The 288,358-nt window shown below is 39.9% G+C and overlaps 3 protein-coding genes and 1 pseudogene across 3 annotated transcripts; 1 reads left to right on the top strand and 3 right to left on the bottom strand.

Annotated features, from left to right (window-relative positions):
- Positions 1–664: 664 nt before the first annotated feature.
- LOC129764564 (uncharacterized) lies at positions 665–2,059 on the bottom strand. Its single transcript, XM_055763771.1, has one exon. It carries the CDS (start codon positions 2,057–2,059, stop codon positions 665–667), a length of 1,395 nt encoding a protein of 464 aa, XP_055619746.1.
- Positions 2,060–49,608: 47,549 nt separating this feature from the next.
- On the bottom strand, positions 49,609–51,554 carry LOC129777344 (synaptic vesicle glycoprotein 2B-like). The gene is made up of 4 exons (XM_055783577.1): positions 51,239–51,554; positions 50,892–51,176; positions 50,443–50,836; positions 49,609–50,384 (listed from the first exon to the last, which is right to left on the bottom strand). Exons 1-4 carry the CDS (start codon positions 51,477–51,479, stop codon positions 49,802–49,804), a joined length of 1,503 nt encoding a protein of 500 aa, XP_055639552.1. The 5' UTR covers positions 51,480–51,554; the 3' UTR covers positions 49,609–49,801.
- A 37,135-nt stretch (positions 51,555–88,689) lies between these two features.
- On the top strand, positions 88,690–88,765 carry LOC129763813 (U4 spliceosomal RNA; annotated as a pseudogene).
- A 22,008-nt stretch (positions 88,766–110,773) lies between these two features.
- LOC129766974 (protein serrate) lies at positions 110,774–273,239 on the bottom strand. Its single transcript, XM_055767572.1, has 18 exons — positions 271,794–273,239; positions 231,090–231,207; positions 230,715–230,986; positions 191,086–191,140; positions 190,428–190,533; positions 190,195–190,343; positions 189,795–189,855; positions 172,515–172,648; positions 163,845–164,306; positions 160,843–160,956; positions 160,545–160,769; positions 160,074–160,201; positions 143,216–143,366; positions 122,038–122,193; positions 121,515–121,976; positions 121,082–121,428; positions 120,790–120,999; positions 110,774–114,236 (listed from the first exon to the last, which is right to left on the bottom strand). Exons 1-18 carry the CDS (start codon positions 271,857–271,859, stop codon positions 113,388–113,390), a joined length of 4,065 nt encoding a protein of 1,354 aa, XP_055623547.1. The 5' UTR covers positions 271,860–273,239; the 3' UTR covers positions 110,774–113,387.
- Between the last annotated feature and the right edge of the window lie 15,119 nt (positions 273,240–288,358).

Here is a 288,358-nt window from a genome sequence, read left to right as displayed (position 1 = left end):
CTATTTGTAGATCTTTTTGTTCGGATAACTAAATTTTTCACAGCAACACTTTTGGAGTGGCTCAAAACTGAAATTATATTTATTAATTCATATTTTGTTTACACCCTGCATTTGCACCACTTACTAAAAATAGTCTCCTTTCCTTTACGACGTTTAACATTCCTGAACTCTTCCTACTGCTTACTTTTCCTATTATTGAATTCACTAATTAATTTTTTAATTTATTTTCTTTTCTTTCCAGATACTCACAATCAATCCAGTGTGCTACGTAAGGCGCGGAGGTAAACTTGGCCCACCGATATATCCACCTTATCACTCCTAACACTGTTTCGATCGAAATATATTTAATAAATTTCCCGTTTGCAGAATCTTACAAAAACCTTTTTTTGTTTATTATTATTTCTTTTCTTCTTCTTCTCCTATTATTCCCCTGACAGTTCCACTTCCACTTTTGAGTCGTCTTGACAGATATCAGCAACTGTCATTCTATCAGCCACACGAAAATCAGTACTCGCCGATTACTCCGACTGGCTACAGTCAATACCCGGTGATGTGAACAGTCCCCTGCCCGTAACATCCGGTAGAGCCTCCAGCCCTTCCGGGTTTACCATCCTGTATCTCCATCACCGCCAGATTCGCCACACCTCGTCGATACACTTTGCCATCAGCCGTCCTTACATCCGCTTGCCGGATTCGGGCGATGATTGAGAGTAAGCAAGTACTCCTGCGACCACCGTTCCCAAAACTTGCTGGCCAGGCACTGCGACCGGTGATGCATGTTGCGCAGGGTTTTATAATATTGATCTGGGTTGTCCAAAACTGCATCTTCCTTGGTCACCGTTCCTCTTATGAAGTGATTCGGTGATATAGCTTCTTCATCAGCGGACTCCTGTGGAATGTAAGTTAATGGTCGGGTATTAATCATATCCTCAGCTTCTGCCAAAGCCGTGATGAGAATCTCGTCGGTCAGCTTCCGCCCGTCGTCCAGGACCCGCAGAGCCTCTTTGGCCGACCGTACCATTCGCTCCCAGACACCGCCCATGTGAGGTGTACTGGGAGGGTTGGAATGCCACGCTGTGGTGGACGAAGTGACTCTTTCCGCACACTCTTTATGTATCTTCTCAATTTCCTTCTTCATTACGGTGTTCGCTCCATGGAAACACGTGGCGTTGTCGGAAAAGATGTGGTCGGGAATGCCTCGCTTGCTCGAGAACCGTTTGATGGCCATCAGGCAGGACTCCGTGCTCAGACTGTAAACCACGTCCAAATGCACGGCCCTCACAGCCATACATGTGAAGACCACCACCCATCTTTTCTCCGTTCTGCGACCTATGATTACCTCAACTGGTCCTAGATAGTCGACTCCTACCGCACTGAAAGGCCGTAGGTGAAGAGTGGTACGATGGACGGGTAACGGTCCCATCATGGGAACAGCCGGAACACATCGATTTACCTTGCACCACACGCAAGTCTCGGTTGCTCGTCGAATCGCTGTACGTGCGTTCTGGATCCAAAACTTCTGACGAAGTTCGTTGAACACGGTCTCCCTGTAAGCATGCCCGAACTTCTCGTGGTAATGCAGGATCAGTTTTTGGGTTATCTCGTGTCTCCCCGATAGGATGATCGGGAATTTCTTGTCGAACGGGATCGTTTCATTGGTCTCCATTCTTCCTCGTACTCGCAGCACACTTTCCGCGTCCAGAATTGGAGAACGTTTGTACAAAACGCTGGACCACTCGATTCTCTTCGGTGGTTGTCCCGTTTCTAGCTCGAGATTCGCTGTGAGGATGCTCATCTCCTCCGGAAAACTAGCGAATTGCGACTGCTTCCAGAGAATGGTTTCCGCATTCCGAAGTTCTTCTTGTTGAAGGGGTTGCTGAATTGCTGGTTGTTTTGCTCTGATTAGCGGACGATGATGCTCCGTAGCCTGCGAAGTCACGATTGGCTCGCCGGCTATTTTACGGCGACAGTTAAAGATGAATCGTACCACCGTTGCGGTCACCCGTACCAATTTCGTCCAACCTGAAACAGCGCTCACATCGAACACTTCATGGAACATCATTAGACCTCTCACGTCCTCGCTGGTATCTTCGCTTGGTTCAATTACTGGCCACTGATGGCGCGGTTAATACAGCATCGTTGGACCATTCACCCAATCCGACTCGTTCTGCAATGGAGGTCCTCGACCCCACTTGGTGAGAACATCCGCGACATTCTGCTTGGTCGGTACCCATCGCCAGTCTCTCATGTTGGTTAGTTCCAGAATCTCACTAACTCTAAATGCAACGAACTGCTTATATTTATATTGATCTGACTGTAGCCACGACAGTACAGTTCGGGAGTCGGTCCACAGAGTGGTGCAATCAATACACAACGTAGTCGTTTCCGAAAAGGTTCGGCTCAATCGAGTGCCGAGGACGGCAGCCATCAGTTCCAATCTGGGAATCGACTGACGCTTTGGCGGCGCTACTTTTGCGCGAGATATGACCAGATTACAGTTCACTTCTCCATTGACGACCGACCTTCCTCGCATCCGTAAAGATGTGCAGCTCGAGGGACTCTACCGACGAAGATTCAGCATCACCCAGATAACATCGTGGAATTCGAAATTCCTCGACTTTTGGAAGCAATCCAATCCACTGCTGCCCCTGTTTCCAACCGCGTTCATCGATTTGGTGATCCCATTCGCAGCCACTTCGCCAGAGATGTTGGACGAGCATTTTGCCATGAATCGTGAATGGGGACAGTAGCCCCAATGGATCGAAAAACCCCATAACACAGCTTAGAACGTTTCGCTTTGTAGGCCTTTTTCACCGCACAAATAGGCTTGCATTTCCGGCCGGGGAGTCGCAGAAAAGGCAAAGGCGTCATTTTCTTGCTCCAAGATTACCCCAAGAACCCGTTCGTTGGACTTCTGCTTATCTTGGTTGAAAACAACTGCTCCCCCAGGTTTGGAGTCCCCTAACGCTGTCAGAACTTCCAGCGAATTTGACACCCAGTTTCGAATGTCAAACCCGGCTCGCTTATGGATAAACCTCACCTGTTTCGCCTTCTAGAACCTCTAGAAAATACGGTGTTTCTTGGACAAACCTTGAAAAATCTCGTATTCATTGCATGAAATTTAACTAATTGAGGTGCTTGGGTTTTTGATTCTAGATCACTGCATCAAACCTAACCTCAATCCTCTGTTCTTTTCCTTCCAACTCGAATTCTGACATTTCTGTAGGGTTTCTTTTGACCATCTTCAGATAGCATTTGGCACTCACGAAGAATGTGGACTAAAAAGTCACAGTAGGGTTGTGTCTAAGACACTACCGCATAGTTGACGTAGGATTCCGTTAGGCTATCTGTTGATTTTGGATATGTTTGAAGAATTACATCGTTAAACTCTTTGATAATGATTAGGTGGCCCTGAAAAGGGCCGTTTTGTTTGGTTGTTGAATATTGTTTGTTCACTCCACCAGTGTTTACCGAGTGATGATGACAGAAAGATGATAAACAGTCGTTGGATGGTGCGTATCAGATAAAAGATACCGAAGTGAAACGAGATATGATGAAAACCACCCTCTGTGATCCTAGATGGGTTATGCATGGATGAAATAAAGAAAAAAAAACTCACCAATGTGATATAAGATAATCACCAATACCGAACACTATTATCAATTTTTCTCATCAGTAAAAACATGTTACTTCAATATAGAGAAAACATATTTGAAATGGAAAAGGTAATTTTCTTTTACAACTTTAACTTTCTGGGTGTTTATTCAACCCAATGCGAATTTTAATTGGACTAACAACACTAATACTATATGTAGAGCATATGGGAAATCACTTTTTCTAATATTATTTTACTTTTCCCAATTTTTCTCGCCGTATAAACTTTCCTTGGGTGAAAATGAACACAACAAAACAGAGAGCTTAAACCAAACGACCCGTTCTCGAGCGGGAACACACCTTGGTTTTGACGTAGACTACGTCTTTCATTTCTATACCGGGGTGTAAAATCAAAGTTTCGAAAACGAAAGCGTTACGCCGGAGACCGAGATTTTGAGTGTTAATAGCTCCTAAACAACTGAACGAAATGGTATGATAAACACTTCATTCGAAAGATAAAATGTCTACGCGTTCTATACTTGTTACTTTCTGATCCAAAAACTTGTTTCAATAGTCTTAAATTTGCTTTCAAAACAGGCTATTGAAATCACCAATCGGTATATAAGCGAGCGCCGCTTGTAAATCCACTCAGTTCTAATTGAACAGCGATTGGAGCATGCTGTCGCTGTTGTGGTGAAGCTCTTCATTTATCATGAAAACGCGGATGAACGGTGTCACCAAGAGATTGTTTGTGCACCTGGCCAGAAGGGAACCCATCAGGAGGAGAGTGATGCCACAAACGGTTCCCCGGGAAGATCTCGAAGCAGCCGCTACACACACACACATACACGCGCGGAATTCTTTCCGTTTGGATGCCGTTCAGCATCGAGGAAGATCCGGAAAATAATCTGCCAGTTCCTCTGGGAATTTAAAAATACATTCATGTGAAAGAGTTTATTTCGATGTTTTCTATCCATATAACACTGTGACCAAATATATTTCAATCAAGTGCCATTAACAGATGGTTATCGAGTTAGTATTAACCACTGGTGGTCTTCCAGTATCGAGGAAAATGTGGAAATATCTTTTTAGTTTATTTTAATGTTTTCTATTAATGTGACACTGTGACCAAATACATTTGGTTTTGTGATTTTTCAATCAATCGCAATTAACAGGATAGCTTCTGAAGATTATTCTTCTCCATCAGTAGGATATTTCCGTATCCAATATTGTATGCGCCCGCAATCGATTATTGCTCTGTCGCCGAAAGCTCCGAGCTCAGAGAGTTCATTCCCCTCTAGTTTGCCTTCCAAATTGCCATCGTAAACCACGCCTTCTCTCGATTCAATAACGCAAAAAAAGCATACTTAAGCAATATTCTGGTGGTGAGACGCATTCATTTTTCGTGAGGACATCGACAAGACAACATCGTTGATGAGGGTGCTGGACGGCGAAGGATCGAAATCTGCCCTGAAACGCAAGCAGTTTGTTTGAAACTGTGAGGGAGCACAGAGAAGCCGATCCTTCAGGAGAAGAGAAGGTGACCATCGAAGCAGCCGCTACACATAAACATACACGCACGGAATTCTTTCCATTTGGATGCCGTTCAGCATCGAGAAATATCCGGAAAATAATCTGCCAGTTCCTCTAGGAATTTAAAAATACATTCATGTGAAAGAGTTTATTTGAATGTTTTCTATCCATGTAACACTGTGACCAAATACATTTGGTTTTGTGATTTTTCAATCAATCGCAATTAACAGGATAGCTTCTGAAGATTATTCTTCCCCATCAGTAGGATATTTCCGTATCCAATATTGGATGCATAAAAACTTGTGCCTCCAACGTAACGCTCTCGTTTTCGAAGTTCCCCAAATATACATTCATTCAGAATGAATTCAGATTCAACTTCAAACAAATGTGATCTCTAAATCAACGATAGTCGTACGTCACCCTTGCGGTTATACCATAGATATAATCCACTTCCTGTTTTTATTTATGAAAATTGGAATAAATCGTTTCATATATCAAGTCATTTTTAACACAACAATTTTACGCTTACATTTGTACTAAATTTTTCACAATACACGATCGGTCATTGATGTGAAATTGCACGAAGCAACCTACATTAAAGTTCCAAATTTGAATTTTATTTCCTAGAATCAATCGTATCACTCACCTTACTTGCAATATAAAAATGTCCCCGACTTGCACATATTAGCAATGCCGATTCCCCCTGGGAACCTTGTTTTAGATGTCTCTGTAAGAGACCCACCTCATGTGTCGTCAATTTCGACCAATCAGAAGTGGGTATTTCCGTTAGAATAGGGGTTGAGATTTTACAATTGTTCGATAGATAGTTTCATGACATATATTATGCCGAATTCGATTGACGTAAAAATCTCATCAATCCATCATGAAATGACTGAGCAATAAGCGTTTGAAACCGGACAATTTACACGATGTGCTAGATTTTCGATTTTCAATTTTTACCCCAATATGTTCCCGAAAGACGTAATCCTACGTCAAAAACTCCGCCTGCGAATGACGGATCTCTATAGTAGAATGTCCGGAAATGAACTTAAAACTATTGAGATTGAGAACAGAGGATCCAAAGCCCCTAAGGAGGATGGTTGTGATAGATGTTATCCACGGTAATTATGCAAAGATGGATGGATAGTCTTCTTATCCATCACTTTCTTTCCTGATTTCTACCTCCCCCCCCTAACAATTTTTCCTTCCTTGATAATCGCTATGGAACCACGCAACAGAGGTGACCCTTCTGGCTTCCGGACGAAGGTTCTCACTAACATTCCTTCCTTTCTCCTGGTGACGGCGCGACCGGCGTCTTTATTGCCTATTTAAAGCTCGATTCACCGAAACATGCACAATGAGAACGATTTGCTACTCCCAAGCGTCATTCGGTATATTCTTTGTGCAACTTCGCTGGTTCAGGTCAATCACTGAGAGCACCTTGTAATATGTATCAGATTCCGGGAATCAAAACACCGCGAAGGCACACAAAGAACTTTATTTCAAACGACCTACATCGCTCTGCAGTCACAGTTACACTGTTATAGGTAGAGATGTGCCATCCGCTCATGAGCTGTTCCGAAGAATCGACTCTTTGAAGTGAGTTGACGCGGAACAGCTCGCAAAAAAATCAAACAGCTCTTCAGCTCACTTTGATGATGATGAAGGAGAGAAAAGAGCTGTAGAATTGAAGAGAGTGTGTGAGCTGTAAGATTCAAATGAACTGACCGTCTCTCGCTCTTCGTGTTAAGACATCAGTTTAGTTTCATTTGTCCCTCGTCTTTTCAACTGTTATATTCGCGTTGACGGTATTGAGCTTTGTTTACCAGTTTAGGGGGCGCCAAAAATAATAATTGGCTCTCAGACAGAATGAACACGTTTTTAAAATTCAAATTATTAATGAAAATTAACTTCTGTGTATCAAATGAGTATTCTATTTCAATGAAAAACACTTTGTTTGCAGGCGGTGCAAAAATCTCATAAGATTTTTTTTTTTTGAAGAAAACTTTCTATTGTAATGTAAAGCCTCAGTAAAAATGTCGGAAATGTTGTACTCGCCGAATCTGTTGTAAATAATAGTCTGGAATACGTGTTTCAAGTAATTAATAATATGGTGTGAAAAATTTCATTTGAATTTTAACATTTTCAAACTGGCTTCGTGGCTATCGAGTTTGGGACCCAAATTGAAAGTCGGCTCTGACAACTGAGCTGAAGAGCTGTTCATAAAGAACAGCTCATTTAGATGAGCTGATATGATCAGAGCTGTTCATCATGATGAGCTGATTTGCACACCTCTAGTTATAGGCATTCATTTCACATCAGTATGAAACTGAAACAGTGCCAGAACTCAAGAAATACAATTATCTTACACATCTACGAAGTGTACAGTCTATATGGATTTCCCGATGGTTAATCCACTCGAACAAAAAATCGCACTGTGGGTTTGATTCATGCCATCAACTTCTACACAAACTACCCTATTCTAATGTCTGGCTATTTGTGTGTTTTTAGCAGGGATGGTAAAAAATCACATTCAACGATCAATGAATAAGTATATCCCTCTAGTCGGATGTTTTTAAATCACCCCCAGCAGGCGAGTCTCTTTTATTCTTCATATGTACACAGAGAGAATACTTGGAACGGTGAGCTACCAAGATCTCAAAAAAGCAATATGAGAGCGGAATCCCCACTGCTTGCACTCTCGAGGCATAACTTCTACTACTCAAGTTTTATCGTGAGTGCAAGCCATAAACGATTAATCCCATTCCATAGAGCGGATGATGAGTTCTTGATCGGAAAGTGTAACAAGACAAGAGACGATCAACTGAAATCTTACGACACTCATCGAGGGATTTTTAATTCTCTATTGCACAGACCGCAGTGAGTGGCTGACTCAGTCTCGTGTCGATTTTATTTTGCTGTCGTCTCCCGCCTGATAAACAGCAGACGGGTAATGGATGCAATTGATTAATTTTATTACCAGCAGATTTGGGCGAATCTCATCCCGCCCAAAATCGTTTTTAGATTCCAATAATTCTGAACATTCATATTTCTCTCCAAATAATTTTTCCAATAGTAATTCAATTAGTGACTTCACGAAACACCTTTCGAATTCGATTGAATTTCAGACCCTTTTTTATTTTGTAGATAAAACGGATCACATATTTGATTAATTCAATTCTGTGTGGTTACGTTCTTCGTTGCGAATAAATGTAATGAAATAGTATGATATTCATGTATCGTGGACTTCCGACATATGTGGCAGTAGATTTATCGAACGACTTTTTTTGTGAACGAATGTTTTTTTATATCCCTTCAAACTTGTTGCATCTCTCAAGTGTACATACTGCTTTGACCGCAGATTTGCATGGTTGAATCTGGTTAATTTCAGGTATTCAGTCTTCATATTGTCGAATGAATACTGTTGGCAAAATAGGTATCGCAGCAAATGATTATCAACATCCTACCTTATCATCAAACGGTATGCGAATAATTTCAGTGAACTGACGGCATTGGAATATATGATTTGTGAGGACCACACAATTACTATCAGAGCGAATAAACGTCCGACTGGAAGTCATGAACATCAATTCAATGTGCCCAAGATAAATTTATCCTTTGAAGATCATTAACCTTTCTAAAGATGATCAGATGGAATATATTCCATTGTCGTCTGGAATAACCTGTCCAACACCTTATGATCGTAATATTGTTTTTGCTATTACTCTGATGTTTCATAACACGGCACGGCACGAAGGAGAGTAACTCAATTATTCGAACTAGTTTCAGTCTAGCAATGCTTTGGTCAACTCAGAGTTACCAAGAGAAAATCATTTGGTTATGATGGGTGAGGATTAATAGTTAGTCGCAGTTTGCACAGATTACGATCTGTGCAGTTTGCGATTAATCGTAAATCACATCATGCTCCCTTGTTTTCCATCCTTGGTTTTTAGCCATTTTCCGCCCTTCTTTAGTTCAGTTTTGTTAATACTCTGATACATTACGATTGCATGGAATACCGAGTAGTTTGAAGGCTTCATGTCTTTTACACGACTCAAATGTATTCTGGAGTGGCAAGCTCTAGAAGAGGCGTGACTACAGTGACCATTAGTGACCCCAGTGACGACTGTTGCGTATTCTTACTGTAGTGGCAACTCGGCCAATCGGGCCAAAAATCTGACGGGGCTCTTCTGAGACCTAATGAAACGGCAAAACACGTTTTATCAGGCATTCGTTGTTGTAAAGCTGTCCGTTCATATTGTTGGTTGTGTTGAGAATCGGACTCTTCCGGTCATAGCTGCAGATTCCCTGCCAGGTCATCAGCTTACCGGCATATTTGTCCACAAGAAAAAATATTTTTCTTGGGAACACATCCGCGACCCATGGCTAAACAAAACTACTAGCAAACGTTGTTCTGCCATATAAATTATTTCTAGTGAATATTTTGGGTGTTAAATAAAACATAATTAATGTATTGTAAGTGTGTTTGAATGTTTTAACGATCTATAAAATCATTTTCGTTTGTATGATGTTCATTGATGCAATCGATTTTTGCATCGCATAAATGGAACACGGAGCTCAATGTTGTCTAATTCAAATCGCGTGGCAAGGTTGCCATATTTGCAGAACTCGGTTGAACTTCAGTCGAACGAATTACTGAATTCAAAATTGCAATTCGTTTAGGTTATTCTTACTGACTTCCAACGAATACATCCAGCGGACCAAATCCGACCGAGCTTAGTTTTTTTGTTTGAACAAACGCGCTGCAATATTTGGCCTGGCAATAGCAAAGACTGTATCTGCATTGCTCATGATAGCGTATCGCAGTAATGTATTCTTCCTCATGCCACTTTTGTTGATTGTGTCGTAGTAATCTTAGTCGTTCGTGTGTGTCAACTACGAATTCCTGAATATAGCTTTTTTTTCATGTCACAATTTCTCGTGTCACTGTGCAGTCGATTCTATGATTTCAGCAACGCTTACGCATTGAATCTACACACGTACTCTCCTCTCCAGCTGGTGTTTTATCAGGATTGATGAAAATAACGTGATTGTCATTTTGTAATTCGAGCAAGTATGATTTGAAGTATTTCAATAATTCATTGTCCTCATTCAAAAAGGTATCCAGCTCACCGGTGATGTGCCTGGCTTTAGACGGATAGAGACTACTTGCACATGGCTGGATGAAAGTTCGATGAAGCCGACATAGCGCCATCTGACATTTAAAAAGGTAAATAAATTCGTTTTGTTTTAAAAAATTATAGGAGGTTGTGTCCAAGATACGACCGCATTGTTGACGTACAACTACGCTGTTATTTTATATAAGTCGCTTGTTTATACCTTCGGATATTATTCTATAATGCTGTGAAATTTTAGAAACAACTGCTTAGTAGAATAATCTCTGAAATGATTTTTTCATTGTAGAATCAGTTGACGATAATTGATTGATGATTCATTCTTGCCCTCGCAAAACAATCGTATGTCGCAATTTATTTAATGTCAATGCATTGAAAATTTACCTCGAAGGCTATTCCGGTGGCCTTTTTCGAAATTGACATTGACTCTGCTACTGTCGATTATATACATGTTGCAGCAGCACCATTATTCCATATCTCTACATCAATATATCTTTGGCACTGCATGTAAACAACAACAATGACAACACTTGCAAGTATCAAATATTATGCTACATGTTATTTAGTATTGCCTGAAAGGAATCGCACCTCTAGATATCGTTCGTACAAACTAAGCGTAAACCAAGCGCCAAACAAGCGTTCACCATAGCATGCATACAGAGCCATACATTGGTGGTTTGGAACTACTAGCAATATAAACATTTCTCATCATTTTGCGCTATTCTCAAAAGAAACGCTTCTGTTAATATCACTGGCCTCGAAAAGAGTTGCATTACTTTCTCATGCTCGAGAGAAGCGCAGCTGTCACCCTTAGTGGAGGAAGTTTTGCTACTGGCAAGCAAAACCTAATCACATACAAAATTCCAGAACATTTACTTTCTCGATGACTAAGCAAGAGAAATAAACTCTTTTTGTTAATAACAACCTCGAAAACAGTAGCAATGTTTCATTATGATCAATATTAGTGCAAATGCAATCCTAGTTGAAGGCAGTTTTGCGACTGGCACGCGAACCCAAATAACTTATAACATTCCAGTAAGATATTCAAGATGCTTAGTATTCCCAAATAATTTTTTGGTGCACAACCTTAACGTCTGCTTCGCCATAACGTCAGTTTAATGCATTGATGCATTCTCAAAGGCAAAAACGAAGCCCTTATGAAGACGGAAAACAAACAATGTTAACTGCTTGGAAAAAGACTGAATTATGCCACACAGCTTGTACTATGCTGTAACACCCATCGATGTGAATTCGCTGATGAGTTTGTCAAGAGCGACCACATTCACCACCAGCGGGGGGAGCTAGATTTTGGTTGCTGCCTGGGCGTTTACATTTCCGACCGACGCGACGAAATCGCCTACTTCGCTGTTGTTCGGTGCGGTGTCACATTCGCGAAGGCTCGGTTCAGTGCGAGCGCTTTTCACTGTACCAACACCGCGTGCATCATTAGATGACGCTTACCTCGAAATGTTATTGCCCCTGGCAATGCGTTCGTTTTTTGCAGGGCTCGAGCCTGCCTTCCTCTTATTCTTGCTCATCGCACACTACGCGAAGCGTCCAATTTATGACGCGGAAAGAAGAACACACGATACGAATAACGCGAAAAACGAACAGAAAAATCAAACGACGATTTCCAAGTTGGATTACCACTGGTGGGGTCCAATCTTAGATCGAAGCGCAGCGAAAGCAAAGTGAACTGGATTACTCAACAGTCCGATGCCGAATGAAAGTTTGCCTTCTTTCTTTCTTTCTTTGTTTTTAAGAGGCTTTAAACTTTGCAGTTCATTCGCCTCTAAAGTTTGCCTCAGCGAGATCCACTGTTTATGCTCTAGGCAAGTATTCCCCTTCATTCTTCTTCTTTTCCTTTGTTCACGGAGAATTTAAATCCTACGATTTCCCCTCCGTTGGTCGTCGATTAGTTGCTCGTTATTGATAGCTCTGTTCGGGAAAGCACTCAAATGGATAGAACAAATGTATGGGAAAATAAAAACACTTTAAGTTTTCATGAATTTTAACCATTTACTAACAAGGGGATTGTAATGTATGGCATACTAAACAAATCTTACGGAATTTCCGATTCGTTTAGTATGTAAATCGCCAAAATCCGTTCGCGGCAAAAATAGTTATTGAGGTTAACTTTATTTCATAAAAACGTGACCTGTTTATTGATTTGACACCCTTAATGAAAGACGTAGTTCTACGTCAAAAACGGACGACACTTATTTTATTTGTATATTTTCTATGCAAAAATATTGAAACCGCGTTTAAAAATAGGGGATGGGGGCTCAAATTTGGAGTAGATGATGATTTGAAGCCAAATTTAAGAAAAAAAAACTATTATTCAGATTTTTCTGCATATGGCGATCCTAATCGGTATTTAATATATGTAAATCCGTACCCTAGCGGTATCATATATAGTTTACGACCTATTCTCATGCATACCAAGTTTGTTGTGCATAGTTTCATCAAAATCGGTTGAACCGTTTCGGGATGTTCGACCACGAGTGTACACCTCAAAATTCTCCGAACAAATTAGTCTTGTAAGTAAATTTCTTTGCGAGTTAGCGTACTTTTTTCATCAATGATTGGTGTCAACACTTAACCATTGCTTGGGCAGTGTCGGTTTTTATTTTTTATTGAGGTGTGCATTTTTTATCGAAATGGCAAGTTAGAGGGAAGAAATAGATATTGTTACACGTACAATGATAATAAATATGAACTGTCGTGAAAGTACATTGCAGATATAGTCGGAAGAATTTACTTTACAGCAAATAAAATCATAACCAAGTGGAAATATGAAGGAACCATGGAAAATCTCCCGAGTAGAAGACACAAACGTATCCTGTCTTCTGATGATGAACGAGTAATTATGCGAAAGAACCCTATAACAAACATTCCTTAATTTACTACCAAAGTGGCCGGCATCATTGGAAGACCTATCAGCGCAGATACTGTCCGGAGAGCAGCATACAGGAACAATCTGAGAGGGCGTATTGGTCGTGGAAATTATTTGAATTTAAAAATAACAAAGCCGTATGAGGTGTATACTTAATTTTGCGATAGACTGTAGATTGCCCCAGATGTGGTGTAATATTCTCACGCATTTGTGTGGTTCAAAAAGTTTAAAAATACTGATTTTCATCTGAAGAACAACGAACATGGAGAACTGAGAATATCTTCAAATATATTTTCGATATATCACAAAAATATCTATATAGAAACAGCAAAAAAGTAGTTCTGTATTGTGTTAAAACGCCGCTTGCTTCGAGCTCACAGACTGAGATCGCATACATCCACATCGCGAGTCCCAGCTATATTCGCTCCAGAATGGCCGCCCCACGGGATCACCAAGGTTCGAACCATAAATAACCTCGCTAATTAAGGAGGTACAAATAGTGCAACACTCTCCGTGTACCAAATCGCTCCCAAAGATTTGAATTTCAATGCAATTTTCAGCCGGGCACAGTTGTTGTGGTCCTCGTCGTCCAAGCAGGCGAGGAATTTTTATTCCAATCCCTTCAAATTAGTTCGCAGACGAAGACGAAGACGCCAGCGCCTACTGTTGCACCGAGAAACGTGCCGTATTTATTTCCCATTGAATTGTAAATATTTTTTAATTTGAATAAATGACTCTTTGCGGTGGTTGCTAACACTCTTTCCTGGACGACAAGAACGGGAAATGGTCTTCGTCTTCGAGAATACCACCGGGAGCCCTCTGCTGTTTGGCTCTGCTAGGTGGGAATCGGAAAACTGAGTTCCCGTAAAAGAGCATAAATTGTAGGGCCCCGTCTTTCCTCCACGAACACAGCCCGACGGAGGTGAAGCGGAGCAGAGGAGGATGATTCCGCGGTTTTATTTATGCTGATTGAATCAATCTTGTTCTTGTTGCCAACCGCAAAGCGTAATTGGTAGCACTGCAACGGATACAACGAGGATGACAACGAGCCGAATGACAAGATCGCTCTTTCACTCATCAGTGCTGGTTACACGGAACGATGCAGAATCATTCTGTCTGTGGTCGTGGTTAGAAAATGAAGAACTGAAGATGTTGTTTACAAGCAGTTCTAAATGAATGACAAGTGTGGTATCAATCATTCACCCGTCAAATTTCACACAAGAAGAAGAATCGTTGGAGGGAAAGATTCTCTATGTTGATAACAAATGTCCCGTGAATAGTTTTTCGAAAATAATTATATGACAAAACATTGGTCACATTCTTTCCCCAATTCAAATACGTGATGAAAATCGAAGACACGGAGAGAGAAACAAATACAAAACAACATAGGACAAGCACTGACAAATTAATTATACAGGCATATTAGTTATTGCTGATTGCCTGTTTTCACCGATTGGTACCGTCTTCCAACTGGGCACGACAAGATTCCGTCATGTAGATAGGGAAGCCCCCCGTTTACGAGCCATCGAGCAGCAACAAAAAAATACCTACAGATACAATAAATAAAACCGTCATAAAATTATGGTGATTACACTCGAAAAAAATAATTATAATAAGAAGCGGCGAACCTCGCCTGAAGATGGGGGCGTTTTAGATCTCGGCAAACCCGCGAATGTAGGCGATACCGAATGAGAAGAGAAGGCAAAAAATCATCTATCATAACACTCTCAACAGACGCGCAAACGTTTCGATTGCTAACCCCAGGGTCTCTTTTGTGTGGATATTGTTGCTTCGGACAACCGCAAGAATCAACGATTGGTGCGGCCGCCACTGTGAGGCGACTGACGACTGGTTTTTCTATGAAGGTCCAAATTAATCAAAAGACGCTACCGGAATATGATTGCTGGTGAGTCTGTGAGGTTTTTCTGGGAATAATGAGTGGGCAAGGAATTAGCCTCTATTTGTTCGTAGCAACCTGAAGCGACTAAAATTGTGGATAGCTTATCGATCGTTTGTTGTGCCAATATTTAGCTGAAAACTCACCTCGATTGGCTGAACTGTCGCAAACAGGTGTTTCGAGAGCAGGGTCTCATGAACCGACCACGATTGACATCCTGCTGAGCGTTGAATTATGCAACATCTGCAAGCAGCACCGGTTCACATTCCTTTCTAAACCAACTATTTTCAATTCGCCACACATTGCTCGAACCGCATCACGAAGCTAATTAATCAATTTAAGTCAAAGTAAGCCACGCCAAAAGTGTTTTTTTTCGCGTGCTGAGGTCCAACCTTAGCCTACTTGATCGCTACGCCGCCAAGTGAGACAATCGAACGATTTGGCACTTTGAGAATCACTTGAAAATTTAGCTTTACGATCGCGTACTTACAATTGACGACAAATGCATTCATCCCAGCCGCTGGCCGCCGCCGCTGGGAACGGAGAGTTATTACCGTAATGGCCCCCAGTCGCTTCCTTGCTCCATTCATCTTTTCTCCGTTTATTCACTTCGCGCTTCGTTCGCTCGTTTGTCTGTCTGTTTCGGGGGGAAAAGAAAAAAAAACTTCCATGCATCGATTTTTAATGGACGAACATAAAAGTAACAAGATGTTACTGTTGCTTTTTTATGAATATTTAAACACAACAGACACCGCCTGAAGCGACAACAAATGGCCGACAGTCGTAAGGGAACCCTCGAAAGCGACATCTATTTGTCACTGCTTTCGAGCTCCTCAATCGTTCTGTGTATCTCGATTTCGGTGAGTAAAAGCGGCTGAGAGTTTCGGGTTGACGAATCGAGGCATTACTATGCGAAATAGATGGCTTTCCGTTCGGAGCGATAATGAGAGGTCATCAGTGGAATTTCCGAAACTGTTGAACCCGTCGAAGATTGAGTGTGTGGGTCGCGGGAAGGCAAATTCTTGAAGTATTTCTACGGGGCTGCTAAAGTTCCAGTATGTTGAGTACCTGCACGACGGTTTTTTACTCGTTTGTTAAACGATGTTTTATTTACCTTTTCTCATTGATGTTTCGCTGATGTTATAGGAATAGTTCACTAATCCAATAGAGAGACAGTTTTTATTATTCATTCAAATCATTTTCGAAAGCATTCTCGTATGAGTGATTCTATTTACTTGTCATGATTTCATCGGTGTAATTTTTTTTTTACTTTTGATAGTTACGAAAAAAACTGAATGCATAAAATTCCTGCATTGGATTTTCAAAAGAAAATGATACATCGTGTGATCGGAAAGTGTTAATGTAGCTATTAGAGGCTGCCGAATACGGAAGGATTAGTCCCACGGCGATGACACCTAAGCCCATTGGCAACGTGTTCAAATGAGCTTAAAGACATCGATGGCAAGCAATAAATCATTTGATTATGTTTTTTTTTTATGTCAAAAGCATTACAATCGTTGGGATACCGTATTTCAAACACACCCAACTACACATCGTGCGAGTAGCAATAAAGCAATAAAGATGGTTTTAAAATTTACCATTTGAGACATGACAACGCGCTTGATATCGTTTTATAGGCCATCCGAGTAATCGTAATCCCGGGCATTAGCACGATATCAAAACCAGATAACCGGCCGTTTGTGATCGTCCCGAACTCAGGTTGAATAGATGCTGGTCTAGTTTGGTCGCGGCGCGCTTCTTCTCTTTCATTAGGCTTGTGCTTCTGGGATTTTCGTCGTGCGCATCCCGATTCTATCCGCGACGGGTGATATGGTCTGTTGATTGTTGGACGCGGGCGCGTTTGTGGGAAAGCTCTTTGGCTCACGAATGTGGAGGTCTAATGCAAACCACCCGGACATGTCGTCCACGTGGACATTTTTTCTTATTTTATTAGAATAATTGAGAAAACAACAGAATTGCGCAAATTTTGAATTTCAATTCGATTTAAGTTTATTTTGTTTCAAATTTTACTAGCTGTACTCTGCCACGCTTTGTGTGGCACATTGAGGTGTAATGACAGAGAAATGAGCTTCAGGTTGGGTAGACTGTATACTTCGTTGTTGCTCTCCGTGATTGACCTGAACCAGCGAAATTCCACAGAATACACACTGAATGATGCTTGAGAATAGCAAATCATTCTCATTGTGCAAGTTTCGGTGAATCGAGCTTCAAATAGTCAGTATTGGCGCCGACCACGCCCTTACAGTCGCCATGGGAAGGGAAGGAATGTTAGTGTGATATTCGCCACCCGCCGATCCCTAGCGATTATCAAGGAAGGGATAGTTGTTAGTGGGGGAGGTAAGAATGAGAATTAACTGTACTGTGAGATGTGTTATCCATTTTTTAAAATATTAACAAATAACAAAAATCAATCCCCTAGTATTTGGTATGGCCCCCCTTTGGTGTCCATCACTTTCTGCAAGCGCTGTGGCGAGATTTCTGAACACTGTAGACGGAAGTGCCTCACAAATCTCCGTAATCTTCGTTTTGAGTTCCACTTTGTCCCCTGGATTTTTATTCTTCAGATGGTCCTTGATTCCTTACCATAGATACTCAATAGTGTTGAAGTCCGGTGATTGCGGAGACGTTTGAGTTGAATGGGACATTATAGAGCAGGTGTTCCCGCACGATGAGGTCAGTATGCTTCGGGTAATTATTCTGTTGAAAGTAGTAATTACGAGGTAGACCCAATTTCTGAACGGGTGACTGCAGGTTACGTTTCAGGAAGATCAATTAAGCTATCTTGTCCATCGCCGAATCGATAAACTTCATGGTTACAGATCCAGATGCCGCCAATGTACCATACATCATCTGACTACCTCCGCCGTGTTTTACTGTGGGAACCAAATGCTGAACCTGGAGCACCGATCCTGGTTTCCTCCTCACCATCTGCCTTCCATCCGATTCAAAAAGATTGGTTTCCGGCCCATCCGTAGAAAAGACCTTGTTCCAGAACTCTTTAGGTCTGCTTACGTATCTAATGCATACTGTAGGGGAAATCAGGGAAAACAGACACCCTAAGGCTTTCCACATATTTCCAAGATCTACCATGTGTCTTCGACTTCAAATCGTTACAGAACCTCTCTTCAGCTGTTCATGAGCCATTCTACAGTAACTGTTGATCATTTTTGATTAGTACTCGAATTTTGATAGAATACAAAAATTGATGTTTTCAGGTGAAATAAATAGGAGTGCGGATGAGATCGACACCCTGTCGGGTAAAACCGACACCTTTGAAGAAACGAACAAAAACTTGTTACAATAATTTCAAAGTATTGAAAGGTTATCTATATGCTATGTGGACATTTAAAGATTCCAGTTTAGATGAGCATTCACGTGAAATGTGCCGATGGACGTTGAACGAAGGGATACCATGAGCTCTGCCAGGACATGCCCGATTCAACGTTGGTTTTGGCTGTTTTATTAGTTAAACTCTGCCATTTTGTCTGTCGAATATAAACACGAGGCATCTACAAAAAGTTAGAGTGCATTTTTCCTGCCCGTGAAACACAAACCAGGTGTCGGTTTTACCCTGAGGTGTCGGTGTTACCCCGAATGGACTCGAAATTTCAAAACCACCTACCGTCTCACAAATTACATTGAACAATGATCTACGATGAATTAAACTCATAGAAGTATCGAATTTTCCACAATTTTCCGACATGAACACTTAAACTCCACGAGCGAAATTTTACATGGACTGTCTTATGTTTGCTAGCCGGTTCTGTTTTGTTGTTTGTTTTGACAGTAAAGCGGTTTTCACTGATGTGAGGTACCTCGAAACGTAAGAAATGACATGTGTGTACAGGGGATATCGGAAAATTTTCAAAAAAATGCTTCTAACTGAAAAAATCTAGAGGTGTCGGTTTTTCCCTTATTTTCCTTGTTCTTTTTTTTCATATTCACCTTTGAGATGAAATAATTTTCACGGCCAACACGACCTCTCAGATTATTCCCGTATGATGCTCTCCGGACAGTGTCTGCGCTGACAGGTCTTCCAATGATGCCGGCTACATCGGTGTTCAATTTAGGAATGATTGTTTTATGGTTCTTTCGTAATGTTCGCACAATTACTCGTTCATCATTAGAAGACAGGATCCGTTTGCGTCCTCTACCCAGGAGATTTTTCATGGTTCCTTCGTATTTCCACTTGTTTATGATTTTTTTTACTGCAGAGTGGGTTCTTCCGATAGCAGCTGCTATTTCCTGCAATGTCTTTCCTCGACAAGTCTTACTCATTGCCATTGTACGTGTAACAGTATCTATTTCTTTCCTCTTACTTGAATTTTAATAAAAACTTTTTCAAACATCTACAAAAAACAAAACACTATACTGCCCAAGCAGTGGTTTGGTGTTGACGTCACACACTGAGGAAAAAAGGTACGATTCGTTCGATTAATAATCGATTTCTTTAGGAAGTATTCGATTAATCGATGAATCGAACGATTATCGGGGATCACTCTTCACAACGTCTCGCGCAATACTCATCAGGTGGCCTCTACCGGCTTCCCTATGGGAAAATTCTCATCCACTCCAGATGTCCACAAACCAGTTCACTTCATTAACGGATATAATAAAACATTATCTCACCGAAAAGCAAACAAAAAGCCAACCATTCCTTTCACAACCAAAGCAAAACAATCATCCAAGAGAACGAAAATAATCCCTTCCGTGGACGACTTGATTTGTCACCGAGGAAGGAAGCAACACACGCACGCACTTGACATGCAATCGGACCGAACGAATGGTCGGCCAGATGTCGAAGTGATTTTGCGGCTCACCGCTTGCTTTGCGTTATTTTAGTTTTTTTTTTATTTCATATTCTTTTTTCAAGTAGGGCTACGAAGCGGAAGAAGGGGAAGGAATCTGTCACAATTCTCACCCCATGAAGATCGGCTGTTGTAATTGTGCGACACGGATGAGCATCATAACCGATTTCATGCGATTGTATATCAGTTTAATGACACTCAAATCGTCGGGATACGAAAAAAGGGTGGATTAAATATTAACTTTTTTATGAAACACTTTCCCGTGCTCGGCTCATCTCAGCTCAATCTCGTGAATCGGGGCCATTCACAATTCGATTAGTTACCGACATCTCAATTCCAATAAATCAAAAATCTCATAGTCATACTCTAACTACCGTTTAAATCGGCTTTCGATTCATCCTCCTAACCTACATTCGATCGAACTCAAACTCAAACCCAAACTCCCTCCACAGCGCATCTTATTAGCATACATATCGAGCGAAACTTATTGGAAGTAAATTCGATCCCTCCGGTTGCTCTCGATTCTATTGCGTGCTTTGCTTTTAGGAACCATCATCATCACCAGCACTTGAAATGCGAGAGAGAGAGAGAGAGAGAGAGAGAGCAGAGTCAGTCGAAAAGCGAAATTTAAATAAACTAAAAGCGTATAAACAGACAATTTAAGTCCCGCGCGGGTTGTTGGTGCGCCTCCCCGCGCGTCTTTCAACATTTTCGATATTTTACACCCCAATTGCGATGCTGTTGGTGTGGTGTTCGATTTGAAAGTGAATCTCATCGATTTGTATCGTCTCGTTGTGTGGTTTTTGGGCAAGTTGGAGATTCTGGGGCGGGAAAATTACGGCAGGAGTGCATTAAACTTAGGCTGACCAAATAGTTCAACATCAAAAACGGGACAAAAAAAAATAAACAAAAAAACTTTATACTTTTTTTTTTAATTCTATGAGTTGTATTGAATCTAGAACAAAAACGAACAACAAACCTTAGTAATACCTGATTTGCTTTCTACAACGAAAAAATATTTAGAACCCCCGCAGACTGCAGACTGCAGACTGATTTTTCGGCTGATAGATCTTAATCAGTACGGAGAGGTATGCATGTGCGCACATTACACCGATTCAGTTGGGTCGGTTTTTGCCCCAGAAGACCGACCCGACCAAACTGTTGGTTGACAGAAAGTTTGTAGTATGCGGGGGCTCTTAGAGAGAGACTTTTGTGAAGATGTCAAAACGTCATTCATTCCCGATTAAATATCTGTTTGACAGTTTTCTTCCGAGTTTTTCCTTGTCTACATGTTGCTTATCGTAGGAGAAATGCGGTACTACCAAGCAGACACAAAATATGATCAGTAAGCTTCACGAATTCCTAACACTCTAGAAATATGGCTTCTATTTCTGAAAATATTTGCACCCAACGATTTGCAACTGGTACCGATTTTCATCATTTTAATTATTATTCCTTTAATCGTTGTTCATTCATCAAACAAAATGTTCTCATCCATCTGAACAGAAAGTTCGTTGCTAATGCCATTGAAATATCTGAGCTTTCGGAAATGGACTTTAATACAATACATTTATACTTCCTTGGTTCTCCTAGACTAACGGGTGTGTCACATCAAATTGCACCACGGAAAAAACGCTGTAGAAATTTAATTTTTAGGAATTATATCTTCAGCTTTCGCTTATAATCAGATAAGAGTGTATAGATCACGTTGGCCATGCTTCACTGTCAATTTTTCGTAAATTTGGAAAAATGTCGTCGAACGAAAAAGAGCGTCGTGAATTAATCCTGCGCACTCATTTCGAGAATCCGGAGTTGTCACATCGGGACATCGGTAAGATGCTGGGAATCGTCCAATCCACGGTCAGCAGAGTACTAAAACGATACTTCGAGAACCTAACCATCGACCGGAGGGTGAAGAACGGCAAAAATGGATGTTCCGTCAGCGAAAAAGATCACAAGCGCGTAGTTAAGCAGTTTAGACGTGATCCGAGAAGTTCGGTCCGGGATGTCGCCAATAAGCTGAATTTGTCAAGTTCATTCGTCCAGCGGACCAAGCAGCGGGAGGGCCTGCGTACATACAAGGTTCAAAAGGCTCCTAACCACGACGAAAGGCAAAACATGGTGGGGAAGTCGCGATCCCGGAAGCTGTACACCGAAATGCTGACGAAGCCGCATTGCCTGGTAATGGACGACGAAACCTACGTCAAAGCGGACTTTCGTCAGCTGCCGGACCTGTTGTTCTTCTCCGCAGAGGACAAATTCAGCGTTCCGGAGGAGATTCGCAAGCAGAAACTATCCAAGTTTGCCAAAAAGTACATGGTGTGGCAAGCGATCTGCTCTTGCGGAAAGCGGAGCGCCCCCTTCGTGATGACCGGTACGGTAAACGGGCAGGTTTACCTTAAGGAGTGCCTACAGAAGCGCTTACTACCACTATTGAAGCAGCACGAGGGCCCGACCATCTTCTGGCCGGATCTTGCTTCGTGCCACTATTCAAAGGACGTGTTGGAGTGGTACGAAGCCAACGGGGTCACCTTCGTGCCAAAGGAAATGAACCCGCCCAACGCGCCGGAGCTTCGCCCAATAGAGAAATATTGGGCGATTATGAAGCAGGCCCTCCGGAAGAACCCAAAAGTTGTCAAATCGGAGGCGGACTTCAAGAGAAAATGGATTTCTGTTCAAAAAAAAACTACAACCTGACGTTGTACAGAACCTTATGGACGGGGTAAAGAGGAAGGTGCGAGCATACGGGCTTGGGCTCGAAGTATGAATAAAAAGAAAATGCCGAAAGTTGTTTAATAGTTTTTATTTTACTGTCTAAAATTTTCAAAAGGATCGGTCTACTGGGCGAATTTCTACAGCGTTTTTTCCGTGATGCTTTTTGATGTGACACACCCTTTAGCCTTTCATTTTTCCATGTACCTCAACGCAGTATCGTAAATTCTCTCCACATTTTCACTAGCCTCCTGTGTTCCACTTGAAACAAGAAGACTTCTAGGAACACTCTGCGCCTCACTAGTCATAAATAGGGTAAATGATCTTGGTTTGTCCGATTTGGTGTGTTTTTTACGCAACTAGTAAATGTAAATCGATTTTTCTTCATTAAAATCACATATAATCGATACGAGTTTGGGTTTGTTGAAAAGCCCCAAGTCTCTAGTTGCTAATACTACCATAAGGCGTTGAAATTATTCAAATTTTTATGTTTTTTAACGATTTTCCTCAAAGAGGAATTATGATCATGGTTTGTCCAAAAAATGATCATGGTTTGTCCGGCTTTAGAAATCACTATTTTTGAATGAAAACATTCGAATTCCAAGTAGATGTTGCATTTATCATTGCTTGAGTTTACTGTCATCATATTGATCCATTCATAATTTAGGCTTTCTTCACAATATTGCATTTTCTTGGTCATTTTATAAGTGTTCACCTCAACACACTCAACATAGAGAAACTTTATTTCTGCTCTACGCGAAGGACACCATAAACAAACTGCAGCGCGCCAAGCGGTTGCCATAGAAATCATGTGGACAAAATTATAGGAGGTTGGGTCCAAGATACGCCCGCATTGTTGTCGTAGAACTACACTGTTATTTTATATAAGTCGCTTGTTCATACCTTCGGATATTATTCTATGATGTTGTGAAATTTTAGAAACAACTGCTTAGTAGAATAATCTCTGAAATGATTTTTTCATTGTAGAATCAGTTGACGATAATTGATTGATGATTCATCCATGCCCTCGCAAAACAATATACTAGCTGATCGTATGTCGCAATTTATTTCATACCTCGAACGCTATTCCGGTGGCCTTTTTCGCAATTGAAATAGACTCGATTATATACATGTTGCACCAGCACCATTATTCCACATCTCATAATTACATCAATATATCTTTGGCACCGCATGGAAACAACAACAATGACAACACTTGCAAGTATCAATTATCATGCTTCATGTTATTTAGTATTGTATAGGCATCGTTCGTACGACGTAAACCAAGCGCCAAACAAGCGTTCGCCATAGCATGCATACAGAGCCATACCTTGGTGGCTTGAAACTACTAGGAATATAAATACTTCTCATCATTTTACGCTATTCTCAAAAGACGCTTCTGTTAATATTACTGGCATCGAAAAAAGTTGCATTACTTTCTCATGCTCGAGAGAAGCACAGCTGTCACCCTTAGTGGAGGAAGTTTTGCTACTAGCAAGCGAAACCTAATCACATACAAAATTCCAGAACGTCATTCACTTTCATGGTGACTAAACAAGTGAAATAAACTCTGTTTGTTAATAACAACCTTTTCGAGTAGTAGCAGTAGCAATGCTTCATTATGGTCAATAGTAGCGCAAATGCGATCCTAGTTGAAGGCTGTTTTGTGACTGGCACGCGAACCCAAATAACTTATAACAAGACATTTAAGATGCTTGGTATCCCCCAAATAATTTTTCGGCGCACAACCTTAACGCTTGCTTGGCCATAACGTCAGTTTAATGTATTGATGCATTCTCAAAGGCACCAACGATGCCCTTATGATGATGGAAAACAAACTATGTTAACTGCTTGGAAAAAACACTGAATTATGCCACACAGCTTGTATTCTGCCGTAACACCCATCAATGCGAATTCGCTGATGAGTTTGTCAAGAGCGATCGCCTTCACCACCAGCGGGGGAAGCTTGATTTTGGTTGCTGCCTGGGTAACGGCTTTTTGGATTGGATAACGATTCTGAGACAGAAGGGTCGGGTATGTTATTTATTTGCCCGTCAAATGCTTGGACTATTCTATCCTTTCGCAAGGATTCAATCCATGGAAGTATTTATGATGAGCATATCACTTCAATAAAATTTCACAGTCATGATGTGATGAAAACTGTTGATTCGCGATGACAGTGGTACGGCCTGGTGGCGTCGGGGCCATAATTTGGGTCCCAAACTCGTTAGTGTAATCTCTATCAAATTAGAAGACACGAAGCCTGTTTTAAATTGATAAAATTTGAATGAAAATTTTCACATCATGATATTTAATTACTTGAAAAAGGACTTCTGACTTTCAATTAGCCATTTGTCTATACCAGTGAATTTCAAAAAACTAAAATTTGCGATCCTCGGCAAACATTCCCAAATCTGAAATGTAATGTTCAAAAGAATAACTTCGCAATGTTTGAAAGACCTTCGTCAGTGAATGTCGATGGAACAGACGACGAAACAGTACAGAAGACCATAAAGGCTGATTTAGACGATGCCAGTCAGCGCTCTAGTTGAAGTATCCAGTGAATAGAGAACAGACACTCTGTTCAAGTTAGAGGCCAATTACTTGGTCGATACTGGTACAAGTAACTTGAACAGAGTGTCTGTTCTCTGTTCACTGGATACTTCAACTAGAGCGCTGACTGGCATCGTCTAAATCAGCCTTAAGGCCTTGTTTACACTGCAGCGGGGCGTTAGCGTGGCTTGGGCGGGGCGTGTGACGCTTACGATTAATCGTGTGTGTTCTTACCGATGAGTTCACACCAGGCTGACGTGTCGTGAGCGTGGTTTGTAGTAGTGACATAATTTGTTTTGGTTTTTTTTATTTTTTACGTTTTTCACCCTCCAAGTTTTTAGCCGGATACGTCCAACACTGTTGGAATATTTAAAAATAAACCATTCTTTATTTATATATTTATATTTATATTTATTTATATATTATCATTCTTTCATTCAAAAACACACATTGACAATTTTCATAAAACACGCCGAAGACACGCCGCTGGCAGGGTGCAATGTGAGTGAATTAAAATATCGTGGCGAGAAGTGAACACGCCCCGCTCACGCCACGTTGACGCCCCGCTGCAGTGAGAACATGGCCTAAAAGGCATTTGTCGAGACTTTCTAACAACAAGTAAAACTTGAAACATATTTTCCTTATATCAAAGAACAGATTTGGACATGGTTTGAAATGCCTTTCGACTGGCAGTGACAAAAGTTTCGGATCAATTTCAGAACAAACTAATCGATCTACAAATGTTCGATCAAATCGATTCTTATTCTGATATGCGGAATAAACGTTACGAGTGTTGTTGGGAACGTTACGTTACGTTACGAGTGTTGATGGGAACAAAACAGCGTAACAGAGTAAAGGTGTGCTTTTCGACAACGTTCTCAAGAATTACGATTTTTTTTTTATTTAAATCGTTTATTTTTACAGGCTCAGTTACATAGGTTTAAAGGAGCCGAACTCCTTACTGTATTGTTACTAGTATATATACATTTTTCCTTAATTCTAATGTTAATAATATAGGAAACCGATTACTCGCGGTCGACTCGAGTTTAGAAGGGTGACATATTTTCTTCAGGAAAAGGAGGGGATATGAGGATATGTTGACAATGATCACACTCACACTCTCAATCACACTCATCACACTCAATTCTTAAACCTTTCTTATATCTAATATGTATTTACATTTCATCTTATTCTTAAGAAGGGATCCGATCTCTCACAAAGGAAAAGGAAAAGGAAAAACTAAGGGTATAAGGACAATCACACACGAAGATCGATAGCTTTAAGGAATACATATATTTGGGACATGTAATCAAGGTCTAACCGAGCCAACAAATTATTACGATTTTTGGCGGAAATCGTTCAGCCGCAGGTGCCATACTGACTTTCCAAACTTTATATACCTTTTTTGTTATCAGATAAAGTATTAAATCGAATTTGTTGCGAATATAACTTGAAAACCGTTTGTATTCTAACATTACTTTGCTGATATGCTACAGACTTTCATACAAAATACAGGGAAACTTCGATATAACGTACATTTTACTTTCAAAATTGTACGTTATATCGAAGCATAATAAAGAACTCAGGAACATAGCTTGTAAGACTTTTTTTTATGTTGCCGTTTGGGTAAGATAAGTAAATAATGATGAAAAAGTTCAATCTGAAGATAAAGCCAACTTTTCTCATGAGCATGCTGTTGATTTATGCTTGACTCATTTAGAATCCGAAATCATGAAACCATTTGATTCGGGATTGGTTGAAGGTACAAAAAATATTTTTATATCGAAATATACATAATTAATTTTTCTTTCAGAAAAAGTATTGTTAAAATTATTTCTTTACAATTTTGATGAATTCATTCGTATATTTCTCGTATATTTCTTCGGATATCCTCCATAAAAGTTTGGACTCTCTGTTGTTCAACCTCAGCGCCCATTTTATCCCACGATCTGTTCATGTCTGCAGCATCTCGAGTCGCTTTGGCACAAATTGCGCAATTGTCCAATATTTTTCGATTGGGCGGAATTGAGGGCAATTTGGAGGATTGAGGATTGAGGAAATAACGGTAACCTTCTCGCATATGGATTCTACGGATATGGACTTTGGTTGAAGTTGTGTTTGTGGCGATGTCGTAGTCCGAGAGTTTTCGTTTGCGAGTGTTAACTCAATAACTTCAACACCAGCTTCCGATCGTATGGTTCACTAAGATCCATCCTCTGATCCATCAGAACAACACTTGCACGTTCACGAAAACGTTTCAGTACATCATATATTGTCGATTTAACCACCTTCAGCGATTTCGTGATTTGAGTAGCTGACAAAACGAATCAACGTGAAATTTTCATCGTCGAAAAATACGGGGTTTCCAAACAATTTGCTGTCAAAATATTTGAGATACGCCTACTACGACCGTTGGTATAAAATGAACTGGAATTTCGAATTCTAGCTGAATTAAGCCTTAAGGGTAAATAAATAAAATGACCGCTTGCACCTTTATTGTTCAGCGCAAGTGTTCAAGCCGTATTTTTCACACATTGAAAATGTGTACCTTATATTGAGGTAAAATGTACGTTATATTGAGTGACGTTATAACGAGGGTACGTTATATCGAAGTTTCCCTGTACTGATAGGGGTGAAGCACTGGGATCAATTTTCGTACAGAGGGGAAATGAGCAAAAAAGGTTGAAAACCACTGGTCTATACATTTCCAACATTGTTAACATTGTTACGGAGTCTCTCCATTATAATATAAAGTTGTCTTCAAAAACGATTTTCGCATGAGATTTTTTTCAACACCTGCAAACAAATGTGTTTTTCATTTAAATGGAATACTAATTTGGTACGGAAATAGTAATTTTCATTAATAATTTTAATTTTAGAAATGTGTTCGTTACTTCTCAGAATCAATCATTCTTCGACGCTCCCCTAAACTAGTAAACGAAGCTCAATGCCGCCAACGCGAGTAATGATTGACTGCAGGGTGCAACAATAAATTTTGCGAATTTTTGTTCTGCTCCTTTCAAATGTCATTCTCTTCTGTTCAATGCTGTTTCATTTAGGGCAGGGGTTCTCAAAGTGGTCGACCCCTTGGGGGAAAAACACTGATATACAGTCTCCAATTTCTTTTCACTGTATATAATGGAATCCGGTATATAACCGAGTCAAAACAATAAAATAATAATTTTGTTTTATATAATAGGAGTACCGGTAAGTTTCTTCGATTTTTTTCAAAAATTAATGCTTTATTCTGCAAAAATGATTACAAATATAATATTCAAAGCATTGCCCATCGCTAGTCACAACTTTTTCCCATCGTTCTGGCAATTCACGGATCCCTTTGCGGAAACAATCGGCCGATTTGTCGGCTAACCACGAATCGATCCAATTTTTGACTCCATCAAAATTGGAGAAGTGCTGGTCAACCAGGCCATGTTGCATCGATCGAAAAAGGTAGTAATCAGCCGGAGCAATGTCTGGAGAATACGGCGGGCGGCCATGTATGTTTTGACCGGTTTCGCGACATGCGGCCGAGCATTGTCGTGCTGCAAAATAACTTTATCGTGTCTTTGCTCGTATTGTGGCCGTTTTTCCTTCAGTGCATGGCTCAAACGCATCAATTGTCGTCGGCAGAGGTCCCCCGTAATGGTTTCATTCGGTTTTAGCAGCTCATGGTACACTGCACCCAGCTGGTCCCATCAAATAGACAGCATTACCTTCTGACCGTGAATATTCCGCGCGGCCGTCGATGTTGATGCATGGCTGAGGTATACGTTGCCCGACGTTTAAGATTGTCGTAATAGACCCACTTTTTATCGCCATCATTTTTCAGTTCATACGGCACTATCTTTCGGATCATTCCCATTGCTTTTAAACGATCGGATATGGTTTGCTGAGCTACTCCAAGTGTATCTGCAAGTTCATGTTGCGTTTGTGACGGATCTCGATCTAGTAAAGTCTCCAATTCTTCATCTTCACTCTTTTTTGGCGGTCCGAAATGTTCTTCGTCTTCCAAGTAAAAATAACCACTTCTAAACTGTGCAAAACACGTCTGACACGTTCACTCAGTTGGAGCATGGTCACCATAAACTTCAACCAAAATGTAATGAATTTCCGCAGCTTTTTTCTTCATGTTGAAGTAAACTCCCCGCAAAAACACTCTCGTTGGTACTAAATTCGACATATTCGAAGTGGCAAAAACTATGTTGTTTACGCTTCAACTTTTTGGCATGTACATATATTTGACATATTCACTGGAATAATAATCAAGTTACGCCATATGTTGTAAAACCGAAGAAACTTACCGGTACACCTAATATAAAAATAAGAAAGTTTTTTGATTTCACCTGAAATTTTAGTCTCCCTCTTTTTTTGACAATATGAAAATGAGTGCTCCATCATATGTAACAACTTTGTCGTAGACAGTTTTGGTCTAGAGAGTAAACTTTGCAAATTGCCACTTGTGCATTGTATGAACTTGTAAAAATGCAACAAATAATTGAATTGTTTGTTGCATTGTTTTTTTCCAAAAGTGTTTCCATTTAGTCCCGCTACTTATGACATACCCGTTAATAAGTACACTGCGTTTCACAACTATAGAACTACTCAAATTTTTGAGTTTCCAGAGATATGTAAGAAGTCGGTTGGATTGAAGTATATAGTGTGGGATATAATAACTATGCTCATTTATAAGCCTGGCCATTCGAGCTTTATTGTTGTGTTCAGGCGCGAAACATTGAAAAACTAAAATTCCAGTGTTTGATAACTATAGAACCAGATAGAAAAACTCTCACTCCTATACAAAATTAACGTCAACTTCACATGAATTACAATAATTTTTTAATTCGTAGATCTTTAGTTCTCAATTATGGTTTGGGGAGAATTTTCTCAAAAATGCCTGGTTCAGATAGCTTATCATCAACACGAATGAACAGTCAGAAGTACAACGAAGTACAGGGTGGGCCATTTAAAGTGGAAGCATCTGGCAACCCCATAACTTTTGACAGAGATGTCAGATTAACAAATGTCATACCGCGTTGGAAGCGTCATTTCAGTACAATTTTAACCATGGAACAATACACACCTAAACAACGCGCTGAAATTGTTCAGCTGTACATTCAAAATAACTTCTCAATTGTGGCTTTTGGCAAAAAATCATAATGTCTGATGAGGCGCATTCCAACTTGAATGGAGGAGTGAATAAACAAAATTGTTGGTTTTATGCTACTGAAAACCCTCAATTCATCGAAACGCAACCTCTTTACGACCAAAAAGTTACTGTGTGGTGTGGCATTTATGCCGATAAAGTCATCGGCCCGTACTTCTTTGAAAACGAAAATGGAGCAACGGTAACCGTGAATGGGGAGCGTTATCGGACAATGATAACCGATTTTTTCATTGCCATTTGTTCGTGAAAATGAATTGGACAATTACTGGTTCCAACAGGACGGCGCTACATGCCATACAGCGGCTGCCACGACCAAATTATTGCGCGAAATGTTCCCCGGAAGATTAATATCGAAAAACGGCGATTATGACTGGCCACCGAGATCACCTGATTTGACGCCTCCTGACTTTTTTTATGGGGATATTTAAAATCCAAGGTATACACGGGTAAACCAAGGACCCTGGCTGCGCTGAAAGACAATATCCGACAAGAAATTGCTGCCATATCGGCCGAAACATTGGGCAAAGTGATGGAAAATGCCGAAAAAAGGGCACATTTTGCGGTCAAGGCCAGAGGCGGTCATTTACGAGATATCATAATCAAAAAGTAGTTAGAACAAATCTCCTTGGACCAAAATAAATAAATTTCAAAAAAAAATTTTAAAATTCCACTTCTTTACTTTGCTATTGCAAAAACAAATCCTTCCACTTTAAATGGCCCACCCTGTACTTTAGAATCATTAACTACTGTTTTTGCATCAAAAACAATTTGATTCTGGGCGGGTCAGCTTGTTTATCAGATCAAAACCCTATCAAGAACTTATAAGTGATCGTACAAATAGTAGATGCAGCTTACCAGCAGTATTAGTGATTTGAAGAGCTCAAACGAGCAGTATTCTCTGCGTAGAACGAAATACACACTACAACATGGCGCAGCTGGTTCGAAACCACCCCGAATAGGATATTTGATCTGATTGAGAACTAAAGATGACCTACGAATTAGAAATTTATTGTAAATCATGTGAAATTGATGTTAATTTTGTATAGGAGTGAGAGTTTTTCCATCTGGTTCTATAGTTATGAAACACTGGAATTTCAGTTTTTTTAATGTTTCGCGCCTGGACACAACAATAAAGCTCAAATGGCCAGGCTTATAAATGAACATAGTTATTATATCCCACACCATATACTTCAATTCAACCGACTTCTTACATATCTCTGGAAACTCAAAAAAAAATGAGTGGTTATATAGTTGTGAAACGCAGTGTATTACAATCATCAATAAATAATTTCTCTCAAAGAAATACCGCTGACATGTGTCCGGAATTAAAAGCAAAAGTGTCCGGAATTTAAATCATGATTTAAAAAAGTGTCCGGATTTAAAATCACGGCACAATGAAGAAATTTTCAAATTTTGAGCAAATATAACATGATTTTTTTTGGAATTCTGTGATTCATAACTTACATGAATGTCTTTTAATTCTTTAGGAACGGTAGTTTTTCATGTTATGATATATTTTTCATGTTATAATATGTCAATATTTTTTACTAGTTGAAGTTATTAACGTATGCGCTTAAGTGTCCGGATTTCGATAATCGTAAGTAGACAACATGTCTGAACGTTTACGTATTTCTTAATATAGATTCGTCGTTCATACTCATATTTTTGTTAACGACTTAAACTAACGAAGATTCATCGAATGACCGTGAAATCCTTGGGACCCTATAAGGGGTCAGCTTCCGCTTAGATATATTCTGCAGATAAAAAAAATCAATTCGAAATGAAATAAAATAAGTGGATAGCCTATCTTCACTTCCTTCATAAGTAAAATAAGGTGGAATGAAGTACAAATTGATTCGAGCTCAGCCTACCGTTACACGGACGAGTTCCCTCGTTAGAACAACGGCTGACATCTGACCGCGTTTGCACTCCCGGATTGAATCTATCTGTCGGGAATTAAGAATGTGAAATAAGCAGTGGTCACCGCAGCCCTTCCCTTCGCCCAGCGTCAAAATAGAAATGACGAGAGCTTATCAAACGAACGCTTCCAGAAACATGCGCCCAAACTCGTTACACCTTTCGGTGGTAAAGATATTCAGCTGGTTCCATTTCGAAGGCAGCTGTCAAACAACGTTTCAAAAAGAAAAGCCCGAATTAAGGAGGATGCTCGTTCAAGCCTGCCCGGCTAATGCAGGCCCAGTGAGCAGCGAAAGGTGTAATAATCGTATCGTTAACATTTAATAAATATTAAAATTTATTCCACTCACTTTTTAAGCACTTCTCTACCGCTGCTGCTGCTGCTGGCCGGCATTCGTGTTTTGTTTCCCGGTAGAAATTAATTTGAAACGCAGCAACTCCTCACCAGTTTTAATCCATCGCGAGAATGAGGAGACCCGATTGTGATAGCTACCTTTCGAATCAATCAAATTCAAGCAAACAAAATCGAAAGAAGCAACAACACAAAACGGCACACGGGAAATCACGCCCACACAAAACACATCTTACGTTGGCATTTGATTAGGAAAGTTCGCTTTGATTGCTTTTTATGGTCCACAAGCAGCCCAGCAACAACAGTCGTGTCCAAAAGTTCAAAGATCGCTGCAAGACCTTCAAGCTGAAGAATCATAAATCTCTAATTAGTGATAGATATCGAACGCGCCCCAAGACGGTCTGTCCAAAGGGGTCAGCAATTGATGGCGAAACGATTTCACACCGCAATAAAAACAACCACGCCGCGGGGCGAGAAATTCGATATACATCGAAACGGTGCATTCTTTCGCCACAAATCTTGGGCTTTTACGACCAATGGTGATCGCACTCTCTCGCTCTGTGTGGGTCTCTCTATCTCTCTCGGAACTAAAATGTGACGACGGTGAGAACCGAGGATCTCGCCCGAAACTTGATCCCGAGTGGAACCATGGTTTTTTGTGTTTGCAGTTTTTTGACGTAGGACTACGTCTTTCATTTCTATACTGGGGTGTAAGTTCAAACTTTTGAAAACGAAAGCGTTACGCTGGAGAACGAGATTTTGAGCGTTAATAGCTCCTAAACAACTGAACGAAAGAGCATGATAAACACTTCATTCGAAAGATAAAATGTCTACGCGTTATATGCTTGTTGCTTGTTAATCCAAAAATTTGTTTCAATAGCCCTAAAATTGCTTTCAAAACAGCCTACTGAAATCACACCAATCGGTATATAAGCGAGTGCCGCTCGGAAATCCACTCAGTTGTAATTGCGCAACGATTGAGGTAGGATCGCTGGAATGGATGGAAGTTTCCCTAACACAGACTTCAAAACCATGGAGCCAGGGGAAATCGACATTGCAAAATAGATGTAAGCAGTGGATACTTTTGTACTCGCTTACGTATCTGGAAATTAGAATGTTTCCCTAACACAGACTTCGAAGCTATGGAGCCAAGGGAAATTGGCATTGCAAATTAGATGCAAGCTGCGGGTATTTTGTATTCGTTTGTGTTTCGGCAAATCGGCATTGCAAAATAGATGAGAGCTGCGGGTACTTTTGTATTTGCTTGCGTTTCTGGAAATCGGAATGCTCCTCTAACACAGACTTCAGAACTATGGAGCCAGGGGAAATTGGGATAGCAAATTAGATGCAAGCAGCGGGTATTTTATATTCGCTTGCGTTTCTGTAAATTGGAATGTTTTCCTAACACAGAATTCAAAATCATGAAGCCTGGGGAAGTCGATATTACAAAATACAGGGTGGGCCATTTAAAGTGGAAGGATTTGTTTTTGCAATAGCAAAGTAAAGAAGTGGAATTTAAAATTTTTTTTTTTTGAAATTAATTTATTTTGGTCCAAGGAGATTTGTTCTAACTACTTTTTGATTATGATATCTCGTAAATGACCGCCTCTGGCCTTGACCGCAAAATGTGCCCTTTTTTCGGCATTTTCCATCACTTTGCCCAATGTTTCGGCCGATATGGCAGCAATTTCTTGTCGGATATTGTCTTTCAGCGCAGCCAGGGTCCTTGGTTTACCAGTGTATACCTTGGATTTTAAATATCCCCATAAAAAAAAGTCAGGAGGCGTCAAATCAGGTGATCTCGGTGGCCAGTCATAATCGCCGTTTTTCGATATTAATCATCCGGGGAACATTTCGCGCAATAATTTGGTCGTGGCAGTCGCTGTATGGCAAATAGCGCCGTCCTGTTGGAACCAGTAATTGTCCAATTCATTATGCGCCGGAGAGTGGTTCGAGCGATGCCTAACTCTTGCGAACGATGGCGACCTGATGTCGATGGAGTCTCTGCAACACTGGCTCGAACGGCATCAATATTCTCGTCGAAACGTCTTGGTCGTTGTCTGGACAGATGACTGGCATTACCAACACTACCAGACGATATAAATTTGGCATATAATCGACGTATAGTGTTGTCTCCAGGCGATGTTTTAACTTTATTTTTATTTTTCCACGCACGTTTAGTTAACACAATCGAGAAGTTATTTTGAATGTACAGCTGAACAATTTCAGCGCGTTGTTTAGGTGTGTATTGTTCCATGGTTAAAATTGTACTGAAATGACGCTTCCAACGCGGTATGACATTTGTTAATCTGACATCTCTGTCAAAAGTTATGGGGTTGCCAGATGCTTCCACTTTAAATGGCCCACCCTGTAGATGCGAGCTGCGGGTACTTTTGTACTCGCTTGCGCTTCTGTAAATCGAAATGCTTCCCTAACACACACTTCAAAACCATGGAGCCAGGGGAAATTGGCATAGCAAATTAGATGCAAGCAGCGGGTTCTATTGCACGCGGATTATCTATGGATCTGATATGGTATTATACGGTGTAGTGGATATGATCGAAGTGGATATTTGATTACATATCGAAGAAATCACATTCATAAAAGCAGCGTTATAAAATTATTTGTTTACGAATGCTGCAATCGATCGTCGCTTTCGGGAAGTTGGAATTGTTGGGAAGGGGGTCTTATTTTCGCTGTGCAATTCCGAGGAGGAATCCATTCCTTCTCAAGCGTTAATAATCCTGCTCCGGATCAACGATGATTCCAACTGTCGGGGCTTGGGGAGTGGGTATTATTTGTGCTGGGTATTTCCGAGGAGGAATCGATTCCCCCTTTGAACGTTAATAATTCTTTTCCGGCTAAACGAAGTGGTATGATAATCACTTTATTCGAAAGATGAAACGATTTGAAAGATTTATATGCTTGTTATTTATTGATTGCTAAGTCAACGTTAGTCCTACGTCCACCTTGCGGTTATATCAAAGATATAACCCACTTCTAGTTTTTTCCTTCCCAACAGCCGGACATCATATTGCATACAATTTGCGACAAACAAAAGGGATGCTCGTGATGGTTGGTCGTTGTGCGGAAAAAGCTTCTTCAAAGGCGGCGTCTATGTCGGGGAGATTCACGCCCCTAACCTTGGAGTGTCTATAGACGATGAGAGTGCGACTAGCTTTGGAGAGGTGCAAATTCGAGCGTAAGTGGGAATTATGACAAGTTTTGAAATGGAGGAAAAAATTAACAGATTTACTCCAAAAGACCACCACCTCGGCAATGAAACGAAGAAAGAAGCAATTTAACGCTTGCTTTAGTTTATTGTCACTTTATGGCAGCGGGGTTTTCTTGAGGTCTGCTGAGTCAATGCATCAATGCAGGCGAGATAGAGAGACCGGGAACATTTGTTCAGAACGAAGGCCAAAAGGGTGAACTTCAACAAGACCCAAGAAGTGGTCTTTCGTCATGCGTGACCCACGAGAGTTCTTTCGTGTGCATGACCTGCCAGGTGAGTGTGCGAACTGATTTCGTTTTCAGCGTTTTTTCAAGTGATTGCTTGAAAATAAATTCTAGCTGAACTCTGATCGCTGGTCGCCTGTGAAACACTATCAACAAGCCATCGCAGTTTCTTCAGAAATATTAATCCAACACTTTCAACAACAAGCATTTCCAACGTTCAACGCTCATTTATCTACGGCACTCGACAGCTGACATCCATTCATTTCAAACCATTACATTTTCGAAATTAGCCCGTTATGCTCGAAACGTTCCGTCCGATGTAATTATTCTTACAACAAATACCCATCTCTTCCCGGCGCTTCTTCCGACGGGGGGCAAAGGAAATAAAAACGAAGTAGGCCTCCATTCCGAGAACGAAGACGTCTCAACTCGACACGCGAATGCATAACTTTTCCTCAATGTTTCTATTACCGTCCTTTTTTTGCGCGGTGCTGTTGGCGACACCAGCAATGAAGACCATCCACCAATTGGTAGGCCATGGAAATGGTGCAGGAAATTGTCGCTTGGATCGCACTGTGCGCCGCTAGGAAATATTAATGAAACTGTTGCTCTTCCATCTGCCTTTCCCTGCTGTTGTTGTAGTTGTTGTTGTTGTGTGCGGTGTGCTATCGTGAAGCGTTTATCTTTAATGGTTTTATTATGATTTCGCTACCGTCTCTGGCTGACGTTTTTGCTGCGCAGATGGGTTTTGTTGTCACCAACGAGGTAAGTAACGCTGTCACAGCTAACTAACTAATAAGGTTCTTCGGGCGTAATGACACGAATAAAAAGAGCTAAATAAATGATACAAAAATTGTAGCAGGATTTGCAAAAATTATTTTATTCAATTCGCTAGTTGTTTTCTCGGACATTATTTCAAATATTTTTAAAATATTGACTGTCCCTGACAATACTCCCGTTTAGAATTCAGCAGCCTTCCAGCTAGCAACCAGTCGGAAACGGCAGCGAGACTTTCACGTGGCCTTCCTTAAAGCTGAAAGTTTAGGTTGAGTTTTCCAAACTAGCATTTTTCAAAACTAGAGGCGTTAAAAGCTCCCTTAATTCACGCACTCACTGAGAAAAGCACGTTTCAGCTTTAGATATTTACTTTTTTCCTCGTTAACTCGGAGGCTGGCGCTTCGTTTCTTCAACAACACTTAGAAAAATTTTCAGTAATCGTGCGTGGAAAATCGTATGGCGCTGAATCCAAGCAAATGCTCTACGATTACTTTCACCAGAAGAAGACATCCTATTCGCTACAACTATTCTCTCGATGATGCTCCGCCAACTAAACTCGAATGCATGAAGCATTGGGGTAGCGTGACCGGGTGACACCCTGGGCGGTTGTCTTAGGTGCCACCCTTCAAATCAAACGTTTTTGTCAAGTCCTTGTTTCGGTTTTGAATGGAAAATCAAATTTATCGAACCTAGAAACTTATTTATTCTAATACTAGCTGACCGGGCAAACTTCGTCCCGCCCAAAATTTATTTTTCGTTATAACATCCACGTTTTCTTACTAAGCTCACGTTTATGAGTCCAATCGCAGAACTGTTCATTGTTTGATCTTCTAATCTACCCTTTAAAACTATGTTTTACCATAAAATTTCAGTACTTCTACCAAAATTCGACATTATAATATCAGATTATTTTCAGACACAATTCTCGTTCAAGATTTTTCATCCACTTGCAAATAACATGTTTCTCCGTTACATGGAATAAATGTTTGATACAGAAAATATGATAGAATGAAGACAGCCCTGAATCGGACAATTCCTTTCTCGAGTTTTGCTCTTATCAACACATTCGGCGATCTTTTTTTATTTATATAGAAAGAAGACTTTTCCCATTTTCCTTCAGAGTTATCCGAACATTTTCAATTGTCATGTTTGATTGAAATATATGCATTATTTTTATGGGACCCATCATAGAAACATTTCTCGTACCCAAGAACCATCACATCCCAAATTTGGCTCCATTTGCTTGATTAGTTTCGAGTTATGCAGAAGTTTGTGTTTCATTTGTTTGGCAGCCCCCCTTTAAAGAGAGGGGAGGAGTGTCGAACGACCATAGAAACGTTTATCGATCCCTAAAACCTCTATATGGTAAGTTTGATTCCTCTTGTTTGATAAGTTCTCGAGCTGTTCTGCACCCTCCTCCTCCCCCTCTTTAGGGAAAATGAGTGTCAAACCACCATAAAAATATGTATAGCTACCTAAAACCTCCATATGCCAAATATCGTTTCATTTGCTTGATTAATTCTCGAGTAATGCAGAAATTTGTGTTTCATTTGTATGGCCGACCCCCCCCCCCTATCTTAGAGAGGGTGGTGGAGTGTCTAACCACCATAGAATCATTTATTGCACCCTAAAACCTTTACATGCCAAATTTCGTTTCATTTGCTTGATTAATTCTCGAGTAATACAGAAATTTGTGTTTCATTTATGCCTCCAATATAAATGAAACACAAATTTCCAAATAAAGCACCAAAGAATAAGACCAAAAAATTAGAGAGAAATAATTTTTCAATACCAAAGTAATTTTGTATTGGAATTGCCCATTTATGAGTTGGAATAATCTTGTAAAAAATTATTCCCGAATTCTAATACGTAGATCACTGCATAAGCCAGCGAAAAAGATAGTAATGAAAAATGTTAAAATTCACATTAGAAGAAAAAGAACAGAGGATTGAGGTCAGGTGATCTATAACCAGAAATCGTGTCGCCATGCACCTCAGTTAATCACATTGTCGAACAGTTTTCCGACGATCTTCTATCAGCATATTCATGGAAATGAAGCAATAAATACGAAATTTTTCAACTTTCACCCAATTAAACTGCATTTTTTAGATGTTCTAAAAAAAAGATCCTCAAATATTGCTTCAGAGTAATGTTCGAGTGGTGGGAAACGCCATTTCGATCTGCTCGAATGATATGATAAACTAGCTAACCCGACGAACTTCGTCCCGCCCAAAATAGATTTTTTGATTCGAATACTTTCAAACATCCACGCTTTCTTACTAAGTGAACGTTAGTGAGTCCAATCACTGAACTCTTCATTGATTGATAACCCTTTGACCCTTTACAATTTACTTTTACTATAAATTGTCCAGTACTTCTACAAAAATTCGTCCTTATAATATAAAATTATTTTCAGACACAATTATCGTTCAAGATTCTTCAAGCATTTGGAAATAACATGTTTCTCCGTTGCATGGAATACATGTTTGATACAGAGAATATTACAAAATAAAGACAGCTCAATTCGGACCATTCCTTCCTCGGGTTTAGGGCACACCAACACATTTGGCGTTCCATTTCTGTTTACATAGATAGAAGATATAGGAATGCATTATTCCGTCTGAAAATCCTTTTCCATTTTCGAACGAAAATCAATTTCGTTAGCGCCAACATCAAATGGACTAACAACGCTTAGCTAATTGTAGAACATATGGGAATTCAATTTTCCGCTTTTTCCGATTTTTCTCTCCACTATATTGATCTACGGGAAGAGACGAATACAACAAAATACAGGATGCTAAAATCGGACCATCCCTTCTTCGGGTTTTCCGTTTACCAACAGATTTTGCCTTACAATTTTATTTATATAGATTAGATGGAAGGAACAAGAAATCATAATATCTTCACGCGTATCGCCTTAGCATCAGCAAATTTTCTGATCATAAATCAAAAAATCAATCTAGCTCGGTTGGAGCTCATGTCGGAGCGTCAAGCATGTCAAACTAATCGTGATGGTAGTCAATTGTTGATTAATTTCAACTTTGAAGAGTCGTCTTTTTTAGGAGGTACCACAAAAACGCAAACGGTTAGTAACAGCTTCAAGCTAACTTCAAAAGCATTCCTTGGAAGTCCCACAATTCCCATTCTAAACTTGACAAAACAAATATAGGAACAGATTGTGGAGTTGACATTTTTAGGTGGTTTTGGAAAAACTGTTATTTCGTGAAAAATCTATATGTGTTCACAAAGTTATGGCATTTCAAAAATCGTCTAAAATTTTAACTTCGAACGCTGTTTCTCTAATTATTTTTATTGAGTGTATTATTCATTCCACATCCAACTTATGTATGTGAAGCATCGCAGAAATAACTATCCGTTATTTAGTCCGTTTGAAACATGTAAATAATAAATAAATGAAATTCAGAATAAATACCAATAATTACGCAACCGCACTCAGTGTGCGCTAAAGATGCTGTGAAACAATTGCAGCAATCCACAATTCCTTACTGTAGATATTGTACATACAACAAATAACAGAGTTGAAGTGAAGCTTGTCGCGCGCAAGGCGCCTCTATATATACCAGGAGAAACAATCATATGAAATGCACTTTCAGCCATATTGGAATTGCTGTCGGTATTGTTTACAAACAGCATCAGAACGCTGCCGGCGGCTCTCCACAAACTGCTGCGACGCTTATTCGAACATTGCCTACTTTGTTCGGCTTTCGCGAATTTATGTGGAAAAGACGGGATGATTTTGTAGAATTTCATTCTCATCCAGTTCATCCACTACTCTCGCATGTGGGAATGCAAAAATGGTGTATCCTAGCAATAACAAAACAAACAACCCCCGCTCCACAAACCGTAATCCCCTTCTCATTGAAGTGATGATGTTGCTTCACCTGTTATACATTTATACAAGCGCCTTGGTCGCGCGTGGTTCAGTTTTTTTTTGTTACAACCGAAAGACAGGTGGTTTGTGTAGCAGCATTTCCCCAAAAAAGCCATTCTAAAGGCTAAAATCGAGTCTTCAAACAAACCCGAACAAATATTCGCGGTCGAGCGATTCCGACAATTTTTAACCGGTAGTCGCGAGTTTTTCCGTACCGTATTTTTGAAGAAGAGTAGTTAAGTGCTAATCATAGTTAGTATTACAGTGTGTTTTAATTTTCCATAGTGTTTTATTTCTCAATACCAGAGTACCAGATTTATTCAATTCCTGAGCTATCAACATCGAGGCCTCCCATACCTCGCTTTACGGCCTAGATACGTTCCACGGAATTTGGCCGCAAAGCGAGAGGCCGTAGAAGCAATCAGTTATTCTAATACAAATTCATACAAATTCAATCAGATCGATTTTTTTTATCTGTATTATATAGTGATTTTCAACTCATTTGGCTGATTCGTCACTTTAACTTCCATTTTTGGAAGAATGTCGGGAGTGAGAATTGTACTCGTGACCTTTAGCGTGAGAGGCATGGATGTTACCACTACGCCAGATCGCCTCCTCTTCAAATTTGTTGAACATGTAATATGTCTTTTTATTTTTATTTCATTTGAATGAATAATTAAATTCATTTATTTTGTTTTTCATTTCCAATACATACATAACAACATACACATAAAACATACAATACATACAACATACATCCATAAAAACCAACAATAATCTATAAAGAAAAATAAAAAAACTTCATGTTACATGGAATATGTGTATGTATACATGTATACATGTGTATGTATACCTAATTTTGTTGTTGCTTAAGCTATTGTCTCGCAAATATTTTTTCACTTATGTGTAAATGTGATTTTTGAACCAATCCTCAAATTTTTTTTGCCGTTATAACGAATCATTTTAGGCCGTAGATCGAAAACGTGCCTGAATTTATGAGAACCGTTATAGCGAAATGCCGTATAAAGAGCGGCCGTATAGCGAGGTATGGGTGTAGAGGGAATTCGTGCACTCGGCCCTATTTTCTTAAGCTTTCGGCATGATCTCACGAAACTTCAATGGCTTTGATCAGCCCATCGTTGTGCGTATAAATCTCCGTCGAGTTTGGTCTATAAACCCAATGAATACGTCTATATTTGAGGGGCTCAGAAGGAAAAAGTGACTTGAACGATTTTCTCTTCATGATTTTTTTCTTTCGTTAATAGTTTTCGTTAAATTTGAGTTTGCTATAGAAACCGATAGATGAGGTTCTGATCTATCTTCTACATTGACAAATACAGCTGGGAATGTGTTCTCAGTTAAGTTATGATCAAAAGAGAGAGTCGATGTAAAGAAAATCGAGATAGAATCTTTTGCATGGACCTTGGTGAAATTTTGGATATAGGATAACGTCTTCATTCCCGCTTAACTTTCTAAAATCTACTGGTTCATTGGTTTCGACATTTTTATATCACTTCAACTCTTAAAACTCATTGGTAGAATACTTATCCATGCAACAAACGGCTCTTTTCAGAGCCACCATTCGGAATATGAGATTAGTAAAATCTACGAATTTATGAACAATCAAAAGCATTAAATTCAAAATCATTTTTCGAACTATCACAGTCCTACGTTAGGCTTTTGTTCGTGCCTTTAGGCACATACTCTTATACTTTTTCACTAGATAATATCATCAATCACTGACGCGTGATGTTTTTTTAGCTTATCGTCGTGGTTGTTACCCTCCTGAGGGTGACACCCGAGACGGATCATTCTCGCCCCCCGTACACTACGCCACTGGCGTAAAGGATCTTGGAGTGTATTTAAACCGTGAACTGAACTTTAAAACACATGTCAACATGTCAACGCTCTAGTTCGCTCAAGTCTGGAATACTGTTCAGTAGTTTGGAATCCACACTATCTGAACGGAGTCAACAGAATCGAAGCCGTACAAAGCGATTTGGTCGGTTCGCATTAAGACGATTATCCTGGAATAACCCTCATCAGCTACCAAGCTATGAAAGCCGGTGCCAACTAATGGCTCTCGATACGTTACACGAGCGAAGGGATGTGGATCGCGCCTTATTTGTGTATGATGTGTTATTGGCTAGGGCAGAATGCCCAGTGATCTTGGATAACATCAGCCTTCTGGTTCAACCTCAAGCTTTACGGGACCACGTTTTCCTCCGAGTTCTATTGCCTCATACCAACAATGGATACAACTCAGCCGTTCTGGGTCTTCATCGTCTGTTCAACAGAGTAGCTTCTGGTGTCGACTTCCACCACTCAAGGAATGCGGTCCGACAACAATTCTTAATAATAATATTCCAACATGAACGAAAAACAAATCAGCAGTGTTTTTACATGAATGTTGCACACACAACAATAAATGTACAAAACTTTTCAAAGAAGGAGATCCCAAGTGACATTTAGAAATATGAAAAGATTGTCGATGATTGAAGCCTCTATCAATATCAAAACAATCGAAACTATTCATTACACATCGTAACAGAAGAATTCTCAGCTTTCATAAAGCAAATCTTAGCATTTTTGAGGGAGACTCTGTCGGAGCAGGTATCATCTCGGGAAATAGGAAAACTGAGAGGAGATAAATGACGTTTTTTTGTAATTTGAAGCAGAAACTTCGGAACACTCATTGTGTCAATTGCTTACATTTTTTTTTCAATGGCACTAACGTTCCTAGAGGAACTTCGCCGTCTCAACGTTGTATTACTTGCGTCATTTTTATTAGTACTTAGTTGAGATGTCTATGCCAAATAACACGCCTTGAATGCATTCTGAGTGGCAAGCTCTAGAATACGCGTGATCACAGTGCAAGTCGGAGGAAATTTCTTTGACGAAAAATTCCCCCGACCAGAACGGGAATCGAACCCGAACACCCGGCATGTTAGTTATGACGCTAACCACTCGGCCAAGGGAGCACCAATTGCTTACATTGTTTACAATTATATGACAAGTTATTAGTAAATATCAATAATTAAAAAAAAAATTTCACTTGGGAAAAAAATTGTGCACTATTATTTGTACATTTTTTTACAAAGGAAAGTGGAAATCTTTTTATGTATAAATCTCTCGCAAGCATACTTACATTTTTTATCATAATCATTTGTATTTTTGTTTCATAGTTGCAGCAAAGTCGTTTTTGACAAATTTAGCGTTTGTTAGAATGGTTTACATCTGATAATTTGGCAGTTGATCTTCGTGCGTCTTCATATTCATATGATTTTTTTTGTCTTGCTGCTTTGTATTCGGTAAAAAACTGTTCTGCGAATTGGAACAAGAACTCATTCCGGTTCATTTGGCATATACAGCGTAAACCTGCACCTGGCCTATGACGGAAATAATTGTTCATCAACTGTTATATTTTAGTCGATAGCAAGCCTGACCATTTTCAATGAAGATGTCCCAAATTTTTTTTTTTTATTGATCCGTTTATTTTTACAGGCTCAGTTACATAAGTTTAAAGGAGCCAAACTCTTAACTATATTTCAACTAGCATATATCAACATGTTGTTTCCTTAATTCTATGGTTAATGAAATAGGAAACCGATTACTCGCGGTCGACTCGAGTTTAGAAGGGTGACATATTTTCATTAGGAAAAGGATGGGATGTAAGGAGATGTGTGTTTAAACTCGCACTCACATTCACATTCACATTCACATTCTCATTCACACTGACACTTCACACTCAATTCTTAAAACTATCCTTACATCTAATATGTATTTACAATTTAACTTATTCTAATGTTAGTAGGAAGGGAACCGATAGCTCGCGAAGGACGAAAAGGAGGGGAAAAGGATGTATGAACAATCACACTCGAAGATCGATAGCTTTAAGGAAAACATATATTTGGGACATGTAATCAAGGTCTAACCGAGCCAACAAATCTCTCACCGGCACATTGGACGGCTTTCCTCCAGCCCGAAGGGAGTTTTCTAAATTCGATCTGGCGACAAGATACAACTCGCACGACCAAACAACGTGTTCGATGTCGTGGTAACCATGGCCACAACCGCAGAGATTGCTGTCGGCAAGATTAAAACGAAAAAGCAGCGCGTCTAACGAACAGTGAGTGGACATGAGTCGGAAGAAGGTGCGAATAAAGTCCCGACTCAAGTCCAGACTTTTGAACCACGGATTGAGGCTAACCTTAGGGATAATTGAGTGAAACCACCGGCCCAATTCATCTTCGTTCCATTTGCGTTGCCAGTTAACGATGGTATTTTTACGGACTAAAGAATAAAATTCATTGAAAGCGATTTGACGCTGATAAATATCGCCTTCAATTGCACCTACCTTTGCCAATGAGTCAGCCCTCTCGTTACCCGGAATTGAGCAATGTGAAGGGACCCAGACAAAGGTAATGACATAACAGCGTCTGGTTAAAGCACTCAAAATTTCTCGTATTCTCTCAAGGAAGTACGGCGAGTGCTTTTCCGGCCTCACTGAACGAATAGCTTCGACAGAGCTAAGACTATCCGTTACAATGTAATCCAAAGTAATCCAGCGCCCAGTGTATTGCTGCCAATTCAGCAATATACACTGAGCAAGGATACTGAAGACTGTGTGAGGTGCTAAAAAATTTGTTGAACACTCCAAATCCTGTGGACTCATTCATAGAGGACCCATCAGTAAAGTACATATTATCACAATTGACACGCCCATACTTTGCTTCGAAAATCGTAGGAACGATCCCCGATCGATGATAATCTGGAATTCCATGGATATCCTGCTTCATGGACAGATCAAAATGCACAGAGGAATTGATGTAGTCAGGAAAACAAACACGGTTGGGAATATACGAAGAAGGATCAACCTGCATGGAGACGAATTCATGATATGAGCTCATGAATCCAGAATGAAAATTTAGCTCGATCAGCTGCTCAAAATTTCCGATCACCAATGGGTTCATAACCTTACACCGGATGAGGAACCGAAGAGATAATAAATTGAAGCGATCTTTTAGTGGGAGTACACCTGCCAAAACCTCGAGGCTCATGGTATGCGTTGAGGGCATACATCCCAACGCAATACGGAGACAAAGATACTGAATTCGCTCGAGTTTGATGAGGTGTGTTTTGGCAGCTGATTGAAAACAGAAACTGCCATACTCTATCACTGAGAGAATAGTTGTTCGATACAACATTATAAGATCTTCGGGATGGGCTCCCCACCAGGTGCCGGTAATTGTACGGAGAAAGTTTATTCTTTGTTGACATTTTTTACTCAGATACCTAATATGGGCCCCCCAAGTACAAGTACGAACCAGACCCCAAGATACTTGAAAGACATAGCATGGGTGATCGGTTTACCCAAAAGTTGAAGCTTTGGTTTTGCTGGTCTATGCTTCCTAGAAAAAACCACCATCTCTGTTTTCTCCGTGGAGAATTCGATCCCTAGCCCAATGGCCCAGGTTGAAAAATTGTTCAAAGTATCTTGTAAGGGTCCTTGCAGGTCGGATTCGTTTGATCCTACGACAGACACCACTCCATCATCTGCAAGTTGTCTTAGGCTGCAATTTTGTGTAAGGCAATTGTCGATGTCGCTTACATAGAAGTTGTACAAAAGGGGGCTTAAACATGAGCCATGGGGGAGTCCCATGTAGGAGACCCGACCTACTGTCGAATCCCCGTGAGAAAAATTCAAATGTTTCTCACCTCCCAAATTTTCGAAACCGAGGCGAATTTATTTGTTTGTAGGCGTCTACTTTTTTAGTTATTTTGTCAAAGCGAATAAATTGTAGGATTTGCTAGAATTTGCTTTCCCGTGATCATAACTTTTCTAAAAATATGAGATTCCGCTTTGGTAAATAGAAATAAACCAGTTTTATTTTGTTTACATCTTCTAAATTCGACGAGCATATAAAACCCCATTATATGCATGTATTTCCGATATTACTGTTGTACAATCGTTCCATAAAATTTGACAGCCTTCTTCTGCTGTGTACTTTTTAATATGTTTGATAATATTGTTATCTATTATCAACGAGAAAGCACTGATAATATTATCTGACATAATGTTCTTTCTTGCGCAGTCTGACGACCCTTTCACACCCTTGAAAGTAAATCGTAGCCTTCCAGGAATATCACCTTCGTCAAATTTTTACCACACAATACCATTAGTTTCGGTCCTCTGAAAGGTGTTTTCAGATGTTTCTGCTTCAGAGTCTCAACTACTTAGTATTCTACACCTTTTTTTGGGCATGTTGATGACACTTTCATGTTCATCATAAGTGACCAACTATTCATCCTTGTCTTCAGTATCAAATGTTTCACTTTGAATATAATCCGCTTCATCTTCAGATGGTGATTCAGAATTTGTTGCATCTGATCATCGGAACAATTTTCAGGAACATATCTTTAGATTTTCCAGTAACTCAGTTCTATTTCATATTCATTTACTGAATTTATGGGTCAAAAGACGTAAAATAAAGAACTTGTTAGCGCAAGAATCGCTGCATAGCGATTCGGATAACAAGTACTACTTTAGCTTTACAGATATTTAAATTTATCAAGTATACGCCCAAGTCCACAATTTACCATTTACTTGTATGTTATCATGTGATGGTTATCGAAAAATAATGAAAACTGTCATTTCAATAGAAAACTGAACTGTTCATATAAAAAATTTACTCAATTCAATAGTGAGAGACATTTGACTATCTAAAATTCCCAAGCATTGACTGCTTGACTGCTCTTGGACAATATAGGTATAACACTGCACTGGAGGTAACTGCAATTATAAATAAAAGTGTTTATATGTTGTACAAAAAGTCACAATATTCTAAAAAAAACATGCGGCATAATATACATAGTTGTTTTTCTAATTGAAATTTAAAAGCAGTCAAAATGGCTTCCTTGGACAATCTGGTGTTAAAAAAAAGATAAGAAATTTCATTTGAATAGATGCGAAGAAGTTGAATTATCAAAGAAAAACTGATTTGGGTAGGAGTTTAAAATCAGATATAAGGGGAACCTTAAGTGGAATTAAATCGAAGCAGGTGAGTTTTTAGTTGGAATATTATTTCTATAATGAATTGCAGGAATAAAGGGGGGATTGAAAAACGGAGAATATAATTTATTAAGAGTAGAAAATAGAAAACTATTCATGTAAGTTTCGAATTATGTTTCTATTGTAAAATAATAATTGAATTTCTAGTTCTGAGCCGTTGAATAAATTACACGAGTTGCGAAAAAGTGGTTTGTATTTTCTGGAGCAGGAAATCCCTTCGAATAAGTCGGTCTATTAAAAAAAAACAGTTGCAGAAAATTTGAATTTTCTTTCCGTTGTTATTGATTGCATTTGTTATTTATAGTTTCTAAGGTCTCGGGACCAAGAGCACTATATTTAAAAAAAATATTTTTTCTTGCAAGCTTAGGGTTTTTTACACTACATATTCAAAAACCTGAGATGTGTTATTTTTCGTTTTTAAGTTATGATTTTTCGAAGTTAACATTTTTTCAGTCTTCGTTCGATATTTCTATGCGACTAGACTGGATCTATGCGATTTGAATCCTATTTATACTCAAGTTTGAACTAGAATCTAGTTAATATTCTTTAATTTGGTATGTCAATCATCTGAATCGGTACAATAGTTCAAAAGTTATGAGTTTTTGAAAAACACTAATTTGGGATAAAGGGGAAAAAATATTTTTTTAACCATCGGTTAGATTTGAAAAAGCATAACTTAAAATCGAAAAAAACTCATCTCTGATTTTTGTATAAGCTGTGTATAAAATCTTTCACGAAAAATATATTAAAAAATATAGTGTGTTGGTCCCGAGACCATGTAAACTATAAAAACAAATACAATCAATAAATATGAAAGCAAAACTTTTTGCAAGTTTAGTATTTTTTACAAAAAAGAGCCAATTAAATTTGATATGTGGATCATTTAAATCGGTCTAGTAGTTCAAAAGTTAAGCGTTTTAGAAAAGAGTCATTTCGGAAAAAAAGGGGGAAAAATTGATTCTTCGGACCACCCTAAAATGAAAATGGGCACCCAAATGAAAAAAAAATCGGGTTTAATAGTTTGCGATAAGGAACAAAACTAACACTTTGCAAGGAAACCCGAGAGCCACTATATCGGTTTGGCGTGGAATGGCTATTTTATAGATATAAGAAATTAAAAATTTAATCAAAACGAACGAGCATTTTTCCAACACATTTAGGCTACGGTGATACTGCCTGCAGCTTCGTAGAAAAATAAGGCTGCGCGAGACGCATACAATCGTGAGAAGTAAACAACTACTTAGAGGCGAATGAACTGCAAAGTTTAAAGCCTCTTAAAAACAAAGAAAGAAAAAGAAAACAACTACATAGAATGGTATTGGTGTGGTTACATTGCTTCCCACTTGCTTCGTTCGAATTCGCCAGCTAACAAAATTCGTTGTTTCTCTTCGTCAGTTATCACTCAATCAAGTTTTCGTGCCTACTCCGATCCAGTGTCACCTCGGCCTTATGCATTCGCGTGAATGGTTCCTCTGAGGATTTATGAAACATTGTTCGGTTTCATCTATGTTTCAATTCCTCTGAAACTTCGCAAACTTCCGGAATCGAAAGAGGACAGAGGGGGACTTGGCGAAGGATTACTGTGAATTTGAAATAGTGTAATTTTGCGTCAAAAATTCACGCCCAACAGATAAAAAACATTTACTTTTATTGCCTGCAAATAGAAAAATCTTCAGGAAATATCTCTGCATCAAATTACCACACATGATCGCAACTTTATCGCATCAACACCTATAAATATAATTTGGCAGATAACACATCTTTTATTAGACTACCAACGGCAATGCAATTTACTATTTCTCCTCCAGGCGTCGCAAATGTGTGACACGGCGGTTTCTTATCAATCGGAATGAATGTGTCTTATAGGGCAAAAACGTTCCTCGTGGCAAATATTTAGAAAATATATTTCCATATCAAGATACAAAAAAAGCTAAAAACGTATTTTTTGCATTGGTGGGATTTCGATATTGACACATCACAGCCAGCGTTCGAGCGTGCGTTCGTAACGTTTGTAACAATCTACGGCAGGAAAAACGTTGACAATGCGCTCAAAAACAGCATTCCGGACATCAGGTAGAACGCGAGGGGACAGTTTTGCGCCATCAGAAGCCCTATTACGGCACTGGCCACAAAGCAACTCAGCCGTCCGGCCATGTTGATCAGCGAAACGGCCATTCCCTTGACGTGGGTCGGGAACAGCGAGATCACTATTGCGTACACCAGCTGGATGCACATTCCGGCGAAAATGATCTCTACGCAAAATAGTATCGCGACCGCATAGCTGTTGGTGACAAACTGGAGTGTAATCCCGGCGATTCCCGACACGATCATGTTGAAAATCAGCATCGTTTTCGCGTTGACTCGACCGAGGATGAGCGCTAGAATAGCTGAGTAGGTGACACCGAAAACGCCCAGAATAGTCGTGTAGATGAAGGTTTCCTGTTCCACATGATCACTGCAAACTGTGGGCTGTGGCGGTAGCTCTTCAGTTCCATTTACGGTTGATGGTTGAAGGATCGAACAAATTTCGGTACTTTTTGTTGAACTATCGGCGAAGACTTGATTCATAATTTGAGGGTACCAAAGACCGAGCCCACCGTAGCTGAAATTATAATCCACTTATAATTGGCGGGAAGCTCATTTGACATATGCATACTCACATTGCAAACGCGCTTATGCTATTCACGCAACATACGATAAGGTATTTTAGATATGGCATCTTGAGAAGGGGAACTGTCTGATTCTTGATTGATTGCACAATGCTTTTGGATGTTTCTTGAACTTCATCTACTTCCGGTCGTATGGAAACTCCATCGTATCTACTGCCTGCGGTTCCTTTGTTTATTCGGTACACTAGCTTAAGAACACTCAGGGCTTCATCTACTCGACCTTGCGACAGCAGGAACTTCGGACTCTCCGGACAGAAAAAGAAAACGATCCCCGCGATTGTACCAGGAATTGAGTACAAAACAAATAGCAATCGCCACGGTCTAAAGGTAAAAGTTTCCGTCACAGCCAAACTCCAATCGTAGGATAAAACCCACCAACCGATTACTAGAGATTCAAAAATTGGTTACTGTCGATCACAATGGTAACAATTTTTACTTACGCGCAACATAAATTATGCTCGAGCTAGCTATGATCGCAGCGAATGACACCATCCGGGCTCGCGTTTGCGCTGTGCAAAACTCACCCAAGTAAGCGAACACAGCAGCTGAGGGGGCGGACATAAACACCCCCACGAGGAACCTCAGCGTCATCAGAGACGCAAAGTCGTTGGCGAAGCTGGAGATCACCGAGCATACCGATACGGCAAGCAGCGCATACTTCACTATAAACTGTCGCCCTCGGGTGTCCGTCTGGTAGCCCCAGAAATACGACGACGTAACAATCCCTGTTTGGATGGACATATATACATAGGGTTGAGCATTTCAGATCTAACCAGTTTCAACCAACCTAGAAATATCGCTCCACCGATCATCCCCTTCTCGGAGGGATCCAATCGCAGGTCACAATTGCTCGCCGGCAGAATTATGCTCATACCCATGGCTTCGTTGATCGATGCCATTACTGAACATCCAGCGAGCACGCCCAGAAGCAGCTGGGCGCGTCCAAATCCTGCCACTTCTAGAGCTTCATCGAACGTGTACGATCGCTTCCGGGCGGACGAATCGATCTTTTCCACCGTGAAAACCATTTCCGAAACCACTCGATATTTGCTGCCGACCCGGTTGTGCGTTCCTTGCAAACTAATGCAAATTGTGGGCTGTTTTTTGGAACGATGCACGCCGTTGAGAAGATCACGCGTCATCGCGCGATAAGCTTAAGTTTGCTGGAGCGGCTTATCAGCGAAACGTGTTGACATAGTGTAGTATGGATGATTAGGCTGTTTCTTGGCGAGAGGTACGCCAGTCATCGCATTAGACACTGGGCAGGCATGCAAATTGCGTTCCGGTTGCTATCGCGGAAGTGTTTTTATGTTGCGTTAAGTGCTATCCGAATTTTGGAGTTCATCGATGAAGCTGAACCCCAGCTTATCTCGAGTTGAACTTGAATGCAGAGAATTAAACGCGGGCATACTCGTGGATAATCAAAACGCTCCTCTAAACAGAAGATGTCGAAAAAAAATTATAGGAGTTTATGGCCAAGACCCGACCACGTTGTTGAAGTAGAACTACGCTGCTATTTTGTTCAAGTCGCTTGTTAATAACTTCGGATATTATTTTAGAATGCTGCGAAATTATAGAAATAACTGGTTTGGTCGCCCTCAAATGGTTTTTTATTGTAAAGGGTGTGTCACATCAAATTGCATCACGGAAAAAACGCTGTAGAAATTCGCCCAGTAGACCGATCCTTTTGAAAATTTTAGACAGTAAAATAAAAACTATTAAACAATTTTTGGCATTTTCTTTTTATTCATACTTCGAGCCCAAGCCCGTATGCTTGCACCTTCCTCTTTACCCCGTCCATTAGGTTCTGTACAACGTCAGGTTGTAGTTTTTTTTGAACAGAAATCCATTTTCTCTTGAAGTCCTCCTCCGATTTGACAACTTTTGGGTTCTTCCGGAGAGCCTGCTTCATAATCGCCCAATATTTCTCTATTGGGCGAAGCCCCGGCGCGTTGGGCGGGTTCATTTCCTTTGGCACGAAGGTGACCCCGTTGGCTTCGTACCACTCCAACACGTCCTTTGAATAGTGGCACGAAGCGAGATCCGGCCATAAGATGGTCGGGCCCTCGTGCTGCTTCAATAGTGGTAGTAAGCGCTTCTGTAGGCACTCCTTAAGGTAAACCTGCCCGTTTACCGTGCCGGTCATCACGAAGGGGGCGCTCCGCTTTCCGCAAGAGCAGATCGCTTGCCACACCATGTACTTTTTGGCAAACTTGGATAGTTTCTGTATGCGAATCTCCTCCGGGACGCTGAATTTGTCCTCTGCGGAGAAGAACAACAGGCCCGGCAGCTGACGAAAGTCCGCTTTGACGTAGGTTTCGTCGTCCATTCCCAGGCAATGCGTCTTCGTCAGCATTTCGGTGTACAGCTTCCGGGTTCGCGTCTTCCCCACCATGTTTTGCCTTTCGTCGCAGTTAGGAGCCTTCTGAACCTTGTATGTACGCAGGCCCTCCCGCTGCTTGGTCCGCTGGACGAATGAACTTGACAAATTCAGCTTATTGGCGACATCCCGGACCGAACTTCTCGGATCACGTCTAAACTGCTTAACTACGCGCTTGTGATCTTTTTCACTGACGGAGCACCCATTTTTGCCGTTCTTCACCTTCCGGTCGATGGTTAGGTTCTCGAAGTATCGTTTTAGTACTCTGCTGACCGTGGATTGGACGATTCCCAGCATCTTACCGATGTCCCGATGTGACAACTCCGGATTCTCGAAATGAGTGCACAGGATTAATTCACGACGCTCTTTTCCGTTCGACGACATTTTTTCCAAATTTACGAAAAATTGACAGTGAAGCATGGCCAACGTGATCTATACACTCTTATCTGATTATAAGCGAAAGCTGAAGATATAATTCCTATAAATTAAATTTCTACAGCGTTTTTTCCGTGATGCAATTTGATGTGACACACCCTTTAGAATCAGTTGACGAATATCATGCTACATGTTATTTAGTATTGTCTCAGAAGAATCGCACAACTAGACATCGTTTGTACAACGAAAACCAGCCAGCACCAAACAAGTGTTCCACATAGAATGTATACAGAGCCATACATTGGTGGCTTGAAGTGACTAGGAATATAAACACTTCTCATCATTTAGCGCTATTCTCAAAAGAAGCGCTTCTGGGCTCGAAAAAAAATTGCATTACTTAATCATACTCGAGATAAGCGCAGCTGTTATCCTTAGTGGAGAAAGTTTTGCTACTGGCAAGCGAAACCCAACCACACACAAAATTCTAGAACGGCATTTACTTTCTTGGTGACTAAATAAACAAAATAAATTTTGTCTGTCAATCGCAATAACCTCGAAAAGAGTTGAATCGAGTCATCATGATCAAGATTAGCGCAAATGCCATCCTTGTTGTATATATATATATATATATATATATATATATATATATATATATATATATATATATATATATATATATATATATATATATATATATATATATATATATATATATATATATATATATATAACATGTAGCATATATATATATATACTAGCTGATCAGGCAAACGTTGTTCTGCCAACTGCCAATAAATTATTTCTATTGAATATTTTGGGTGTTGAATAAACACACTAATGTATTATAAGTGTCTTTGAATATTTTAACGATCTTTAAAATAAATCGAATGTGACCGATAAAAACCGAATTAAATGATTTGAACGAAAGGTTATATGATATTTCTTGGTGTATTTGATTAACATGTTTGTTCATGTTTGATCTCTTCAAAGTTAAACGTCAACTGAAAAAAGTAATATAAGTTTGTCGTAAAGTAGAAAAAATTAAATATACAAAATCAATATTTTTTGCTGTCTCCTTGTTAGAAAATACGTGCATGTGATTTTCAATATTGCTTACTTTATAACACCTTGATCTCGTTCATAAATTGGAAAACATTGGTAATTGGTATGTTATATAATTATGTGGCGCACAGCCCTAACGGCTGCTTCGCCATAGCGTCACTTCGATGCATTGATACAATGACAAAGTCCCTTATGATGACGGAAAACAAGCGATGTTAACTGCTTCGAACACAAAAAAAACCAGGGGTTGCATTCGAGACACGACCGTTTAGTTGACGTAGGATTCCGTTAGTCTATCTGTTGATTTTGGATATGTTGGAGAAATTACATCGGTAAACTCTTTGATAACGGTTTGGTGGCCCTGAAAAGGGCCGTTCTGTTTGGTTGTTCGATATTGTTTGTTCACTCCACCAGTGTTTACCGAGTGATGATGATAGAAGGATGGTAAATAGTCGTTGCATGGTGCGTATCAGATAAAAAATGCCGAAGTGGAACGAGATATGATGAAAACCGCCCTCTGTGATCCTAAACGAGATGCCTCCCGTGTATGGATGAAATAAAGGAAAAACAAACTCACCAATGTAATATAAGATAATTACCAATACCGTACACAATTATCAATTTTTCTCATCAGTAAAAACATGTTACTTTAATATAGAGAAAACATGTTTGAAATGAAAAGGTAATTTTTATTTATAATTTCTACTTTCTAAGTGTTTATTCAACCCAATGCGAATTTTAATTGGACTAACAATAACACAACATACTATAATATGGGAAATCACTTTTTCTAATATTTCTTCATTTTTGCAATTTTTCTCGCAGTAGAAACTTTCTTTGGGTGAAAATGAACACAACAAAACAGACAACCAAACGTTCACATATCAAGTCTTTTTCAACATTAGAGTTCCAAATTTCAATTTAATTTGCTAGAATTAATCGTATCACTCAACTTACTTGCAATATAAAAATGCCCCCGACTTGCATATATTTGCCATGCCGAGTTCACCCGGGCACCTTGGTTTTGATGTCTCTGTTAGGGAACCGCCGCATGTGTCGTCAATGTCGACCAATCAAAAGAGGGTATTTCCGTTAGGATAGGGGTTGAGATTTTCCAATTGTTCGATAGTTAGTTTCATGACATATATTATTTTCTTCAATATGAAAAAAATGTTCCATAACTCCATAATTTCATCAATCCATCATGAAATGACTGAGTAATAAGCGTTTGAAATTGGACAATTTTCACGATGTGCTCGATTTTCGATTTTCAATTTGTACCCAAATATGTTCCCGAAAGTCGTAATCCTACGTCAAAAAAGTCTGAATATTTGCCTCAGCAGAGATCCATTATTCTTACCCTAGTGCGAATATTTTTCTTCCGCTACCTCCCTCTTTGCATCCATTCCATGCCAAACCGATATAGTGGTTCTCAGATTCGCATGAAAAGTGGTAGTTTTGTTCCTTTTCGCGAAATATCAAACCCTCATTTTTTTTTAATTTTTTCAATAGGGTGCCCATTTTCTTTTTATCGACCTTTTCTCCCCCTTTTTTCGAAAAATGACTTTTTTTCAAAAATTCATTTAGATGGTCAACATATCAAATTAAAGCCAATTAGCTAGTCTATTTAGACTATTTTCTTATAAAAAATGTTAAACTGCAAAAATTGTTTAGGTTTGGGTTTTGTCCTTAACACACAAATACAATCATGTTTTTTGACGTAGAACTACGTCTTTCAGGAAGGGTGCCAAATCAGAAAACAGGTCACGTTTTTGTGAAATAAAGTTAACGTTAATAACTATTTCCACAGCGAACAAATTCTGATACTTTGCACATCAATGGAATCGTAAATTCTCTAAGATATGTTTGATATACTATACAGTACAATCATATAATACCTAAACGGTTTGAATTGATAAAAACTGGAAGCATTCTCATTTTCCTATACATTTGTTCTGCCGATTTGCGTGCATTTCCGAACAAAGCTGTCAATAACGAGCAACTGATAAATTCGTTTCTGCCCGTTTTCAACATATTTGGTTTAAATAAGCCATTCATGATTTGAAGCCACACCACTTCTCGTCTCTCATCGAAGCAACATGGTGCCGCAGAGCGTCGAGCGGGAGAGGATTGTTTTCTTGACTGATGCAAGTTGAACCAAATAAACGAGAAGTGCTGATAGCTTTCGACTCTACTCGACTCTTTCGAGTCTACTGAAGTAATAAAAAACTAAATAGCTAAAAAGCTATTAGAAAAATTTCGATGTATTCTAAAATAATATCCGAAGTGATAAACAAGTGGATTGAATAATATAATTCGTAGTTCTACGTCGAAAACTGCGGTCGTGTCCTAGATACAGCCCATTACAATTTTTTATACACTCGACAAAAAAATTAGAGAAACAAAGTGCGAAGTCGGAAATTCTGAGTGATTTTTGACATACTGTAAATGAAATCAAGGCATATCGATGGGATGTGCATCATTTTGAAGCTACAACTTTCAGGTATTAGAATATTTTATGTATATATTGACGTAGGACTACGTCTAACCGGAAGATATAGGGGGTGAAATGGAGATCTAGGCACTGAACAAGTAGGAAAAAATGCAAGATTTGGAACGCTTATAACTCGAGCATTTCTCAATAGATCGCAAATGTTTTTGCATCAATCGATAGGAAATATATCTACGCATCTAACATAACGAATAACATTACATTTTTCTTGAGATAAATAATTGAATAATTGTGAAATATCAAGCATTGTCAAAATGCAATATGTGCCCATGTTTGATTGGTCCATTTTGTGCTCCTCAAATTGTACCGACCAAAACGGGCAACCATAGCAGCAGCGAAATAGAATGAAGCACGATTGGAAAGGAAAAAGAAAAAATATGAACGAAACATTGGTCGCAGTCTCACACATGCGTAATTCTCGAGCCAGCCAGTCAGCTTAAAAATCCCCGCTCCGCTGCCGTAACGATCATTCTCATTCAAACCGTACACCACATCAGTTCGCATCACAACACATCAACAAACCAACCCAAGCAGCCATGTCTGGACATGGCAAAGGAGGAAAAGTGAAGGGAAAGGCAAAATCCCGCTCGAACCGTGTTGGTCTGGAGTTTCCCGCAAGGGTAGCTAGGCCGAGCCGGCGTTATATAGTTTCGGCCGCCGAAGTGATCGAGTTAGCTGGCAAAGCTGCTCGCGACGATAAGAAACCCCGCATTCGGAACAGAACACATTCGGTTCGGTGGACATCAAGACAACAGGCAGTTGCAGCGAGTGGCGAGTGGCAAACGCAATCGAAAAACGGCATCGGGTAGCATAAGAAAAAAGTTTGTTCTTTATACAAACTGCTTTGGTGGCAAATCCAGAACAAGGCGGCATCGAGGGCGTTCGAAATGGTTTTTTTCAAAACCACGAGTACTAAGTTTTCTAAATTGGAACCATTCCATAAAACAAGGCGCTTTTCAGGGCCATTAAACCTTCAAAAAAAGAGTTTAGGAAATACAGTTCAATGCTTTCATTATCCAAAATAATAATAAAACACAAATTGATGTTTTCATAATTTGTTTGCCAGGATCTGATGAGTATGTGAATTTGGCAGTTGTTCTAAGCTTATTGATAGTTGGGGACTTTCCTGATTATTCAATTCTCACCAATTCTTAAATTGTTCCCAGATTGAAAGTACATTAATTTACAATTAGTTCGACATTTAGCTAATTGGACGGACATGTAATGCGACTTATTTAGTTGGACATTTTTGTAAACATAGAGATCCAAATTATGACCCAAATTGAAAGTCGACACTGTACCACTGTCATCGCAAATGTTCAATTACAGGTTAAAATCGCCTCCAATGCGACACTAAGTGGCGCTTCGGCACGTCGCATTGAATGTAATTTACTGTACAACATGTCACAAAGCTGGATGAGAAGAAATTTTCCAACTGTGAAAGCTGTGGCGAGTGGCAACAAATCCCTAAACAGGAAGGTTTAGCCGAACACGATGGGGATATCGAGTGATAACAAAACAATAAACTCTTTAGATTGAAGATAATTTTGTGATCCTGAAAAGGACCCTTTTTAGCCTGCATATAAATCCAACGAGCGAACAAATCGTAATGAATGTATTTTTTTGCCATCGCTCCCTTTTAACGCTCATTCGTTCGTCTCGTTGGACTTGCCCCTCTGGCTGAGTCTGCCGATTTGTCTCTACTCTGTGAGTGTGTACCGCTAGAGTTCTAAATTGGAACCATTCCATAAAACAAGGCGCTTTTCAGGGCCATTAAACCTTCCAAAAAAGAGTTTAGGAAATACAGTTCAATGCTTTCTAAAACAAATGGTCGTGATGGACGTACATGAGGATCTAAGACAATGTAAAGATGTATTCCATGTACGGGGCTAGGTGGTGAGCCTTCATAAAAAAACGCAAAAACACAACGCCAAAGGTTCTTTTCAGAACCACCAACATGTTCATGAAGAGTAAACAGTAAACTAATCCATTTTTCAGGTAGATAGGTAGGTATTCACGTAGGAGAAGAAAATAAAACAATATATTTAATATATATATTTAACAAAAGCTGTCCCCTTTGTATAGTCCTACGTCACTCCGGTTATGTCCCCGACATTACCCACCCGTCTTTTTTTATCTTGGTGTGTGTAGGTGTAGTCGGCAACAATACCGGGAAGAAACGAAAAATCGATTTTTCTTTGTATTTTCAAGAATATTCAGGACTAACACAATTTTTTGCTAACCAACTAAATAGCAAATCCAATTAACCTTATCAACCAGATTTTATTTGGTTCCAAGAACGTTCCTGTAGGACATTTCTACACAGATACATTTCAGTTTGAATGAAAAATTACCTCTCGAATTTGATGATGAATAATTCAATAAACAACCATCGCACCGCAAATCGAAAGGCAGTTTTGAAAATTCCATATTGATACGTTCAGCCGTTTTTTCTAGCCGATTTTTCAAAGTTTGAAGTAAATTAGAGGAGCATTTAATCGCAAATCGTATCAGAAGTACAAAAAATCCTTGGCGACTCTCAGAATCAACCATTCGTAACTTTCGTTTTCATGCGTTTGTAGGTACAAATATTGTAAAGAGTGATGATACTTACACATATTCATACGCATTTCCACACATACACGCACTCATCACCCACAAACTCATGAAGACGAAAGTTACGAATCGTTCATTCTGAGAGTCGCGTAGGATTTTTTGTACTTCTGATACGATTTGCGATTAAATGCTCCTCTAATTTACTCCAAACTTTGAAAAATCGGCTAGAAAAAACGGCTGAACGTATCAATATGAAACGTTCACGGATGTTTAGGGAATACAATAGGCTAAAAATTTGCCTGCAATCATTGGAACTTACTGCGATATTTGCAGAACTACAGTAGATTTTGTAAAGCACTATAAAAATCCTGTTTTTGGCACTTTTTTGAAATCGATGCAAATAAATTAAATACATTTTTTTTCGTCAAAGTAGCAAATCATCTCTATGCGGAATTTATTGGATATTTCAAAACTGCTTTCCGATTTGTGATGCGATGTTTGTTTATTGAATTATTCATTATCAAATACGAAGGGGTAATTTTTCATTCAAACTGAAATATCTCTGTATGGGAAGGTCCTATAGGAACGTTCTTGGAACCAAATAAAATCTGGTTGATAAGGTTAATTGGATTTGCTGTTGAGTTGGTTAGCAAAAAATTGTGTTAGTCCAGAATATTCTTGAAAAAACAAAGAAAAATCAATTTTTCATTTCTTCCCGAAATTGTTGCCGACTACACACACCAAGATAAAAAATGGCTACGTGCAATATTCTAATACCTGAAAGTTATAGCTTCAATATGATGTGCATCTCATCGATATGCGATGATTTTTCACGAAGTTACAGTATGTCAAAAGACACTTAAAATTTTCGACTTCGCACTCTGTTCCTCTTTTTTTTTTTCGAGTGTAGTTTTCATGATCTAGGGACCAAGGGCGCTATATTTTTTTATATTTTTTCTTAAGAGCTGAGATTTTTTACACAACATATCCAAAATTCAGGAAGGCGTTAAAAAGCGCCCGAGCGGTCCAAGGCACTTTCTTTAGGAAATAAAAACAACTTTTTACTACAAGCTGTGAGTTCCAACTGTTCTTTATTTTCTTCACTTTCTTTTAACGAAGCACTCTTAATCTTAATTCCTACCCATTGAACTCCACAGGCGGAGCTTGCCCATTCTATTACCTCCTTTCTATTTCTCTCTACGGCTACTTATATTATGCTGTATGGACTTTTCCATTTGTATGGAAAAAAAAGAAATCCTTAGAAATCCTTACACAGCTAAAATAGTGATTAACGTTAACTTTATTTCATAAAAACGTGACCTGTTTTCTGATTTGGCACCCTTAATGTAGTCCTACGTCAAAAAAAATTGGTGCGTTTGGTCTCGAAACCATGTAAACTATGAAAAACAATTACAACCAATAATTACGAAAACAAAGTTCTGTTTTTCCCAAGTGTAATATTTTTCTAAACAAGAATAATTTGATATGTCGACCATCTAAATCGGTCCAGTAGTTCAAATGTTACGAACTGTTGTGGTTTTCGAATCATCGCTTAATTTTGAAAAATCATAACCCAAGAACAAAGATTAACGTCCTCTGATTTTTGGATATAAAGGGTGTGTCACATCAAATTGCATCACGGAAAAAACGCTGTAGAAATTTAATTTTTAGGAATTATATCTTCAGCTTTCGTTTATAATCAGATAAGAGTGTATAGATCACGTTGGCCATGCTTCACTGTCAATTTTTCGTAAATTTGGAAAAATGTCGTCAAACGAAAAAGAGCGTCGTGAATTAATCCTGTGCACTCATTTCGAGAATCCGAAGTTGTCACATCGGGACATCGGTAAGATGCTGGGAATCGTCCAATCCACGGTCAGCAGAGTACTAAAACGATACTTCGAGAACCTAACCATCGACCGGAAGGTGAAAAACGGCAAAAATGGATGCTCCGTCAGTGAAGAAGATCACAAGCGCGTAGTTAAGCAGTTTAGACGTGATCCGAGAAGTTCGGTCCGGGATGTCGCCAATAAGCTGAATTTGTCAAGTTCATCCGTCCAGCGGACCAAGCAGCGGGAGGGCCTGCGTACATACAAGGTTCAAAAGGCTCCTAACCGCGACGAAAGGCAAAACATGGTGGGGAAGTCGCGATCCCGGAAGCTGTACACCGAAATGCTGACGAAGCCGCATTGCCTGGTAATGGACGACGAAACCTACGTCAAAGCGGACTTTCGTCAGCTGCCGGACCTGTTGTTCTTCTCCGCAGAGGACAAATTCAGCGTTCCGGAGGAGATTCGCAAGCAGAAACTATCCAAGTTTGCCAAAAAGTACATGGTGTGGCAAGCTATCTGCTCTTGCGGAAAGCGGAGCGCCCCCTTCGTGATGACCGGCACGGTAAACGGGCAGGTTTACCTTAAGGAGTGCCTACAGAAGCGCTTACTACCACTATTGAAGCAGCACGAGGGCCCGACCATCTTCTGGCCGGATCTTGCTTCGTGCCACTATTCAAAGGACGTGTTGGAGTGGTACGAAGCCAACGGGGTCACCTTCGTGCCAAAAGAATTGAACCCGCCCAACGCGCCGGAGCTTCGCCCAATAGAGAAATATTGGGCGATTATGAAGCAGGCCCTCCGGAAGAACCCAAAAGTTGTCAAATCGGAGGCGGACTTCATGAGAAAATGGATTTCTGTTAAAAAAAAACTACAACCTGACGTTGTACAGAACCTTATGGACGGGGTAAAGAGGAAGGTGCGAGCATACGGGCTTGGGCTCGAGGTATGAATAAAAAGAAAATGCCAAAAGTTGTTTAATAGTTTTTATTTTACTGTCTAAAATTTTCAAAAGGATCGGTCTACTGGGCGAATTTCTACAGCGTTTTTTCCGTGATGCAATTTGAAGTGACACACCATTTATTATGTATTTTTACAATTTCAGCTTTCAAGAAAAAGTATAAAAAATATAGCGCCTTAAACTGCCAAAACACCTATTCATGATGCCGAATCAATCCGTACTCTCCAATTGTAAACACCCTCAATCTCATTCAATCTTGAGCAACAGCAGCGATCGATGTTTTCCGCTGTTTCTGCAACATTTAATGCTTTATTTCTTCCAACGTCAGATAAAATCCCAGCCCTACTTGGGAGGATCACAACGGTGAGTAGTAGTAGTAGTAGTCGTAGTAGGCTATGTGACGCAGAAAAATTGCTTCTCATTTATAACCGCGTTTTTATTGCTCTTGCGCCGGTCGGAATCAGTGCATCAGTATCTCGTCGGGGTTTGTTTTTGTTCACGCCTGATTACTTTTACGTCGGTACCATTCCGTGTGGCGAAAGGTTCTCTCAGTGGACGATGCAAATTGGTTTTACCCTCCGCGCAACAAGGTATGTAAATATTGGCTTATTGGCCGCAGAATGTCAAGAACATGCCTGATACAAAGCAGCAGAATTTCTCGTTAAAGGACTGGCGCTTTGATTGATAAGTTTTTCGTCGGGGTCCATACTTTGTTGCAGCGTCTACGTGTCTCACATTTTGTGCGCGCTACAGCCAAGACCCTCTCTTTGGCTCAAAAGTGAAATCGTACCCGGCAGTTGAACGTTGAGTGGAACTCGTGTTTTGCCCGAAAGTGTTTTGCGACAAAACGATTAATGCAAAGCCATGTATTTGTCAGCAAACTTTGACTAATAAGGGGCATTTTTGGGGCGCGGGATCAAGGTCTGTTTGTTCGCCACTTGACGTCGGGTGTTTGAGAAAACCGAAATCGATTACCACCGGAAAGCGGAATCTACCGAAGACAGTGTTTCGGCTTGTTTCCCGTATGCTAATTGTGGTTACTGACGATGCGTGTTTGTTTACAGTTCCACGTTTGGGTGCATATTTTTTGCTGTTTCGACACACTTTCCGTTGAAGTTCGTTGTTTAGGGGACAGACTATGGCTGTGTAAATCTATAGTTTTTACTTCCAATGATGCTGACCACAGTTCCGCAAATTTTTAAAGATGTACCTAAAAGGATATTGCATCCCATTAATTTAAGTTTCTCAATCACAGACATGGTTAACCCTTTGAGTGCGGAGAGCACCTTTTAACACAGGATTTTGTCTTTCGGGAACATATTGTGGGTATAGTTTGAAGAAGTTTAGGTTCTATCACTTATTGTCCATCCATTTTTAAAAGGATTTAAAAAATGGCACTTAGAAAGCTAAAGCTTTCATAAATATACCCCAGCTTATTTTGTTGCAGTCTGTCTGGTATACTGTTATTCACTCTATAAGGAAGATTGCACATGGAAATGGTAGCCGAAGCCAACAGGAACCGTCAGCTCATGGAAATGGTAGTACTGGACCTGGAAAAGGTGTACAACAGAACATAGATCCCGTGAGTGCTGAAAACTATGGCAGAATGGGGTGATGACGGTAAACTACTTCACTTCATCAAAATCTTCCGTTCGAAATTACTAACAATGTCTGAAGTTACGTTACAGTTGACATATGCAGAGCTGAGGAAATCGCTTCGGCAAGAGCAACTCGGTGTAACGTTGAAGCAATCAGAAGTAAACAAAATCCGAAAAGCGAGTCTTCTTCAACCAGATGTAAGATTTGTGGTAACCAACATGAATTCGTGAGAGGTGCATGTCCTGCTTTCGACAAACGGTGCCATCGATTCCACGACAAGAACCACTTCGAGAAGTATATAAAGCTAGTGGAGAATCTAAGAGTCGAAAGTTCAAACAAGTGAAGGAAGTTCAAGAAAAAAGTAAGCCGGAAGGATCAGAATCTGACTCCGACACTGATACATCGTCTCAAGCAGGTGATGTAGAATACGGAATCGGAAAAGTGAAAAGTGCAATTCGAGTAGTGTCCCAGTTATTTGAGACATCTTTGTAGAACAAATTTTTTTTTCTATCTCGTGAAATAACTGATATAGGGCCTTTTTTCTAAGTTACGTTATGGTCACCATGAAAAAAAATGTTTTTTTGCTCTAACTTTCATATTTCAAATTCGACATACAAACTGTCTTCGGAAGACTTTTAGAACTTACTGATATTAACATTTTGTGATGCAGAACTTGTCAATATCTCAACTTAAAGGGTGTGTCACATCAAATTGCATCACGGAAAAAACGCTGTAGAAATTCGCCCAGTAGACCGATCCTTTTGAACATTTTAGACAGTAAAATAAAAACTATTAAACAACTTTTGGCATTTTCTTTTTATTCATACTTCGAGCCCAAGCCCGTATGCTCGCACCTTCCTCTTTACCCCGTCCATAAGGTTCTGTACGACGTCAGGTTGTAGTTTTTTTTTGAACAGAAATCCATTTTCTCTTGAAGTCCGCCTCCGATTTGACAACTTTTGGGTTCTTCCGGAGGGCCTGCTTCATAATCGCCCAATATTTCTCTATTGGGCGAAGCTCCGGCGCGTTGGGCGGGTTCATTTCTTTTGGCACGAAGGTGACCCCGTTGGCTTCATACCACTCCAACACGTCCTTTGAATAGTGGCACGAAGCCAGATCCGGCCAGAAGATGGTCGGGCCCTCGTGCTGCTTCAATAGTGGTAGTAAGCGCTTCTGTAGGCACTCCTTAAGGTAAACCTGCCCGTTTACCGTGCCGGTCATCACGAAGGGGGCGCTCCGCTTTCCGCAAGAGCAGATAGCTTGCCACACCATGTACTTTTTGGCAAACTTGGATAGTTTCTGCTTGCGAATCTCCTCCGGAACGCTGAATTTGTCCTCTGCGGAGAAGAACAACAGGCCCGGCAGCTGACGAAAGTCCGCTTTGACGTAGGTTTCGTCGTCCATTACCAGGCAATGCGGCTTCGTCAGCATTTCGGTGTACAGCTTCCGGGCTCGCGTCTTCCCCACCATGTTTTGCCTTTCGTCGCGGTTAGGAGCCTTCTGAACCTTGTATGTACGCAGGCCCTCCCGCTGCTTGGTCCGCTGGACGAATGAACTTGACAAATTCAGCTTATTGGCGACATCCCGGACCGAACTTCTCGGATCACGTCTAAACTGCTTAACTACGCGCTTGTGATCTTTTTCACTGACGGAGCATCCATTTTTGCCGTTCCTCACCTTCCGGTCGATGGTTAGGTTCTCGAAGTATCGTTCTAGTACTCTGCTGACCGTGGATTGGACGATTCCCAGCATCTTACCGATGTCCCGATGTGACAACTCCGGATTCTCGAAATGAGTGCACAGGATTAATTCACGACGCTCTTTTCCGTTCGACGACATTTTTTCCAAATTTAGGAAAAATTGACAGTGAAGCATGGCCAACGTGATCTATACACTCTTATCTGATTTTAAAGCGAAAGCTGAAAATATAATTCCTAAAAATTAAATTTCTACAGCGTTTTTTCCGTGATGCAATTTGATGTGACACACCCTTTAACTCAAAGTTATTAATTTTTTTGACGTAGGACTACGTCTTTCATTTCTATACCGGGGTGTAAAATCAAAGTTTCGAAAACGAAAGCGTTACGCCGGAGACCGAGATTTTGAGTGTTAATAGCTCCTAAACAACTGAACGAAATGGTATGATAAACACTTCATTCGAAAGATAAAATGTCTACGCGTTCTATACTTGTTACTTTCTGATCCAAAAACTTGTTTCAATAGTCTTAAATTTGCTTTCAAAATAGACTATTGAAATCACCAATCGGTATATAAGCGAGCGCCGCTCTGAAATCCACTCAGTTCTAATTGAACAACGATTGGAGCATGTTGTCGCTGTTGTGGTGAAGCTCTTCATTTATCATGAAAGCGCGGATGAACGGTGTCACCAAGAGCCTGTTTGTGCACCTTAGGCCAGAAGGGAATCCATCAGGAGGAGAGTGATGCTACAAACGGTTCCCCGGGAAGATCTCGAAGCAGCCGCTACACACACACACATACACGCACGGAATTCTTTCCGTTTGGATCGAGAAAGATCCGGAAAATAATCTGCCAGTTCCTCTAGGAATTTAAAAATACATTCATGTGAAAGAGTTTATTTGAATGTTTTCTATCCATGTAACACTGTGACCAAATATGTTTCAATCATGTGCTATTAGCAGATGGTTATCGAGTTAGCATTAACCACTGGTGGGCTTCCAGTATCGAGGAAAATGTGGAAATATCTAATCGTTACTGAAAATAATCTGCCAGTTCCTCTGGGAATTTAAAATTACATTCATGTGAAAGAGTTTATTTTAATGTTTTCTATCCATGTAACACTGTGACCAAATACATTAGGTTTTGTGATTTTTCAATCAATCGCAATCAACAGGATAGCTTCTGAAGATTATTCTTCCCCATCAGTAGGATATTTCCGTATCCAACGTAACGCTCTCGTTCTCGAAGTTCTCCAAATATTCATTCATTCAGAATGAATTCAGATTCAACTTCATACAAATGATCTCTAAATCAACGATAGTCCTACGTCACCCTTGCGGTTATACCATAGATATAACCCACTTCCTGTTTTTTATATATCTGTATTATAGTGATTTTCAACTCATTTGGTTGGTTCATCACTTTTTGCTTCCATTTTTGGAAGAATGTCGGGAGTGAGAATTGAACTCGTGACCTTTAGCGTGAGAGGCATGGATGCTACCACTACGCCAGATCGCCTCCCACCAAAGTTATTGATATTTCTTCCCGAAAAATACGCTCTCTTCAATTGTTTGTCATTCTTTCTGGGGGAAACATAAACAATGTTTATTGACGGCATTTGAAAAATCATATTTTACTCTACATGATGTGTGATTTTCAACACTATGTTATTGTTTGTGTTTGAGTAAATTTAAATTGAAATCATGAGTTTTTGGATACCGCAAGCTTGACGTAGGACTGCCGTTGGCTTAGTAATCATTTTTTGTTTTTTTCAATTAGCAATTATCGCACCTCGGAGGTTCCTTATTGGGCACGGATATCGCCGCTGCGCAGAGCTATCTTTTGTGCGTATTGATTGAATTATTGATTAAACTAGTGAATGAATGAAACAATTTACGAATTCAATTGCAAACAAATCCCAATTCAGGTCAATTCATGCATTATGGTAGTGGTTATCGCCACAAATAGTTATCAACATTTTGCCTAATCATCAAACGATATGTCACATAATGTGAGCTGAGCTGACGACATGAAGAGATATCTTCCAATGAAGTCTTCAAATACCGAGCGTTGCATTTGTACCCGTTTTAGCTAAACGACTTCTGGGGTGTAAAAATGCATGGGAATTAAAAGTACTGCCCACTTGCAAGCATTTTCAATGTCTATTTTCCCAACTTCTTGGTTTCGGAATCTGTGTTGGGAAAACACATTTCGATTTGCAGCAAACGACGCAAGCGAGTACGAAAGTACTCGCAGCTTGTATCTGTTTTGCAATGATAATTTCCCCAGGCTCCGTGGTTTTGAAGTATGTATTAGGGAAGCTCATTCCGTTCGGCAGAAATGCATGAGAATACAAATGTACCCGCTGCTTGCATTAATTTTGCAATGCCGATTTCCCCTGGCTCCATGGTTTTGAAATCTGTGTTAGGGAAACATCCCAATTTACAAAAACGCAAACGAGTACGAAGGTACCCGCAGCATGCATATATTTTGCAATACCGATTTCCTCAGGCTCCATGGGTTTGAAGTCTGTGTTAGGGAAACATACATTCATTCCAGTGATCCTACCTCAATCGTTGCGCAATCATAACTGAGTGGATTTCATAGCGGCACTCGCTTATATACCGATTGGTGTGATTTGAAAAGTCTGTTTTGGAAGCAATTTTAAGACTATTGAAACAAGTTTTTGGATCAGAAAGTAACAAGTATAGAACGCGTAGACATTTTATCTTTCGAATGAAGTGTTTATCATACCATTTCGTTCAGTTGTTTAGGAGGTATTAAAGCTCAAAATCATATTTGCTCCGGCGTAACGCTTTCATTTTCGAAACTTTGAACTTACACCCCAGTATAGAAATGAAAGGCGTAGTCCTACGTCAAAACATCAATAGCTTTAGGTGGGATTAATATATTGACAAGTTCTGCATCGCAAAATGTTGGTATTGATAAGCTCTAAAAGTCGTACGAAGACAGTTTTGATGTAGAATTTGAAATATAAAAGTTAAAGCAAAAAAAACGTTTTTTCATGGTCACCCTAATGCAACTTAGAAAAAAAGCGCTAAATCGATATTAAAAGATAGAAAAAAGCTTTGTTCTACAAAGTTGTTTAAAATAACTGGGGCTATAACATTGTCGAACTATGTTTATCTCTATCTATAAAGAAAAGAAAGTTAGATTTTTCATTTCATCGACAATTTTGGTTACCCTATTTTTGAAAACATAAAAATGAGCGCTCTATCATATGTAATAACTTTCTTGAAGACAGTTTTTGTCTTATTATGATTATGATTATGATTGTTAACAAATATATTCATAAGAATTGAGTCGCTGTTCATTAAGAGTCTGTTTCATCTATGAGAACAAATGATCCTGTTTGGATTCGTTAAGTTTCAGCAGTTATTTTCAAAGTTTTTCGTCGCGAATCAACGACGAATAACTTGATCTAATTTTGGTGACTGGATGGCCACGGTACTTGATTTCTTTGACGTGACTTGTAAAACTTTCTGAGCATGAGTTCCAGCAATCGTGTCGGTTCCGATCAGCGCGCGTAGAACCCCAATCCCACAACAAGACACACCAGCGACAAACATAGTGCACCCGCAAGCGTTAAGCGGGAGGGCTAATAATCTGTCATAACACTCGCTGTCCAATCTGTCAAAACAGAACGCAGCGAAAGCGGGCGCTGTAATCTGTCTGTCCGTCTGTTCGGCCGTCGCCTCGGTCACATGTAGCTCAAATTACCCTTCATCTTCCCGCCTCCGAAGCGATGCTCATCGACGACAATAGTCGTACGAGAGCGATACGGGATCCGAGGCCAAAAAAGGCCGGTCCGGTTCATGACTGAACGGTAATGACTCGTCAAATATTGACCCACGGGCGTGATCGTGACGGCGGCAGCGACTTAAATATCCGATTACCAGCTGCGTGTTCTCGTGGCTCTCGGGCAGATGAAATAGGGGGAAAAAAGACTGAAGAAACAAAAAAAAAACACACACAAGGCGTTAAAGCTCTTTGTTTAATTTGATTTTGATCTACTAATAAAAAGGCTTCGAACACCTTGAGCGTGTCAGCCCGAGACAATAGTGATCGACAATCGCGCAAAGGCGGCAAACAACGGCCCCAAAGTGAAAAGAAAATAAAGCGACGGCGGCTCTTCGATAGTGTTCTATCGTTTCTTTTTAAATATGAAATCAATAACAGCGCCTGCAATATCTTCGGGGCTGCATCTGGGGGCCATCGACTCCAACTAGGAGAGGGTTGATTTATATTCTACGCGCGGTGTCCCACTCCTCTTTGACCAGCTGAACACAACAATGCTCCGTCGGTTTTGATCTGATTTGGCGGCGGCTCTCATTTGGGCCCCTCCGACGCGCAGAAACCCAATACGTGCCACAGAGTGGCAGTGCTTCTGCAGGCCGACCCAACGCCGTATCAACGCCCCGAAGGGAAAACGGATCAAAGCACCAGCGATGCAGAAAAAATCCTAACCGACTGCAGCGGCGCGTTTGCCCGAGGTGACTGCGACATGAGCAAAGCAGGCCTTCCCGTGTTTCGTATTGCCCCATCGAATCGTTACCGTTTACTGTGGGAACTCCTTTCGGGTCCGACCTGGCCTACTGCGAACGTGTCGTGGCAAAGATTTATTGCGAAATTGAAATTTTCGAACAATGTTTGTGCTTGTTCAATTATGTATGATTAAGTGTTTATTTATTTGTTATTAATTCTAGTTCTCTTTCGCCTCTTTCTCTCTTTGTCTCTCTCTCTCTCTCTCTCTCTCTCTCTCTCTCTCTCTCTCTCTCTCTCGCTCACTTTTAGCATGACACAAAACATGGAAAAGGCTTAGATAGGTTAGGAACTGTGCTACAAGACAACGAGCGATAAGGTGAAAGAGCTTGTCAACAAGCTCGGAGTACACACAAAAGGGGAAGCGATTACATCTTCACAGCCTTATTTGGCGCGGCCTAATTCTCCGCGTTTTCTATTGAATCCCGAGAAAGGCCAGCAATAGAGCAATACTAGAACGACCCGATGACAGGTCGATAAATTCAGATTTATTTTTCAATTGTTCGCGAGCTCGATTCGTCTTCTTCGGGTGCTCAGAGAAGCTCCTAGATGCAGTGCAGCAATTGTTAAATTGATTTTTTTCCAATTCCTCCGACCAGAGAACGCCTCGAGCAAACCGGGACCATACCGACCGCTGGCAGTATCGATTCTTCTGTGCGATAACGACCTTTGGTCGAAAGCCCAAATTTTTTTCCGAATAAAAAACAAATCGGACGGAAAGGAATTTTAATTAACGCCCAAATCCGTTTTATTTTACTTTCGTAACCCCGCTTGGAAACATTTGTAGGGGAGAACCGTTCAGAACGCACCAGTTAAGCATAAATGCAATTTGCTGCACTATACATTTTTGTTTAATACAGCCAAACGTTTACCATGCTTGTGGGATCTATTTGATGTATCTTTATGAGGAAATTTATCCTATAATACTCGATTTCAATGACATTTTTGAAAAAAATCAAACTGCTCCAAAACATACCGTGGGGTTCGTTGCCAAAACGCACCACGCATATTTAGCGGGAGCTCCAAGAAAATATCTGTTTTTATTTCTTAAAAAAACTTACTGAAAAAAGAAAATATTGACGTCACGATGTGGAAAGTAGCTCTAGCAGCGCATGCTATCACGCACACTACGCTCGTAAACTCTACCATCTACTCCACCTACAATTCCTGCTCATGGAGCTAGAAGCTTCCTTGTTTTTGACATCTGCGTTTCTTGATTGTTTTCGTGTCTTGACTAAATTGTGCAAAAGCATGAACAATTAATGCTTCATGTCGAATTTCATTATATTTTATGTCAATTCATGTTGTCTTAAGGAAGTTTTCGTTGATTTTTGTTAAATTGGGTTTTTCAAATTTAACTTGTATTTTATACTGAATATGCGCAATATAGTTTCATATATCAAATGAGCCGATTTACAAATACGCCGTTTTGAGATTGCTGTCAAGTAGTCTTTTACTATGCTTTCTACCCCAATTTCAATGCTGATCGCTTTTAGGTAAAATTTTTAGAAAATCAGTGAAATAAAATAAAGTACTGATAGTTTCTAAAGGTCCATAGGTGTGAGAAATAGTGGAACCACAGTTTCATCATAATTTGCAGGTCAGTTTACTATAACAGCTTATCCAAAATTAATGAATAATTGCATGCTAGACAGTGCCACCGGTAATTCTTCAGTTTTTTTTATGTATTTTAGTTATTATGATGCATTTTTTCAAAAATGGACGTTAGAAAAGCTGGTTTTATAAAAGAAAAATAAAGAAATTCATCATTCAAAGCCACAGGTGCGAGTATTTTAGGAAAATAATAACATGGGTCATCTTACCCCGCTGGTGCGTTTTGTACAGTTCTCCCCTATATGTGACCGAGTGCTTCCTTCCTTTGGACGGCAAATTGCAAACCACAGGCTGGGGTACAATACATTTTTGGGTGCACACGTTTAATGGCAACAATAAATCGTCCCGGTTATTAAGATCTCACCATTTCATGTGAAAAAAGCGTTACGAATGTCTTCCGCCGTGCGGCCGGCGAAAATGGCTAACGGAAGAAACTGTTTCGTTAGACAGAGAGCTGGGTAAGTGAACAAAAAAAACAAGGATGCGACGCGGAAATGTCACTTGACGAAGTTCAAGTCAGGTTTATGCAAATCAGAACCGATCGGCGGCGCTTTTTCTAAACACCTCCGCGTGCTACCTCATGAATATTCATGATTCCAGGGCGCGCGGCCAGAATATCCGCGTGGCGGGACGGGAAAAACACTTGCGCTCGGTGTTTTTTTGTTCCTTCTGCCCGGAGAAGTTCTGCAGAACAGTCCCCGATAAAGATGATGACGGGATCGGGATTGCACAGAGAGTAGTATAAATAAAAAGACCCATTCAGTCAACGGGACCGGGACTCAGGTTCAAAGGTAGCCCACGTCTCGTGCAAGAAGACGTGTGTTCGTGACTTCTGAGGTGGATGAACACGAAACCAACTGCTGATCGCTAGTCCCCACTGCAAGAAAAAAGAGCCAAATCCCCGAATCGACATCACAATAGCTTCTTCTCCCAGCTTGATGGGAAAACACAGAAAGCTCAGAAAGAGAACAAAATTCCTCACCGAACAGAATCGTCGGAACAAAAAATCGAACAATTGAATGTAAGTATCGACACACCGAGAAACACAGTCCGTATATCCTTCGAAAACAAGTAAAACATCCCATAAAATATAATAACACGGTTAGCTTTAAGTCTTTAATTTCTCTCCTCGCCAGGACCTTCCTCCTTGCGGCGAAACCACACGAATCGTACGAATCGCGCACTCGGCACTCTCTGTCTATGGCCCTACCGGAATAGCCGCCAATCGCCAAGCATGCAAACCAGACCGCCGTTCCGCGGTAAGCTGTAAACGAAAATGAAACATTTGTTATATTTATTATTTATAACATCATCGTTCTTGTTTCTTCCTTTATTTTTTGTTTGCGTTAAAGTTTAAGTTTGGTTTGTTTTGTTTCCTTTTGTCTTAAGCACTTGAGCGTCGCGTTCTCGTGTAACTGTTTCTCTCTTGTGTGTAATGTGGTGTGGTATTTTTTTTCAGCAACTAACCGCCAGTTGTTCGTGATCGATAATCACGAAGATGTGGTTCAAGAGAACATTTGAGAGCCGTTGTGTGTTTTTTTGTTTGTTTCATTGGTTTCAACTTGATTAAAGCCCAAGTGTTCCCAATCGGAACTCGATTGAAGTAATGAAATCGATTTAAGGTGCAATTTTGGTTACAAAGTTGATGGAAAATCGAATGGGCAGCTAGCCGCAAACATGGCCCCTTTAGTATTCGCTTTTATTATAATTGCTAGGCAATCGATTTCGTGTAGTTTAATGTAACATGATTCATTTAAGCCCAACATCACTGGTGAAAGGTTTCCCACGTGGAACACATATCGCACCAATGCGATGTGCAAAAACTTCGACTTTAGACGTGGGACTACGTCTAACCGGAATATATGGAGGGTAAAATGAAAACCTGAACACAGAACATGCAGGAAAAAATGAAAGATTTCGAATGCTTATAGCTCGAACATTTCGTACTGGATAGGAGAGATGTTTGCATCACTTGATAGGGAATATTTCTACGCATCTATCGCAACTAACAAAATGTTGTTTTTCATTAGATAAACAATTGAATAACTGTAAAATATTAGGCGTTATCTAAACGCCCTAACTGCATCGTTTTGATTGGCCCGATTTACGGTTTCCCTAACACAGCCATCAAAACCAAGCAGCCTTGGGGAAATCGGCATTGCAAATACATGAAAGTAGGGGGACTTTTGTTCTCATCGAAAAATGTTCCCTAACACAGACTTTAAAACCAACCGAAATCGGCATTGCAAACACACGAAAGAGCCTAGAGGCGAATGAACTGAAAAGTTTAAACCCTCTTAAAGCCAAAAAGAAGAAGAAGAACACACGAAAGTAGGGGGAGCTTTTGTTCCCACCGAAATGTGTTCCCTAATAGAGATTTCTAAACCAAGGTGCCTGGAGAAATCGGTATTTCAAATTCATGCAAGTCGGGGGTATTTTTGTTCCGACTGGAATGTGTTTCCCTAACACAGACTTCAAATCCATGGAGCGTGGGGAAATCGGCATTGCGAATTCATACAAATCGGGGGTATTTTTGTTCCGATTGAAATGTGTTTCCCTAACACAGACTTCAAAACCGAGGTTTCTGGGGAAATCGGCTCTGCAAATAAATGCAAACTGCGAGTACTTTTGTCCTCGCTTGCCTTTGTGCAGAGTGGAATATGTCTGTCCTAACATGATCTTCTAAACTTAGGAACCTGGGAAAATCGTGCAGACACTAGAAGCGAATGAACTTCCCAGTTTCAAGCAAATTCGAAATTCGAGAAGTATGTACACTTTTGGGATGTAAACTTCAGAGGGAAATGTAAAATAAAATAATCGTTTGATAATTTTTTTTGTCTTTATTGGAAAGATTTTCAGCCTTAGGCTGGTTCATCAAACGTTTGATAATTCTTCCGTACATATATTTCGTTCTAGTCATCATACCAAACGTAAAAGGTCCGTCATTAAATTTACTTGTAACGAAGAACAATCGATCACAATAAATGAATTGACTTTACATGGCATTTGTTCATTTTTTTCACTCATAGAGCAAATATATTGAACTCAATTGAATTTGGAAACTGTTTCATTCAATCAAGAATTTAATCAATACAAACGAATGATTGCTAAGCTAAGGTAGTTCCACGTCAACCTTGCGGTTATATCATAGATATAACCCACTCATTTTTTTTTGTATTTTGAAATTGATGCAAAAAAGTATTTTTTGTCGCCTGTTGGAGCTGCACAATGAACCATTCAATAGCTTAATATCAACAATAATGGCAAAGAAGAAGTACCAGGTGTATAAATATGAAACTGGAATTCATACACAATTTTTAGAGGCGAATGAACTGCAAAGTTCACACACACACACACACACACAAATAGTTATACCTGCTAATAAAAAAGATTAGACGTCATATCTGTGGTATCTTGAATTAGAGTGTAGCTCTAATGAGGTATGTAAACAAAGGTAGTTCTGATTGGTACGTTAATAAAGATAGATGTGTTACGATTGTTTTACGGCGTTTTACACAGAAGATTTATCGGTGTTTTATGGAATATCACATTGGCGATCCTGCCATGATAATCCGCGCAGGGAGAAAGTGGTGTATTTTCAAAAAGTGATTTCGTTTGTCGTGTTTTTTTTTGTCCCTGGTAAGTTATTTGAAACAGCCTTGATAGTGGTGACCAGAGGATATTCGGTATTCTTGGAAGTGCTGCTAGTATGGCAGAACATATGAATTTAAAATTTCTCAAACTATATGTTTGGCTGAGTGAAAATCTTATAAAAGTTAGAACAAGAAAATAAATAGTATTGTTAAAACGTAGAATCTTGTGAACTGAACAGTCGAGTTGGACTTTATGAAGGATTACGTCTTTCGGGAACATATTGGGGATACAAATTGAAAAACGAAAATCGATCGCACCGTCGAAAATGTCCAAACGCTTATTGCTCAGTCATTTCATGATGAATTGCATCAATCGATCTCGGCACTCCTTAACATTTTTTTCAATAGAATAAAACAATATATGTCATGAAACTAACTATCGAACAATCAAAAAATCTCCAAACGGAAATACTTCGTTCTGATTGGTCGAAATGGAGGATAACACAATTATTGCTCAGTCATTTTCTGATAGATTTATAAGAGGTTTGCATCAATCATTTTGAGCACTCCATACCAATTCATTGCAGTGAAATTGTATATTTTATGAAACTACAGACTTTAAAACCAATATGACTGGAAAAATTGGCATGGAAAATACATGAAAGTAGGGGGCAGGGTTACCATATCTACAGAAAAAATCTGTATTTCTACAGATTTTTCAGACTTTTTGAAACCAAAAATCTGTGGATACAGATTACAGATTTTTTTGGATTTCATACTGAATATACAGATTTTAAAAAATTACGTTTAAATAATAGTTATGGCTCGATATTAATAATATTTTTCCCATCTCATCTATTTTCCTTTGAGTTTGTTTAATTTTGATGCAAGCGTCTGCGTTATCGGTTAGCGTTACAATAAATAAATAACACTTTTTATGTTTCGTTTACTAAATCACAGAGAAAAGTGTGTTCATGCTGTCGTGGAAGTTTGTTTGCTTTGGAACTTCTTTTTTCAAGAATTGAAAATATCTGCAAGAACCATCGAGACGTTTTAACGCAGGATTGCGTTTTCGGGAGCATATGAGAGGTATATATAAAAAAACAAGATATCGGTCGCGTATTGAAAATTGTCAAATCACAATCACAAAGCACTCAATGCTCAGACATTTTTACTCTCTGATTAGCTATTGCAATACAATTATAAAATTCCCTACAGTCAAAATTCCCTTAGATGTCAAAATAGCGTTGAAATTAGGGCTTAGTTCAAGAAATATTGAGGCTCAAACCCGTGCAAATGCTGAATTCACCCGCAACAAAATGGTTCTCACTGGAATACGTCGTTAAACATAACCTAGAGAGATTCAACTACGGCCGAAATGACATGTAAGTATGAGTTATTTGAACGACCTGATGAACAAACCTATTGCATAGCTACGCGAGCAATTGCACGCTAAATCATTCGAAAAACGGTAGATTTTGTCACGACCCTATCCGATAGTTCTACATATACTGGCAACTACCCAATATCACAATTAGCATTATCATATGATCTCTTTTAATTCCACCGTTTTTTTTTATAAGGGCAAAAAAGTGACGAACCAGCAAATGAGTTGAAAGTCACTATAATACAGATAAAAATATATATATATATATATTATATTCCATTATCCACAATTAGCGACTTCATCATATGTTCCACGATTTTATTTTAGTCTTATCAATGCCCTAGACTAATGAAGGAGAGGTGTGATAACTGCTAACTGCTACTTGCCTAATTATCCTCTAGCTTTAATTACATTATTATCTTTAATCACAATTAAACCGTTTAACTTAAAAAGTATTTTTTACTTATTTTATTTTTGCCTACAAGCAAATTTTCAATGAAATAATCTGTCCAGTTGAAGGATGTTCGGCAAAAGAGGGGCTGGGAGATTTTGCGGATTAAAACTTATTTTTTGACGTAGGACTACGTCTAACCTTTCCATACTTTCCCATACATTTTGTCTGCGCTCCCGCAGCAAACAGCTATTCATTACAAGCAACCACGGGTACGGGCGAAACGTATGGACAAGGTGAAGGAGGGAGACAAAAAAGAGATTATAAATAAATATAGGCGGTCGCTACAACGTTAACTATATGGCTATATAAAGTGAGCGATGGTGGGGCTTGGTCACATTCTATCATTGGACGCCAAGCAGGAAAGACGCTATATTGCAATTGATTTTCAGCATAAGAGATTGCTGCATTTGTCGGGGATGTATGCGGTGCGATACCGCAAGAGTGAGAGACAGGAGTTTCAATGGGATGTGGAGCAGGAGAGCCTATCGAAGTGTGTTAAATCGGTGGAAGCGTCGCGCCGGGTGAACGAGTGGCTAATCGCGCTCGATTTGATCGAATGCTTGAGTTTGGAAACGGTTTTATTTAGCTGTGACATATTTGTATGTTTGTATGTAACATGTTTGTCTATGGCGCTGTACCACATTAATTGAAATTTGACCCCTTTCCTGTGACCGGTTGATCTGGAATTTGGAACACACCTTTATCTCTGCAGTCATTATAAAACTGCGTATTTCATGATCTTGAAAACCCAAGATGGCGACCGCTACAAAATTACATATTTTCTCAAAGCACCATCAATATTGGTATCAAATGAAGTACTTGACTAGTAGAACATAGTTATTCATGAGGAGTGCAAAGTCCAATTATATCACGATACCAGACGATAAATTCGTATTTCGATTTGCTTGCCATCAAGTATGTGTTCGTTGTCAGCTGAACAATAACCCCTACAACATTTGCACCGCACGACATTTGCACGACAAATTTTGATTTTTTCGTATTTGAATCTAAACGTTTGAGTGTTTGCTGAGTGCTGAGGTTTTATTTTATCCTTTGTTTTTTTTCTGTAATTTTGTACATGAAAAGTTGATCATTCTGGGATCTGTGCTCCACGATATTCGAATAATGGACACCCCGTTGGTGTAGTCCTACGTCTCTCCGGTTATGTCCCCGACATTACCCATCCGTCTTTTTCCATTTGGAAAACGCTTACGTCTATTTATGCGGACAATCAATCGTTTCAATGAACATTTGTCCGCATAGCTAGACGTAATTATCAGGTTGCTCTGTTTGTAGCGTTAGTATTTACAATTCCGATAATAGTCAAAACGTCTCCGTCGGTAGTTTCAGTTGTTATCGGATAAAATCAAATAGATTTGGAAGAAAGTTAGTGAAATGTCTGGTAAAGGTGCTCTTTGTTGAGAGCCCATTATAGTAATTTTTTCCTGAATACTCTGGGATATGATAAGAACGGCAGGTTCGTGTTTTTTCAATTAATTGAATTCGTAAAAGCAATTACAAATGTTGGTAATTTTAGCAATTCGATTTACCGATATCACGATCAATCGCATAAAGATGGTGGAGTGACCTACTCCAACGGTATGAGTAAATGCTGAGTATGTGGAATAATTCGATGTCGAATCCGAGGAGTTATAATACTAAGAACCAATATTATTTTAATTTTACTACTAATTTGATTGTTTCATTATGTACTTGAAGATTCAAATGTAGAAATTTAGGTAATTATAACATTAAAAATACAATTGGTTCTCTTTGTTCATCGCAGTGCAGTGTACAGAAAATAGTAATTATATGAGCTGTGTTTCAATGGTTTCTTATATTCATTTATTAGTAAACACTAAGTAATAAGACAATATCGTGACGGGCATATTTGGACTTCACAAAGAATGTGATTCAAATGTAGATTTAGCTTACAGCACATAACACTTATAATTGTTGATTTTCGAACTATGTATGAAAGCTGTATGGAACTACGTCTGATATGCGGATTTTTCGGAATCGTTTTTTCAAAATTGCTCAAATGTTTTCGAACAAAAAATGTTTGTTTGCATGTTGAGCAAACTTATTATATTGCATAGAATGCATAACGGCGAAAAAGTCGATTTTGTCCATTTTGTCGCTTACGTCTCCTACACTTCCATTCCACGCATAGTTGTCCCATGTTCCAAAATCAACATCTGAGAAAAACGCAGTCAAAGTTTTCTAGCATGTTCGTCTACCGGAAGCTTTAAACATTTCAGTTTAGCAATACACCGGGTTTTTCATGAGCAGTAAACTATTGTCTAATGAAATGTAAAAAAGTTCTCCTCACTTGAATCATAAAGCTTGATTATAAGTTTAAAAATTCATGGTGGGACTGTTATGCCTAGAATATCAACATGGGACAATTGAGCTTGATGTTGTTTTTTAAAAACCTGGGAACAAACAACACCTTTTTTTTGTGTTTTTCCAAAATATCAGGCAAAAAAACATCGTTTTTTGTAGAAAAGTAAAAATTGTCAAAAAGTAACATGGGACAACTATTCGTAGAACGGCAGTATACAAACATGAGCAGTACAGTGCATCATCAAAATATTCCGAAAAAAAGGTTAGAAATGAAAATTAAAAAAAAAGTTGAATGGTTTTATTGTAGAGAAGTGTACTAATCATACAGATAATGTACTAAAAACTAGAAAATAAAAAAGGAAAAAAAAACTTTTTAAGCTAAACGGTTTAATGTACTAAAAGCTAGAAAATAATTAGGCAAGTAGCAGTTAAAGTCTGCTTCATTCAATATTGGAACACAAACAATTGCGTGTAGTTCAGTCATTTATTAACGAATTCATAATTTGTTTTTCATACAGATGTAGCATTTTCTTTACTCTTTCATAAAAAAAAATTTAAAAAATTATTCATTGCTGTTTCGAAGAAATTCTCGTACTTTTCCCGTAATACGGCACATTAGGCGGCGCACACCCTTTTCGTCCACCGTTTTGGCGATTTGATTCCACCAGTTCTTCATTTGAGTCATGTTCCTAACAAGTTTTCCCTTTGCCTCCGCTTCGTGATTGCCCAGTATTTCTCTATCGGCCGGAACTGGGGGCAGTTTGGGGGGTTGAGGTCCTTCGGTATTACGCTGACCCCGTTCGTTGCGTACCATTCCATAACCGTTTTGCTGTAATGGCAGCTTGCGAGGTCCGGCCAAAACATTACTGGACGGTCGTGGGCACGAATAAACGGCAGAATCCGTTTCTGTAGGCACTCTTTTTTGTAGACTTCTGATGTCATTGTCTTGTCAGTGAGAAAGACTTTGGTTTTCTGTCCACAACTGCATATCCCCTGCCAAATCATGTACTTGCGGGCGAATTTATCCGCAAACACGAACTTAAATTTTGCAGGTACATCCCCCCGAGCCGTCGCCAAATAAAATTTTTGACCTGGGATTTGCCCAAAGTCCGCCTTTACGTAGGTCTCATCGTCCATCAGAATACATCCGTCGAACTTGGTCAGCACTTGGTCGTACAGCTTTCGAGCACGGATTCTGGCCACATTGTTCTGCTTCAGCGTCCGATTTGGCTGTTTGCTGGCTCGGAATGACCTTATTCCTTCCCGGAGACGAATTCGTCGCACCGTACTGTGAGCGGCCTGGAACTTATTGGCCAAATCGCGGTCTGAAAGATTGGGATTCCTCTTGACGGCCTTGATGACTTTCCCACGCAGTTTCCGGTCGACAGTTCCACTCCGACGCTTCGAATGCGGCTTCCGAGCCGTCGTCAATGTTTCCTTGTACTGCTTGATAACACGCCATACGGTATTTCTGGGCATTTTAAGCTGTTTAGCAAGCTTAGATGCCGACAACAATGGATTTTCAAGAAAACTGTGCACAATTTTATCTCTCCGTTCGGCTTCCATGGCGGTTGTTTACAAAATGCTATCGTTTGGTGTTATGACATAAATACATGGTGAAAGGTAATGAATTTCCCGACACGTGGATGAAAAAAGTTTCCAAATCCGTCCACTAGGAGCGCCACAATGAGCAAAAGAATTTGTTCCAATATTAAATGAAGCAGACTTTAGTAGTTATTACATCCCTTCCTTCATTAATCTAGGGCAATGATAAGACTAAAACAAAATCGTGGGGCACACCAGATTTCCATTATCCACAGTTAGTTGTTTCATCATATGCCCACGATTTTATTGTTCGTGGTTTATACTGAGTTCCGGAATTCATCATTACAGATAAACGTCCTTTTGACGTCTAACCGGAATATAACAAAAAGAAATTAATTTCGAGATTCCTAAGCGTTCTAATTATTTCATAAATTTGGTTCACATATATATATATATATATATATATATATATATATATATATATATATATATATATATATATATATATATATATATATATATATATATATATATATATATATATATATATATATATATATATATATATATATAGGTGTTCGTTTGTGTACGCGTCAAAAACTCGAAAAATACGAAACCGATTGAGCTCAAAGTTGGACACAATATACATTTCACAGAAATGTTGTTACGGCATAAAAAATTGAAAAAAGATGGAGAAAAATGATCTTCTATATGGCCATAGTACGTTTCTGAAATTAAGCTTCTTATGAAAATCAACCATTTCGTATTAAATATGAATTCTATTTGATGGAAACATCATTTTTTCAAGTGTTTGACAAAATCATGAACTGGAATTGTGTTTCGGAATGATTTAAAATTTATCGATTTCGCTCATCCATCTCTATCTCTATATATATAAAAATGTTCTGTTCGTTTATGTACGCGTCAAAAACACGAAAAGTGTGGAACCGATTGAGCTCAAAGTTGTACACAATATACAATCCACTTCAAGGAGTGTTGTTACGGCATAAATTGGAAAATTGGAAGAAAAATGATTTTATATATGATCAGAGTGCGTTTCTGAAATTGAGCTTCTAATGAAAATCGACTATTCAGCAATGAATATGTGTTCTATGTGACGGAAACATCTTTTTTCCACGTGTTTGACAAAATCATGAACTGAAATGGTGTTTCGAAGTGATTTAAAATTTATTGATTTCTCTCATCTATCTCTATATATATAGAAAAATTTTCTGTTCTCTTGTGTGTGCGAAAAGTACTCGAAAAGTACGGAACCGATTGAGCTCAAACTATGATACAATATACAAAACAACCAAACACATCTAGGATTGTTGTTACTACATACATTCACATTCAACCATGCAACCACAATGTGCCACAGCAAAGCGTGGCAGGGTACAGCTAGTTTTGGATAAAAAAAAATTCCTGGTGAACTTCAAGCAAAATCTTCAAAAATCACGATTTTTACCCTATTGTACATATACTATCCACTTAAATTTCAATTTAAAGTTGAAGGTTAAAAATGTAACATTTTTTCTTGAAATATGTCATATTTGAAATGTAAATTTTTTTTTTCAAACTGTATATAATCGACTCCGACCTGTATTGGATAAATAACACTCCCCATTCCTCCACCGGATTTTCGCCATATAAAATTCTTTTCGGACACGAGATCATAGGGACGAAAGAGTATTAACCCTTACAGGACCATATTTAGTCCAAGACTAAATATGCCAATACAACACAATATTTTAGCTATTGTGGGTGTAAGGTAAGCGAATATCACCAGAAAAACATAGCAGAATGTATAGGTTCCCTATAATTTCATGGTAAGTATTTTTCCCTATGAACCATAAAAGTAATTAAACGAAGAGTTAGGTTTATTATATCGGTATTTTATTTATTGCTTTGTAATACAAAAACCATAATAAAAATTATCAGAAAAGTAAAATAAATAAAAGCTCCACCACAAATAGGTTTCACCTGAAACTCGACTACTTGCTACTCGTTCGGTTGTCACTTGACAGAGAATAAGCCTGCTTTTTTTAGGGACCTTGGAACGAAACGTTAGTAGTCTGAACCTTGTAGTTGTGCGTCGAGGAGTTGAATGCAGATAAAGCTTCACCAGTAGCGTTAGAAAACCGTGTTCGGTACACATTTTGAAAAAACTTTTTTTGTGCGGTAGATAGGGACCGCATGAAAAAGGGTTCCCCCAAGAAAATAACTCAAATCCACGCCATTCACCGTTCAATTTCCTTTTGTAGCGCGTGGCTGTTTTGTGCTTTTAGTTGCATGTCAAAACGTGATGCTGTTAGAAATGATGTCATGCAAAAACATAGAAAAACTTAGAGCATTTGATGAGAGGAGGGGAATGATTTCAGAGGTGGATAGTTGAGACGCAAATATACTTTTTTCGCGCTGAAATGCATATAAACCATCAAAAAAAAAACTAAATGGACGATAACTTCATCAAATATGCCTCTTTTCATACACCGCACAAAAAAATCGCACAACAGAAAACCGCACAAAAACAGGTCTACCCTTTAACATTATTTTTTAATATAAAATTTCAGTACTTCCACCAAAACTCGACATTATAATATCAGATTATTTTCAGACACAATTCTCGTGCCAGATTTTTTATCCACTTTCAAATAACATGTTTCTCCGTTACATGGAACAAATGTTTGATACATTCGCATGCCAAGTTTGACTCCAATAATTAATTAGTTTTCGAGTTATGCAGAAATTTGTCTTTCATTTGTATGGCAGCCCTATGGTTGCCATACAAATGGTTGCCTTGGAGCCTCCGTCAGTGAGATCCGGATTTTAAAGAATCGTGTGCAGTTGGCGAGGGCATTTGTTCTTATTTTGTGTTCCTGCTTACCAGGGTTCCCCTGGCCCCTACATAAGACGAAAGGTTGCACGACTTAAAGAGTCTCCTCTCACTTCTATCCCGAAAGTGACAAAAAGAAATTAATTTCGAGATTCCTAAGCGTTCTAATTATTTCATAAATTTGGTTCACCTTTATATTGTAAATATTTTTTATTTCGTTCATAGTTCAATTTTTGATCTTTTTCAGCAAATTAAATTTTTCTTGTAACAGATCTCAACTTAATAGTTTCCTTATTATTTTTGACAAACCAGGAATTATAGAAAAAAAAACAATTAGTTCAATTCAAATATTTTTTCTCGCGAAAGCGGTTCCCAATATATCAGTCTTTTAAATCTTTCCTAAAAAAATCGTTCATATAGTCGTTGTTATTCATTTAGTGTCGTCATCTGTGCTTGGTGTTGATTCCACCGCTGCAGTACTTTCGTTGAATCAGTTAATTAAACTACATAAGAAATTTGAGCTATTTCTCCGACTATTGACGGACACCATGCGGAGCCGAAGACGTTCGACCGATGCAACCGCAGATCATATGAGTGGAATGGAGTGCCTTTACCGGCTGAAATTCCACCGTCACCGATATGTGATGAAGTGACAACCGTCAATAAGCATCTCACTTTCTCTCCATTCCACCAACCAATCCACTCGTATAGCATTTCAGCTCCAGCACCGAGCCATTCCATTACCCCCGCAATTAGTATAATTGGCGCAGCCACCCGATACTGAGATCGAATTTAAAACAAATCAGATTTGTGGCCACGGATCATAAACAACCTGTGGCCAATTAATGGGTTAATGCTGACCCAGAATCCGTTTTGGTGGAGCCACACGGGCCACGGGATTAAATCGATTTATCTCGCTAATTAAACTGGATAATAATTATTACCTCGCAGTGAACAAAAAAAAAAAAGGAACGGAGTCATTTTTCTCCGCAGTCGCTTAATCGCAGCATTGTGCCACGCCTCGTGGGGTCGAAAATCTGCTCCAGCGAGCGATAAGAAATCCACCAAAAACCCACAACACAACGATGCTTCGGTAATATTAATAATAATGCGCAACCATTTCCCAGGGCAGCATACTGAGCGCGTGAACGAATGAGTTCGAACCCTGCGGTGAAACATGTGCAGCCCGGTAATTGGTGACCACCTTTGATAGGCTGAGGGGCCACTTGATCTTCGTTACATCGCATGTTTTGACGTAGGACTACGTCTTTCATTTCTATACCGGGGTGTAAAATCAAAGTTTCGAAAACGAAAGCGTTACGCCGGAGACCGAGATTTTGAGCGTTAATAGCTCCTAAACAACTGAACGAAATGGTATGATAAACACTTCATTCGAAAGATAAAATGTCTACGCGTTATATACTTGTAACTTTTTGATCCAAAAACTTGGTTCAATAGTCTTAAAATTGATTTCAAAACAGGCTATTGAAATCACCAATCGGTATATAAGCGAGCGCCACTCGGAAATCCACTCAGTACTAATTGAACAGCGATTGGAGCATGTTGTCGCTGTTGTGGTGAAGCTCTTCGTTTATCATGAAAGCGCTGATGAACGGTGTCACCAAGAGCCTGTTTGTGCACCTTAGGCCAGAAGGGAATCCATCAGGAGGAGAGTGATGCCACAAACGATTCCCCGGGAAGATCTCGAAGCAGCCGCTACACACACACACATACACGCGCGGAATTCTTTCCGTTTGGATGCCATTCAGCATCGAGAAAGATCCGGAAAATAATCTGCCAGTTCCTCTGGAAATTAAAAATACATTCATGTGAAAGAGTTTATTTGAATGTTTTCTATCCATGTAACACTGTGACCAAATATGTTTCAATCAAGTGCTATTAACAGATGGTTATCGAGTTAGCATTAACCACTGGTTGGCTTCCAGTATCGAGGAAAATGTGGAAATTTCTAATCGTTACTGAAAATAATCTGCCAGTTTCTCTGGGAATTTAAAATTACATTCATGTGAAAGAGTTTATTTTAATGTTTTCTATCCATGTAACACTGTGACCAAATACATTTGGTTTTGTGATTTTTCAATCAATCGCAATTAACAGGATAGCTTCTGAAGATTATTCTTCCCCATCAGTAGGATATTTCCGTATCCAATATGGGATACATAAAACCTTGTGCCTCCAACGTAACGCTCTCGTTTTCGAAGTCCCCCAAATATTCATTCATTCAGAATGAATTCAGATTCAACCTCAAACAAATGATCTCTAAATCAACGATAGTCCTACGTCACCATTGCGGTTATGCCATAGATATAACCCACTTCCTGTTTTTTTATTGAAAATACACCTTTATCGTTCACGAATGGTTTACAATATTTCAATAAGTAGTGGCCATTAGAAGCTGGGAATTATACCCATCTGTCAGTGAATTCATGAATGCTTTTGACGTAGAACTACGTCTTTCATTAAGGGTGCCAAATCAGAAACAGGTCACGTTTTTATGAAATAAAGTTAACGTTAATAACTTTGCCGCGAACGGATTTTGACGGTTTACATACCAAACGAATCGAAAATTCTCTAAGATTTGGTTTTAATGCTATATATTACAACCCTCTGATGTGTGAACGATTTAAATTGATGAATATTAGAAGCATCTCAATTTCCCCATACATTTATTTTGTTCATTTGTGAGCTTCCCTACCCATGCCGGCAATAACGAGCAACTTATCGGCGATCAACGGAGGGGAATGATTTAAAGTCACCGTGAACAACGAAAAGAAGAAGAACAAGAAAGGGCAATATTTGCCTGGAGCATAAATATTGGATCTCGCTGAGGCAAACTTTCAGTATCGTTCTAGATACGAAGCAATGAACATCGCTTGTTCTTCCTTGCTTTGCGCCATCACATGTCTTCGTTTCGTATTGAGTTATGGTCGCGACCAAATTACTTACTCGCTGATGTCTCTGGCATTGCAATCATTACATCAAAACGACGCCATTCCATTAAGGTTCTGAGCTACACAATTGTGTGGGGAATCATCAAACTAGGCTATCATCGGCATATCAGTTCAATCGGACTTAAGGGAGAGTGGCGCAAAGCGGTCAAAGTTTGAGTTTTTTGAGAATCGAAAAATCACCCAAGGGGGGAATAAAGGAAATCGGGAGCAAAAAAATTTATTGATGCCAAATGTATTAAAATTGCATGAAACGTCGAGATCTAGTGTCATCTCGAAAAAAAAATTTTTTTATCAAAAATCGACACTCTGGGACTTATTTTTTCGGAGTACGAGATGAAACATATGGTTTTAAGTGCCAATAAAAATAATTATCTCGATTTATATACCCTATGCAAAATATTAGCTCATTCGAACTTAATTTATTAGTGTTGCAGACGTTAAAATTTGAGTTTTTTGAAAACCAAAAAATCATCGGAAATCGGGGGTTTTCAAAAATTTTTTGACGTGGGACTACGTCTAACCGGAATATATGGGGGGTAAAATGAAAACCTAAACACAGAACATGCAGGAAAAAATGAAAGATTTCGAATGCTTATAACTCGAACATTTCTTACTGGATCGGAAAGATGTTTGTATCAATTGATAGGGAATATTTCTACGCATCTATTAATATTAATAAAATGTTATTTTTCATTAGATAAACAATATAATAACTGTGAAATGTTAAGCGTTATCTGAACGTCCTAACTGCCAAGTTTTGATTGGCCCGGTTTACGGTTTCCCCAACACAGCCATCAAAACTAAGCAACCTTGGGAAAATCGACATTGCAAATACATGAAAGTAGGGGGGTTTCCGTTCTAACCGAAATGTGTTCCCTAACACAGACTTCAAAACCAAGCAGCGTTGGAGAAATCGGCATCGCAAACACATGAAAGCAGGGGGAGTTTTTGTTCCCACCAAAATATGTTCCCTAACAGAGATTTCAAAACTAAGGTGCCTGGAGGAAATCGGCATTGCAGATTCATGCAAGTCGGGGGTATTTTTGTTCCGACCGAAATGTGTTTACTTAACACAGACTTAAAATCCATGGAGCGTCGGGAAATTGACATTGCAAATTCATGCAAGTCGGGGGCATTTTGACGTAGGACTACGTCTTTCATTGCTATACTGGGGTGTAAGCTGAAATTTTCTAAAACGAAAGCGTTACGCCGGAGAACGAGATTTTGAGCGTTAATAGCTCCTAAACAACTGAACGAAATGGTATGATAAACACTTTATTCGAAAGATAAAATGTCTACGCGTTCTATGCTTGTTACTTTTTGATCCAAAAACTTGTTCCAACTGCCTTAAAATTGCTTCCAAAACAGGCTATTGATATCACACCAATCGGTATATAAGCGAGTATCGCTCGGAAATCCACTCAGTTATGATTGCGCAACGATTGAGGTACCATCGCTGGAATGAATAGATGTTTTCCTAACACAGACTTCAAAACCATGGAGCGTGGGGAAATTGGCATTGCAAATGAGACGCAAGCTGTGAGTACTTTTGTACTCGCTTGCATTTTCGCAATCCGGAATATATTTTCCCAATACAGGTTCCGAAACCTAAAAGTGGGGAAATCGGCATTGCAGATCTCGGTACTACTTTGAGGCCCCCTGCATTTTTACACTCCGGAATTCGTTTTGCTAACACGGTCTACAAAACCTGATACAAATGCAACGCTTTGGCTCGGTTATTCAAAACTGCATATCCCTTCATGTCGCCAGCTAACTGAACTTCTACGCATACCGTTTGATGATTAGGCAAAATGTTGATAACTATTTGCTGCGATAACCACTACCATAATACATGAATTGACCTAAATTGGGATTTGTTTGGCAATTGAATTCGTAAATTGTTTCATTCATTCACTAGTGAATAATTCAATAATTTAATCAATACATATAAAAAGTAGCTATGCGCAGCGGCGATATCGTACCCAATGAGAAACATCCGAGGTGCGATTATTGCTGATTGAAAAAACACAAAGTAATAAACTAAGTCAACGGCAGTCCTACGTCAACCTGGCGGTTATATCGTAGGTATAACCCATCAAAAGTTTTTGTTCCGACTGAAATAAACTTCAGAATCTAGGTGTCTGGGGAAATTGGCATTACAAATTCATGCAGGTCGGGGAACATTTTTGTTCCGACTGAAATGTTTTTCCCTAATACAGACTTCAGAACCAAGGTTTCTGGGGAAATCGGCTTTGCAAATAAATGCAAACTGCGAGTACTTTTGCACTCGCTTGCCTATGTGTTTCCCTAACATGGTCTTCTAAACTTAGGAACCTGGAAAAATGGTGCAGACACTAGAGGCGAATGAACTTTCAGGTTTCAAGCAAACTCGCGGTTCGAGAAGTGCGTACACTTGAGAGATGCAAACTTCAGAGGCAAATGTAAAATAAAATAATCGTTTAATTATTTTTTCCGTACTCATATTTCGTCCGTAAAAGGACTGTCATTTAATTTACTTGTAACGAAGAACATAATCTATCACAATGCATGAATTGACCTTACACGTTCAATCTTTTCACTCACAAAGCAAATATATTGAATTCAATTGAATTCGGAAATTGTTTCATTTAATCAAGAATGTAATCAATACAAACAAGTGATTGCTATGCTAAGGTAGTCCCACGTCAACCTTGCGGTTATATCGTAGATAAGAACCCACCCATTTTTTTTGATGCCAAATGTCTTAAAATTGCATGACACATTGAGATTTAGAGTAATCTAAAAAAAAATTTTTTGTTAAAAATCGACTTTTCAGACAGAAAAAGGACCAAGCGCAATTTTTTTTCGAGATAACAGTAAATCTTGACGAGCAATGTAATTTGCACAAAAAAAAATTGAAAACCCCAATTTCCGGTGATTTTTTGTTTTTTAAAAAACTCAAATTTCAACGTCTACGACATTAATAAATGAAGTTCGAATGAGCTAATATTTTGCATAGGGTATATTATCGTGCAAATCAACACATAGCAAAGAGGTTCAAGGAGAACTGTGAATCGGCAGATCACGATCACAAGCTTCAGTCGGCCTCACGCACCGAATCAAATGTTACGCTGCGCCGAAAAGTATAAAATTTTATGCTGATTTTTATGCTTTTTATGTCTGCGACGCCTCACATCTTGATCTTGCCTCATGAATCCGCACCGGCCAATGAAGTTATGCCAATATTACCGCATCCACCCCACAGTCTCCTCACCCTTGCGACTTTCTGTTGCTCCCAAAAATCAACTACAACTCAGGGTGTCAAGGAAGCAGTTAGCAAGACTGTCAATCGTTGGAAGGCCTAGATTTTGTTGAACAATTCCCAGAATTAAATCGTCACGCCTCGTATATATATATACCGATATGGTGGTTCTCCGATTTTCGTGGGAAGTGTGGAATTTTGCTCTTTGTCGCTAACCATTAGATCCGTATTTTTTTTATTTTTTTGTTAAGGTGACCATTTCCATTTTAGGGTGGTCCGAAAAATCAAATTTTTCACTTTTTTCAAAAAATTATTACTTTTGAACTACTGAGCTAATTTAAATTATCGACATATCAAATTAAAGCCAATTAGCTGATCTTTTTTGAAAAAATACCAGAGTTGCACAAAATTTTAATTTTGGTTTCGTTATTAATGATTGCATTTGTTTTTTATATTTTTCATGGTCTCGGGACCAAAGGCGCTATATTTTTTTATATTTTTTCTGTAAAGCTGAGAATTTTTCACATAACATATCTCGAAACCAGGGAGGCTTTTTTTTCGTTTTTGAGTTATGATTTTTCAAAATTAACCGATGGCCCGAAAAATCATTTTTCCCCATTTTTCCCATTACAAAAAATCATAACTATTTATCTACTTGACCGATTCAGATGAACAATATATCAAATTAAAGCCAATAAGATAGCCTTGTTTGAAAAAATATTACGCTCTGAATAAAAAATTGATGTTGATTTCGTAATTATTGATTATATTTGTTTTTTATAGCTTACATCGTTTCGGGACCAAGAGCGCCATTGCTTTTTATATTTTTTCCTGAAAGCTGAGGTTTTTTCACACAATATATCCGAATACCAGAGAGGTGTTATTTTTCGTTTTTACGTTATGATTTTTCAAAGTTATCATGTTTTCAGTTTTCGTTCAATATTTTATGCCACTAGACTGGATGTATGTGGCTATAATCCAATTAATTGGCAAATGTGTTATTTTTATCAAAAAAGATTGGCTAGTGCGCTTTAATTTGTAATATCGATCATCAGAATCGGTCCAGTAGTTCAAAAGTAATAAATTTTTGAAAAAAGATTTTCTGCACCATCGGGTAACTTTGAAAAACCATAACTTAAACTCAATAACTCAAGTTTCCAGAAAAAGTAAAAAAAATATATATTAAAATTCAAGTACAATAGGCTATGATAATTTAAAGTTCTGCATCAAACAAACCTACCAAATCTAAAACCAAACCAACCTTGGAAAATTGTTTGGAAATTATAATAACTTTTTTGTGGTTTACGTCATTTTTCTCCCAAAAATTCACAATAAACATCAATGTCATTGTCAACCTAATTAATCATCTCAAACTGCTCTATGATTCGTTCTCAGCACCAAATTGATATCTCTTACTTCCGTGGTAATTTCATTTTAAGCATCTTCAAAAACTACGAATTCTACCACATTGTATCCATATCAACAAGTGTTTGAACAGCTCAAACTTCTATTGATGAACACCGATGAATCCAGGGTTTACAAGTTCTTGGAAATGCAATACATATTTCATTTATTTCAAATAAAAAAAAGTCACAGAAGGTTGTGTCCGAGACACGACCGCATAGTTGACGTAGCATTACGTTAGGCTATCTGTCGCATGCTGATTTTGGATGTTTGAAAAAATATATTGTTAAACTCTTTGATAATGATCTGATGGCCCTGAAAAGGGCCGTTTGGTTTGGTTGTTGGGTATTTTTTGTTCATATCACCAGTGTTACAATCGAGCTTTCGGTATCAGTGATAGAAAGTTGTTTCAGCTCCAAGGCACGTTTACGAGATTGGTGCTCATATTGCGTGAACATATATTCCGACATATTTACTCGCGTAAAACTTTTTTTTTTACCAAAATATATATTTTATTAAGGCACATGTGGCGTTAGCCTGACGGGGCCGGGAGTCCAATATTTTGACAATTTTTGTCTTACAACTATGTTAGTAATATGTAACCGATTACTCGCGGTTGGCTCGAGGTTAGTGTTACAAGTGTTCTCATAATTGGTATGTTGCAGTCTTCGATGTTCTGTACGTGTGCCCGACACGGGATACTTTCTATTGGGATGCAGCTGACCATTAATCAGCAACGCTCCCTAGTCTGTACCCCATATCTATCGTGGTGCGTCTTTCTCGACTCGAGGAATCCAGGATAGAATGGTCACTAGCCGGCGCAATCATCAGCTCGTGTAGAGTTGTCATGAGCGGTACAACCTTTGGCTCTTGTTGAATGATCAGTGGACTGCACAACCTTCGGCCCGTGCATCTGTAAAGAGTGTGTGTATGTATTGCCGCGACTAAGTAAAAGTTTATCGATCGGATAGGAGGGATATGAAACGGGGCCACAACGAAGGAAACATCATTAAACGTTGACATCGGCGTTTCTGAGGAACAGGTATAGATGAAGCAGAAGATCAGGATCACGGCTACCTAAGATATCCCGGACGGGGATATCCGATTGTCTGCCTTGTGCTCTCAGTGCTCTAGAGAGCTGAGAGCGAGCAGCATGGAACCGGATACACGACCAGACAACATGCTCGATGTCGTGGTAGTCATCGCCACAATCACAAAGATTGTTTGCTGCGAGCCCAATGCGATAGAGATGCGCGTTTAGGTTGTAGTGATTGGACATAAGCCGAGATATCACGCGAATGAAATCACGACCTACATTCAATCCCTTGAACCATGCACTCGTCGAGACCTTAGGGATAATCGTGTGTAACCAACGACCGAACTCATCTTCACTCCACATGCGCTGCCAACTTACGAGCGTATTCTGACGAGGAATGTGGAAAAATTCATTATAAGCAATTTGCCTTTCAAAAAGTGTGCCTTCTGAAGCGCCCACCTTAGCTAGCGAGTCCGCTTTCTCATTCCCCGGTATCGAGCAATGAGAGGGAACCCATGCTAAGGTAATCTTGAATAATTTTTCGACCAAAACACTCAATAGTTGTCTTATTCTTGTTAGGAAATAAGATGAGCATTTATCAACTTTCATTGAGCGGATTGCCTCTATTGAGCTGAGACTGTCTGAAAAAATAAAATAGTGGTCGATGGGCAATGTTTCAATGATCCCTAATGCGTAATATATCGCACCCAGTTCAGCGACATACACGGAACAAGGATCTTTGAGTTTGCAAGAGGCACTGGAATTTTCATTGAAGATGCCGAAGCCAGTGGACCCGTTTATGAATGAATGAAATGAAACTTTATGGAGCAACAAAAACAATTCACTTCTGTTGTTTTTTGGCAGCGGTAGATTTTTCGGAGCCGCTGCTGCTTATTTCTGTTTTTATTTTGGTGGTTTTCGTTGACACCATCACGTCGAGCTAAACGGCGAATAGCGAATTTGATACACTGGATATTGTCATGTAGAACCTTGCGATACGCTTCGATCCTCCTTTGCCTTCCTTGCCGCATGAAGTCATGTTGGTTGATGTTGATTTGATGTGACTACACTTAAAACACTAAAAACATATATGTTTACCGATCTGAGCGTCGAACAAAATGAGAAATCTGACTGAGCAGCAGCATCAGCAAAAAGAGAGAACATGCCTGAAACTTTCTGCTCATGATGTTTGCTGTTACCATCAGTACTGGACCGATGCGGGACACAGCTCGATTGTTGATGTTAGGCCTCGATGTTTACCGCCGCTGCTGCTGCTACTGCCACTTAAGTTCGATATGAGACACAGCTCAATTGTTGGCCGCTCAGATTCGATGCTCATCTTGAAGTTCACTGCTGCACTTTCACGATTCCAAGAAGCGTGTGCTGGCACTTCTGATGGAGAAAGCGTGCCCGAAATGCTCCGCTCGCGATGCTTGCTGCTGCCACTAGTAGAGTAGTAGTAGTTTGTCGCTGCTTATACTGCCATAGAAGCTTGATGTGAGGCACAGCTAGCCTATTGACCACACAGCTTCGATGCTCGTCTATATATTAGCCGCGTCTACTGCTGCTGCTCTCCACTGTTGTCCGTTCCACGTCCGTTGTAAAAATGAATAAAATCCACGAACGCTCCATCCTTTTATATCATTTGGTATGTGTGAAGTAGGCGCCTCCTCCTCGATTGTCATGCAGCTTGCCGGTGAACGAACGAATCGGGCGCGAAAAAGAAATGACGTCAATTTCGATCAATCAGGCCTAGGTATCTTCTGTTTGGATAATGGTTGAGATTTTTTAATTGTTCGATTGTTAGTTACATGATATATATTATTTTATTCAATGTGAAAAATTATTATGGAGTGCCGACAACGTATGATACAAACATCTCATCAATCCATCATGAAATGAATGAGCAATAAGCGTTTGAAATTGGACGGGTCGCTCATTTATTTTCTAACGATCATTTATTTTCTAACCGGGAAGCAGTTGACATACTACGCTGCGCTTTTATGTACATGAAAAACCACTTTTAACATGCGGGGAAAAAATCTTATATGAAAATTGTCAGATGTCAATGTTGCCAAGCGTAGTTATCCCATCCGTTACGAGCGTCGTCTATAGACGACATCCGCGCGACGAGCTGTGTGTACGAGCGTCGTCTTTAGACGACATGAAATTCATACTGCTCTTCGATCACACCAGCGCGATGTGCATACTTTTCGGCGCAGTGCTTCGTACAGGGGTAGCACTTCGGCGGAGCACACTGCCGTAATGAAAGGGTTAAACCGACGCCGAACCGAATAGCGATGAACGCACCCATATCACGAACTTCGACAATTGATTTGCTATTATGGTGCTACTCGCCTGTGTAGTTCGCGCAAAGGCATCGGCAAAATATTATTTTAGAAAATTCCTTGAGGCATTTGTCTGAAACGTGCTGTGTATGACCGGAGCCGTTTCGCTATATATATATGCATACATATGTCATTCGCCTCCCTTACCGCATCCAGTCAGGTTGGTTGATGGAAAGTATGTTTCTGACGTGATAAGTTTCCTGTTAGTTGCACATGATCAAAGAAAATGTAAAAGTAAACAGTATTTTTGATCGTAGTTTTATATCATTTTTATGATAAGTGGAAAACAATAAATTAAACTCTTTCGTTTCAAAGCAATATCGAAAGTCCTGAAAAGGACTGGAATGGTTAAATGGGTTGTACGGAATCTGCTGCGTGCTAATGTGAGGTTTCAGTCGGATGTAGCAGTTGTTAACTTTTTGGCAGCGGTAGTTTTTTCTGAGTCGCTGCTGCTTTCCTTGGCTTTGGCATCTTCGGCTTCTGTGCGTCGGTTTGCAAGGGTTTCGTTGACACCATCACGGTGAGCTAAACAACGGATAGCGGGTTTGATACACTGGATGTTGTCATGTGGAACCTTGCGATACACTCTTCCTCAACCGGATCCTTGGTCTCCTTTACCTCCATAACCGCATCCAATTGTATTGGTTGATGTGAACAGGAGTACCAGCAATGCACACTAGAAACACATATGTAAATCTGACTGAGTAGCAGCAGCAGCAGCAGTAGAGAAAGAGAGCATGCCTGAAACTCTCTACTCATGATGTTTGTTGTTGCCAACAGTAGTGGACCGATGCGAGACACAGCTCGATTGTTGAGGTTCAGCCTCGATGTTTACCGCCGCTGCTGCTGCTATTGCCACTTATGTGAGACACAGCTCAATTGTTGGCCGCTCAGATTCGATGCTGCATTTTCACGATGCCAAGAAACGTTCTCGCACTTCTGACGGAGAGAGCGTGCCTGAAACGATCCGCTCGTGATGCTTGCTGCTGCCACTAGTAGTAGACCGGTTTCAACAACCGTTGCTACTGTTTGCCGCTGCTTATATGGCAGCATAGCTTGATGTGAGACACAGCTCGCATTTTGACAGCTCAACTTCTATGCTCGCCTATATATTAGCCGCTTTCACTGCTGCTGCTCTCCACTTGTTGTTGTCCGTTCCACGTCCGTTGTAAGAATTAATGAGATCCATATATTTATATATATTAAAGCGCGTATTATATTTTTCAATTTGTTTTGGGATACATATACATTTTAAGTGATACATTTCAATTTTCAACCTTCATTACAAAATTTACATATTTTTCAAATATGGAATTGATTTTTTTTTTTTTCAATGATATTTTGATTTTGATATTCCTATATCAATGATATTTTAATTTTTTATCCTACTTAACCTAACTTTAAATTTTAATAAGCCTAATTTATCAACGCTCGGATGAGCGGATATTCCGAGTTTGTAGAGCTCATGACAAGTTTTTCAACTGAGGCTTCAATACGTTCCTCGATTGTTTTGCAGTTGGCAGCTTCATGCAGTTCTCTTATCCGGGTGTCATATGGGGCGTCGAGGATCATTCTTAGAAGACGATTCTGAATCACCTGCAGCTTTTTCTTGTGGGTGGAAGCACACGCACCCCACACAGGCATCGCGTAGCTAATCACTGGAACAATAATCGCCTTGAAGACTGCCAGTTTATTAAGTCTAGACAGTCGTGAACGTCGGGATATCAGCGGATAAAGCACCTGAGTAAGCCTCGTGCATCTCACTACCAATTTGTCTGTGTGAGATCTATATAGCTGCTTGTCGTCAATGGTGACACCAAGGTAGAACACTTCCTTCGACCAATCAACTGGACGGTCATTTACTTTGACGAAGCAGTTAGCAGGCGGAAGCAGTTTCGGTGATTGCCGGTGTCGGAATACATAGCTTGGCTTTTCGACTCATTGACTTTAATTTTCCAGTCATTTAAATATGACACGTACGCAGTTATGCTTCTCTGGAGTCTGGATCAGTAAACCATGGGAAGGCGACCATTTGCCATGATGACACTGTCGTCCGCATACAGTGCCAGGTGGCAGCCATCTGGAAGTGGCGGGACGTCCGAGGTGTATATTATATACAAGATTGGACCAAGGAGGCTGCCTTGTGGTACTCCAGCCGTGACCAATTTTAGCTCTGAAGAGGCTCCTGGAAGATTGACTCTAAAAGCTCTATTAGTGAGATATTCTCTTACCATTCTGACGAGATAGTCCGGAAAATTTGTTTGGACCAACTTGTGAATGAGCCCGTTGTGCCACACGTTGTCGAACGCTTTCTCTACGTCTAGAAGGACCATAGCAGTGTTGTTGGAGAGCGCTCTGTTTCGCCGAATGATGTTTTCAACACGAACCAACTGATGAACCGTTGAATGCCCCTTTCGAAAGCCAAATTGCTCAGGTACAATGATATTTCTTTCTTCGATGTGGAGCATCAGTCGCTGGAGAATTAGCCGCTCAAAAACCTTACTCACTGCCGATAGCAGTGTGATGGGCCTGTAGCTTCTGGAGTTGCATGGATCCTTACCAGGTTTCAGGATAGGGATTACTTTCCCCGTCTTCCACCTAGTCGGGAAATGTTTCAGCTGGAAACAACGCGTGAATGTTGTTGCGAGAAAGCAATAAGCTTTGTTGGAGAGTTTTTTTAACACCAGGTTGAATATACCATCTACTCCGGGTGCCTTCATATTTTTACCGCGTTTTACGGCATCACGTACTTCATTCTCTGTTACTCGACCCTCAAACGCAGCGTCGTCAATCTGCTCATTAAGTTGCAGTATGGTGTGCAGCACAGCAGGTTCATGGCAGCTAACCATGCCAGCGCCGATGTTATGTGCCTCGACCAGCCTATCTGCAATTTCATTCGCCTTCTCAGCAGGCGATACGAGAATGTGTCCGGTGTCATCCTTCAGTGGCGGGATGACAGAAGGCCGCTGCTTTAAAATTTTGGCCACTTTCCAGAACGGCTTCGAGTAGTCGCTTAGTTGTTGTACACTGCTGGTAAAGTGTTGATTTCTGATCATCAACATTCGATCTCTTATCACGCTGTTGAGATAGATGACAACCTGTTTTTTCTGAAGGCAGCCAGTGCGCTGGAATTGCCTCCTGACGGTGTTACGTTGCTGAATGAGTCGTCTTGTGTCAATGTCAATTCTGGTGAAATGTTTTCTCACTTGGACCCGGCGAATACATGTTTCTTCTGCAGCGTGTATGGCATCCTCGAAGATGACCAACTGGTGGTCTATGGCTTCAACGGATGAAAGGTCCGGTTCGTCGGATAAGCTTCTATCCACTAGACGACTGAAGGCTATCCAGTTGACATGATGAAAATCTCGTGTCATCGCTGGCGGACCTAGAGCAGGACAGAAATCAATTTCGCACGTAATCGGATAGTGGTCCGAACTCAGATCATTATGCGTGACCGGTTTGGATAGTTCCAGATCAGACAGATATATATCTAACGTGGAGGTTATTCCAGCTGGCGATAAGAATGTTGGTTCATCCGGGAAGTGTACAACGCTAGTTCCTGAGCTGAGATGGTCCGCAAGAATTTCCCCATTTTTATTGTTTCTGTGATTACGCCATAATATGTGGCGCGCGTTCAGATCACCGGCCACCACGAAGTTGGTTTGCATATCTGTGAGCTTGCGTAGGTCATCCACGAAGAATTGAGAAGTGCCGTTACTGTCCACACACTGCCTTGGTAGGTAGACGGCAAAGAGGGTGAAGTTTCCACTGGAAGTGTGTATTTTTACTCCGATCGCTTCAACAACGGTGGTTCTCAGATGCGGGACAATTTCATAGCGAATGCCCTGTCTGATGATGATCGCCACACCTCCACCGCTTGAGTTGGGGCGGTCCAACCGGATAACTATATGTGCTGGAAGAGAGAAGCTCGTCGACGGGTTAAGCCGGGTTTCGGTGATCACTCCTACATCGACGTGGTGACGAGATAAAAAGCAATTTAGCTCAATCCTTTTCGCCCGAACAGAACGGGCGTTCCAATTTAAAATTTTGATGCGGGGCTCAATTGACCCCATATTTGCACGCCATGTATCCTAGGACCTTGAATTGTTCCGAACGAGATTTGCACTGATTTAATCTTCCACAGAGCTCATTGAAGATGGTCCACAGCTCGGATGAACTAAAGAGCGATTGTTCATTTTGCATCGAGGCGGTACTGGCTGCTTGCTCTTGCATCCTAGCTCGGATACGGGGATCGAGAACTCGTTGCGTATTGCTTGGAAATTGGAAACCAGCTGAATTGGTTGGTGTAGCTTGTTCTGAAACATTTGCTATCGGGGGAACTCGTTGTTGTTTAATTCAGGAACTACTGGCCTTTTCGTTGGCCTCACGTTTGTTCTATTCATATTCGTTGCTTGCTGCCTAATGCGGATATAATCGGTACGTTTAGAGCAGTTGCGATCTGTGGCTGGGTGAGCCCCACCACAATTTGCACACCGTTTATTTGTATCGGTACTCGTGGGACATTTTTCAGTTGTATGGGCGGCCCCACAATTATTACATCTGCTTTTTAGGTGGCAATTTCGTGTGCCATGGCCGTGATGAAGACAGTTCAAGCACTGTGTTACGTCAGCACGCTTATTTCGATACGCTTGCCAACGGACAACAAGATTCGCAACGAATTTTACCTCTTGCAACTTCTTAAGGGTTGTATATCCTTTCGCAAATTGGATCAGGTATAGCGCATCGTCTTGATTCACTTCAGCTTTGCGATTTATCTGATGTACAGATAGAGTCTCGAGATTGCACTCGGTTTTCAAAATACCTTGCAGCTCCTTTGAGTCAACAAGTGGGAGACCGCGAATAACTACACGATAGGGCCTCTCCCCAGGTTTATCATGAGTATAGTATTCGAAATTGCATTTCTGCAAATAGTTTTCGATTATGTTGAAGTCTTCAGTAGAATCGCAAAGAAGTTTTATTCCAAAACGCGTGATCTTGAACTTGGGAGTTACTCCACTTTTCGGAATCGACTCCATTAGAGATGATATCTGTACATTTTTAACTACCAGCGGCGGAAGCTTCTTTTTCCTAGATGAGTTTTCCGGTTGTGCAATAGTTGGACTATCCGACTCCATATTGGAACAGTGCCTTCATATTTTTACCGCGTTTTACGGCATCACGTACTTCATTCTCTGTTACTCGACCCTCAAACGCAGCGTCGTCAATCTGCTCATTAAGTTGCAGTATGGTGTGCAGCACAGCAGGTTCATGGCAGCTAACCATGCCAGCGCCGATGTTATGTGCCTCGACCAGCCTATCTGCAATTTCATTCGCCTTCTCAGCAGGCGATACGAGAATGTGTCCGGTGTCATCCTTTAGTGGCGGGATGACAGAAGGCCGCTGCTTTAAAATTTTGGCCACTTTCCAGAACGGCTTCGAGTAGTCGCTTAGTTGTTGTACACTGCTGGTAAAGTGTTGATTTCTGATCATCAACATTCGATCTCTTATCACGCTGTTGAGATAGATGACAACCTGTTTTTTCTGAAGGCAGCCAGTGCGCTGGAATTGCCTCCTGACGGTGTTACGTTGCTGAATGAGTCGTCTTGTGTCAATGTCAATTCTGGTGAAATGTTTTCTCACTTGGACCCGGCGAATACATGTTTCTTCTGCAGCGTGTATGGCATCCTCGAAGATGACCAACTGGTGGTCTATGGCTTCAACGGATGAAAGGTCCGGTTCGTCGGATAAGCTTCTATCCACTAGACGACTGAAGGCTATCCAGTTGACATGATGAAAATCTCGTGTCATCGCTGGCGGACCTAGAGCAGGACAGAAATCAATTTCGCACGTAATCGGATAGTGGTCCGAACTCAGATCATTATGCGTGACCGGTTTGGATAGTTCCAGATCAGACAGATATATATCTAACGTGGAGGTTATTCCAGCTGGCGATAAGAATGTTGGTTCATCCGGGAAGTGTACAACGCTAGTTCCTGAGCTGAGATGGTCCGCAAGAATTTCCCCATTTTTATTGTTTCTGTGATTACGCCATAATATGTGGCGCGCGTTCAGATCACCGGCCACCACGAAGTTGGTTTGCATATCTGTGAGCTTGCGTAGGTCATCCACGAAGAATTGAGAAGTGCCGTTACTGTCCACACACTGCCTTGGTAGGTAGACGGCAAAGAGGGTGAAGTTTCCACTGGAAGTGTGTATTTTTACTCCGATCGCTTCAACAACGGTGGTTCTCAGATGCGGGACAATTTCATAGCGAATGCCCTGTCTGATGATGATCGCCACACCTCCACCGCTTGAGTTGGGGCGGTCCAACCGGATAACTATATGTGCTGGAAGAGAGAAGCTCGTCGACGGGTTAAGCCGGGTTTCGGTGATCACTCCTACATCGACGTGGTGACGAGATAAAAAGCAATTTAGCTCAATCCTTTTCGCCCGAACAGAACGGGCGTTCCAATTTAAAATTTTGATGCGGGGCTCAATTGACCCCATATTTGCACGCCATGTATCCTAGGACCTTGAATTGTTCCGAACGAGATTTGCACTGATTTAATCTTCCACAGAGCTCATTGAAGATGGTCCACAGCTCGGATGAACTAAAGAGCGATTGTTCATTTTGCATCGAGGCGGTACTGGCTGCTTGCTCTTGCATCCTAGCTCGGATACGGGGATCGAGAACTCGTTGCGTATTGCTTGGAAATTGGAAACCAGCTGAATTGGTTGGTGTAGCTTGTTCTGAAACATTTGCTATCGGGGGAACTCGTTGTTGTTTAATTCAGGAACTACTGGCCTTTTCGTTGGCCTCACGTTTGTTCTATTCATATTCGTTGCTTGCTGCCTAATGCGGATATAATCGGTACGTTTAGAGCAGTTGCGATCTGTGGCTGGGTGAGCCCCACCACAATTTGCACACCGTTTATTTGTATCGGTACTCGTGGGACATTTTTCAGTTGTATGGGCGGCCCCACAATTATTACATCTGCTTTTTAGGTGGCAATTTCGTGTGCCATGGCCGTGATGAAGACAGTTCAAGCACTGTGTTACGTCAGCACGCTTATTTCGATACGCTTGCCAACGGACAACAAGATTCGCAACGAATTTTACCTCTTGCAACTTCTTAAGGGTTGTATATCCTTTCGCAAATTGGATCAGGTATAGCGCATCGTCTTGATTCACTTCAGCTTTGCGATTTATCTGATGTACAGATAGAGTCTCGAGATTGCACTCGGTTTTCAAAATACCTTGCAGCTCCTTTGAGTCAACAAGTGGGAGACCGCGAATAACTACACGATAGGGCCTCTCCCCAGGTTTATCATGAGTATAGTATTCGAAATTGCATTTCTGCAAATAGTTTTCGATTATGTTGAAGTCTTCAGTAGAATCGCAAAGAAGTTTTATTCCAAAACGCGTGATCTTGAACTTGGGAGTTACTCCACTTTTCGGAATCGACTCCATTAGAGATGATATCTGTACATTTTTAACTACCAGCGGCGGAAGCTTCTTTTTCCTAGATGAGTTTTCCGGTTGTGCAATAGTTGGACTATCCGACTCCATATTGGAACAGTCCTATAGTGATGCATATGGATTCTCCTTGAGCATCTGTTTTTCCATGTTGTCAGCTGGGTGAGCCAGCTTTTTCCTTTTCAACGTTTTTAATGTGTGATCACATGAGCCATGAGCCGCATCCGAAGACGATTTCATTCCGAAATCACGCGGTTTATTGAATCGAAGAAAGACGCCGATTTGCCTTGAGAAAGGCAGCTATAACAACACTTTTAGAAAATCGACAAAGCACTTGTTTACGCGACGACGGTTAAAACACGAATGATGAATGAATGATAAGATGATTAATGAGATCCACGAATGCTCCTTCCTTTTATATCATTTGGTATGTGTGAAGTAGGCGCCTCCTACTCGATTGCCATGCAGCTTGCCGGTGAGAGAACGAATCGGGCGCGAAAAAGAAATGACGTCAATTTCGACCAATCAGGACTGGGTATCTCTGTTTGGATAGGGGTTGAATTTATTCAATTGTTCGATAGTTAGTTATATGATATATACTATTTTATTCAATGTGAAGAATTGTTATGGAGTGCCGTAATCGTTTGATGCAAAAATCTCATCAATCCATCATGAAATGAATGAGTAACAAGCGTTTGAAATTGGACATTTTTCACGATGCGATCGATTTTCATTTTTCAATTTGTACCCCAATATGTTCCCGAAAGACGTAATCCTACGTCAAAAACAAATATTTATTTCACGTGTCCACGTTGTCTTTACTACCTTCCCCCTCCCGGTGGACAAGCATGGGCATTTTTGTTTCGAGAAACGAAAACAAGCAACACACACACAAAGCCAAGCACTGATGGCTAGAAGCGACCATTTGCACTCTTCTCTTTTTTCGCCTGCTTTGCCACGGCTCGGATGGTTGTGTTAATTGCAATACAAGATGCACTTCAAGTGAAGTATTCGCTAGCGTTCACGGCTCGAGGGGAAACATGAAACACAAAACGAGCAGAATAAGCAACCTTTGTTGTTTCGGGCACAGAAAGATTCTGAGAATTTTCCTCAGAGGAGATGCAATACAGGTCGGATTCGATTATATACAGTTTGAAAAAAAAATTATATCCCAAATATGACTTATTTCAAGAAGAAATGTAACTATTCAACATTAAGATGTAATTTAAGTGGCTATTACATGTACAGTTGGGTAAAAATCGTGATTTTCGAAGATTTTGCTTGAATTTTCACCAGGAATTGTTTATGTCGATATTGCAGCCAAACTAAGAAAGATAGAAGCTGGGTGTCCAAGAACAGATTGTAGAGCAGTTAGAAAGCTTCAATTGAATTGGTAGAAACAATCTAGTTTAATATAAATTTTTAGGATGAAATTATTAATAGCACATTAAAAATTATTAACTTTTAAGTTTTTCACTTTCAAAATGTTATTAAAATGCACTGATTTAAATGTTCCACTACTACATCCTGTACTAAATTTTCTCATCTTTCAACTGAATCGTCTTCCGTAGCGTACTTTTTAATGTAGAGGCAGTTTGAGGCTACAGAGTCCGAAACAAAAAAAAAGTTTTATAACTTTGTCATTGTTGAAGTTCGAACATATGCGTAGAAGGATTTTTTCATCAAAAATGATCGATCGATGATCGATCGATCGAGAATCTGGATAAATTTATTTTGTTCATGTGGGAAAAATGTTTTCTGACTTTAAGGGGGTGAATCAAAAATCAAATTGCTCTTTTATATTCAAAAAACGAAAAATACATGCAAAAAAAACAAATAAAAAATTTTTTTTTCAACTTGATTATATACAGGATTCGATTATATACAGTGAAAAGAAACCAGAAACTGTATATAATCGAGTCCGCGCTGTACTTATACTCTAGCGACAGCATACTTACTATGCAGGGGTGGAGTTAACTGCGCAAATATTCTCTTCTCGCTATCCCCCTTCGTTGTTTATATTCTTGAGGCTAAATGAGTTACCCGTTATTGACAGCTCTGTTCGGGAGAACACACAAATGGACAGAACAAATGTATGGGGAAATGGGAATGCTTCCAATTTTCATCCATTTAAACCATATACAGACTATGGGATTGTAATGTATAGCACATCAAACAAATTTTAGAAAATGTCCGATTCGATTGGTATGTAAATCGCTAAAATCCGTTCGCAGCAAAAATAGTTATTAACGTTAACTTTATTTCATGAAAACGTGACCTGTTTTCTGATTTGACACTCTTAGTGTAAGGCGTAGTCCTACATCAAAAATATCGATTCAATGATAATTGAATAATTGAACATAATTGAACAATCAATAACGATTTTTTGTGGAAGGGAAAAATATTTCCCTTGAGCGTGAAAGGGTTAAAGTTATAGCTATACAAATAAAAATAACGCTTTCGACGCTCACTCATTATTCTCGTGGTCATTGTTCTCGCGAGAGAAAGAATGATTGATGACTCACCCTTCTTCAGCTGATTTTATAAAACTACTGCTCTTTCCAAACCCCTAAAATATTCTTCTGAAAAGTTTCGATTCAAAAATTACGATGCCTTTAAAAATGATATTCGAATTGATAAATAAGCGGATTGAATAATATTATTTCCTAGTTCTACGTCGAAAATGCGGTCGTGTCCTAGGCACAACCCCTTTGATTTTGACGTAGAACTGCGTCTTCCATTAAGGGTGCCAAATCAGAAAACAGGTCAAGTTTTTATGAAATAAAATTAACGTTGATAACTATTTTTGCCGCGAACGGATTTTGGCGATTACGAATCGGAAATTCCCTAAGATTTGTTTGATATGCTATACATTACAATCCCATGGTTTGTAAATGGTTAAAATTCATGAAAAGTATAAGCATTTCCATTTTCCCATACATTTGTTCTGTTCATTTGTGTGTTTTCCCGAACAGAGCTGTCAATAACGAGCAACTTATCGACGAGCAGCGAAGGGGAAATCGTAGAATGTAAAGTCTCCATGAACATAGGAAAAGAAGAAGAACGAAGGGGAATATTTGCTTAGAGTATAAACAGTGGATCTCGCTGAGGCAAACTTCATTCTTCGTGAGGACACCGAACTGAAGAACATCGTTACTGGGCGAGCTGGACGGTGAGGGATCGAATGCCTTTCTCAAGGCAATGGGGGTGGAGAAGTAATACGAGGTAAAAGTAAAGTTATCCAAGGGCCTTTTTGAAGGTTAGAGACGAATGAACTGAAGAAGTTTAAAGTCTCACATGTCTTAGTTTCGGATTGAGCTGTAGACGCGACCAAATTACTCACTCGTTGATGTCTCTAAAAAAATTAATGTTCTGCAATTTTGTCTGTGATTTGGTTTCGCATGACGGTAACTGTTGTGGGTGAATATGTCGATCCGAACATGGCGACAAGAAGGAGAGATAACGGGGAGGAAATATTTGCGCTAGGGTATTAGTAATGAATCTATGCTGAGGCAAATATGCAGCCTTTTTCCAAGCAGTTGGCATTGTTTGTTTTCCGTCATCATAAAGGCTTCGTTGGTGCCTTTGACATTGCATCAATGCATTGAACTGACGCTATGGTGAAGCAGGTGTTAAGGTTGTGCACCAAAAAATTATTTGGGGAATACCAAGTTATTCAATAAGCTATAATAAGTTATTAAATAATTTGGGTTCGCGTGCCAGTTGCAAAACTCCCTCCAACTAGGATTGCATTTGCGCTAATCTTGATCATAATGAAGCAATGCTACTCTTTTCGAGGTTGTTGAGATTAAGTGAAAGAGTTTATTTCGTTTATTTAGTCGCCAAGAAAGTAAATGTCGTTCTGGAATTTTGTATGTGATTTGGTTTCGCTTGCCAGTAGCAAAACTTTCTCCTCTAAGGATGATAACTACGCTTATCTCGAGCATGTATTGTTCCGCGAGGACAAGAATCTAGTTCTACGTCAACAATGCGGTCGTATCTTGGACACAAAAAAATTTGTGAATATTTTTTTTCAATGAAGACTAGCTTCAATTTGTTTCGATTTGATATGTCGAACATCTGAATCGGTCCAGTAGTGTAAAAGCTATGAATTTAAAAAAAGGGAAAAAAATAATTCTTCGGATCATTCTTAATTTGATCTTAGGATGATTGTAAATAAAGTCGCTTGTGACTTATACCGAACATTATTCTGTTGAGACTCTAGTCTCATACGTTCAACCACTTTTATATACGTATCGTGTGAGTAATAAAATGACCGAAACGGACAATATAAAATTTTCAGTTGGAACTCAATTACCGTATAAACATAATCACTTCTTTTACCACAAAAACCCCTCCACCGAAGCGCGACTTGACTGGCGGATTGGCAAAAGCCAGCAACAGCGAAAGATCATTTCCAATACTTACCTCACATCCAATCGAGCGAAACCTGATTAACCGGCGCACATTTCTTTCTCACACACGCGATCTCACCGCAAGCCGCAAAGCGGAAAAACGGGAGAACCAAAGCACCACACCGAGCCAAGCCTTCAGCAGCGCCGAACAGGTTGCAAATTCCGAGAAAAACCAGCGAACAACACACAGAACAACCACAACAACAACAGCAACAAAAAAAAAAAACAGAACGAAACAGAACTAAATTCTTTACGACAGTCGCCAAGGAAACGAAAAACCGGCCGTCGCAATCAGTGAAACGACCACCCTGTCACTAACTGTTGCTGCGGCTGCTGCTGTTGATTAAGAGTAATGCAAGGCGATAGTAAAACAACCAAGTTTTTTTTATTCAGAAATATGAAATATTCTTTTATTGCTCTTTTCGTCGTTTTTTATGGATTTTCATAGGCTGTGGCTCTTCTTTTAAGTACCATGTACTAGAATTGGAAAAAAATAAACATTACATTACATTCGCACTCTGGCGCCGCGTGCGTCTCTTACTTTGCTCGATCTTAAACAACTAAAAAAAAAAAAGATTCCTATCTCCTAGAATACGACTTTTTACAAGTATTTACACGCCGATTGTTTTGTGCGCATTAAATCATTACTTTAAAATTCGATCAGCTATTTTTGTTTGTTGTCTCGTACTCACACACACAGATCACAGATCACAACGACGCAAATATCATCCAATCATCCAACGATGTTTTGTGGGACGGAGCAGGAGCAGGAGCAGGAGAAGGGAGCAAATATCTACACATTCAGCGCGCCTCGCTTTCTCTTTTGTGCTATCGATTACATTGTTATGTTAGTTTGAGAATATGCTTCGCTATTCGCTACAGTCGGAATGTATGTACACTCAAAAAAAAAGTTTAAAATACTTGTTTTTTGTAAAAACAAAAACATTGAGAACTGGCTGAGAGAACAGTTTCCTATCTGTGCATATTAATACATACAAAAAAAAAAAAAAGACGCGAGCATAACTAAACAAGGAACTGTCTATTCAGTTTTTTTCTTTCATTTTCATCAGAGAGAATATTCTATCGCTAAGTTAAATTAACATTTGTGTGTGCGTGTGCGTGTGTTGTGTGTCGGCTTACATTAAAACAGCAAAAAAAAAATCATGAATCGGAAGAGGGTAGGAGATGAAGGGTTCACAGGGTTCGTCGTGCTCTTTAAATGTAAAGAGAAATAAAAAAAGAAGATCCTAGCATTATTAAATTACGTCTTTCTCAGTGTTCAGTTGTTTCATAAATATTCTACAGTGTTTCGTTGTCTGCGTTGTCGGCGCCCTAAAATTAGTACTTCTCCTTATTTAATATCACATTACACTTAACTGTACACGGATGCACTTGAATAAACTTTTTTTTTTTCTGACCTGTTTGAGAGAGCGCGTTTGAAGGCGAAACATTTTTTTGCTTCGCTATGGTGCAATTCCAAATGAAACCGAACTAAAAAATGCAGATTTTAAAAACTTGTATTTTTGATTCGAACAAAAGTTTGTATTCCGTTCGGGTTGGAGGAAATATGAGTTTTACACAGCATTTGAGATTTTTTTTTTGGCTCAAGTGTAATTTTTGGAAAAGGCGTATCGATTTTAGTAAGAGAAATCTTTGATCTCAAAAACTATGAGTCGTACCGAAAAAGTGTCTTAGGAAGAGTTGTAGAGTATTGATGTTAAAACGTGAAAAAAATGTACACTGAGAAAAAAATTAGTACAGGTCGAAATAAATTTTTTTTTTTTTCAATTTCAAATATGACTTATTTCAAGAAAAAATGTAACCTTCCAACGTTAAGCTGAAACATAAGTGGGTATTAAATGTAAATTGGGATAAAAATCGTGATTTCTGAAGATTTTGCGTGAGTTTTCACCAGGAATTGTTTACATCGATATTGCAGCGAAATTAAGAAAGATAAAAGTAGGATGTCAAAAAACAAATGGTAGAGCGACTAGAGAGCTTTTATTTGATTGATAAAAACAATCAAGTTTGACTTGAATTTTTAGGGGGAGATTAATAATAAAACATTGAAAATTACTAACCTTAAAGTTTTCACTTCAAAAATGTTATTTTAATTCACAAATTCAGACGTTTCACTAGTATATTATGTACTAAATTTTCTCATCTTTCGAATGAAAGCAACAGAATCGTCTTCTGTAGCGTACTTTTAATGCAGAGCCTGTTTGAGGCAACAGAGTTCGAAACAAAAAAAAAAGTTCTATAACTCTGTTGTTGTTGAAATTCCAACATACGCGTGGAAGGATTTTTTTCATCAAATATGATCATCTATCACCTCCTGAGGGACTCTGGATAAATTTATTTTTTCGTGTCAGAAAGGTGTTTTCTGACTTTAAGAGGATGAATCAAAAATTAAATTCTTCTTTTATATTCAAAAAACAAAAAATATATGCATAAAAACGAATAAAAAAAAATTTTTTCGAATAAAAAAAAACTCTTCATCAATCTCTTTCTAAACGCAACCATTGTTGGGGTATTTGAAAGAACATTTCTAATTTATTGTCCTTTTCAATTTAATTTTTTTTTAAATTTATATATGTTTTTTTAATCTTTTTTTTTCATTTTTTCATATGAAATAAAAGTCATGTACAAAATTCAAAAAATAAGTCCAAGATGGTAAACTGGGTTTGACGAATTTTTATGAATTTTCGAAACTTCGAATTTTTGTATGTTAACAATTGTTTTTAGCCACAAATTATGAATCCTGATGTTATTTAAAACAAAAAAAAAACTCTTCATCGATCTCCTTCCAAACGCAAACATTGTTGGGGTATTTGAAAAAAACATTTCTAATTTATTGTTCTTTTCAAATTGATTTTTTTTAAATTTATATATGTTTTTTTAATCTTTTTTAAATTTTTTCATATGAAATAAAAGTCATGTACAAAATTGAAAAAATGAGTCCAAGATGGTAAACTGGGTTTGACGAATTTTTATGAATTTTAGAAACTTTGAATTTTTGTATGTTAACAATTGTTTTTAGCCACAAATTATGAATCCTGATGTGATTTAAAACAAAAAAAACTCTTCATCAATCTCTTTCTAAACGCAAACATTGTTGGGGTATTTGAAAAAAACATTTCTAATTTATTGTTCTTTTCAAATTGATTTTTTTTAAATTTATATATGTTTTTTTAATCTTTTTTAAATTTTTTCATATGAAATAAAAGTCATGTACAAAATTGAAAAAATGAGTCCAAGATGGTAAACTGGGTTTGACGAATTTTTATGAATTTTAGAAACTTTGAATTTTTGTATGTTAACAATTGTTTTTAGCCACAAATTATGAATCCTGATGTTATTTAAAACAAAAAAAAAACTCTTCATCGATCTCCTTCCAAACGCAAACATTGTTGGGGTATTTGAAAAAAACATTTCTAATTTATTGTTCTTTTCAAATTGATTTTTTTTAAATTTATATATGTTTTTTTAATCTTTTTTAAATTTTTTCATATGAAATAAAAGTCATGTACAAAATTGAAAAAATGAGTCCAAGATGGTAAACTGGGTTTGACGAATTTTTATGAATTTTAGAAACTTTGAATTTTTGTATGTTAACAATTGTTTTTAGCCACAAATTATGAATCCTGATGTGATTTAAAACAAACAAAACTCTTCATCAATCTCTTTCTAAACGCAACCATTGTTGGGGTATTTGAAAAAACATTTCTAATTTATTGTCCTTTTCAATTTAATGTTTTTTTAAATTTATATATGTTTTTTTAATCTTTTTTATTTCATTTTTCCATATGATATAAAAGTCATGTAGAAAATTCAAAAAATGAGTCCAAGATGGTAAACTGGGTTTGACGAATTTTGTGGAACATCGAATTTTTATGAATTTCAGAAACTTCGAATTTTTGTATGTTAAGAATTGTTTTTAGCCACAAATTATGAATCCTGATGTGATTCAAAAAAATTGAAAACAAAAAAAACTATTCATCAATCTGCTTCTAAACGCAACCATTCTCGAGATATTTAAAACAAATATTTCTAATTTATTGTCTTTTTTATAGTAAATAGGCTTTTTTAATATGTTTGTCGTGTTATACCGCCATGTTCAAAATTTTTATGAATTTCATTTCATTTCATTTCCTTTTCGGTTTTTGAAATTTGAGATGACAATTTTCGCTGCCACCCTAACAAACATCATTACTCTCCTCGAATCAATGTGTGTGCGAACATTATGAACAGAGGAGACGAAACGAACAAAAGAGTGCGCTCGAGTCAATTTTCTATGTGTATCATACGATGGCTTAACGCGGTAAGGAAAACGAGATTCTACGTGGTCAAGAGCTGTGTCAAAAATTCGTGGTCAACATGTACGCGAAGAAGAGAGAGCGAACGACTGCGATTCCTACGACACAATCAACAGAAACGGTGTAAGAAGGAATCAATTCGCTTGCGAGACTCTATCGTGAGCAACACCGACACAGCCTTAGTATTTCAATGTCAAGAAGAAATCCATTTTCATGATATTACAGCATGTGTTCGTGAAAATGGTAATGGATTTTCAGGTGGAATAAGCACACTTTTGAAACAAAAATCATATATTAAAATTCACTCTAACGTATCAAATACGTGTTCTATGAAAAAGGTTTACTTTTTCATATTCTCTGCAGGTCGTGTATAATCTTGAACAAAAATTGTGTCTGATAATCATTTCATATCTATATGAATAAAGAAGATTCAACAAATGTGATGCTAGGCGCAAAACTCGAGGAAGAAATCGTCCGATTTGAGTCGCCTTTATTGTTTCTTTTAATTTGTCTCTGCCCATAGAGCAATGTTAAGGCGAAAAAATCATTGCCCTAAAAATGAAAAGTTACTGTTTTGGTACATCGTCGTCTATCTTTTAAATTACAGAGCCCGCAGTGCAAGTTTTGCCCCCCCTGTTGTATATGAATTAAAATGGGTCGCTAAAATGGGAAAATTCGGAAAATTTTATTCTCATATGTCCTGAAGTAACATGCTGCATTCAGAAGGAGATTGATAAAGAGTTTTTTTTAATTTTAAATCACATCTGGATTCATAATTTGTGCCTGAAAATTATTGTTAACATACAAAATTTCCAAGTTTCAAAAATGCATAAAAATTCGATGTTCCACAAAGTTCGTCAAAAACAGTTTACCATCTTGGACTCATTTTTATCATTTTTATAAATTAGAAATATTTTTACAAATATCTCGAGAATGGCTGCATTTAGAAGGGGTTTGATGATGTGCTTTTTTATTTAAATTATATCGGGATTCACAGTTTGTGGCTAGAAAATATTGTTAACATACAAAAATTCCATGTTTCGAAAATTCATAAAAATTAGATCCTCCACAAAGTTCGTCAAAAATAGTTTTACCATCTTGGACTCATTTTTTAAAATTTTGTACATAACTTCCATTTCATATGTACAAATTAAAAAAAAATATTAAAAAAATTGAAAAAGACAATAAATTAGAAATGTTTTTTTTCAAATACCTCAAGAATGGCTGCATTTAGAAGCAGATCGACAAAGAGCTTTTTTGTTTTAAATCATATCAGGATTATTAACTTTTGGCTAAAAATGATTGTTAACATACAAAAATTGGAAGTATCAAAAATTCATAAAAAAATCGATGCTCCACAAAGTTCGTCAAAAACAGTTTACCATCTTGGACTCATTTTTTAATTTTCTACATGGCTTTTATTTCATATGAAAAAAATTAGAAAAAAATTGAAAAATACATATATAAATTTAAAAAAAATAAAATTGAAAAAGACAATAAATTAGAAATGTTTCTTTCAAATACCTCAAGAATGGCTGCATTTAGAAGCAGATTGATAGAGGTTTTTTTTTTTGTTTTAAATCACATTAAGATTTATAATTTGTGGCTAAAATGATTGTTAACATACAAAAATTCGAAGTTTCAAAAATTCATAAAAATTCGATGTTCCACAAAATTCGCCAAAAATACCAAATTTTCCATCTTGAACTAATTTTTTAAAATTTTCTTCTTGACTTCTATTTCATATGAACAAATTAAAAAAAAAATTAAAAATATATATTTTAGATTAAAGTTTTTTTTTTGTAAATAAAAAAAACTATCACCTTTTTTTCTCAGTGTAAATTTTTCAACGTTTGGACATCGATACTCTATAACTCTTTCTAAGACGCTATTTCGGTAGGACTCATGGTTTGTGAGACATAAATTATCGAAGATTTCTCTTACTAAAATCGATACGCCCTTTTCAAAAGTTACACTTGAGTCAAAAAATTCCCAAATGCTGTGGAAAACTCATATTCCCTCCAACCCAAACGGAATACAAACTTTCGTTCGAATCAAAAATACTCACGTTTTTTTCATTTGTCGATTTAATTCGGAATTGCTCCTATGGAACGCGCCAAAAAAGAAGGGAACGTAAATAAAAGGAGTACGGAGTTTATGAACTTGGTTAATTGCACACCTTGTCACTGTTTTTTCATCATTTTTCGCGGGTTCTTTCCCCGCTGTCTCAGCATACAGTCTAGATTTTCGCTATATTTACAAAGGGGGAGACAAAGTCAACAACGTTTTGTGTTCGGGAGTGAGGGGGAAAGGCAAATAAATATTTTGAAGATATAAAAAAAAATCTATAAGATGAGAATCTCACTTTCCAGTATTGCTTAACTGAGAGTTTGCAGTGTCGTCTTTTTCCGTGTTCGTTTACACGTGCACCGTGAGCACATCGGACTCGGATATTGCCGCCGGTGCCGTACTGCTGGGTGACGTTGGCACGTTGGTGCTGCTGACCACGATGCCGACCGCGGTGGCGGAAGCAGTGGTAGCAGCAGGAGGAGGCACCGCGGCGGCGGACGATGTGTGATCGTTGATGCTCCGCTTGCCAAAGTCTTTGTGTTGGCTCTCGATCGAGCTGACGATGTTCTTGGTGATGTCCGCATTCTGCGTCTTGTGGAGCAGGATGTGCGAGTTCCGGTTGGCAGCCTTCTGCTTTTCCGGATCCTTCTCGTACTCCGCGTCGGAGCCGCAGCTCGGGTAGAGCTGCTGAGATCGGTGCAGTGCGGTACTCGGACCGGCGATTTGATTGATCTCCGGCGCCGGATTGAGACTGAGCTCCATGGCACCTCGCAGCGAGCTGGCACTTCCCTTGAGCGGATTTGCATACCGCCGGAAGTTTTCCTCGTTCTGCAAATTGTTGCTCTTCTCCTCCTCGTGGCCTCGCGAGAGGTCCAGATGAGGAGACAGGTTTGTACCGGAGCCCGAGTGGCTCTGAAGTCGCTGGCGCCAAATCAATGCCACGAAGGCCCCCAAGCAGAGCGCCACAATGGCGATTCCGAAGCCTATCGCTATCAGATAGTTGGAGCTGCTGACGGTTTCGTTGATCAGTGCTGTTTCCACCTTGACCTCGAGGATCGAGGTGAGCGGAGCCGCTTCCGCGACGTCCGACTGGAAGGAATCGTTCTGGACGCCCTGCTGGCGGGAGAGTATCTCCGCCAGAAGCCGAACCGCTTCCGTCAGGGAGCTCGAGCTGGCGCCGCTGTCCGTTGGGGTTGACTGTGGACGAAAAGATACAAAAAAGTTATAGAGAATTCTATCCAAGACACGAACGCTTAGGACGTAGGACTACGTTTTCGTTTTATTTAAATTGCTTGTTTATCATTTCGGCTATTATTTTTAAATGCGAAGAAATTTAATAAATCACTCTTTATTGGAATGTTTCGGTGAGCTTGAAAATGGGTAAACCATTAACTCTTGGCTTTGTAGTTTGCTTACCCAGTAGTATTGTTTTATGAGATCTGATGGCACATAAAGGGTGTGTCACATCAAATTGCATCACGGAAAAAACGCTGTAGAAATTTAATTTTTAGGAATTATATCTTCAGCTTTCGCTTATAATCAGATAAGAGTGTATAGATCACGTTGGCCATGCTTCACTGTCAATTTTTCGTAAATTTGGAAAAATGTCGTCGAACGAAAAAGAGCGTCGTTAATTAATCCTGTGCCCTAATTTCGAGAATCCGGAGTTGTCACATCGGGACATCGGTAAGATGCTGGGAATCGTCCAATCCACGGTCAGCAGAGTACTAAAACGATACTTCGAGAACCTAACCATCGACCGGAAGGTGAAGAACGGCAAAAATGGATGCTCAGTCAGTGAAAAAGATCACAAGCGCGTAGTTAAGCAGTTTAGACGTGATCCGAGAAGTTCGGTCCGGGATGTCGCCAATAAGCTGAATTTGTCAAGTTCATTCGTCCAGCGGACCAAGCAGCGGGAGGGCCTGCGTACATACAAGGTTCAGAAGGCTCCTAACCGCGACGAAAGGCAAAACATGGTGGGGAAGACGCGAGCCCGGAAGCTGTACACCGAAATGCTGACGAAGCCGCATTGCCTGGTAATGGACGACGAAACCTACGTCAAAGCGGACTTTCGTCAGCTGCCGGGACTGTTGTTCTTCTCCGCAGAGGACAAATTCAGCGTTCCGGAGGAGATTCGCAAGCAGAAACTATCCAAGTTTGCCAAAAAGTACATGGTGTGGCAAGCGATCTGCTCTTGCGGGAAGCGGAGCGCCCCCTTCGTGATGACCGGCACGGTAAACGGGCAGGTTTACCTTAAGCAGTGCCTACAGAAGCGCTTACTACCACTATTGAAGCAGCACGAGGGCCCGACCATCTTCTGGCCAGATCTCGCTTCATGCCACTATTCAAAGGACGTGTTGGAGTGGTACGAAGCCAACGGGGTCACCTTCGTGCCAAAGGAAATGAACCCGCCCAACGCGCCGGAGCTTCGCCCAATAGAGAAATATTGGGCGATTATGAAGCAGGCCCTCCGGAAGAACCCAAAAGTTGTCAAATCGGAGGCGGACTTCAAGAGAAAATGGATTTCTGTTCAAAAAAAAACTACAACCTGACGTTGTACAGAACCTTATGGACGGGGTAAAGAGGAAGGTGCGAGCATACGGGCTTGGGCTCGAAGTATGAATAAAAAGAAAATGTCAAAAGTTGTTTAATAGTTTTTATTTTACTGTCTAAAATTTTCAAAAGGATCGGTCTACTGGGCGAATTTTTACAGCGTTTTTCCGTGATGCAATTTGATGTGACACACCCTTTAGATCAGTAGGCATATTTGGAATTTCCGAGGAACACTATTTCTTCGGGCGTATTTTGTTGACTAACCAAACTCAAAAAGAATGAATTGTATCGCTTCTGCCATTCAACTGAATACATCCAGCAACATGTGGGACCAATGACGTGTAATGTTGCAATGAAGCTCACTAAGAACTTCATTATGCGTATGAACATACGCGCTGTAATGTCATGACAATGCATTGCGTTCGACCTGGCAATAGCAGAGGCTGTGTCGGCTTTGTATATGATAGCGTCTCGCAAGTGAATATATTCTTCCTCGCACCGCTTTTGTTGATTGTGTCTTATGAATCACAGTCATTCGCTCTCTACCTTCGCGTACATGTCGATCAGAAATTGTAGGCACAGCTAACGACTTCTTTGAATGGCGTTATCCTGTCTATGTTGAATCATCATAAAAATACATGGAGCGCACCTTCTTGTTTGTTTTTGTAGGAGAAAAATCCCTTCTGACTAGCACTTTAGTCACACTTATTCTAGTGCATGGCTGTAGCATAGTTCAAGCATAGAAATCATAACTAAGTACTAGTAAAAGTGAAGCAAGAACTACTACGTTGAGAATGCGAACTTTAGGAACGTTAGAGCCTTTGAAGAAGAACGCGAATAGAGTCGTATCAACGGTGTGTGTCAACGATGAATTCCAGATTATTGTTTTTTCTCGCGCCATTGTGCAATCCTCTAAAATGATTCCAGTAATGCTTGCGAATTTGATCTATACACATGCTCTGTAGCTTTATCAGAATTTTATTAGAATTGGAGACAATATCGTGATTATCATCTTTCAATCCGAGCAAGTGTTATTTGAAGAATTTCAATAATTCAAAAAGGCTTTCAGCTCTCCGGCGATGCGCCTGGTTTTAGACGAATTGAGGTTACTTGCGCATGTGTGGATGTAAGTTCGATGAAGCGGATGTAGCGCCATCTGTCATTCAACAATGTAAATAAATTCGTTCTGTTTGAAAAACGAACGACGGTTAAATTTTTGAATATTGTTTGTGAAGTAATCGCGATTGAAAATGGGGTCGAAGCCGCCTGACGCGATCCGAGTCGACCGCTGACCTGTTGTCGGAAGCGGCGGTCTCTCGCACGCAAACCTGTGTTCCACTGATTGCCCGGTTAGTTTGAAACATAGGATACGTTTGCCTAGTGCATGACGTTTGCCGTTTGCTTTTTTTTTTTTAATATAACATTCATGGCAGGTTAAAACTATTGTACTTTCGAAGATGCCAATAAGGTAAACAGTAAAGTACTTCATCTAGTCATACTTTCGTGGAACATATTTGCGCTTCAGTGGAGCACAGTTTGGGTCATTTTGTGCCATGCTAATGTGAAAAGTAGTCCTGAATCAATACCTTTATTCCCTTACAATGGCTTTATTTCTCATCATTGTTGGTGTATTCGTTTCTTTTGTGGTTTTCTTGCTACCGACAGTTGAATTTGGGCCCGTAAGAAACCCGTCCAAGTCGCGCTGGGCGACGAACGTGTTAAAAACATTACCTGTTCTCCGTGCGGCATTAATACCCATAATATTTCTCTGCGTCTACTTTATTCGATGATATTATATAATATTAAAATATTTATTTTTTTGGGAATAACAGGAAATGTGTGTATAGACAAAGCAAAATAATAAGTAAAAGTGCTTCGAAGAACATTAAGTTATCATTTTCATTCAAAACTATTTGAACCCGCTTTTAGGCATGCAAAACTGATAGAGTATCTTTCATTCACGCCAGCTTTAAGCTTTTATAACGTCAATATACCTCCGCTAACGCGAATTTCATCGGAATAGATAAATAATAAACGAATGAAAGAATAACCGCTATACAAGGGCGAACCGGAGAGCTTTATCATGTAGGCTATTAGGACAGCTCTCATTTCCAAACAGGAAATCTGTGTAAAAATAAATCGCGCAAATTCCTGAAACCGCGTTAAAAGCGGCTTCAGTGTACTACGTAAAAGTAGGTAATTAGTAGGCCATTTTGCCATTTCAGTATAGTTGATTTATTTTATGGAAAAACAAAATCACTTCTTTCCTAAATGGGTACTTTTAGGGTACGACATAAAAAAATCCACTTGCATAAATTTGTTCTACCGCGTGTTTTCTTCATCGATGCATCCCTTGGTTTTGATAACAGGTTGTTTACATCTGACACAAACATAATTTTCGTAGCTATTTAGTCAACTTTTCGTGCGTAGTGACGTGATTTTGACGCTGAAGACGCGTCCACATTACGCCAATCGGCATCGTTTGGCCTTAGCCGCCGGGGAAAGCCGAATAAGTGTGGACGTGCCGCCCGGGCTTGCGGACGAGCCGAAAACCGATTCAAATCATGCCGAACCCAACCCGAAACAAGTCGGTCCGGATCGAAGAAAGTCGAACCAAAACAAAACGAAGTAAATTCGCGTTGATGGCATTCTGCACGCTAATCATCCGGGAAGTAAAGAAAAACCCACGAACGACCATTCCGACGATTAAAGAAAGGTTGGATATGGACCTTTTTAATCGCACTATTCGATGACGCTTGGTGGAACGAGCCCTGAAGAGCTACTTCCCCAAATAGCAACCGACGATCAGCAACACCAACAACAAAAAAACGACTTTAGTTTGCGAGGAACAATGTCGACAAGTCGCTCAAGTTCTGGAAGCGCGTTATGCGGTCGGACGAGTGCAAGTCCGAGTTGTTTAACAAGAAAAGACGTTTCCGTGTGTGACGAAAGAGCGGCGAGGGCCTTCAGGACCGGTATCTACAACCGACTATGGAACACGATGGTGGAAGCATCATGGTAAGGGGTTGTTTCTCGTGGGCTGGGGCGGGAAACTCAGTGCAGATAAACGATATTATGGTTACATCGACATTCAGTGTGAAAACCTAGAAGAATCCATGCTGAAAATGAGGCTGGAGGAAAACTGAACCTTCAAGCAAGATAATGACCAGAAGCATACCGCGAAAAAAACAGCTGTATTCTCCCGATCGGCCTAGATCAAACCAATGGTGTAGCCACCCCAGAGCCCCGACTTGAATCCTATTGAGATATATGGGCGATTTGGGTGCAGTTGCAGTTGTATTGCGTTGAAGTCATCGTTTTTTTTTTTTTTTTTTATCCAAAATATATATTTTATTAAGGCTCATATGGCGTCAGCCTAACGGGGCCGGGAGTTCAATATTTTGACAATGTTTGCTTAGACTATGTTAGTAATATGTAACCGATTACTCGCGGTTGACTCGAGGTTAGTATTACAAGTGTTCTCATAATTGGTATGTCGCAGTCTTCGATGCTCTGTACGTGTGCCCGACACGGGATACTTCCTATTGGGATGCAGCTGACCATTAATCAGCAACGCCCCCCTAGTATGTACCCCATATCTAGCGTGGTGCGTCTTTCTCGACTCGAGGAATCCAGGATAGAATGGTCACTAGCCGGCGCAATCATCAGCTCGTGTAGAGTTGTCATGAGCGGTACAACCTTTGGCTCTTGTTGAATAATCAGTGGACTGCACAACCTTCGGCCCGTGCATCTGTAAAGAGTGTGTGTATGTATTGCCGCGACTAAATAAAAGTTTATCGATCGGATAGGAGGGATATGAAACGGGGACACAACGAAGGAAACATCATTAAACGTTGACATCGGCGTTTCTGAGGAACAGGTATAGATGAAGCAGAAGATCAGGATCACGGCTACCTAAGATATCCCGGACGGGGATATCCGATTGTCTGCCTTGTGCTCTCAGTGCTCTAGAGAGCTGAGAGCGAGCAGCATGGAACCGGATACACGACCAGACAACATGCTCGATGTCGTGGTAGCCATCGCCACAATCACAAAGATTGTTTGCTGCGAGCCCAATGCGATAGAGATGCGCGTTTAGGTTGTAGTGATTGGACATAAGCCGAGATATCACGCGAGTGAAATCACGACCTACATTCAATCCCTTGAACCATGCACTCGTCGAGACCTTAGGGATAATCGTGTGTAACCAACGACCGAACTCATCACCACTCCACATGCGCTGCCAACTTACGAGCGTATACTGACGAGGAATGTGGAAAAATTCATTATAAGCAATTTGCCTTTCAAAAAGTGTGCCTTCTAAAGCGCCCACCTTAGCTAGCGAGTCCGCTCTCTCATTTTCCGGAATCGAGCAATGAGAGGAAACCCATACTAAGGTAATCTTGAATAATTTTTCGACCAAAACACTCAATAGTTCTCTTATTCTAGTTAGGAAATAAGATGAGCGTTTATCGTCATCGTTGGTGGAGACAGTTAGCATTCCACATGGCATTCCAGCAGAAGCATTATTTTCTTTGTGAGCCTGCGATGATGGTCGAGCTTGATTTTTCCCTACATAATGTGACGAAAAACATTATGACATTATCATGCTTTGCCACGGCTCGGCTCGATGTGTTGATTGCAATGCCAGATGCACAGCGAGTGAAATATTCGCTCCACAGCTCGAGGGAAAACGAAGATGACATAAAATAAGCAGAATGAGAAAGACAATACATTCTCGCTCGACGCTCGCCGGTAACGATTTTGCTTCGATGGCCAATTTTCCTTTTTTCTTATTCTTCTTGTTCTGTTGAATTATAGAGACTACACTTTTTCAGTTCATTTGTCTCTAGAGCTGAGAAGGGCCCTTGTGAAGAAAATTCTGTTCCAAACTCCTCCTGGACCTGCCTTGAAAAAGACACTTCATTGTCGTTGGACGCTCGTCAGCAAACCGTGTACGGTTTCTACGACATCAAAAGACGTTCGTTATGAAAATTTTCCTCAGAGGAGATGCACTATTTATAAGCTAGCGACAGCGTACTCACTGTGCAAGGATGAGATTTACATCGCAAATATTCTCTGCTGATTGTTTGGTATCCTTGATGAAAGACGTAGTTCTACGTCAAAAAGCGATTATTAGAATATTTTGAACATTGTTTTCGGTACGAGTTTATGAACAAAGAGGAAGAGTACTCACCAGAGTCACCTCGATGGTGTCGTTGGTACCGGTTTTGATGTCACACAGTAGCACAATAAAGATTGAAACGTCAAACGACGGACTCTTGATTAGTTTCTCGCCAAGCTGAAGCCGCAGGACGTGACACATTCCGTCCACTGAGGTACCTTTCGCCAGTCGAGCAATTTCCAGCAGGATCGAAACTCGGGCACATTGCGTTCCCAGAGTTGCCTAAACGACGGAGAAACCAAAGAAAAAAGTTCATCAGTTCACAGGTTCCTTGCGTGCGTCGTCGGCTCCAAGATGATCTTACCTGATTTGGCCAGCAATCGATGGGAGCTGGGATGCGTGGAGGAGCCACCCTTCGCGATGGTTCAAACGTTCGGCAGTCGCCCCTGGGTGTGCAGGGCGGGGAGATACAACTCTCCTGCGCCGCCGGAACGCACACCTGATGGCTCTCGCAGGCATTGCCCGAATGACTGCGGTTCAAGCAGTTGTTCAGGCCACACCAAAGATTCGAGCAGCGTGGCTTTCCGTTGGTGCAAACACACGAATTGCAATTGCTCTCGTCGACGGTCGCTGGCAGATCCTGGCTAACGAGTGGATCGTACGGCGAATTGGTGGTTGTGTTCGAGCAAACCGACGAAGGATCCGAAAGAACTGTTTTGAGGAAGAAAAAAAAAACGGGAAAAAACACAGTTAAACTCTGGTTCGTTGTACAAGCCATCGAATCAGGGGACACTTACGAATTTCACACCGAACACCGCGTCGTCCGACGGGACAGATGCACGTGAATCCACCGATCCCATCCTTGCAGGTCGCTCCCCCGAGACAGGGTTGTGGCGAACATTCGTTCACGTTGATTCGGCAGTCCGGCCCGGAGAAGCCGCGGGCACACAAACACCGAAACCAACCCGGTCCGGACTCGCAGGTACCTCCGTTGTGACACGGTTGACCCTGGCACTGATCGACCGGTTCGTTGCAAAACGGTCCTCCCCATCCGACCGCGCAGCGACACTGGGAGATGCCCGAAATTGGCGACAGCACACAGGACCCACCGTTCAGACATTGCCCGGGCATGCATTGGACCGCTCGTTCCGCGCAAGTCTTCCCGGTCCATCCGGGCTGACACTCGCAGCTAAAATCAGCGTCCTCGTCAATGCAAATACCGTTGTTTTTGCACGGATTCGATATACACTCGTTGACGTCTGCGCGGAAAAATTTATGCTTAATATTTACCCTTGCATCATGCGAGAAAATAAAACTTACTGTGTTGGCAAAAGCTTCCCGTGAATCCCGGCTGACACACACAATTCGATCCCATCGGGGTGCTTTCGCACTTCCCACGGCCACTGCACGGAGTCATCACCGCGGCCGGATTCGGCGGCACCGCCGTTTCATTCATCATCGGCATTGTGCAGCCATCTTGAGGAGGAACCGACAAAAAAAAACACACACAAACAAACGAATAATTAAGTAATTTGTCATCGTTTTTGGAGCGCCAAAGCCAAAGCGCGCGCAATTACCGAAGAAATTAATAGCTGTCGCTTCGCACGCCCAAACTGTCAATCTGGCCGCAGACTTTGTGCCGCGGGGAACTCATTAATAGTTAAAAGTAAATAAATTGTAAAATTGCTTCATTATCTACGCTGTTGCCGCCGTTGCAGCAAATGAAAAATTGTAGAAATTATTCCAAGCTCAATTAAAGCAGGGGAAAAAGGGAAACGCTTTTCCACACAATGCAATTACACGATTGTGGCTTCTGGAAGACGAAGAAAACGAGGAAGGTACTTCGTAGGTACCCTAATCGTTGGTTTTTATCCCCCTGATGAAGCGATTTGTCGCTTTTTTCCCGCTGCCAGTTAATTATGCAGCGATTTCATTTGTTGGAGTCAACGTTCTTTGTTCTCTTGCCTCCCCCCCTTACCTCTTTCGACCGGTCGGTTAAATCAAACATCGTTAAATAGGAAAAATGTTTAATTTTCCAATCTACCTGTGTAAATAATGTGTCCGGAGGGGTTCGGCCCCTCTGTAAACAAGACAAAAAAAACGGTGTAAAAAGTGAGCTTCGCCTGTTTGTTTGCTACAATGTATCTTTCTCGTCTTTCCTCAATCCGTTCATACGAGATAAGTCATGACAAGTATTGATAATTCCGCGTCGAAGATGGCCATGAATAAGTCCTCAACGATTTGTCAGTGAAACAATTACCCGTTTTTTGTTGCGCTTTTACAGCATCCACCCATTGAAGCGTTATGCCATTAGCCTCGAGCCCTAGGATTCTTGTATTAATTACCATCCCAGAAGAATTCGAGGCGGCGAAGCCGCAAGGAGCAAACTCATCCATTTTGGGGCTAATCGGAGTGTGCAGACGAAGCAAAAAAAAAATGTGGTGAGTAATCTCAAGCCACCATAACAAGAAAAAACCAGCAAATTGTTGCGCTCACAGAAGAAACAAGCCACAAACAAACCGAAAGGAGGAAACAAAACCAAAGGTGATGGCGAGAATGACGATTTGCATATTTTATGACCGTGTGAATTCTGAAATGGTTTCGTCCGCGCGAAGCGGAGGCCTCAGTGCAGTGGCGGAAGGTGATTAGATTATTGCCCGTGGTGGCAAGGGATTACAAGTCGCGGGGGCACCGCCACGTGGCAGATGCCGAGCGGCATACATAAATCTACGACCTGATTGGAACTGTTGGGGGTGTTTAGCTATATGTATGACATGTGTGCCGCCTAGTTTTGCTTCCTCGCCAGGAAATTGTGATTGATGTACTCGGTTCTTGGGACAACAATTGCACGAAACACATGCGGTCTTTCATGTTTTATGTTTGGATAAATACATGAAATTATGGATCGTTAATGGGATGGAATGGTTGTGCAATATTCGTCGTGCACTCTAATTTTCAACCATTGAGCATCGACAATGGAAGGCAAAGCCTGCTGCCATCCATCAGGTGTTTTGACGTAGGATTACGTCTTTCGGGAACATACTGGGGTACAAATTGAAAATCGAAAATCGAGCACATCGTGAAAATTGTCCAATTTCAAACGCTTATTGCTCAGTCATTCCATGATGGATTGATGAAATTTTTGCGTCAATCGATTCCAGCACTCCATAACAATTTTCTATATTGAATAAAATAATATATAATCACGTTATGATATGCACACCAAAGGACCACGATCAGCACATTCCAAACATCGTACGATCGCGGCCAGCCAATAGCCATCGTTCCGCTGCATCAGCATTACTCATCGATATATACCAGCAGCAGAACCCACGACGCTGTTCAGTTCTCATTCAAATTCTTTCCGTGACCGTCCACGTTTGCTTAATAAATGATATTTAGATAATAAACTGTATGTTGATTATAATAAACGTTTTTTAAAAGCTGAACGTCGAAGGCCACAACAAGATTGGCGCAGCCGTGCGGTTTCAGTGAGTGGAATAGTAACGAGTGTGAAAAAACAGTGTTATAATCAGGATTGGTAAATCCGATTAGAGTGAATCCGCGAAACATTAATACGAACTGTAGAAAGTGCTAGCATCTGACGCCGCTATCAAAGTGACGAAAGAGTTGAGGTTCCACCGCACACCGCACCCCACCACTGGAAGAACCGAAGAACCCCGCACACACGATTGCAAACGGTAAGTTTTTTTTCTCTCTTCTTTCTACGCCCCCACATTCTAAGTGAAATAAAACTCGCCCCGGTCAGTGATTTTTTTTGTTGTGCATCGAAGTCCGTTCTAAGAGAGAGACTCGGACGCAATTTTAATTATTACTTACCGCGTGGAGTAAAAGTGTTCTAAGAGAAGTTTTACTCCACCTGGAATTGTGAATTCTAAGCGAAGCACACTTCCAGAAGCCACACGAGTTCTAAGCGAACGTGTGTGCTTAAAAATTAACAAATTTGTGTAAACGGTGCAAGGCTTCATTAATGCCAAAAACACCAAAAAGTGCTCTGAAGAAAACTCGCAGCTTGTGGAAAAGCATTAATCACAGCAATTGCGACTCTTCGGACTCAGAAGAAACCATTTCATCCGTTGACTCAGGAGACTTGGCACACATCCCAATTGAGAATCCCCCCTCATTGGAAAATTTATTAATTGAAGAAAGCTCAGATATGGAGCAAATCGGCGCGCAACTCCAGAAAATGATGGAGATGATGGACGCATTTTCCACCAAACAAAAGGAACATGACGCCATGTTCCTGCAAATTGAATCGCATTTAAATGGAACAACGCCAGCAGAACAACCTACTGCACAACCGGTAATATACGAATATCACCAACCAACAACCAGTTTTGAGATGCTATGCAGAATTCCGGATCCAATCAAAATGATTCCAACATTCGACGGCAATTCGAAACAATTGAATGCGTGGCTAACAACTGCTCAGGAAACACTCAATGCTTTCAAAGAGCACGTTACGCCAGTGCAATTTAAAATGTATACCACTGCAGTAATACATAAAATCCAAGGGAAAGCAAAAGACATAATATGTCTTGCCGGTAACCCAGACAATTTTGAGCAAATTTCGGAAGTTCTGACAAATGCTCTCGGCGATCGTCAAGAACTTTCCACGTATAAATGCCAGTTATGGCAATGTAAAATGACTGAAAATATGAGTATTTCGAGATACTACAATAAATCAAAAAATATTATTCAAAATATTAAGACCTTGGCGAAACAAACAGAAAAATACCGTAACAACTGGGAAGTCATAAACGATTTTATAGAAGAAGACGCCTTGGCTGCTTTCATCGCCGGACTAATCGAACCATATTTTGGCTATGCTCAAGCCGCAAGGCCGAAAGATATAGAAGATGCCTATGCATTTCTATGTAAATTCAAATCAAAAGAAATAACAGCACAAAACATGACTTTTGATTATTCTCCAAAAAAGTATCAGAAGAACAAAGATTTCGATAACAAATCAAGCAGTAAAAATCCTCAATTGAATAAAAATCAGAAACCCTTCAAATTGGATCAAAAAAGAGAGCGAAATGAAATTGAACCGATGGACGCTACTACTACACAGAGCCGTCTGACAATAAATAGGAAAACAATAAATAACCATGAGACAGTCAAAGATGATCCTGAGGATGATATTGCAAAATCAGACACTGAATCTGAAGATGATCTTGATCTAAATTTTCACTTGGGATACACAAATCTAAATCCAACTTAAATTACTTACCCTATCTCAAAATTAAACATCCTAAAAATAATCAAACCCTAAATATTTTGATAGATTCTGGAGCAAACAAAAATATTATTGCACCAGGAATCTTGGGAAAAACTAGCACCGTACCAAATACGAAAATAAAAAACGTGTGTGGAACCAACAGTGTAACCGAAAAAGGAAAAATTGCTTTGTTTAACGGCGCTTTCAAACCCTTCACGTTTTACGTCTTGAAATTTCACAACTTTTTCGACGGCTTAATAGGATCGGAAACATTGGCAGAACTCAAAGCACGCATCAATTACGAAGACGAAACACTAACACTATTAGACAAACAATTTTCATATGCCAAATTTTACCCCACCAAACAACTTTACAATCATTTTGTAACAATTGAGACCACAAATAACGGTGATTGGCTTGTCCCCTCTTATCAAAAACTTTACAAAAATATCTTTATTAATCCTGGACTCTATAGAGCAGAAAATAATAAAACAACCGTCAATGTAATTTCCACATGTAGAAACCCCATAAATATCCCGAAAATTGGATTAACAGTTAACAATTTTGAAACCATTTCTCCCTTCCTAATAAAACACTCAGAATGTATTTCTGAAAATGAAATTAATGACATCATTAGAACAAATCATCTTTCATCATTAGAAAAAACCAAATTAATTCAAATTCTTCACCAACATCAAGCAGTTGTATCTAAAAAGGGGGAAAAACTCACATCCACATCAGCCACTAAACATAAAATTTTAACCACTAACGATATGCCAATTTACACAAAAAATTATCGGTACCCACATCATTTCAAACTAGATGTTCATGAACAAATACAAGAAATGTTAGATAATGGAATAATTCGACCTTCCAAAAGTCCGTACTCCTCACCCATATGGGTGGTCCCAAAAAAAACAGACGCATCTGGAAAGAAAAAAGTACGAGTCGTAATCGATTATAGGAAGCTTAACGAACATACTATAGACGATAAATATCCTATGCCTCAAATTGAAGAAATTTTGGATTCCCTAGGAAAATCTGAATATTTCACAACTCTTGATTTAAAATCGGGATTCCACCAAATTCCAATGGACCCGAAACATATCGAGAAAACAGCTTTTTCTACAGACAAAGGGCATTTTGAATTCACTAGAATGCCTTTTGGGCTTAAAAATGCTCCCGCAACCTTTCAGAGAGCAATGAATGATATCCTCGGTGATTATATTGGAACGAAGTGCTACGTGTATCTTGACGATATAATTATTATTGGATATAATCTAGAGAACCACTTAGAAAACCTTCAATTAATTTTAAAGCGTTTATCCGATTTCAATTTAAAAATTCAATTAGATAAATGCGAGTTTTTGAAAAGGCAAACAGAATTTTTAGGACACATCATAACATCCGAAGGAGTAAAACCAAATCCCGAAAAAATTGAAAAAATTCTTCAATGGCCTTTACCGAAAAATCAAAAAGAAATTAAACAATTTCTAGGTTTAATCGGTTATTACAGAAGATTTATTAAGGATTTTTCAAAAATCACACGACCCATGTCGAAGTATTTAAAGAAAGACTCGACAATTGAATTACAAGACACTTCATACATAAATTCCTTTAATACTCTTAAAAAAATACTATCCACAGACCAAGTACTGGCATATCCGCAATTTGATCATCCCTTCATTTTAACTACGGATGCATCTGGCTTTGCATTAGGAGCTGTCCTATCACAGATACAGGACAATGTCGAAAGGCCAATCGCATTTGCATCACGAACACTTTCGGATACCGAGTCACGATACGCCACAAATGAGAAAGAAGCATTAGCCATAATATGGGCGGTAAATAAATTTAAACCTTACCTGTATGGTCAAAAATTCACTCTTGTTACGGACCATAAGCCTCTAACGTTTATCAAAACTTCTGATAAGAATTCTAAAATCTTACGATGGCGCCTAGACCTAGAGAATTACGACTACGAGATTAAATACAAGGAAGGAAAATCCAATGTTGTAGCAGACGCCTTAAGCAGAATGCCAATTGAAGCAAATGTTTGTATCACAAATAATAACACATCTTCTAATATTTCAGATCCTAGAGACCAAGAGGACGGTGAAGCATCTGTCACCAATAATCCCCCACAATCGGACAATCCCGAGAACCATCCAAACCTTTCCGATTCCCAAACAATTCACTCTGCCGACGACTCCTCCAACTATTTCATCCATTTCTCCGAACGCCCGTTAAATTATTTCCGTAACCAAATGATTTTCAGAATTTCTCGACTGGATACCATAATACAAGAAACCCTATTCCAAAATTATCACAGAACTATAGTATCTCAAAATTCTTTCGATAAAGATCAAGTTACACACTTTCTCAAACTCTTTCATAACGGTAGACAAACTGCTCTCATGGCTCCAGAAAACCTCATCCAAACTATCCAGGAATCTTACAAGGAAAACTTTAGTCAGAAAGGCCATTTTGTTTTCACAGACCGAATGGTAGAAGATGTTCAAAATGAAAATAGACAGGACCAATTAATTGCAAAAGAACATGAAAGGGCACATCGCGGTATTACCGAAGTTGAAGCTCAAATTAAAAGATCTTATTTTTTCCCCAACATGTGCATAAAAGTGAGAAAATTTATAAACTCTTGTGAAATATGTAATACCCATAAATATGAGAGGAAACCATTCAACATAAAAATTTCTCCTAGGCCCATTACCGAAAAACCATTAGAAAGAATACACATGGATATATTCATAATAGATAAACATTCCTTTTTGTCACTTATTGATTCATTTTCAAAACATCTTCAAATGATATTTATAAAATCAAAGAATTTAGTACATGTTCAAAAAGCACTAGGAAAATACATAAGTACATTTGGAGTACCCAGACAAATCATAACAGATCATGAAACAACATTCAGATCTATTCATCTTAAAGACTTTCTCAGCCAACTAGGAACACAGATAGACTACGCAGCATCTTCCGAATCCAACGGACAAATAGAACGTGCACATTCTACCATTATTGAAATATTTAATACAAACAAGCATAAATTCAGAACTATGGGCACAAAATCAATTGTTAAATTATCTGTAGCATTATATAATAACACTGTACATTCTTCAACACAATACACACCAAACGAAATTCTCTTTAACCAAAATAATATTGTTAACCCTCAAGAAATAATTAAAGACGCACAAGAATTATTCCTCAAAGCTAAGTTAAATATGGAAAAATCACAAAAACAAATTGTAAAACAAAATTCAAAGAAAGAGGAACCTCCAATTATTAATGATAAACAGGAAGTTTTTGTTATTCCCAACATCCGTACCAAAAAACAAGCTAGAGCCAACAAAACCAATGCTAACGAAGTAACAGATCGCACATTCAAAAATAACTGCGAAATAAAAAGACACAAAAATAAAATTAAAAGACCAAAAAAAAGATAACTTTTCTCTTTCTATCTCACATTGTATTACAGATGCTCATCTCATACATAGGAATCATCATCGTCATCTCAAGAATTTCATGTCAGGAGCTCACCATAAGAAATCTTCATAACGATCTTATATTAATGCAGAAGATTGGTTCTTGCAAAATCCAAACGGGAAATATTAGGATAATACATCCAATTAATCTTACAGACCTAGAGTCAACAATCAACCAACTTACAAGTTTGGTATACAATAATCAAAAGAATAATAATGTACTTAATCAGATTAGCAAGCATAAAATACGCGAATTGTATTCTAATTTTCTACAAATTAAACCAACTATTCATAAGAGGACCAGAAGATGGGACATCATAGGCACAGCATGGAAATGGATCGCCGGCAGCCCCGACGCCCAAGACCTACGAATCATCAACAGGAGCTTGAACCAACTAGTCAGCGAGAACAATCATCAAATCAAAATCAACGAACAGATTGGCAACAGTATCTCTGAATTAACAACCGCAATTAATCAAATAATTGAGAAACAGCATATCAATCAAATCATCCTCGACGATATCGACATAATTACAACAATTCTGAACATCGACACTATCAACAAAATTCTAATCAACATTCAAGAAGCAGTACTCTTCTCTAAAATGCGAGTTACCAATAGCAGAATATTATCCAGCAAAGAAATTAACCTGATAAAAACCATCCTCAACAATCAAGGAATTCAAATGGACATACCTGAAGAAGCACTCAATCTAGTGACCCCAAAAATAGCCACTAGCGAAAATACTTTACTGTACATTATCCACGTCCCAGAAATGGAACCGGAAGAATCAACAATTATCCGTATATACCCAATAAATCAGAACGGTATTGTTATAAAAGAATATCCCCAATTCGTAATCAAACAAGGTAGACAACTCCTTACCACAACGGAACCAGAAAACTACGTCCAATTAAACATTTACACAAAAGAGTTCAAAGACTCATGCATTTACCCACTTATAATGGGCAACGATCCGCATTGTGTGATGGAAAAAAGTGAAGAAACATCTGCAAAATTAATAGCTAATAACAAGGTCCTGATCACTAATGCAAAAGACCAGGAGTTACGTTCCGATTGCGGACCTAGTAACAGACATCTTTCCGGAAGTTTCATAATATCTTTCTCGAACTGCACGGTTACCTACATGGAACGCAACTTTACTTCAATCGACAAAATTAGCGAAGTTGAAATATTCCAAGGAGCTCTTCATGACCTTTCCATTAAAAAGCAAATCATAAACGATCACGATGTGGCAAAAATAGAAGAAGTAGCACTCTCGAACAGGAAACATTTAGACAAAGTATTCCTTCAACAAGAATCCGACCAAAAATGGAAATGGAGTCTAGTAGGAGGGACATCCCTGTCCTCAACTCTATTGATTATTATTCTATTTTTAATCTATTATCATCTGAAAGCTACTCAACAAAGGAAATCAAGGAAACGCCAGAAGTTGATAAACCTCGAACTCAACAACATCCTGCCAGGAATTCAGAATAACCAACCAAGTGCCGAGGACGACACTTTTTCACCCCCCCGATGAATCACGTTATGATATGCACACCAAAGGACCACGATCAGCACATTCCAAACATCGTACGATCGCGGCCAGCCAATAGCCATCGTTCCGCTGCATCAGCATTACTCATCGATATATACCAGCAGCAGAACCCACGACGCTGTTCAGTTCTCATTCAAATTCTTTCCGTGACCGTCCACGTTTGCTTAATAAATGATATTTAGATAATAAACTGTATGTTGATTATAATAAACGTTTTTTAAAAGCTGAACGTCGAAGGCCACAACAAGATTATATATCATGAAACAAACTATCGAACAATTGAGAAATCGCAACCCCTAGCCTAACGGAAATATCCACTTCTAATTGGTCGAAGTTGACGACACATGCGGCGGTTCCCTAACAGAAACATCAAAACCAAGCTGCTTGGGGGAAATCAACATTGCAAATACATGAAAGCAGGGGGGCTTTTGTTCCTACCGAAATGTGTTCCCTAACAGAGCCATCAAAACCAAGGTCCCCGAGGGAAATCGGCATTGCAAATATATGTAATTCGGGAGCATTTTTATATTACAAGCAGCGTGAGTGATACGATTGATTCTAGCAAATAAAATTTAAATTTGGAACTTTAATGTTGGTTGCTTCGTGAAATTTCATATCAATGACCAATCGTGTATTGTGAAAAATTTAACACAAGTCTAATGGTAAATGGTATATGGTAGCAGTTGCGTTAAAAATGACTTGATATATGAAACGATTTATTTCAATTTTCATAAAAAAAAACCAAGGTGTGTTCCCGCTCGAGAACGGATCGTTCGGTTTAAGCTGTCTGTTTTGTTGTGTTCATTTTCGTCCAATGAAAGTTCATGCGGCAAGAAAGAATTGGAAAAATGAAGAAATATTCGAAAAAGTGATTTCCCATATGCTCTACCTATAGTATGAGGTGTTGTTAGTTCAATTAAAATTCGCATTGGGTTGAATAAACACTCAGAAAGTAAAAATTATAAAACAAAATTACCTTTTCCATTTCAAATCTGTTTTATCTATATTAAATAACACGATTTTACTGATGAGAAAAATTGATAATTGTGTTCGGTATTGATAATTATCTTATATTACATTGGTGAGTTTAGTTTTCTTTATTTCATCCATACATAACACAGGAGGCATCTCGTCTAGGGTCACAGAGGGCGGTTTTCATCATACCTCGTTCCACTTCGGCATCTTCTATCTGATACGCACCACTCAACGACTGTTTACCATACTTCTGTCATCATCACTCGATAAACACTGGCGGAGTGATCAAACAATACCCAACAAACTTTGCCCTTTTCAGGGCCACCAAATAATAATTTCATAATCAAAGAATTCAGCGATGTAAGTTTTCAAACATATCCAAAATCAACAGATAGCCTAACGGAATCCTACGTCAACTATGCGGTCGTGCCTCGGACACAACCCTTCTGTGACTTTTTCTGCCACGGTTTGTCATATGTCAAATGCCAATGCAAAACCGTTGCTTACGTCAGAAGTAGGGGGCATGTGAATGTGCTTTGAAACTAATAATTATCTTTAATAATAATTTAATAAACTGTTTGAAAACAAAATTGAACCACCAAAATTTAGATATGAAGTTTACAAGCAAATGCAAAATCTACATACAGATGGGCCAGTCCAAAAATCTCCTCGACCATCGGGGCCACCGGCATAGGAATAAGGTACAAAAAAGGGAAGGATGTCATTTTGTAGGTTTTTAATGAACTTTAAGGAAGAAAAAACATGAAAATTATTCGTCAGCTGTTCGGATGAATTTTCGAACTTTTGGTGTGATGCCACCCATCATTATCTGCACAGTACTGCAGATTATGCCACATTTCCTCGGTTTTCCTTTGATAATTGCCCAGTACAGGGTCTTTCAGATTAAACGCTCACGCAACAAAATTTGAATAACTTCTACAAAAGTGAATCGATTTTTATTTCAAAAAACGAAATAAAGCTTGTTTTGGGACATTTTCGATGTAACTACCTCTTTTTCAATAACGCGCTTTGAACGGTGAACAAAATTCTTCATGCACAACTCTAACATTACGACTTCGATGCTTTTGAAAATCCGAGTTATTTCTTTTTTAAGTTCGACGACGAGAAATGTTGAAATTCTTACCATAAGAGGACAAAGTTTCATTAAAGCTTCGGTTGCTCGAGTAATACGATTTCACTAAAAATACACGTTCTTGTAAAGTGTACATCTCGTTACCGTTTGTTTCGTCGATGATTTTCGTTTGTAGAGTTTAACTATAAAACATTTAGTGTGTAGGAAAATATGCCATAAAATACTTACACAATTGTTAGAGATTAGGTTAAGCAACATCTACACAGGCACATAAAGGCTGGAGTGAGAAAAAGGATAGGATGCAACGGATGTAGAGACAGGGTTAGAGATGAACAATGATGAATATATAGAGGAAAGGACAGAGAGAGAAGCAGACTAGAAAATCAAGAGAGTGAAGACAGTATAGGGTAGATGAAATAATGGATCATTTCCTGACTAGAGCGACGACAGAGAGTACTCATAAAACACACACAGAGAAAAGTTTTATAATTCAACAAAATAATAAATTGTTATAACAGAAAACCGTGACAACCAGTAGAAGCTGATAGAATCAGGTATTTATTGAAATTGTCGATGTCAGGATTACATAAGAAAAGACTGGGCTGGGCTGGTTCGCCTCTGCGGGTTAGATAATAACCCCAGAAAGCTGTTGAGTTGCAAGAATTGTGCAGAAACCCTAAAGAGACTCTAAAAACTATCCGATCAGACTGAAAGAGTAGCCGAAGTGGGGAATACAGTGTTACCATCGACGGAGGAAAAAAATGTTATAAGGAGCTATTCGATTTTTTTTTTGCGTGAGCGTTTAATCTGAAAGAACATGTATCTCTCGATGAGACGAAAATCCGGACAATTTGGTGGATTGATAGTTTTTTCAATTAAATCGATCTTGTTCTCCTTTTACCACTTGAGGACATCCCGGCTGTAATGGCAGCTTGCCAAGTTAGATCAGAACTTCACCGAACCTTTGTGTGATCGAATTAATGGCAAAACCTTGTTCTGAGACACTCTTCCTTGTAGACTTTTCCATTCAGTGTTGCCCCAGTGATGAAAACCTTTGTCTTCTCTCCACAACTGCAAATCTGTGAGAACAAATTTGAACCTACTCGCAATACGCTTGCCACGGAAACATTTGTTATTTGTCCGAAACCAGTTTCTAAGTATGTTTCATCGTCCATCAAAATGCATTTTTTGTACTCGGTCAACACTTACTCTTGCATCTTCCTTGCCATACGTTTTAGCAACCAGGTTTGGCTGTAAAGAAGGTAAAGCGAACGTGCTATTGTCTGCTATCCTTTCCTGTCCAAATGCAATTGGTACATACAGCGAGTTTGCTCAACACAATGGAAGCCTGAAGAGAAGCGAAACATTACATCGCAAGCCCCACCCCTATGTGATTCTACGGCCAACGCGTCTGGAAGAAGAGATGCATTGAGTGTTTTGGCGATACGAACACAAATTTCGGCATATAGCCAGCCTGTTTATCGCTAGAACCAAAATCAATCCATAAATTCCATAAAGGCATGGCGCTTTTCACTAAAAAGATAATTCAATACAATGCATTCTAAGGTAGTATCCGGAATAACAAATGATTTATTATAATTTGTTTTCCGCAGGAGAAACTATGTATGAATTTAGGAGTGATTTTTGGCTTATTGGTGGTTGATGACTTTCCAATCGATCATTCAACTTTCACGATGAGTTCGATGAGTTCGCATTGAAAATTAATTCCACTGCGATTGCTATAGTTGCAACCAACACAATCGGAGGCGATCTGACGTAGTGGTAACATTCGCGCCTCTAACGCTAAAGGTTACGAGTTCAATTCTCACTCCCGACGAAAACTAGTGCTAGTTGGATCTGATTGAATCACAAGAAAATGGTGGCAAACCGGTGAAAGTTTGAAAAAGTTGCGGCCTACAGTCAAGCATGGCGGTGGTGAGTTACTTTACCAACATTGATTTTTCAACCAATTGAGCATGACATTGATTGTTTTCTGCAGATAGAGTCATGGTGTGGGGATCTTTGGCTACATCCGGCGTTGGAGAACTTGAGTGCATCGATGGATCCATGACCAAGAAGGTTTATTTGGACATTTTGAAGCGAAAACTACCTGCGGCTACACGAAAGTATCGAGGTTGTTGAGTCGATGCCACAACGATGAAGAACAGTTATTGGAGCCAAAGGTGTTCACACGAAGTACTAAAACTATAGGAGCCAGAGAGGTGGATGTACTTCTTTTCCGTTATTTTTTAACTTTTTTTAACATCATGTCTCAAATGTAACTGTTGTATCGGAATCAATTTAGGGAGCAACAGGAAGTAGTGCAATACTTTCGCCAACAGAAAGTTCGTGAATAACAATCTGAAAATCTACGGCCCCCTCGGAGAGGGTACCGCGTGTGGGTAGCAATTATCGCGCAGTCGCGCAGTTCACCGCATTCTCATTCATACCTTCCTTGACAAACACAACGCAAACAGTGATTGATTTATAGAGTCCCACCGTTCGGTCCCATCGGTCCGACGATGATGATCGATAGTCAATTTGTTGGATCACGCGAGTGGCTTAGATTCCCAATGAGCCATTTTCCCACATGTCACACCAGAACAACCGCGTGGAACAATCGCTTTGCGCGTGGAGTTGAGTGAATTATTTGGAGGCCCAAACGAGCAGCAGCAACAGCGCGATAACAATCTCACATTCGGAGTTCGGAATTCGTGAGTGGCGTAATCAGACCATTCCATTTTTTGACATGTCGTCTCTCTTTATTATTCAGTTGTGTTGCTGCTGCTGTTGCTGATCGATACGCCCAATCAGCGCGCGCGTGAAAGCTCTGGCCAACAGCTGTTGCCGCCTCAATTGAACTCGATGAACAAGACGATGGCGGCAGTAAGAGCGGCACAGTTTTGACATACAACTTAATATTATACAATCAATCCTTTTTGCTCGCTGGAATCCGATCAGCAAAACAAAGGCGTAGATCATTACGCTCACCACTGGGGTTAACCACAGCCACTGGAGGTGAACCGTGGTGAAGAAGGTGGTGTGTCAATATTAGAGATGGGATCTGTCGATCACGATCCAATCGTCGTCGACGCATTTCATTTGCAGCCGGGGCCGCCATATGTGGCTTACGCGCGCACACACACACACACACACTGAAATCATCTCTTCATTATCCGCCGTCAGTCGTCAGTTGTTAATCCAGGCTGGACGGGATACTTTCACCCGCGCGCAGCTCGCACACCGTGGCATGTTCCTGGTGGATTAGGGCCATTCCATCGCTGCCGCCGGCGTCCTACAGGTATCTCTCAATCTCTGAAGGGGCACAAGAACTTGAACGCGATGGCAGGGCTATCGTTGACTAGAACATGAGTTGTAATTTGCTCCCTGCCAAGCGCGATCGAACATGACATCGGAAACATATTGCCCCACACAGACCCAGAGCCAGACCCAGACCGGGTCAGGGAGACGTCGATCCCTCCCGCGGAGACAGCTCTGATTGTGTTTTCGCTTTCGAAATGTTCGGGCTCGATAATTGAGAATAACGCGGGGCGAAATGAACACTATGCGCTATACGCTCTGTCGGCTGGCAGAAAATGTAATAAATATGTTGCCACTCCGGCGAAACTAAACGATTTCAAACCATCTTACAGGGCACCCCGCTGTGCCGGGGTTCAAATAGATACACATTCCCGTCACAGGTGAGCAACGGTTCGAAGTTCGAAGCTCTGGGCGCGATCGCAACTCCCAAAAGGGGGGGGGGGGGGCGACCCTTAATTCGTGTCTCATTTACCAATCCGTGCCGATTTGGGACAAATTCAATTTACACGTTCACACACCGTTCCCCCGAGAACGGGCCGGGCTGTGATCGAATCCCAGGAGAGATGCATGGCTCGGCATCGGCCTATTTTCTACATCCCTCTCGATGGCTCGCTTGTAAAAATTAACGATCCCGATGCCAAATTAAGAGCTTGTATGGCGGCTCCCCCTTCAGAGAGGGGATCTCAGGCGGAAAAAAACCAGAGAATTGATATATATATATATATATATATATATATATATATATATATATATATATATATATATATATATATATATATATATATATATATATATATATATAATATAATGATACCGCGTAGGATACCAATAACCATACATTTAATACCGAATAGGGTGGCTCTATGCAGAAAAAAAGATCTGGATATTTTTTTTCAAAAATTTGTCTTCATACCATACATATAACCTTAAATTTTGACCCCAATTCCTTATTTTTAATTGCGATTTTATTATTTTTGTGTCAAAAATATTCTAATAATTTAACCGTTGTTCGTTTTTTCAACAGAACGAATTCATTTAAGTTGTTCAATGACTGATGGCGTAACGCCCGCTTCATTGAACATCCATCTACAAATACACAAGTAACATCAATTCATCTAAAGCAGGGAGCATCTCCGACGAGCTGGAAGCCTTTTTGAATGAGCACAATGAGTTATCGAAATTCTTCAAATCACATTTGCTCGGATTACAAAATGACAATCACGCTATTGCCATCAACCCTGATAAAACATCAGCTGGAGAGCACGTGTGTGGATCCAAAGCACAAGCGCTGCTGGAATCATGATAGCACGGTGACACGAGAAATTTAATGCGAAGAAAAAACAATAATCTGGAATTCATCGTTGACACACACCGTTCATACGACCCTCGCTATGTTCTTCTTCAATGGCACTAACGTTCCCAAGGTTTGCCTTCTCAACGTAGTACTACTTGCGTCATTTTTATTAGTAAATAGTTGAGATTTGTATGACGAACAAGCCTTGAATGTATTCTGGAGTGGCAAGCTCAAGAATACGCGTGACTACAGTGCAAATCAGAAGGGTTACTTTAACGAAAAATCTCTTGCATAAACATTAGACCAACGAGACCCCGTCACAGATACTTAATTCATTTAGAACATCATTTCTCATTTTGATTTAATATTTATGAACATGCGACGAAACGAACAGATGGCGCGCTCGAAGGATTTTTATGTTTATCATATGGTGATTTGACATGGTTAAGAAACGCCAATTCAAGATATCGTAAGCTGTGCCAACAAACATATACGCGAAGGTAGAGATTGAACGACTGCAATTCTTACTACACAATCAACAAAAGCGACGCGAGGAATAATACATTCACTTACGAGACACTATCATGAGCAACGCCGACACAGCTTTAGTTATAGCCAGGCCAAAGCGCAATGCATTGTCATGACATTGCGCGTGTGTTCAAACACAAAATGAAGTTCGATCGTATTCGTCCCCACATATTGTTGGTTGTATTCTGTTGAATGGAAAAAGCGCAATTTTGCATTCTGTTCAAGCTCAAGTCCAATCGAGTTGAGCAAATGTGACAACCTTGCCACGCAATTCGACGTAAACAACATTGGTCTCCATGTTCCATTTCTATGAAGCAAAAATAGTAATGGTTTTTCGGGTGGAATAAACATCCAAACGAAATCGAATAATAATTTTCATTCAAATTTCAACAATTTAGAATTATTTCCGGAATTATGGAATTATGGAATTATTATGTAAAAGTCGATTTCGATTGAATTGTAAAATCCGATCACTCATATGCATATATGAATATTGAGTTCTACAAATCGGTGAAGAGTAATAAAAACATCAATGAATAAAGGAAGCAATATGGCTGTGTTTCAAACTTAGATAACCGATGTGAATACTCCTCGATTGAATGACAACGATAAAATAACGCGATTCCAAACAGGCCGATTAATCAGCTCCATTGAAGTTAGCTGGCGTATCGCTGTTTTCCAATTTATGAACGAGACCAAGCTGTTATAAACTGACCCATGTTGAAAATCACATGCACGTATTTTCTAACAAGGAGACAGCAATAAATATTGATTTTCTATATTTCATTTACTTTTACATATTACATTTTTCAGTTGACGTTTAACTTTTAAGAGATCAAACATGTCAATTACGTTAATGAAATACACCAAGAAACATCATATAACCTTTCGTTCAAATTATTTAATTCGTTTTTTTATCGGTCACATTCGATTTATTTTAAAGATCGTTAAAATATTCAAACACACTTACAATACATTAGTGTGTTTTATTCAACACCCAAAATATTCACTAGAAATAATTTATTTGGCAGAACAACGTTTGCCTGGTCAGCTAGTATATATATAAAAATGGAGTGATGTCTGTCTGTCTGATTCTTATGGACTCGGAAACAAGTGAACCGATCGACATAAAGACCCCTCTCTGAAGGGGGAGCCGCCATACAAATGAAACACAAATTTCTAAATTTCTCGAGAATTAATCAAGCAAATGAAACCAAATTAGGCATATTGATGTTTTAGGGTACAATGAGTGATTCTATGGTGGTTAGATACCTCTCCCCCTTCTCTGAGGAGGGGCTGCCATACAAATGAAACGCAAATTTTTGCATTACTCGAGAATTAACCAAGCTAATTTAACCAAATTAGGCATATGGAGGTTTAAGGGTGCAGTAAATGATTTTATGGTGGTTAGACACTCCACCCCTCTAAGAGGGAGCTGCCATTCAAATGAAACACAAATTTTTGCATTACTCGAGAATCAATCAAGCAATTAAAACCATATTTTGGCATGTAACGTGACGGAGAAACATGTTATTTGCAAGTGGTTGAAAAATCTTGAACGAGAATTGTGTCTGAAAATAATCTGATATTATTATTTCGAGTTTTGGTAGAAGTACTAGGAATTTTATAGTAAAAGGTAACTTTAAGAGTAGATTAGAAGATCAATCAATCAATAATTCTGCGATTGGACCCATGAACAGCGCTTAGTAAGAAAACGTGGATGTGATAACGAAAAATAAATTTTAGGCGGGACGAAGTTTGCCGGGTGAGCTAGTTTCCTATAGAAAGAGAAATCGAGAAATGAAGATGGAAAATTGCAAAAAAATGGATTTTTTTTCCAAAAAAGCGAATTCTAAATTTCGCGCATGAAATGACGCGCAGAGCAGAGAAGGAATAGTGCAAAAAAAAACAAAACTGTTTGTTTTTTTAATTTTTTTGATCTGTATTATAGTGACTTTCAACTCATTTGGCTGGTTCGTCACTTTTACTTCCTTTTTTGGAAGATTTCGGGAGTGAGAATTGAACTCGTGACCTTTAGCGTGAGAGGTATGGATGTTACCACTACGCTAGATCGCCTCCACGAAAACTGTTTGTTTAGGATCCCACACGGGTGGCGTAGTGAAGGTTATGAACAGGAAAATATAGATAGGGATTCGTTTGCTGGCAATTAGCAAATAATGAGATCGTAAAATCTTCACCAAATTGAGTCCCTTTAGCGATAGCAAAGGATGGAAACCGTGGGATGACTTTATGCAGCAAATAGGCAGGCAGATAACCGATGCGGTTTCGGTTATCTGAGTAGGAAGGGGAGATATTTTCGTGTCCGTTTAATTTTCATCTAGAATAAGAATTCGTATATATATAGTCCAAATTCTTATTCAATATGTTAGTTTACATCGAGTTAGACAAATCAAAAGGTTCATGATAGCGAGGAAATAAACAGTACAATTTCGGAAGCAAACCAGGCCGAGTTTATTTCTCAAAATCAAGTTAACCATCAAAATCAAGTCAGCCGAGTTCAGCATCTGCAATACCATAACATAACAGAGCAAATCCCAAACCGAAAAGCAGACCACTTACTTCATTCGGACGGACGGATTCTGGAGCCGTTTGAAAAAGCGCCCCATATCATAAGACTGCCTCCACCAAAGCACCGGTCCAATTTCACCTGAGGATTTCATCGAAGAGCATACCAAAAATACACGCAGCAGTCAGGACTATCTAAATTGACCAATCTCGCTTGTACGTGCCTTGGGGTAAGGTTAGGTCTCTTCTCCTTTTTAGTGCAAAACGAATGTCCAGATCCTCGTAAAATTTGCGATACACTTTTCGATCTTTTCGATATGGGAAGGTTAAGCTCCCGCATTATTCCCGAGACATTGACCTTTCCATACTCTCCAAACTGTATAATGCGGTTTCGGTCCCGGTTTTTTAAAAAAGTGAGACACTGTACCTTCCTTCTTGAACTGGGCCTTGACAATTGCCCAGTAACGTCCAATTGGCCGCAGCTGGGGACAGTTAGAAGGGTTGAGGTCTTTTTCGACGACCATGATGTTGTTTTTTGAGTGGTAGAGTGGATTTGGCATAATGTTCTATAAACTAGAAGCATTCTTCCCCATTAATTTGAGCATGTATAGTCCCTTTTGTGAAGAAAGTTTACGATCGCATGCCACACGTGCAAATGGCTTGCCAAACGAACACTTTTTGGCCGAATTTTTCCATCGCAACAGTCGTATCCGCTAATGGTACACTCTCTCCAATCGATTTGGTAAAAAATTGAGGTCCCAGCAGCGTTCTGGAATCTTCTTTGATGTATGTTTCGTCATCTATGAGAACGCATTGGTTGGGATTGTTTAAAATACGCTCATATAGCTGTCGAGCCTTCAAACCATGTCTCTGTTTAATTCGCTGAATCATCCCAACACTGGTTTTGAACTTCTTGGCCAAATCACGAATAAATGCAAACCTGTTCTTCTGGATATAATTTACAACTTTTCGGTCCAATTCGGGATTACTTGGTCCGGGTTTTCGTCCACTTCTGCTGAGATCCTCGAAAGAACACTCATTACCGAACATTGCAACGATTCGTTTAACACTTTCGGGACAAACTTAGATTTTTTTTCTATTTTGTGGTGCGTAACATCCTTTTCGGTGCACCAATTGGGCAGAATTTTTTTTTCAGTTTCCAAATCAATCCGCGACATTTCGAGAACAATTTCATGACAGCGACTAAATGAGTTGTATTTCGATTTTTAACATGTAAACAAAGCGTGCTCTGATTACACGACAAAACAAAAGTTCACTCGTTTGTGTGTAATAACGAGTTAAATGTTTAAGACTACTTTCCGATACATTCCTTAGTTGAAGATAGTCTCAAGTTCAATCTCGTTACTGTTTCTCAAATTCATCGGATATCCTGGTTTCGTGAAATTATCTAGCACTGTTCAGGAAAGCCTCGAAACATTAGTGTATGAATAGTGGAAATTGTACGGAATTTTAACGCTGGGAAAACTTATTAAGTCGATTTGCGACAATCATTGATAAAAAAAAGTAGGTACAGTTTTGTACCAGGAGAATTCAATTTAACGAAAACATTACACATGTGCAGACGGAAGAGCTATTATGACAGTTCTCATTTTCAACCGAGTAAACTTTGACAGGGTTCCCAGTTTATATTCAACGGACAATTCTCATTCCGACACAGTAGAAAGTAAAAAAATGAGAAAAAAAACAATCAGGATCATTTCTGAAAAAAAAACAAAATTAAGTGTTCGTCAGGATATCAGGGAACTTGCCAAAAAGTCTGGGAATTCCTGAAAAATTAGGAAGGTTGACTTCTCTGGTAATAACTACAAAATGCTACTTGGCTAATAAATTTGTAGCTTTTAGTACATTATCTGTATTATTAGTAGGTTTAATCACAATGAACCCGTTTAACTTAAAAAGTTTTTTTTACTTTTTTTTGTTATAGAATCGCTGTATATACAGTAAGTTACAACTAATTCGACATCTAGCTAATCGGACAGACCTGAAATGCGACACGAATAATTGGACATCTTTGTAAACATCGAGTTTGGGATCCAAATTGGCCCTAGATTGAAAGTCGCCACCAGTCGTCGACACTGTACCACTGTCATCGTTATCACTGTCAGCTTGACATACATGTTCCTTACACATTAGAGTTGATCAAAAGCAATTTTTCTATCGTAATAAAGTCACAGATGATCTTACGCAACTTGTTTCGATCATAACAAGTAGCAAAAATACCACAAGTGTTGAAAACATGATGGACATATTTTGGCCCGCTTGCTTGTATGGAAATCTCCCATAGTGCGTGCGAGGCATCGTCGATGAAATATTATAATGAATAATTGTATTGCTATGAATGCGACAGCCATAATCTCATCGCCCAAACGAAGTCGGGTGATTGTCACCTATTGAGTGGGGAATGTGAGTGTGTGTGGAAGTACTTACCGTTAGAGCAGGGTGGGGAAGCGCACGGCGTCCGGAGGAACTCGCAGTGCCTACCGGCACGCCCCGGGGGACAGTGGCAGTAGTAACCACCCGGTGTGTTCAAGCAACGGCCCTCGATGCAGGGCGACGAGGTGCAGTGGTCCTTCGCTTCCTGGAATAATAGATGGGAGGAAATTGGGTTCGATTAGTTTCCACCGAATGGAAATATTATTCAAATTCATGGTTTTATTATATTGCCCATCGAAAAAAAGAGAAAGAAAAAAAACCGTCGGAAACCGTCATTTATCTCGTCAGTAGTAAGCGTCCTTATCTGTAATCCCCCAACTTGGGTACACATTCCGACCATCATCAGAATGCTAAACTCACGCTAAGCCATAATTTATCATCGTCTTCGGCAAGCGCCAACTGCGATTATTCCGCAAACAAACATAACCTCGACGGGGGCTGTCAAAATTTCAACCAAACATATATGATATTAACTCCCGACAGGAGACAGAAAAAAAAGCTGTCCAACAACCAGGATTAGTAACTGTTTTCTATTTTCTCCCAATCGACACACACTCGAAAGCTCGCTTGTCACCTCATCCGCCTTCAAGATCCCACTGGAGGAGAGATAGAGAGGTTTCATTCAGCAATTTTTTTTCGAGAGGCAAATTAAATTTTTATGTTAATTATTTCACTGCCATCGGCGCGGTCCATCGGGCGGGTATCGGGAATCCTCCTCCTCGTTGTGCTCACCCCTTCCTTACCCCGCCGCGCGCGTGGTAAGTGTGTGAGAAGCTGTGCTACCTTTTGTTTCGCTATCATCGTTAGCCACTCTAATAATGTTATGCGCGGGACTGTCGCATTAATAACGGTTCATGGTTCGATTAAGCGGTTGAGTCTGCGGCCGCCACTGTGCTTTTCAGAGGAGTGGGGATTATAGGGGCACATTATCATAACAATGTCACGAAAATAGGCAACACCACCACCGCTCGCGGGTCCAATTTTATCACACGTCACAAACCACAAGTGGTGTGTCCGTGGTGCGAGGTGGCATGTCAGGTTGGCAGGTAGGCAGCAGCTGATAAAGCTATTCGTTTCGAGCATTTTTACAAGTTTTTTTTTTTGCTGGGCTTCGTGTCTTTTGGTTACGCGGGCTACGCAATCGTGAAGGATCATTCTGACGACGACGAAGACCACAGCTAATCGGATTAGTTTTCCCCTTGGTCAATTGCCCTCGTGGTCGTGTTCCTGCTCAAATTTTTGACAGCTGTCTGTGTAGCGTGAGAACAAGCGTTATGACACTTGTTGCTGTTCACCGCGCGCTCGGACAACTTTCTTTCTGCGTCTTTCTTTCTTTTTCGTGGAAAAGGTGTCAAAATATGTATGAATGCAATCCAATCCCGCGAGAGAGAGAGATCCGCGCTGGCTTGCTGACTTGTCTGCCAACGTTGGAAATGTGTGAAAATCCGACTACTCTCGAAGGGCACAGAGTCGAGTTGAGCTTTCCGTTTAATTGAGGGGGCTTTTTTCTTGTGTTTCGCTGAGTGTGCGGTAAGCCATGTGTCAGCTTTTCTCAATGATACGTAATAAAGTGGTACACACGGTTTGGGTTTATTGTAGCTTTTCTCCACTTTCGCGCCGAGGATCAAAGTGGGAATCGTCCATCGGTTTAACATCAACTTGTTCAGCACTCAGTGAGAAAAATGTGTTCAATCCACACATTTTTTCGTATTCCAAGAGAATATGAATAGTTTTTGGAAGATAAAAGGGTTTAATGTGAAAAATTTATTTTGCCACCCATATGCACACTGATCTCATGGCAAGCCACGCGAATACTGAAGCCAAAACGTCTGCGTTTACTGTGATTTAAGATTGCATAGACACAGACATCCAGAGAAAAGACACTTCGTTCATGTCAATCCGGTATTTTAGTATTTCGGGAAATTGTGAATGACAAAAAATAGTTTACAATCGAACCAGATTTTGAGCGGTTTCAGACACGCTACTGTTTGTAGTGGTTCTTGAATATGCTTTGGAGGTAATTACAGCTAAAGTAAAAGAGATACAGGCCGGACCCGATTATACATAATCGAATTTGGTATATAATCGAAGGGCAATTTTTTAGGGTTTTATATACAGCCATTCCATGTCAAACCGATATAGTGGTTCTTAGATGTCCATGAAAAGTGGTAATTTTGTTCTTTATGGCAAAACATAAGACCCGTATTTTTCCTATTAGGGTCCACATTTCCATTTTAGGGAGGTCCAAAAAATCATTTTTTCCACTATTAGGGTAAATGATCTTGGTTTGTCAGATTTGAGGTGTTTTTACGCAACTAGTAAATGCAAATCGATTTTTCTTCATGAAAATCACACATAATCGATACGAGTTTGGGTTTGTTGAAAAACCCCAAGTCTCTAGTTGCTAATACTACCATAAGGTGTTGAAATTATTCAGTTTTTTATGTTTTTTAACGATTTTCCTTAAAGAGGAATTATGATCATGGTTTGCCCAAAAAATGATCATGGTTTTTTCGGTTTTAGAAATCACCATTTTTGAATGAAAACATTCGAATTCACAAGTAGATGTTGCATTTATCATTGCTTACTGTCATCATATTTATCCATTCATAATTTAGGCTTTCTCCAAAATATTGCCTTTTCTTGGACATTTTAAAAGAGTTACCTCAACACACTCAACACAGAGAAACTTTATTTCTGCTATTTGCGAAGGAAACAATAAACATACTGCAGCGCGCCAAGCGGTTGCCATTGAAATCATGTGGACTAAATAACATTATTGAATTGGACAACTCATGATCAGAATTGAGTTCATCAAAATGTGTTAATTTAATGGTTTAGCTATTTAAATCTGACACAAATGGTGTGCAAGCATGTTGTTTACAATATTTGTGAGTGTTAGAATCCAGAAAAGGTCTGATTACGTGCCATATAATCATCTGGTGATCGATTAAAAGTTAGCTCGAATGAGGGGCGCATTGACACAAATAGAAGATGTATTTTATAATCCTTCAAAACATGTGATTCCGTAAAAATATACTATGAAACTACTGTAAATAATGAAAAAGACAATTTAATTTATATGTTTTGAAACATTCGAATACTTTATTTGACACCGGAGCGCTGAATTAGAGCATTCAAAAAAGTGGGCAAACCATGATCATATTTTCGACTGGACAAACCAAAATCATTTACCTTAACCAAAATGACTAATAACTTTTGAATCACTAAACCGATTTAGATGATCGGTACATCGAATTAAAGCCAATAAGCTAGCCTTTTACGAAAAAATACTGAGCTTGCAAAAGCAATGGATTTTATTTTCGTAATTATTGACCAGTAATTATAATTATTGAATAATTTTTTTATTGTTTTCATGACTTTGGACTAGAGGGCGCTATATTTTTTTAAATATTTTTTCTTGAAAGCTGAGGATTTTTTACATAATATATCTCGATTTCAGAGATGCTATTTTTTCATTTTTGAGATATGGGTTTTCAAAATTCACCAATGGTTTGAAAGATCATGATTCCCCCTTTATCCAAAAATGATCTTTCGCAAAAAATCATAACATTTGAGCTACTGAACCGATTTAGGTGATCGACATATTAAATTGAAGCCAATAAGCTAAAAAATATCATACTTGCGGGAAGATTGGAGGATTTTTGAACGAAGACTTAAAACATGTTAAATTTGCAAAATAATAACTCAAAAACGAAAACGTAGCACCTCTGATACTGAGATATGTTATGTAAAAAATCCTCAGCTTTCCAGAAAAAATATTAAAAAAATTAGCGCCCTCTATCTTTACCCGAGAAAACTATGAAAAACTAACTCAATCAATAGTTACAACTTTTACCAATCAACCGAACACATTCAGCAACTTGTGAAACCGATTACGGGAAAAGATGTAACGAAGCTAATTAAAGAAATCATTTTTTGTTCGAACACACGTACTGTAATGTCATGACAATGCATTCCGTTTTGGCCAGCCCTATTGCAAAGGCTGTGTGAGCGTTGCTCGCGATAGCGTCTCAAGTGAATGTATTGATTGTGTTGTATGAATCACTGTTGTCTTGTCGAAGGTCGGGCATATGCCGTCAAAATTTCGTTCTGACTGACTCCAGATAATTGTTTCTTCTTCGGATCACTATTTTTCATGCGTCGTTGTGCAGTCGTCTACCATAATTCCAGTAATGTCTTCAACAATTGTTTGGAAAAGGAACAGCAATCGAAGTATTTGGATACTGTTCATACAAAAATGCTAAAATCACTATAAAAAAAAGTCACAGGAGGGTTGTGCCCGAGACACGACCGCATATTTGGCGTAGGATTCCGTTAGGCTATCTGTTGATTATGAATATGTTTGAAGAATTACATCGTTAAACTCTTTGATAATGATTTGGTGGTCCTGAAAAGGGCTGCTTTGTTTGGTTGTCGGGTATTGTTTGTTCACTCCACCAGTGTTTACCGAGTAATAATGACAGAAGGATGGTAAACAGTCGGTGGTTGGCGTATCAGATAGAAGATACTGAAGTGGAACGAGATATGATGAAAACCGCCCTCTGAGATCCTAGACGAGATGCCTCCTGTGATATGTATGGAAGGAAAAAAGGGAAAAAACCTCACCAATGTAATATAAGATAATTACTAATACCGAACACAATTATCAATTTTTCTCATCAGTAAAAACATATTGCTTTGATATAGAGAAAACATATTTTAAATCGAAACTTTCCTTGGGTCTAAACTTTCCTTGGGTGAAAATGAACACAACAAAACAGACAGCTTAAACCAAACGACCCGTTCTCAAGCGGGAACACACTTTGGTTTTTATTTATGAAAATTGAAATAAATCGTTTCATATATCAAATCATATTTAACACAACTGCTACCATATACAATTTTACTTTTACATTTGTGCTAAATTTTTCACAATCCTATCACTCACCCTACTTGCAATACAAAAATGTCCCCGACTTGCATATATTTGTAATGCCGATTTCCCCCAGGCAGCTTGGTTTTGATGTCTCTGTTAGGGATCCACCACATGTTTCGTCAATTTCGACCAATCAGAATTGGGTATTTCCGTTAGGATAGGGGTTAAGATTTTCAATTGTTCGATAGTTAGTTTCATGACATATATTATTTTCTTCAATATGAAAAATTTTTATGGAGTGCCGGAACCGATTGATGCAAAAATTTCATCAATCCATCATGAAATGACTGAGCAATAAGCGTTTGAAATTGGACAATTTTCGAGATGTACTCGATTTACGATTTTCAATTTGTACCCCAATATGTTCCCGAAAGACGTAATCCTACGTCAAAATAGGGAGTGGATGTAAGAGGACTAAATGTTGTGGTCAGATATGTATTTTTGAAGCCAAATTAAAGAGAAGGATGCAAAAAAATCAGTAAATTTGAATTTTTCTGCATTGAACCACCCTGATCGGTATTAAACATACGGTAACTGGTTTTCTAGCGATACTAAAATTCACTATACGATCCATTCTCATGCCTACCGAGTTTCTTATGGAAAATATAATTTTTGAATATAACAAAAGAATTTAATTTTTTTTATTGTTTCCTTTAACACGTTGAGCCCCGCATTGTTCTGGTTTCCATACTAAAAGTACGCTACTGAGAACGGTGCTGTTGATTCCATTTGAAAGATGAGAAAAGTCGGCATTGGAAACAGATGTAAACATTTGAATCAGTGGAATTAAGAAACATTTTAGAATTTAAGAATTCTAATTTTAGCATTTTCTTTGGAGTTTATATAAATTTTCTCCAAAAAAAGCATAATAAACTTGATTGTTTTAAATTTCTTAGCAATATAACTTTGAACAGTTCCAAATGGGGCTTCAATTAGAATCTTCAAAGCCCATGACTTTCACTGTATAAAATCGGATCTACAACTGTATTGTGTGGGTATTTGAGTAACTGAGTCTGTATACAATCGGGTCCGACCTGTAGCGGTTTGGTGTCAAAAAAAGAATCGTAAAGAAGTTTGTAAGATTTATTTTGGTTGATTAAACCAGTAAAGTTTTGGAAGAAAAATTACGAAAACGGTTCAAAATCGCTTCGTATAGAAATACACACACAGCCATTTAATGCCAAACCGAAACACTGCCGGAATCTCGCAAGGTGACGTAAGCGCCAAAGTTGACTTTTTTTTATTATGGATCGATAAAGAATGCCAAATACTTTAAAAAAACTGAGAAGTCTTGCAGAAATGTGGAAAAATGACCCGTAAAAGCATGGAAACTGAGTGGCGTAAGCGCCATTTCTACTGTGAGATGACGTTGATCAAGTTGATTTATAAACCATCTTCTATTAGAACTGCAAATCATGCATATAGAATATATGTTTAAAAACCTCGTTAAATATTCAAATTCATAAAATCAAAGACAGCTTAAAGGAATAATTTATCCTAGATTGAAGTGTACTGCTGATATCACATATTTCTCATAAAGACCGTAACTAAATAGTTAAAACTCATCAATTTGATTGTTGATTACAAGGATTTCCCAATAGTGTCTTTTTTATTTTCAAGCATCAAGGGTCGAAGCTCATATCCTCCTTCGGATGAATTGAAACTGAGTGTTGATTGAGGGGCAAATGTCGTGTTTGATGAGCAGCTGCACTCTTATAAATTCTCTATCGAAACGCATTTGGTAATCATATATTATAGCTTATATCGGATAATTTCGGACGGCATTAGCTTATTTAACACGGATGGTTTAAATTGCATTTCGGATTGGAAAAAATCGGTGCTGTCCATAATTATTACAATCGAGTTCTCAACTACGTTAGCCTTCTCGACGCATACTACAAACCCGCAAATGGAACTTGGGGGGAACTTGGAAGTGGATGAATATAAAATAAACAAATACGTACTTTTTAGTCGTTGTAAACTACTAGACGCAACCACATATCGCTTTGTTTACATCCGCATTTCTGCAGCTGCGATCAGAGTAAAGATGGGCAAATCAGCTCATCATGGTGAGCGGCTCAGAGCCGTTCAGCTCATACAAGAGAGCTGCTCATTTGGAACAGCTCTTCAGCTCAGTTGAATTTTGCGGTTGTCCACACAATTGCATAACTACCATGGGACATTTTATAGTGTGCATTTTCATAATGGACGGAAAGCAAAAAAATAAACGAATTTAATATATAATTGTACACAAACTAAAACTAATATGAATTCTAATAATATGATATAAAACAAAAATTGAATGCTGAAATCCAACATAGAAGATGCTAAGGATATGCTGAACTTAAACAACAGAAAAACCAGCAGTAGCCAAATAAAATGCCTTCAGAAATATTGGCCAACACAACGTCTTTTGATAAAACTACCGAGATATTTTTTGCATCCAAGTATATAAAAATAAATCCACTTATAGGCGCAACGAGAAATAATTCTTCGCGATGACAAAAGTAACAAAAAGACCATTATCAATCATTAGCATTTATGCCGGGTTGTTTCTGAATTGTTTTGATTCAGCACGCGGAAATAAGTTTATGTGTTTCAACAGTCATGTTTAAATAACAATATAATATAGTAATTTCATTTACAAGCATATAATAATATTTATTATTTTGTTTGGTAACGAACGATTGAGTTTCTTCAAAACAAAAACATTTTTCCTATCTGGCATCTCTGCTAAAGCCAAAGAACGAAGAGGGACACACGAAAACAAACTGACGTCATATCATAAAACGCGGGAGACGAAAAATTCTTTCGCGTCTCAAGATTCACACTCTCTGCAGCTTTTGCGCTCCACAGCTATGCAGCTCAACAGCTCAACAGCTCATCCGCTCAGCTGCTCATCAGCTCAGTTACTCATCAGCTCAACAGCTCAACAGCTCAACAGCTCAACAGCTCATCCGCTCAGCTGCTCATCAGCTCAACAGCTCCGTAATGAGCTGATGAGCTGCGTTGTTTTGATTGCGAACCGATCCGAAACCGCTCACTATAATGAAGCGATTCGAATGAACAGCTCATGAGCGGATGGCACATCTCTAGATCAGAGTGGATTACGCTGTCGGTGGAACAACATTCTCGATCATCGGCAAATCTGGTTACACTTCACTACTAGGTAATTGAAAAATGTCTTTTTTTTGTATTAACTGATGCAAAATGCATTTTCACTACAAAAATCGGCCTTTTCCCATTTACCCACACTTCCCACATGCTTTTGTAGTTGGGTCAAGTGGAATACATAATAGTAAACGTTGCGAATTGAATGTTTTTAATCTTTTACAGCAACCAGAAGAATGGTTCGCACATACATTCGCAAGCGGCCTCCTGCTAAATACAGTGGACAGGGCTTGACAGATACTATGGATGCTGTAAAACGGCAAGATGTAGATAGAAGCGGCACCAAAGCACTTCCGGATCCCATACGCAACACTCGACACAAAGCAATCGAGATTTATAAAGTCATCTCCTGCAGCCTATCAGGGGGTAAGTGGATTTTGGGGGTTTAAGAATAATTTTTGGCCAAGCTTAAGATCTCGTTGACGAATTCATTTTTCGGTTCCATGTATGAATGCTAATTGACTATAGTAGTGATGGCCGTAATTCGTTTGGAAAAATAATCAAAAACAGGAAGAGTAGGGCACTTTATTTTTCAAATAATGGCTTTTGGGGTTCCACTTGCCCCAGTGCACCTTACTTGAAATAGAACACCGTTCGAGCTGGAACTAGATTTGAATCTAAAATACGCTAATGAGTCTAGAGTCAGATGGTCAATCAAAGCTTGAAATGACTACAGTGTGTGGCGTTTTGGATCAGCACAATCAACAAACAAACCAAAACAAAAAAAAAATGCCCCCAAAAGCAACTGATCCCATTCACCTGTCTGTCGTTCGTAGCTCACTCAAAGGCTAACTCCTTTTTCCGCGAAACCCATGGAAAGCGACAGCCAAAAAAGCGGCGGCGGATCCCACATACATTATAACCAATTAATGTGCGCGCACACACGCGAAGGCTTTCGAGAGATAGAGAGAAAGGTTATCCCCGTCGCGGTTCCCAAGGATTGCGCTTCAAGCTTATAAGCTTGAACGACAATCGGCGCGATTAAATCTCGCTCAGGGTCCCAAATAACCATCAAATTCACCGGGAGAGAGAGAGCAGAACAACGAAGGTGAAAGGGAAGTTTGAGAACCTATCAAGTGAAAAAAAAAAGTGGTGAACCGAAATGAAGTTCGAAATTCCTTTCCTGTGTGGATGTTCTTTGTCCCTCCTGATGCTTTCCGGTGGGTTTGTGGACCAAGCAGAAGGGTTCTGGCGGGGGGGGGGGGGGGCGAGTAGAAAAATCCCATAAATATAAATATAAATTCAAAACGCGAAAGCCACAGGATTTGTGCTGTGTGAGTCGCCCGAGTCGGCGGAGCAGAGTGCATAAAGAGAGGTTATGAGTCTGATATTAATTCGTTTTAAAGAAAAATAAACAGGAAAACCTGTTTGGCCGTTCAGTCCTTTTTTTTTCTTCAGCATTTTGCACTCATTTCACCTGATGGACAAACGGACGGACGAACAAACTGACTGACTGACTGGTTGCAGTAGTAAAAGGCACTTAACATGAGGGCGCTGCGGTAACTGCTGCCGCTGCTGCTGCTGTTAGTGCTGCCGTTTGCACAGGTTGCACTTGTGTTCCTCGTGTCCTCGTGCTCTTCCCGTCCCGTCCCGTCATCGATGTAAGTTCAAATCGTTTGAAATGTTGACTAAAGTGACGTTTCAAGATTTAATATATTGTTCGCATTTTTATCATCTTTCTTACCCCAGCAGCGTTGTGCCCTGGGCTGTGTAATAAGGCTTCGTTCCGCTGGTATTTCTTTTTACTTCCCCCTCCCGGACCCCCCGGCACTCGTGCCGTTAACGTTGCGAAACATGTGTGTTGTGCTGGGAATGCCACATGTTTCGCCGAGATGTGATCCGAAAGGAAATGGCATATGTTGAGCCGCGCAGGAGGTGCGCGCAATCAGAACATGTATTTTATTATGAGAACCACCGAGCTGAACACGTGTAAACAGCCTCTCGGTTCGGCCCGGATCGACTCGCGCTTGGCCGCGATTATTAGTGGTTACAAGTTAGAATTTATTTGTTTGAACCTCCGGTGCTTTGACCCAGATTTGGCTGGGAGACAGCCAGGGACAGAGAGAGGTTAAACGGCGATGGCATGTGAATACTAATCATCACCCATTTGGGAGATAACGTTTCGGATGCCTGCGCTGTCAAATTATGCCGGTGATAAATCACACACTTTCCAACCCAAGAGAGAGAGAGGGACGCCTACACGATACCGAGAGATGAGCCCGGATAATGATGATGGTGATGATGCTGATGATGGCCCACAAAAGCTGTTAGCTCTGTCACCGGAACAATATATACGCCTTCGCGTATCGGTCTTTCCTTTTGTCAACATCCACCTCCTTCTCTCGTCTGGGGAGCTCTGGGGTGCTGCGGCGACTGAAGACCCTGAAGAGGATCCCCGATGAATGATGAGCCGCTTCGAGCATAATTTGTACCTCTAGCGCGCGGTCTGGTGATGGACCACGCGTTTTTTGCATGATAATAAGCACGTTAATTGCGTGATTTTTTCGCTGCGATAGCGCAGATCTTCCTCGCGGCTACGTGCTGCTTCGTGAACACAGCCAGCGAACCAGCTGAAGATTTTGAAATAGGTGACAAATAGGTGTCACTTTGTGTCCGCACCTTTCTGTCGCCCGGTGACTGATGGGCGGGAAAATCGGCTGACAATGGGAGCTTGTTACGATGTTACGATGTTGCTCGGGCCATGCTTTAGGGCCGATCGACAGAACCCAGCCGACATTTGTCACCTCCTTTGGAAACACAAAACACAAAACGAGAGTTGAGTTTGCTACGTGACTGGTATACGTGATACCTCATGTGCTTGTAATGTTTGGTCATCACTGAAAATGAGCTCAAATTTAAACTAATGTTTTCTCCGCGCGCACGGAAAGCAGCTTGATTAATTGCAGATCAGCTTATAATCAGGGCATCAAAAAAGTGTTGGGCGTTAAACATATCGAAAGCAATTAGCCAAAATTGAGCATAACATTCGGTGACGCCCCGTTTAGGAAGAAATCCACAAATTCGGAGCTAATTTATATAATAGATAATTAATCTCTCGAAAACTCAGTCTGTTCAGGCGCTCTGTGCGTGTCTGTTGGAAGCCAAGGCTTGCTTCGATCGAAAATAAACCGTAGGAGCTTGTGTTCAAGACATGACCGCATAGTTGACGTAAGATTACGTTAGGTTATTTGTTGCATACTGATTTTGGACGTCTTGGAAAAACTACATTAATAAACTCTTTGATAACAATTTGGTGGCCCAGAAAAGGCCCAAAGCGCGGTAAATGAAATCCAGCCCAGTCCAGTATTTGATTATAGAAACTTTAAGCTTCTGCAGTTCATTCGTCCCTAACCCTGAGAAGCAGTGTTGCCACATTTTCATCTGTACCGGGAGGGTTGAAAATATTTTTCATCTGTACTATTTCTTCTAAAAATCAGTGGCATCGAAAATGTTCGTTGCGGAGAAAAAATCTGTTTTATTAGCATGAAACCCATTTATTTACTACAAAAAAAGTTTACTTAGGGGCTGCCCACATATCACGTGGACAAAAAAAAAGCATAATTTTAGACTGCCCTCTCTCCCTCCGTGGACAAGCGTGGGCATTGACTATACCCCTCCTCCTCCTGTTGTCCGCGTGGACAATTTAAGTTTTTTTTTAACTAAAAATGTTCAAATAAAAACATCTATTGCCGCCATATGCCATTTTAGGTTTGTTTCATGTTATATTTTGTTTGCTTACTAGTGAAAAAAGAAATTCAAGAAAATAAATGATATTTTCAAAAGTCAGCCATCACTGATACCTTGTGATATAGTTCTTCTGTCAAGCTCCAATGGACAGAAGAACTATATCACAAGGTATCAGTGATGGCTGCCTTTTGAAAATATCTCACTGCGGAACATGATCAATCACAGGAAAGGTCGGTATATCTTCACTCTCGGTTTCGAAATATTTTCAAAAAAAAAAAAGTTCGACGGCTTCAGCGTATTGAAAAAACGTTCTATTTCCAAATCCTCAACCATCAACCATCAGTGTCTGGTTGATTTCCAAAGTTATCGTGTATGTAACGCTGGATGCTACTTGAATTATAATTTTGTTGTATTATGTGCAATTTTAATACCCATTTATTTTTTTATAAGAAGGTATCACAAAGGAATCATAGCATTGAAGTATAACGTTTGACAAAGTTCTTGGAAAATCAACAAACTTTCTAGGAAAATTTTGGAAAAAATACACTGCTAATAATACTTACTCAAAAAATTGATTTACTATTGAAATTTTTTATATCTCATAATGGAATTTTTGAATTAGAATCTCAGAAAATTTGTATTTTATATGTACTAGTGCTGCATTGGCAATCTCACTAAAATGTATACAGGTCGGACTCGAGTATATACAGACTAGATTATATATGATTCGATTATATAGAATTTTGGACCCGATTATACACAGCGTGCCGATTTTTGTAAAAACAAAAGCTTCCTTTTTTTAGGCAAACATACATTTATTGAATGTTATATGCACAATTTGTTTCATAAACTTTCACGATCCTTCACACATCTTAAGAATTCTATCCTCACAGGATGGGTTTGCTTTTTTGTCGAAAACTGCTCAAGCTATTCTATGCTGTCCATAGAGTCGAAGTTCTTGCCCTTAAGTGAATTTTGCGGGAACCTGAAACTGTGATAATCTTTAGGTGCAATATCCAGTTGGTTCAGCCGATGGGATAGCACATCACAGCTAGACTCCAGAAATTTTTGTGCTTTGCAGGTGGAATAAAAGAACTTGGAATAAAAATTATAATTGAAAATTTACATTTCCGCATTGAATGCCTATTCTACTTAATAGAAGAACAAGATTTTTTTTTTCGCAAATGGTGACAAACATTAAACAAAAACTGTATCGAATAATAACTTTGTAAAATCGACTGGTTTTTGAAAAAACGGGTCAAAGCAGGTCAAGGACGTCTGATAGCCCAAAAATTATTTCAATCACTAGTGGAAAAAAAATACGCTGATTACGACCTTTGGTTCACAGATGGTTCGTTAGCACAATGCAAAGTTGGAGTTGGAATTGTAGGCCCGAACTACCGGCTTAGTGGAAGCCTTGGTAATCAATGTTCCGTTTATTCCGCCGAAGCTTTTGCAATTGCGAAAGCTACAAGGCAAATACAAAATAGAAGCGTAATTTTCACAGATTCTGCAAGCTGCTTACAGGAGATAGAAAAAGGGAAGTTGCATCATCCTTTCATTCAAAAAATTGTAAAAGAGATGAAGGATAAACAAATCATTCTATGCTGGGTTCCTGGTCACCAGGGAATCGACGGAAACGAAAAGGCGGATGACATAGCTCGCGAAGGACGAAATGCGGAGGTGATTTGTTCCTCGGTTCCCGCACAAGATGCAGTTAGCTGGTGTAGAAGGATTTTGTGGCAAAAACATCAATTTATCTGGAACAACGCAGATCCGAGAGGCCTAAAACTTATTAAAGGTACCATAACGAGATGGAAGGACAGAAAAACTAGGCGAGAGCAAATAGTACTGACCAGATTGCGTCTGGGACATACTTGGTTCAACAAAAAGCATCTGTTCGAGAGGAAACCTCCCGCGATGTGTGACATCTGTAGCAAACCAAACACTGTGAACCATTTACTACTCGATTGCTGTAAATACGCTATTGAAAGGAGACGAAACGGACTACCAAACAGTATAAGGGATATCTTAAGTAACAACAACAATATGGAAGAAAAAGTACTGAAATTTTTAAAAGACATCAAACTATACAATCAGATATGAATTACTGTAAACTCACAAAATAAAATTTAATCAATATACAGAGGCGAATGCCACATTAGGCAAAGTCTCTTTAAAAATAAAAAAAAATAAAAATAAAAATAACTTTGTATTTTAATAATTAGTTTTTATGAAAAAAGCAGAAAATGTATAGCCAAATGGTTGAGTAAAAGTTTCTTTTTTATCTGTATTATAGTGACTTTCAACGCTTTTGGCTGGTTCGTCACTTTTACTCCCATTTTTGGAAGAATGTCGGGAGTGAGAATTGAACTCGTGACCGTGAAAAAAACCGCGAAAAAAAAATGTAAATGTTAAGCATATTTTAAACATCAAGAAATTATTTTCACTCAACATATTACGATTTGAAAGTGCCTTCGGGCGTGCTTATCTGATCGAGTATCTTTCTTTCAGACCAAATTCAAGTATTAATGAATATCGATCATGTATCTTGGAAAACGCGATTTGCTTCGGGATAGATAGATGATAAGCGAATGACAAATTTTATATTATTCAGAGAGATTTTGACGTAGGACTACGTCTTTCATTTCTATACCGGGGTGTAAAATCATAGTTTCGAAAACGAAAGCGTTACGCCGGAGACCGAGATTTTGAGCGTTAATAGCTCCTAAACAACTGAACGAAATGGTATTATAAACACTTCATTCGAAAGATAAAATGTCTACGCGTTCTATACTTGTTACTTTCTGATCCAAAAACTTGTTTCAATAGTCTTAAATTTGCTTTCAAAACAGGCTATTGAAATCACCAATCGGTATATAAGCGAGTGCCGCTTGGAAATCCACTCAGTTCTAATTGAACAGCGATTGGAGCATGTTGTCGCTGTTGTGGTGAAGCTCTTCATTTATCATGAAAGCGCGGATGAACGGTGTCACCAAGAGCCTGTTTGTGCACCTTAGGCCAGAAGGGAATCCATCAGGAGGAGAGTAATGCCACAAACGGTTCCCCGGGAAGATCTCGAAACAGCCGCTACACACACACACACATACACGCGCGGAACTCTTTCCGTTTGGATGCCATTCAGCATCGAGAAAGATCCGGAAAATAATCTGCCAGTTCCTCTAGGAATTTAAAAATACATTCATGTGAAAGAGTTTATTTGAATGTTTTCTATCCATTTAACACTGTGTCCAAATATGTTTCAATCAAGTGCTATTAACAGATGGTTATCGAGTTAGCATTAACCACTGGTGGGCTTCCAGTATCGAGGAAAATGTGGAAATATCTAATCGTTACTGAAAATAATCTGCCAGTTCCTCTGGGAATTTAAAATTACATTCATGTGAAAGAGTTTATTTTAATGTTTTCTATCCATGTAACACTGTGACCAAATACATTTGGTTTTGTGATTTTTCAATCAATCGCAATTAACAGGATAGCTTCTGAAGATTATTCTTCCCCATCAGTAGGATATTTCCGTATCCAATATTGGATGCATAAAACCTTGTGCCTCCAAACGTAACGCTCTCGTTTTCGAAGTTCTCCAAATATTCATTCATTCAGAATGAATTCGGATTCAACTTCAAACATATGATCTCTAAATCAACGATAGTCCTACGTCACCCTTGCGGTTATACCATGGATATAACCCACTTCCTGTTTTTTTCCTTATGGAGGCTATTCTGACAGTTGTCATTTCCATTTTTTTCATTTCAAAATTTTGTTTATTTACTACAGATAATGTTCATTCAGATAAAGTGAAATATACAAAAATCAGGGACAATCAGGATCATTTCAGAAAAATCGGACAAAGTTGAGTGTTTGCCGGGATATCAGGGAACGTGCCAAAATGTCTGGGGAATCCTGAAAAATCAGGAAGTTTGGCCTCTCTTGATACGACTGTAAGATTAGAGGAAGGAGAATTACGTGATGGTGATGTGACAATTGTCATCGCACCTCACACGACGCGTAGAATCTGGTCGAGAGTGCAGATGCACTGGGTGTGAAAGAAAAGATTGCTGATTATTGATCGTTGGATAGATGGTTTCACAAAATATATTGTTCTATTCATTGTGATGAATTGTTATGGAGTGCCTAAATCGATTGACGCTAAAATTTAGTAAATTCAGCACGAAATGACAAATTTTTTCACGATGAGATCGATTTTCGTTTTTCAATATGTACCCCTAATTTGTTCCCGAAAGACGTAGTCTCACGTCAAAAAAGGCACCCGCGCGCACGCAAACGTCAAAACGTTCCACGGCAACAAGTGACTTCAATGCGTGCAGCAGCCCGATGGGAAACGAACCCGCACAGCTCTGCCAAACGGCAAACAAAAAAAAACAACAACAATCAAACAAACCAAGTCAATTTCAATAACACCAACCGCAGCGCGAGCTGAGCCGAGCCAAACGACGTCGACGACGACAAGCAAAGCTTATTTAGACGTCAGCGTGCGACTCCAATCGCTTTTCAGCTCATTGTAAGACGATTATCTTGCGAGGTTTCTTTCTGATTTTATTATATTTTTTTCTTTCTCGTTCGGAACACTGCCAACAGGGTCCGAAAAGAATCATCGAAAAATGGAATGAATTTATTTAGATTAATGGTCACGCTGTGGCTGCTATGCACCATCTCTTCCTCCTCCTTCGACCGATTCTTGGCTCCGCTCCCTTGGAGCTGATCCACCGATCTTTTGAAAAGAAAAAATATATCATAATGAAAGTATTATATCTCTACACACACGCACACATACAAGACTCGGACCCGGACAATGGCAGCCAGAGCCGCGCAAGACGAGGGGAATTATTAATAACTGTTAATAATACATTAGCGTCAGACCGAAGTGAGATCCAATATTTAGACCGTTGAAAAATATCCCCACTATTAGGGCTAAATGGGCTTTTAGACAATATTTAAATAATGACTCATCATCGCGCGAGTTATTTGCTTCGCTAAACTGGATATATCTGGAGGAGAACGACGACGACTTACCTCACACAGCGTTCCGGAGTAGCCGAGCGGACAGATGCACTTGAAATTGCCGATCAGATCGACACATTCGCCCCCGTTGCGGCACGGGAAGTTGGCACACTCGTTGATATCGGTGCTGCAGTCACGACCTGTGGGGCGAGAGAAAGAGGGCCGAAAGCAATTGGTTAGTTGGTACCCCGATTAAATCAACACCAGTCGAAGTCACACACACGAATGAGCCGCTGGTTCAAATTTGTGCGATTGATTAGAAACAAAAAGCATGTAGGAGATCAATCTGCTCGTGAACCAATTATGCGCTCTCGTCCTCTTCCAGTGACAGGCCACGAGAGCGCTTCCAACCGGAATTTGGATTGATTAATCACAAACTGATTGGCCTAACTGTCGAACAAACAAAAGTCAACAGCAGCAGCACCCGATTGATTTATCACTCCCGCCGATGATTGATTCCCATTCCGGAACCCCGACACTTACCCGTATAGCCGGCGGCACAAGCGCAGTGATAGTCGTTAACGAGATCGATACAGGTGGCGCCATTTTTGCACTTGCCCACGCAGTCGTCCAGATTTTGGGCGCACGTGGGGCCACCCCAACCCTCCAGGCAGCTGCACTGGAACGAACCGGGCAGATTTCGGCAGGACTCCGCGTTTATGCACGGTCCCAACCCGGACGCTACGTTCGACTCGCACTCGTCGACATCTGTTGGGGGAAGAGAAATCATCAATGATTTGATCCAGTTGATAGCTGGGAAACGCTCTAAATCAACACCCACCAATACTGCACGTTTCGCCGGTCCACTGTGGCGGACACTCGCAGCGAAACTTCCCGATCATGTCGATGCAGGTGCCCCCATTCTGGCAGGGTCCCTCGGCGCACTCGTCGATATCTGTAGAATAGAAGGGAGAATAGTTTTGATTAGAAAACCGTTTGTGAATTTTTGAGAGATATTATATCCATTTAATGCTAACTATTGACCGAAAATATCGTCAAAAGAAGTAGGGTTTTTGTCTCAGTGTCATTCGCTCGTTTTTCATCAGTGTCACTTGTTTGTTTTTGTTTCCAGTAGCCAGCGGAGACTTTTACTTAAAATTCCGCTGAACTAGGGCGATATTCACTCAATCTACATTATTTCAAGCCAATGATCATTTCTAAACTCATAAAAGTTTGTTAGCAGTTGCGGAATATATTCTTTGTTCACATTCATAAAAATAAACATCTAAACATCAAGGTAAGTTCAATGAAATGTGCTATATAACAGCCCAAATATCAATCAGCATTGAATAAACTGCCAAACTTTGTTCAAAAGTAAGTTATGAATTTTTGGTTTCCTCCGATATGATTGTAAAGACATTCGAAGACATTTTTTCGTACCATGTGAAGACAGTTGTGAAAAAAGTTCACCTGGCATCCCTGCTCCAACCATTCGCTGTTATGACAGTTTGGGTTTACTGCGCGCGCGAACAGCTTGATTGATTCGCCCCGCAGAGCCTACTATACGGCGCGTTCGTTATCAGAACAACAACAAGGAAAGCTAAACAAACAAGATGATGTATCATCGGGACGGAGCAGGATGACAGTGGCGCCGTCTCGAACCGCTCCCGCCAGCAGGATGGAACCGTGGCGGATTAAAACTAGAACTTGTGCGACTACCAACCAGAACTAAGCGGATAATTACCGTCGGCCGGCCCGGCCGACCGAATGAAAGGCAATTCGTCATAGTAATCAATTGGATTTGGTTAATTCGGGTTTCGTTTTTTTTCCTTCTTCGTCATTTTACTCGATGGTAGATGGGAAGATCACTTGCTGGGTTCGATTAGACGGATTTTTGAGCTGCTGTGGAAGAGTCAGTGGGGAGCATAGCCGAAGGTGACGTAATCCCCGGTTCCGCTATCGGTAATCGAATTGGATGTGAAATTTTTGCTCCAATGGAAGCCAAGGTGCTAAACAGAGTTTGAAGGGATTTGTGCCGTTAATTGAGGCTTTGTGAATCTTCCAAGAGGTTATGGACTTTTTCGTGGAATTATGACACGGAAAAAACATACTCTGACAATGACAGCTTAGCCAAAAACTAACAGCAGTTAATTGAATTCGAAGCCAACGTTTTCATCACTGCATTAGATAATGGCCACCGATGAAACAACAACAACAACAACTATAGTGCACGGGTAAATATTTTGAACCGTATCGTCGTGTACTCAAACCGAACAAAACCGACCGTTGCACTATGGGAGATTTCCATACAAGTAAGCGGACAAAAATATTTTCATCATTTTTTCAATACTTCTGGTATTTTTTCTGCTTGTTATGATCGAAACAAGTTGCCTAAGATCATTTGTGACTATATTACGGTAAACTTTTGACAGAGGCGTAATTTTTTTATATGAAAAGAGGGGATTATACAGGGATTTGTTCGGAATTCAGCCCCTCTCGCTTCCAGTGGTTGCCCTCCCATTTCTAATAAGCTTCTGATATACTAACCAAATAGTAAATAAAACCGAAAAAAAGGCCAATCTATCGAACATTATTAGTCTTACGCCGAAAAATGGCAACCGTGTAATGTGCTAATTATAGGTATGATAAACATGTGACATGTACACGATTAAAATTCGGCTCTGTTACAGCTAAAATGCTAATGAGCCTAAAAATAAACAAAAGGGATAAAAAAAACTGTGCATATGGAATTGAATAAATATATGATTGACTATGAAAATTATGCTTTTGTTTTCTCAAAAATTGGCACGAACTTTCCGGACAATCCAATATGAACTATCCTGATTTTTGAAAATTATAGTTGACAACACTGCTTATAAGTTATTCTGTTAAAAAGTGTTGTGGAATTCGAACAAGATTTCTTCTCTATCTTCATCGCGGTACTGTAAACAGAGAATTTCAACTCTATGAGCAGCGTTTCAATGGTTTAGTATATAAATCTAGTAGAAAACAATAAGTAACGCGTGGAACGCGTAGCAACTAAAAAATCGATTTTGTTCATTTTGTCGCTTACGTCGCCTATACAAACATGGGCAGTATAGTACCTGATGCAGTCCTGAAGTTCTGAACTTTTCTTAGTAGAAGTGTCTCCTTTCTATAGGAAATGTGGAAAAACAGATCGATGAAAGTCATTTCTCCGACTTTGCCCGCCTGAAATCCCATAGTGCTGCCGTCATTCGCCGCATTCCACACACACACACACACATACACACACCGTCCGCTTCCCAAGAATCTCCCACAGCCCACACTTCACCCTGTCGTAATTCACCATTCACCATCAGTAATAACAACACAGCGCTCCTCATCCTTTCGCGTCCGATCCGATTAGATTTGGTTAAGGAAAGTTCACAATTATTACTCGTTTCAAATTTTCCCCGTAATCATTCGCGTACCCCTCGTCCCCTTCCCAGGATCTCAAATCACTCAAATCGAGGCAGGCCATGAGATGCAAGTTCTCCAACGCGCGCTGACTGAAACAAACGGACGATCAGCGCCAAGGTGAAGTAAGCCGTGAAATCACTAATAAATCCACTTTATTCTTTCCCCTCGTGAACGGGTAGAGAGAGAGGGCGAAAAAAAAACCTTCGTTCGTTAAGGAATTTATCTATGCTTGCAGCTCGCGGTCTCTTCCCACTCACCGAACCACGCCGAACCACGAATAATAGAGGAAGTCAGTAATGCATAAACAATAATCAAAAGCGATAAAAATAAGCGCGTTTGGACAGTTCTTTTCAGAGCTAACAATTACCGGGCGTGATTGGGGGGCGCCCGAAAAATACTTACTTATCTCGCACGTTGGTCCCGTCCATCCGTTCGTGCATGTGCAGACGAAGTCTTTAAGGGGTTGCGGTGGCGAGAGTAATTCTTTGGAGTCCGCTCCACCACCGATCGCACTACCTCCCGCGTTTGACCCGCCAGAGCCGCCACCACCACCACTGGCTCCTCCAAGACTATTGCTCCGGCCGTAGGGCTTCCCCATCGAGCTCATCCCCCGCATCCCGCGAACAATGATCGGTGCTACCGGTGTGGTCAGCTCGAGTTTGTCCTCGCTTCCGCGGGACCCACTGCCGGTGAGACTACAGGAACCACCGTTTTTACAGGGCTGCGGCGCACACGGATGCTCGACGATCTCGCACCGGGTGCCGGAGAGACCTTCCGCGCAAGTGCATCGGTACTGGTCGGGTGCTGTGTTCTCACAAGTTCCTCCATGCATGCAGGGCTCGTGCGTGCCGCAGTAGTTGAGATCTAAAAAAACGCAGAAAATAGGACAATTGGTTAATGACACTAGCGTACCACAAAACTAGTTTGCCTCCTCTTGCCTTCCCTTCCAGTTTGGCACGTGATCAAAGGCAAACAAGAGCGATTATGATTAGGGGTATCGCGTGCCTCAAGAGCACCCCTCTTGAATTAAAACCCGAAGGGGATTTTGTGCGTTAATTCCAGGCGCTATTTCATTGCATGGCGCACCCTTGCAGAGCAGTGACCGCGTTCGTTTGCCCTAATTGAATCAGGCAGCATATGCGGATAAGTACTGGCGAAAAACAATAAACAGATGAGCGTGATTTTTCCGGGAACAAGTGTTCGAGTGTGGCTTCGCAACTGTCTGCCTGCTGTTTGAACAAATGGCTCCTCCGCGAAGGAAAGTTTTGAGATATTATACAATCGCGCAATCGCACGATTAAAACTCCATTAGCCTTAATCGTATTGTTTATCGGTTGTGAAACCCACGAAATCCCACGAAATTTCCTCCATCTATCTCCGATTCCCACCCGTTAACCCCGAAATGGTCCCCCCTTACCGAAAAGGGCACTGTGTGACCGCGCAACGATGCGATCCCATTAAAACACACCGGATGCGCGGGTCCGCGCCGAGATCGAGAACCCCCGAACAACAATCGATCGCTGATGATCCGCAGTAATTGAGTTAATTCCCTCCATCTTCGACGAGGCGAGCGAAGCCCCGTTTTGGGAGAGGGAATAATGGGAGAATCAGGTAATCAATCGATACAAATCTCGCTCTCGAAAAAACTTCAGTGTTTTTTTTTTCAAATTTATTGATGCGCGATCAAATTCAACGTTTATTGCTCCCAATCGTTGATTGATCAACGGCGGATGGATGACACCCCATCAAATCAAAAAGTCGAACTTTACCCCTTCCGAGAGAAAAAAAAACAATAAAGAAAAATAACAACAGGGGTGTATCAGTTACACACTTGTATGTTCCGCCGCAGGGGTCTGGAGTTGGATGCGGGCGCCCGAGATTTATGCACCTTGTAATTGAAACCGGATGGGTTTTTCATTGCGTGCGAGTGACAACCGACAAAAGCCTTGCGCTGACATAATGTCAACTCGACCGACCGAGCGAACTCACACAAAAGCGCTCGCTCTGGCGTCGTTCGTTAATGTTCGGCTTCCCTTTCCTCAATTGCCGTTGTTCCCCTCGATTGCATTGTGCGTATCGAATTTTATTTGTGTTTGCCTTTCGCATTTTTGAACCCTTTCGCTCGCGGCGCTGACATCCTCTCTCGGTGAACCATAATTGAACGCTCATTAATCGATTAATCGCGCGCGCGCACAATCAGGACACTAGACCATAATTGCCTCCGATTGCCGGAGTAGGCAATGTTTGTCGATCAACGGGTTATCATTCTTCCAATTCCCAACAGCTTAATTACAGGAAGCTGTATGCTTGATTCCTGTCACAATGTCCTGGAAAAAAGGTAAAGAATATGGTGATGTTTAGAGCGACATAGCATGCGCTGACATAACTATTTCTCAAATTTCTCAAACGTCAATATTTGTGTTTATATTTGATTGCCTACCACATCCATGTGAAACTGCTATCCTCAGTATGTGTTTTATCAATTAAAAACATACATTTTATTGGAGTTCACAAAAGACAGATTGTAGTATCCTAGATTTAGTGTGTAGTTGGAATGACAGTTCGAGTGTGTTGATTGCTAGATTAAGAAAGAAATGGATATCGGTTTTTAAGCAATTGATAGTGTTGTGTGTTGTTTGTCGAATTATCACATTGGCGATCCTGCCATGCCAGATTCGTTGGATAGGAGAATGAATTCAATCAAATTCTCAGATTTGTTAGTGGTAGAGAAAGAGAAATTTAATCATATTTTGGTTTCTAGCTAAGACGGAGGACCAGATGGAACCAATGAGATACATATCGTGGTGAATTGGTATAGGATGTATATTAGTATTGGTAAACAAAATATGATGTAATTATTTGCGTACTTTGTGAATTCTATATGGAGAAAACGGAACAATGTTCAAGGTACTCACGGTCTTATGATGATCTGAGTCAGGTTTCGTATGAAATCTTGTAACTTTATTTTTCTCTATTATAGTGACTTCCACAACATTTCGGCTGGTTCGTCACTTTTACTTCTATTTTTGGAAGAATGTCGGGAGTGAGAATTGAACTCGTGATCTCTGCGTGAGAGTTATGGATGTTACCACGACGCCAGATCACCTCCACTAAATCTTGTAACTGTGTTGACAGTTGTGCATGACAGTTGTATTATCGTGAATTGTTTCTATTATTTATGCGGAGAGAAGGGTTGCTAGGAAAATTATTTACCTAAGGTCAAAACAGTTGAGTCGGGTTAAGCCCAAGGCCAACTTGGACAGAAAAGTTATACATCGAGTTTCGGTCACAGTTGAGTCGGGTAAAGCCCAAGGAAAACTTGTTCTAAAAATAAATAAATTAGATAAAACAAAATTCGTCGTGGAGTGTAGCTCAAGAAATAGTTGAATCGGGTCAAGTCCAAGGCCAACTTGTTCAATACAAAGTACGAATCGCTAACAAAGGATCCTGAAAAACCCTGTTCGTCTGAAGGTGCATTACCAGATAACGGAGAACCTATCACTAAACGCCTTATCGGTTGTTAAGCAATTGATAGTATTGTTTGTTGTTGTTTGTCGGAATATCACGCAGGTGAAAGTGATATTTTTGAGCGCCATTTCCACTCCCCAACGTTGATAGAAACAAACGAACTTTCATTATTTTAACGAAACGAAGTTGATAATTTTAAGGCACTCAGTGTCGGTGTTTATGATGTGAGTGAATAGTCTTCAATTAATCAGCATATCACCGAAAATGTTACTGCTTGCGAGGACCAATATATCGATATGTACGCTTCACATCGATATGTACCTCATTGCTCCGGTCGCATATCGAGTAACTTTTACAAAAAACATCGGACTTTGTCTAAACTTTTTGAGCCAATACGAATGCCCGAGAATGTTGCTCAAAATTTCGAATGTCAGATGCTCAAGAATCATCGATAATAATAGAGAACAATAGGTTTGCTAATCACTGTTATTTGTTTGTTTATATTGGATATCGGTATCATCCAAATGCTAGCATAAGTTTACAAGTTGGAAAAATTTCGTTTCGATTATTTTGGCAGCATTGCACTGTAAACATGAATGGTTACACTGAGACAAATAATTAGTGAATTTAATGAATTTTTTTTGGTAAATGCTACCAATCTATAGTCATTTTCTACCGTATTAATAAACATATATGTCAAGCAAAACCATGACTCGTAAGCCCAATATCGGCAACGTTTTTCCGCCATTTACTAATGTTATCGAGTAAAATAAACTCTGGTAGGGATGCGGGTTTGTTGACAATATGTACAAAAAATTGCACATTCTACTAATGTTTGCACTACCAAATGTATTTGGTAGTTTTCGACTGAGGATTTTTCTAGGTGTAGGAGAAGCACGCGACACAAAAGTTGAGCAACTGTCAAATTGGTAAACAGAGTGCGGTCTGTAGTTGTTCTCGAATCGGCGAACATTGCCGCGTAACATGTATCTGACTCGGCTGATGGGTATTTCTCAGATTTTAGTGTTTTTTATTTCATTGTTACACACCAATGCTGATAGTGAAGTGTAGAAGTGTAGAAGAATAATGTAAATATTAAATTTTGACTCGAACGTTTTCGTTTTCCGTGTAACATATTTTACATCACAGAATAAGAATGTACAGGCGATTTTCAGATTCAAAGATCATATAGATGAAGTTTCTAGATTCTAGATATTGATTTGCTGAACGAATTCGATGACAGGCTCTGTACTTTATATTCATTATCCTGACCCAGAATTATAACAAAATTCTAACCTCAGTTACTGACTACATCGGGATTTAAGATTAGGGATATTTGAGACTTATAAAGATAGTTGTAATAGCTGTAATTTTTGAGATTCAAGCGTATAGTTTGCCCATCTAGATTTGGTTCTAGAACATTGACCCGAAACACATTTAGCTGAGTGTGAAAAATACTCTAATATCGTTCCCACGAATGCAACATCTACCGAAAATATGTTTGTCTAATTTTCTTATCCATATACACTGGATTCTTATATTACACGACTTTTTTCCGTGCTCGTTTGTACGCGGTTTTCTTGAAATAACACGATTTGTGATATCAGAAGTTTCTACTGTATACACAATGAGTACTTTTAATCCCCAATCGGCAACACCAGCGGATGACGATTGTTGATCTCAGAGGTCAGTTTGGAATCTAAAATAGCGACTTCGGATTAAACGAATTCGATCAGAAATCAGTATGGGTATAAGGGTTCCCGGAATAAATCGCCACAGAAAACGACTGCAACAGAAACCACCGCTTATAAAATGTGTAGTAGGCTATAAATATTGTGGCGCGGTATTGTATTTCAAAACAAGAATTAACCGGGCAAACGTATCGCCCCAGGCAAACGTAACGCCCCGGGCAGACGTATACCGTCCGACGCTCGCTAGAGCTCGGTCGGACATTGCTAAAGGATCGTATCCTATGTTTCAAACTAACCGGGCAATCAGTGGATCCCAGGTTTGCGTGCGAGACACCGCCGCTTCCGACGGCGGGTCGGCGGTGGACTCGGATTGCGTCATCTTGGCGGCATGGGCCGCCTCGATTCCTTATCCTCGCCAAATGGGGACTTCGTCCCCATTACATTGTCCTCAGAATAAATTTCGAAAAACGAGAACAAGAGAATAAATTTATAATAGAAATGTGAGGCACATGATGTTTTTCCCGCGCCAAATATTTCTAGCCTACTACACTTTTTCTAAGCGGTTGTTTCTGTTGCAGTTGTTTACTGTGGCGATTTATTCCGGTCACCGGGTATAAGACCCCACAACATCGATATTTTCTAATATTTTCACCCAGCGAAAGTTAAATGTCGATCTCTGGTCATTTCGGAAACCTAAAAGGTGACTTCCGATTAGCTAAAAAGTTGGAAGAAACCGGTTCGACCGATGATATCTGAGTTATTTTCGGATTTCAGAATGGGGACTTTCAGTTAGCCAAACTGACACGATGTCTGTCAGGATTGACCATAAGGCCCCACAATATGGCAGTTTTAAAATCGTGTTCAACGGCGGTAGTTGAATATCGTTCTCTGAGATCATCTAGGAATTCAAAATGCCGACTTTCGTTAAGCTTGAAAAAATTGGGAGTCAACCGAATACAGATCACAAAGATCACAAAGTCGCCTCTAGTCTTGTAAAAAACTAATTAGAAGATCATTCAATGAATGGTTCTGGGATCAAACTCACGAACAGTCGCAGTTCGTGTTCGAATCAATTAATTGTCGTGTTCGAATCAATTGGTGTAATAATCTCGTAAATTCATCAAGAAATAAAACAGCAGTAAGCGCTCAAAATTAAACAATTTTCGTGACGGAACCGTTATTCAGTTTTTTTTTACAATTTGTACCCTCAATTCATTCCCGAAAGGCGTAATCCTATATTAAAAATACTCGAATGTTTTTTTTTAATTTCTCGAAACGAAAGAATTTAAGTAAAAAGTGGGAAAATAAAACATAAATAAATGGTTTGGAAATGAAACACTTTGTATAAATTTTGCCTCCTTACAAAATAAGCTGTTTTTTCACGTTCATTTGTTTCTTTAGAGATATTGGAGGTTGCAAATTGAATTTCAAACTCAAAAGATTCAATAAGTTCAGGAAATCATTCCTTCTTTTACAAACGAGCTGCTCTTCCATTCTTCCAATCTCGGTCTGGTTCTTTTTTTTTTTTTTTATTAATCCGATTATTTTTACAGGCTCAGTTACATAAGTTTAATGGAGCCAAACTCTTAACTATATTTCAACTGGTTCTTTTAGGCATCAGAAGATTTGGAAAAATCGTAATCAGTTTCCTTTCCCATTCGATTAAATATTTCCGTGGAGTTCATATGACATTTCGGTGAATGTTGTTCTATTGAACAAGGACTCTGTAACGTGGCAAAGTCCTTTTATTTCTGGTTTATTGAGTTGTAATGTTGGAATAGATTACTCTATATCAAGGCGCCTCTATATATACCAGGTGAAACAATCATATGAAATACACTTTCAGCCATATTGGAATTGCTGTCGGTATTGTTTACAAACAGCTTTCGTGAAAATCTCTACCCGGTCGGAAGAACAGGAAAATCATCAGAACGCTGCCTGCGGCTCTCTACAAACTGCTACGACGCTTATTCGAACGATGCCTACTATGTTTAGCTTTCGCGAATTTATGTGAAAAAGAAGGGATGATTTTGTAGAATTTCATTCTTATCCAGTTCATCCACTACTCTCGCATGTGAAAATGCAAAAATGGCGTATCCTAGCAATAACAAAACAAACAACCCCCGCTCCACAAACCGTAATCCCCTTTTTATTGAAGTGATGATGTTGCTTCACCTGTTTTACATTTATACAAGCACCTTGCTCTATATAACATAGTGGCCGATAGAGTGAATGTAAAGTAGTAAGCAAGGCGCGTAGAAGTATATCCTAAGGTGGGCCAACTTGCTAAAACCACTCTTCAGCCATCTTGGAAGTCTACTGTGTTTTGTTTGTAAACAAAACACAATACGCTAGTGCCGAAGCTCGTTCCTGATCAGTCTGTCTCTTTCACGCTTCAAGCAAATAATTCCTCTTCTGCTTTCTTCCGTACTGTTTTCATATACCGCTCCCCTAACCAACTTAGTGACGAAACGGCCTCACCTAGTACTATAGACCCGTCTTGGTAGTAAGTGGATGACAGACAGTGACCAGTGTTGCCAATGTTCACGTTTAAGCTGGATTCTTCCAGTTGAACCTTAAAAACTTCCAGTTTTTTAAATATTATCTAGTTTTATCCTGTTTTTTATATGAGTGCTTCAGTTTTACCCATTTGATGTAAAATGAATTTACAATGAATAAATACTATCCCTCCCTCCAATTTCTTATTTCTTGACCATTTTGTTTGACATTCATCGTTCGATCGATCCAAGACGATCAAAAGATCTACCATTTTATCCACAATTGGTGCAATATTCAAAGGTTTCAAGTAATATTGCGGATAACCTAAACTCTCCCATTTGCCGCAAAGCATGTGTTTATAGTATTTTTGTTTGGTATTTTACTTCGTATCTCATGCTAAACCGTTTTGAAGAATCGAAACATTCATTCTGATTGGGTTGCCTAAATGTTGTGTTTATTTTCAACTGCTACGATACAGCTGAGTAAAACATTCGGATGATCTACCAAGACGCTTAACTCAGAAGTATTTTTTATCTGCTATGTTAAGAAATAGCAATTACGACTTAATCAAAGATAATTCAAAAATTCTAATAAGTAGGTCACTGGACAAATCAGTGCAGGAAGACGTCAGTTTGACAATTTTGCGTGGTTTCATCAACTCATGTTGGGCCAAGCGTTCGAAGAATCGAACAGCAACTTTGATAACTTTTCATGTTTTTTCAAAACAACCATATGTTAAAATTTTGGTATCAAATGATAGCTTAGTATGCTAGCTACTATTTACCATCAATTTGATTCAATTTTTTTACTTTTGGGCAATAAAATCTGTTGGAAGCAACTATGAGCGGAAAGTGCATGACCTAACAAAAAACAAAATCTGATAAAATGGTAAAATATGTAAACTTCTCTACAGTGTTACTTTGATAAAAGAACACACATTGTGATGTAGGAAAAAAACATTGGAGTGAACCTCCTACAGGAACAAAATTGTAGGTATTAGCCAACATTGACGAAAATGTAACGCCAATAATCGTTGGTGTAATTTTGGCGTTTCTGTAACGCCAACAATCAAAATTCCGTTAAAAAACTATTTTTTACAGCTTGGTCGTTAATGGATTGAGCTCTCATTCGTTGCAATTTTCACATGCCCCTTCTCAAATCTCCACGAATGATAGCTGAAACAAACCATGCAAACGTTAAACCGAAGGTAAGGTCAGGCTTCTTGACACCTGATTTATAGGCTGCTTTTATTCTACATTTTGCAAGAGTGTGGAAAAGATAACAACAAAGATGATCAAACAAACACTAAAGAAATGTCAAAAGAACAAAGACAAAATACGCAATGCAATCGCGTAGGGCTGTGGCTTAGTGAATTTCTTCATTATAAAGTCCTCAGCTCCAAATTTAGACTCACCTTGGTCGCACAGGATTCCGCCCCAGTTCGTATCACAGATGCACTGCCAGGCGCTACCGTTGCAGTACCCGTGGCGACAGCCCGGATAGACCATACACTCGTTGCAGAGTGGACCTCGCCAGCCGGGGCGGCACCTGAAAGTGAAAAACAAAAAAAAATATCAAAGTGTGATTAGTGCGCCGTCTGCTGTCCAGCAAATGGGAGAAGTGTTTTGAGACGCTTTATGCTCACTCACGCGCGAGTGAGTGACAACAAGCTGTGGGGAAAAGGGCACTCCAAGTGTCAGTTTCGGCCGTTTAAACAACACAAACAAGCCGCCAAACTGTTTTCCTCTTTTATTTCTTTCTTTGGGGAGCTTGTTTGTACCCCGAAGAGGCTTCTGTTTGCGGTTTGCCCACACAGTGTGTCAACACAATCGCCCAAATTATCGAAACGAGCTCCAGGTCCCAGGCTGTTTTCGCCTGGAATTTTGAGCCCAAACCGCCGAGACATGAAACAACGACCGCGCCAACCGCGTCGGTAGATTTTTTCCGCAAATACTTCGTGAGGACCGCTTTCAAAGGGGGGCGGCTCTGTGAGCTTTGTTAATTAGGAAAGCCGAAACTATTCGTTTCGAGTGTTTTTTGGAATTAGAAAATTTCCGTCGCTGATTCATCGGAATGCACCCCCCGAGATGGCAGTGTGTGTGAGTGTTTTTTTTTCGCGGAACCTTATTTTCGCTGCGTGGGAAGAATGTATTCAAAACGGAGTCCTTCTTACCCCACCATCAAATCGCTATCAACCAAACCCCGGGCGAGATGAAAGAACGCGACGCGACGCGGTAATGACTCGTCAAATATTGACCCGATCATAGCACAGAGAGGGAAGGAGCGCTTTTCAGTCGATTTGTTTTGATAAGATCAGGAATTCCAGCGGGACAGCCTCTTATAATGGCTTGGCTTCAGCGATCTCTTTCTCTCTCTCTGTTTTTTTTATTGGGCCTTGATTGAGTGACAAAATGGCAAAGGAAGATAGAAACACTTTCTGTTTTACTTTGTTTTGAGGGGTCTCTAGGAATAGGGTAAGATATTGATCAGAATCCACTTTGAAATGTTTATTGAAACAATTACGACACTCGGCGCGGATGGTGGGCCCGGACGGGGGATGGGGAAACAAGCCATGAAGTCGGTGAAGTCGGCCAAGCGTAAACAACGTTCACTGCGGGTTGTTTTTGTTTTCTCTCCATTGTCGTCGTTAGCCAGGATTTACAACGCTTGCTATGACCCGTCGTAAAAACGGCGCGCTACTCTTTCGCGCGGTCCCTCTTGCTTTTCGCTGGCCCAACATTTATGCAGCGATGGCAGGCCGTGATTTATTGCGGTATTATTTTTTTTAACAGTGTTTTACTTGTTCAATCACTTATGATTAAGTGTTTACTTATAATAAATTCTACGCTGCTCGTCTCCTTTCACACACACGGTGCTTTCCACTGTCCAGTTTTCCTACTTTGTATTCCATTCACCTCCGCTACCGAGGCAGTAGTAATTTGATTACATTTTGATTATGGGACCCTTATTGATCGGACCTTCCACTCGCAACTGTCAACGCACCGCAATGAACTGTCTGTCGGCACGGGGAAAACATAGACCAAATCCGTTGTCGAGCGGCGCACGCGAAACATGAATCTCTTTGTTCGCAAACAATGCCGTGGTGATATTTCGTTCGACCTTTCGATTCGTCGTCGTCGTCGACACAAATGGGACCCTGGGAAAAGTCGCGACCCAATTCCCAAGTCTTTATCAATTTCGGTCAGCGCATCGCTTCTTCGAATTATGATTTTATAGCACGGAGTCGATGGACGTTCGATGGCTTCGGCCCAACATATCCGGATTACCATCTTCGGGATGGGATGGGATACCTTTTAATGATCCGAGGGCCGGAAATCTGCGGTGAAAACAATCAAGTGAGTGAGAAGCTGCAGCGCGCGTTGAACCGTTAGTAGCACCAGTTAGTAGAGACCATGCGTGCCTGCGTTGATCACCTTTGAAGAAGACACGCAAACACACACACCAAAAGAAGAGGCTGTTTGATTGTTTAACAGTGAAAAACAATACTTGGCGAGCAAATGTTTGGCCAGCGCAAAGTTTAAGCCCGAGCGGTTCGATCTCTCTCTCTCTCTTCGAAAGTGCGTTTCTGTTTGTGTGTAAACAATCAGCCAGCAAGCCATGATCGGTTGGTGTCATCGATCTGTCTGTCAGTCAACCATGGCGGGGCGATAGCTGACGCGTCGTCAGGCCAATCGTTACTCTCGTGACCCCGATAAACGCGCACAGAAAGTATGCGCGGTTCGCGATTTCACAGAAAAAAAAAAGACAAAACGAGAAGAAGAGTGAGTTCGTGTCAAACGATGAGCTCCATCAAAAGGCCGCAAAATGCTTGCATTAGATGGGAAATTTATATTCCACTGACTGCCGCCACCAGAGGGAGAGCGAACGGGGAAGGAGAGACCCAAAACAGGTTCTACCGGATTTTTTCATTCTTGCTGAACACACACACAGTGACGCCGAACTTCGACTCTAAAGCAAAACAAAAAAGAGTGTGAGAAGCGCATGGTTTTAAAATCAAAATAATAGCAGAAGAAACCCTTAAAAGCACAGAACACAACGATAATGGCCTTAACTAATGATCAACGGTGGCGGGAGAAGGAGGGGACAGGAGGGGCGGCTTGGCGTTTAGGAAGACCTTCGAGGCTAGGTTTTGGGGGCCGATCCGAATGAATAGCTACAAATGGGAGACGCGCACAACCACAGAGCTGAGGGTATTCTGAGGGAGAACGAATGAAATTAAAACAATGTTACGCCACTCGGGCTGCCGTGAAATCGATGGTTTCTGCCGCCCCCCTCGCCATCGGAGGCACGCGGGGAAGCTAGTGGCCGCCGGTGGTTCTGCTGCTGCGACGTGTCAGAAGCCAGCCGATTTAACGTAATTATTCTTCCCGCTGATTGTTCGATTTTCGTTCCAAGCTTTCCGGTGAATGAGTAATGAACTCGATTCCCTCGGGCTCGGGCCCGGTGCCGTGCGGGTTTGAAATTTCTCCCAATGCAAATATGGCGTGAAACGGACAAATCCCGGACGAAGAGTCAACGGGATCACAACAAAGCAACGACGAAGCAAGCCACGACAGCGACACGGACGAATTGTGTGTAGCAAAGCCACATCAATACACGTTTTCCACCTCATTAATTCGCAGAAATACACGGCCTGCTGAGTGGATGTTAACAACGCTGAGACGATGACGACGACGGCTTGGAATAATAGTCCCAAACGCGATGATGCAACACACACACACAAAAGAGGAAAAACCAACGATTCATTTATTATCTATTGTAGAAAACATCTGCCAGAATTTGGTTCGCAACAAAGCCACGGTAACCCTTTCACATGACCTCCTCGGCGCGGCGCAGAAGGTGTCATCCATAAGTCACCTGGCCTTTCCGTCGAGCTTAGGAAGTGTTAAATTTAGCGAGAGGCCGTGGTCGATAAAATAATTAAGGTATTTTGCTGTTTTCTGTCGGTAACACGATCAATTTTCTCGCTTCCATTGCCTTCCAGCACCAGGGGGAAGGTTTGGTGGGGTCAACCTCGGTCTCGGATCGATCCAGGCGAGCTGATATTCTCTCTCTCTCTCTCTGTAGCCTATTTGGTGTTTCTTTTAATTAACTGCGTGATTTTAATTGTGAATGTTTCGCTGCTGTTGTTTCAGAGGAGAGGAGAAAGGAAGACAGACACACAGAGAGAACGGAGATGGCAATTTAGCGATTGGGCCCCCTAACAAAACAGGCAACGGTCCCAGATCCAGCAGCAACAGCATCCGAAAGTTCAGCCGGTTTCGGACAATGTTCCGCGAGGGGGGGGGGGATGGTTGGATGGGAGGCGAACGGGCAGGAAGAGAGTGTGCACGCGAGGTGAACAAATGAAATATGGTTGTTGCAACTCGATTTCTGTGTTATTTCGGTCCCAATTGAAGTAGGACTGCGGCAGGAAGCCATCGGTAGGCAATTTAAATTGTTCGATTAATTAAGATTCTATACAAAACGTTGTTCCGTCGCTGTTTGTAGTTTGGGTTGTGTTTTTTTCTCCAGATGGAATGCATGGCGCAAGACCAAGAGGAGGAGCAGGCAAGGGAAATTACCACCGCGAAAGTGGTCCGGAACTCGGAGCTGACTGTTGTCGAGGTTGTTTTTGTTTTTGTTTCGCTGTGGAACAAAGTTCGCAACTGGTCAAAAGTCGAACTTCAACGTAAAACGTGAGGTGCCTTTGCTCTGTATCTACTACGAGAGCTGTAGTTGTGATTATTTCTACTAACGGGACTGCACAATAGAGCACAAGATGTGGTGAGTCGATTTTTAATCAAAGCTTCTTACGAAGCTTCAGCTGGATTTGACGTCGGACTACAAAATGATTTCATTCAATTCGCTTGTTTATCACTTTACGTGTTTATTCTTTTTCTTGTGCCGCGAGTGCTTTGAGCTAATAGCAGTCACCTTGCATCGAAAACATTTGAGTTATTATTTTTTTCTAATATCTCAAATTATTTCTATATTTGAGATATTAGAAAAAAATCTGGCATCACTGGAAATGTCATATTTTTGTTCCTGTTAGCAGCGACGCAAAGACGTAACGAATTCTTTCATCTCTCCAATTTAACGAAAAAGGTGTTGCAGATCCGGATTTTATCCGCAGTCAGTAAGTTTTGAGTTTTTTTGTCTCTGATTGTGACTTATTTCAAGTGTTTGGAATGAAATGAAGCCCTCAGAAAAAGAGAATTTATAACGCGCAGAATTAGGCTCCATATGTTTTGTTTATGTTCCTTACTTTGTGCAGGAAGAAACAAGGATGGCAAGGACTCCGGGAAAGAAACATTTGCGTCCCGTCAACAGCTTGTTCTGGCAATGGAGACTAGACAAGGAAGGTAATTTCCATGCACAACTGAAATTGAATGGTAACGTAAAACACCCCGGAAAGCACTCAGTTTTGCGGAAGGAAGAGGAAGAAAGCATCGCCCAGTGAGCAACCGCGGCACCCGTAGCCGGGTTTCCGATTGATCCGTAACGTTTGAAGACGTTCGTGGCATATTTTCTGCGAACCATTAAAAGGAAGCACCCATTTAAGCGGGGTGTTCCCGGATACAAGCGGCTGAACTTTGGTAGGTTTGGAAGAAATCTTCAAAGCAGCTCAAATTAAACTTTCTGAATGCGACTTGGCTCGGTCCTATAAGCGATACAAATCTGTTTTATGAACGGCAACAGATGAAACGTGAAGCAACACCAAATCAGGACGATTCCGAAGCGTTCTATGGATTAGCCGAATCGAAAATAAATGGTAGGTCGTTTATACCAGTGGAAAGTATGGATGCTGCATTTATAATCATTCTATTACCTTTGACTCAGCATTTAATAATGCACCATGTCGAGAGAAATCAACCCTACTGGAAAACGATACACATTCGACACTGAAAAAAAACACGTATCTCTCGGGCAACATTGAATTTACAGACGGTGTGCGAAGGGTTACTTATGGCGATGTTTTCTAAAGGACTTTACCGAAGCACCACCCCGTTAGCTTAAAAGCTTAAAAACCAAGCAGAGTAAAAACTCATCCACCGCCACTGGTGAAGAGTACCAGAAGTATTACAACGATTTGGAAACGAGAAAAGAAAATTGATGAATGAAAAGCTTAAGGCCCAACCCCAGAAAAAGTACAAGAAATCACTACAGCTAATTTGTAACTACCTACGACAACAATTTAATTATTTTAATTAATGACGTTTGTCTTCTCCACTTTTCTATCAAATCTCACTCGCGAAATAGGAATTTCTCAGGACGACTATCTTTTTGTGGGTCATAAACCAAACCTTTAATGCAAACATTGGTTATGTTATTTAACAATGTTTGTCAATAAATGAGAAAAATAACCTTTTTAACAACCAAATTTACATTTTTTTAGTGCGCAGAATTAGGCACACATCATATGCTTTCAAAAATATTTTTTAAATTAGTTTTATGAAGCACGGTTTTCGCGGTTTTTATTTCCAATGTTACTACTAATGATGTAGTTTCAAGACTGCGTCAACTGTTTTGTGATATTGTGCTTATATTTTGTTACAGAATGGTTTAAACTTTAAACAATTTTAACTGCGTTGAGTTACGCGGTAGAGTTACGGTATTAACTCTTTAGAAGAAATTTCCTGTTTCACCAAGTATCGAAATTTCATAAACTTTCAAAAATTCATGTCTACATTTAAGTGAGTCCGAGACAGTACCACTATACGTCAAACTTTGTTAAATTGAAACTCCAAGATTTGTTAGACAGTTAGTTCCATGGAATGTATTTGTTTTAATCAGTGTAATGAATTATTATGGAGTGTCCTAATCGGTTGAAGTGAACATGTCGTAAATCCTTCATGACTGAGTAATAGGCGTTTGGAAATGGGCATTTTTCACAATGCGATCGATTTTCGTTTTCCAATATGTACCCTCAATATGTTCCCCAAAGACGTAATCCTACGTCAAAACCGAGGGACCCAAGCCGCTGTTTTTACCGTTTAGAAGTGGCGAAGGTGGACATTTTGAGGCAAAAATTACTGGCACTGATCACATACTCCAGATAGCAGGTTTATCGGCTCCTGCAGACTCTTTTGCTGCGTCCAACAAAGTACCCATAACGACCACAACCTTTTTTTCTCATCGATTTAATTAATAGTGTAACATTTTGCCTCGTTTACATTAGCCCCATCTCAGTATCCCAGAGCCTTGTCTTGATCTTTCTCGAATTTAATTAAACTAAGTGGCAAAAACAGGCTTCCCATAATTTTCGCGCGTCGAGCCGCGAGTAGCCGAAGCTGCTGCAGCACACACGATGAATAATTCCGTATTTCCATATTTTCCGCGCCGCGAACGTGACTCAGCCCGGATGAATCCTGTGGCCCGATTTGTGTGGAGCGGGACTCTGCTGCTGGTAATTAAGTTCATCCCGCTCTCGCGCCCTAGTGAAGGGCACGATCCCGACTCGAGACGGCAAGGTACCGCGGAACCCATTAACATCCGCGAGAAATGGACAACGAAGCAGCTAATAATAAGTAATGATATGTTTATATTTGTACTGCTGCTCGGAAACATCTTCCCGTCCCCACCATCACCCCTTGCGATGGGGGAATAAAATGTTATAAAATGCATTACATATTGCCGGGCCGAGCGATTACCTCGACTCGACTCGACTCGGACCCGGGCGAACATTATTATTACACTGTCATGGCGTGCGGACATTAAACGGCCGCAGCAGCTGCCGCAGCCGCCACCACTGCTGCAGGCCACGATTTTCGAGCGAAGATAATTCAATTAATTCCACACCGGGCTCGTTTGTAAACATGGCATGCGATTTAAATATTTCGATGATGACCGCCGCGCGGGAAAATCGCCGACGGTAATCAGTTTGAGGAGTGTCCCTTGATTGGACCAGTTTATTTTTTTCTGACACATCTCCAATTGCGTTTAAGAGCGCTTAAGTACGAGAAGTTAAGGGCTTAATTGACGTGTCTCAACCTGCGGCGGCTGTCACTTAGCGCGCCTTGATTTAGAGAGTCGCACACAGAAACGGTTTGAAGAGACGACGCGTGATTGCATCCACCATCGCACGTGAGATCACAATCGACCTCTTTCCGATCGCGCAAAGGAATGATCCCGACGTCGGCATCATAATTATGGCTTCCCATAAATCAAAACCACGCCGGTGTCAGAGAGCCAGAACAGCCCTTTTGCGACATAATTAATTAATTTAATGAATTGGAAATTCGAGCTATTTAGAGTTCATTAGCGGGAATGGCAAAGCAATGCGGTGTCACTTTTGCACCATCGCACTTTTTTTCGAATCGCGTCGTAGATGGCGCTCGGATTTTTCGACCCATAAACACGCACATCAACGGTGGCTGCGATTGCTTTTGGAAGTCTTGCGCAGTGCTCGATTGATAGCCTTTTACGATGCGACTCCCCGATTGCTCCGATTGATTCCTACTCGGACATGTGTTGAAGCTGCCAACAATCATTCCAAGGGATCTTAATGAGTTGACGTTGATCTGGTTTTGGGCTTCTTTCCCTCTCGGGGCATTTTGTAGGGTTGCCTTAAAAATGGAGTCGCTGAGTCGCGAGTGATTGAAATTGTTTCTGTAATAGCTCTTCAGTTTTTGTATTTTTTTTAATTCTTTCCTAAAGTTAGCTTTCAGGAATTTGTTACGTACAGCCTTCGCTTTCACAGTAATGCTTTTGTATCCGGACGCAATCTTTGCCCACACATCCAGTGCATCTGCACTCTGTCAAAAAACAGGAAGTGGGTTATATCTATGGTATAACCGCAAGGGTGACGTAGGACTATCGTTGATTTAGAGATCATTTGTTTGAAGTTGAATCTAAATCCATTCTGAATGAATGAATAAATGAATAATTGGGGGACTTCGAAAACGAGAGCGTTACGTTGGAGGCACAAGGTTTTATGCATCCAATATAGGATACGAAAAACCTAGTTCTGAAGAATAATCTTCAGAAGCTAACCTGCTAACTGTACTTGATTGACAAATCACAAACCCAAATGTATTATATGGATATTTTATAGATAGAAAACATTAAAATAAACTCTTTCGCTTGAATGTAATTTTCAATTCCAAGGGGAACTGGCAGATTATTTTCCAGCAACGATTAGATATTTCCACATTTTCCTCGATACTGGAAGCCCACCAGTGGTTAATACTAACTCGATAACCACCTGTTAATAGTACTTGATTGCAAATATTTGGTCACAGTGTTACATGGATAGAAAACATTCAAATAAACTCTTTCACATGAATATATTTTTAAATTCCCAGAGGAACTGGCAGATTATTTTCCAGCAATGATTAGATCTTTCCGGAACTTTCTCGATGCTGAATGGCATCCAAACGGAAAGAATTCTGCGCGTGTATGTGTGTGTAGCGATGTCTTTCCGGGGAACCGTTTGTGGCATCACTCTCCTCCTGATGGATTCCCTTCTGGCCTAGGGTGCACAAACAGGCTCTTGGTGACACCGTTCATCCGCGCTTTCATGATAAACGAAGAGCTTCACCACAACAGCGACAACATGCTCCAATCGCTGTTCAATTAGAACTGAGTGGATTTCCGAGCGGCGCTCGCTTATATACCGATTGGTGATTTCAAAAGCCTGTTTTGAAAGCAATTTTAAGACTATTGAAACAAGTTTTTGGATCAAAAAGTAGCAAGTATAGAACGCATAGACATTTTATCTTTCGAATGAAGTGTTTGTCATACCATTTCGTTCAGTTGTTTAGGAGCTATTAACGCTCAAAATCTCGGTCTCCGGCGTAACGCTTTCGTTTTCGAAACTTTGATTTTACACCCCGTTATAGAAATGAAAGACGTAGTCCTACGTCAAAACAAACGGTTTGCTTCTCTGCTGATGTGTGTCGCATGTCGTCTCACATGTCTCTGGAAACCGAGAACTCAATTCATAGAGAATTCGTTCATAGCCAAGCCAAATATTTGGATCGCGAGCAAGCGGGTGGCGCTTACATCGCACGTTCAGTTTGGTATAAAAAGAGGTAAAAATCGTAGATTTAATCAAGAACGTCGTTTGGAAATGAATTGTCATTTTCAAGGCAGGCGCGGTAGGAATATAGTTTTCCTCCACAAGGGCCCTTCTCAGGGTCAGAGACGGATGAATTGCAAAAGCTTATAGTCTCTGTAATTCACGAAGCAGACGCAAAAGAAGATTTCATTCACTGCACTTTGGACATCGTGGGCCCTATTCCCGAATACACTACACGTGAAAACAATGTGGAGTGAGTACAACCTTATTCCGGATTGCACGCTACTGTAAACATTTGGTTGAATTCATTATGAATACACCAAGTTCATCCACCGATGTTATTCTGGTTTACACTTCACGCTCTCGCTTGTGTAAACAGAGCTATTCCCCGTGCACATCACAATCATACACTCTCCCAAAAAATTAGTATATATGACGAGTTTTTTGGTAAATATTACCAATGATTAATAATTTTTGAATCTACTTGAATCTATTTTTCAAGTGCATTTTGGTTGAAAAAAAATTCTTACAGCTTTTTTTCCCCATGCTGTCAAACGTTTCTCATATAAAAAGAGCAAACGTTTTCAGCACTCGGGCTTTGTTTATTAACCTTTTGTGACCGAAATAGAATTGAAATAAAGGTTGTAATTTGGGTAATTCGTATTTTTAGAAAGGAAAAAAGTTCAAATAATACAACTCTAGTGTTCGAAATAATTAAAACCCAACATTTGGCGAGAAGTAAAATTGAATTACAATTAAGTTTAGAGGAGTTTTGAAGTCAATAAGACTGAAATTTCTGAAAATACCAAAACTAATTTCTGCAAATCTATCGAATTGTCAGTTGTGCTTTCATGATTTCAAACGCTCGCATTAATTGATGAAAAAATGTAGTTCTTTCATTTAATTTAATTAGATTATTTTTGTCTTTCATAACGATACTTCCTCTATGTGGTTTATTTTAATAAAAGAAACTTTTTTCCTTCCTGATTATTGACATTTCAATTGGTTTCTTTTTGACTACCGATTTGATTCTATTCGCATGATCCAGATTCGTACATATTACGCGATAAGAATGGTAAACAAATGCTAAATCGGCCAGTATAACCCAGTAGAAGCATTCGGTTCAACGTTGATTTAACATACACCCTAAACATGTTGTGTTAACCCAACCTTAATGCATATATTGTATTTAATTTATTCATCTTTTGTATGCATATTTGTTCATTTATTGAACCATCTAACTTTTTTAAATTATTCATTGAACTATCTAAACTATAGACATCTGATCCTGCATCGATTGGGTCTGATCCACGGCTACAAATTAGGAAAAAATACACAATCATTACCACAAATAGCTACGCCAGACTACTCAATTCTCACCATTATCCTCTCCCAGGACCAGCGTGTAATTACTTCTCAGCCAAACACAATCGGGAAATATCACGAAGCTGACGAAGCCCTGGCGGCATTAGGTGAGGCCTGCTTTATGCCCCGTTGCAATATTGACTTGACGCGCAGCCTCAGTGGATACGGATACGTGACGATTCCGGAAAACATCCAATTGATCGAACCACCGATCACAATCTGTAAAGCGTTTATGACGTTGTCCTTGACCAAATCCAATAGCATAAAGATGAATCTAGGACTCGACAGGGTTCGTTTTTGTGTTTCGAAGTACCCAGATTCCTTATTATTGACGTAATGACTTCAAATTCTCCCGCAGCAGACGAGGACGAATCATTGCTATCCAATATGTATCAATATTAATTAAAGAACATAAATTGAATTGATTTTCAAGAACATTACTTACCTGTCCCGAATTCGGGTTAATACGACCTTCTTCTATGAAGAAATCAATATAGGAAAGTAGTGCCGTTCAACTCAATTATCAACTCGGTAATTAGACTAATAATGTTATATTTACATTTTCTTCGCGGTTGCCAGTAATGACAATCGTAAAAGTTACTAACACCGCGAAGTAAAATGAATCAATCGTTGGTAGGGATGTGTATTGCATCTGACATTCATTTTACAAACGATTGGTAATATTTACAGAAAATATGTACATTCTACTAATGTTTGAATTACAAAAGATTTGGAAGCTTTTTTTTAGTAATCCATTTTCTGGGTGTATCGGCACAACTCGAGGATAAACAAAACAAAATACAACTGACGTTTCTCTTAGAAACGACATTGGAAATGAACACACGGTCATTTTGGTATCCACTCCACTTAATACACGAAGTTCATTTTTACACTTCACGAAACGGGAATAAGTACAACAAAGTGAAGTGAGATGTAAGCGTAGTGGGAACGTAAGTGTACGTGGATACGGGAATAAGGCCCCGTGTCTTATCGTGTTTCAAAAGAGTTTACAAATCTAGTTTTCTAGCTTTCTAGCGGTGCGAAGCTTTATGCAAGCCTTTCTTAAATCTTCAAATGGAGCTAAATAAAAATTGTTATTCCAGAGAGAGAGAGAGAGAGAGAAAGAGAGGGAGAGTTTCGTCGCTCTTTTACAGAGAGTGATTTTTTGCTTTTCATTTTCATTCCTAAATTTAAGTATGCGTTTCGTGCGCCTATTTATACTCATTGAATTTTCAACTAAATTTTCAAAAAAAGTGAGACGGGACTCTTAGGCAAGGCGCAAATTGAGAAGCGTATAGCGCTCGTAAACGAACACGAGACCACCAACACGACTCATACGTGCCACAAACGTAGCGTGGTGGAGCGCATATTCAGTCGCAGTTTGGTGTAAATAACGTGCCACTCGCATACAATGTCTGATTCACACAGTTTTGCGCGATATATTTATTTACTAACACAATCACCCGACCGGTACGACCAGCACGAGAAACTGTGGTTCAGCTACAGCGTCACGCGAGTCGTGTCGCACGAGCGCTCCACAATCTCGCGTCATCTGGCCAATTTGCGCCGTTCTATCTGTTTTCATTAGCCACAAAAACAGGCGCTATATCGCGGCAAGTTACTCGCGCTATACGCGTCTCAACTTGCGCCTGGCCTTAGTGTCTTCAGGCCGCTAGTATTGTTTTTATTTGCAACCAGTAAATGTTTTCATTGACTCCAGGAGAGAAATCAGCGAGTGTTTCTCTGCTAGTATTTTCTACCAGTGTATTTTCCGTTAATATTTACGAGTATTTTTCTGAACATATCCTAAATTTCTTGGTGAATCCAAGTATCCGAAATAAAATTATTGACATTCATAAAACATTTTAGTGCCGCTTTTGAAAACATAGCCAGTTACCGAGTGTGTTTTAGTATCTCGATATTTTTTATCCAATGTACAGCCAGCCCTCATTATGTAAGGATACCATCTGTCCTGATTTTGAGATGCTTTTAGGGTGCCCTGATTTATTTTTCATATTAGGATACATTATCAGATACAATTTTTTGTTCTATACTTTCCCATTTTTAAAAAAAGGACTCTGTTACGTAGTATACACAATTAATAGCAGAGGTGAACGATACGGAAAAGTAAAATTTTATTTTTAAATTTTAGTGCGTTTATTCCACTTGAAGTATCACTTATAATTTTCGTTTCAAAATGACAGAACACGAAGCTCAATATCGTCAACGCTAATTGAATGAATGAACACTTAAGATAGTGTTGCGAGATCTTTATATTCTCTCAATGCTTGTTTTGTCTGTAACACTGACATCCATGAAGTTCTCTCGAGGGAAAAATCGACTCTATGGACAGCACAAAAAAAACCTTGAACAGTTTTTGACGAAAAAGCTAACATGCGCTGGTTGATAAAATTTCGATGCTGCGTGAAAGACGGCGAATGATTATAAAAAAAAAATGTGCATATAACATTGAAAACGAAAACAAACATGTTGCCCAAAATTAGCACGAACTTTCCGGACAACCCAATATTGATTATCCTGATTTATCTTGATTTTTATTTTCAGTTTTCCTGACTTTGGAAAGCTTTAGTCAGCAACCCTGATTGTGCGGGCCTCGATTTTGTACAATTTTCAAAATGGAATTGAATTTGCAACAACATGTGTGTATTAAATTTTGCGTCAAAAACGATTTCAATGGTGCGATGACATTGCAAATGTTAAAAAAGTGTATCGGCATCGATAATCTGAAAAAAGCAGTCGTTTATCAGTGGCACGAACGTTTCAGAAGTGGGCGAGAATCCGTGAACGATGGTGAGAGAAGTGGTCAATGACATCGAAAAGCGACGAAAACATCAACAAAATCAAAGAATGGATGTCCGTAGACCGCAGATTGACCATTAGAGAGATGGCAGAGGAGTTGGACATTGCTTTTGGATCCGTTCAAGACATTTCGGATAACGATTTGGGTCTCACACGTGTCGCTGCAAATCTGGTGCCAAAAGACCTGAATGTCATACGAAAAACGGGACCGCGTTGACATCGCAAAAGACATGATTTTCAAGGCCGAATCTGACCCAACATTTATCAAGCGGCTCATTAATGGAGACGAAACGTGGATTTATGAGTATGACACCCAATCCAGTCAGCAAGCGAATGAAGGGCGTAAACGGAATGAGCCGCGACCGAAAAAAGTGAAAGAGTCTGAGCCTAGGGGCACGGACGGAAGTTTGACGTAGGACTGTGATTGTTCAGAACACTTGGTAATTTTGAATGTTATTCTTTGCATTGTTCAGAAATATGTTGGTTTATTTTTTTTTAAACTCTATATAGTAGCCCTGAAAAAGGCCGTTTGTTATATGTACTCTTAAACTTCAAACGGTTTGTAACGAACAAAGAAAGACAATAAGCTTCTGACAGGAAGTTCAACTGTCTAACTGAAAATGATTAATGAATATCAGTGAGACACATGACAGGGTGGAATGGTAGATGAAATATATGAGAATCGATAAACAAAAAATAATATATCGTCATTGATTACATTGAATATGAAATTTATGGGGAAGAAACGAAAAAACAAGATGAAAATACTCACGATTTCGTGATATACTAAGATAAAATACACATTAAATCACTTACTTTATTTTTAATGGATAGCTACGGTCTTATTCTAAGGCATCGGGAGCAGTAGCTTTTTCGATGAAATGATGTTCGTTTGCAGACTATCACAAACAAGTTGTATTGGTTGTACTGCTCAATCTATCATAGAAGGAATTGAGTCATTGAGAATTATGAATATGAGTCATGAAGAATATGATTATTTCATTTCGTTTCATTCGATAATCGCTTCCTCCTCCTAATAAATGAACGACCATTCTATGGGTGACACTTTCCTCGTTGCTTTAATGAAATTTTGCATGAAGTTTGAGTGATGCATGAAATCTTTCATCTGATTACTTTAACATCTTGCTAATTTTTTAGATAGAACGAATTATTGCACGCAATTTTGTGTTACATACAACGTTCATGGGAACGAAGTTGGAAGAAAGAATGCATAATACATGATTTACCTTCGCATCCGCTCGCAAAAATTGCTCACGTGTTTATTATTATTCCCTCTGTTGATGTCTTAGGCGAATAAAATGCTGGATAAATTTGCCGTCTAATGGTATATATTATAACATATATCGCAAGAACTATTCTGCGTAATATGCATTTGAAAACTCTTAATAAACGTTACATTTTTCAAAGAAATCAAAGACGTAGTCCTACGTCAAAACCACGTCCGTCACACAATGGCATCGTTGTTCGTGAACATGTGGCTAAAAACGAAACGAATACCATTCAGCAATCACCGAATTCACCTGATTTGGCTCCCTGCGACTTTTCCCTATTCGAACGACTTAAGAAAGCGCTTCGCGGAACACGTTTCAGCACCCGAGATGAGATAATGGAAAAATCGAAGATGGTGCTGATGATTCTTTCGTCAAAAACTTTGCGGCTACTCGTACACGAACATCATACAAGGTTCTCGAATTCGTCAGATATACTGGTTTGATGAAATTATCCAGCACTGTTTTTAAGAGCCTCGAAACATTTGTGCGCAGTGAACATAATTCGGAATTTTAACTCTGAAAAAGCTTATTCACACATATTGATAAGAAGTTAGGTACAACTCTGTGTCAGGCGAATTCAATTTAATGCAATCATGTTTAATGCAAACATGTGTGGACCGGAGAGCTATTACAACAGTTCTCATTTCCAACCAAGAAAACTTTGACAGAAAATAGTGAAAAATCAGGAAAAAAAATCAGGTTGGCATATCTGGAAATATGTTAAATAAATAGATTTATGTAGTTTGGTCTCTTGAAGTGCAAAATCACATACAACGTGTTTTTATTTATTTATAAGAATGATAATTGTTTAGAATGATAATTGTTTGGTCACACCCATAGCTGCGACACATGTCTGTCCTGATCAGAGTATTTATCCAGTTCTGCGTATATTACATGAAGTTGTAAACAAGCGAATAGGATAGTGGACGTGAAAGAGGGTTTGTTTTGGTAAATGGGGTTTAAGTGAGTTGAATTGTAGATTGCATGATATCACAGTGTTCTGATTTTCAACTCCGACCAGATGGTATCCCTGTCATTATGGCTTCCAGCAGCTCAGGTCTGACTGGAAAGTCCACAAACTTTTTCAAGTATGTAACAGATAGCCTAACTTTAGCCTACGTGAACTATGCGTTCGTGTCTCGGACACAAGTTTTTTTTCCCTTTTTTTTTCCTGGAAGAAACCGCTGACCATGATTGCATCGTAATAAAAAATTGACATTGAAGTAGGCTCTAGACGTCTTCATCGGGTTCCACCAGATCAGAGATGGCGCTGAGCAGTGAGTTCGAACGGTTTTGTTGAATTGTTGACGACATATCGTAGGCCACGACTTTTGCCTACAAAAACAAACCAACAGACAACCGGAATCCGGCGCAATCGCCGACCGCCGGGATATTGTTTTGTGCCACAAAAGCCCATTGTTTGTTTCCCCCACTTTGTGTTTTGTCGTGATAAATTAGTTCTCCCCACAAACTACCGAACATCAAACGCCATGTAATGTTTGTTACAGTGCTATTAGTTGCCGCTAATATATGTTGTTCGGCGAAGGCGAAGAAGGTAAACCGTTGTAATTTATGGTATTCTTCCCCCCGGTTCGAGGCAGTGGTGCGGCTTTTCCGCAACAACAACAAAAAAAAGCGGAGGAGGAGGAGCTCACGGAGTCACGGATTCTGCAGCGCGGCGGCCGCTTTTTGAGGAGTTTTGTGCGAATTGAAACCAAACACACCAACCGATGCAAATACGTGCAGCGTGAGCGGCGGCGAGGCCATAAAATAGAGGAAAGAGCTAATTAGGGTTGTCGTGGGAGAAGCAGCCGCGCGGTGGTGGCGGGAAAATATTTTCCAATAGCGCTCCAGATCACGACGACCGGCTTAGGGTTTGTACTTTTGTCTACGTCGTGTAGATTTGTGCTCCGCGAATGAACATAGCAGGCGATTGTGTTTGCTACTGTTGGTACTGCTACTGGCGACATTTGGTCGTGTTCTGCGCCGTCTCCAATCACGAAACAGGCCTACTGTGATTGGCCTAGGACCGCTAGGGACAGAAAGGGCGGAGTTGTGTCGACCGTGTGTGCACCCGGTAGCCAACCTGAAACCGAGGCCTATGTTTACAATATTCTAATGCTTGTCGTCGAGCGATTGTTTCTGCGTCTAATTAAAGCCGGATAATGGGGGCGATTGTTGCACTAGTACTTACTCGCATTCTCCGGGCTGGTCGCACTTGCCGTGGATTTGGTCGCATCCTGGCTTGCAGATTGCTGTAACGGGTAAAGAGAAAGCTATGTTAGTTCGGTGTGTTGTTTTCGTGTCTTCGCGAGAAACGAGGTCGTCTCAGCATGGGACCTCTGACCCTCGCCTCTCGACGAGAAGCTACGCAAAATCGTCCCGCGATCGTAAACTTGTCTCTGCGCAATAAAATTAGGAAATTATACAAATAAACGAAGAACGAAAACTCAATCAGCTCGCTCGCTATCGGCCTGATTGGGCTTTCTCTCTTCCTATTAGGCGTCCCGGGCACCTCACTCTACCCTAATCGATCACCCTTGTTCGAGGGGATCTCTCGAGACATGTTTTGATGTGAAATGAGCCTTTCATACCTTTCTCACAGTTGGCGCCCTGCCAGCCCGGCAGGCACACCTTGTTACCCTGTTCACCACAGGTGTAGTGCCCGAACTGGTCGTTCCGGGGCCGGCAGAACGTCGTACAGGTCGTGTTGTAGTAGTTGTCCGCGCACTGCACCCGAACCCTGTGGAAAAAAACGACGATTCAAACCATAATTAATGTATTGTTCGAGCCCCAGCGCGGAACTCTGTCAGCGTGAACCACTTACCGATAGGTGATCCGGGCATTCTTCCCCGTGTGATCCAACGTGTTCCACTCGTGCGAGGGCAGAATAACCCCCGAGAAGGATGTCTCCTCAATCAGTCGCTCCGATACTGGCAAAGTGCAAAAATTTTGTTTTTTTTTTTAATTAGCATTCTCGCTTGTTTATGTTTTATGGGTCGGATCGAGCAGAGACCGTTCATGGGGGATACAAATTAGTGGGACTTTTGCACGGCGCGAAACGAGATCGTTATGCTAATTTTGCTGTTAACAGTTGGGTCTTGCGGGAGTGAAAAATAAGTTGCTACCTTTTCACAACACTCGAGAGCTGAGATGGAGTCTGATGGATCATGGACCGGCGCGCGATCGATCGAAGGCAGGGTGCGATTTTTCACGATTTGGCCTCCGCGTTACGGGCGGGGGATATGAGCTGTCGGACAAATATGAACCAGTGTTTTCCGACGCGCCGGAGCGCGGGCGGGAGTCTGCACAGTTGTTCACACCTCGAAACCGGGGTGAAAATCGTGCCCTGCGAATTGACGCCACGTTGATATAGGATCTGGCTAGGGGGGATTTGTTTTCTCCTCCTTTAGTGGGGATAATTTTAAGAAATTTCCAAAGGTCTCTACTCGATTCGGTGATTTAATTTCTAACTCGATACTCACTTTGATACGACTCGTTGTACATATCCAACGCTTGCAGGATGAGCGTGAACGATTTCTGGAAAAGAAAAGCAGTTGAGTGAGAATACAAACAAACCCAAATTGTTTATCAAAAAAAGAAAGAGTTTCAATTTGTTAACCCATTCGCTGAAAAAGTGCTCTTGAACGGTAACAAAGCTCCCACACCCATTAAGCCAATCTTGTCGGGAGAAAAATGCAGCGCTGAGTTCATAAATAAATTATGAGATCGACAATTTATTCCAGCGGTCGCTGTTGCCCGGTTTCAATCCCTAATTGTTGCTACTCCCAGGAGTGGACCGCAGGCAACGGCTGTTTCAGTCTTGTTTCCCGAGATTAGATTAACGAAAAAACCCATCGCTTTGAACTCTTCATTAGTTTTTGTAACCTGAAGTTATCTTTACGTTGAATGATGACTTGGTTAAGAAGCTCAATTTTGGGATTGTTCAAAAACAAAATTTTGTTTTTGACTTAGGACTTCATCTAACCTTCCAATGTTTCGAGAGGAGAAAGTGTATAGATGTGGAACGTTAGTATATCTTCAATTAATGGATGGATTTTGAATCCAAATACACAAATGGATGGGAAATATCTCCAGAAAATTTTTAAACAATGTAACAAATAAAATAGATAGATTTCCTTCAAAACATCAACTTCGTAACGCTAAAATAATGAAAGTTCATTTGTTTCTATGAACGAGGGGGAGTGAAAATTGCACATGAAAATATCACTTCTATCCGTCTTTTTCGACGTGATTTCACAAATATTCACTGCACGCTGTCACATTAGCTTCATATTCAGCGGGAACTCTAATAAAATATACGTTTTCAATTAATAAACCCTTCCTGAAAATAGCATTTTCACATGGATGTGGTAGGCAATCAAAGATAAACACAACGACTGACGTCACTATTTGAGAAATAGTTATGGCAGCGCATGCTATGTCACTCAAAAAACCACCATCTTCGTTACCTTTTTTTCCAGAGCATTGGGTTTGTCCATTCACTAATGTCAATGTTTCATAATAACATAAAGCATATTGAAGCGGCAGACAACAGCTTAATCGAAACGATTTGCACAGTCAGAAGCGTGCGCAAACAACTTTCGGATAGGTGCTCTCGGCAGTTCATTCCTCTTCAAGCTCGGATAGAATCAAAAAGTCGTTTATTGTGGTGTATAAAAACTGTCACTTCGATGAAGTAAAAGTCTTTCGCTGGATGCTGTTAGATAAAGTACCTAAATGGGACATTGTTGAAGAAAGCTTGGAATACCTACATGAAACAGGGATCAAAATTGATAAAACTGCCTTGTTCGATCAGGTGTCAAACCTTTCTTCATTTTTTGAATCCAATACTGTGAACACACACAGAACTGTGAAAGTCACAGCCAACTGTGATTGTTTACATAAATCAACAGTCTTAAAAAATCGAAGCAGCATGTCAAAAATGCACAGCAGAAGAAAAATAAACAACTGTGAAACTGAAATATTGCTAATCCCTCCAAGTCGAGAAAGATGGCGGCTGCACATGATTGGAGAGATTTCTATCACCCGCTTGTTCCTTCACTTTTTGTTGTTGACTCATCGGGGAAACGCTTGAGCACATCAGCGCCCAGCTCGATCTCGACTCGTGTTCGTCTTTGGGTCACCCGAAATTTGGCCCTTGTCTCGTGTCCCGAGGGTCAGCCGCCGGTGGAAGTCCAGAAGCTCGCGGCGCTGACGGGTCCGATGGTTCCATTGAAAGTGTAACAATAACGAACGATTTTCCCCTCGCCCTCTTTCTCTCTCTCTCTCTCTCTCTCTCTCTCGCTCGGTCAGAACGATGATAATAATGATGATGAAGCACAATTACGACCGTAAGATTCAGCAGCAGCTTCTGCAGCCGAGGGGTCATTATGAGAGGTATTGTCATCGAAATGGGCAGGTTCACACGAAAGAGAGGACCTTTCGAGGGGCTCAACTAATTGCGTTTAATTCATCATTCATCGGCATCAAAAGAAGGTAGCTTCTGGAGGTGACTTCCGCCGTTGCGCCGTCGTCTGCGTGCGCTGCGCGCATATTTCATAACCTCGTGAGTCATCCTGTGAACCATCATCTCAGTCAGCTCTGGGTTGATTCAGCAAATCGAAGGAAAAAAGGTGCGCTGAGTCAAAACAAGAATATAGTAGACCTAGGTGCGCAAGTGATGCTGTGCCTCCCGCCATTCGTTTAATTCCGTCTTTTGACGCGGCAGCAATTGTGGTTTCGATGGTGGTCTCCGAAAACAGATGTCTCACGATTCTCCCTCACAATTCAATTATGGAAAAAAAGGCAGTGCTGATCGGATCGTTCCGATCCCCCGTGCTTAAACTCAAGGCCCACTTCAGCTGAAACTCTGTTATTTCTATCGTCAATTCAAGCTGAACAGGGATAAACATTCCTCAAGTTTGAGAGCGTTTTTTTCTTGGTCCACAAGCATCGAGTGTTGCAGGAAATTGGAAGCAAACCCCAATTTCACTTGCTGTATTTTTTTTTCGAGGGCTCCAGAACTCCATCACCGCCATTAGGCAGGCGAAAGCAGGAAATATGTCAAAAACTTTCAGCCTGGGCTGGTCCCGGAAGCAACCAGTTTTGCAACGTGTCCTCCGGAACTAGACGCTCTTCAATTAGGGGCCCGAAGCCTAAACGGTGCTGAGCAGTTAAAAATACTTTCTCCAAAACGTGAATTCCCACGCACGAGCGCATACAGAATCGATCGATTTGTGCGGGGCTGCCACAGCAATTAAAGCCGGGATTGATGCTAGGCTAATTATTGGCACTATTTCCGCCACTTTATTACTCCCAACGGTTTCGAGTAGTTCGGAGGAGTCCGTATACACAACACGGTCGGAGAAGATACACATTTTTTGTGCTATTGCGCCACACATTTGCGCCAATGCTATTTTTCAAGCTTGAAGCCTCCCCATTTGCCACCACTCGCACTCCCCAGTCTGACTCCCCTAAGTGACGCGATCTCGCGCTAGTGCGAGTGGGCAAAAAGTGGGGTAATTGCGAGGGAGAGAGAAAAAATGGAAGGTAAATCTACTAGCAGCCACTAACTGCATATAAAACGAGGCTCTTAAAACCCGCGTGCATGATCAAGAAGACCGTCAATAAATGCAAACAGTAGTGTGGTGCCCCCGGGGGACGGGGGAAGGAGAAGGTGTGACGCATAAAGAAGCAGTATATTGAGATGCCCGGTGGCATATTGACTGGGACCGAGTGCTGCTCTCCCACATCATTGCACACGACGCAAGAGTGCAATGCAGCCTCAGGACGGAAATGGAACACAACGCAGCCGCCGCAACTCTTGCGTCTCACTTCCAGGGTAGAGTGATATTTATTTGAAAAATGGTAGTTCATCCTTCCTCTCGCAATCCACGCCATTGCTGGTGGATTAACACTGTTTCCAGAGCAATTACAGACGATTCACGACTTTTCTCTCGTAACCATTTTTTTTGCTCGAGTGATTCGGTGCCTCAGCGCGCGCGTGTGAAGTATCCCGATCCGGACGTTGCCATGTTATGAATATTCATCTTGCATTTCACCGCCGCCGTCGACAAGGCAGAGGAGATTGGGTTCCAACAAAATTTTAATGATGCTGCTCGAAAAATTTGTTCGAAAATCATTCACACTCGGTGTCCCTGAGTCAAGTAGGCAGAGGAGAAAACGACCGTTCCCAAACATGTGTATGCAAAAAAAAATATCATAGCGTGCCATGAAGTGAACTATTTAGCTTCCTGACGCTAAGGGGCAGCGTTGCCAATGTTCTGGCTTAAACTGGATTCTTCCAGTTTTTTTCTCGATCCAGCCAAACAGTTAAATCCTAAAATCTTCCAGTTTTTTGTAATGTTATCCAGTTTTATTCATGTGTTGTTTATTTTTACCCATTTTATGTGAAATAAATTCACAATGTATAAATATTATCCCTCCCTCGCTCTTCTTAACTCTGTGGAAACTGTGGAAAGAACTTTTTCTGAATACAACCTCAACAAAACGAAGAATACAAACAGGCTGGGGAATGTTTTTATGAAAAGTATATTGGCTACGAAGAACTTCCTTTCATTTCACGGGGAGCAATCTGTAGGGTCCATGATAGAACATATACCTTAATATCGATTATATCGACTGTCATTTCAGAGACTGAAGTTGGCAGCAATGGGTCGAGGAGATCCGGATCGAGGTAGGCAAAATGGAACACGAGCCGGAGAAGAAAAGGTATCAAACTGCGGTCGTTCCAAGTGTTGTAAAATATAGTGAATTCGTTGTGAAATTAATCGTGTTTTCATTTTAAATCCAAATCGTACATTTTGGCGACGAGGATAAAACGCGTAATTAAGTGCTGAAAAACTTATCGCTGAATTAAATCCGAAAAGTGAAAAGTCGACGTAAGTGCAGTGAAGTGTCGTTGAAAAGGAGGGGTACGAATTACGCTTTGGAAGGTGAGGTTACGTTTTTCCCCTAACGAAATGTATTTTGTCGTGGTATGATTGTTATTTTTTGTTCATGCTGCTATTTTAAAAAAAATGAAAATGAATATTAATCCTCCTGTACTCCCGTGCAAAATCATAACACGTATACTCGCGCACGGTGTCACAGACCGAAAATTGAACTTCTCTGTGATGTTGCCATTGTGTATTTTTCGGGCTTTATTTGCATTTATTTAAAGAAGAGGGTATGATTGAATGAAAAAAACTCCAAAAAATATGTTTTCTTCGTCTTTATTATGTTTTAACAGTCATCTAATTCAGTCTCCTCAAAATAAAGTAATTTTTGATACTCCAACACAAATAACGAAATTCGAATTTTTCACTGATTTTAATTAAAAGTAAGCAACTGAAGTATAAAGTATAAAGAAGTATAAAGAGCTATAAAATAACATAAAAACGTATTAATCGGTTGTGGCTTCACTGGAGTAAGAATTAGACCATAGTATAACTGCATTTTCGAAACAAACATATTTTTTACATTTCATGCAGTTGTGTTTTTCGTGTTTTTCGGGTCTTTTATCGAAGAGAAGAATGTATAACGACCTTCTAGATAATTACCAGATGATAAAGGTTATGGAATGTTAAATTTACATATTTCTAATATTCTTTGTCTCTATTCCCGAAACTGTAACTGTTAAAAATTACCATTAAGCTACCGATTAGTTTATAGTTTTCTGTTTACAATTTTTCCACAAGTATGTGTATGTATGACCATTATATTTAGTGAATAACTATACGAAAGTCAAACATTTATATTTTGCTTTTGAATGTATGAATCTAACGACGAATAGTTAATATATGGATCCGTTCAATCCAGTTACAAAAGGGACTGAAATCAAATAAGAATAGGCCGGTAATGAACTTATGCATTAATTTTAATAAATATTCCACGCCACTAACATTGATTTATACATTTCATTCAACAATATTCTAGAATATGAAAAAAGGCACTTGTCCAAAAAAGTTACTCCTATACTCGCGTCGGTGTGTCAGACCGAAAGTGTTAAAAAAGTGACACATGTCCCCTATCTACCAATACATCCGATACGCTAAACGATGACGAACGACGAATAGCAAAGCTAGAGAGAATCGCAAAGTCGTAGTGTTGATATTTTCCGAGAAATGAACGAATTATTGATTTCTCGGTCTGACAGACCAATAAGAAAATAAGAAAAAAGTCACAGGAGGGTTGTATCCGAGACACGACTGCACAGTTGACGTAGGATTCCGTTAGGCTATCTGTTGGTTTCGGATATGTTTGAAGAATTACATCGTTAAACTCTTTGATAATGATTCGGTGGCCATGAGAAGGACAATTTCATTTGGTAGTTGAATATTGTTTGTTCACTCCACCAGTGTTCCACGAGTGATGATGACAGAAGTATAACGTATAACGGGAACACACCTTGGTTTTTATTTATGAAAATTGAAATAAATCGTTTCATATATCAAGTCATTTTTAACACAACTGCTACCATATACAATTTTACATTAACACTTGTGCTAAATTTTTCACAATACACGATCGGTCATTGATATGAAATTTCACGAACATTGAAATTAATTAATTTTAAATTTTATTTGCTAGAATTATTCGAATCACTCATCCTACTTACAATATAAAAATGCCCTCGACTTGCATGTATTTGCAATGCCGATTTCCCCCAGGCAGCTTGGTTTTGATGTCCCTGCTAGGGAACCGCTGCATGTGTTGTCGATTTCGACCAATTAGAAGTGGATATTTCCGTTAGAATAGGGGTTGAGATTTTTCAATTGTTGGATAGTTAGTTTCATGACATATATCATTTTATTCAATATAAAAAATTGGTATGGAGTGCCGAAATCGATTGACGCAAAAATTTCATCAATTCGTCATTAAATGACTGAGCAAAAACCGTTTGAAATTGGACAATTTTCACGATGTGCTCGAATTTCGATTTTCAATTTGTACCCCAATATGTTCCCGAAAGACGTAATCCTACGTCAAAATTATGTACCAGCAATCCCAAATGTGATGAGATGTAGTACCTGAAGGAAAAACAGATTTTGTGATTGTGTTAGTGACAAAGAAGAAAGGGGGTTGCGTACCAAATAACAATCGACGAGGCTAGAAAGAAATATTTGGTGGTGAAAATGCCGGAGCTCTGAATTTTTTTTCATATCTGTATTATAGTGACCTTCAACACTTTTGGCTGGTTCTTCACTTTACTTTCATTTTTTTGGAAGAATGTCGGAAGTGAGAATTGAACTCGTGACCAGTATTGCCATACGTATAGATTTATCTGGAAAGGTACAGATTTTTTCATTATTTTTGGTACAGATTCTGTGTAAATTCAGTGTAAATATAGTATTTGTAGTCAATGAATGGGTATTGTTTTCATGCTGATAAAATAGAACATACGAATATTTTCGATGGTACAGATTTTTGGTACCGATTTTTGGAAAAAAAAGGACAGATGAAAAAGATTTTTAGCCACTCTGGTTCATATTTATTACCACTGCTCGTGACCTTTAGCGTGAGAGGCATGGGTGTTACCAATACGCCAGATCGCCTTCGCGGAACTTTGAATAAGGTTGTGTACCTAGAACTAAATTGGTTTGGACTAAAATGATGGAACAATATTACTGGATGATAAAGGTTGTGTACCTAAAGCAAAATGTTGAGTACCTAATGATAAATGAAACAATAATATGGTTGTGTACTACAATGAATATACATGAGAACAATTGTAACAGTTTGACGGGGACGGGGAAAATTCCATAGTCTGGTTAAGTATCAAACATGAATTAAATATGAAAAATGAGGGGAGAATTTTCTACAAAAGATTCTCAAATATTGTTTCACAGTAATGTTCGAGTTCGAGAGAAACGTCATTTTGATCTGCTTATAGAATATGATTGATTAATGGTTCTTTTCGTAATTTTATGAACATATACATACTATACGAAGCATCTAAGGAAATTTTATGTCTTTTGCAATAGATAGCTAAATAATCTTAGATAAACCGAAGCTTGTCTTCTTAAAATAAAATGTTTTTATAGGATCCAGTTTTTTGAAAAATATTATTGGCAACCCTGCTAAGGAGCCTACTTCAATTGCATGTCATTTTAATGCGCAAAAAAAAAGCCAAAGGCAAGTGGTGTAGCACGAGTAAACGTATTACTTACTGAAATTCGATAGACGAAAAGATACCCTCAGGTGTTCTTGGGACCGGGGGATCAAACTTTTGTTCGAAAATGGGGCGAACGATCAACGTCAAGAGCACGAACCAAGCAGATGCTTCCCTTACGATGAATCAGAAGCAGCTGAGTTCGTCTCATCATTCATTCCGGTCCGAAGGTCTGTGGCGTGGTGCATACGTAATGATCCTTATCGAATCGTGGGAATCTTTATTCCCCACGCAGCAGCCCACGGTGCGGTGGTCGGAAGGATATAATTGGGCAAAACACTACAAATGTTTCCACAACTGGAAGAACTTGTTGTTGCGCACCGTTTCCTCGTTGTGCGCGCCCATGAATATTCATATACCTGCCAGTGGTGGACACTTGCAACCGTCGTCACGTATAAAGTGGTTCCTTCCCCGGATTGGGGACAACCTCGGGTCAAAGGTGAAATGCAGATTCGTGACTGCGGCGGTCATACCGCGGCGACACCACTTTCCGAGAAGTTCTACGAGGGCGTTCGTCAAACGGCTTTCACCAAGAAGCCCACAGGATCCATCCTATCGGCACCGGCTTTGAGTTCCTAATTAAATTAAGAAAAATGGGCAGTAAAACCCCGCGAAACTAATTCGCTCGGTCTCGGTTTGCGAAAAACAACACAACAGATTCACTTCTTTCCCCCCACTGTTCCAGGCGCGCGCATTAATTAACATTCTCCCCCTTTTCCGCGCGGGGCTCAGCACACATTTGCATACAGCGCCAATAGAGGGGTCTTTCAGCGCTCGGCCACTTGACACTTATTTTTTTTTGTGCGAATAAACTGCAGAAACGCTTATCGCTGCCGCTCGATCTCTGGCTGCAGATTCCCGTGCCCGTTTTGGGGTGGTTCAATTTCGGTGCATAAATTATACCGGTCACCACTAGCGCGGTCGGAGAGTGGTCGATCGATTCCCACCGAATACCGATTTGGGTTTGGGGCGATCGTATCTCTCAATCAGGGGATCGGGGTTTTTCCCCGTTTTTTTTTTCGGTGTAGAATTTTTGGGCCCTTCGAGAGCATCAACCTCCTGCCGAAATGGTGATATATTAGTAAAATTTGCAATGGGGAACTGATGGTTGCAGCAATTTATTTTATTGTGTTCGCACCGCTCATCGCGGATACCATCCTTTCTATCCTCGAAGTATTGAGTGTGGAACTTAATTCTGTAATCGATTCTGTTTCGATTCGAAAAATTGATTTATTTTAAAAACAATTAAAAATGTACCCACTTCGATAATCGATAACTTTTCGATAAGTTTCCATCGGAAGACCCCTCGATTGTTCGTGTTTTGACGCTTTGACACTTTAACACGTTTTGAAGCAAACGACTCGACCTGACGGTGCATTTGTGCACGTGATCGCATTTGATTCAGTTGTGTATCCTCTTGTGTATCCGAAAATTGGTGGTTCGCGCGATGTTCAAAACGGTGAATCGCAGCACCGAGCTGTCGCTAGGAAGTACACTATCAGCAAGGCATTGGGAAAGTTCATTTGAAACTAAAAACGTTCGAATCAGAAGTGAATCGCCCTGGAAGTGACAAGAAGCCTAAAACCCGAAGGTAACTGTCAGCTATCAGTTTTCGGATGAATTGTTCGTCGCCTTTTCGTAGCAATGGGGTTGTGGTCATTTATCAGCAGAGCAAACAAAGCCAAATGACTTAAGTTTGCTAAGTAGAATGCTGATAAACGCCTAGAGCTCTGGAAAACAATTCTCTGAATGGACGGATCAAAATTCGAGCTGTTAAACCTAAAGCGGCGGTTTCGTGTGTAGCGCAGATCGGATGAGGAGCTTCAGGAGCCCCATATCCAGTACAAGGGGTAGGCGGGATAATGACGACAGATTCATCGGCAGATAACACTCTGCGGGAAATTTTGGAGGGCGAGGGCCTCCACAAATCAAATCCCTCGCCGAAACGCTGTTGGAATCGACAGGATTACTTTCAACAATCTGTACTTGAAATAAATATCGTATTATATCGTATTAATAATTAATAAAGCGACCAACAAAAAACTATCCGAACTCCTTGAGTCGTAATCACTTTTTCGGATGAAGCATTATCCTTCACTAAGAATGCGATAAATTACCACTCGATGTTGCGAGATTGCGTCACTATATCAGATAACATCCTAAGCGTGTGCACAAAAAAAGTGTGTCAGTTATCCAAAAAAAGGCAAAGCCCCAGGTTCCTTGATACCGCGATGCGCGCCCCGTGAGACAACAGCAGATTCGGTGCGAGTGAAGACGGGTCACGAACCGGTTTCAACTCTTGACTCTTTGCGCTGCTCTTTTCGCACAACTCACATCCTCGATCGGATCCTCAGCCTCGATCTGCCGGCAGCGATTAATCAAATGTGCGACCGTTTGTACCCCGCATCTGTCAAATGCAGTTTTGAATTCAAATGTTTCGTCGTTAAAAGGCTATGGTACATACATTAATTTGAAATTGATTGGATGCGGTTGTCGCTATTCGCATGCAATCGGCTCCGATCCATGGGTGAAAGTGATTACAGGATTTGAATTTGTGATTGTCAGACCCCTCGTCGAGCGGACGAACCGAGGTACGTTCCCATGGACACGCGAAACTGCGGCTGTCACTGTCACTGTGATCGCTCCCCGTAATTGGCTCCAATAAACCATTAGAGTTCGAACAGAGATCACACAAATTCTCTCCTGGCGAAAACTGCAGATCAATTAGAAATATTCCATCAGCGTGTATTTGACAAGCAGAACCGTCTTGTGGAATTTTAATGAGCCGTTTTCCCACTTTCGACGCCGCCGCAGGGACACCGGTGAAAAAATGTCGAATATTTCCTCCCCTACCCGGGTTCAATGAATGATCCGCCGATCAAAGCAAACCTTGCTTCATTCACTGTGTTGTTAAATTTGAATTCAGATCTTCCCTCGCCTCCCCTGCCTCCTTGACTCTTTGCTAGAGGAAGCGGAAAAATTTGACCCCCCCCCCCCTTAATCAGAAGACAGCCATGGATGAACGAAAACAAAAAATCCAAGGCCTCCTGAGCAAACGCAACAGTCGTGTACGAACGGACAAAACACAAAAATAAAGTCTGAATTTGTATTTCGCCATCCGAGGAATTTTAATGAGAAGAAAAGTTTTTCTTCCACTTCCTCCTTACCCACCTCCTCCCCCCCCCCTCGATCCCGGGCGGCAGCAGCAGTTTTTGTTTTCATTACTTTTCGTAAATTGCATGAGAACGGCCTTTCCCATTCTCTTGGTGTGTGGATTCTTTCGCTTTCGTGGAAGGATAAAGTTCTCCCCTCCCCCCAAAAAAAAAAAAGTTCTACAGCCGTGCCAAGAAACTTGCTTGCGGTCGTTGGGTGTAGTGATCCCCGATTTTTTAAATGAATCGTTCATCAACTAATCGAATATTCCATTAATCCATTAATCGCCACACTGAGAGAAATAATTAGTTAGACTAATTTAACTAATTTGGTAGAAGTGTTTTATGTCGTTATTATTATTGGTATTTGTAATTATTTTAGTTACTCGTGGTGCTGCGGTTGCTGTTTAGTTTACCAACGTGTTTGTAACATCTCTTCATCAGCTGTAATATTGAAAGCAAGCTCTACATCGTGCAACAAACTCTACCCGAAACAATGTTAATTAATATTGGAATTGAAAATTATAAATTGAGTTTAATTTTTCTGTATTAAACAGATTTTCAAGACTACAAGATTCTTTGCAATTGGTGAAAAAATCATGAATATCACAAAATTTATAGAAAAATTATTATGTCATTTTTTCTTCTAGTGCAGATTGTTTCATTGATAAAAGAGGTATATTCATCGATTTAAATATTGAAAACAGAAACGCTTTCATTCTGTATCAGCTAATCCGATGAACTTCGTCCCACCCTAAATTAATTTTTTTATATGATACTGTCAAAAATTTCATCATAGGAGGTCCCCTGAAATAGTGAACCCCCTTGGGATTAACTGTTTCCCGACCCGCATTTTTGGAGATGGAATTTAGATGGTTTAGGGAGAATTTTCTCAAAGAGCCGACGCCCTGGTGCACCTTGGTGGGACAAACAGTGCCCGGATGCTTATTTCGGTAAATCCTCTGCTATAAAAATTTTTCGCAAAAATAGCTCAATGGAAAATTTTGATAAGTATAAATCGTCGGAAACCAAATATTATTGGTGTCAAAAAACACAGTTACTGGCAACGATATGTTAATGGTTTATCCAGGGAAACATTATGAGCACCCTATGAGCACACGGCCAGGTGTATGCTAAACAAAAACCATACAAACGAAAACATAGAATATTCCGATCAATGGATTCTAGATTTTGCAAAAAAAAAGTTTATCTGGATTTTGTCCCTGCAGAAGACATATCACGTAATACATCGTTTTCCAATAGTAAAACGAGCCATTGTTTTCAATGATTAAATTCTCACTTGCACTTCTTTCGTGCAATAATTCAGCTCCTGGTTCCGATGGAATCAAATTTCATTTTATGAAGAACCTTCCAAACATCTCCAAGAAACGTTTATTAAGGTTATTCAATAAGTTTATAGGGGAAAATATTGTCCCTATCGAATGGAGACAAGTGAGAGTTATAGCCATTCAAAAACCAAATAAGCCAGCTTTCCACCATAACTCGTACAGACCAATTGCCACGCTATCCTGCATTCGTAAGTTATTGGAAAAAATGATTCTCCGACGTTTAGACGAATGGGTCGGGATCCGTGGATCTATACTCTCATCACGTTTCTCAAGAAATAAAACCTTCAGCAGACATCTTCTATAATGTTAGCTTCCCGAACTTCTGCAGATCTTCTGTTGATTTCGATCTTTCTATGAAGGAAGCCATTCGAGACATTTCACATTGTAAACAAACCCGCATCCCTACCAGAGATTAGTATATTTTACTCGATAACATAAGTAAACTTGAATATTGTCATATCTGAAAAATGGTGAGAAAAGCGCGTATTAACAATTTTCATTGTTGCCATATTGCCTTATGGAGGTATAATAAGGATATAATTCTGATACGTGCATTTTCGGCGGGAAAATGTAGCCGATGTTGGACTTACGAATCATGGTTCTGCTTGACATATGACTTGACTTGCTTGACTATAGGTTGGTAGAATTTACCAAAAAAATCGTTATATTTACTAATTATTTCTCTCAATGTAGCATGGCAGAATACGGTTCCCGGAATAAATCGCCACAGAAAACGACTGCAACAGAAACCACCGCTTATAAAATGTGTAGTAGGCTATAAATATTGTGGCGCGGTATTGTATTTCAAAACAAGAATTAACCGGGCAAACGTATCGCCCCAGGCAAACGTAACGCCCCGGGCAGACGTATACCGTCCGACGCTCGCTAGAGCTCGGTCGGACATTGCTAAAGGATCGTATCCTATGTTTCAAACTAACCGGGCAATCAGTGGATCCCAGGTTTGCGTGCGAGACACCGCCGCTTCCGACGGCGGGTCGGCGGTGGACTCGGATTGCGTCATCTTGGCGGCATGGGCCGCCTCGATTCCTTATCCTCGCCAAATGGGGACTTCGTCCCCATTACATTGTCCTCAGAATAAATTTCGAAAAACGAGAACAAGAGAATAAATTTATAATAGAAATGTGAGGCACATGATGTTTTTCCCGCGCCAAATATTTCTAGCCTACTACACTTTTTCTAAGCGGTTGTTTCTGTTGCAGTTGTTTACTGTGGCGATTTATTCCGGTCACCGCAGAATACATGGATGTAATAAAGTGGCTCAAACTATATGTTTGGCTGAGCGAAAATCTCATAAAAGTTCGAACAAGAAAATATATAGTATTGTTAAAACGTATAATTTTCTGAACTGAACAGTTGAGTTGGATTTTTACGTTAGATTATTTTTAGGATGCAGTAGTTGAGTCGGGTAAAGCCCAAGTCCAGCTTTTATTTATATGAAATACTATTGATGCACCATTTTGAGTCGGGTTCAGACCAATACAGTAAACATTCGCTAACTGGGCGAAAAGAGAAGACCAGTTATCGAAATTCGCGTTTTAACTGGTCCGGCATGTGAAACGTCAAATCGAGGGCAACTTCAATGAATTGTTTGATTCGCGTTGATCATGGAATTAGATAACCAAAAGGATTTCAATGGAAATTTCGCATTGAGTGCGACAACAGGTATGAAATATAATTTGAGGAAATTATTTTTCTGTAATTAATCAATGTTTTGTCATGCGAAAACAATGTCAATTTTCATAACATTTCAAATTACATTCGAATGCCCCTCACAGCAAATCTTCCATTTGAATATGGCGTCGATTGTTTACGAAATTCTGCTTTTTAACTGGTCAAAGGACCAGTTAACGTTCGCCCAGTTATAAGGCAGACCAGTTAAACCAGGACCAGTTAGCGAACGATTACTGTGTTTGAATGGATTTGCGCCGAGTTTCAGCTCAAGGCCAGAATCATTGCATGCGAAACAGTTGAGTCGGGTGAAGTCCAAGGCCAGTCTGTAATAATATCCAAATTTATAGGTTCGTCATATTGAGTCGGGTTCAGTCCGCGGCCAATATTTGGTTAGATCTACGCCGAGTTCAGCTCAAGGCCAGAATTATTGCATGCAAAAAAGTTGTGTTGGGTAAAGCCCAAGGCCAGCTTGTAGTGATATCAAAATCTATTGATTCACCATATTTAGTCTGATTCAGCCCAAGGCATCGGATTATTGCATGTAAGTAAATTGCGCCCAAGGTCATCTTGTAATTCTTTCAAATTCTATTTATTCTCTATTGCACTACAATCAAGAAACGTTCCTGAGACAGTCAGTTGGCCATTTTCGAGCGAAAGAAATATTTTTTAGAACCAGTTCAAAGTATCAATTTTCCAAATTGAAAGAACCAAATCAATACGACGAATGAGAAAAAAAAATCGATATTTTTTTTATATCACGCTCCAGACATTCTTCGTTTTTTTATCGTTTTTAGTAAATCCGGAGGATGAGGCATATCTAGCAACTTTGATGATGCGAAAGGTACTTCTTGAATGGCGTTAACGTTACCTGTGGAACTTTTGCCGTCTCAACGTATGCATTAACTAGCGTCATTCATTAATACTTAGTTGAGATTTCTTAAGCCAAATAACACGCCTTGAATGTATTCCGAGTGGCAAGCTCTAGAATACGCGTGACCACAGTGCAAGTCGAAGGAAATTTCTCTGACGAAAAATCCCCCGGCCAGAAATGGGATTCGAAACCGAACACCCGGCATGATAGTGTGAGACGCTAACCACTCGGCCACGGGTGCACATGCGAAAGGTACTGCGGTAACCTAATTAGCAAGAATACAAGAATCGAAAATACTCCTTCGAAAACCTGGGAATTGCATCCATTGTTTAGATTACATTCTATTCTTATTATTGTTCCTGTCGGGGGAGGATGTGGTATCCTGAATTAGAGTGTAGTTCTGAAGAGGTATGTGAACAACGGGAGTTCTGATTGATACGTCAATAAAGATGACTTAAACGATTTATGGGTGTTTTACGGAATATTACATTCTCCATATATGTCTTCCTAAGAAGCGCTAATATTATTATTCAGCTCGCTTCTCCTACTCCCACTTGTCCATTCTCCCTCCTTTTCCTAGTACATAAGCAGTAGGGGAGGTGAGGGTAAAACGGGCATGTTAAGAACAACTTCATTTATATCTTTGCAAATTCATGTTTCCCAAAACTTTGATGCAGTTTCTTGCAATATTCAGTATACTGTTTTTCTACCTAATTGGCCAAATATTAAAAAAAAAGTGTTTTCAATGTTTTTTTACTGAAATTAAAACAGACCGAAAAGTACAACTTTTTTTTTTCGATGCGGGTAATACAGACAGGTTTGTAATAGGGATTGCATTATCGTGCCAAAATTTCAATAACCGGTTATTCGGTAATGTAAATTTCATTACCGGTAAAACCGGTAAATTACCGGTTAAAAATACTTTGAAATAGACGTTTTAACTCGGATTTTCAACAGCATCGAAGTCGTAATGTTAGAGTTTAGCATGGAGAGTTTTGTTCACCGTTTAAAACGCGTTATCGGAAAAAGGGGTGGCCACATCGAAAATATCCTAAAATAAGTTTAATTTTCGTTTTTTAAAAATAAAAATCGGTTCACTTTTGTAGAAGTTATTAAAATTTGTAGCGTGAGCGTTTAATCTGAAAGATCCTGTACATAGGGACACAAATAATATTAGTTTTGTCGTCTTCTAATCTGAAACGGATCTCATTATCGAAATTTCCAGAAGAAGAAAACACACGTTCAGAGTCGAATGATGTTGGGTGTACAGTACGAAGAGCATCGAATACCATTGCCATGTATTTGCCTTTGATGCCCTCTGTAAGAAAACTCTTGTCTGAGGGTCAACCCGTCATCAATCATCAATCCATTTATAGACGTTGAGCTTGGGCTGAGTTGCAATTTGCTGCAATCGTCGTTCAAGTTTTTCATCTGCAGATTCTACATCGTCCAGTGGATTTTCGCTCCTGTTGTCCAACTACTGAATCAACACCATAATCATCAAATTTCATCACATCATTTCATCAAGAACGATTTCAAATTGATCAATGCAGTTCGTGAAGTTTGATAGAAGACGCCGAAGTCATCATTGTTTCACGACCTCGAGCAGAATGATTATTCATATACACTAAAGTCACTTTTTACGCGGTTTTATTTAACGCGGCTTTTTTTACTCGGTTTTTGGAATTTTCGCGGTTTATTTTTGCACGGATTTCGGAATTTACGCGGTTTTTTTACGCAGATTGCGGAATTTACGCGGTTTTTTTCACGCGGATTTCGAAATTTACGCGGTTTTTTTACGCAGCACATATCAACCGTGTAAAAATTCAGTATGCTAATTAATGTGACTTTTCACGAAATAAGTTTGTATTGTATGACTGATTAGTAGCCGAGAAATAATAGGAAATACAGATATCATGATAGTAGCATGCAAAAAAAATCAGTTAATCAATTGTTAGAATATGGGTTGCATTTCAAACTAATAATTTACTGTTTGTTAGATTTTCGCACGGATTTTGAAAATTACCCTGTTTATTTTTATGCGGATTTTGGAATTTACGCGGTTTTTGTTTACGCGGCACGTATCCCCCGCGTAAAAAGCGACTCCAGCGTATACGAAACGTTTTGACGTAGGACTACGTCTTTCATTTCTGTACCGGGGAGTAAGTTCAAAGTTTCGAAAACGAGAGGGACGCTGGAGTGCAAGGGTTTGAACGTTAATACCTCTTTGCCGGTTGAACGGAGTGGTATGATAAACATTTCTTTCGAAAGACAAAATGTCCAAAAGTTATTTCTTTTCCTTTATTTATTTAAAGACCAAAAATTATATGATCGTTAATTATTAACCCGAAAACTTGTTTCAGTAGCTTTAAAATAGCGAAAATCGAAGTATCGATGATAATTCGATACCGTTGGGTTCCATTGACTATGGGTTTGATAGTGAGGAATACGAAATGTTTTATATGGTGTAGTGGATATTATTATCACCATATCGAAGAAATCACATTTATGAAAGCAGCGTTATAAAATTATTATATTTGCCGCAATGCCGCAATCGATCGTCGTTGCTGGGAAGTTGGGATTGTTTTTTGCTGTGTAATTCCGATAAGAAATCCATTCCTTCTCAAGCGCTAATAGTTCTGCTCCGGATCAACGATGATTCCAATTGTCGAAGGTTGGGGAGGGGCTACTATTTGCGCTGGGTTTTTTTCAGAGAAGGAATCGACTCCCTCTTTGAGCGTTAAAAATTCATTTTCGGCTAAACGAAGTGGTATGATAATCACTTTTTTGGAAAGATGATATGTCTAAATGTTATATACTTGTTACTTATTGATTGTTAAGCCAACGTCTTATTTTGATTCTCGAATAGTATTTCAAAACGGCATAAAAGCGAATATTTTTTATGGTGTAAAAAAGAAAATAACCGAAATTATCGGTTATTGATTGTAAAATTACCGGTAATTCGGTAATGAAAAATGACCCGGTATTACCGGTAAAATCGGTAACGGTAAAACCGGTTAACAATCCCTAGTTTGTAATACATGAAGGGTAGAGGTTTATCGATCGCGAGAGGAATAATGTTATTCGAACAAGGTCTGAACTCATCACGAATGTCCATGAAATGATGAAAAAATCGAATTAATCCACCTAGAAGTGGTATCGTGCTTTTCAGCAGTATAAACGGATAGACCCTCAATTATTTTGCTACTGGTCCCAGTCAGCTTCTAAACAGTCCACATTTGGTGGTTTGATATCCATTTATAGACGCAGGGCATTCCTTAGGATTAGATTAAACAGGCTTTTCACAGTCCATCTGACTCCCACTGGCAACTGTCCGTTTTACCCCACCTGTACAATTATTTCAATCAAATCAACTCTTGTCTAATAATGTGGTTGAATATGCATGTATTTTTCTTCCCTTTTTTATTAATAAAATAATTAAAATTGTTAGTAAATGTATTTTTCTTTTGAACGCTTGGTTCCATAACAAACTAATACAAACAAGAGGCGAGCAGTGCTGGGGCAGCGCTGCAAGCAGGTCGACGCCTTGCATATGTTGGGAAAAAACTAGAAATGGGTTATATCTTTGTTATAACCGCAAAGTGAATTCGCTTTCGAATAAAGTGATAATAATACCAATTCGTTTAGCCAGAAAAGAATTATTAACGCCCAAAGGGGGAATCGATTCTTCCTCGAAAATACCCAGTGCAATAATAACCCCACCTCAAACCCCGACAGTTGGAATCATCGTTGATCCGGAGCAGGATTATTAACGCTTGAAAAGAAATGGATTCCTCCTCGGAATTACACAGCGAAAATAAAACCCCCTTCCCAACAATTCCAACTTCCCAATAACGACGATCGATTGCAACATTCGTAAACAAATAATTTTATAGCGCTGCTTTCATATATTCGATATGTAATATAATATCCACCACACCATGTCATATCGTATTCTTCACTATCAAATCCAGTCAATCAAAAGTATTGCCAACTTGAATGTACCTGCAATGCCGATTTTCCCAACTTCTTGGTTTCGCAATCTGTATAGGGAAAATAATTCCGGTTTGTAAAAATGCAAGCGAGTACAAATGTACCCGTATTTTGCATCTATTTTGCAATGCCGATTTTCCCAGGCTTCATGAATTTGAAGTCTGTGTTAGAGAAACATTCCAATTTGCAGAAACGCAAAGTACAAAAGTACCCGCAGCTTGCATCTATTTTGCTATCCCAATTCCCTCAGGCTTCATGATTTTGAAGTCTGTGTTAGGGAAACATTCCGATTTCCAGAAATGCAAGCGAGTACAAAAATACCCGCAGCTCGCATCTATTTTGCAATGCCGATTTTCCCAGGCTTCATGGTTTAGAAGTTTGTGTTAGAGAAACATTCCAATTTGTAGAAACGCAAACGAGTACAAAAGTACCCGCTGCTTGCATCTAATATACTATGCCAATTTCCCCAGGCTCCATGGTTTGGAAATCTGTGTTAGGGAAACATTCCGATTTCCAGAAACGCAAGCGAGTACAAAAATACCCGCAGCTCGCATCTATTTTGCAATGACGATTACCCCAGGCTTCATGGCTTTTCAAGTCTGTGTTAGGGAAACATCCATCCATTCCAGCGATCGTACCTGAATCGTTGCGCAATCATAACTGAGTGGATTTTCGAGCGGCATTTGCTTATATACCGATTGGTGTGATTTCAATAGCCTGTTTTGAAGGCAATTTTAGGACTTTTGAAACAAGTTTTTGGAAAAAGTAACAAGCATATGACGCGTAGACATCTTATCTTTCGAATGAAGTGTTTATCATACTATTTCGTTCAGTTGTTTAGGAGTTATTAACGTTCAAAATCTCGTTCTCCGGCGTAACGCTTTCGTTTTTGAAAGTTTGAACTTACACCCCAGTATAGAAATGAAAGACGTAGTCCTACGTCAAAAGTGGCGTCAAATTGGCTATCAAAACGGAATTTGGGGCAGTATTCGTTCGACCAATAATCGATTCTTGTAGGAAGAATTCGATCAATCGATAAATTGAACGATTGGCGGACATCACTAGTCGGGTGTGTATATGTGTAAATATGCACCGAAAAACAAAACCTGAAGCAGAACAGAACCCCGGCTAAGTGAAGCGGCGAGTGCTTGAAGACAGAAGTGTCGACCGGTGCCTCCATTATATGGAAATGAAGTTGCAATTTGCAATTTGCAACAGCGGCCGGCCCTTCGCTGGACACAGAACACAGCAACCACGGCAAAAAGCCGTATCAATATCAATAAAAATCTTATTAAAAACTATTTGGGAGCCCATTGTTAGGGCGGCGTGTTTTCACAAGTGCATAATAACGGTGCAATCGGTGGGAATTGAATTGTCGAAAGGCGTGATTTCGGCACGATCTCAGAATCGGGACCGTTCCGTTTTTACCTTGGGTACCGTTATGTTTCGAAAGGAGGGGGGGAGGGGACGGCTTATTATCGTCAAGGCCTACTGGATTCTTCTCAGAACGCTTGAGTGAAAACAATCCTTTCCCAATTAATACGGAAAGAACTGCTCCCATCGGCCAGTTGACTTAGCAACACCAACTCACCGGGCAGCCAGCAGCCAACCAGAGAGAGAGCCACATCACCAGCTGCTCCAGAAAATCCTTTCGTACGTCAGTCAATCCGTCACAGTCGTCCAACAGCACTGCCAATCCGTCGTCGGACAAGCCGCCGCCGCCGCCGTCGTTTCGTTTGCTACTCACGGAATCAGCTCAGCACCCGCACTGCCAAATCAACAGCTTTTGAGACTCCCCAAAAAGTGAGAGGGGAGCGGGGAGGAACTCGTTTTCAATATTGGATTTGGCGACTCGCAACAATAACAGCGGACTTCGCTTAATTAAAGTTCGACCAAAACTAGCAGCTGAATGCGATTCGATAATAATCCGGTTGACAGCCCGGTTCTGTGTTTGGCCTCGCCTCGGCGGGGGACTCGAAAAATTTAATTTAAACCGGGAGTGGTGATTGACGGGTGAGATATGAGGAAACTGCTCCAAACTGCTTGAACCTCTCTCTCGCGCCATAAACGGAGCTTGTTATCTTCGTCGCGGGGCGGGCGATGATTGATTCCTGTCGGTCGATCACGGCTGGGAACCCTACAAGTGTCGCGACTTGTCCATCGATAATGGAATGGTTCGCACACACACACACGCACACACAAAACAGCGCATCAGATTTGTAGCATTTTTACGCGCAGCTCGCGACGACGATAGCAATTTTCATTTTTCTCCGCGCCGCGTCCCCCCAAACGGCGGCGATGATCGGTTCGTGATTTCATTTCAGGCGCTGTTCGCCGTCCGACCGAAGAAAGTTCATCTTTAATTTATCTCTGGTGGTTTACATTCTTTCCGAGCCTGGCAAGTCGCGGCCGGCTGGACGGCGTCTGGGGGCCTCGCAATTATACCTCGCTGATGTGATAAAATTATACTTTTCCTCATCGCTGCACTTCTAATGCGTTGGTAACGGCTGGCGGACAATTATCCACAGGGGGGGGGGGCAGACTGGCGGTGAGTGCAACTGCAACAGATGTAATAATACTTGAATCGAGACCCTATCAAATGCATCACGCTATTCCCTGCCACCCGCGAGCACCTCCACCCCCACCTCCGGCGACTTTATCATGGGACCTCCCATCGGGATCGATTGCAGCGATTGCAGTGATTTCAGCAGCAGCAGCAGCAGCAGCAGCAGAAGCACACGTACCCCATAACCAGATTGACCAGTCGTCCCGTTCTCGCGTTCACAGCGCGGAGAACACGGGGCAATAAATTTTGTATTTTTGTAAAATTCATTTCTCGCCTCACCTTCCCCTCTCACTAGCTTGGCTCGTATCGGGTGAAAGAAAGCGATCATTGCGATGCTGTGTTTTGCTGCCGTCGCCGCCGTGGCAAGTGTCCTGTGGTGGCGGGGGAAGCTGGTTACTTTATACATTTGTAAAATATCGATATTCCGTCTCTTCCTTCCGTTCGAGCCAACAGTTTGTGCGCGCTTTGTGTGACCCCAAACGGAACGGAATCGATGATTTATCCAAGAGCAGCCAGCCTTCCGTCCGTCTCGTGAGCTCCCATCACCGACCACGAATCGAGCCAGTCGCGACTCACCACCGGTCCCGGTCCCGAGTCGATTGCAATCGATTCGTGGTCCACAAGAAACAAAAATCATAAATAATGGAAGATATAATGTGCAATGTAATATGCGAGCGCGAGTGCGCGCGGCTCTCTCTGTGAGTCTGGTCGGGGCTCCCACTCCACCCCCACCTTAAACCCTTCCGGAGGACTGTTGCAGCAGCAGCAGCAGCCTACCCATTATTGTCTCCCCGCTCGAACGATCGGTCGGTCGGTCGAATGGATGATGTTATTGATCTAAAAGTGGCTCTTTAATATTGGTTTCGCCCTGGTGAAGCGGATTTTCGTGATTCAGTTATTACGGGCTGCTGCTGCTGCTGCTGCTCCTTTGGCTAACGATGCCGATTAAAAGGAATGCCGGTGAGGCCGGGGAAGGATGCCACGTCGGTCGCAGGTGGGGGGCTCAGGTTGAACAAGGTGAGAAGTTTGGAATATGGCGAATCGAAAAAATTTGATTTGCTGAACCGAACCGAAGGAATGCGAGTTCGTCGCTTGGTATTGGCGGTCGCGGTCGAGCGTTGAAGTCTCCTCGGGTTTTCGGCATTCTCGAGGGTTCTAAAGTTTCACTGAGAGCGAAGTGAAACGAAAAACACTATTTTGAGGCAATCTCCATATTGTTAACTGATACGATTTGAATTAGAGTGTCTGAAGGGTATCCTAAAGACCACATTTCATTCAAACGAAACGTCAAGACGCGGGTTTATGAGTTCAACCCACAACTCTGAGTATTCCCGATTGCATGGGAAGCATTCTCCAGAAATTTTCAGACGACTCAAGCATGGGTACCGAAGCTTCTAATCAAAAATCAAAAAGGCCTGAACCTAGAGGCACGAACGGAAACTAGACGTAGGACTTTGAGGATAGCTTTTGCTTTTGAATTGAGTTTTTGTAGCCAGCTTGCCTCGGCGACATTGGATGGCATAGACTCACCTTGTCCGTCACCAAAAAACATGCGAGAACGAATGAGGAAACCAGACCATGGAGTAGAGACGGACAAAGCAGTTCACATTGCTGAAAGGCTCAGTTGCTAATCGGTTACCTAAGTGAACCAATTCTTCTGAACCGTTCTTTCACTCTTTCGTTCAGCTGTATCAATACCGGCATCTGGAACAGCAATGAATGTTAGCTAGAACCCAACGAACATGGGCAACTTCACAGCTATTCATGTCCCGGCATTGATATCGTTAGATGAGATAGCACATTCTCTAATTTGTGTGGAATTTATTTTAAAAAAGGTGTCTCTTCTTCTTATTATTCTTCTTCTTCTTTAAAAATCGCTAATTATATGTAAAAATATGTCTCTCACCCGACCATGCTGTATGTTTCATATTATCTGTTGGGTCTCAACCAAGGCTCAATCAAAAATCATATTTAATAACGCTTCAATGAGAGAGAAAAAAATCGTAACGACGATTTTCAATTTTCATAAACGTTTTAGTAATGTGTATCACGATAACATATACACACAATAGACCAAGGCAGCGGAAAAACATTTTTTGAGTTTGCTTCTTCACTACACCCAAAATTGATTTTTAGCTCATGTTTTGTCATCCCAATTTATGACATTAAATGAGACATAACATAACAGAAAATGTCTTGACTCACAAATACTGGTGAGCATTTGTATAATATACATGGTACAGCAATATAATAGCGAATTCGTTTTTGTTCAGTTTCAACCTCAGTGCCGCACTAACTGCTGTCAAAACGTTTTTTTATTCAGTCAGTTTCGCACTCGGTGTCGCACTGGTTCGCCCCGAAAGTTGTTAGTTTCGCACTGAGATGTTTCACGGGTTGGCACTCGGGTTCACCAATACAACTATACCGAACTGTCAAGTTCCGAGTATATTTTGGAAAATCTAAAAATAAAAACTATGAAGATGAAAAACCTGCTGCTTTTGCTTTTGTATTATTGGAATCGTAATCCAATTCGGATTCTGATTTTGAAAGTATATTCGAGCAGACGGCATTAAGCTACGTGTGCTTTCATTGGGAGGCGAAAATAATGATGGATATTCAGGTGGAATAAACCTGCTTTCAAAATCAAAATTATGAATGAAAATTTACTTTAACGTATCGAATATTTATTTCATGTGATGAAATAAGAGGGTTTTTTTCGATATCACAGAAACATATTGAACGAAAACTGTGGCTAATGATGATTTTATATTATAATAGTAATTATTTGTGGAAAAACCAGGAAATGCATCGACAAATGGTTAAGTAAGTGTCAGAACTACATGTTTTAAGTAATAAAACAAAATGAAGTGAAAACATTCATTCAAACTTTTATATTTTTACACTGCACTTGGCCCTGCTGATCTGATAGAGAATAATTTACCTCCCAAGCATTAATATCGCCATTAGACGTCGACACTGTACATTTATCGTCGCGAATATAAACAAATCAGACTATATAACGCACACCAACAAAACACCGCATTCGTGAAACTGAAAACGTTTTTTTATTACAGAGTCAGTTTGGCACTGACTCAGTTTTAAAAACGAATTCGCTATAAGATTAATACGAGCGAGCGAAACAAAAGACAAATAAGCTTTCCGCATACCTTGCCACATACACGGCCCAGACCGAGATAGATATTGTTCTCCTTCATGCGCTCCTTTTTTACTCTTAGAAAACACTTCCCAACTTCATTTTATAATCAGGTGCAATATTATCACGCATTTGCTGAACAACTTCTTAAGCATCATTAGGCATGTGGATAGCGTGGTCGTGTGAATTAGCTTCACATTCCAGCCGTCCTAGGTTCGATCCTCATTGACGTCGTATGAACTTTTTTTTCTGGCACAATCCCAAATGAAATGAGAAAAGAAAACAGAAAGAGATGTCTGCACGCATACATACAAACCATTTTGAAGCTTTGAAAATAGCTCATTATTTGCGCTCATTTAACTCAACAGCACACTAAATGGCATCATTTCTATCAAAGATGACATGTTTTCTGCCAACGCTAGTTTGGGTGTAGAAGATGATTATATATTATCCAATTCATGAATTGTTCCAGGTTTTTTCAAATAACCAGAATTACACATGAAGTGAGAAAAAATGCATCAAATCGAACATTTACAGCTCTGCCGAGAATCAAATTTGATTGCAATGATGAAACCAATCCTAATATTAAATTCAAAATCGTGTTGTTTGTCTCTCTTCCCCCATGTAAGTAGCGAGTAATATTTAAAATGCCTAATTCTTTCGCTGAATTGTTTACTTGTTTTACTATCTTCCCTGTTCGTGTTATAATCCAAAAAAAAAAGCTGAATAATTTTCCTATCTAACGGCGTATAGAATATCATGTATCGCAACAACGATTTTGCGTAATATACATTTGAAATCTCTTAATTTTTCGTTACATTTGTCGGAGATCGAACCACACAAAGGCACCACCAACCCCCCAACACACCACCCCCCCCCCCCCCTTGAGAAGTCAAAAACGTAGTTTTACGTCTACTATCGACTATCGAACAACAATTGGTCGATTGTTTATTCCATCGCTCCTTCTATTTTTGAAATTAGCCCATCACAAACCAATTTCAAATGACTTATGTCTCTATCATTTACTGTCTGCCATTTACTGATGTCAACTAAAGCCAAACTAAATAGAAAGCTATAATTTTTGGCAGAAGATATGCCTTTTATTGTGTTAAAGCGTCAAATGCGCAAACAAAAACGCCTGTTTTTAAAAGTGTCCAAATGTTTGCTCAGAATGGAGCAGACTTCTCATTCTCTCAGACTGAATGTCAGCTTGGAATTATACCCAAAAAACAATCACATACGATTACAAGCAGGGTTTGAACCAAAGCCTACTGTGTTCTAATGCTGTTTCATCCAACCGCTGTTGCTGTCGTATTGGGAATGGTACACCACATTAAAAAAAATTAAAAAAAAAGATAATAATTCTACTTGGAGAATAAAGGAGAGAGAGAGAGCTTGAGCTTGAGACTGTACACCCAAGCTAGCGTTGGCAGAAACATTTCATCTTTTGCAGAAAAAATGCTTTTTCGTGTGCTGAGGCGAATTGTGAAATGAGCAAATAAAAGCATCCGTTCCGAAAGCATTGAAATTATTGTATATATCGGAGCAGACATTTCTTTCTTTTTTTCTTTTTTCATCTCTAAGGGTTGTACCAATAAAGTCCAAACGATGTCAACGGGAAGCGAACCGAGGCCGGCTAGAATGCAAAGCTGTTTTACACGACCATTCTATCCACATGACTACTGGTGCTGTTGCATAAATGCGTGATAATGTTACACCCCATTATAAAATGAAGTTGGAAAGTGTTTTCTAAGAATAAAAGGGATAGCATAAACGTGAATCTATATCTCTCTCGGTCTTGCGGAAACTTGAGTGAATACTGTACCAGTAAGGGTAGATAGCCCATTTGAGCTCATTTAATGTCAAAAAATGTGCTAAATATTTATTTCAGGTTCGTCTTGTGTTCAAATTATGTACTTCTTATGTGTTTCTTGTGTTCCTGTGTTTATCTTTTGTTCTTTTTGTAATTTATGTTTTCTTCTAATGTTCTCTAATGTTTTTCTTGTATTTTTTTGTTTTTTTAAAGGTTTTCTTGTGCTCTCCCCGTGTTCTTTTTGTGCTTTCTTATGTTCTTCTTTTATTTATTTTCTCGTTTTTCCTTGTGTGCCGTTAATCCTGTGTACTCTCCGTGTTCGTATTGCATACTTATTGCATTGTGTTCTTGTGTACTTTCCGTGTACGTCTTCTTCCTATTTTTCTGGTGTTATTTTTGAGTTTTTTTTTTATTCTTCTCGGATTCTTCTTGTATTTATCATGTGGTTTTTAGTTTTTCTTTTGTTGTTTTCGAGTTTTGATGTGAGATTACGTCAAACAAGGAAAAAATTATTTACAAAGCCTCAATCAAACAAACCAAGAAGAAGAATAATCAAAGCGAAATAAGCACTCGTCTTTTTTGTGTTCTTTAATTTTTCTTGTGTTTTTCTTGTAAAATTTTAAACATTTTCTCTGAGTTCTTCTTGGCGGGCTTAGTTTCTTGTGTTTTTTAGTTTTTCTTATGTTTTTTGATTTTTTTTTGTATTTTTCTTGTGTATTTTTTCAACTTTTCTTGTATTCTTGTGTTTCGCAAATTTTCTTGTGTTTTGGTTTGAATATTTCTTGTGTTTTTTACATTTCATTTATTTTTCTTGTGTTACTCTTACATTCTTCTTTTATTTTTGGGGTATTTCTCTTGCATTTTTCTTATATTTATCTTAAGTTGTTCTTGAGATTATCTTGAGTTCTTGTGTTTTCCTTGTGTTTTTCTTGCATTCTACTTGTATTTTTCGAGTATTTCTCTTGTTCTTTTCTTTTGTCAATTTTTGGATTTTTCTTATATTTATTCTGAGTTGTTCTAATGATTTTCCTGTATTTTTATTGTGTTCTTCTTGCATTTATCTTGTATTTTTCGAGTATTTCTCTTGCATATTTCTTGTGTTTATTTTGGATTTTTTCTTGTATTTATCATGAGTTGTTCTTGAGATTTTCTTGTATTCTTGTGTTTTTCTAGTACTTTCTTGTGTTTTTCTTGCATTTTTTCTTGTGTTTTCTTGCATTCCACTTTAATTTATGTTGAGTTGTTGTTGTGTTTTTCTTCTGTTCTTGTGTTTTTCTTGACTTCTTCTAGTATTTCTCGGGTGTTTCAATTGCATTTTTGTTGTGTTCTTCATGCATTCTTCTTGTATTTTAAGGGTATTTCCCTTGCATTTTCTTGTGCTTATTTTGAATTTTTCTTGTGTTTTTTCTTGTATTTATGTTGAGTTCTTCTTGTGTTTTTCTTGAATTGCTCTTGTGATTTTTAGATTTCCTTGCGTTTTTCTTACATTTTTCGTGTTCTTTTTGTGTTTTTCTCATATTCTTCATTTGTGATTGATTGTTTTTTGGATTTGTAATTTTCATGTTTTTATTGTATTTCTCTTTTGTTCTTCTCGCATTTTTGTCTTCTTTTTGAGTTTGATTTGCATTTTTCTTGTGTTTATTTTTGTGTTTTTCTTGTATTTATCTTGAATTTTTCTTACATTTCTCTTGGGTTAAGTTTTGGTTTTTTATTGTCTTTATCTTGAGTTGTTCTTGAGGTTTTCTTGTGCTCTTGCTTTTTTCTTGTATTTGTCTTATGATCTTCTTGCATTCTTTTGGTATTTTTCGAGTATATCTCTTGTGTTTATTTTGAAGTGATCTTATGTTTTTTCCTGTATTTATGTTGAGTTGCTCTTGTGTTCATTTTTCTTGTGTTTTTCTTGCATTTTTAGATATTCTTGTTTTTCTTACATTTTTCTTGTGTTTTCATTTTGTTTTTCTTATATCGTTCTTTGTGTTTATTGCGTTTCGATTCTTTCTTGTGTTTTTGTTTCTTGTATCTTGTATTTTTCATATCTTTTTATTGTGTGTCTCTTTTGTCTTCTTTTGCGTTTTTCTTTTCTTCAAATACAAGATTATTATGTCTCTAAATTTATTGTGTTTTTCAGTTTTACTCATGTTTCCTTTTGTTTTTCTTGTGTTCTTTTTCCTTTTCTATCTTGTAATATTTTAGCGTCTTTCTTGTTTTTATTGTTTTTATTATTCTTATTGTTTTTATTGTTCTTATTGTTTTTATTGTTCTTATTGTTCTTATTGTTCTTACTGTTCTTATTGTTCTTATTGTTCTTATTGTTCTTATTGTTCTTATTGTTCTTATTGTTCTTATTGTTCTTATTGTTCTTATTGTTCTTATTGTTCTTATTGTTCTTATTGTTCTTATTGTTCTTATTGTTCTTATTGTTCTTATTGTTCTTATTGTTTTTATTGTTCTTAGTTGGAAAAAGGCAGCAAAAGTAGTCAAAGCAGGATATTGTCAAAGATCAACTTATAGACTGAATCATATCAATCAAACATTAAACTTGGGCCCATAAGAACGGCATGCAACACAAGCATCAGGCAAATGAATGGAAATAGCATAACAAAAACTATTTTTTGTTTTCAAGTCAAAGAATGCGAGACTCGAGTCCTAAACTAAAACTATTGAAATCATCCTAATCGATCTCTTTTCTGATTGCAGCTTCAAGACTCAAAGCTCATCCTCAATTCATCTTGGAACGAAGCGATCCTAACGACAACAGTTTCTCCACCGATAAATACCAACGGCCGCCACTTTCAAAACAAAAATCTCGTTACAACAAAAAGGCAAATAGTCTTTTTCTCCGAGCTGGTTGCCAATCTGAACTTTAAACTCTTCCTTCGCTTTGGGTCTTGAGGCATCGGAGTGAGCGGAGGGAGCGGAACGAGAGGCATTCAACGGGCAAAATTAATTCACCACCAGCCCCGGTAAGTTGCAATCAATTTCAGTACATCAGCAGCAGCAGCACCACAACGACGGAACAACGGAACCCTCCAAAACATGCAACGTTGCGAGCGCTTCGGTTCCAACGAGTCCCTCCGCCTTATTAATTTCCACCCTCGCGCTCTCGTTCTCAGACTCAATCTCCCGCGAATCCCGCGACCCAACAAGAATTAAAATTTCATTGCATGAGGAGTCCGGTCGCGCTGTGTTTTCGCATCGGGCGAACTAATTTTCCCTTTTTTTTTTATAAATTTCTGCAACAGCAGCAGCAGCACCAATTGCTAGTTGATCACAGCCAGGTTTGAAGCCAGCAGAAGATGGATAAAGGAATCTCCACTCGCCCCCATGCAACTATATTTTATGTTTCATCTCTTTATTGCTCGCTGTTGATGCTGCGCTGCTGCTGGAGCAACAACACGAACATCGCACCACGAAACGAGCTGAGCGAGAATTAAAAGCGCCTCTTTACACGAAAACTTTGATTCACACAATTTTTCAACAACACGAACAGCGTGGCGGACTGCGCGGGATTGGGATCGGTGCTTCCTTTTCTCTCCGGCTGCTGCTGCTCGCTTCTTCTCGTGGGACGCTCAAAACATCTGTTGGATGAGCTGGGAACAAACGGCAGCTCGTGAAGGATGACGTGAGAGAACCTCGGACGGAAGCGTATAAGGCGCGGCGAGCGAGGTTGCAAGATTCGCTTTGTGTGTGCGAAATAAGGACATCGCGTGGAGGAAAACACAAAGTTGCGGCTGCGAAGATCGCGTGAGAATGGTTTCTTATGCAAAGCTGCTGCTGCTGATGCTGCTGCTGCCACTAATTGCACACTGCCTGGCTCCGAGAACGTCGAGGAGACGGCCAGTGCGTAATTTCATTAGAAACGAGACCATTATTATCGGCTCGTTATGCTTCATCTTATTTAAAACACAAAATTCTCGTTTCTGACGCAGACCTGTCGATCCATAACAGCCAAGTGTTGTAACGTTTCAATGTATTTTACTGATTGTGACCGAGATTCATAGTTCTTTATCGTGTAATTATAGTGAAACGCTGGTTTTATTTCCATAAATTCTTATTTTGGTTTCTCCTTAAAAGCCAGTTAACTGTTGTGAAAATCACTGCCTTTTCTATATTTTGAATAATTGCTTTCAGTATGGCTATTAATTCTGCAATCATGATTGTGATTTGTAAATTCAGTCTTCCACTATAGAATGTTTTATCGTAGATTGCGTATCCTGTGGGTTTGATCCTTCTGTGTGTTCTTTTTTGGTTTTCTGAGCTATTGATAGCAGCGTTTAACTAAAATATTTTTGATTACTTTCTTGTTCTTTTCAGGTTTACATTTTCACTTACATTTATAGTTATAGTTAATTGTTTGATTTTGATCAAGTGTTTCAAAATAAACGAACCTTTTTTTTATCTTACGCTTGTACACTTCTTCGACTACTACTTATTCGTGATTCTTAAATTCCGCATCTCCACAAATCTGTTTCAATTTAATTTCCACTCTATACTTTCCAATTCACTTATGTTTGATAGTAATCCAATTAATTTTTAGCCACTGCAATCTATGTTTCTGTTTACATATTTCTTACACACACACATCCACATTCTTCCACTGACGTTCAGCACCAACTTCCTTCTCAAGAGGTCGAACCCGTCCAAAGGTGTTTATATGGTGCTCGGAGGTAGGCACAAGTTCCATGTTTTCTGTTCACTAACATTTTTTCAATATATGTATTTGGTTTTCAGTGAATTGTATGTGTGTGATATTTTCGGAAAGTTATTCTGCATAAACTCTGTTGCTAAGCTCCTGTCGTTTATGAAGTGTACATTATTTTTCCCGGTGCAACCACCACTGAGATTTTTGATTGTATTCCACAATTGATTATTATTGACACTTGGCGTTATTGAATTAATCAAGTAATGCCAGTCGTCCCAGGAGGATTTTCGTATTAATTGTTTAAGCTTGTCTTTGGACTTTTTGTAATACAAATAGTTTTAATACATTTGATTTCTAAAATGTGTGATCAGATATCTGTTTTTCAATTTTAATTGCTCGTTGATAACGCTATTACACCAAGCTTTTGGTGTATGTTTTTCGCTCCTGATAGTGTATTTGAATTTCTGTATTCGTTCCGCAAAAAGTGGGACTATATCATGTGACGACACCATTTTGATAATGTCAAAGTAGTTGATATCCTCAATATTTTTTTCTTTTTCAAATATTTTGTACTCTTGTTGTATTTTTTCCCGTATTTCAAATAATATTATTTTAGGATTACTGTTAAAATCCTCGTCTAGAATTTTTCAATCCATTTTATTTGCTAGAGTTGATGTTACTACTCCCAAAATTAATTTTTAGCACATGTTTTGGCATCCCGGATAAAGAGCCTAGAAATAACAGAAAAAGCGCTATCTACCCATATTGGTATATAATTTGTACAATATATAGGTTATAGCAATATAAGCGCAATATGAGCGAGCGAAACAAAAGACACATTGCAAATAAGCACGCATTAAAGCTTTTCGCATACTTTGCCACATGCACAGCCCAGATCGAGGAAGATATAGATTCACGTTTATCCTCCCCTTTTTGCTCTTAAAAAACACATTCCAACTTCATTTTATAATGGGGTGTAATTTTATCACGCATTTATGGAACAGCACCAGTAGCTGTGCGGATAGCGTGGTCGCGTAAAACAGCCTTGCATTCCAACCGGACCCTTGGTTCGATCCCCGAGAGGAAGGGATGTCTGCTCCCATACATACAATCAGTTTAAAGCTTTTGAAACAGATGCTTTTATCCGTTCATTTAACCCTTTAGGACACGAAAAAGCTTTTTTTTTCTGTCGAAGATGAAATGTTTTCTGCCAACGTTAGGTTGGATGTATCGATAAATCAATGGTGAATCGTCGTTCAAGATTATTGGGTGCGTATTATCTATGCGATTTGTCACCAGTTTTGCTCTGGAACACGTGAGATGATGTGCGTTCCAGACTCGACTATGTACGTTAAAATTCCCTGCTATGATAGTAGGTAAATTTGACCTTCCCATAAACTCAAAGAGCTTCCGAAGAGGTTGTTTGCTGTCACTGTTATTTATTGGTGACGGAGGGATGTAAATTGAAATAACTAGGAGTTCTGGTGCGGTATTCAATGTCTTTCATTGCAATCGCTTCCAGAGGGTCTATGTGTTGTATCTGGAGTTCTTCGAATCTTATGGTGTACCCGGATGGCTGCACAGTTTTAATATAGTTGTAACCTGGAAATTGATTTCTTCATTTTATTTTATCCAAATTTCCTGAAGAAGGGCAATCTCTATACTGTTAGTCACATAGAAATTTTCAAGTGATTTGCTCGTATCAGATATTCTAGTTATATTATGTTGCATGAAAATTAGGTTTCTTTGCGTTTCCATTTTGTTTCTGGAGAATTTTATCTCTGAATGTAATAGATTTAATCTGTTTGCTTATATTTATTAGGAGAATATCGGAATCAATAGAATCTGTTTGCGACCAACAGCGCGAATGTTGAGCAAGTGTGAAAATAGATCCCCTTTTTTCAACCCTATTCTTACCCCCACCAAAACTTTTGCTCTCATTCAAAATGCAATGTATGACACATACATTGCTAAACCACAGTTGGTGCAGTGAATTTTATTTCATTTGCATGCCTTTTCTTTGTGACCATATCTTAGGCATTTGGTGCACATTCTTACCGGGTAAACATAGTGTCGAGCCCTGGTATATATCCGGAAGATTGAAACACTTTCCGGAATTTTCTGACCTTCAATATAAATTTTAACGGTATATGTCGGAATCAGTTGCTCCCTTGTCCATCTGCTCTGGCCACACTGGTGCTGTTCTTGTCGCATCGCAGTAGACTTTGGTCGATGAGAATACACTGGAGAAATAGTTTAGTAAAAGCAATTACCAAATCTTTAGTAGCCAAAACATTGGTAAAATATACAAATGTTTTGTAAATATTACCAAAATTGCGTAAAAGCAATGTCAGACGCAATGAACGTTCCTACCAGAGATTCGTAGATTTTACTTCATACCATTAGTAACTTTGTTTTTTTGTCATACCTAACATCTGTGATGTGCGCACTTTGCAATCGCCATTTCTATTTTGGAGATGAAGCGATTCGGAGGTAAGCATTTTGTTGATGTTACGTTTCATTACATATATACATATTTAATATTATTAACATATGTATTTCTTTTTTTCATAGAGACACGAGAGAACAAACACTCCCTAAATAATGCAAACTAGAGCGATGCAGCAGGAAGAGGAACGGGAACTTTCCTCGTGTACGCTGCTCATAGAATAAGTGATATATTATTATTTTAAATTAAAAATAATTGTTAAAAAACATTTTTATTATCCCTAATGATTATCTCTCACAAATGAGAAGCAAAATTTTCACTGATATGGCACCAATGTTGGACCAACAAATCGTAGTTTGTTTGACGTTTGTGCCTACCATTTTTCTTTCGTAATATGTACCAATGATTAGTAGGGTAGAAAATGACTAGAGAATTGGTAACATGTACCAAAAAATTCGTCGTATTTACTAACTATTCCTCTCAGTGTACGAACGGAGTGAGAAATGTCAAAGAGAGAAAGGGTAAATTAAAAACCAAGACGGGTCTATGGTACTAGGTGAGGCCGTTTCGTCACTAAGTTGGTTAGGGGAGCGGTATATGAAAACAGCACGGAAGAAAGTAGAAGGGGAATTATTTGCTTGTAGCGTGAAAGAGACAGACTGATCACGAGCGAGCTTCGGCAATAGCGTATTGTGTTTTGTTTACAAACAAAACACAGTAGACTTCCAAGATGGCTGAAGAGTGGTTTTAGCAAGTTGGCCCACCTTAGTATATACTTCTAGGCGCCTTGTTAAAAACTAAGACAAGACGTGACAACTGGCTTCTTACTCTTCCTTCTGCATTTTCTTCGACCAAGTGCTAGATAACAGGGAAGCGAGATGTGAAGGTTGCCAAATGTTATAAAATTTCGGAAGATTATTTTCCCATGAAAAAAATGTGTTCTTCGTATCATGTATTTTCTGAGTTGGATCATTTTTTTGTATTATGTGCGATTCACATAGCACGTTACGGAGAAGAACGTATACGTTTCGTCAATGTCTCCACCAATTCATACATGCAGTCAATGCTTCCACCCGCACCGTCACGTCAAATGCCAAACGAATGATTTATTTAATTTTATTCATGGTGTCGCCACCTACAACAATTTTAAATTGCAATGCCCTCTTTCAAATCAGCATGCCTAGAATCAGTTCTAAATTTTGAAAAATTCAATAAGAATCCTTGAATTCAATTATTTAAATGCTTAAACCCCGTAGTCCGACCCTTATGCAACAATAATAATAAATAGAATAATTCTTTCAACTAGTCGCGAATGATTTTCACTCCGAGATTTGGAGCTAAGAGATATGTTGGCATAAAAAGTACAGTAAGTTACTTATAAAGCGATATGCTGAGGCACCACTCAGTGTCGCATTGGAGTCGGCTTTGACCAGTAATTGGACATTTGCGACTGGTGGCGACTTTCAATGTGGGGCCCGAACTCAATATTTACAAAAATGTCCAACTAGAGGTAAAAATGTCTAATTAAACGTGTTGCATCACAGATCTCTTCAATTAGCTTAATGTCGATGTAGATGTAAATTACTGTACAACCAAATCAAAACAAAAGCCGAGACACAAAGCCCAGACAAAAACCAAACGAGCCGTCCGTCTCCGTCAATTATTCTTTTCTACAAACCCTGCCGGTCGTTTTCGTTGAACGTATGCTGACGGGTCGTTACGCTGCTGGTGTATGTGAATGTTTTCATGAGAATTGCATGGTAGAATCATTGACGTATCGTGACGTGACGGGACGTGAACGTGACGTATATGTTGTATGTGAATCGCACTTTAATCTTCCAACCGAATATCACATATTTTAAAAAATAAGTATTTTCCTGTTATTTTGGTATCCAAAAAATCAAATGTGAAGAGATAAAGAAAACTAGAAAACGTAGATTTGTTAGTAGGAGTATGATATGTTGAAATATATGAATTAAATTCAAAGTTCATTTTATTTATCAAGAGATTACGGGCATTATCGTTTACACTCCACGATGAAAACGGAATGGACGACACGCCATTAAATTTCTTTTTACGAGTTAGAGAAAATGATGGGTTTTCAGGTAGAATGAACACTCTTCAAATAGAAATTATGAATGAAAAAAATGGGTGGGTTATATCTATGATACAACCGCAAGGTTGACGTGGGACTACCTTAACATAGCAATCATTCGTTTGTATTGATTAAATTTTTGATTGAATGAAACAATTCCAGAATTCAATTGAATTCAATATATTTGCTTTGTGAGTAAAAATAATGTATGATTCTATATAAGGTCAATTCATGCATTGTGATAGATTATGTTCTTCGTTACAAATGACAGTCCCTTAACGTTTGGTATGATGCCTAGGACAAAATATGTGAACGGAAGAATTATCAACGATTATTTTATTTTACGTTTCCTTCTGAAGATTGCATCTCTCAAGTGTACGTATTCCTCGAACGGCGAAATTGCTTGATTTGATGAACTTCAGGCACTCAGTTTCGATTTTGACATGTACGTCGAACACATATTGCTTAATCAAAAGGCGTTATCGCAGTAAATGGTTAACAACATTTTGCCTAATCATCAAATGGTATGCGTAGAAATTCAGTGAGCAGAAGATATGAAGGCATATCCTTCAATGCAATCTTGAATAACCGAGCCAAAGCGTGGTGTTCGTACCCGCTTTTGTAATCCGTGTTTGGAAAACACTTTTCGGAGTGCAAAAAAAACATGCGAGTGCAGAAGTACCCTCGGAAGACCATTTTAAGGAAACATACTCTAGTTTGCACAAAGGCAAGCGAGTATAAAAGTACACGCAGTTTGCATTTATTTGCTGAGCTGATTTCCCCAGATATCTTGGTTTTGAGGTCTGTGTTAGGCAAACGCATTTCAGTCAGAACAAAAATGCACCCGACTTGGACGAATTTGCTCAGACACCTTGGTTCTAAAGTCTGTGTTGGGGAAACACATTTCGGTCGGAACAAAAATACCCCCGACTTTCATGTATTTGCAATGCCGATTTCCTCACGCTCCATGGATTTGAAGTCTGTGATAGGGAAACACATTTCAGTCGGAACAAAAATACCCCTGACTTTCATGTATTTGCATTGTCGATTTCCCCAAAGCTGCTCGGTTTTGATGGCTGTGTTAGGGAAACCGTAGATCGGGCCAATCAAAATGAGGCAGTTAGGGCGTTTAGCTAACGCTTAACATTTTACAGTTATTCTATTGTTTATCTAATGAAAAATAACATTTTATTAATTGCGATAGAAGCGTAGAAATATTCCCTATCAATTAATACAAACATCTTGTCGATCCAGTAAGAAATGTTTGAGTTATAAGCATTCGGAATCTTTCATTTTTTTCCTGCTTGTTCTATGTTTAGGTTTTCATTTTACCCCCCATATACTCCGGTTAGACGTAGTCCCACGTCAAAATTAACTTCTCCGTATCAAATTAGTGTTGATTGTGAATGGAAAACTTTGCTTTCTTCATTTGGTAAAATAATCTCGCACAAAAATTGTATCTGAAGATTATTTTATATTATAATGAGTAATGAGAATATCGGAAAGTGTATAGAAAACAGGTCAAGTTAGGGTAAGAAAGACGTTCTTCAAGTAAATAAATAACGCCAAGTAAAAATTTTCATTCAGGTTTTAACAATTTAAAAGTGCCTTCGGGCCGAGTAGTAAAACTTGTTAAAAGCTTATTTCGTTTCCAGATATCGACACCGTGGAGTGTATACGGAAATAAGGCCTTATAATTTAACTTTGATATCGTTCAAATACTAACAGTACTGAAATATTGATAAAATCATACATTCCCAAATAATAACAGAGCGTTTATTCAGGTTTTTTTCTGTAGGTATGTATGGTTTATTCAAGTTCCAATATGATTTTAAATACTTTTCTGCTGCCTTGGTTGTTATTTGTTATTAGATTATAATTATATTGCTAACTGCTTCACGGTTGGAAAATAATTAAATGCTCTTCTCTATTAGGTCACTGCTATTATGCTATGCTAGATGGCAAAAGAATCCCGAAAAGATGTAGGGTGGAAATTCCGATGCAATGTTTCCTTCTCTTCGGGAACTGAACACCGGACGTAATAGAAACGAAAATATACAAAAAAAATCCATTATAGAAAATATCGCTAAATTGAAATGTGAATGCCACAATTATTCAATTTTGAATATATTTGGCAACACTGTGAAAATGTTGGAAATCCCATATTTGTATATTTATCTTTGTTAATTATTTTACTCATCAGCCAATCCGAAGGCGAGTTGCAAGTGGTCCGAGTTTGACAGAAAAAGTGGTCCGGAATCGGTCCCCTATTGTCATGTCTTGTCTCAGATTAAAAACAAACATTCTTTGTGGACAACAAAAGCAGATATTTAAACAAAGGTGCCGTTGGAAAATTGTAAAAGTGGGATTTGTAGAAAGTTGAAGAAATAAAGTTGCTGAAAATTATTAGGAAGTTCGCGAAATATTTGAAAGACCGTGTGATTTGGAAGAGGCGAGAGAAAATGAATTCAAATTATGAACAGAAGTGGGATTTGAATAGATCATTTCAAGGAACTCACGCCAATGAACTGAAATTTGGAACAGAATGGGAACGGTTTTTTAAGGATAAATAATAAAATAAATGATATATAAATGAAATAATTTTAAAAATACATTTCTAGTTTGATCTGTTGTTTTCAAAGCAGATTGACAAAAAAAACGTTTTCGTATGACTCGTCCGAACACCATCTGTTAATACGCTCAACCTTTGTTATATTTAGGCTACCTGAATTGATATGTTCAAGCATATATGAAGCTTGAATTCGTCTACGAGAATTTTCGAATTTATTAATGATTCGGTTTCTTTTGATTTGTCAACTGTTAGAACTTCTCAAAACATGAGTCGGCCTGATTCTGAGGTGAGATGACAATTGTCACATCACCATCACGCAACTCTCCTCACTCTATTCCTACAGTCGTTTCGGATGCCGTGAGAGGTTCATTTGATGTATGTGAGAGGATGAACAGCAAGTGACAAGGCGTTCATTCTGCTGGTTGCCAAATCTGATCAAAGATGCCACATTCGCACATGTGTTCACGAATTTGCAGACATTTAACTTTTATCACAACCTTTTATTCCTGCTGCAGGCTATTTAAAATAGTGACAAAACATTATTGATTCCATATGATAAACGAAGCTGGTCAGTATGTCAGACATTAGCACATATTTACAAATATTTCAAATTTTTATCGCATATATTTGAGAAAAAACATCTGGCATCCCAGAATTTTATTTGTTTCGCTCAGAGAGGTCAGATATTTGTTTTGCTGCAGTCAGTACCGTATCTATAGATCTGATTTAACCTGGCCTGTTGTTAGTGTATCAGGACATTCTGCCGAATTTGCAGGTATTTGATTTAGATTTGGTGAAACAGTTGATTGCATCCTGTAAAGTTTAGCATTTTTGTTTGTTTTGGTCGTAGTTGCTGCTGCTCTCTGCACTCTCAGTGTTAAATTGTTGCTCTGGCTCCGGCTCGGGCATATACCACGGCTTCTGAAATGGATATGCAGTTCGGTGACGATGACTCGCGGATAGATAGATGAAACACAAGATCCATGTGATAGATACATTTTAGAGAAAATAAATAGATTTCATGAAATGAAAATAATTTCGGTGTGCTTATTCGTCCAATTGAGGAATAACAGACTCACTACCGCTTTCACAACAAAAAAAACAAACTACTTGCAATTTGTCTCTCGTACTGTGAAAATTGAAGATAAATTGAATTTATTGATACATATAATACCATTACTATCGATTCTATACGACCCAAAAAACACTTATTATTCCTCTTCAATTTTTCATTTGTTTTCATGCACTGTCGACACCTCAAGACATGTCGACGATTGTCACCTAGAAATCCCAGTTCATGTGACAATCGTCACGTATATTTGAGAGCGGGAATAAAGTGAGAGTTCATTCAAGTGAGATTTCTCACGGCATACGCCTGGTGGAATCGCGTGACATAAGTGACAATTGTCATCTCACCTCACACGCCACGCAGAATAAGGCCGAGTATTTCATCTGTCGTCATTAGAGATTTCGTCGAGATCAATCTGTATTCGCTAGCAGCCCGGAAATATGCCCGAAAACGACGATTCTCTCGGAAGACTGTCACAAGCGACGAACCCTCCTCAAAAAAAAAACAATAGCATAACTCACCGTCCACCGGAACGTGAAGGGTAGCGTGACGCGACCGACTTCCGAGTCGGACAGGACGAAGCTCGATCCGCCCAGCACGGGCGTGCTGGCGTTCCCGAACGCACATCCGTACATGGCGGACGGTTGCGGTTCCAGCGTTTCCCCCCGCTGGTGGGCCTGCTGCTGGTGGCCTCCGTTTTTGAGCTGCTGCTGCAGCTGCGCACTCGACGACGATGTTGTACCCTGGTATTCCTTCAGGCACAGGCTGAACGCCGTTGCACATGCCGGACATCCTACACACATAGAATGAAACAAAAACAAACAATGTTCACATAAACCACAGAATCGGATCGTTACAGTGTTGTAACGAAGTATAGAAAGGGAGACTAAAATTACCGGTCGTTTGGGTTCGCTGCTTCTCCGGCGGCAGACCGCAGCAATATCCGGACAGTAGATGGCTGTTGGTGTTGGCTATCTCCAGAATTTGCATCTCGAAGAAGCCCGACGAGGAAACCTGGAAAGCGAAAATAGAACAACGGAGAAAGGCAACAAAAAGCGCCGATTAGTATTGATGCCACACGATGCAGACAGTTAAAAAGTGGTACTAATTTTTTATTCCCCCCTCAAAGAGGAACTCGGTTCAGATTTGTATCGCGACGAAAGAGAGAGAGAGAGATCCGGCGATTGTTATTTATTATACCGCAATCAATTAGTCAGTAATAACAGATATTAACTTTAATCCGTTTTACGACTGCCCGCTTCGCGGGTTCAATTTGCTTAAATGTGTCATCAGAGCCGTGGTATGTGATTTTGGCGACAGTAATTTCGCCTCACCGCTGGTGACGATAATAATGTCGAAGACGAAAAAGATGATGATGACGGAGGCTGTTTCGGAACTGTTTTCTGCCCCGATCGGAAAGGAGGAAACCACCAATCGCTGGCTCGCACATGCGCGCGTATGCGCAGGTATCAATTAGTCAAGGTTAAGAGCCTTTGCGCGCGCAAACATACAATCATCAGCGGCATTGCGATGCTCTGCGATGGGAAGCCGCAGCATCAATTCATACGCGCCAACCAAAACGCGTTGTTGAGAGTGTAATGATGAGGTGTGCGTTGATTTCATTATACAAATAAGTTACATGAGTGGTTTTCGCTTTCGGTGGATTTTTCTTCTTCTTCTGTCTTGTTTAGCTTTGTTTTTTCGGTAGGCGAAGCGGCAGCCTGATTTGAGCAGCTGATTTGCACTTGGCCCGGGTGGTGTGCTTGACTCACACCACATCGATCCGTGGGATCATCCGGCGATGATTTATCTTCGCTGAAGTTGAATATGAATTTAAATTACAGTTTGCATAGCAATCATGAGTTATTTATCTGAGGAATTTCGGTGTTAGATTCAGAGAATCATTGAAAACACCAGATGAATTGTTTCGATCCGTTTATGGTGACAAAAATCTACCGACCATTCAACAAAAATGAATTAAAGTATAAAACATCTACATTTGGCTCGAGTAACATGAGATCAGAACACATGCACTCGAATCAATATTCATAGCTCGGAAATATTTCAGCAACGAGACGTTTCAAGCTGCTTACGACACATGCAGGGATGCCAGGTAATTTTTTCAGATGTCTTCACATGCTACGAAAAATGTCTTCAAATGTCTTCACAACCATATTGGAGGAAACAAAAATTCATAACCTCCAATAACAATATCAATTGAAATAAATTCATGTTTATTTCAATTGATATTGTTATATAGCACGTTTCAGTTAACTTTTCTTGAGGTTTCGAAGTTTATTCCAATAAATGTGAACAAAGAACGTATTGCGCAGCAACTAATTAAGTTTTATGAGTTTAAAACTGATAATTGTGTTTGTAAACCGTTGATTGAGTGAATATCGCCCCAATTCTTCCACAAAAACGGAAGTATGATCGTTTCATAAAGGTGGGCCTAAATGCCGAAAAAAATATTATTGGATGACTCTCATTCGTCATACAATTTTCATAAATAACTCAATTTGTGTATTTCGGCTTAAAGGTTTTGATTGTAACTCAAACCATATCCGTAAAACTAATTATCGAAACGGTGTGTAACATTGTTAAATCCTCCGATTTGTGAAGTGGCTGTAAAAAGCGAGAGAATGACACTGAGACGAAAGTCTTACTTCTTCTATCGATATTTTCAACCAAGAGTAGATATTTTATGGAAACAATATATTTAAAAAACCAGCATACACTATCTCACTGAAACTATCTTCACATACATCTTAATGTCTTCAAAATGAAGACATGTCTTCAAACCTGGCATCTCTGCTTACGACACATGTACGTTTGACAGATGCACTCAGTACATCCAGAAAAATTCTAAGTTAAAAAAGACATAATATATTTGATGATTCAAACATTAACCCTTTTAGTACCGAACGATGATATATCTGTAATCAGTTTTTTTTGCATCACGAATGCAAATCGAATTCATCGGCAGCGATGCTTGTTTACGATGTCAGCTCTTGTGCTAGAATCGAATGAAAAGCCACTTTAATACAAAAAGTGAAGAAAGCTCGTGTGAACAAAATACGCTGCATACAAAAAAGCGCTGGAATTTTTTGTAATTTCTCAGAGTTGGTGTCGAAAATTACATTTTTTTCTGAAAAATTACATTTTTGTTCACAAACCCCCCAATTTTTTTTTATTTATTCTGGTTCTAGTTCACTTAGAAGGAAAATTATAATATGGACATCTCTGTTTGGTTTCCTTTATTCCAGACACGAAATTGTGAGTTATATCTTTTGTCCCATTGGGAAACTTCAAATTTAAACATTTTCATGCTAACCAAATGTTGCAAACATTTTATTCTATACATGTTTGTTTGTTTTTCGTAGATTTCGAGAGTTCAATTTTTCCCCCATAAAAGCAGAAACGTATTTTTGAAACCTCCCAGAGCAGGCCCCTCCCTTAATGTTTATTGTACTATTCATCGATGAGTCGTTGCAAGTAAAATCCTGTCAGAATTATTGGTTAAAATATGCTTATTAATGCTTGTAAATATTCATGATTATTCAAGAAACTGTCCAAATGAAAGGGCTCAGATCCAAGGCCGCTGCTTTTCTACACTGCCGTGCACAGGAACTGGAGGACAAGTGCGTTTTGGAACTGGAGGACAAGTTCGAAATGTTTGACAAAACTCAAGAAAAAAAAATCTATTCAAATGCGTCCAGCAGAAAACTTTGAGCATCTGAACTCGCTAAACTTGATGCCTTAGGACACGCGAGCCAATTCAAAACAATCTTCTTGCATTTGGCTCTGTGTCAAGACAATATATAAGCGAATATAAAGATCAGAAATTGGTGCCGAAAGATCAGTTCTGAATATATCGCCATGAACGGGAAGCTCTGCTGTATAACTGAGCCTTGTATGAAGTGTTGCACAAATTCACCTTGCATGCACTGAAGATGCTTATTTCGTTCGCTTCTACTCCACTTAAAGAGATTATTCTCAACTCATATTCAGATAAAGACCAAAACAAGAAACCAACTGGACGAAAAAAAACGTTTTGGATCACGTTAATTTGTATTGCTGCAAACGCAACATCGGATTTCAGGATTCAAAAGTGGGTTTTATTCATTCATTCATTTGCGATCGGATTCTAGAATTATGGTGAATATTTTTAAGAAAGTCGACCTACGCACATTTATTTACAAGTGAAACGAAATGGGTGTGTCTGGCAGCTTTTCTCGCAAACATTTGAAAATGCATGAAAATGCACAACAGATTTCATTTATTTAAAAAAAATTGACGTATCAATAACAATATTTATTTCGGGTCCAAAAGCATTACTATCGCTAATGTTAATATAGGGCTCTTAATGAGCAATGGATTTTTGACTGACTGACTAGTGAATGAAACGCGACTATTTTCAACTCATTCTTCTGTATCAACGAAAGCCCAAGCAGCAAAGACACGAGAGAAAAAAAGCAGATGTCTCATCGAATAATTTTCGTATTACATTTACTTCTCATTCCGAACATTGTCCCGTGAATGATTCTTCGAAGTTGTACAGACAGACGCAGAACAACTTGACGTTTCTATTGTACCCTATCTAAGCATTAGAAACTTGCATTAAGAGCAGTAAGCATTTCAAAGGCCCTATATGAGCATGTGAAGCATAGCAAAAATTTGTTCGCTATTCTGTATGCGGATATAGTGTTAATTTGGGGCTGTTACTTAGTGCTCACTGGTTACTTCAAACTTTATTCAGTCAATTACATGATCCTGTTCATTAAAATCTTTAATCTAGTTTTGAGTACAAAATTTGAAACATATAACTGAACCTAAATTTTGGCTTATTCGGCATCAAAAACTAGAAAATCTTGATTTATCAAAAATCTGAATCCGTTATTAGCCTTTGAAAATCTGATAAAAATTTGAATGCAACAGTAGTCTAGAATCATTTATTCATTTCTTCCATATAAACCTAGTTTTCAATGCAATTCTCGCGTAACTTTTGAAAAGGTCGTATGTAACAAATGCAAACAAATCTAGTTAATTGATGCACACTATTTGTTATCAATCATTGAATGCATTGTGATAACAATCCTTCAAACATCTATCTTTTTCACCTTCAATTTTAAACTAAAATAGTGATGATGATAGATTCCTTTTAAAACCATTCGCGGAACAATGTTCTGCTTGTAAACGTCGTTTTTCTCGAATTGATGTAAATGTTACATAGGACCTTTTCAAAAGTTACGCGAGAATTATTGATAACATCACTCTTGTTCACAGATCAAAATTTTCCTCGCCTACTACTCCACACTGATACAGTGTTTTTTGAACACCTTGGTTTCAAAGTGCCGAGTGAAATATTTCGCTTCCACCATTTATACACTCACAGAAAAAATGGTATATATGACGATCTTTTTGGGAAATACTACCAATGATTAGTCATTTTTTGCCGGACGAATTACCCGTTCATAGTACGCGATTATAATGGTAAACAAATGTCTCACCGGTCTGTATAACACTGTATAAGCAGTAGGTTCAACGTTGATTTAACATATAACTTAAACTTGGTTGAAAATTATTCAAAATAATATACCTTCATTGTTGCTACACTGAGATAAATAATTAGTAAATATGACGAATTTTTTGGTAAATGCTATAAATCTATAGTCTTTTTCAATCTTTCTAATAAACACGTTTGTCAAGCAGAACCATGATTCGTAAGCCCAATTTCAGCTACATTTTCTCGGCAAAAATGCACGTACTAGAATTATATCACAACGCTTATATCCGTATTGCCTTATAGCAACAATCTCAATCTCAAACTCGGGTCGAATCCCGCGTTGCCAACTACGAACAATCAAAGTCATCCATTGAATTGTTGATTCATTCCAACTGCTGAAAACCATAAATCCAATCATCTGGGTATTCCTCTCCATAGAAAAAAAAACATGAAAAATTTATACTTTAACCATGAATTTTTGTTAGCCAGCTAAAAGCTACAAATTGTCATCACCGATGTAAATCAGTCTCCCCATTCCCTCTTACCCATATCCCGCACGGAGCCGTTTACCTAGGCAATTTTATCAGTCTCCAATCACTCTCTCAGTAGCGATCACACAGACCCCCACTTCAATGACCCATGGCGAGGGCACCGGAGGCGTACGTGATTGATACGTGCCGAGGGGCGAGGGGGGCGGCAGTTCATTAAAAATGCCAAACTTTTGTGTGTCCGCACAGCGCGACTCAAAACACCTACACTTTCTAACGACGATGTCATTCATCAGACGCGCTCGAATTCCTCTCCCCCTCTCGATTGATGAATTTTATTGCTCTATCGGTGGGTCTCTTTTCGATATTTACGAATTTGAAAATGATCTCCCCCCCCTCTGTTTGAGAAGCCTGTGCGATATAAACTCCACTCGCTGATGGGCGAAGCGCGGAGAAGAATGGCTCAAAAAATGTGCCATAAATCTCCAATCAAAGCGGTGCCGAAGAACTCGCGCGCATCAGTGTGGATCGCGGGGTCTGCAGGGATGCGAGGTTTTAACAGTTTCACACCGCAATAAAACATGACGAAATTCGATCCGCACGCTTGTCCATTTACAGCGAAAGCCCCGAGTGGAGATAGGGGGGAGGAACGAATAACGTCCTCTTCTGAAATCCGATTCTTCGCCGAAAGAGACGATTACACAAATCTCCGTGTTATGGCGTTGTCCCAGAAATGAAAGTCGAAAATTCATGAAAACTCGCTAAATTTGGGTCCCCAATCTAGCAGCGCGGCCCGGAGGTAACTCGATCGAGCGCACAAGGCTCGATAAGGGCTCGGGGAAAACCCTATCCGTACAATTTTCTGCGCCGTTGATCTGCCGGCAGAAGTTTTTTTTTTGTTTTTGCTATACGATATCCCATCTCGCCCATCGCGCTTAAATGTTCGTGTCAGTTGATGTTCTATCGCTCGGTGTATGTCTCAGTTTCACCCGAACATGTTACCAAGTCTGTCCGAGATTGCAGGTTTCGCTTCCCTGTCGCCTCTGGCCTGCTGGCGCGCTCCGGGCTCCTCCCCGCCGTAAACAGAACCAGTCACTGGCCGCAGGAATGTGATACCTGTGTGTTATATTCACACACTCTGCTCGTCGGGACTGGAAACGTTTTGGTCGCGCATCATTGCGCAACATTGCGCTGCAGGAGGAGGAGGAGGAGGGGGCACGACAACGTGGCCATATAGCTCATTTCAGTAGAATTTATAATTTGTGTGACATTGCGGGACTCCGGGCGACGGAGTCGAGCCGCCGACGTCTTGTTCCCGACGTCGTTGGCGACAATGGGGATCAAACCGCGGAAGGCTATGGCAAACAGCAAGTTCCTCTTGAGAACCTGTCCCGTCCCAAGCCGTCCAGAATATGGACCGCGCGCCGCCGCGCGCTCTCCGGCCAGTCCCAAGCGGGGCGGCAATTTAACGCTTGCTTTACTTTATTGTCGCGTTACGGAAAGACTCCTCGGTCGCGGGTCGGCCGATGAACAACATGAGCAACAGCAGTTTCTGGATGTTACTGCTGCTTCGATTCGCTTTAATTGCCATTGTGGGAAATGACCATCGCGTTTTGGGTCGATTCGAAGGACACGACGGCGGAGGGGAGCCAGTGCCCGATTTTGGCCACGCTAGGTGGAACAATCTTATTTCACGTGCGCAAAGTTGTTAGTAACGGGAGATATGCCGTGATTGGAAAAAATGGTCCCGAAAGAGAGGGGTTTTTTTTTCTTGCAGTCTCGACATGGTCCGGAGCAAAATCGTGTGAATTTACCGTGAAATTTTATCCTGCGTCATGTGCAATATATTTAAGTCGTTTATCAAGCGTTTTAGATGACCAAAAGGAAAGTTGGATTGAATCAAAATCGTATATGATGTCAATTTAAGTATACAGTGTGTATACCTAAAATCGTATGAAATGCAAAAATCCCGATTTCATTTATATGTGCCTAATATTTTGCGATAAGGAACAAAACTATCACTTTTCGCGGAAATCTGAGAACCACTATATCGGTTCGGCATGGAATGGCTGTATAAGCAATCGCTATTAAATACGATTGTGAGTTAACTTGATTTTATATATGACTTAGCGTTTTATTTGATGTACATATGATTCAACAAGGGTAGGTACTTTTGCCTTCTGGTAATTAAGACATATCCCTGGCGTTGCACGCTAAACAAGGCTGTTTAACGATTTCGTGGTGTTCAAAAATGTGTTAAGAAACTCAACTGAGTCCGCGATAAGCACGGAACTCAAGCAGAAAGCATTTTATCAGCAAGCAGTCGACACAAGCGGCTTATCAGCGCGTGCTGTGGCAACCGCCCATCGCAAACTCTATTTTTATCCAATCATCCTCGAAACGCTACTGCTCTCGGAACAACGCCGTTTCGGCACAGAATCAGTTGCCGAGCCGAAAGCCGAGACACGCGTGTTCATAAATAAGCCGGAAATGGGAACGAAGAGCCCTCGGCGGAGTAATTGGTCGTAAAAAAATAAAGATAGATGGTTAGGAGGCTCGAACGAATTTATTCAAACACCCAATTACCGGCAAACTGTTGCTGTTGACTCACGCTGGGGATAATCATCATTTGCACCATCGCCGCCGCCGCCACGTTGGGGGCGAAGCGCACACGCGGTTCACGCGGAAAATGGGTCACACAATCTTTCGCAGCCACAAATTAGCCTCAACCCCCGTGTGAAATATTGTCTGATCGGAAAAGTGATTTAATCCCGATTTATGTATGCTAATTCAAGGCAGTTCGTCACAAGTGGTGTGTACTCGCGCGCAGCAATAATAATAACAATAATAACGATGATGCAGGGGTGTGAGAGCGAAAACTTGATCGAACGCGTTGGTTTGTCGCGCAAATACAAATTCCCACCGTCGTTCCGTCGTCGGAGAGCCGGCGAGGGAACCGGTTTTATTTCTGCCTCGCTTCTCTCGACGCCACGAAGCAGTCTACCGCCGTGATCGGAGACTGTGCGACTGCGACTGCGACAGCTAACGCAATTTAAATAAACAAACAGTTATTTATTTATTATTAATTAACTTACAGGTATATTCGTTTTAAGTATGTGTGATTTTTCAAGAGTCAATAAGCGAGGCAAATGCTAACGCGAGGTATCTCCGAGACACTAGGAGGGAACCACACACGACGGACTACTTTAAGCGCGGTTCGGATTATCTCGGAGATTGCATCAAATAATTGCTGGCAGAAATCGAACGTGACCCAATCGATCGACCTGCCTGCTGTTTCGAATTAGCGCGGGTGTACGGTTCGAAAGGTGGATGAAATATTTCATCCGCATTTGCTAATTGCCAGCGAATAAAGTTGCAGTAGGCTGTGGAATAATGAAATGTGAATCTAAACCAAGATGATGAACTATAGGTGTTTCGTTCTTGACACTTTCAGGACATGACGTGAGACGTGTAGCGAGACGTAACTTTCAGAATTATTTACTTTTTGTTTGGGTGTGTGGTTATGATTTCAATGTCAACTCGCTTGCAAAGAAAGGCGAAAAGATATACTAAAACATCCTTCTGCACTGTTATGATTCGACAATAAAGCGCGAGCAGCTATTTTTCCAACGAATGCATTTGTCACCAAAAGATACGACTTGTTTTGTAAACAAATTTGTTTTTTCACGAGCAATGGCCGAACAGCAATTTTGACATTGCGGTCCACCTATAGTACAACGCCTTGATCAAAATTGTTTGCGAATTCTCTGTTCGAGATCAATGTCCTGGAATGATGGTAGTGAAGATGGTGGAGTTTCGAGCGCCATAGAATGCGCTGCCATAACTATTTCTCAAAATGTAACGTCAGTATTTGTGTTTACATTTGATTTCCTACCACATCTAGGTGAAATGCTATTTTCAGCAAGTGATTTATCAATGAAAAACATACATTTTATTGAAGTTCCCGTGGATTATGAGTATAATGGGACAGCATGCAGTGGATATTTGTGAAATCACGTCGAAAAAGACGAATAAAAGTGATATTTTAGTAATACATTTTCAGTCTCCCACGGCTATAGAAACAAACGAAATTTTATTATTTATACGATACTAAATTGACATGACTTTGTTTCTCAGTGTCGGTGTGTGTGTTGGGAAATAATCTTCAATTAAGCAGCATTTCATTGGAAATGTTACTAATTTCAAGGACTAAAACTTCGACTGTTCTCTGGGTCTTTTCACCACATCAATAATGGGAATAAGTCACAATACAATTGTCATCTGTTATATGACAAACAGTTGCAATATTTTACGAGAAATTTGGCTCAAATCATCATGAAACCGTGAGTATTCTGAACATTATTTTGATCCTTCCATATACACTTCATATAGAACGCATATAAATACCTTAGATAAGATCAGACAACTGGCTTCTCACTCTTCGTCGTTATCCGAAAACGAAGTCATGACATGAAGATTCCAGAGTTGTCAAATATTATAAAATTTCGGATTTTTTGAAATTTCTGTTTCTATGAATCGTAACATTTGGTTGGTGCGAATTCTTTGGAATTTTGTTAGCAAATAAATCTAATCTGGCAACGTTGAAACGTTATGCAAATTCCCATTCTCATATCAGCAGATATACAACCAAAACAACGTTAGGAAGCTATTTTAACCCTTTGCGGTCGGAAATAATTTTCCTTAAAAAGATCCTCATATCTTTCCACGCTAATAACATTTCGTTTATACCGTATTATTCGTAGAAACTCCGTACATATTCGTGGAAAAGTTCATCAAACATTAAAATTCGTTTAGAAAAAAATGTAAACTCTTACATCGTTGAATATTGAAGTATTTAGTACTGTGGTGGCCGAGAGCAGACAAATGACCGCAAAGGGTTAATCATACAGAATCATAATTGAAACATAAAAATTGAAGTGTGAAGCATTAAATTGTGAGCGAAGGATGGATACTCATCCTGAGTAAAAATTTTATCGGTTCGGTAAAGATAAAAATATTCCGTTTTTGCGTGAACAGTGAATAAAAAGTTCCATTCTTTGTCATCAAGCACAAGCGTATGTAGCGTAAGTATTCAGAACAAATTTTGAAACATATCCCATTACTAATATGAATATAAGATCATTTTGTACACAGTCCAACTGTGTACATTCGAACAATAGGAATATTCTTACGCCGAAAAAAGGCGACATGTGTTGTGTATCGATAGAATAGGAATATTATTGCGCCTGGATGGCTACTGTGTAATAGATTAAAAAATGCGTATCGATACGATAGGAATACTCTTACGCCTGAAATGGCTACTGTGTAATATACAGCATGAGATAAAAAAATGTACACAAATGAATTCGGCTCTGTTACAGCTGAATTTCCAAATGAGCCTAATGAAATAAAAAGATGGGATAAAAAAAATGATAATTTGGCTGATGTAGTTGAAGATCTACAGATAGAAAAATTTCGTTCGAAACATCAAATTTCCAAGCTGAAAAGGTAGTGTGTGAAAAAATATGTTACACATTAATATAACCGTTAATAGAATTGTAAAACAATGGGATTCGTGAAGAACAACCCTTGAAGAAGCTTTTCAGAGAAGATCAAATTAAGCTATTAACAGGAGTGGTTAAAAACGTGAAGCGTTAATCTGATGAAACGATAACGGAGAATTTTCAAATTCGTTTTGCATGTCAAGGTGGACACGACAAACTTATTCGAAAAGGCTTCCCGAAGGAGTTCGTTTCAGTCTTGGTATGTTATGATAATCATATGTCTCATCGCAAGTTAATATATGAAATGATATTTTGTACGTATTCTTGAAGTTATATTCCAGCTGCTGCAACATAAAGATTCAACAGTGTCGGTTAAAGAAAGACTGCGGATTGGTTCTAGACGAAATGAGCATAGGTGAGGCAAAAGAGTTTTACCAAAAAACGAAGCAGTTTATTGCAACGCTTTCTATGTCCAAACTTTAGCATGTAAAGGTTTAGTATCCATGCTAGTTGGGATTGCAGCGCACTAGAAACAGGTGGTTACTTTCGAGTACACCGGCAACTCTATAGGAAAAGAGTTCTTAAAAATACGGTACATGTATGCTTTGACAACAGAACATCTTCCATAGATCAAATGAAAGTGTGCAATGCAAACAAATGCGGAAATATAACAATTACCGGAGCTTCTTACTATCGAATGCTTAATAGGAGACTTTGCTCAATGTTCGAGCTTATCAATAATAAGGCAGAAGAGAGAGTATTGTGTTTAAATAATCCAATGAGATATAACGAGTATATCGCTCATTTGAAGAACATGGTGCGGTTCAGTCTTCAGAATGCAACTCGGTGCTGATGTGCAACAAGATTTTTGTACCCTGTTGAGCTCCCACTCCTTGTGCACACACGCTCTATGGCGAATGAGCACACTCCGAAACACAGATGAAATGTTTGGAAATGTTATGAATTTTGTGCGCTTCGCACCAAGAGAGAATACGAGTGTTCTTTGAACGCGCGCTGATGAAAATTCAACTCAAGCGCAGCGCTGCGTTTGTTTTCTGAAGACTGGTGCGGTTAATGTATGATCTCCGAGTATAGTATGACGAACATTGGAAACCACGGCAAACAGGTCTCATCGTATGTACGGATGCAATTGTGAGGTTTATTTTTACATACAGGAAACAAATATTTAAATTTGGAGAGTCTTTTCTCGTTGATTCGTGCAAAGTAACGACGCAAAACTCCATTGCAATTCAGCTTCGTATACAGCCGATACACAAGAACTTCTCGTTGGATTGATGGCCTTGCTATCAAAGCGGCGGGAAGAATGATCAGCCCAGAAATTCCCTCTTATTCTCCGCGGCGAATGACGTGAGATGGCTCTAGTCACGATGTTTCCGAAGGCGAACGGCGTGACTATAGTTTGTACTAGGTGAGATTTGAAGTCGTGTCCTCAAATGTTATCGACTCAGGTATCAAACAGGAGCTGAAAAGTAAGGTGGCTACCACAATAAAGCGAGAAACTTTGCTATCTCACGTTACTCACCGCGCGGAATAAAGGGTATTGATGGACAGTGAAGCAGCATCGACATCACATCGAATTTCAACTTCATCTAATTTTTCGGTGATAATGTGGATCACGTGAATATTGAATTCGACTATGAGTACACTGTCGATGAAGCGAAAACTTTCCTCGACAGAACAGAACTAAATTTGTCGTTCTACTTAGCTGGTTACATCATCAAAAAATAGGTCAGCCATGTCAGCAGTGTAACATAAGATTGGTAGTCAGCAAAACACAACTTCAATCAACAACAACAACAACCATCTCGATTTTTCATTATTACAATCATTTACAACACTCCCATCTGCATAGTGAATGATGAGACTTTCCATTTCTTCTTAGCAATGGAAATTATATTCCGAGATATGAAATCGCATTTGGGACCTAACGAAGCGGATTTGCCGAAGAAAATGGCAGTAGAAATGAGTGTTTTGCCGTACACATTATTCCATTGTGAAAAAAACAAAGAATAACATTATAAAGAAAATTATGTTCTTTCGTTTAAAATGCGGAAAGAACAAAAAAAAATTGAAATATTTTTTTTTTAATTTTGATAGCAGAAGCATGGCATGGTAGAAAACAAATTATTAGTATCAGAAACCAAATAGATTATTATTAAACTTGTGTTATCATATATATGAATATAATATAGCATTTTTCATTCAATCAAAGTATAGCATGAAAATAATAATAAATAATAAAATAAATAATAAAATAATAAAGTAAAACTTGTATATAATTGCTTCACATTTCCTTTAAACTAAATATCGTAATATTCGTTAAATTCAGTTTTTTAAAATTCAATACAAATCGAACGCTATTTATTTTCGTTGACAACACTGGAAAAATCGTCTTTGTTTACAAACATTTATCGAGATTAGCCAATGAACGACTGTTACGTATCTGACAGAACTTTGGTCCGTAAATGAGCCCCTATTGTCTGATATTATCTTATAGCGAATTCGTTTTTGTTCAGTTTCAACCTCAGTGCCGCACTAACTGCTGTCAAAACGTTTTTTTATTCAGTCAGTTTCGCACTCAGTGTCGCACTGGTTCGCCCCGAAAGCTGTTAGTTTCGCACTGAGATGTTTCACGGGTTGGCACTCGGGTTCACCAATACAACTATACCGAACTGTCAAGTTCCGAGTATATTTTGGAAAATCTAAAAATAAAAACTATGAAGATGAAAAACCTGCTGCTTTTGCTTTTGTATTATTGGAATCGTAATCCAATTCGGATTCTGATTTTGAAATTATATTCGAGCAGACGGCATTAAGCTACGTGTGCTTTCATTGGGAGGCGAAAATAATGATGGATATTCAGGTGGAATAAACCTGCTTTCAAAATCAAAATTATGAATGAAAATTTACTTTAACGTATCGAATATTTATTTCATGTGATGAAATAAGAGGGTTTTTTTTCGATATCACAGAAACATATTGAACGAAAACTGTGGCTAATGATGATTTTATATTATAATAGTAATTATTTGTGGAAAAACCAGGAAATGCATCGACAAATGGTTAAGTAAGTGTCAGAACTACATGTTTTAAGTAATAAAACAATATGAAGTGAAAACATTCATTCAAACTTTTATATTTTTACACTGCACTTGGCCCTGCTGATCTGATAGAGAATAATTTACCTCCCAAGCATTAATATCGCCATTAGACGTCGACACTGTACATTTATCGTCGCGAATATAAACAAATCAGACTATATAACGCACACCAACAAAACACCGCATTCGTGAAACTGAAAACGTTTTTTTATTACAGAGTCAGTTTGGCACTGACTCAGTTTTAAAAACGAATTCGCTATTAGATAAGTACGACATCATATTTTGCTTGCCAACACAAATATACTTCGCCTTCTGCTTCACCTCGATATGTACTCCATTGATTCGGGACATAGAAGGTACGGTGTCGCCGTCTACCGGAACAAAACGTTCGAGTTCCGTTTTTTCTCGAATTGTATTGAAGTTTATAAAAAAAAAAATACGAATACGAAATGGTAGAGTGCAACTTAGTGAAGCAGTTTTCACTTCAGAAATCTTTTTTTTTCGTTGATACACCATAATGAATCGAGTAAGTGTACTCTCTTTCAGATAAGCATGCTTGAAAGCAGTTTTGAATTTTCAAAGTTTGAATGATAATCAGTTTAAAATGTTATTCGCATGCTTAGATCGCATAGTCCTAACCCTTATATGATAATTACTGGAAGAACTCTTGAATATTTTCATCAGAACGTATGGAAAATGAACCTAAAAAGTTGCATGAATTGTCCAAACAATAAAAATCGCGTAGAAACAGTTCGAAGCGCTTAATTAAAATTACCATTTCTAAGGCTGAAAATTGTTCCAATTCCAAAGCGGTCCCCGTGGGATCGCGTTCAAAGCATCTGAGACATCTGAACCCGTTCCGTGTTTCGATCTGTGCCACACCGAATTACTCACCCGCCGGCAGCCGTAAACAGCCACAGGTATCCGGTTCCGCCGCTTATCGACCCAATCAATCCGTACACGATAATCGGTATAAATTGTGTCGATCCAAACCATTTCAGTGACCTTCGACAGTGACTAGACTCGAGATTGTCAGAGCTCCGAGAGCTCCGAGAGTTTCTACGGTCGCACCGTTCTGCCATGAGCTAGAACAGCAATTAATTAAGCTATTTTACGACCGCAAGCTCTCCTCGGGCTGGTTTTATGGGGAATCACGATGGCCGCAGGGGAGGGGGGTGTGGTGGCGACATTTTTCGGATGTCCCCGGGGCTTGTCGTACCGCGGCTGATGTCATTTCTTTCAGGAAATTCCTCCCATCCGAGCCCGATCATGGTGTGGTCTGCTTTTAATTGGAAGCAAGAAGCAAGCCAATCTCCGCCGAGCGCTCGAAATTTCCTATATCATTACCATCGATCAGTTCGAACTCTAATTAGGAAATTATTCACCACTGACCAGCGGCCACCAATCGGAAAGATCAATATTTAAACGATAGTACCGCCACCGGCGCGCGGCCAGGTTAATTTGGTAAATTAGAGGTGACCGAGATCGACCGAGGGGAGAATTGGTGGTTTGTTTAATTCAATTTTCGACGAATTAACACCAACGTTGGGTTCACCTTTGCGTCTACTTCTCGTCTCGTGTTTAGCTTTCCGTGTTCTATTTTGCGCGCGAAAGTTTCGCCCTCCCTACCCCCGGATTGATTTCGCTGTCTTTGGTTGTCTCTTCTCAAAACGGGGACCCGATTTTCGCACGTTTTGACTCTTCGAGATATCCGAACAAATCATCATCCCCCGGCGACGCGATGACAAACCGCCAGCGGGTATTTGGTATGGAAATGCCGTGAGAAATTGTGCCTCGGAGGAGGTGATCACAATGACAGCCGGAAAACGGCTGTCATTGTGATCATATTTCCAAATGATTTGCGAGACCCGAGATTGTTGTTTGTCCTTGCGCAGATAAGGCTATGCGAGGGGCAGAGCGCCGAGATTTGTCTATTTTTGTGAGCTAATTTTAGCGAAAATAGGTTTGAGGCGGTGCCATTTGCTAGTGTTCTTGTCTGGCGTGTTTTCAGCAGCGGTGGCAGAATTAATATCACGCTGACACTTAACTCGTTTACATATTGATGATGATTGCGGTGTTTGTCGGACTGGAGTGGTATTTTTATTACAAAAAAGTGTAGGCAATCCTGTTTGGTCGTAAAATTGACTACCCCCTCGTGCAGCCCTTTTCCGCATGCGATTTTTGAACAAATCGCCGTTGTTGTAATTCAAATTAGGTGGGCCAGAAAATGTGAATCAGTTGTCACTTCCAGACAACTTCAGTTTCCGACCTTTCTTGTGCTCGAAGAGGCACCGACGGTAAGTGTAACGAACAGAAAAATTAGTCCACACACAAATGCACTCGATTGGGAAATCGTGTCCGGCAGTCTGTCCACGGTCTGCTTACGAATTCCAGGCCGCAAGTGTTAAGTAACAATTCGTATGCAAATGGCACACACGGTGTGTATATGTACTGTGTGCAATGACAAGCATTTGTTGTATCACGCCCCGTGCAAGCGAGACACTTTTCTATTGAACTTGAATCGCAGCTCTAATGAGACAACTGTGGCGAACCGGCAGTGCGGACACCCGAGGAATACTGATCGCGTGGAGGTCTTTCTCACCGAAACCCGGCGAGACATTCGATCAAAACACACGCCACAACACCACCGCCACCAATTGGCTCCCTATTTTCTCGGAACCGCACTCCCATCAACGCGGATCAACAACCTATCGATCGGTTCTCCGCATGATTTAGTTCCACTATCCTACGGGGCTCTTTAAATCCGATATTAATCACAGCCACCTTTTATTTATGGACGGCGATAAAGTTCTGCTCCTTTCGGGGCCCTTCTTCGCATCGCATCGAGAGGAAGAGGCTAAATGCGACAAAATCCCATCACTGCAGCGCGGATCCGGCTGCCGGACGGAAAATCTACATAAATTAAAACTAAACACTGATCAACCGATCAGGTCGTAAAACGGGAGAATCTTTCCCATCGGCTCTGCCACTGACAGCAGCAACAAAAAGAAACATGGCGGGCGACAAACAGCTGGCGGACGATTGTGGCGCTATCTGTGCTGCTGTCAAATCACGCTCATCAAACCAATCGCAATCGAATCAACAACGGAAAAAAAAACTCGATCGCGGGGACCCGCGGGAACACGTGAGAAAAAAGCGGCTTTCTTCGATCGGCAGTGGTGGCCCATGGACCTGTTGTTTCACCCCCTCCCCTTCTCCGAAAGCCCCATCGACGACAACAAGAGTTGCGCTATCAGTTGCTGCGGTCTAGTTCGTCTCTCACAGAAAGGGAGACGACATCAGATCACATGTGTAATAAGATGATTGTAGGGGAAAATATCCCAAAACGCCATCCCGGGGCAAAAAAAAATTGGCCATTGCCGTAAGCTCTTGAACGATCGCACTTAATTTCTGATATATGCCGATCACCTGATTAATCTAAACCCTTATTGTTTGTTTCTTTTACGGTATAATACATACCTCATAGAAGGGATTTTTCATTCAACTTTCTCGATTTTTCTATTAAATGTCCAGGAGAAGCAAACAGAACCTTGCACAAAACCCAAACGTGAAAACATCAAAACAACTCGGTAGCCATAGCGAGTGCCCCCTTTGCAAAAGTGCGCAGAAGCCTAGCAGAAGAAAACAAAGCAAGCTGTCAGTGTACGGTTTCATCGGTTCGTATGTTTTCGTGTGGTTATTACATTATAATTGTATTATAACGGTGCGAAAATACTTCCGGAAAACGAACCGTCGTGCCTGGCCGGTTACACAATTAACAACAGCAACTATTCGGGACATTGAATCAGGGAGATCTACGAGAAGCGTTTCAAAATAATAATCAATCCCAGTGAGCACTCAGCGCCTGCGCTACTTAAAACAACAACAAAATGCCCCAGTGGATGCAAGGAAATTGTCGGGCCACATGTGGAAAACTTTGGGCCCGTTCTCAGTCAGCACATAGAGAGCCGCCTCGTAAACGCAATAATCCACATGAGTGAGTGCGGGATACGGATTGACCAGCAACGATGTGAGCAATCTAGCTTCCCAATTTGCCGAATCGAGAAACATTTACCATCCATTCGATGAAGAAAAGAAGTGTGCCGGGTTGGCATGGTATACAGGATTCCGTTGTCGTCATCCAAGTCTTTCATTCCGTAAACCCGAACTAACTTCTATGGCTCGCAGTACAGGATTCAACCGTGAAGCAGTGAATGTGTTTTACGACAATTTGCAAAAATTTTTTTTGGGAAAATCAGTACTCGGCTGACAGGATCTGAAATGTTGACGAAACTGGTATAATTACGGTATTACGGTATTTCGAAATAAAAGTCGTTTAGTCGCGGTCATAAAGTTCTTTTCTAAGTTTCACGAATTGATTTGGAAACTAAAAAGGAAATTCTGCACAATTGGTGCACATACCACAAAATAGCAAAACAATTCAAGGTTTCTTCAGAAAGTGTCAAACGAATCATCGCAAAGTGAATGTTCTTTCTAGGATCTAAGCAGAAGTGGACGAAAACCCGGACCAAGTAATCCCGAATTGGAAAAGTTGTAAATTATATTCAGATAATTAGGTTTGCCTCTATTCGTGATTTGACCAAACCAGTATTGGGATGAATCAGCGGATTGAACAGACCTATAAAAAGCAAAAAGTGGCCAAACAAACACCGGAGCAGCAAGATCGCGCTAAAACACAAGCTCGAAAGCTATATGAGCGTATTTTGAACAATCCCAACCAATGCATTTTCATGGATGACGAAACATACGTCAAAGAAGATTCCAGAACGCTGCCGGGACCTCAATTTTATACCAAATCGGTTGGAGAGAGAGTGTACCATTAGCGGACTGTTGCGATGGGATATTCGCCCAAAAAGTGCTCGTTTGGCAAGCCATTTGCACGTGTGACATGCGATTGTCAACTTTTTTCTCAAAAGGGACTCTAAATGCCCAAATTTATGTGGGCAATTGTCAAGGTCAAGCTCAAGAAGGAAGGAACAGTGTCTAAAAATATGTCAGAGTTCAAGAAGAATTGGTCTTCAATACAGAATTTGATGAGCGGAGTCAAATATATGGTTCGATCATTTTTTAGAAAGTTTAAGACTACTTTTCGACACACTCCTTACGTAGGACATCTCAAATTTATAATTATAATATAATTAATGAATTACTTAAATACTTTAGGTTCCAAATATTAAAATTTAAGGACGTAGTTAAGTTAGTGCAATTTCATCCGTAGAAGGAGGAGTCAATACAACCCTCATGAATTGTGTTTCGGCAGCTGGCCAATTATTACCACCGATGTTTATATTTCCGATACAACGAATGAATGATGCGCTTAAAATTGGGACTCCTGCTGGCTCAATATTCACCTGCAGTCCAAGTGAATGGAGTAACGTGATCTCACGTTCGGCATGGTTTGATCATTTCTTGACTCAGGCGAGACCAACTACAGATGCACCGATTCTTTCGATCCTGGACGGGCATTCGAGCCACACCAAAAACATAGAAATGCTTGAAAAAGCAGCACGCAATAATTGCTGCATGGGCTGAAAAATCCCGGTGTTTTTGATTAAATCAATCGTTTTTCTGGGCAAAGCTGTATCTATACCTCAACATAGTTTCCTTCGAGGGCAATACACTTGGTATAGCGAGTTTCCAACATTTCTTAGAAATCCGTGCCACTCTGTAGACTGCCTATTGAACTCAGGAGTGCGTTATTGGATCCACCCTTCATCCATTGTCACATAACGTCGAAAGAAGTCCACTCGATTACGCTTCAACAGCACCAAAACGGGCGTGGAATCATCAACACGCCGCCGTTTTTGGTCGACGGTCAGCAAACGCGGTACCCATCGCGCGGAAGGCTTTTACATGTCCAAAATGTCGCGCAAAATGTATCCCACTTGTTCTTCTGAAATGCCTACGGCCTCAGCTAACTTGCGTAACTTCACTTTACGATCGTTCAAAACGAGTCGATGCACTTGTTTTACGATTTCTGGACTCGTAGCCTCTTTTGACCTTCCAAAGCGAGGTGCATTTGCGGTGCTTGTATGGTCCATTTTAAGTTCACTAACCACTTCACTTCAGGAGTTTTTGGCCTACAACTTTGTGGATAAAATCATTCAAATTGAAGTACCTGAATGTTCACGAATGACAGACAAAAGCTGAGGTGATCACTTATTTTTATGTGTTTTATACTTTCAATACTCATTTTGTTTTTTTATGTAATTTGAGGTAGGCTCGTTTAGTGTGAAATGCTATAATACGACCACACATGACATACCAGCCTCAAAATCTGACTCGAGCCGAAGCTGTTCGTGTCAGACAATGCGGGATGACGGAATGGATCAATTGACAACAGTTTACAATTGAATGGCTTCGAAATAAGTACGTCAAGTTGCGATTCGGAATATCTTGAAGTTGATCCTAAAGTTTACTATGTTGTGGAGTAAAAACGGTGTCATCAGCATTCACACATTGGATCAAGGTGTTGAGCTGAGTGAATTACTAACTCTGAATCAAATAACAGAAAGCAGCGAAAATGATCTTTCTCTTAATGATCCCATGATGATTCACGAGCGAAATAAAAGTGTCGATCTATGCCCAGAGTTAATTGTTACTAAACCGAATCCACGTAAACGTCGACAACCTCAAAATATCGAACACCGTGCAAGAGAAGAATATTTTATTTGAAGAAGAATTCAATGAAATACAAGTATTTTGAATATTTGCATAACATTCTGAAAATTTCCAAGTAACTTTAGATTCTTTACTGATTGATGCAAACAAATCTATATCATAGGACAAATTCAACACAAGCTTTTAACGTTCTGAACAGCTTGATTAGGATTGAATTTGGTAAATACAAAATACTATTCATGCTCTCTCATCGGTTTTTCAATCATTCTTACCATCTCTGTCCCATGTACGTTGTTCAATGTTGTTGTTGTTGTATGTATGTTGTATGTTGTGAATCATTTTGCCTCTGCCGAAAATCATTATGTCTGACACAAACAAAATCGGACATATCAACATGCTGTATTTTAAATGTTATTTAAACATGTACAATTGCACATCTATTAGTAGATAAATTAGTAATGAAAGCAGTGTAGTCTTGATTTTGGGTACTAAATAACACATTTCATTGAAATTAATTAGAGGTGTGGCATTTTGTCCCTCGTTCCCCTACACACCGGGGAACAAGAAAGAGAGGCTCCACACAACAATTAAACGTCAGCGTTTGCGGTTTGTTTTGCTCTCCTTCGCCGTCCCATCATCAGATGACAAACCTGTTTTGATTGAGGAGGTACGGAACGCGAAGGACTGCATGAATCAAGTGTCGTTCCCACTGCTCCAGCGTTCATTTTTGTTATTGGTATTATTATTATTGTTTTTTTTTTGCATAGATCACTATCAACTGCGGCTGTCAGACTGTTTTTCCGCGCATCGTTCAGCGTCTACTTCGATCTGAACTGGATCTGTCAACAACCGCTGTGATGGCTGTCAAGTAAGGTAGTAGGCGACGAACTTCGATTATCAGCGGAGAGAGCTCTGTTTATGGAACTCGGCACAAGATTGACGACTTCCACACTTTCCACTCCCCCCTTCTCCCGCTCAAAACGCAGTGGAGCGGAAGGTCAGAATCCCTCTATTCGCTCCGGATATTCGACCCAGAGGCGAACGCCGCACGCTTGCGTATCACGCAAAACTTTATTTTCTCAGGGTCTATCGGAAGACCTGGATTTGGCTAACCCCGGATCACCCCAGAACAGTTAAAGCCCAGCGTTTCACAGCGAATGCGCGCAAAACCGGCTCGCCGCTCGGAAGATGATGCCCTCGAAAATAGCGAAGAAGCGGCCACAGGAAAATATGCTTTTCAGTTTGTCTTCCTATCCGCGTCTCGTCCCTTGCCGAGTGCGCGCGCGTATTGCGGATTAAATTTACGACCCACAGCCTGCGGTTGCTTCATCCACCTGTTTACTGGTGGCAAGCGGCAATAATGTAGTATCTCTCTAAGAATTCTTCAGCGTGTGTGTTTGTGGGTATCGTAATGGAACCTAGTAAATCAAAAAACCCTCTCCACGAATGGAGCCCGGGCAGATGTGGATCGGGCCAATGCACGCCGAGCGTGTGTATATGATTAGGCATAATTTGTCAGCTGAGCCGCGGTGGTTCGGGTAGTACCGAGCGCTTAGCTGAAGAATTTAGTGAGTAGTTCTGATACCATCCGGAAGGAAGTGCCGAAGAATAGAAGGACGGATTGAAGCTCCCAGTCACGACAACAACAAAGGCTGCACCGATCGCTCGGCGACCTGTACAATCTTGCGTGATTATCCGGTTGGATTGCAGCATTGAAGGCAATGAATGCTACCTAAAGAGACAAAGATAATCTTCACGATTTATTGTTCGCTTCGTGCGACGACACGGGAAAATCCGTTCTCGGAGAAAGACGCAGACCGAGCGAGGTTATCGATCCGCAGCAAAGGTTAATCGTTGGGAAAACTGGCGCACAGCTGTTTTGCATATCAGCACTATCCGATATCCCCCGGAAGATCGCTAAAACCTCGAGCTCTAATCTGTCTGCCAGTATCATCCAGTCAACTCTCGCCCACCTCAAACAACAACAACAGCAACAAGCACTGTTTAGCATATCTTTTCGATAGCAATGCATCACATTGTCGATCTGATGACGAAAACGACGACTCCTCTGCGGTATCGCATAGGGCCGCCTCCACGATCGCGCACCATTATTCGGTGACATCCATTCCGCCGACTGACACGAGACTACAATAACGAGTCCCGGCGTGTCTAGGGGAGTGTCTCCCACTAAATCGTATCTAATTAAATGAAATTTTATATCTTAATAACAATCGCTGCCGCGCCGCGCCGATGAAATTTGAATAAGAATGACGGCGAGAATGAGCTGCGAAATATGAGAGTGTCGTCGGCGGTTGTAGTCGGGCCTGTTCCGAGGTCGGAGGAAGCCGGCAATGTTCGGGCTGACACCAAAAGACACTACTGTGCTCTGCCAAAGCCCACGGGCGAAAGGAGATACCATCGGAATCTCGAGGAGACGATGAACTCAACCTACTTAGACACGCGGCGGAAGATGCAATTGTTGTAGATTTTGAAATATGAAAGTATTTTCTTAGGTAAAATAAGAATATTGGTTAGCACCATGTTATACTTCTGAACGGTCCGAAACCTGGCTGAAGGCGAACATGTTATTTTGGCCGTAAGGCATTTGTCCTTTAAGCAGTCTAGATTTGGCCCCCTCTCGGCTAATCAATATGGGCGTATATTGACGCGAAGACCTGTGGATCCTCACATCCAAGTGTCGATTCTTTGAAGTCTTCCACCAAGGCGTAAGTTCAATGGCAGAGGTCTATGTTTTAAAGTTATGCTTTCGATTTCGCAATCGCCTGGAGAACGTAATTAGTGACATCGTGCCAAATTACACCAACGCTTCACAGGACCTTGTACTCTACTTCAAAGTTCGGTTGGTTGCTTGCTTGCTCGTTGCTCGGTAAGAACGAAATCATGTTCGGAGACAAAGACTTCATTATTTGACCGTTCAGGATTTGCTGCTTCTCAACACCTTCCAATTCAGCTAAACATCGTAAAATTCCCTTCGACTTATTGTTTGTACCGCTCGAGCTACACTGTTCCACTTTCGGAAACGTCCGAACACATCACACACAGTACATGGGGCCTGGTTCTCGAATACACTTTACGGTGGAAACGGAATGAAACGTAACCGCGATGACAACGGTACGGTGTCGACATCTGGATACGAGATTAGTTTCCCACTAAAACTTATCATTATAATATCAAATTATCTTCAGATGAAATTTTTGTATGAGATTATTATATCACATGAAGAAAACAAAGCTTTCCATTCACATTGAATACCAGTTTGATACGAAGAAGTTAATATTCATTAATGATTTTGGTACTTTCGCAAACAAGCAAACCTGTGTTCCATCAATTGCCCGGTTAGTTTGAAACATAGGAGACGATCCTTTAGTTAGGTCCGACCGAGCGTTAGCAAGCGTCGGACGGCATACATTTGGCCGGTTAATTTTTGCACTGAAACATAAATGATATATTTCAAAGCAAAACTTAACTTAACTCTTAACAAAACTCTGTTCCTTATCCTCGATTGATGGGGACTACGTCCATTCACTGAAACATGTTACAAAACCGCTTGAACCGTAGTTTCAGCTAAATTGTTCTTCGAAACACAACGTACGAAAGGAAAATATACGCCAGGTTTGGATGCTTTTATTATAACTGTAAAACTTTAGAATCGAATATTTTTGTAAACAACGGTTTTTTTTTTCATCACTGTTCATCTTGAGAACAAATATAAAAACCAGCGGTAGGTTGTATCTGTGATATAACCGCAAGCTTAATGTAGGAATCTTTTTGCAGTTGTTTAAAATTGCATCCTGACCAATTCTCGCTAAATGAACTAATGAATATTATCTTGTTTCCTTGGACAGAATGATACACGTTGGTTAGTCATTATTGTTTTGGAAAATATTCAAACAGCACCTAGCTGACTCCTCAGTTGCTAGTTTTAAACGGTCCCATCTAAGGTGCACAAATTGGACCAACCAGAACATGGGATTTTGTGGGATTTTTTTTAGTGCTTGACATTTTACAATCAATTGGTAATTTCCTTCAAGAACGTCAGTTTCGATGGAAAACCCAATTGAAAAAAAGATTATCGAGCTTTCTGCTAGGTAAATCGTCAATTGGAAGCGTAAAACAAATATGTCTGTTGAGGGGTTTGAGAGTATATGACATGTAATATACTACATGAACAAGATTCATTTCGAGAGGTTCATTTGTCACTAGCTTATGTGTAAAGTTTAAGGTCATTTCGTTTATTTGTTCACAAACTATAGTTGAGGAATTTCGTATTTCGATCAAACATTTTCCATTCTGATGGAATGGAAGTGGTTGACGAATTGGAAAAACGTTTCTGCTCCTTCGAGTGATTTAGTGAATTTTAAAAAGGGCCGTACAAACACCACAGATGCACCTCGCTCTGCAACGCCAAAAGAGGCTACGAATCCAGAAATCGTAAAACAAGTGCCTCGACTCGTTTTGAACGACCCACTTTATGGTCGTTACGCAAGTTGGCAGAGGTCGTAGGCATTTCAAAAGAACAAGTGGGATACATTTTGGACATGAAAAAACTCTGCGCGTGATCGGTGCCGCGTTTGCTGACCGTCGACCAAAAACAGTGGCGCATTGATGAATCAACAGCCGGTTTGGCGTTGTTGAAGCGAATCAAGTAGACTTTCTTTTCGACGTTTTGTGACAATGGATGAAACGTGGATCCATTACCACACTCCTGAGTCCAATAGGCAGTCTGCAGAGTGGCATTGAGGCATATTTCAAAGACATAGACGTTTCCGGTCGACGCGGTACCAGATTGGTACCAGTTTTGGCTCGAGATTGCTTGTCAAAAAAGACACTATTTAGTGTCGATTTTTGACAAATTTTAGACCAAATATCGGAGGCCAAAATGGGAGCTGTGAACCCTCGTAGCGATCACCGGGCGTTCCGCTGCCAATTAGGCTATCTTTGTTTTGTTTCTTTTGAATCGCTCAACCGTTTTCGTTTTGTGATTCGCAGAAAAATATATTTTAGTAAACAATTCAGCGAAAAAAAAAAAATTTAAGACCACTTTTCGACGAAAGCATTGGTCACTCTGCTGGAGCAGAGTCCGGATAACGTTTTTCAAGCCATGCTTTGGTTTGCACTGTATTCTTTTTCATCAAAAAGCAAAGCAACGAAATTCAGATTTTTCCATTTTTTTCACAATAACAAAAGTTGCTTCATTCTCAATGCTGCAACTCACAAACCAATCGACCGATTGAATTTTGACACGTTCCCATTGAACGATGGTGCTCTGTGATAGTCAAGTAGATTTTTGCAAGAGGCGCCATCTAGACGTCAACCTTATGAACTTTTCATCCGAACTGTTAAGAGAAGGGTGGAAGATACAACATTCAGTGATACCCCAACCAGCATGATGGGCGTTGAGAGTTTGAGCGGCGCGTAAATGAACATAGCAATAACACTTCAAATGAACTCTCACCGTCAAAACATCGAACCCGACGAAGTGTGGCTGAATATTGTATCTTCCGTCCTTCTCTTATAGATGAGGCAACGCGCTTCGATACAACAGGATTCTCTGAGCGGCGCGAAAATAGGCATAGCAACTACATTCCCATATAGAGGATCACGTTGCATCGAAGCGCGATGCAAATATAAGAGAAGGGTGCAAACACAATATTTTTAGAGTCGAATAAACTGCAAAGCTTAAAGCTTCTTAAAAACAAAGAAGGGAATGGATTACAACATTCATTCACGCTCCGACCAGCTTGATGTGTTGACGGTGAGAGTTTATTTTGGGAATGTTGTTGCAGCATTGAGATATTTCCATTGAATGAAAAGTGGAGGAAGGAAGTGAGAAGGTCCCACGTCTCTCCGGGAATGTCCACGACATTACCCATTCGTCATTTTTTTGCGATTCTGAATAGTTAAAAATTATGCTTCTTTGAAAAGATTTGAGTTGATTCGTATGAAACTCCTTTCAGAACAGTCGTTAAATCAACTTGACTACGTTTTTATCATGTTAGTAGTATCTTGGGTGACTTCTCTCTGATCATATCCCATTCTGACATATACTAATATTGATAATAGGCTGATCTATAATACTCTATATTCGTCGATTATATCATAATCACACCATTCGCCGACCTATTTTTCGCCATCTTCATATTCGGTGAAGTACTGCTCTACAAGCTCATGTCCCATCATGATTTTTTGTTGTTGAACCCATTCCGGTCTTTTCACCATCCTGACAAAGTTCGAATTTGATATTTGCTGTCTATATCGGTCGGTCGAAACGATCTGGCTTTTCAGCGGATATACCAGGGTTTCCGAAACAACATTATACCAAGCAAACAATGCAATGTACTGAAGCAGTGCGAAAACAAAAGTAGAGTAAAATAAGGATAAAATGAAAACCTCAACACAGAACATGCAGGAAAAAATGAAAAATTTCGAATGCTTATAACTCGAACATTTCTTAATAGATCGGAAAGATGTTTGCATCAATTGATAGGAAATATTTCTACGCATCTATCACGATTGATGAAATGTTATTTTTCCTGAGATAAGAAATTGAATAACTGTCAAATGTCAAGCGCTGTCTAAAACGCCCTTACTGCACCGTTTTTATTGACCCGATCTACGGTTTCCCCAACACAGACTTCAAAACCAAGGTTTTGAAGTCTGTGTTGGGTAAACCTTGAATTGGAGAAATTGGCATTGCAGATACATGCAAGCTCGGACACCTTTTTGTTCCCACCGAAATGTGTTCCCCAACAGAGCAATCAAAATCAAGGTGCCTTACATTACATAGCGTTTGTTCAAATTCTTTACTTACACAGCAAATATGTTCAAATTCAATTGAATTCGAAAAGTGTGTCATTCCATCAATGATTTAATCAATACAAACAAATGATTACTAAGCCAACGGTAGTCCCACGTCAACCTTGCGGTCATATCACCCATTTTTTTGCAGAATGACATATTTTTGAAGTTTAACTATTAGGAAACAGTGTTCTTTCATGAGAGTTTTACTTGTGGAAAACAATCTTAGACACTTTATTATTCAGCATTGTCTGTATTTCTAAACAAGAAAACTCGTAAAAATCGTGATCTAAATAATAATAACAGCGTGAACTGACCTTATCATTCGGTATATCGTTTCTCTTCTCATATCCACCAAATATTACGTCAAATCCCGGTGCCGAAAAATTGCTCCATTTAACGATCGATAATTCACATCCAATGCTCTATTCAAGAGTGAAACCTTCAGTTTTTACAGCAAAAAAAAAACACCAATTTGAATAATTTTGTTCGCGAGAGTTGAATTCCATCGCACAAAAATCGTTCATTAGCATATGTTCCAGCTCACACACTAAAGTTCGCGCCGAAAGTGACCATTGTCCGAGCGAGCTTGATAACTGCTCACCCAGGAAAGGACTCGAACCCATAAAAACCATATAACGACACTCAACCAAAATTGCGCAATTTCCAAAAAATATCTGCCTCAACCCAAACACCGCCAGCACCCATTTTCCATCCCCGGGGGACAAATCCCCTGCAGCAAGGACCGCCTGCTAAATCCGACATGAATGCCATATTTTATGTCCCCAATGGCTCTATCAGCCCCCAACCAAAAAGGTGAAAGCAGCTGCGGGCGAAAATCCGAAAATCAGAGCACACAGATAGCAGCTGCAATTGGCCCCGAAATCACATAAAAATCGTGCGTTTGCAAGCGGACCGTCTTAAGATTGCCACCCGCGAAAAATTATCCTCTCCATATGACGCCCCAAAATTGGGTCATCCGTAAGCGCACCACGCAAGGTATGTGCACAGATTCTTCTCAAACCGCCGGAGCCGTTATAATCCCAGCAGGGTCTCTGATGCAGGTCCGCAGTCCCAACGCGACGAACCGCAAGCCAAACGATTCGCATAAAGCGCCGATTTTTACGAGCGCCGCTCGGCGGAACCGGAGGAGAGGAGAAGACGCGCGGTCACTTTTAAATGAGCTCCATTCCAATCTGCCATCAATTTTAACTGGATTAATTTTTATCTACCGCAGTGTCTCGCGTTCTGACAGTTTCAGCAGAACTCACAACCATTCCCGCCGAAAAGGATGCTGCAGCATCTCTCCTCGGGTCCAAAGAAGTTTGCTTTCTGTTTCGTTTGGGTCGTTTTTTTTTTTGTTGCTTCTTTGTTTTTTGAAACGAAATCAAAAAGAGCCCCAAAGAGGCAACCGAGAGCGAGGCAAAAACGAAGATTCTAATTAAGATAAAATTGGAGGTAAAGGAAAAATTGCTGTCTGCTGGGGCCGTGTTGCGTGTCTTTTTTTATCGCTCGGCCTCAAGCTTGAGCCCGGTTTGGGGTTATGTCTGTGAATGTGTGAATGTGTGCGCGGGATCAGCTCACGGTGATGGGAGCCAAACAGTGGATAGGAAGAAGAGATTGATTTTTGTTCCCTTTCTTCAATTTTTCAGGTGGAAGTGAGTCCAGAGGTGAACACACAAGCAATGATTCAACCTTTTTTTACTCCTCTGACCGGTCAGTCGTCTTTTTCTTCCATAGATTTTTTAATAAAATCATCTTTATTTAAGCGCGCTTTTGCTGTGTTTTGGATCGGGTTCATTCTTCCTATCCCTTCCTCTTCCTCCCAAAAAAAAAAGGTACGATGCTTGAGAATCTCCGGCTTCTCCAGCGTTGTTTAATTGGTTGCTTCGGTGGAGGAATTTGCGCCGGATCTTTCCATAGAGACTCCTCTTTTCACCTTCGTATTTTGATAATTTGGAATTCGCCTTTGTGAGGAAATAATAGGAACAAAACCCGTTGTTCGGCGGGAAGAGTCCCGCAAGAGCAAACTTTAAATTCCACACTGGAGAGGCAGTGTTCATCGCCTTGATCATAATTAACAATTGGCTTGATCAATTGTAACTTACACACTGGCGAAACGAATCGATCTTGGAATAATGAACGATCTAACCATCAATTACCACCGCTCGTAGATGCCCGGGCCCGATCAGGTTTTGTTGTCGATAGATCGCCCGCGTTGGAGAAAAAAACCCGCTAACTGATAATCAATTATCGTCTCCAAAGAGCCCATAATCAACTCATCTTTTTCTAGCGATCTCCAAGCGCCAAATCGCTCATTAAATCACACCACCTTTCTCCAGACACACAGACCGATCGTCAACAGCCCCAAAGAAGAAGACCAAAACGCGCGCACCCTGCATTTACCCAAATGGGCACACACTAACGAGAGTGTTCCTTCGAAACGAAGAAGTAAATGTTTCGAATGGCCGACCCGGTCCGGACAATTCACTTACATCGCCAGGGGAACCGATGGCTTGCCATTCACTCGCAGCACAATTGAATCCATTACGACCGCCACCAGAAAAGCCCCTCTTCTTTTTTTTTAAATGCCCATAACACCTCGATTCGACGAAAAACAACAATAAAAAAACACTCACTAAATATATACCAGCAGCAGCAGCCCATCTCTTCCATTCACATTTTTTTTCTGTTGCACTTTTTTTTTTTGGCTCGGTTTTGTTTCGAAAAATAATTTTCCGATTATCCGCTCCAAATCACTCTCACACTTCATTAATATTCCGAAAGGGGGATCCCTTTCATATTTTTACGATCGCTTGCGCACACACACACAAACACATCGCCACTCTCCGCACGATCGATGGATCAATGATCAGCGGATTGGAATCATCCATCGCCGTGTCATCCAGCGACGTGTTTGTCAATGTTACAATGTCGACAATTTTGGCAACACGATGGGGATGTGCCCTCCGCTTAAACGCAGCAAGCCATGGGACCTTCACCCCACGCGAGGGGTGGTAGGATGGTTCAACATACACAGTTCAAGATACGTGGGTCATTAGGAGACTGAATTGTCATGTTTCGCCATTGCTTCGCTTTGCAAAATGCGAAACAGTGTTTACATATTTTCTATTACAGATTTCTTGTCTATAGTACTAATGTTTTTTTGTTATCAAATTCTTATGTAAGGGGCCATACATTAATTACGAAAGGGAAAAGGGGGAAGGAGAGGTTTTGAAAAATATTATAAAATCTTATTTGAGTTGAAGAGAATTTTTTTTCTCGTTAATATTTGTTAGTTTTCGGTTAACTCATCTGAGCGTGTGGCATGAACAAAGCATACCTTTTTTCCTACACTAACTTTGATGAACGTCAAAACTCGTTTTACTGGTGTTGTGTTTGATTGGTTTTTTCGATTTTGTTCGGTTTTCTCGTCAATATTCTGTTCCGTAATGTGATTTTAAGTAAATTAGTGGATGTCAAATCAAGGAGATTTACACGTAAAGTGTTAACGTGCGTACCGAGATGTCCATCCGGAAGAATCGGGCCCTGAAACTCAGCATAGAGCAAACACGGCTCGGAATGAATGCAAATCTGAGTCCAAGACGTTTGAAGACTCGCCAATTTGTTGTTAATCGGAAGATCAACGAGTGTGAGGCGGTCAAACTTCGAAAGCGCAGCGGGTACAGCATATTTTTTAGCAAGGTAAAACATTGAATGAAATTTTCATCAAAAATGTTGTGTAGTGTTGAGTTTTCAATAGTTTCAAAATGCACTGCTAACATTTTTTTCGGCAGGCCGCAACGCAAACTCAATCAAAACTCAATGATCTAGAGCCACAAGTTTCTACATCGACGGATGTGACTTTTTCGTGCCATGATACCGGTACCGGCAGGTCCTCAACAAAACGATCTGATCCAGAAAAGAAGCATCATAGCACTCCCACACAAGACCGCATTTCTGCAGAGCTTTCAACACTGCGAGCGCAAAACGATGTACTTGTAACTGCCAGAAATTCAAAGCATTCAAAGCGTATATAAAAGTGAAGAAACAACTTCTCAAGCAGAGCAGAAAAAACGCTAAATACCAAAATAAATTCAGAACGAAAAGAACGGATGCAATTAAAAAGCTAACTGCTTTGAATCCTGAAAATGTCCGAATCCTGGCAGTAAAGGACGAACCTGGAATACCGCGTTTCGAGCAAGAGGATAAACTGCTTTAGACAAAAGTGGCTTGCCGCGGGCGAAAGACGGAGAACGGAAATGATAAGAGCTTGCAGAACGTTGGATTATCTTCACGCAGCGGTCATTGAGCAAACGTTTTGAGATTTCAAGAACTGACCTCCTTTTACGATTACTCCCAAGAAACTGTACAACAATCGAAGGCAAGAGGTACGTGGTTACAACCCCGGAAAGTTTCAACCTTATAGTGAATTAGCAGAGATTAATTTACTTTTTATCATTTTACTTCTTACAAATCGTTCTATGCAAAGCACAAACTGATGAACACAAAAAGCATGTCGATGGAGTCTTTTGCACAGCATCAGTCAGGAATGTTGAACTTTGGCATCGTTCCTGGGTCCAGAACAGATCGTGTTCATTAGCCAAGATGATAAGGCTACGTGTAACTCTTCCCGATCACGATTGGGTGGTTGCACCCAAGCACAAACTTACGCCTTCAGTTTACAGTGCGATGGTAATCAAGGAACGAGATCTTGGAGCACCGGATGCGGTATCCTATTCAGGGTCAATTCAGGACATTCGAAGCCTTAAGCACTCGCCATCAAACGCAAATACACACGCAGATGACCTCAAGATATTATTGAATTTGAGCAGTTGCTGATGGACCAATATTGATTATTTTTTCTGTAGACTGTGGGCCTGACGAAAACCTTAAGTAATATCTAGAGGATTCACTTAAATTGACATTTCATCAAATAAGACCACATTTAATACATGAGTGCTTTGTAGGTACCCCAAAGTTATTGCATTTGCTGTAGAGCATTTCGTTTCGCCGTTTTAGTCATGACCAGACCGTAGCGCTTTCCACAGAGTTGAATGGCTCCATTGAGCGAACAGTTGGCGGATGTGAAACATATGAAACATTTGGATCGCATCTGGATGGTCAATTTCAACAGCGGCAGGAGAGGTACTTGCAAAGATTTGGAACGAATTTGTAATCGATGGACATGGAGTTGTAACTGAATTCAAGCCACCCGAAAAGGAGCAAAAACTCCCGTAGCTTCCTGATTCCTTGTGGTGCAGCACCTGAGTCACAATATGTCTTGCAAGTTGTGAAGTGTAGAAACCCTTCCTTCTGCAAGAAAATGCGCAATAACCTATTCAGTATTTTTCCAGACAGGTTTCGTCCTCCCTCTTACACGATCAGACAAACGACAGCCGGACTACTTGTAGCAGAGCCATCTGATGTCAAAAACAATGATCAGTTTTTGCCATTATTCCAACGACTTTCGATTCGTAAAATGCCTTACGACATGCATTGTCCATCGATTGCCATAAATCTTCTAGGCCGCATATACTCAGATTGTGGCCATTCCAGATCTATACATTCTACACGACGCAGTGCCAATACCAAGATTAAACCACCTCGTGTTTCAACCAGAAGAGGCAAACAATTTCTATGTGTTCTACTTGACAAGGAAACTGGTTCAGAGAACGTGGATGCATTAGAAGTTTCCGAGTATATCCCAACATATGATAACAACTTGGATTCTGAAATTCGTACTGTCCGTGAGTGGATCACGAATGAATTTACAACGGACAATTGGTTCTGATTTTTCTTCGATATGAATACACTGACTTTGTACACTCAGCACTTTGTTTGATATTTTTGTTTTGTTTGTAATATTTTTGTTAATGTGCCTTTTTTTTGTATTGTCTTACAGACTGTTTTTTAAATAAAATTTAACGCGTGACCAAGCGAGCTAAAGCCTGTCCACCTTGAATTTCGGACACATTTCTTTCAGTGTAGTTTATGAAATATTTCACTAATCAATGAAATATTTCACTTACATGACCCTCCTCTTTATTCCGATGTCCAAAATGTTTACATTCTTCTTCAGTTTGGTAAAATGGCGTCGAATCAAGTGGAAGTACGCAAACGCATTTTGCGCGAACGGCAGCAAAATCCAACACTGTCGGTACGCGATCTCGCCAAAAAGCTAAAACTGCCGAAGAGTATCGTGTTCAGTGTGTGCAAATAGTTTGACCAGCACTTAACTGTGGATCGGAAGGTTGGAAGCGGAACAAATCGAAAAGTATGCTCCCGACAGATGGACCGAAAGGTGGTTTCCATTGTTGAGAAACATCCCAACCTTTCAATTAGAAATGTGACTCCAAAGGTTGGAAAACCAAAATCATGTGTACAAAAAGTGAAGCAGAGGCATGGACTGGAGGTGAACAAAGCGAAAAAACAAACAAAGTACAAAGTGAAAAAGGTGCCCAATCGTGATGATAAGCAAAATTTCACTACAAAAAGCCGTGCTAAGGTGCTCTACACACAGTTTTTGCAAAAATGTTCATGCACCATAATGGACGATGAAACTTATGTCCTCGAATTATGTTCACTTCAAACAGCTTCCGGGTCTCGCTTTTCATACTGCAATGCGAAGGGATGCCGTAGCCGAGTGTTTCCGGACCAAGAGCAGTCTAAATTCCCTAAAAAGTACTTGGTTTGGCAGGCCTTATGCAGTTGTGGCCAAAAATCCAAATCTTTCGTTTCTACCGGCACTATCAATAAAGATGGCTACGAGAAGGAATGTCTCCAGAAGCGGTTGCTACCATTTATAAGAAGCCATGACCTTCCAGCGTTGTTTTGGCCAGATTTGGCCTCCTGTCACTATGCAAAATCCATCCTGGAATGGTATAATGCAAATGAGGTCAAATATGTGCCAAAAACAGCAAATCCACCGAACTGTCCAGAACTTCGCCCAGTGAAAAAGTACTGTGCTCTGATTAAGCGAAAACTATTCGAAACTAAGAAGAAAGCGAATGGCATTCATGATTTCAAGAGGAGATGGAAATGCACCGCCGCCAGCATATCTAAGGATTCTGTACGGAACCTAATGGCAGATGTTCCCATGAAAGTTCGTGAATTTTACAAACAACGTAATTAACATTGAAGTAAGCTTTCCTTGTTTTAAATATAAGTCTATTTTACTGAAATAAACAATCGATTTTGTTGTATTACGTGAATTTTTGTTTTACTGGCATTATCTTGGTGTCCGAAATTTAACGTGGACAGGCTGTACCTGTTCAATCAACAATGATGTGTGTGTTTTCTATTGTTTCCCTCGGCTTCGTTCAGCAGAGAACTTTGAACCTCAAACATAATTTTTTTAACGCAAGGCAGCGCATTAGTAGTAGTGATCGCTTCATACATAGCTGACTGCGATTGCGCTGTCGCACTTGAAGATGCAAAAAAAAACTGTTTGAATGACGACAGGCTCAGATGAAAGGTTTGAACTCGGTAGTCATTACTGCTTATTTCGTAGTGTTGTGTTGTGTTGCCAAGTGTAGCCATCAGATTACATTCTTCACGGATAAGAAGTTTCACCCAAACAGAAAAAGTAAGCATATTCGGGATAATATGGAAATTACTATTAAATTACCTTCTATAATTCCTCATCCTCATCTACAAATGTAAAATTTAAAAAAATGATTTTTTTTCTGAGGGTCTACCTGTCATATAATATGAACAGTTTGAACGCCTCTGGAGCAGGATGATATTGATTTTATTTAAAAAAGTATGAATCCACCATGTTGACCAAATTGTTGTCCCATCGAAAAATATTTTACCGCAAGCGATGATTGAAATGCACCTCGTCTAAATTCGCGACCGTTCCTTTTAAATTTACTCTAGAGAATCAACCAAAAAGATGTTCCATAATTGCTCATTCTAATCATTCTAATTATCTGATTCCCTTTCAGACCAATAGTGCCAATGTTCCAATGTTGTTACTTCTCATGTATCCCAATTGTTGTAAATGACATTTGGCAACGCTGGTCCAAACAGAGACAAATTTGAGAGTTTCCTCTTCTCGCTCTTATACTATTTTACTCTCCTAGTTTGTGGATGAATGTTCTCACGGCTTGCTTACGGTTATCGGGAATCCAAACATTTACTTGCACACAGAGTCAAATCTATGTCATAGATCACGAACAGATGGAACACAAGGATTTTATAGTCAATTAATATTTATGTATTTTAATTATCTCAATTATTGAAACATTTCCTCTTTTGTCTTCATCTCATCTCCTACAACTGTGTTCAACTCTTTTATCCGCATCAACAGTGGTTCAGATAGCAAAAGCATGAGGAAACAGATGTTGTAGAGTACCCTGACACTTGTAATGTTTTTAAAAGGGGTAACTGCACCATTGTAAGGGGCCAATATTTCGCATTTTAGCATTATATCCGCCCTGTATCAGCATATAAAGCACTTGCTTAATATGAGTCCTGATGAATGTCATTTCACAAAACATCTTCAATCCGTAACAGGAATGCATACTATGTATTCGGATTAGCTGAATCTCAGTCGGAAGCATGGAATGCGGACCTCTTGGACTATGGAAGTTCGATTTTGGATTTCAGTTTCAGTCATTTCCATTATCTGCCACCTTGAATTAGAATATGGAATCGGAAGCGGCCATTTTGTAAGCTGAATGGGGAATACATATGAGAAATTTGGAATAGTTTTAGATTCGCAAATAAGTTACCGCAGGTTGTCAATAGATGGCTACATGAGTGAATCAAATTTAGACATAAGGTAAACAAACCGCTTTGACATTTATATTTGAGTGTGCGTGTTTGTCTGAATTGTCTGATTTTGTACCCAACAACCGTCATTTGCAGAAAGTATTGATCTTCTCGCTTCATTGAAAAAAAAACGGCGACTGAAGCGTATCGGGAACTCCAAAAAGATTACGGAGATGCTGCTCTAATTGCAACAATTGGTTCTGTCGCTTCAAACACGATTATCGACGATGTTGAAGGCCGACTGCGTGGAAAAGCTCTAAAAACTTTGAAGGGATTGCTCGATGAAGATCGATTGAAGGCATAGATCGATAAAGAGACGTGCCAAGCTCATGAGTGGGTTGATTCAGCATTAGAAGTTCCATTTCCAGGCGAGTTCATGTGTTGGAGATGATACAAAAGCAAGTAATTGGGGTACCATTTGATTTGAACCCAAGGGACGTTGAGCGTCCTTTTTTTCGTCTGTGAATTGAGAAAAAAGCTTTTTTTCATTGAAATGTTGAAACCGGACGAAACCATCACGAAGGAATGTTACCGACTGGTACAGTTGATGTGATTGAGCTGAGCACTGTCCGATAAACAGCCACAATGCGAGCAGAGGCACGAAAAAGTGATTCTACAGCATGACAACGCGCGGCATTATGTTGCCAAACCCGTGAAAATCCCTACTTGGAAACACTCAAATGAGAAGTTCTGCCCCATTCGCTATATTCCACAAGTATTGTGCTGTCCGATTATTGCTACGGGCACATGATTTGGCTTATTCAAGGTGGCAGATAAAAGAAATGACTGAAACTGAAATCAAAAATCGAGCTTCCAGATTCCATAGTCCAAGAGGCCCGCATTCCATGCTTCCGACTTAGTTTCAGTCAATCTAAATACATATTATGCATTCCTGTTACGGATTAAGGAAGTTTTGTGAAATGACATTCATCAGGACTCATATTTAGCAAGTGCTTCATATGCTGATATAGGGCGGATATAATGCTAAAAAGGAGAAATATCGGGTTGCACTCATATGAAGGCAAATGGTTCGATACATGGATAGCCCCAAAAGATAGAGGCTTTCAACGTTATGGTATTCGAGTTCGCCCAGAAAGATGGGAAAACGTTTGGTAATATTGTGTATGGTTCATTTGTAACCTTGTTGTCACAATAGAAATAGAACTACATAAAACGGCCAGACATTTGTTGCGCTCCCAGTAACTTTGAATCAGAATTGAGATTTATTCTGAATCCAGAATCTTGATCTGGATATGAGATAAACATCTGAATATGATATTTGAAATAAAGAAACTAGTTAGCAAGAGTTTGTACTTTTAGTTTGTACTGTCTTAGAATCTGTAATCTGCCACTCCAACCTCAAAGGGACCACAAATCTGTGTGGATTCCTTGTGCAACAAGCTCGTTGATTGATTGCCACTGAATCTGCTGGTATTGATTCTGTGTGGAGCTGTTTTGTTGAAGTAAATATCTATCATTTTAAACATTTTAAACAAATGTGTCGAATAATAAAATTAGCAAAAAAGCAAATTAGGGTTCGTTTTCCAGCCAAATAACAATACTTAACTCACTTCAGAGCCGAGTTAGAACTGAAAAATTATGAGCATAAGGACTGCAAAGGCATGAGAAGTTTATGTGTAAATAGCTTAATCCCTGATTTTCATTTTCACGCCCAAATATTTTTCCCTTCTACAAAAATCGTTATCGAATATTCAATTATTATTGAATCGATATTTTGTTTACTGAATGTCAAAATAAAATGTATGTCCAAGGCAACAAATGTGTTTCTGAATTAATAAAAAAAAAGAACTGTCAAACATGGTCCGGTTTGACTAAACAAAGACCACATAATAAATGTGTAATGTGCAATGTCCACTTGTGCTCCACAAGTAAACGAAATTGTTACGTAGAATACCATAACTAACTATCTATTTTAGTTTTCTGATAACTTTTATTATGTTTTTTTTTGTATTTCAAAGCAATAAATGAAATTCTTCCTCCATTTACTTTTATGGTCCATAGGAAAAAATACTTTCCATGAAATTATAGAAAACCTATACACTCTGCTATGTTTTTCTTGTGATATTCTCTCACTTTACATCCACAATAGCTAAAATATTGTGTCGTATTGGCATATCAAGTCTTGGATATCTCATGGTCCTGAAAGAGTTAAGCGATATCTAAGCGCTGCAAAACATTACCTTAAAGATTTACCTTGATACATCGCTTTTCAGAGCTACAGGGTAACTTTGATATAACGTACATTTTACTTCTAAATTGTACGTTGTATCGAATTGTTACTTTATATCGGAGCATAATAAAGAACTCTGAAACGTAGCTTATATTACATTCTTGTGTTGCTGTTTGAGTAAGGATTCAATTAGAAGACGAAGCCAACTTTTCCCATGATGTTTCCCTTCGTTCTGTTGATTGAAGTTTGATTCATTTAGAATCCGTAATCACAAAACAGTTGTATTTCGGGATTGGTTAAAGTTACAACACGAGCTGTAGTATCAAAATACAGATAATTTATTGTTCTTTCAGAAAAAAAAATATCCAAAAAAATTTTTTTTAAACTTTGATAACGTGTACGTTATATCGAAGTTTCCCTCATCAGACCATTTGTTGGCGGATTTTAGCGTATCATTTTAGTGATGCACCGGCAAAATCCAGATACCAATTATTTAGTTCAGCATACTATCGCGTGATACTTGCGCATATCGTGTTCGGAATTTGGGGTCAAAAAAATATCATGTCAAATAGGCGAATTCCCAATAAACAAGATTCCTCTAATATATACATTTATTTTCTTTTTTTTTTTTTTTTTTTTTGAGGAAATAGAATTGTAGCATGTAAAATAACAGATTTTTCAGTATTTCTTCTAACGAAAATTGTTGATATTCAACGGTCAACGTGTTTATGAAATGTTTTATGAATTTTGAAGACTTAAACATGATTGATTTTGATTTTCTTGATTCTGAAACTCTATAAATTGGTAGATTTTATCATTTTGTGAAAAAAAAAATTCATCGCCAAATATAAATTCATAAATATTTTGTTCTATATCATATCTGGACTCTAATAATTGTCAGTTTTTGAAGTTTTTGTGAGAGACAATCAACATATCTCGCGTAACTTTTGAAAAGGTCCTATGTAACAAATGTAAACAAATCGAGTTAATGGATGCACGCTATTAGTTTTCAATCATTGAATGTATTACAAAAACAATCGTTCACGTATCTATCTTCTCCATCTTTTTGTCGCCGATACAAAAAAAAACCAATGTACAGATTCGAATTTTAAGCACCCGGCTGTTACTTCGGCCGCCACTTTCCTCCGACGGCCGAAACGTCCGAAGTAACGAAGCAGTCAATACAACTCGCAGTCGTACTTCGGTCGTTTTGGAATTTGTTTCTTACAGGTGTTGTTATCGATTTCAGTGCAATTCAACAAGTGATAAAAATAATAATCAGTCTTTAGAACGAAATGCTGATATTTGGATTATTGTTTATTAGTTAGTTTCAAATTTTTATAGTGCAACGTAATATGTCCAATGTGCAAACGCGGGCAGTCAAAACGTCCAATGTAACATTTTTCGCCCCGAGGCTTCAACCTTAATCTCAAATCACGGAACAATAGTTACGATTGGTTTTACGGAGTTATTCTTGACAGCTAGTGGTGAAAACAGTGATAAAGATTGATAGCTTTTAAGACAATTCGCGAAATAATGTTCGGGTCTTAACCTACGTTTTTCTCGAGTTGGTGAAAATGTTACATTGGACCTTTTCAAAAGTTACGCGAGATATGATCAATAAGTTTATTGTTTTTTTTTCTACATTTGCTGACTTCCATAGAGCTTAATTTCTAGCAAAACCTGTTTTCACTGTTCTGCTGACTCACGGTTATCCCGTGTTATAGGATAATTCGATTTCACTTTCTTCGAAATTCGCGTGCAATAAGGGCTAATCAAATTTTCGCATTCAGACTCAATACCTAGATTCTAGAAAACCTTTTTTTCGAAACAGCTTGTTTAAGGGCTACCGCCTGGCAACCCTGCCTGACGTGTCCAGAGCGGTTATTATCTTTCCTTTCAACGCGAGCGGCACAGGAAGCAAACCAAGGAAACCAAGAGTTTCGTAATGCATTCATTGTTCGCCGCTCTTGGTGGAATTCCCACAGGAAAACTGAGATCCCACAAAGCGAAAGGAGAAAAAAAAAACAACAAACAAACAAACAAGTGTGAGTTACGATAGCGACAGTTGTAGGGAAATAGGGTTCTAAGCAGCGCGGCGATATATTAAGGATCGTTTCAAATGTTTTTTTTTATAATCGTTTGGCGGGATTCTTCGAACGGATTCCATCGAAAACATCTCACATCAATTACTCATATTCAATATGGTGATGAGGGAAAAGATGGATTGCCAATCTGCAGGTAGCGATCTCCAGCATGCGATTTATGCCTCTCGCAGGCGCTCTTGCATACGAAATGATTTCGGTGTTCGTTTCACTACACTCCCAGCTGGCAGTGGAAGCATATATATGCGCATACGCGTGGGAATACAGCGTGATGAAACGGCGTTCCCACCCATGCGCGCATCATAACAATAATAATCGATTAAATATCTCTCGGCTTGTGGGAAGCGAACGGAAATCAAATTTCTCGGGGTGAGTTATGGAAGAAATATCGATGCGGTTTGGTTCAGTTCATACCAATAGATGTTTTAAGATCGGAAAGACTCACCATTGAGATCATAGTTGTTAATACGATTGCAACACCGGTCCACATCCGCAGTTTACCGATGCCCATCTTCGCTACACACACACGCGCACGCAAAAACAATTCACAAATCACTTATGTTGTCGAAAACGACAACAGTAACAGACAGAAACCGCTGCTAGACGGTTGCTTCCTTCACTGTTTTAACTGCTTCAGCTCGGTTCCAACAACGAGATCCGCTACTTCCGCTACCACTTCTTCCACTGAAACCAATAGTGCCAATTGTGTTCGTTCCGGACCAAACGACATTCATCACTTGTTCCTAATTACACATTCCCTGTTGCTACTGATCCGGTCAGTACCATTCTTTTCCCCTAATTTCTACACCTTGGTATTGGGTCAAAAAATTCTTCCGTTTTTTCTTCTCATTGACAAATCACCACGCAATAAAAATTAATACTATTTCCGACCAGCTGCTGGGAACTCTCGTTCACAGTATTCAATTTATTCCGGCCCTATTCCAGCCGCACTTCTGATCTTCTCGTTTCCACAAACATAAAACAACAACAACAACAATAACAACGACGAAAAAATCACTTGCGATCGTGCCACTTGCCAGGGGCTGTCGTCACTTCCCCACTAATGAGCGGCTGCACGAAATTTATTATCATTTTCCCTTCGGTCTGCTCCATGGGAGGGCACAATTGCCCTGGCTCTTCTCAGCTTCAGCAGACTATTTTTAGTACCGCTACTACTATCTTCGACCAGCCCGACCACGGTGTCTGGCCCCCTTGCGAAAGCGCAAAATAAACACCCGCAGACACGGCCGTAATTACGCGCGGGACACTTTACCCAAAACAATCACACATCACTAGTCCCTCGTTACATACAACTGCTCGGTGGCTTCTGCTTCTCGCTCTCGATCTCTCTGTCTGGGCAGATGAATCTCACCGCATCCGAATATCCATCCCAAACTCCCAAAGCTTTGAAGATCACCTGCTACCTGATCGAGATCGCCGACGGCACCTTGCCGCTTTGCATTGTGTCAAAGTAAGTAGCTTTATTCGTTTTGCTTCGGTTTCTCACGACTCACACGACGGACGGAACGAGCATAACGGAAATCCCGAGATAAGGAACCTTGTGCACACACATAGAGGCCAATACGCGCGCGGAATTTTGCCTTCGACCCAGAATCAGTGGGATATCCAATAAATTAGCGATGGTTATGGTTATGATTGCGAGATTATTGTCACAAACGCGCGCACACACACGCGAACACAGCCACACACGCGCGCGCACACAATCCAAAGATGGAACTTCTCGTGAGGATCGGTTGTCAGAGGCTGACGACAGACGATGATCAATTCCCACAAGCGCGAAACACTGATCAAACAGTTTACACACTTTGCGCAGCCAGAAGTCGTGAAGTAACGCGCGATACCAACTGAGCAGCGGTAAAACGTGAACTGTTTCTCCAAACGTCCCGCGGCAATGCTGCTGGCTCCGGGGCTGCTGCTGCTGCTTCCAATCGCCGGATTATGCTTTCTTCTCTCGAGGGCTCATAGCGTCATAGGACTGAGTGAATGAGAGGGCGCTCACACGGTGAGATCGCCGAAGGGGCGGAGTTGATTATGTAGCTTGTAGCTTGCGAGAGGGAGCAATGCTCCGAGGCTCGGAATCATCTGTGCATTCGTCTGGGCTGTCAGGATTTTCCCGCCGATGCGTTCCGCTCGCACAACGAAACATAATCCGTATGAAAGTGTGAGACCCGTGAGAGCCTGCGCCTCGAGGGTAACTCTTATCTGGCTCAGTACGAGAGAGGGAGAGGCCGAGGAGAGCGAAAGAAAGCAGCCGCACATTGTGCAATCGAGTCATCATTTTCGCCAAGGCACGCATACTCTTCTTGCTCTCAGCTGTGGAGCGTGCGAATGCCTCTCAGCAAGTCACGTTTTTTTGCTGGATTCTGCTATGCTCGCGCATTCGGTTGGTGTTTTTCGAAACGAGCGCAGTGTGGCCATATTTTGATGAGTGGATCATTGTTCACATCAACATGAGCATTCAGGATAACATATCGGAATAGGATTTTGGGCTGTCCATATACCACGTGGACAGAAAAAGCACGATTTTAGACACCCCCCTTCCCCCTCCGTGAACAAGCGTTTACATTTCTTATAACCCCTTCTTTTTTGTCCACGTGAACATTTCTTTTGACTTTTCTTTTGATATGCATACCAATCAAATCGGAAATTTGCTAAGATTTGTTTTATATGCTATATATTACAATCCCATAGTCTGTATATGGTTTAAATTGATGTGCTTCCAGCATTGCCATTTCCCGATACATTTGTTCTGTTTCTTTTGTCTGCATACCCGAACAGACCTGTCAATAACGGGCAACTTATGGAGCCGCTAGAATAGAAACAACGAAGAGGGATACCGAAAAGAGAAAAATTTGCAAAGTAAACCCCACCCTTGCTTAGCAAGTAAGCTGTCGCTAGCGTATAAGTATTGCATCTCCTCTGAGGAAAATTGCTCGTTTTGTGTTTTATGTTTCCCCTCCAGCTGTGAGCGATAGCGAATATTTCTGTTGAAGTGCATCTGGCATTGCCATTCACACAACCATCCGAGCCATGGCAAAGCAGGCGAAAAAAGAGAACAGTGCAAATGATTTTAGGTCGCTTCTAGCCGTCAGTGTTTGGCTTTGTGTGTGTTGCTGGCTTTTGTTGCGCGAAACTTAGAACTTGTTCATTTCCTGTGCATGTGAATAGCACACCTTCGATACTATCAGTTGCCATTCGTATTTGCTCTCGTGCGCAACGGCTCTGTTCTGATGCAACAAGCACCTAGCTTTGTTGACGGTTTTGACCGAGAGTCGAGAAACAATTTTTCATAAACGGTCATTCTCGTGACGTTTCATTTTTATCGCTGTGTTTGAGGCTTTTGACGTAGGACTACGTCTTTCATTTCTATACCGGGGTGTAATATCAAAGTTTCGAAATCGAAAGCGTTACGCCGGAGACCGAGATTTTGAGCGTTAATAGCTCTTAAACAACTGAACGAAATGGTTTGATAAACACTTCATTCGAAAGATAAAATGTCTACGCGTCATATATTTGTTACTTTTTCATCCAAAAACTTGTTTCAATAGTCTTAAGTATAGAAGCTTAAGTATATAAGCGAGCGCCGCTCGTAAACCCACTCAGTTATAATTGAACAGTGAATTGAGCATGTTGTCGCTGTTGTGGTGAAGCTAATTTCGTTTATCATGAAAGCGCTGATGAACGGTGTCACCAAGAGCCTGTTTGTGCACCTTAGGCCAGAAGGGAATCCATCAGGAGGAGAGTGATGCTACGGTTCCGCTTGAAACATCGGAGCAGTCGCCACACACACACATACACGCGCGGAACTCTCGTTGCTATCATCGTTGCTGGAAAATAATCTGCCAGTTCCCCTGGGAATTGAAAAATACATTCATGCGAAAGAGTTTATTTTAATGTTTTCTATCCATATAACACTGCAACATTTGATTTTGTGATTTTTCAATCAATCGCAATTAACAGGAAAGCTTCTGAATATTTTTTTCCCCATCAGTGGAAAATTTCGTATCCAATATTGGATGCATAACATGAAGAACGGAAAATGTTTTACATCGCGAAAATCAAGTCATTTTCGAGCGATTATTTGCTTTCTACTCATATAATGCTGCGACCAAATACATTTCTTTTTGGATTTTTTCAATCAAGTGCGATCAACGTAAGACCACGTCTTTCGGAAATTTATTAGAGGTGCAATGAATCTTAAGGAATTCCCGCTCTACGCGCACTGGCAAACAATGTTTACTCAACAATTTCTCAAACGAGGAATGGGTGTTGTGCGAAAGGATTAGCGAACGCGAAAGCGACAAACGGGAGAAAGAGATGTTTGGAGGTTGAAGGAAATTGGCAGAAAACTTCTTCATTCTATCATTCGAAAAATGTGATTCAAACAACTTCGTTTTGCCAGAAAGAGATTATTAATGCTCAAAAAAGGAATTGAGTCCTCCGAGGAAATTACCCAACGCAAATTAGAGTCGACTATCGATTGCGGCATTCGTACACAAATAATTTTATAATGCAGTTTCACCAAAGTGATTTCTTCGGATATATTCACTACATCATGTCATGTATTTCATATTCTTCATTATGAAATCCATATCCATGGCACCTATCGGTATCGAATTATCATCGACACCACGATTTTCGCTAAATGCTTCTTTCAGTTCGGCCTGTAAAAAACTTTTCTGAACTCTAATCCATCAAATTTGGAGCCCTGAAAAGGGCTGTTGACTATATGCTAAGCTAATATAGAATGTTCTCCTTGGATTCGACGGGCCAGTTGAATGTCCTTGGGCATGATGTGACGCGTTTTGCGTAGAGAGCACACAAATTTGTATCTTCGAATAGGCCTCCTGCAGCGTCATAACCGCGGAACTTTGGAAGCGCAAGTCGGTTTTGAAGTCCTGAGCAATTCCACGAACCAAATGCTGCGCAGGTAGTTTGCGGATCAACAATTCGGTCGACTTATGATAGCGACGAATTTCACGCAAAGTTCCCGGTCGATAGCGATGTGGCTTCTTCACCTATCCTGCGGCTGGTGCGCTTATCCGAGTTGCTTTCGTGTGGCTTACCACCGAAAGACTAACGAGCTGTCTGCTGTGTATTGGAGATAGGAAATTACGTTACGTAAGGGGGGGGGGGGGAGGGGGAGGTGGTACAAAATCCGAATTTTTAGCGTTACGTAATTTGTGCACGACGCCTGAGGACATCGACAAGACAACATCGTTACTGAACGAGCTGAACGGCGAGGGATCGAGGGATTCATTACCTGGCCTGCCCTGACCTGAAATACAATCAGTTTGTTTTAACTGTGAGGGAGCGCAGAAAAGTCGATCGATCAGAAGGAGAAGAGAAGGTGACCAAGAGAGTATCAGCATCGAAATACGGTTCCTCGGGAAGACATCGAAGCAGCCGCCACACACACACACACACACATACAAGCACGCAACTCTTTTCGTTTGATGGTTATCGAGAAAAAACCTGGAAGGAAATGATCGTTGCTGAAAATAATGGAATTTGGAATTTCATTCAAGCGGGTTTATTTTAATGTTTTCTATCCGTATAATACTGCGACCACATACATTTGGTTTTGTGATTTGTCAATCAAGTGCAGTTAGCAGGAAAGCTTCTGAAGATTATTCTTCAGAACAAGGTTTTTTGTATCCAATATTGGATGCATAAAACCTTGAGCCTCCAACGTAACGCTCTCGTTTTTGAAGTCCCCCAAATATTCATTTATTCATTCATTCAGAATGGATTTAGATTCAACTTCAAACAAATGATCTCTAAATCAACGATAGTCCTACGTCACCCTTGCGGTTATACCATAGATATAACCCACTTCCTGTTTTTAAAAGGCGATGCACGGAAGATGCCTCTCGTTAAATACTCAGTGCAATGCGTGAAACAAATCCAACTATTCAGTTGTTTCCGAACCATTACTGAATAGTTGACGTAGGATTACTTCAAGATATTTGTTATATGTTGAGTTAGAATATCTTCGAACAAGATATGATGATGATCAATGAATGAAGATATTATGATGTTCAGAAAATGAAATAGTCACGGGTCGTGGTTATGTGACTTGTAATGTTTTATGGGTATATCTTGCGTTACATTAGGGAGAGAGGGCGTCCGAAATCCGCATTTTTTAGCGTTTGTTCTTTATTTTGTGACTTCATCAACATTACTGTGATTGTGTGTAGTCATTGCATTTGAATTGAGTTTTTTCATTGTTAAAAATCTGTATTTTTTTCTCTTTCGATACATCAAATGGAAGCCCTGAAAAAAAACCGTGTCCTGTATGAACTAGTATTCTTTAACGGATTGGAATCCGGAAGCACGTTCGTGCAACTGCTGTAGTGAATTGATCTTATTGGGTGCTAAGTTCTGCTTATGTATAGGAAAGGGAAAGGCGAATTGGCATGTGCATTCGAGAAAGTGAAGCGGGTTCCTGAGGAAGATATGTATAGGGAGCATAATATTAAGATCGCGACTACTCAAGCTATCATAATCCTTACGCATATTAGATTATGATAGCTTGAGTAGATACGGACGGGATTGTTACTGTATATCCCTTTTCGATCTTCTAAATCAGCAGCCAGTTGATTTCATTAATTGCATTTTTACATAACATGCTCGATATTATGACATCCTGGACCACAATTACATGAATTGTTAGTAGCAAGACCTACACGATAAAAACGTGAATTGAGCACGAATTGATTGGGCAACATACAATACAATAACTGATAAATGCCTATTATCGGTAAATGGAGAATAATTCATTATACGCATCAATCCACATTGTGAGCTAAACGCCTGAATTTAGGCAAAAAGATTGCTCGTTCGTCGGGGAGGAGTGCGAGTGGTTAGTGCAATTGAAAGAAAATATACCCGTTTTATCGTAAAATTGTTAACTTATTTCACTTTATTCATTGTTCATGTTTTAAGCAAAAAAAAAATACTGGATAAATTTCCTGTTTAATGGTATATAACACAACATATGTCGCAATAACGTTTTTGAGTGATATGCGTTCAAAAACTCTTAATGAATCATTACATTTTTCGTTTTCACGCTAGTCGATAATCTAAAAAAGCTACAGTAAGTGTATTCGATAGCTTCGCTCACATGTTCGTTGAGCCGTTCTACATTGATACTCGTCAATCAGTAGCCAACTTCAGATCCCATTCACTTAGCTGATCCACAGATTCATCTTTCCTTCGAAATAAGTTTGGAATTTGTATCGTCTGAGCAACAATGATATACCCCGCCTCTACAGAACACAAAACTAGGCTGGGTAGTGTACTAATTAGGATTGGGCGATCTTCATAAAAAGATCGATCTTGTCGAATCGATTTTCCAAACGGCATAGGGATTGATCCACTGATTTAATCGGTATCAAAGAATCGATTTTTGCTGAATAGATCTTTGGAAAACTACAAGCTTTTATTTCGATTTATCTGCTTATTCCATATGAATACCGTCGTTTCGTTAAACAGGGAATACAAATTTTCTCATTTCTTTTCAAACATCAAAAGCATTTGGTTTTGTTCCTCAGCACGCAGCCCATATCCACCGGGCATTCAAATTTTCCCGCTAGTCAATCGTTTTATTAAATTAATTAATCAAAAAGCATTACAGTAGAACCCCGATTATCCGCAAAAAAAGATATTTCAGCATGATAGCTATGTTTTATCTATACAGGAATTATTGAAGTATCCATCAGTAAGGTATACACCAGTGGCCAAATATTGGGTTGGGGAAAATGTCGTATATATGGCAACACTTAAACATATCTTGTGTTGTACTTATCGCATCGGGTCATACTATACGGCTATTCAAAGACGACAATCTGTGCTACAAGTGTCGTTTTGACAATGTTGTCATTGTCCTTTTCAGTCTCAAGTTATAGCGCGTCAAAGATGGAGTCCACCAAGCAAGAAATTCGCCATATTTTACGTTTTTACTACCTGTGAGGTAAAACTGCAACGAAGGCGGCCGAAAAAATTCGTGTAGTTTATCGACCCGATACTGTAACGATTCGCACAGCACAGCGTTGGTCGAAGATACACCCCGTACTGGTAGGCCAATCGTCGTGGAAACCGATAAAATCGTTGAAATCATCCAAATAGGCCGGCATGTGAGCACTCGCTCGATTGGCCAGGAACTGGGTATAGACCATAAAACCGTTTGGAACCATTTGCAGAAGATTGGATTCCAAAAAAAAGCTGGATGTACGGGTGCCACACGAGTAGACGCAAAAAAATCTTTTAGACCGATTCAACGCCTGCGATGCACCGAACTCGACCCATTTTTGAAGAAGATGGTGACTGGTGATGAAAAGTGGATCACGTACAACAACCTAAAGTGAAAAAAGTCGTGGTCAAAGCGCGGTGAGCCGGCCCAAACCATCGCCAAGCCCTGATTGACACCCAGGAAGGTTTTGCTGTGTCTTTGTTGGGATTGGAAGGGAATCATCCACTATGAGCTGCTCAACTACGGCCAGACCCTCAACACGGTTCTCTACTGTGAGCAGCTTGACCGTTTGAAGCAGGCGATTGACCAGAAGCGGCCAGAAATGATCAATGAGAATGGTGTTGTTTTCCACCAGGACAACGCTCGGCCTCACACATCTTTGATGACCCGCCAGGCTACGGGAGCTCGGATGAGATGTCCTATTGCACCCACCGTATAGTCCGGACCTGGCTCCAAGTGATTATCATCTCTTCCGGTCCATGCAAAACGCTCTTGGTGATACTAAGTTGGCCTCAAAAGAGGCTTGCGAAAACTGGCTGTCTGAGTTTTTTGCAAATAAGGAGGGGGGATTTTATAAGGTGGGCATAATGAAGTTGCCTTCCAAAGGGCAACAAGTTTGCGAACAAAACGGTATGTTAAGTATGTTGAATAAAACGTCAAATTTCGATCAGAAATACGACATTTCTTTTTCCCCAACCCTATATAATTGTTATCTACGTCGAAAATATGCGGTCGTGTCCTAGATACAACCCCTTACAATTTTTTGATATTTTTCTGCGGACAACCATGGCTTCTTAAGTGCTACTCTGCCCTTAAGATCTTTCTTATGAAGACGATTTCGTACGGATTGTGAAGTCAGTTGAATGGAAAACTCGCATACAATCTGTTTCGAAATTTTCGGAGCTGATAGCCCCCGGTCCAGCTCCGCCTTCTTCACGATAGATCTGTCAATTCCGATCACTTAGTTGGTGAGATAGAACCACGTTTTTGTACATCTGCACAATGCTAGCGACCGTATCTTCGAGAAGCTGGACAAGTTCGGCAATATCATGGTAGCTTTTACCAGTTTTGTGATGTTAAAAATTAAAATATCGGATGCTGATCGTAATTTGTGCTTTTTTGGGCAGTTTTCAACAAGTAACTTCCAATTTTGAACACGAAACAAAAATTTTGAGCATGAAAACTTCAAGATCACTAAATGGCAGCTAGACACTATGTTTGCAATCGAGAAAATTGCAGAATAAACACTAAAACTCTGCAAAACACTCCTAAATTGTAATATCCGTTTGGGAGCGGATAAACTTTTTTGTGTAATTTTTTTACTCTTTCTCATAATTCATCACATAAAATCCCAAGAAAAGATATAATATATGTTCAATATTTTTAATGACAATGTGATAAATAAGCATAAATTGATAAATCAAGGAGGAATACTCATCAAATTAACCTGTTTTTTCGCCACAAACACGAGATGCATCCTATATTGTGACGAAATGAACTTGATTGAATATTTTTTTTTTCAAAACCCAAAAATCTGGCACCACTTCTCCCCCAGCTCTCACTCAACCAGCGTTGCCAATGTTCCAGTTTAAACTGGATCCTTCCACTTTTTTTTCTCTCGATCCAGTCAAACAGTTTAATTCTGAAATCTTCCAGTTTTTCGAAATATTGTCCAGTTTTATCCAGTTTTTCATATGTGTGCTTCATTTTTATCCATTTTATTTAAAATTAATTCACAATGTATAAATATTATCCCTCTCAGGGTTGCCACAATAAAATCTGTGTTTTAAATCTAAAAAAATCTCCGGGTATGTTTTCATTCAAGTTTATTTTTTTATTCGAACTTTCTTTGTTGAAACATTTGACGATTCCGCAGATGTCATTTTTCTGCCTCGTCCAGTTCAGTAGCTTTTGTTTCTATAACTTCAACACCGATGTAGATATATTTGGCTTCTTTAGACAGGTTGTCAACTCAAACCTCGATAAAAATTCCCTGATTTTCCATCTATTTTTCAGAATAAACCAGTTGTAGACTAGTAACTAAAATTTCTACTAGTTATGTAGTTATAGTTTTTTAAAACATTTAATTAGCTAAAACGATGAAATTTTTGAACCTTTGTCGATATCTTAAAATGAATAAATTGTTTGTGATTTTTGATTGCATTTCACGAAACTATTACGATTTTAACGAAATTATTTTTTGCAATCTTAGGGCTTCCTTCTCTGCATTTTCCAAAATACCCTACGTTTCACCTCGAGAAATTTCACTTCTGCTTCTAGTAGCCGTTTCATTATTTTGTATTATTTGACGCAAAAGCTCTTTTGTTCCGACTTTCCTTGCCTTCTAAAGGAAGTGAATGAAAATTTATCGTTTATCGTTATCGTACTCTGTTTTTCTCTTATGCAATTTGAATTAATTAGCTCGACATTTTTATTTATGTTATATCCCTCCAACGTGAAACACATGTCGTATTGCACAATAGTATAGTATCTACTGGTACGTCGAAAATCCGTCAAAAGCTTCTCGTTTTCAACCCAATCAATCCAATTTTTGATAGGCCTCAATGACGGAAAGGTCGAGAGAGGATACGATTTTCGTCGTAGGATACATCAACGCTTCACAAGTTTTAAAAACAGTGCATTTAACATCCCTTCGCATCCCGGATGAAATTGCAAGGTATATTTCTTTGGTACCATTAAACTTTTTAATTAATTCAATAATTAATTCAATCGACGGAATTGCATTTTTGACGAAATTCCCTGATATTTCCTGATTTCAAAAATATTCCAGATAGTCGCTGTTAGATGCTGTTAAAAATCACCAAAGTCTAATCCTACTACTTTAGATTTGTGTATTATTGTGGGCATATATTGTTCAAGAGAGAAAGATAAATTGTTGTGGTTTCTGGATTAATCTGAGTAAATTCGGGCGTTTCAGTTTGTTTTTCCGATTTAATAACCAATAGCGAAACGTTTAACAAAACACATGTTTGGTCTTCGAGTCGTTCAAATGATTCAAAGTTAGTTTCACTATTTGGTTTTGGTCGCAGTTGAACTTCTCCAGGTTACGTTTAACGACGGATTCCAGCAAGAGCCATCTTGTTGCGAACGAATCCAGTATTTTCAACATGAGATAGACCTAACACGGTCTTGTATGTGTTAGGGAAACAACCCGAATCTATGGGGAGTTAAAAGCTCTATTTTCAACGCTGTTCGCTATTTGCCATCAACTATACGAAATTGGATAATTAAATTTTGTGATTGAATTTTATTAAAAAACATATCAAAAATATTCCTCATGAAACGATGTGTAAGCTCAGATTTGGACATTTTTTATGACCTATTTTTTTCATTTTCACTTGTTTCCAGTTTTCTTCCCGTTTTTTTAGGAGCAATCTTCCAGTTTTTTGAAAAATATTATTGGCAACCCTGCACTCAACACACAAAGCAAGTGGCGCATAAACGCATCCAAGCGGTCATCGCCTCCTGCGCTCGAACGAATCCCTTGCAGGCTGCAATCAGCCAGGCCGAGAGTCGGGTGTTGCACAGTTTGCCAGAGGGGCTGCTAGAGCACGAAGTATGGTGCAAGAGGGAAACCCAGAAGGCAAGGATTTCGTTCTGATGCAATAAATGCGCTTATTCTAGAGTCGGGTCATCTGGATCAAATCGAATTAGCGGCGATGCTCTCGGCCTTCATTCGTTTCCGTTTGTTTCCGCATGAACGCAAATATGTGTTTGCTTATCCTTGTCACCCTCGGTATCCTCGCGTTTGGCGGCACGCGAACCACTTGTCTGACATATTTATTAGTTGCATACGGGCTGCTGTCCCAAATTGGTTCGATCTGTTTTGGAAGGACGCGGATGGGAAGGGGGAAGGACGAAAAGGATATGAATTATTGGCTGTTGTTTGTGCGCGGTTGTCGGTTGCGGTGGGGTGAATGAGCAAGTTCCGGATTCCGGGTAATCAAGTGTTCTTTTGTTGGTTTACGCATTTCGGGGCGAGAGATGTTATTCCTTCGGCTCATCCGCTAATGGATGATTGCACATGTCGATTTTTTCCGGCTACCGTTGGAAATCGGAACAAAGGACATAGAGCGAGAAGAGGAAGTGAGTGGTTTTTGGGATTATGATTCCGGGTGGAGTGGAGGGTGGAATTATTTGGGATAGCTAGTGTACAGATGTACATAAATTATGATTTGTTACTAAATGTTGCACCAATTGTGCAGTTGACATATGGCTCAAGAGCTGTCGGCTGGTGAAGTGGCAAACGCCTTCCGCGCTGATTCAATAGCAATCCGCCGAAAGCTTGTGTGAAAAGGGCAAACTGTGATACGGCTTTGTGTCTGTCGTTTCCTACGATTTGAATATTAATGAACGTTTCATCATTGTACCCGCGTTGATTCTCCAGAAACAATCAACTCCCCTCTGGTGTCGCAGCCTCATTTGACATTTCCCCCGTCTGGTGAGAAAAGATCGGCGAACACACGATTGGCGTAGGCTCTTTGGGCGCAATAAAATTAGAAACGTTTGATTTATTAACTGCGCCAAAGTCTAAAACATAGACCAAAAAAAAAAAACGGCAAAATCGCCCACGGAGAGCAGCAATTAGCAGCTCGGAATCGGAACAGTGACAGCCTTCGAGCCCACACGGGAGCAATCACCCGATTCTCCCCGCGAATTCCCGCAAAGAAGGATTGATGCGCGCCGCGGAGAGTAAAACTTAAAACACAGACAATTTGTGTGTGCGACTCTTTGGCGCAATAAAAATCACGCGTATAACCTCGTAAATTCATATAGCGATAAAACTGTTCTCAGCGCATAAATGCTATGATTTTTTTTCCTCTCTCTCTGCGCTGAAAAAGGGGCATTTTGGGCCTGAAAAAGAGTTTATTGTGTCGAAAGAGTTGATTTCGGTTTACGACCGCCGACGGACCAGTGGTTGTTGATTGCGGGAAAAATCATGAATTAGGATGAGCCTTTGCGGCGAGAATGGGATAATTGTTCCGCCGTCTCGCGTCGGGCAGAAGGATTCTTGGGAAGAGGCCGAAAAAAAATCTACAAACACACGCTTGCAAACTTGATTGTTCCCGAGGAACAGGTTCTATGTTGGAGCCTTGTCTGGTTCCGATGATTAGATTAGGGTAAACGGCACGCAAATGGCCCCCAGGGGGAACTAACCGAAAACGGTTGCCGAAATAAACGGTTATTAGCGTTGGAAACATTCGAATATATGAATGAAAGGAGCCCAACAGAGAGCCAACTTCGAAGTTGTACACCGTCTCACGAAAGGTTCACACGAAAGGATATGCAAATATCACGTGCTAGAGCGCGGGATGTGTGAATGAAAAGCTTGGCCTGTGTTTGGTGTAGAGGAAAGTGAATTTTCTCCCCCGGGTAAGCCAAGCTACAAGGCCAACAGAGGTTTTTTACCTTTCCGGTTTTTACGAGTAGCACTTTGGCGTGCTTATTTTGCCTGACCAATTTTGGATGGAAGGATAAGAAAATATGGGAAAAGCTGAACCATGCATAATTCAGTGCGCTAAAGTTCTGATTTGGTCGCTCTCGATAGATAAAATATGTAAAAATGGGCACTCAGCGTATAAAAATTGTACTTGAATGTTAATCTACAGTGATTGGCAAAATAAAGTGTTCATAAAACGTGAACACATCGTAATTATTCTTAAAAATCTCATTTATTATGTTCGTTTCAAGTTTCATTCATGTTGCACTGAGAAAAATAAAAGTTTTTCTTATACAAAAAACAGTTTCTATTCAAAAAACAGACGGGTGGGTAATGTCGGGGACATAACCGGAGTGACGTAGGACTATACAAAGGGGACAGCTTTTGTTAAATATATATTTTAAATATATTGTTTTATTTTCTTATCCTACGTGAATACCTACCTATCTACCTGAAAAATGGATTAGTTTACTGTTTACTCTTTATGAACATGTTGATGGTTCTGAAGAGAACCTCTGGTGTTGTGTTTTTGTTATCACTCGATATTCCCATCTTGTTCGGTTAAACCTTCCTGTTTAGCTATTGCGTTTGCCATTCGCCACAGCTTTCACAGTTGGAAAATTTCTTCCCATCCAGCTTGTGACATGTTGTTCAGTAAATTACATTTAATGCGATGTGCCGGAGAAACACTCATTGTCGCATTGGAGGCGATTTTAACCTGTAATTGAACATTTCCGATGACACTGGTACAGTGTCGACTTTCAATGTGGGGTCATAATTTGGACCCCGAACTCTATGTTCATAAAAATGTCGCATTACAGGTCCATCCAATTATCTAAATGTCGAGCTAAATATAAATTACTGTACTTTCAATCTAGAAGCAATTTAAGAATTGGTGAAAATTGAATAATCGGGAAAGTCCCCAACCTTCAACAAGCTCAGCACAACTGCCAAATTTTCATACTCATCATATCCTGGCAAACAAATTATGAAAAAATCAATTTGTGTTTTATTATTATTTTGGATATTATTTTAGAAAGCATTGAACTGTATATCGTAAACTCTTTTTTAGAAAGTTTAATGGCCCTGAAAAGCGCCTTGTTTTATGGAATGGTTCCAATTTAGAAAACTTAGTACTCTTGGTTTTGAAAAAACCCATTTCGAACGCCCTCGATGCTGCCTTGTTCTGGATTTGCCACCAAAGCAGTTTATATAAATAACAAACTTTTTTCTTCTGCTACCAAGAGACGAATGAACTCTCAGAGTTTAAAGTCTCTCTAATTCAATACCTTCCTTCCTTCCTTCTGCTACCAGCTGCCGTTTTGCGATTGCGTTTGCCACTCGCCACTCGCTGCAACAGCCTGTTGTCTTGATGTCCACCGAACCGAATGTGTTCTGTTTCGAATGCGGATTTTCTTATCGTCGCGAGCAGCTTTGCCAGCTAACACGATCAGTTTGGCGGTCGAAACTATATAACGTCGGCTAGGTGGACTGGTGCACTGGTACTAACGCGCTCGGCCTAGCTACCCTTGCGGGGAACTCCAGATCAACACGGTTCCTGCGGGATTTTGCCTTTCCCTTCACTTTTCCTCCTTTACCATGTCCAGACATGGCTGCTTGGGTTGGTTTGTTGATGTGTTGTGATGCGAACCGATATGGTGTACGGTTTGAATGAGAATGATCGTTACGGCAGCGGAGCGGGGATTTTTAAGCGTATTGGCTGGCTCGAGAATTACGCATGTGTGAGACTGCGACCAATGTTTAGTTCATTTTTTTTTTCTTTTTCCTTTCCAATCGTGCTTCGCTGCTGCTCTGGTTGCCCGTTTTGGTCGGTACGATTTGAGGAGCACAAAATGGACCAATCAAAAATGGGCACATAGTGCATTTTGACAATGCTTGATATTTCACAATTATTCAATTATTTATCTCAAGAAAAATGAAATGTTATTCGTTATGATAGATGCGTAGATATATTTCCTATCAATTGATGCAAAAACCTTTGCGATCTATTGAGAAATGCTCGAGTTATAAGCGTTCCAAATCTTGCATTTTTTCCTACTTGTTCAGTGCCTAGATTTCCATTTCACCCCCTATATCTTCCGGTTAGACGTAGTCCTACGTCAAAAAGTCACAGGAGGGTTGTGTCCGAGACACGACCGCATAGTTGACATAGGATTCCGTTAGGCTATCTGTTGATTTTGGAAATGTTTGAAGAATTATATCGTTAATCTCTTTGATAGTGATTTGGTTTTAATGTCTCTGTTAAGGAACACATTTCGGCAGGAACAAAAATTCCTCCTACTTCCATGTATTTGCAATGTTCTTCTTTTTTTCCTTCGTTTACGAAGACTTTAAATCTAGTGATTCATTCGTCTCCGGATTTGCAATGTTGATTTCCCCCAGGCAGCTTGGTTGTGATGTCTCTGTTAGGGAACATATTTCGGTGGGAACAAAAGCTCCTCCTACCTTCATGTATTTGCAATGTCGATTTCCCCCATGCAGCTTGATTTTAATGTCTCTGTTTGGGGCCCGCCGCATGTGTCGTCAATTTCGACCATCTGGGTATTTCCGTTACGATAGGGGTGGAGATTTTTCAATTGTTCGATAGTTAGTTTCATGACATATATTATTTTTTTCAATATAAAAAATTGTTATGGAGTGCCAAAATCGATTGACGCAAAAATTTTATCAATCCATCATGAAATGACTGAGCAATAAGCGTTTGAAATTGGACAATTTTCACGATGTGCTCGGTTTTCGATTTTCAATTTGTACCCCAATTTGTTCCCGAAAGACGTAATCCTACGTCAAAAACAGTGACATAATAAAGATTCCGCTGTGAAAAGCGATATATTTCCGATAATTTTCCATTGTGAGACCCCTCAATTGTTTATGTTTTGAGTATTATGACGTTTTGGAACAATTGGCTTCACTCTGGAGCATTTGTACACGTGTTCGCACTTGTTGAAGTCGAGAAAAATAAAAAACGCGATTATTCCGAAAACGATTTCTTTGTGCAACCCGAAAATTGACCGTTCGAGATGTCGAAAACAGCGAATCGCACCGAGCGATTGCCAAGAAGTACGACATCAGCAAGGCAGCGGTCGGATTTTTTTTTGACGTAGAACTACGTCTTTCATTAAGGGTGCCAAATCAGAAAACAGGTCACGTTTTTATGGAATAAAGTTAACGTTAATAACTATTTTTGCCGTGAACGGATTCTGGCGATTTACATACCAAACGGATCGGGAATTCCCTAAGATTTGTTTGATAT

Source organism: Toxorhynchites rutilus, chromosome 1 (assembly GCF_029784135.1).
Source record: "Toxorhynchites rutilus septentrionalis strain SRP chromosome 1, ASM2978413v1, whole genome shotgun sequence".
Classification (NCBI taxonomy): Eukaryota; Metazoa; Arthropoda; class Insecta; order Diptera; family Culicidae; genus Toxorhynchites; species Toxorhynchites rutilus.
This window is presented reverse-complemented; position numbering and strand designations above follow the sequence as displayed.

What these genes read in the sequence shown, in the direction of transcription:
- LOC129777344 (XM_055783577.1), bottom strand. Translation starts at nt 51,479, where the DNA reads ATGGTTTTCACGGTGGAAAAGATCGATTCGTCCGCCCGGAAGCGATCG. An exon ending in GAGCATAATTTATGTTGCGC is followed by an intron (nt 50,837 to 50,891) that starts GTAAGTAAAAAT and finishes TTGAATCTCTAG; the next exon opens with TAATCGGTTGGTGGGTTTTA. An exon ending in AGCATAAGCGCGTTTGCAAT is followed by an intron (nt 50,385 to 50,442) that starts GTGAGTATGCAT and finishes TTATAATTTCAG; the next exon opens with CTACGGTGGGCTCGGTCTTT.
- LOC129764564 (XM_055763771.1), bottom strand. Translation starts at nt 2,059, where the DNA reads ATGTTCCATGAAGTGTTCGATGTGAGCGCTGTTTCAGGTTGGACGAAA.
- LOC129766974 (XM_055767572.1), bottom strand. Translation starts at nt 271,859, where the DNA reads ATGGGCATCGGTAAACTGCGGATGTGGACCGGTGTTGCAATCGTATTA. An exon ending in GGGACCAACGTGCGAGATAA is followed by an intron (nt 160,957 to 163,844) that starts GTAAGTATTTTT and finishes TCTATTCTACAG; the next exon opens with ATATCGACGAGTGCGCCGAG. An exon ending in ACTCCGGAACGCTGTGTGAG is followed by an intron (nt 143,367 to 160,073) that starts GTAAGTCGTCGT and finishes CTATTATTCCAG; the next exon opens with GAAGCGAAGGACCACTGCAC.